At 47.6% G+C, this 272,093-nt stretch overlaps 11 protein-coding genes, 1 long non-coding RNA gene, 3 other non-coding genes and 1 pseudogene across 30 annotated transcripts; 3 read left to right on the top strand and 13 right to left on the bottom strand.

Moving 5' to 3' along the window:
• Nucleotides 1-14,153: 14,153 nt before the first annotated feature.
• On the bottom strand, nucleotides 14,154-34,875 carry LOC118094359 (branched-chain-amino-acid aminotransferase, cytosolic). Of its 2 annotated transcripts, XM_088655297.1 has the most exons (12): nucleotides 34,815-34,875; nucleotides 29,810-30,279; nucleotides 24,272-24,346; nucleotides 23,884-24,084; nucleotides 23,291-23,401; nucleotides 22,591-22,710; nucleotides 21,476-21,639; nucleotides 19,797-19,939; nucleotides 18,086-18,171; nucleotides 17,387-17,527; nucleotides 17,215-17,289; nucleotides 14,154-15,071 (listed from the first exon to the last, which is right to left on the bottom strand). In XM_088655297.1, the coding sequence occupies exons 4-12, from the start codon at nucleotides 23,992-23,994 to the stop codon at nucleotides 15,033-15,035; spliced, it is 990 nt and encodes a 329-aa protein (XP_088511423.1). In that variant the 5' UTR covers nucleotides 23,995-24,084; nucleotides 24,272-24,346; nucleotides 29,810-30,279; nucleotides 34,815-34,875; the 3' UTR covers nucleotides 14,154-15,032. The 2 variants fall into 2 exon arrangements, with proteins under 2 accessions (XP_088511423.1, XP_034990560.1); XM_035134669.3 differs by lacking the exon at nucleotides 29,810-30,279.
• Nucleotides 34,876-39,570: 4,695 nt separating this feature from the next.
• On the bottom strand, nucleotides 39,571-52,239 carry HSD17B14 (hydroxysteroid 17-beta dehydrogenase 14). Of its 5 annotated transcripts, none has more exons than XM_088655302.1 (9): nucleotides 52,113-52,239; nucleotides 48,594-48,638; nucleotides 47,000-47,100; nucleotides 46,201-46,267; nucleotides 45,189-45,280; nucleotides 43,624-43,728; nucleotides 42,805-42,872; nucleotides 41,331-41,427; nucleotides 39,571-40,692 (listed from the first exon to the last, which is right to left on the bottom strand). In XM_088655302.1, exons 1-9 carry the CDS (start codon nucleotides 52,237-52,239, stop codon nucleotides 40,528-40,530), a joined length of 867 nt encoding a protein of 288 aa, XP_088511428.1. In that variant the 3' UTR covers nucleotides 39,571-40,527. The 5 variants fall into 5 exon arrangements, with proteins under 5 accessions (XP_088511428.1, XP_088511425.1, XP_088511424.1 ...); XM_088655299.1 differs by having other exon boundaries at nucleotides 52,042-52,225; XM_088655298.1 differs by having other exon boundaries at nucleotides 52,100-52,203.
• Nucleotides 52,240-52,756: 517 nt separating this feature from the next.
• LOC148683976 (U6 spliceosomal RNA) lies at nucleotides 52,757-52,851 on the bottom strand (annotated as a pseudogene).
• Nucleotides 52,852-54,087: 1,236 nt separating this feature from the next.
• Nucleotides 54,088-95,606, bottom strand: PLEKHA4 (pleckstrin homology domain containing A4). 4 transcript variants are annotated; one of them, XM_035135463.3, is made up of 22 exons: nucleotides 95,463-95,606; nucleotides 78,480-78,588; nucleotides 73,083-73,193; nucleotides 72,269-72,341; nucleotides 70,876-70,976; nucleotides 70,133-70,248; nucleotides 68,926-69,189; nucleotides 68,173-68,734; nucleotides 67,996-68,073; nucleotides 67,349-67,450; nucleotides 66,380-66,448; nucleotides 66,021-66,101; nucleotides 65,759-65,908; nucleotides 64,260-64,358; nucleotides 63,019-63,121; nucleotides 62,810-62,892; nucleotides 62,169-62,282; nucleotides 61,932-62,067; nucleotides 61,330-61,385; nucleotides 59,028-59,189; nucleotides 58,188-58,356; nucleotides 54,088-57,854 (listed from the first exon to the last, which is right to left on the bottom strand). In XM_035135463.3, exons 2-22 carry the CDS (start codon nucleotides 78,561-78,563, stop codon nucleotides 57,289-57,291), a joined length of 3,279 nt encoding a protein of 1,092 aa, XP_034991354.2. In that variant the 5' UTR covers nucleotides 78,564-78,588; nucleotides 95,463-95,606; the 3' UTR covers nucleotides 54,088-57,288. The 4 variants fall into 4 exon arrangements, with proteins under 4 accessions (XP_034991354.2, XP_088512240.1, XP_088512239.1 ...); XM_088656114.1 differs by having other exon boundaries at nucleotides 61,932-62,064; XM_088656113.1 differs by having other exon boundaries at nucleotides 95,447-95,533.
• On the top strand, nucleotides 93,815-102,821 carry PPP1R15A (protein phosphatase 1 regulatory subunit 15A). Its single transcript, XM_035135465.3, has 3 exons — nucleotides 93,815-93,997; nucleotides 97,316-98,798; nucleotides 101,885-102,821. Exons 2-3 carry the CDS (start codon nucleotides 97,323-97,325, stop codon nucleotides 102,143-102,145), a joined length of 1,737 nt encoding a protein of 578 aa, XP_034991356.1. The 5' UTR covers nucleotides 93,815-93,997; nucleotides 97,316-97,322; the 3' UTR covers nucleotides 102,146-102,821.
• Nucleotides 102,822-105,550: 2,729 nt separating this feature from the next.
• On the bottom strand, nucleotides 105,551-122,027 carry NUCB1 (nucleobindin 1). 2 transcript variants are annotated; one of them, XM_035136093.3, is made up of 13 exons: nucleotides 121,954-122,027; nucleotides 120,801-120,934; nucleotides 120,211-120,318; nucleotides 119,516-119,648; nucleotides 118,491-118,594; nucleotides 116,332-116,517; nucleotides 116,120-116,210; nucleotides 113,632-113,690; nucleotides 112,668-112,760; nucleotides 110,510-110,599; nucleotides 107,895-108,065; nucleotides 107,247-107,361; nucleotides 105,551-106,322 (listed from the first exon to the last, which is right to left on the bottom strand). In XM_035136093.3, exons 2-13 carry the CDS (start codon nucleotides 120,906-120,908, stop codon nucleotides 106,195-106,197), a joined length of 1,386 nt encoding a protein of 461 aa, XP_034991984.1. In that variant the 5' UTR covers nucleotides 120,909-120,934; nucleotides 121,954-122,027; the 3' UTR covers nucleotides 105,551-106,194. The 2 variants fall into 2 exon arrangements, with proteins under 2 accessions (XP_034991984.1, XP_034991983.1); XM_035136092.3 differs by having other exon boundaries at nucleotides 121,969-122,027.
• Nucleotides 122,028-124,353: 2,326 nt separating this feature from the next.
• Nucleotides 124,354-156,865, top strand: TULP2 (TUB like protein 2). The gene is made up of 15 exons (XM_035135897.3): nucleotides 124,354-124,700; nucleotides 126,838-126,887; nucleotides 130,482-130,533; nucleotides 132,878-133,034; nucleotides 133,660-133,785; nucleotides 141,297-141,416; nucleotides 143,218-143,412; nucleotides 145,495-145,686; nucleotides 146,046-146,182; nucleotides 148,791-148,973; nucleotides 150,525-150,637; nucleotides 153,481-153,595; nucleotides 154,850-154,948; nucleotides 155,062-155,233; nucleotides 156,060-156,865. Exons 1-15 carry the CDS (start codon nucleotides 124,644-124,646, stop codon nucleotides 156,191-156,193), a joined length of 1,902 nt encoding a protein of 633 aa, XP_034991788.1. The 5' UTR covers nucleotides 124,354-124,643; the 3' UTR covers nucleotides 156,194-156,865.
• Nucleotides 156,866-166,748: 9,883 nt separating this feature from the next.
• LOC132593043 (uncharacterized) lies at nucleotides 166,749-167,289 on the bottom strand. Its single transcript, XR_009558476.2, has 2 exons — nucleotides 167,077-167,289; nucleotides 166,749-166,893 (listed from the first exon to the last, which is right to left on the bottom strand). It is a non-coding gene; the product is annotated as an uncharacterized LOC132593043 (long non-coding RNA).
• Nucleotides 167,290-171,015: 3,726 nt separating this feature from the next.
• LOC118094926 (trans-1,2-dihydrobenzene-1,2-diol dehydrogenase) lies at nucleotides 171,016-182,105 on the top strand. The gene is made up of 7 exons (XM_035135707.3): nucleotides 171,016-171,244; nucleotides 174,695-174,806; nucleotides 176,533-176,696; nucleotides 179,208-179,460; nucleotides 179,576-179,700; nucleotides 181,027-181,177; nucleotides 181,941-182,105. The coding sequence occupies exons 1-7, from the start codon at nucleotides 171,155-171,157 to the stop codon at nucleotides 182,078-182,080; spliced, it is 1,035 nt and encodes a 344-aa protein (XP_034991598.2). The 5' UTR covers nucleotides 171,016-171,154; the 3' UTR covers nucleotides 182,081-182,105.
• A 1,003-nt stretch (nucleotides 182,106-183,108) lies between these two features.
• On the bottom strand, nucleotides 183,109-191,235 carry RPL13A (ribosomal protein L13a). The gene is made up of 8 exons (XM_035135708.3): nucleotides 191,205-191,235; nucleotides 189,622-189,694; nucleotides 188,766-188,831; nucleotides 186,901-187,002; nucleotides 185,143-185,228; nucleotides 184,878-184,937; nucleotides 183,575-183,697; nucleotides 183,109-183,229 (listed from the first exon to the last, which is right to left on the bottom strand). Exons 1-8 carry the CDS (start codon nucleotides 191,217-191,219, stop codon nucleotides 183,143-183,145), a joined length of 612 nt encoding a protein of 203 aa, XP_034991599.1. The 5' UTR covers nucleotides 191,220-191,235; the 3' UTR covers nucleotides 183,109-183,142.
• LOC118095935 (small nucleolar RNA Z195/SNORD33/SNORD32 family) lies at nucleotides 184,234-184,320 on the bottom strand. Its single transcript, XR_004693848.1, has one exon. It is a non-coding gene; the product is annotated as a small nucleolar RNA Z195/SNORD33/SNORD32 family (small nucleolar RNA).
• LOC118095936 (small nucleolar RNA SNORD34) lies at nucleotides 185,014-185,092 on the bottom strand. Its single transcript, XR_004693849.1, has one exon. It is a non-coding gene; the product is annotated as a small nucleolar RNA SNORD34 (small nucleolar RNA).
• Nucleotides 187,349-187,432, bottom strand: LOC118095934 (small nucleolar RNA Z195/SNORD33/SNORD32 family). The gene has a single exon (XR_004693847.1). It is a non-coding gene; the product is annotated as a small nucleolar RNA Z195/SNORD33/SNORD32 family (small nucleolar RNA).
• A 2,169-nt stretch (nucleotides 191,236-193,404) lies between the features above and the next one.
• Nucleotides 193,405-201,461, bottom strand: LOC118095891 (trans-1,2-dihydrobenzene-1,2-diol dehydrogenase-like). 6 transcript variants are annotated; one of them, XR_004693838.3, is made up of 9 exons: nucleotides 201,231-201,461; nucleotides 200,066-200,176; nucleotides 198,832-198,943; nucleotides 197,781-197,944; nucleotides 197,390-197,642; nucleotides 196,377-196,501; nucleotides 195,769-195,919; nucleotides 195,517-195,683; nucleotides 193,405-194,119 (listed from the first exon to the last, which is right to left on the bottom strand). XR_004693838.3 is itself a non-coding variant. In XM_088654933.1 (9 exons), the coding sequence occupies exons 2-9, from the start codon at nucleotides 200,100-200,102 to the stop codon at nucleotides 195,574-195,576; spliced, it is 1,011 nt and encodes a 336-aa protein (XP_088511059.1). In that variant the 5' UTR covers nucleotides 200,103-200,176; nucleotides 201,231-201,364; the 3' UTR covers nucleotides 195,445-195,573. The 6 variants fall into 6 exon arrangements, 3 of the variants coding, with proteins under 3 accessions (XP_088511059.1, XP_034993103.1, XP_034993104.1); XR_004693837.3 differs by having other exon boundaries at nucleotides 194,012-194,119; nucleotides 195,479-195,683; XM_088654933.1 differs by lacking the exon at nucleotides 193,405-194,119 and adding an exon at nucleotides 198,240-198,298 and having other exon boundaries at nucleotides 195,445-195,683; nucleotides 201,231-201,364.
• Nucleotides 201,462-214,654: 13,193 nt separating this feature from the next.
• Nucleotides 214,655-229,125, bottom strand: LOC118095810 (trans-1,2-dihydrobenzene-1,2-diol dehydrogenase). 2 transcript variants are annotated; one of them, XM_035137072.3, is made up of 7 exons: nucleotides 228,918-229,125; nucleotides 225,991-226,102; nucleotides 223,100-223,263; nucleotides 221,713-221,965; nucleotides 216,461-216,585; nucleotides 215,090-215,240; nucleotides 214,655-214,842 (listed from the first exon to the last, which is right to left on the bottom strand). In XM_035137072.3, exons 1-7 carry the CDS (start codon nucleotides 229,008-229,010, stop codon nucleotides 214,733-214,735), a joined length of 1,008 nt encoding a protein of 335 aa, XP_034992963.2. In that variant the 5' UTR covers nucleotides 229,011-229,125; the 3' UTR covers nucleotides 214,655-214,732. The 2 variants fall into 2 exon arrangements, with proteins under 2 accessions (XP_034992963.2, XP_034992962.2); XM_035137071.3 differs by having other exon boundaries at nucleotides 214,655-214,872; nucleotides 228,918-229,112.
• Nucleotides 229,126-240,412: 11,287 nt separating this feature from the next.
• SLC17A7 (solute carrier family 17 member 7) lies at nucleotides 240,413-270,256 on the bottom strand. The gene is made up of 12 exons (XM_060281242.1): nucleotides 270,183-270,256; nucleotides 255,496-255,748; nucleotides 254,291-254,409; nucleotides 253,429-253,543; nucleotides 253,091-253,178; nucleotides 251,833-251,919; nucleotides 251,559-251,701; nucleotides 250,045-250,194; nucleotides 248,109-248,241; nucleotides 246,010-246,120; nucleotides 243,639-243,766; nucleotides 240,413-240,778 (listed from the first exon to the last, which is right to left on the bottom strand). The coding sequence occupies exons 1-12, from the start codon at nucleotides 270,254-270,256 to the stop codon at nucleotides 240,413-240,415; spliced, it is 1,767 nt and encodes a 588-aa protein (XP_060137225.1).
• Nucleotides 270,257-272,093: the final 1,837 nt, after the last annotated feature.

The raw sequence follows: 272,093 nt of genomic DNA, 5'->3' as shown, positions 1-272,093 counted from the left end.
TCCCCACTCCCCACTTTAACTCGACGCGCAGAATTCCTAATTCCACACAAAAGTATGGGAAATTGCCTTCCTCTTCCTGAACGCCATGAGAAACCCACGCCACTTAGCATATGCAAGTCAGGAATGACTGAGATACTTTGGCCTAAGCCAGATGTGGAGCCTAAGCCAGATGTGGAGCAGTCAGGCTTGGAAGCTCTCTAAATGGGGACCTTTGCAAGGGGGGCTAACAGCTGGGGAGGGCAACTGTGATCCTCTCCTGAAAACTGGTGGGAGTGAAAGTCAATTTCCAAGCCTGGTTGCTGGGATGTGGAGAGTGAAAGCCTCTTTGTGTGCAGATATGTGCAATTAGCTGTATAGCACAGTCTCTAGAAAGTTAAATATCAGCTAGCATCTTCACCGATAACTGCTTCCTGTTCAGCATAGCTGTGGAATTACTTATACATTTCCACTAATTAGTCAGTTCCCTTTCCCCACTCGGGGGGGGGGGTTGAATTACTGTTTCCCTTGCATTCTTTTCTTTATTGTGAAATGGTGCTATTTCAAAACGAATTAAGGCGAGGAAACCCATAAAAAAGAGGGCAGTACAGAAAAAACGTCAGAGGGGAATGAGCTGAAAATGATGTCACCGTCTCCTTATAAGGTAAGCGGTTGGTGGAAAGTCATTTTCAGGCTATGGTGGGAGCAGCCTGAGTAGAATGTGGGGCTTAAGGGTGCAATCCTGTACCCTCTTACCTGGGAGTAAACCCCATTGAATTAAGTGGAACTTAGCTCAGGTTCTTTTTAACCGCCGGACCATAGGTCTTCAACCAACGGGTCGGGACCCACAGGCCAAGCTGTTGCCACCATGTTGTTCCTCAGCTAGGGCTCACCAGACCAAAAGAGGACAATATGCCGTGCCTGGGCTAGGACACGCATACCCTCCGACATTTCTCCGATGAAAATAGGGACGTCCCATTCCATAATGATAATTCTACTATTTATACCCCACACATCTTACTGGGTTGCCCCAGCCACTCTGAGCAGCTTCCAACCACCGAAAAACTTCGTCTTGCAAAGCGCCGAAAACATCTCAAAACGTTTTCGTCTTGCAAGTTTTTTGTTGCGCAAGGCATTCGTCTTGCGAGGTACCACTGTATATAAAAACATAATAAAACATTAAACATTAAAAAAAACCTTCCCTATACAGGATTGCCTTCAGATGGCTCAGAAGTCATTCAACTCCATGGCTCAGGAGTTATTCAGCTCCGTGCCATCCAACATTTCTCCAGTGAAAACAGGGACATCCTAAGGAAAAGCGGGACATTCCGGGATCAAATCAGATTTGGCTTCTCTAAATCAGGGATGTCCCTGGAAAATTGGGACACTTGGAGGGTCTGAGACAGGCATCCCCAAACTTCAGCCCTCCAGATGTTTTAGCCTACAATTCCCATCATCCCTGACCACTGGTCCTGTTAGCTAGGGATCATGGGAGTTGTTGGCCAAAACATCTGGAGGCCCGCAGTTTGGGGATGCCTGGTCTGAGACATGTTCTTCTGATGAGAGACTCATTTTCTCAATTCCTATGCGTGGCATAAGATTGCAGGAGAAAGGCATGAGTCTTTTCCCCTAAGAAATGTATTTCTGACCATCCATATGCCTCGCTTTCCTACAGGTACAAGGGATCTCTCTATGGAGCAGGGGGCATGCTGTTCATTTTCCAGTCTGTTCCTTTTCCAGTTTGCTGGGGACTTGCATGCAGAAATGTCAGCTGTGGTGGGGAAGCTTGGTTGCCATCATGGCAGACCAACGGGGGCCCAGGAAGTTAGGCAGGAGTCCGATGGCTGCAGGAGGTGAGGGTGCTTGTAGGGAACAGGGGTGCCATACCATCCTCACCCCTCTCCCTGCAACTTGAAGCAGGGGTGGGTTGGGCAGGGAATTCCTTGATGGGCAGAGAGGGCAACCTGTGTTGTCAGTTAGGAGCCCAAGGTGGGTCTTGGTCCTGGATCTGCTGAAGATCACTGCATTAAGATCACACTTCCTTTGGCTCACAAGGCGTTTCTGTTTTATTCACTGAGGGTAGAGAAATGGGTTGATCTCACCTTCATGGCATCCTGATGCCTTCAGCCGGTTGGGGGGCTCACGTCAAAGACTGTAGTATGTTTCCACTCAGGACAGTATCCAAACACTGCAATGGCATTTAACCATCTCCGAATTATAAACTTACCAGCCAGGCCAGGAAGAATGGCATTCTTGTGACACAGTCTGCCTTGCCCTAACGCTTAAGCTACGTGAATATGCCACCTCTTCTAGGAAATGTCTGGTCCGATTTGGGAAATGTATGGCTCAGGAGAACATCGAGGAATGGTGTCTGGGAGCATTCCTTCCGCTCTGATCTGAGACAGGAGCTGTCTGGATCTCAGAATACTAGGTTTCTACCTGTAGGGTGTCCTGCTCCTTTTTTTAAAAAAATGCAGGGGGCGTTCTAAATAGCCTCTCCCACACTTGTAATGTGATCAAGACTAATCTTGTAGGACTGTTGCATCAGCTGCTGTCAAAAACACATCCACGCACCCCCATACACAACAGCAGCACCAGGAGGGCAGGTGGGAGTGGCGGCAGAGTGGTTTTGTGGATGGCACCAAACTGGGAGGGGTAGCTAATGCTGCAGAAGGCAAATAGGAGAACTGGACCAAAACTAACAAAGTGAATTTCAAACGGGACAAATGTCAGGTTCTCTGCAGCTCAGACTTTACCCCCAAAGGCGAGCTCCCTCAACCAGCTGCACAAATATAAGATGGGAGACACCTGGCTTGCCTGCAGTACATGTGAAAAGGATCTAGGGGTCTTAGTAGACCACAGGCTGAACATGAGACGACAGTGTGATGCAGCAGTGAAAAACAGCTAATGCTATTCTAGGCTGCATCAACAGAAGTCCAGTGTCCAGATCAAGGGGTGTCATAGTATGACTCTCATCTGCTTTGATCAGAACACAACTGGAATACTATGTCCAGTTCTGGGAGCCACAATTTAAGAAGGATATTGACAAGTTGGAACATGTGCAGAGGAGGACGACCAAGGTGGTCAAGGGTCTGGAAACTAAGCCCTATGAGGAACAGTTGAGGGAGCAGTGTGTGTTTATATTGGGAAAGAGGGGACTGAGAGGAGATAGGATAGCCATTCTTCAAATATCCAAAGGGCTGTCACATGGAGGAGGGAACAAGCTTGTTTTTTTTCCTGCTCCAGAGTGTAGGACCCAAACCAATGGATTCAAGTTACAATAAAGGCAATTACAGATACACATCAGGAAGAACTTTGTGATGGTAAGAGCTGTTTGACAGTGGAACGGTCTCCCTTGGGACGAGGTGACACCTATAATGGTTCTGCAATATATTCCACAATAAGCCTGTCAGTCTTTAAGGGCTCCTCCAGACTTGTGCCTGTTCCCATGCCTAGGAAGCCCACGTTCAAGTGGAGTTTTTTTGTTTTTTGTTTTGCCTTTGATCAGCCGCTTTCCCTTAGAAAGCCTGCTCTTTAGAGATAAATAGGAGCAAACATCAATCCGGAGAAAACCTGATTGATGTTTGTTCCGATTCAGCACTGCCATTCCCTCTGGGGGAAAGCAGTGGGGCAAGGGCAAGTCTGGATGGATGGACAGACAGACACATGGCTCCATTTAATTTCACTTATAAGTAATATCAGGCATGGCAAAGGAGCAGGGGGGCTATTAGGTTTGGGGAGAGGAGCGCTAAGCCTGGATTCCTGGGTTCATCTTTCCCCATTCTCTTCCATTGGCTGCACACAATGGATTTAAAGCACATGCTTTTCCCCAAAGAATCCTGGGAAATGTGTTTTGCCCCCAACAGAGCTGCAATTCCAAGCACCCTTAACAAACTACAGTTTCCATGAAGAAACACCACAGGCAGAATAATTGCCGCACACAGGAAGAACAAGGATATAGTTTGAGTTCCTCACTTGTAGTTTTATAAATCATTTAATGTGTCAACACAAACAGAAGTTATTAATATTGCAGTTGTTGCATTAGGTACAGTATTATTATTATGAGCGGGATGTAATGGAAATTAATAAGATTTTGGAACGCAGAAATAAAGCAAATAATCAAGCCATCAATTCTAGCACCTTATCTAAATTATATAATTCAGTATTTGAACTATTGGTATTAATAATGGTATTATAAATTGATATTGTTAGAATGAGGCTGTTATTGGATTGTAATTGAACACTAATAAAAATTGTTATAAAAAAGCAAAACAAAAAACTACAGTTTCCAAGATTCTGTCACGTGCTTGAAATGTGCGGTATGTACACATTCTTCTTTCCCGAGTGACAAGGTGCATCTCTCCACCATAATCCCTCCTCTGCCTCTTTACTAATTCCTTCCTTTCCCATGGAATGATCTCCTTCTGTTGCTTCAGCCTCTAGGCCCGGTGCTTGCATGAGGGAGGAAACGCCATCCCTACGCCATCCAACAGCATCACACCCACCCAGCCAGCCAGCTGCTAAATATTTATGCCTAGAAGCCTGTAAGGGGTGAGCGGCCGTGAGACATCCACGCTACGTTGCTACACACAAAACACGTCCCAAAGCACTTACGGTAAACGGATGCTGAAACCCTCAGGCCTCCTGACGCAGGGACTTCTGGGGAACACGTTCTCCAAACAGAAGCCGTGTGTGAACCTGAGACATAAACAGAACCAGATGGCATTGGACAGGCAAGGAAAATTTGCTGCCGTTGGAAGTTAAAAGGGAAATCTGTCAATTTCAGATTCTCATTTTTCCCACTTTTACATAAGTTCCGTTCTCCCCATTTTCGCAAAAGTTTGCGCCTTATTTTGAGGCTAGTCCTCATGAAAATCCAGCACCGGCTTGGTGTGAATTTATCCTAATATACCAAACTTTGTACACACTTTCCCCAAATACACACATTTTGCAAGGCAATTGCCCCTAAGGTAACACATCTGTGTATTGTATTTTAACTCATGTATGCCTCTTTAGACAAACTTTACCCCGTGATATGCATTCTTGCATACATTGCCTCAATATCAGGGTGAGGCCTTAAGGCAACAGTAGCAAACCATTGACTCTCCAGGTGTTGCTCAGTTGTATCTCACATCAACAGGTGGCAAGTCTCGGGCCCTCAGGATATTAAGAATAATGAACAGAGTGCTTCTGAGCATGTGCTAAGCGGCCCTTCCATAAATGTAATAACACTTATTTCTACTTGGATTTAAGATGTGTGTGCATAGCTTCCAAAAGGGACTATCTCTCCCTTGTACTTTTGTCTCTGAGTATACGTCATTCTTAGTTTGTCTATCGTTTTTTTGGCTTCAGTGCCTTCCAGGTGTCCATTTCCCCTCGCTGTAAAAGTGTGGCCACCGTGATACAGCAAATTCTTTGCCGGTGAGATCTTTGGGAGTGGGGGGGGGGGTTTAGAAAGAGAATGTTCCTGGAGGCAGGATTGAACCCTCCAGGAAATGCCAGCGAGGTGTACTGTAAGCCAAAGAGCGATTGCATCAGGAAGCCGAATTATATACAAAGCAAAAGATGCCCCCTTGGCAATGATATTTGCTTTGGCCTCGTGCCTCTAACAAACAAAGTCCCTGTGAATCTTCAAGCTGAGGACCATTTCCAGCTTGGACCAGTTTGGCGGTGGTGAGCTCATGATAGGAACTCAGGGCAGAATAACCAGCCAGTTTCTCATATTGCCCAACCTCATAGAGAAGTCCCAAGCCCACGGATCCCAGAACAGAGGCTAGATTTTCACAGCAATGACCCCCCCTTGCTCAGCTCGCAGCCAACTAGGATGCTGTGGGACAACACGGCCAACGCAAATATTTGCCTAGCTAGGATGCTTGGTTTGACAGAACTTTGGAGTTTTGTACAGTGAAAACTAGGGAGAGAAACATTAATCAGCGATAGTGAGCGATGGGGACCACGTAGGGGCCAGAAAAATGGGATCCCCCTCTCCCCTCAGAGTCCTCCTTCGGGAGCCAGGAGTCAAGCCCGTGCTACAGCAAGCCACACAGGCCGTGCCCGTGCCACGGATATCTGGCGCAGCACAGCACCCATTCTGTTGGCAAATGTTCCCACAAGGCAGCTGGGGTTCTGGGAGCCGCCATTTTTATTTCCCAGCATCCCCCCCAAAAAAAGTAGCATTGCTCTGGAACACTGACAGCTTTCCCGATGGCCTGTTTTATGAAGGATTTGTCCGAGTCTGTTTGCAGGGGGATTCGATTTGCTCGGCTTTTCACGCCACTTTGTTTTCAAGGAGGTGTTAGGTGACGTTGTGTCAGAGGAGATCCCTTATCGCGAAAGGCCAATGGTGCAACCTCCATTTGCTGGTGTGTGATTGAATCCAAAATAGTAACAGTCTGGCTCTCCAGATGTTTTGGAACTACGACTCCCATGACCCCTAGCTAACAGGGCCAGTGGTCAGGGATCATGGGAGTTGTAGTTCCAAAACATCTGGAGTTCCAAGGTTGCCTATGCCTGGTCTGGAAGCAACCCAGAAGGAAGATGCAGAAAAAACTGGAGTGCCATAAGATGGCAATGATGTTTGACAATGACTCCATCTGCACTCTTCCTTTTAAACAGTAACATACCGCTTTAAACAGTTATGGCTCCCCCCAAGGAATTCTGGGTACTGTAGTTTGAGAGTTGTTCGGAGACCCTTATTCCCCTCACAGATCTACAAATCTCTGAGTGGTTTAACAGTTAAATCCTGTTCCCAGGAAACTCTGGCAAATAAATGGAAGTCTGGAAATGCCTGCAACACAGGTGTGTGTGTGTGTGTGTGTGTGTCTGAGAACCACTGTTTTAATTTCTCACAATACCCCTGAACCCAGGTGGTGCTGTGGGGACCCAGGTGGCAAGGATGATGCATACGTTTAGATCAGGGAAAAGCTTCAGGAATAAGGACCTGTCACACACACACACAAACCTTAAGAGGCAGTGCTTCCTGGATGGTCCTGCACAGGCTAGGACCTTACAGCCTAAATTATCTTTGTCAGCTGAGAGAGGAGGTCTGTGAAATGTCTTAACAGGAAATTCCTCAAGCATCTCTGTGTTGTGAAGGTTCAGGAGCAGGCGTGCAATGATGTGTTCCAATGAGGATGCCAGTGTTTATGAATTCATGAGGACTAGACTTCCCTAAAACACAGGATTCAGTAGATAGAATTTAATTAAGGTTTGGGTTGCTGAAGCTGGGCGACAATCCCAGGTGTATTAAGATGTGTGTTAGACTCGTTTAATCCTATGGAATCAACATGTGTTAAAAGCTAATTAAGCCAGGCTTCGTTGTGAAAGGACCATTAAGATTACGCAGGATCAAAGGACTAGGTTTGAAAAGGCAAATGGATGGGGCCCTCCCCTCTCTCTCTCAGCAGATAAAGCTTAGGTTAGAGAGGCTAGAAAGCAAGGCAAGCTGCAGAGCAACACTATAAGAGGCCAATGCTGATTGCTATGGCTATGGAAGAAGCAAGACTCTTTTGGGGTATGGTGCTGTGAACCCTTTCATCATAGGCTCAGGTTGTATATATGTATTAAATTAACCATATATAATAAAGACACCACAAATGCTGGGAACCCCTGGAATCTCACACTGAACAGAGATAGGGGTGGCGTGTGACGCAATTATTTCCAATTCCTGCTTGTGAATTGCAAGCCCTAACCCCCAGCCTGGCCATATATGAGCTGAGCTAAGGGTAAAGGTAAAGGTAAAGGACCCCTGACAGTTAAGTCCAGTCACAGAAGACTCTGGGGTTGCGGCACTCATCTTGCTTTACTGGCCAAGGAAGCCGGCGTTTGTCCGCAGACAGTTTTTCCACATCATGTGGCCTTCATGACTAAGCCGCTTCTGGCGAAACCAGAGCAGCGCACGGAAACGCCGTTTACCTTCCCACCGGAGCAGTACCTATTTATCTACTTGCACTTTGATGTGCTTTCGAACTGCTAGGTTGGCAGGAGCTGGGACCGAGCAACGGGAGCTCACCCCGTCACAGGGATTTAAACCACTGACCTTCCGATCAGCAAACCCTAGGCTCTGTGGGTTAACCCACAGCACCTTTTAGATATGGTTGAGCCTGTCCTCTTTCCCCCCTAAGATGGCATAAATACCCGCCCCCCATTTATCCTCACAACAACCCTGTAAAGTAGGTTACATTGTCCTGTGCTCCACTCCCATCCTTTTGGAGACTCCAGAGCTCCATGCTTTGCTTTCGCCATCTGGGTTATTTGCTCCCTGTACTCCAAAGCCTGTGTTGCCTCCAGAAACATCAGTATTTTGTAGGAGGGATTCAATCACATACCAAAAATTTAGGTTTGTGCAGTTGAAGTGGTCTGGCATAACAAATCCAGTTTGTTTGTTTGTTTGTTTGCTTGCTTGCTTGCTTGCTTGCTTGCTTGCTTGCTTGCTTGCTTGCTCTTAATGAAAAAGAGAACCTTTTGCAGTTAGAGAAGTGATGGGGGCTGCTGCTGGTGGTGGTGGTGATATTACCCCGTCCATTGCCCATGTCAAAATAAAAATAAAAAATCCTTCCAGTAGCACCTTAGAGACCAACTAAGTTTGTCATAGGTATGAGCTTTTGTGTGCATGCACACTTCTTCAGATACATGCACACGAAAGCTCATACCTATGACAAACTTAGTTGGTCTCTAAGGTGCTACTGGAAGGATTTTTTATTCTTATTTTGACTGCGTCAGACCAACACGGATACCTACCTATAACATTGCCCATGTGACTAGGTTGCCCCAGCCACATACTCCATATATTTTAAGCACACAGCTTTCCTCAAATAATCCTGGGAACTATAGTTTGTTAAGGGTACCGGGAATTGTGGCTCTTTGAAGTGTAAACTAGTTCACAGGATTGGGGGGGGGGATATTCCTTAAGTATATGGTGTGTACACAGGCATGCACTAGAAAGGATGGGATAAAGGGCTAGCGAAGGGGAGGATGCATAATAGCTGCTGTGCAAACAAATACGGATTAAATCAGGATGAGAATGCTAATTGTTGGATAATCTCCCCCAAAACAAATCGGAATGGATGCTCCATTGCCTAATCTCCATGTAAGCTTCGGGCAAGCTAATCAAGATGAATGTCCCACTAAGTGGATTCACAGGAAGGGCTCCTAGGCCATCGTGGGATGGGGCCTAATCCCCAACCTCCTTTAAGCTCACCAACCCCTCCTGCAAAGCACCTGGTCACTCCATTTCTTCCACCCCCTGAAATCTATCATATAAAAAACACAAAAAAAAACCAAACTGAAGCCGACATTCGAGCAGAAGCGTTTATTTGGCCAATATGCATCTGCTTCCTTCCTCCTGGCAAACAGTTTCATAATCCAGCCCTCGACCTTAAACAAACAGGAAGAGCGGGGGCTTGCCTGGACAAGTTTTAGTGTGAATTAGAGGATGCAATGATGGATCAAAAGACAGCAGGTGTGGATCACCTGCGCTTTTTTTTTTACTGTGCTCATAACAAATAAAGGTGCGGGTGGTGTAGGTTTGAATTGTTCTGAAAATACTCACCACCAGCCCTTTAGCCTGTGTTTGCAGAGTACGGCTCATAAAAGCTAGCCTCTCTCAGAAAGGGATGGAGGAATCTGTGGTCCTCTCGATGTAGTCATTCCACAATGCCCATCAACCTGACCACTGACCAGGCCAGGGGAGGGGGGTTGATGGGAGACAATTGCCTGCTTTCCCACTCTTCCCACATTCTGCTGCCTGAGGCGGGCGGGCAGGCCTTCCCCTTTGCCCAACAGTAGGGCCAAGGGCTGTGACCCAGTTTGTTGTTTAACCACTTGGGTTAATTTTAAAGATGCCAATTCCCTCACCTCTGGCCTTGCGGCCTCTTGCCCGTGTCGGAAGATCCCGGTGGCTGTCCTTAAAACGGGGTCATGAGAAACTTGCTTGCATTGGCACGAGGCGCACAAACTAAAATCCTGGGGACTTGTTAATCAATGGATAGCCTGCAGGCCATTTTAACTGGCTCAAAGGCTAATTTCTCCCTCTTGCCTCACTGTTTTGCCACCTTGGGCAAAGCGCTGTGGTGCTCATGCCCAGTTTGCATGCTTCCCACGGGGATCTCGTTGGCCACTGCGAGAACAGGATGCTGGACTCAGACAGTGGGCCATTGGCCGGATCCAGCGGGTGCTTATTTCGTTCTTCTTTTGCCACTCATGGTGGCTGCTGGCACCTCACTCCCACCCTGTGCACCGTTTCGGAGGAAGGATATAAATTTATCAACTGAAACAAATCAATGTTTCTCTTGCATTCCCCCACCCATGGACCACATGAATATTACTGAGCGTCTGGGTGGACCACTTTTCCTGCCCGTTGCATCAATGGTAATGCGCTGTGCCGAGTGCTATATTGTTAATTGCTTCTTTTATTTCTCATGCATTGCATTTTATTATCTCACAATCTGAGTTCTATGGAATACGTGGATAGAGTTCTACGAGATGAATGAATGGAAGCAGGAATGAGTTGAAGAAAGCAAGGAATATCTTTATTTTCTGCTGCAACAGAGTTCCCCCCGCCGCCCTTGCAAGGAGGTGAGGGGACCCGCGACAACTTTTAAGGACTTTAGAGATTGCCCAACCCCTTAGCCAAAGACCACGCGAAATTATCATACAAATGTCACAGAAAGAGGTGGTCCGCAACAGAAACCTGAGAGTATGACTTGGCTCCTGTCGGTCAAGACACCTGACAATGCTTGCTGGTTGCCTTTTCCCGGTGAGTTTGGGCCATTCTTTTGAAATGGTGAATATCTTGACTCCAGAATACAATGTCACAGACCTGTTTCATTCATTGACAAGTCAGCTTGGATAGCTACCAATACTTGTTAAATCAGTTTCACAGAAAAGGGGGGACTAGGAAGAATTTCCTGCTCTGTGACCAGAGGAGTCTTGAGGCTGACTAGGGGCCAAGCACGGCTGCTGTATTGCTCTCTCCGTACTATTCCAGCTCAGATTTTATCGGTAAAAGCAGCATTTCATCAAGCAACTGGTGGATTCATGGAGAAAACAGGGTGAAGTGAAAGCATCTGCTGTAAATAGGCACATCAGGATCCCTTACTAGTATGTTACACAGGTAGGTAGCCGTGTTGGTCTGATGTGGTAAAAAATAAAAATATCCTTCCAGTAGCAGCTTACAGACCAACTAAGTAAGCCAGGTGGCGCTGTGGGTTAAATCACAGAGCTAGGGCTTGCTGATCAGAAGGTCGGCAGTTTGAATCCCTGCAACGGGGTGAGCTCCCATTGCTTGGTCCCAGCTCCTGCCCACCTAGCAGTTCGAAAGCACATCAAAGTGCAAGTAGATAAATAGGGACCGCTCCGGTAGGAAGGTAAACGGCGTTTCCGTGCGCTGCTCTGGTTCGCCAGAAGCAGCTTTGTCATGCTGGCCACATGACCCGGAAGCTGTCTGCGGACAAACGCCGGCTCCCTCGGCCTATAGAGCAAGATGAGCGCCGCAACCCCAGAGTCGGACACGACTGGACCTGATGGTCAGGGGCCCCTTTACCTTTACCTTTAAGTTTGTCATAGGTATGAGCTTTCGTGTGCATGCACACTTCTTCAGATACACTGAAACAGAAGTGTAATTGGTTCCGGAGTGTAATTGGTTCTTCTGTTTCAATGTATCTGAAGAAGTGCGCATGCACATGAAAGCTCATACCTATGACAAACTTCGTTGGTCTCTAAGGTGCTACTGGAAGGATTTATTATTATTATTTTTTACCGGTATGTTGCAAAGGCCATTTGCAGAAGAGCTCCTCTTGCATTTCCTGGAGTAACATGCAGGGGGTTAGGTGTTTTGTGGGCGCATGTTTGTGCAGATGCATTTATCCACGTGCATTTGTACTTATCCACGTGCATTTGTAATGACATGTCATTAATTTTCCCATAACAAGCAGAATTCTATTTAATGCATGGATATGCCGCCTCTTCTGTTCCATTGCAAATCCACAGACACGCCACGGACCACCTGGATGAAGCTTGCAGATCACTGGGGGCCCCTGAAATAGTGGTACCTATTTATTTACTTGCACTGGCATGCTTTCAAACTGCTATGTTAGCAGGAGCTGGGACAAAGCAATGGGAGCTCACTCCATCACGGGGATTCGAACCACCAACCTTCTGACCGGCAAGCCCAAGAGGTTCAGTGGTTTAGAACACAGTGCCACCTGCAAGTCCTGAGGCCTGCCAATGTCACATTCCACACTCCACGCTGCTGCTGGCCACAGGCTGGCTTCCAGTCTGATTTCCCATATTGCTCTGGAGCAGAGGGAGGGGATTATGATTGGATATGGTCACTGAATGGATCGTTCCTTCCCCTCACCCTGCTGGCCAACTCTGACGTCAAGTGACAACTCGAAAAGGGATCACCTTTGAAATCAGTTTGCAAGCAGTTTCAATAGACTTCAAAGGCAAAGTCTCTTGGTGCCGATTAGACGATGGGTGCAGAGCAACTTCAGTTTGAAGCCCGTTTACAAGTGGTTTGGCAGGAAACCTCTTGTGAACAGACTTCAAAGGCTGTGTCTGGAGTGACACTAAGCTGGGCACTCAAAATTATGCGAAATTTAAAGGGGGCTCCTAGCTGCCAGAGCACTGAAATTGTGGTCTCGTAAGCTGGAAAGCCTGCTCCAGAGTCCCGTCCCCCCCCCCCGGGCTTCCGTCAAACCCGGAGGCACCCTTGGACCTTATGACCATCACATCTGCACAAGGTACTCGGGATGTTGGAGAATTCCACTGGAAACAGAAACAGGAATGGAAATTGCCACAGTTTGCTCACTCGCCCACAGTTAGGAACAGAAATCACACGAGCAAATATGAGTGGCATTCACTATCCTTTTTTAAAAGCCCACAAACATTGTCTTTTCTTTCTTTTCCATTTTCCGTTCCCTAAAATGCATCAAAATTATGGATTACATTCATTTCAGTTGCATTGGGTAGCAAGACAGATAACGTAGGTTTGAGCAGAAGCCGAACTGCCTGGTGGGGGGAAACTCCTCGGGGAGTTTGTGCTCCAGTCACAGGGGGCGGCAAGCGAGGTGTTTTGTCTCGGGTGCCAAAACACCTCAGGGCGCCCTGACAAGGAGCAACCGTCATCTGAGTGCCTTGCGTAAGTCAGGGGTGGGGAACCTTTTTCCAGTCTGAGGGCCACCACCTCCTCTGAGCAAGCTTTCAGGGTCCACGTGCTAGTTGTGGGTGGGGCCAGAGGCAAAAGTAGGCGGAGCAATGGCCATCAATGTTACCTTCATACAGCAGGCTAGTTTCATGCACATCTCTCTCTCTTTCATGCAGGCAAAAAGGCACCATCAGAGTCAAAGGACACTTTCCAGCTGGACAACAGGCTTGCCCTCCCCCCGCAAGTCGGAGATCCCTTCATCCCTGCATCTGGTATTCTTTATGATGGAATACAGTCATACCTCGGTTTAAGTACACCTCAGTTTGAGTATTTTCAGTTTAAGTACTCCGCGGACCCGTCTGGAACAGATTAATACACTTTCCATTACTTTCAATGGGAAAGTTCGCTTCAGGTTAAGTATGCTTCAGGTTAAGTGCGGACTTCCAGAACCAATTACACTCATACTTCGGGTTAAGTACGCTTCAGGTTGAGTACTTCATGGGCCAGTCTGGAACAGATTAATCCACTTTCCATTACTTTCAATGGGAAAGTTCGCTTCAGGTTAAGTATGCTTCAGTTTAAGTACTCCACGGACCGTCTGGAATGGATTAATCCACTTTCCATTACTTTCAATGGGAAAGTTCGCTTCAGGTTAAGTACGCTTCAGGTTAAGTACAGACTTCCGGAACCAATTGTGTTTGTAAACCGAGGTACCACTGTATGTGACTCGCAACTATGGTGTTAATCTAGCTTTATTCTTCTTGGCACAGCACAGCACCCTTTAGATCAAGGGTGGGGGGGCTTGTGGCCTTCCAGATGCTGTTGGACTACAACTCCCATCATCCCTTTCACTGACTATGCCAGCTGGGGCTCATGGGAGCTGAGTCCATCAAGGTCCAAGCAGGGATACAGCTCCCCCCCCCCGTGATAGACCATTCTCTCCTCATAACTCTTCCCAGAACAAGTTGCTGCTTAAAAGAAGCTGACTTGTCATTCCATGTGGGAAAATCAGAAACAGGTGCCCAGAAGCTTCTCCAGGAGATGGCTTTAATTTTAAATAGCTTTTTTAAATGTAAAAAAAAACACCTGCCTCCCATTCCCAATACGTTTTGGCGTTCAAAGCTAGTTTGCAACCTCTGAACGCAGATGGATTCTCTTAACTCTTAAGCCAAGACAGATATGGAATATTTAGAAAAAGGCGGCAAGAATGTTCAAGCGGTAAATTTGAAATGTCTGGAGAACTGCAAATCAGGAAGCAAAAGTTAAATTTTTTAGCACCAATGACTAGGGTACAAAATCTAACTTTTGCCAGAGCAAAAAAGTTTGGACTTGAGACTTCTGTGCTTCTGCATGAATCCAAGCACATACTTAAAAACAAAAACAACACACTGTCTCTTCCGGACAGATCCTGGATATGTAAGTACTTTTTTTAAAAAAAAAAGAAAACAAAACAAAACACAAAACATGTGTGAGTTTGTGTGTGGCTTTGAACAGTTTTGAAGACACATCAGTTTCCCCCTCTCTCTCAATATTGCACTTTAAAAGCAGGAAGCAGCTGAATTTTGGAGCAGAGAGAGCAGCGGAGGCGGCGATTTCGGTCCAGAGTCCTTCCCATCGCATGGAAGATGCGAGCAGGAGCTCTTCAAAGCTCTGGGCACTTCCCAGAGTGGAGTGTTTCGCGGCCACAAGCGGCCTGCAGTTGTAACAGGCAGAAGAAGGCCACCTTTATCCAAGAGCATAACCGGTCCAGTCCAAACTCCGACAGAGAAAAAGGCAGGACTGTCAAAGCTATAGAACCAAGTCATAAATACAGCATTGGTAAGACGAGAGAGGAAAACGGAGAGGCTGTAGCAGGAGGAAGAGGAGGAAGAAGAAGAGGCGGCTCCGGTGGGGTGTTGCTCAGCCTGCGTCAGACTGGGTAGACCCAGTCACTGGCGACATGTCCATACTGCAGGGAGGGAGAGAGAAAGAAATCAATCAATCAATCAGGGAAGGTGGGAAGATATACCGTATTTTTCCGTGTATAAGTATATTTTCCCCAAAAAATTTTGATGTTTAAATAAGGGGTCGTCTTATACACGGATAGTGCATAGTGCATTTTCTTAATTTTGAGTTTCAAAAAATAGGGGGTGTCTTATACACGGGGGCAGTGGCGCTGTGGGTTAAACCACAGAGTCTAGGGCTTGCTGATCAGAAGGTCGGCGGTTCGAATCCCTGCGACGGGGTGAGCTCCTGTTGTTCGGTCCCTGCTCCTGCCAACCTAGCAGTTCGAAAGCACATCAAAGTGCAAGTAGATAAATAAGGACCGCTCCGGCGGGAAGGTAAACGGCGTTTCCGTGCGCTGCTCTGGTTCGCCAGAAGCAGCTTTGTCATGCTGGCCACAAACGCCGGCTCCCTCGGCCTATAGAGCGAAGTGAGCGCCGCAACCCCAGAGTCGGACACGACTGGATCTGATGGTCAGGGGCCCCTTTACCTTTATACACGGGGGCATGTTATACATGGAAAAATACAGCAGTCATATTCGAATATGATTATGATTATATGTTAATTGGCTGTTTTTATTGGGAAATTAATAAAAATGATTTAAAAGGAAAAAGGAAAAAACGGTAGTCAGTTAGCATGGCTGGAGAGCGCTGGCTGGAAATGCCACCTGCCCACAAATTCACAAACAATGATACGCTCAGTAATGTCAGCCCTGATTGGCAGCAGCACACCAGGAGTCTTTTCCTGGAGATGCTGGGGGTTGAATCGGGGGCCTTTTCCTGAGCTACAGCCACTTCCCTGCTTAGCTGGGGCTTACGGGGTCTAGGCTGTGCAGCTGCCTGACACTGGGATTAGGACGGGAGAGGCAGAAATGGGCCCAACCCCACAATGCAGTAAGGGAGCAAAATAAAGTCTATTTCCCCATCTCCCTCTAAATTTATGGGGTGGGGGGTGTTTGGGGGGTGGAAACAAACCACTCCCCCCACCCTACACATACCTTCAAAAATTCTGGGAAGGTCTTAAAGGTAAAGGGACCCCTGACCATTAGGTCCAGTCATGACCGACCCTGGGGTTGCAGCGCTCATCTCGCATTATTGGTCGAGGGAGCCAGCGTACAGCTTCCAGGTCATGACAAAGCCGCTTCTGGCGAACCAGAGCAGCGCACGGAAACGCCGTTTACCTTCCTGCTGTAGTGGTACCTATTTATCTACTTGCACTTTGACGTGCTTTTGAACTGCTAGGTTGGCAGGAGCTGGGACTGAGCAACGGGAGCTCACCCAGTCACGGGGATTTGAACCGCCGACCTTCCAATCGGCAAGCCCTAGGCTCTGTGGTTTGGACCACAGCACCACTCATGTCCCATCTGGGAAGTGGTTTCCCCTAGTGATGGAAAGGGCATATCGTTCCAGATCAGAAATGGTGAAATCTGCCACTGGCCCCTGCTGTTCCTGGAGTGTGTGCAGGTGTGCACAATTATCCCTTTATACTTCATTCTTCCAGGTTAAATCAACCTACAGGTGAAACTCGGAAAATTAGAATATCGTCGAAAAGTGCATTTAGTTCAGTAATGCAATTTATTATTTTGAATTTTTCTTTTAATTTTTACAAATGCTTTCTTTTGGAAATTCCACAGTAATAAAATAAATAGTTACAATAATACAAAAATAAACATCCCTATTACATTTCATTAGTTACATTCCATTTATAATTGACCCGCCTAATGACAAACCCAGCCAGATGGGTGGGGTATAAATAATACATTATTATTATTATTATTAATTACAATTACAACAAATAAAGGCTTGACATATCTTGCTTTGCATGTCATGCATCTATCTCATATATTGGTTTCACTTTTTAAGTTGCATTACTGAAATAAATGCACTTTTCGACGATATTCTAATTTTCCAAGTTTCACCTGTATTAAATTCCTCTTGCACATTGGAGACCAAACCCAGGTTACTCCACAAGGTCGCTGCGCCCCCTGGTGGCCAAACAGGGAACCACAGGCAGAATAAGCACCCAGTGCTCTGCCCTTTGCCCACAAACTGTTTTCTTCAAATGAAAAACAACTTGTTCCCCCTGCCCCCCCCCTTGCTGGGCTATACCTGAATATCTGTCAGCTCCTTCAGAAACCGTTTTGCAATCTCAGGTCCGTTTTCCATAGTGGGGATATGGTAATTCTGATATGAGAGAGGAGGAGAAATTTATCACGAAACACGAACCACATTTCGGATGGTTCAGAAAAGGCCAGTGTTGGGTCCATGTCCTAACTCTCACCTTGCCCTGGTAGAAGATTTTATTCACGGGACAAACGACACAGGCCGTCCCTGCGCCAAACATTTCCTTGACTCTGTTTTCTTCCAGGGCTTTGATCAGCTCGGCCATTGTGAAAACCTTTTCAGAAACTTTGAATTCCCCCTGGGTGGAAAGAGATTCAGGATTAAAAACAAAAAAACAAACATTGCCAGCTATTTTAAAAGCAACAACATTAAACCTCTCAAGTTCAGTATGGAAGGAGTAGCAACGCAATTGTCATCGAGGAAAGAGGCTATATAGCTTAGTTGGTAGGACATTTGCTTGGCATGCAGAAGTTTCCAGGTTCAATCCCTGGCATCTTCAGGAAGTGCCAGGAGCCATGTTCAGAACTCCCATTGTCCTGGGTGCATTTCGCAACCGGGGATTTCATTAGCACGAGCAGTTTCTGAACTCTTGGGTGCAGTACTGCGCCTAAGATTTCAGATTATAACAGGCATCCCCAAACTGTGGCCCTCCAGATATTTTGGCCTACAACTCCCATGATCCCTAGCTAAGAGGACCAGTAGTCAGGGATGATGGGAATTGTAGTCCAAAACATCTGGAGGGCTGAAGTTTGGGGGTGCCTGGATTAAAACTACAAAATTCCAGCTTGCAAATCCGCCACCCAACTTCAGATCCATTCCAGCACTATCAAAAGTCTCCTGTTTTCTCCACACTCACCCATTTGCGTGCTAGATCCAAGAGGCTTTGCCGTATCACACCGGGCAAGATGATTCCATTCAGAGGAGGGGTGACCAGCTCCAGATCTGGAAGGGGACGATGCAGTGACAGACATGCAGAAAACATACACACACAGAGAGAGCAAAACTCCCTACAATTTTGCTTCTTGTTTTTTTGTTAAGATCAAATTTTCTCATCCTCATAAATCCAAAGATAACATACTTTAAACTGTGTGGGCAACACATGTTGAATTGCCAGAAGCCGAAGAGGTGGATGAATTCAAAAAGCCATAGAAGGTAAGGGTTTTTCGATAACCATGTAGAGGAACGTGTGTGTCCTTTGCTTTTAAATGGCGCAGGTTCGACACTTACCAGGGTGCTAGGAATGTGAGCCAAAACACCTAGACACTTCACAAACCACAAACAAGATCAAAAGAGGAACAAAATCTGAGGGGGACAGGGCGGAATTATCTTCCCTGATTGTACTTAATAAGGAAAAGGTTCAAAAAAGAGAATCTTGCATACATTTATTATTTCCATAAATATGATGAGATAATAGCTAACACAAATTGTTTTACCTTTACATATGCTTTAAATCAGGCATCCCCAAACTTCGGCCCTCCAGATGTTTTGGACTACAATTCCCATCATTCCTGACCACTGGTCCTGTTAGCTAGGGATCATGGGAGTTGTAGGCCAAAACATCTGGAGGGCCGCAGTTTGGGGGTGCCTGCTTTAAATTTTCTTCCAACGTGTCATAATGCAATGGCAGCATAACAGTGGACTCATCTTTTTTATAATTTTGGGAGAATTTTAAGTCAGTTTGCAATAGTTTAAAAGTCCAATTCTTTCTTTCTTTCTTTCTTTCTTTCTTTCTTTCTTTCTTTCTTTCTTTCTTTCTCTCCCTTTTTAAAAAAGCTAGAACTGCTACCTGATTAAAGAAACCCTACTTGACTGAACATAAGAGTTTTAGCTGATTAATCAGATTTCATCAGCATAAATCTGCATTTGAAAAATACAAAAAAATACATCTAAAGGGAAAATAAATATACCATATATTTTGGTGTATAAGACGACTGGGTGTATAAGACGACCCCCAACTCTTCCATTTAAAATATAGAGTTTGGGATATACTCGCCGTATAAGAAACACGACCTGGGCGTATAAGACGACCCCCGACTTTTGAGAAGATTTCCCTGGGTTAAAAAGTAGTCTTATACGCAGGAATATACAGTACTTTGCTTCTGAATTAAGCATTCATATGTCCCCGGAGGCACCTGCTTTAGGAGAGGTATTCCCTTTTCCTTCACATACAGGGTGTCATTCAGCTGTTTTTAGAAAAAAAAATTGGTGGCTTATGCTCATCAGAAGTCGTACAGCAGAAAGTAAGAGGAGGTGGAGCCAAAGGCAATGAGAGGCGGAGCCAGAGCCAATGAGAGGCGGAGCCAAGTAAGGCTTGTTCTGTTCCCGCCTCCTTCCTCCCTGCTGAGTTCTACAAGGACAAGGCTGGTGCAAAGGAGCAGGAAGCTGGCAGGCCCTGCCACCCCCTGGACTGGCAATGGAGTCGGTGCAGCAATGCCCCACGTGCCCTAATAGACCAGCCGCTGCTGCATTTATTTAATTTTATTCAAGTTATTTGCCTCCGCTCTTTGAGGCAGTATGCCCATTGCTAGAATTGCAGCTCCCAACAACTCAGGGATCCAGTTCCTCACCTCCCTGCTGGTCTTTCCAAAGCACAAAGATGTTCATAGTCCCGACTTCTGTGATCTGGTGGTCGTCCCCGTAGAGCCAGAGAACCTGCTGGCAACCCTCTTTGGCGGCCTCACTCTGCACGTAAATGGTAGGGCCGTAGTTGCTAAGGGCAACACAAGAGCAAGGCAGGATTCCGCCGTCAGATTTTTTTTTTTTTTAAGCATCTGCAGGTAGCAGAGAGTGCCGAGTCGACCCACTCTTTGAAGGTGTGGGGAAGGGAGGCCACAGCTGTCAGAGAGAACCCCATTACACTCATTTACGTGAGTCATTTCATACTGCCGTTCAGGGCAAAGTACCCGCCGAGGGCGGTTTGCAAAGCAATGGAAGATAAAAATGCAAATCGCAACAACACGCAAAAATAATTTCGCTCGACGCCAGCGATAAAAAGAGCACCAGCTGTTCAAATATCAGCTTAAGAGAGTGCGGACCAGCAGGTAAGACAGACCCAGGTGAAGTTTAGGGCCGGGCAATATCAGCTTTCCAACATCGCGGTGTATCGCCAGCCAAACACGGGCCTCTGCCCGTGAGACACCGGGTGAAGCTGTCCCAGCTCTCACCTCAAGAGCCGAGGAGATTTCACCCAGGCGCTCGCAGGCTAGGACAATGCCGCTTGTTTGCGCCGCTCAGCTGGGGATCGGGAACACGCCCCCTCCCCGTGGCAGGAGCATCAGGGCTCCTATAAGTGCTCGCTGTGGGGAGCAGCAGCCGTGCTCCCCTCAGCCGAGCAGTTTCACAGTGCCCCCCCCCACTACCGGTTTACGGGAGTCAGTGCCCGGCTGGGGGCTCCTTTAACTGCTCGACTGAGGCACGGGCAGCAGTTCAGATACCGTGGGAAGAACAAGGTGTATCGGCACCTCGCCAATAAAAGCTTGTTTCTCTCTGTGTGTCGAATGAGGGGGGAGTGGGATGGCGGTTTCACCAGAGATATATCGCTGAGTGAAGCCGACATGGCGGACTGCTCCTCATACCGGTCCTGGGCGGCGATATATCACCCAGGCCTAGTGAAGTCCTTGGCATTTCCAGTTAAATTATTTCAAAACACCTAGGAGATAAGCCCCCTTTTCTCTCTCTTCCATTGGCTCCCAGTACGTTTCCGAGCACAGTTCAAAGTGTTGGTGCTGACCTTTAAAGCCCTAAATGGCCTCGGTCCAGTATACCTGAAGGAGCGTCTCCACCCCCATCGTTCTGCCCGGACACTGAGGTCCAGTACCGAGGGCCTTCTGGCAGTTCCCTCATTGCGAGAAGCCAAGTTGCAGGGAACCAGGCAGAGGGCCTTCTCGGTGGTGGCGCCCGCCCTGTGGAACGCCCTCCCATCAGATGTCAAAGAGAAAAACAACTACCAGATTTTTAGAAGACATCTGAAGGCAGCCCTGTTTAGAGAGGCTTTTAATCTTTAATCGATTATTTGATTCTTCTGTTGGAAGCCGCCCAGAGTGGCTGGGGAAACATGCAGTGCAATGCGGATGTTCCTGGAATACAACTCCCATCTCTCCCAACCATTAGCCATGCTGGCTGGGGCTGATGGGAGTTGCAGTCCGTCAAGACCCGGAGGCCACCACATTGGTTGCCCCTGGATTCAGCAGCGTTCGGCTGGAGACCACCCCGCCGCCGTACCTGTTGAAACAGAAGCCGTACTCACCCGCCCAGCTTGCAGTCCCCCACACCGCCCATCCAGGCACGGACAAAGCGAGGATCGGCCAATAGGGAAACGGGGCTGAAGCTGCCGGTGGCGAAATAGGCTCCCACGGGGCCCAGGATCACGTAGAGCAAGGCGTGCCGGGACTTGGTGACCCCCAAGGAGGGCTGCGGAGAGGGAGAGAGAGGGAGAGAGGTGTGAAAGGTGCTGGCCGGGATGGGCAGAGTGGGAAGCAGGGCAGCTCTGCAGGGGGTGGCACCAGAGCCAACAAGAGCCAATGGCAGGGGGAGCCGGCTCATTCTGGTTCTGTCCCCATCCTCTTCCCGCTGCTCCTCACTCAAGGGTGACCCTGAGAGGAAGGATGCCAAGAGGCTGGGCTGCTTGTAAGATGGCGGACTGAGGATGGTGGGCCCCCAAGGGACCAGACTCCCCTGACCGGCAGTCAAGCAATACCCTCCATGGGCTCTGCTGCGACAGGCCAGCTCCATCAAGCTTCCCTCCTGTTCCCTCGACAGTCACCATTCCATCAGGCTGCCTCCGCGGGAGAAACAGGAAACAGGGCACATTCCATCAGGTTTGATGGCCCTGCTCCATCAGGTACCTCCTGCCCCAAACCACGCCACCTGGCCAATCTAAGAACCAATGTTCAGAAACTGGGGGGTGTCCGAGTTTTGATTTCCCCCTCCCCCTTTTCCCTGGGGTGCTGTGGCCTCCCCCCCTTTTTTTTTGCCTGTTGGGAGAAACTGCCTTGTTTTGACTGCCTGTAAGCCGCCGAGGGAGCCTTTCTAGCAGAAGAGAGGGATACACCCCCTCTCTCAATAAATAAAATACAGTCATACCTTGGAAGTCGAACAGCCTAGTTCTCGGACGTTTTGACTCCCAAACGATCAAACCCCGGAAGTGAGTGTTTCGGTTTTCGAAGATTCCTTTGGAAGCTGAACGTCCGGCAGGGCTTCCAATTGGCTGCAGGAGCTTCCTGCAGCCAATTGGAAGCCGCGCTTTGGTTTTCGAACGTTTTGGAAGTTGAATGGGCTTCCGGAACAGATTCTGTTTGACGTCCGAGGTACGGCTGTATACTTTAAAGAGGAGGAGCGGGGAAGCGGGCCCGGGAAACACACCTCAGTGCCGATGAAGGTGGGGCGGATGTAGAGGCTGGTGGCGTCGGCGTGGGGGACCCAGTCTTGGTCCAGGTGGATCAGCCGCCGGATGCATTCGAGAAACTCAGACGTGTCGAAGGGCTGTTGTGCAGAAGGGAGGGGTGGGGAAAGAGCAAGCAAGGTCAGTGATGCCATCTCCCCTTCTGGCTCCCAAGAGTCTCAAAGCGAGCCTCTTTCCCCACTCCCACAGGAAGATGCTTTAGGGCTGCAGCCCAAGAGCAGAGCATCTTGCCCTGGATGCAGAAATTCCTGAGTTCGATTCCCAGGTAATAACCCTGGAGGGCCACTTCTTCGAACGCGCTCGCACCCTGTGCGGAGAAAGGGACTGCATCGCCGTTTGTGCCGAGGAGAAAAAATGGGAAGGGGCGAGCCGAATGCAAGAAGTTCAAGCTTTGCCCTGGGGCAGTTGGGTCAATGTAGATGCCAGGCTCAGCAATCTGTGCATCCCTTTGAGAAGGTGGCAAGGCAGCCCTGCTGTGTTCAGGGAGCCTCCTGCGTGATCCGAGGATGAGCGGGGTGTGTGCGGCTGGGCCTTAGGCCCCAAACCCTGCAGCACCACTTGTTGGGGGTGGGGGGCATACCCGAAGACAGCTTAAGACGCAGCAACCCACAGTTCCTGCAGGAGAGGGAGGCAAGGGGCTGCTTCACCGGGCATACCCACCGGCAGTGAAGCACGGATCGCGGAACGTAGCATGCGGTTCATGTTCATCATGGGACGGAAAAGTTGGATGCGATTGTCTGGGCCCCGGAAAGCCTTCATCCCCTCAAAGAGCTACACAGCAGAGAGAGAGAGAGAGAGAAAAGAGTTATATGGAAGAAACGAGCTGTTTAGAGACTTTACAGGTGAAACTCGGAAAATTAGAATATCGTTGAAAAGTGCATTTATTTCAGTAATGCAACTTACTGTATTCTTTTTTCTTTTCCTTTTAATTTTTACAAATGCTTTCTTTTGGAAATTCCACAGTAATAAAACAAATAGTTGCGATAATACAAAAATAAACATCGCTGTTACATTTCATTACTTACATTCCATTTATAACCGACCCGCCTGACGACAAATAATCACAATTACAACAAATAAAGGCTTGACATATCTTGCTTTGCATGTCATGCATCTATCTCATATACTGGTTTCACCTTTTAAGTTGCGTTACTGAAATAAATGCACTTTTTGACGATATTGTAATTTTCCGAGTTTCACCTGTACCTAGTGAAACTGACAGCAGAGACTCTTTTTATAGAGGAAGCCATTACCTCCACTGAGTAGTGCAGAGCGGAAGAGGCGGGATGCAGCGAGAGATTCTGGAAAGGTTTGATGTGTGGCTTCCCCCAGCCTTTCTCCTGGCTCCATTCTATCGTGAGCATGTGGTCGGTGAAATACTTGCCAAAGACCAGGTCCTTGGGGTCCGGTTTGGACTTTGGGTGCTTGTTCAATTCAACCTGGAGGTCCGAGGCCTGATTTAAAAACAAAAGAAGAAGCAGGGACCATTCAACTCCATGTTCATCACTCAGGCCTCCATGAGGACTAGGAATTTGCCTTTCAATATCAAACTAAAAGGTAGGATCTCCCTGCATCTTCCTAGCACAGATTCCCCCCCCCCCCCCCCGGATTAGGAGCTCTCAAGTCCGCAAATATCCTCACCTTGAACGTGGTGCTCAAAAATCTCTGGGGACCGAGAAGAGAAATTAGCACGTCACTGGTCCTCCCTCTCAAAACCTAGAAGGCAAGATGGAAAAGGGCTAAGAACTGGCGTTAAAGCCTGTCCCTATCATAGTATTATTTAACGCATAGAATTGTCTAAGCGCCATGCATATATTAAAAGAGGAGACAGCCCCTGCCTGCAGGTTCCACTGACCTGTAGTAACAGGCACGATACAAAAGGAAAAGGGAATGAGGAGGGAAGAGGAAAGCAATCCCTGGGGCAGCTGGTCCTTCTCTGGCTAATGGATGGGGCCAAGATAGTCAAGGAGGTGGCAGTGGGTGCAGCTCCCCAGTGGCCAGCAGTGCCCTGCCTGGTGGCAGATTATCCTTTGGTTCTGCCGCCCCAGATCATGGTTATAGATCCTGCTACTAAAAAAACCCCACAATCAAGTCTGGTATCAGGAACAGAATCAACACAGGGCCTCTGCAATGCCAGGACGATCCAGGTAGCATTCCCTGTCCTCCTCCTTGGTCTTCCGCCTCTGCCTAGTAGGCCAAAGCTCCCAGCACTGTTCTCTGAGGCAAGAGAGCAGGACTGAGCTACTGGGTCTCACACATCCCATATTCTGGAGGACAAGTCTCCCCTCTGCCCTAACTCTTACCCTGCCCCTGGCTCAGCGGCTGCAGCAGGAACATGGCTAGTGAATGTTAATTCAGAGGTATTTGTTCCTGAGACACACAGTGTCCATTGTCCATGCTGCCTGGGACTGATAGGAGTTGGAGCCTGACAACATCCAGGGGGACTTATGGGTTTCCACCCCACCCTGGCTCCAAACCCTAATCAAAAAGACAATCAGGAAGCAGGGCTGGGAAAAGCCTCAGTCTATTGGGATCTTCAGAGGGCTGCTGCCAATCAAAGTACAGTAGCCAATGCCGGGCTAGGGCGGACCCATGATCAGGCTCCCTAATGCTCTCATAGGAGAGTGTGTGTCTCTTGTTAGGAAGAGGAAAGCCCAGAGCAGGGACTCATTCAGAGACACCACAAGCACCCTCCTGCGGGGCGGGTCATATACTGCTGGGTCTTTTGCCTCAGGATTAAAAAGAACAAACAAGCAAGCAAGCCAGCCTCAGGCCAGGACGTGCTGCTAACCCAACTTCTCTAATCACTCATTCCCCATGAGCAAACAGATTCAGTTAATGTGTAATCTGCAAACACCATGGGAGCCATGAAGCAGGGGCCTTCAGGGAACTAAGCGGGTGACATCCCTCTGTGTGTGTGTGTGTGTGTGTGTGTGTGTGTGTGTGTGTGTGTGTGTATGTGTGTGATGCCTGCTTTCTGCTGCTGCTGCTGCTACATTGCCAACCAGTGCCACGGCTTTCAAAAGAGCTGCCTTCATTGCCAGGCCCGGGAAGAGGAGCACAAAAGGCTGGTGATCCCAGCGTGGGAACACTGCAATTTCCATTTGTGAGGCAGCCATTCCCCAATCAGAGGTGGGAACAAGTCTCCCACTCCTTCCCCTCCTTTCTATCTTTTTTTTTTGGGGGGGGGGAGAGGAATTCCCAGAGTTGAACTTCAGCCCCTGTTGCATCACAGGAGTCCAGGGTGGAAAGGAGCAGGAACAAAGAGCGGTGGAGATCTCTGGTACGGCGAGATTCTTTTAGAATACTATTTTCTTTCAAAGCACGGAGAGAAAGCACAGCTCTTCTTGGCGAAGAAAAGGGGGAAGATTTAACAAGGTAAGCTTGCATGAATATGGGCGCTATGGTGGTTTCGATCCTCTCCTCCCGTCCTCTACCCTTAACTGGGATGCATGCAATTCACTGGGAAGTGATGAACAGGGAGATAGTGGATCCCATGGGCTGGAAAAGGGATCAGGGAAACCCTTTCCTAGTGAGCCAGCTTCTGTAAGAGTATGCAAGGTTGGAAGCCACACAGAGTTCTCGATCAGGCCTGAAGGTATGGGCTGCTTGCAATAAGTTGTGATGTTGTTTAATGGAGGGACAGCTTACAGAAGGATGGCAGGAGACTCTGCTTTCCTCCCCAACTCAGGGAAAGGAAAGGAAAGGAAAGGAAAGGGGAAAGTACTTTAGAAGAACCTGGATGAATATTAAAATGCATTTTTATCTTGGCCTTCCTTCCATTAGCTTAGTATGGCAGATGTGGAGTAGGTTATGGCACCCACCCCATTAGCCACATGAGGCTAGGCAGGAAAAGAGAGAGACAGAGAGAGAGAACAGCTGGTCAAAGTTTACTTAACAAGCTTCATGGCCAAGGGGGGATCTGAACTCTGGATCTCCCTGGCCAAAGTCTAACACTCTAACTCTGCTCCAGCTGGATAGAAATTTCACATGCAAGCACTGCCAGCAAGAGAGCCTAGAAGCCTATGCATTGACAAAACCTAGCGATTACAGCATTAAAAGCTGGGGTAGATTTTAGAAGCCGGCATCAAGGAGAACGGCTTCATTTTGGGGACAGAAAGGTTAAAGGCCGAGGCAACCAGGCCAGTGAGCAGGAGGCTTCAGGCTTGTGAACAGGTTTGCTTCTGTTCTCTCTGCTGGAATCCACAGTTTCGCCAACCAGAGCCAGACAACATAATGGCAGCTCAGGGGTCAGGCCAAGTGCAAAATATTGGGCAGAGCCTATTACTTGTGAGCCAGCCTCGGTGTAACTTGCCTCCATCAAGATGTTTTGGACCACAACTCCCATCATCCCCGGGCAGCATGATGGGAGTTACAGTTAGGGTTGCCAGACTCAATAGAGGACAGGACTTCTGTGCCTTTAATTGCCCTGCTCTCTTTTGAGTCTGGAAACCTTAAAAGAGAAACCAGCAAACCCTTTGCTTGGAAATTAAACAAAGGGTCTGCTGGTTTCTCTTTAAGGTTTCCAGACTCAAAAGAGAGCAGGGCAATTAAAGGCACAGAAGTCCTGTCCTCTATTGAGTCTGGCAACCCTAGTTACAGTCCAAAACATCTTGAGGGGGCAGGTTGGACCAAGGCTGCCAAGTGCCACAGAGTGGTTCTGAAGAAGGGTTCTTGGATCAGTGTGGGAAGCTGGTCAGGTTCTTTCTCCATCCACTCCAACGCTGCGTATTCCTACTGGTGGTGGCTCCCATGGGTGTCAGACACAGAGGTATTCCCCCCCTGCCTTCTTCCCACCCCCATGGGGCCCAGTTTAATTGGCAATGCCAGGAATTGAACCTGGGCCCTTTCACAATGTGCTCTACCACTGAGCAATTCATCATTTCCCCATCTCATTTCACCAGGGCCCAAAGATGGGGTTGGGGTTTAAAACCAGTAACTGCAGAATGGCCTGGAATAGTAAGTGGAAGAAGAATGGGTTTTTAGTGGGCCTGGGCTCTAATATTTCATACTTAGGATAAGCAAGGACTCCACATAGGATGGGAGGCGGCTCAAAGCAATACAAACTATTTCTTTCCAGTTTTCCTTCTGCTGGAAAGACATTTCACTGTTATGGGTGATGACAGGGAGTCTTGTGGACTGAATATCTGCCTCCCCATGACAGAGCTACTGTGTATTTTTCAGTTGTGTGCCTGGCAGAAATTCAACAGGTCCTCAGGCACAAAAATGCAATGCTGCAAGAGAAGTGCCTACTGAATTTCTGCCTGCAAGAATTTCATTCTATTTCAAAGGTGCACAGACTCAGAAAAAGAAAAGGCAGTGACTGTGAGCGCAGGGTCCTCTGGATGTTAAGCATCAACAGGCTTCCAGAAAATGTGTAGTTAGCAGATTTTGCAATCTGGGGAAAGATTGTTTAAATGGATGCAGAAAACAATTCCAACAGCAGGGGGCAGCAAGAGGCAAAGAACCTCGGAAAATCTTTACAGCACATACATACCGTATGCCATTTACATTGATGACCTGAAATGACCAGCTCTCTGTTTACAGACACTTCCCTTGTCTGGAAGGGAGTCCAGTTCACTGGTGATCAGGTAAATGGCTATTTAGAACGGTCCATAAAGTGTTTCGGCCTTTAGCTGGTATACTTCTTGGGCTGTGTGACACTATCCCAAAAGAATTCAAATTTTGCACATCCAAAAATCAGTAATTAGTCTCATTAATGCAGATGAAATATATTTGCATGCGTCTCCTACATCATTCTGTTTTCCTAAGACCAGTTTTTAAATTTTGAAATCTTGAGATTGGGCTAAGTTGTTTTGTTTTGTTTTGCTTTGCTTTTTCATAAGGGCAAATACATAGAGCTAAGGAAAAATGCATTTTTCTCCAAAACCACAAGGACTAGAAAGCTGTGCAAATTTGAATGGAACACAGGATTCTTAATCCCTCGCATTCCAATCCAGATAAGATTCCACCCTTGAGCCAGAAACCTGCTAAGGTTGGAATCCATATAACAGCCCTGGAAGTGACTGAACCAGTTTCTTTCTTCTAAATGGATGCCTGGGATCAAAGCCAATGCAGGCCCAGAGACTTCCCCTTTCCTTGGAGCAGGCAAGGCCAACTCTCTATAGAGACTGCTCCCAGTATAGTAAAACTGGCAGTGATCTACACATTGTCATTGCCCATAGTTGTTGAACTTTTTTTACAGGGGAGGGTCCAGAAAAGTTGAGCTGTTTTTGGAAATGATTGCACGAAATCGCTCACCCAACAATATGCAGCCCTCTGGGAAATAAAAGTGGAGGCATAGCTCTGGGGGCAGGGCGAGTCGCAATTGCTCAGGAGAAACCGAGCTATCACTTTATTTACTCCCGCGATCGACCAGGAACACACCAGCGATCGACCTGTAGATCGCGGTCGGCCAGTTAGACATTGCTGCCTTGGAGGAGCAAAAGGACAAGACTGAGCTTGAAAGATTGCGCCTTGTCACTCTAAGAAATGGGGGCTGAGCCAACAGAATAGCAGCATGTAAAGGGGGCAGTGAGAGATGGCAGGTGGTGACATCTAGTTCCATAAGAGGAATCCTCCTGGATCAGGCCAATGGCCCGTCTCAAGCCCAGCATCCTGTTCCCACAGTTCCTCTGGGAACCCTGCAAGCAGGAACAGAGGGCAACAGCCCATGCTCTCCACTTGCGACGCTCAGCACCTGGCATGCAGAACATATCCATCATGGCTAGTGCCCATTGCTGGCCTTAGTTGTTGTTGGCATCTGTCTGCCTCAAGAGACAGTCCAAAGGAAAGCAGCCCAATATGTTTGGCTGCAGGAGTTGCCAGAAGGAGGCCTGCAAGGTGCTGTCCAACCGCCTTAGGGACTCCAATCCAGATTTGTGTAATAATAATAATAATTTGTTATTTATACCCCACCCATCTCGCTCGGTTTCCCCAGCCACTCTGGGCAGCTTCCAACAGAATATTAAAATACAATAATCTATTAAACATTAAAAAGCTTCCCTAAACAGGGCTGCCTTCAGATGTCTTCTAAAAGTCTGGTAGTTTTCTCCCTCTTTGACATCTGGTGGGAGGGCGTTCCACAGCGTTTACTCCTTAGCCTTTTCTTCTCCCACAGATTTCCCACAAGGCAGCAGAGGTTTAGGATGAGAGCTTTCCTTCTCCTAGATGGGCTACCTTGCCAGGTTGATGAGCCCTCGCTTGCCTCTACAGCACATGCAGAAATCAACGTCTTGACTGCTGGACTCACTATGGGTCTTGTTGTCGAATCTGTCTAATGCTCTTTTTAAGCCATCCAAGTGGGCGGTCATTGCTACCTCTTGTGGAAGCACATTCCATTGTTTTAACTATGCCCTGTGTGAAGGGCTTCTTTCCTTTGTGTGCCCCCCAATTCTTCCAGCATTCAACTTCCCACAAGCATTACAATCCTGTGTGGGTAGCTTGTGGGCCCAGGGAACCTGAGCTGAAACTCTACCTCAGTCACAGAGACACATCACTAGCTCTTGGCCTCAGTTTGCCATCTGTAAAATGGTCTCCCAGCCCGTTTATCATGCTCTGCACCAGTTCCCTTAAGCACAGCATCTGCTTTGCCTTCAGCTTCCAGCCTCCTTGCTTCCCTTTGCTTTACGTGACAGAGGAGGCAGGCCCTAAACAAATGAAGGCAAAACAGGGGATTCAGTTGATATGGCAGCTAAATGTATAAAATCAGCAGAGGGGGAAGAGAAGGGCTGCTGGGAGAAATCAGATACTCCAGGACACACTGCTGAAGCCCTCAAGAGCCACGTGGCAGAGAGCAAGCTAGCTTGACAGCAGACATGGAATTCTAGCCTCCGAGCATTAAGTCAACCTCTAATTAAGGGGATTAGGAGGCAAATGAGGGATTGTGAGAGATTAATAACAACCACAAGAGGGAGCGTTTTAATGCTCTCCCGTGAAATAGAGAAGCCAGCATCAGTCCGCAGAAGCAATAGCCACAAAACTGAACAAGAAGGGCAGGATGCTCAAAGCTATTGCAGTATTTCAAGCGGAGGCTCTTTCTGCGGTGGGTCTCTGCTCTGCCAGTCCAGATTCCCCATACCACTTGGCCCTCAGTTTTGACCTTTCATCCACCCGCTGTCTCCAGCTGGGGCATCTCTGCCTAATAAGGGCAAATCTCCTAATGTGCCCTTACCCAGATTTACAGACCTACATAGATGTGCCCAAAGGCCAAGTGTGGTAGTTTAGATGCCCTCAGTGGCACGAGTTATTCCAGAGGAGGAAGGGAGATAATCCACCAGGGGTAGCTAGTGGGGTGGTGCCCTTCAGCTGCTGCTGAAGTCCAGCTCCCATAAACTCTGCGGGCAATACTGGTTGGGAATGATGGGAATTGTAGTGCAACATCTGGCGGGTACCACGTTGGATATCTCAGCACTACACCAACATCCCTGAACCAGCATCTTTGTCTCAGATCTTCCCTGCCCCACTGACATTGGACAGATGCCCACACTACATCGTTTGATATGCATGGTGAAAAGCAAGCCTACTTATATTTGTTTTTAAAGTTTTGTCTTTGTTTTATGATTATGATATATTTGGGTTGTTGTTTTTAATGGTGGGTTTCGATTTAGGCAAATCTGGCAAATCTACATATAAATATGTAGGCTGCTTAGAGACTTTTGATCAAGTGGATTATAATTTTTCGGAATGCAAAAAGTAACTTTTGGGTGCAGTGCCCAGGTGGCTTTTTCTGCAGGCCTGGCCCAGATCACTAAACAATCTAATTTAAAAACAGCCACCTTAAACACACACAAGGCGGCAGCAGGTGGTAATCTGATACTACCACTTCCAAGCTTTTCCGTCCCGGAGATTCACATCAGATGTGGGTATGAGATCTATTATGAGAATCATCAGCGCAGTGTAGCGATTAGAGCAGGCATCCCCAAACTTCGGCCCTCCAGATGTTTTGGACTACAATTCCCATCTTCCCCGACCACTGGTCCTGTTAGCTAGGGATCATGGGAGTTGTAGGCCAAAACATCTGGAGGGCCGCAGTTTGGGGGTGCCTGGACTAGAGTGTTGGACAAAGACTGGGGAGGCCTGTGTTCAAACCCCCAATTTGGCCATGGAAGTCATTGGGTAGCTTTGGACTAGTGGTTGTATCTCATCCTAACCTAAAGCCTCGCTGGGCTGCTGTAAGAATAAAGTGGGGAGGACCTTAAACAGACACTGACTGGACCTGTGGAAATAGAAATATCACATGCACATAAGGAAAACCCTGCGCCAACATCTTGTTCTCACAGTGGCCAAATAGATGCCCCTGCAAAGCCCACAAGCTAGGCCTGAGAGCAAGAGCACTCCCTGCCCGCTTGTGATTCTCGGCAGCCAGTATTCAGAGGCAGTGGAAGCAGAACATCGGCATGGTGGCTAGTAGCGATGATAGCCTTATTCCCCATTGTAGTGAACCTCCCACCAAATCACAGCCACTCTACCTTCTGGTAGCCAGGACACATCTAAGCGGGAATGTTTTCTCACCAACTAATTGTTCCCCACTCATTCCTAACTAAACGTTCTGCAGAACTACTCAGCTACTGGGATCGGAATAAAGAATACCAATGAAGCAAACATATGGAACTGAGGATATATAAACTAAATAAGATGTGATTTAATGTGCAGTTGCTTCCTTTAATCCAGGGCAATACGGGACCTGTTTTTGTTATATATATATATATATATATAATATGTTTGTCTCTCTCCATAATTTTCCTTAAGGCTTCTCTCATCTCTCCTCCTCTTCTTCTTCTCTTAGGAAAGCATTAAAAAAAAAAACCAAGAAAACAGTGGCAGTGGTTGCCCACCCATCAGGTTTTTAAAAAACCTAGTCTTATACATGGAAAAGTACGGTATATACCTAGGTATTACCAAAATGTATACCTACTGTTTAACTAAAGGACTTTTGATTTTGTGGGCTCATTTTGTGCGCAAGCGGTGGTGCTTGTCATTCACAATGGCGGCGCTTGTCAGACTTGGGGGCGCTGGGCAGATCTTTGCACCCCGGCGGCGCATATGCTAAAGACTCCCCTGGCACCTGGCATCCTTGGGCAGCTGCTTGAACCCTAGTGCCCTAGCAGGGCGCACTTGCCTGCCCAATCCCCACCCCTATATATGAATGACTCACCACTTTCGACTGTGACAGGCAGCTGTATCTAACCACCCTTTGCATTTCCCACAGTACCCCCTGAATTAGCATCATTTATAAAGGGGGGGGGATAGATACATCCACTCATCTCTGCTAGGATGCAGTGTCATGAAAGCCAAGAAAGCCTCACCCGCTGACAGGAGGAGGGTCTCAGCAGGGAACATCTTGTCCGCGGCTACTGCAACCTGCAGCCAGCAATGCCAATCTATTGGGAATTCTTTAAATTGAATTTAGTTTTCCTGGGTGCAGAATACACACACCTCTGTTAATGAGTGAGAAACAACTGAGTTGGATCTCAAAATAACAAGAAAGGACACTTCCCTGCTCTTGGCATGACAGCAGGGGACTGAATAGAGTAGTCGCGACCATAATTCTTGGCCTCTGCAGAATTTTCAGTGCCTTGGCAACTGTTCCTCTTTTCATTGCCGACAAGCAATATAACACTTTGAAATCACTCTCTCTCTCCTCCAGTAGAAACCCAATCCAGGCCTCTGAACACAATCAGCTCTATTTATCAGGAAGTTGCAGCTCTCTTGCAAGATGCATGTCAGAAAGTCAGGGGTGGAGCAGTAGAAAAAAGAAGCGGAAGGGAGAACACAGAGTTCCAGGTAGGTCAGAATATCATGCCAACTTAAATAAAGGAAGCAGGAGGTATACTGCCATGGGACTGTGGCTGCAAAGGGAGGGGCAGCCCCTAGATCTGTATAACGGGTCAGGACAAGACACTGACAAAATGGGATTGCTCCAGGTGTTGATATTTCCAGGCAGAGTTTACAAGGAACGGATAGAGAATCCACAATTTCCTCATAACCAACATGAACTTTCATAACCCCACTGCCAAACCCACGTTTTAGTGTCTATTAAGTTAGCATCAGAAACACATTTGCATCAGAAATGCATAAACTGAATGTTAGCAGTTGTTTTTAAAGTTCATAGGGTTTTATCTGTGTAGTGAACACTCTCCTTAAATTGCTTATTCCGTTTAAGCACATTGCCATTCTTAAAAATCACAGGGAAGTTACAGCTGCTGAGGAACATACTGTACAAACCAATCACTGAAGCAGGATAAAGTTGTTCTTGGAAAAAAATCTACCCTAAGCCTGGAGGAATTTTGAGCGGGATAAGCTGCATGGGTCAAATTGATGCCATTTCAAGCAATACCGGGGTGGGGTGGGGGGAGGAGGCAGCTATCACCATAGACTTTAAAATCATCACCTTGTTCCTATTGTAGAAAGCACCCCTTGTGTCAAAAATTGTAAAAAAAAGAAAGAGTATGAGAACAGTACCTTAGGTGTGGGAAAGTACTGCTCTGGGTGCCCTAAGGAATTTCTCATGAGGAATTAGAGGAAACAAAGCAGAGGAGAGTGTTGTTTTTAGGACAAAAATATTTAGCCATCTTTTTAGGAGTAAAAGATCTCAAGGGGCGGGAAGAAGTGTGTTTTGTAACAACTTGGCAGTGATGTGCCTTTGGGGAATATCAAATTGGGAATTTATTTGACTGAAGGAGGCAGCCAGCTGGAGCAGGGCTATCCAGTTCAGTAAATTTCCTCTGTTGGAGAAGAGATATGAGGCTTGAGGGAGGGGGAAATAAGTAACGTGTTACTACTGATCCCAATCTTTTCCAGGCTGAAAAACAGTTATTGGAAGAGCCAGGTGGTGAGTGCCCAGGCGTATTGGGGGGGGGGGCTCCTTGGAAAGAAGGACAGGGGGAGAAGCAAGCTAATACCCCACATCTGGAAGGAAATTGGAAATAAGTGTGTGTCTCTTTAGGAACTGGGCAAGGGATTTAGAGAAGAGATTGGCTAAAAGCAGACGAGGGTGTTTTTTGGTTGTTTTTAACGTGGGAGCTACGTTCCCGCCCGGAGCTATTTAAGGACAGGACTGAGCCCACCACCGTGACCCCCATACCGGAAGTGCAGCCCCCTTCCCTTTTATTTGGGGATGGGCTGCGGGGAAAGGCCGCCTGGTCTCCTTCCCTCTTGACCCCCCTCCCCTTCCCCAACTTACCCGCCCCAAAGACCGCGGGACTCCCGCCGTCGCTGCCATGCTGTTGGTGGTGCTTCTGTCTAATGAGGCCGGGCGGGGCCTGCTGGAGCCGGGGCAGAAAGGTTCCGCCCCTCGCCCGCCTCCAGCTCCACCTCTATTTGCCTACTTTCCATGCGGCTCTCCATGACAAAAAGGCTCGAGCTGAGAAGAGGGCGCAGCTCAGGACGCCTTTGTTTTCAATGTCAATTTTGAAGGATGAGTGCGCCGCTAAGTATGTACAAAAGGGCTTTGCGTCCCTTCCCCCGGTCGACTTAATTTATACGGCGAGTTAAAATGCGAAGGCTCTACAACCCTAATAAGGAATTATATCGAGATTATATTCAGTGTTGCGACGTATTCAGCACATGAGCAAAACAGAAACATCTACATTTAGGGTAGCTGATAAAGGCAAGATCAGATGCACTGATGTTGCAAGAAAAACGAAGGCTTTCTGTTAGGAAAGGATTTGTGGAAATGTGTACATGTATTTTAGACACACGAACACATTTCGTTTTTCTTGGCACAAATACCCTCGACAAAGTAATGGGGGGGGGATGTTGCAGCCAATTACACTCGCTTTTCCTACACACGCCCACTCACCCATCCAATGGCAAAGCTGGCAGTTTCACATACACCCTTCAAGGAACACATGTGTTAGCTTTGCATCTGACTTAGGCACAGAGCAAGCAAACAGCAGCACAAGGGCATGGCCAACAGCAGGGAGGGATTCAAGAATGTGCACAAACATCCACGTCATCTGGCTTGGGTGTTATTTATTTTAAAAGTTATAGCCCTCCCATAAACTTAGAACAGGGAACAGTAAATGGGAGGGCATAACACATCAAGTGTTCGGTTAAAAATCGGTTTAGACTGGAACAGAAGGAAACTGAAAAGCATGACTGCTTACTGGTCTAATCACAGCTGTGGAAAGGGACCTCCAGTAAAAAATATGTCTAGGTATCCAAGAGTTGCAATGCACAAGGCAGCACAGGAGCCACTATGTGAATCAGTGTCTAAAGTGTTAATCTGGGTCAAGAGTTTTGGTTGTTAAAATCATGAGCTAAGAGATGGAAAGCCCCTGTTTTTGTCTTCACAGCACAGCTGTAAACTCACTGGCAGGCCATTGGCAAGGCACTATTGAGCTTCAGTCTCTCCTCTCACTAATTTTGTAAGAAGAAAAAAAGGGGGGGGGGTATTTATAATTCTACCCTACCATAAAAGCTGGTTGTACTTACAAAGATCACTAGGATCATGTATGCAAAGGCTTTAGGCACTTACAAAAACTCATATTTAAAGCCTAAATGTTATTGATGTTCTCCCTGTTTAGCCATGTCCTTGAGCAAATGACAGCAAGATCTCCCAGCCTTACTGGTTAAAATAGTAAAAATTAACTACCTCACAGGGCTCTTAGGAGGATGAACAAGAGGAGGTCTTAAGCACTTTGAAGACAATGAAAAAAAATTCCAAGTGATAATCATGTACAGTATTTTATTTATTTTAGTTCATTTTTTGTAAAAATGGGAGGGGAGACAATAAACACATTTTTTTCAAAAAAAAAATCTGAATGGTGTAGAAAGTGTTTATGTGCTTGCCTAAAGTGGAAAGAGCGCGTCCTGGACTCGTGAGTTTTGGAAACGAAGAAGAGTAATCATCCAGATGGGAAAACCTAGAAAACCATTCATTTACCCACCAACTCTTGCAACATCTGTATTGGCATCCTGCCAGCTTTTGAAGATGCACTTTTTTTACATAAGAATTCCTTTGAATGCTTGCCCTGAGTCTTCTGTATTGTTTAGCTGTTTTAATTTCACATTTTCATCATGGAGGTGTTATATAAAATTATATGGGGGGGAGCAGGACACCATTATTAATGAACAGAGAGGGGTGACAGAATTTGACAGCTGCAACTACCCAGAATCCTGTTCAATGCCATCTTCCCCATCTCCTCACCCCTCCCGCTAGGACGTGACCCTGCCTGAAGGAAGGCTTAAGGATCTGCATATGCACACATGTCTCAACATTAGCATAAGCTCACACATTTCCCTTCTCCACCTTCCCCTCTGCCCCAAACTCCTTTAGATTATCACTACAGAATCTTTTGCCTTAATTTATGATAGATCCTCTCTGTATTAGAATTGCTGTTTTATGTCTCAGAACCTTTATATATCGGGACTACTACCTTTTGCATAGAATTCTCTGTATTAGATATGTCTCCTGTAAAAGGAAATGCTGCATGAACCGTGTATGACCCCAGCCCACCTGAACCTTGCCCCATCGCCATTCTGATTCAAAAGACACACATGGACAAAGATGGATTAACTGGGACAGTTTATTCAAACCTTCAGAAGTCTCACCTTTTACATAATCCCAGGGATCATCCTTGCGTGACCTGGGGGAAAACACCTGCTGGATGGACCCCAACCCCTCGGCAATCGCCAGGAATGGCCCCACCTCAACTCCCATCTAGACTGATCAAACAAAGGGAAACCCATCAACAACGGGAGGAGAGCGATTGACATCTCACCATATGAAGAAATAGCCGTCTGCACCCAGTTAATCCCATCACCACCCATCCTCCTTGTCCTTCCTCTCCCTCCCAGTAAAGGGGTTTTCACGTGGGGAAAGGAGGGTATAAGAGGGAGGTTCACCATTTCCCGGGGTTCCTTCCTACATTCTTTGAGGCAGGGACTCTACAGCTGTAGTTCTTTCTTTTCTGTAATAAAAGGATCAGTTTGTTTTTCCTGACAGCATCGTGTGGTCTCTGTCATTTCCTGGCGGAGCTGAACTTAGTGCAAATTTTGGAGCTTCCGACCCGCATCTGTCCTTCCTAAAAGGCTGCGCATTTTAGGGGCATTTTTACCATAACAGAGGTTTATATTTTAGTAGGGTTGTTTTATGGTCCCTTTTTAATCATACTGTATTTTAAGGCCCCATCTGCACTGCACATTTTAAACAGTCATAGCTTTCCCCCCAAATAATTTTGGGGGCTGAAGTTCGTTGTTTGGTGCTAGGAGTTGTTAGGAGCCTCCTCTTCCTCTCGCAGAACTACCATTCTCAGTTCCATGGAACGAGGGGTGACTTTAAAGCACTCTGGGAATGGTAGTTCTGGAAGGGGAATTGGGGTGTCCTAACAACCTTCAGCTCCCTTAACAAACTACTCTTCCCAGGATTCTTTGGGGGAAGCTATGACTGTTTAAAGTGGTATGATACCGCTATAAATGCAGACGTTATATAATTAGTTTTAAATCTTTTGGCTTAGAAGCCATCTAAGCATTAAGCAGTAGAAAAATTATAAATTTGACATACACGTAGGACGACAACATTGTTAGAGGGAACAACCACATAGAGGGTTGCTCTATTTTCAGGGCAGTACTGCTGTACATGTTGGCAGCCAGAAACTCAACATGTGAAGTTGCCTTTCCCCATTTGCACTTCTCATGCAGCTCTGGATGTTCTTTGGGGGCACATGGAGTAGCAACCAGAAATTCTAGCATGTACCTAGTCAGTGAAGAGCTCGTTCTCTGTTTCTCCAGGACATTAGTTAATTGGCTTGAAAGAAGCAATTAAGGGAGCCCTGGAGTAATTGATTTTGCTGCATAGACTGCTCATTATCACAGAAGATGCTGACTGTTCACGCAGCCATCCCCTGGGGTGGGAACAGCTGTTAAAACAGGAACTGGGTGATGCTGTGCCTAGGTCTCCTTGCGCACTCTTTATTCTGTTTATGCGGAAATCCTTTTCCAAAGCAGCATTCATGGCCAGCCTTGGAGTAAAGATATGCCAGAGGTCCTTTTCAAAGGGTTAAACACAACTACTTCTGAGAACACAATGGCACTATTCAGATAGCATATATACTGCCCATCATGGAGATCTGGGGTGTGTGTTAAAAAGGAGGGCACTCCTACAATTAACAGGTGATTTTTTTTTAACACATTCAGTGGCTGATTTCTGCAAATCAAGCTGTTCTTAAAGGAACAGGTACAAGTCAGGGTATTCCACCCCCAGCCCACCTCACCCCTGATCAGCTGGACATGCTGGAAGTTCTCTTTGCAAACAGATACCAGCAAACTGGGGACCCAGGTGGCGCTGTGGGTTTGAGCCTAGGGCTTGCTGATCAGAAGGTCGGCGGTTCGAATCCCTGTGACGGGGTGAGCTCCCGTTGCTTGGTCCCAGCTCCTGCCAACCTAGCAGTTTGAAAGCACGTCAAAATGCAAGTAGATAAATAGGAACCGCTACAGCGGGAAGGTAAACGGTGTTTCCATGTGCTGCTCTGGGTTGCCAGAAGTGGCTTTGTCATGCTGGCCACATGACCTGGAAGCTATACGCCGGCTCCCTCGGCCAATAATGCGAGATGAGCGCGCAACCCCAGAGTCGGTCACGACTGGACCTAATGGTCAGGGGTCCCTTTACCTTTACCTTTACAAGCAAACTACCCACATGCCATTTGAACAGAGTTAGAGGAACAGAACAGAAGCCTGGGCAAGGTGCCAAAGTGGGAATGAGGCCGCAGAACCTAGTCTCTGACCAGGAGGCCCAACTCGAATCATTTTAAAGCACTGTGGACACAAGGACCGGCTGATTTCACAGGATAGTTGTGAGGATAAAAGCTGCAGGGGACAAGCCCCATAAGCTCATCAATTTCTTGGAGGAATCAGGCGGGGTGGTGCTTTTTTTTAGATGATCATTTTTGTTGGCCAACAGCATTAAAGCCCAATGAGGCGTCGCATTTTTTAAGGCAGTCTTTTCCAACTTATTTCTTTAACGAGCAGATTCAGGATAAGAATTTCCATGGTCACTGATCAAAAGGTAAATGTTAAATATAACAAAATCTTCACACACACACCCCACGTGTTCAGCTTCAAGGTCCAGCTGACCTTGAGCATATTTGCATGACAAACAGGCCTATGGCGTTATCTAGGACTCCTTGTGGCTCAGCTGTAGAACCTGTTTTCAGTATTAAGACCTGGAACATGTAAAGCAATATTAAAGACCGGGTTGCCACCGTTCTTCTGACTATGCTCCTATGCCTTTAGCTCCATGGCAAACAGGGATATTCACTGGTCCAGTGGGCCAGATCCTTATCTCCCCTAGCCTTCAAGGGACCAAATTTGATAGGCAGGTGGGTGGGCTACCCACCTGTCAAACGCCTGATGTCACAATTGCATCCCGTGATGTTTGCTCAGTGCTTCGAAGCAATGCTTCTCTTCAGGCTCAAGATAGGCAGTGACTTCAAACCTGCTTTCTACAAAGACTGGCTGTGTGAATCTGGATTTCACAGCCGATCCAGCGATGCCTCTGCCTGCCCCACAACTGACATCGCAAATGGGGTCAGGTGTGGGACAGGTGGGGTGGGTTTGGGGAAAACAGCCTTGCAGGCCATAATTGGGTTGTGGGCCAGAGGTCCCTTCCTCCTGCCTTACATGGGAACATAAAAGTACTGGAAAAGTACTGTGTGGAGAAGAATCCCCTTCATCCTTGGGGCATATCTGGATTTGCTAAGTCTTTAAAAGTGCCACAGGGCTCTTACTGTTTTGGCTACGACAGATAAAAACGTAGTTGCTATCCTGCGGATGTTCTGTCTTTTTGAAAGGATGGCTTGAGTAAAATCAACACTGGAGCTGCAGCTGTTCTGATCAACTTATCAACTTATCAACTAACCACTGAAGTCACCCATGCTTTTCTTGCTGACTCCCAACTAGTCTTCCAAGCCAGGATTCAGCTCTCTGTGGCTCTTCTGTGCGTATCCAAGTTCAGCTCCACCACTAAGCACCAGGTTGACGCCCGTGCAGAAGGTGGCCTCAGAAGCGAGGTACAGAACGGCTGCCGCACACTCCGCTGGGGTCCCCATTCGTCCCAAAAGCTGCAAATACAGTTGAGAGGGAAATTAGTACTTTGCACCTTATATTATGGGTGTGCACAGCCCATTCCTCTTACCTGGTGCTTTTACTTCGTACTCTTAGCGTTCAGTTAAAAGAAGACACAAGTTTCTAGCCCCTGAGACTCAGTTAAAAAAACAAGTTTCTAGTCCATAAATCTATGAGATCTCAGAAGTTAAAAGGTCAGGCTGAGAAGTTGATTAGTGAGATGTCAAATGCTTTCTTTCCATGACACTTCGGCTTTCCCCATAACTAAACAGAAAAACCGGCAGCTACGCCAGGGGTGGGAGGTCTTCGGCCTGCCACATGTTGCTGAACTACAACTCCCATCAGCCCCAGCAAGCATGGCCAGTGGCGGGGGGTGATGGGAGTGGTAGTTTAGCAACAGCTGGAGGGCCACAGGTTCCTGACACCTGATCTATGCAGAAATAGCTCATATATGCAAATGTCATTAATTTGCACACTACAGGCAGGTTGCAGAATCAGGGCTTCCTTCGTGCAGAAGTCTGGCTGTATTCGCCCCCCTCCATGGTGTTGGCTACACATCCCCACCTTGTACCTATGTAGGATGGAACCTTTTCTCTCTAGCTGCACCAGGCCTGTTTTCCCACAATGCACTTGCCTGAGCATCTATGCCTTCCTGGATCGTTGCTTCTGGGTCAACTGTCTGGCTTGCAAGCTTCTCCCACATAGGAGTCCAGATATTGCCAGGTGAGATGCTAGAATTCAAATAGTTGGGGGGTTTCTTTAAATAAAAAAAAGAGTGGGGTGGAGGGGTGGAAAGCAAGGAAAATAGAGCAGATCCATTTCAAAATTAGTGAGGAAATTTCCAGAAGTAGAGACTCCCATATCGACTTTAAATTTGATTCACAGAGAGCCAGTGGTTAGAGCAGGCACCCCCAAACTTCGCCCCTCCAGATGTTTTGGACTACAATTCCCATCTTCCCCAACCACTGGTCCTGTTAGCTAGGGATCATGGGTAAAAGGTAAAGGTAAAGGGACCCCTGGCCATTAGGTCCAGTCGTGTCCGACTCTGGGTTTGCGCGCTCATCTCGCATTATTGGCCGAGGGAGCCGGCGTACAGCTTCCAGGTCATGTGGCCAGCATGACAAAGCCGCTTCTGACAAACCAGAGCAGCACACGGAAATGCCGTTTACCTTCCTGCTATAGCGGTACCTATTTATCTACTTGCACTTTGACGTGCTTTTGAACTGCTAGGTTGGCAGGAGCTGGGACCAAGCAACAGGAGCTCACCCCGTCACAGGGATTCGAACCGCCGACCTTCTGATCAGCAAGCCCTAGGCTCAGTGGTTTAACCACAGTGCCACCTGGCTCCCTGGATCATGGGAGTTGTAGGCAAAAACATCCGGAGGGCAGCAATTTGGGGATGCCTGGGCTGGAGTATTAGATTAGGACCTGGAAGACCAGGGTTCGAATCCCCACGCAGCCATGAAGCTCGCTGGGTGACCTTGGGCCAGTCAGCACTTCTCAACCTAACCCACATCAAGGGTTGTTGTGAGAATAAAATGAGGAGCAGGGAACCGTGTACACCACCTTGAGCTCCTTGAAAGACAAAGGTGGTATATAAGGTAATTTATAATTATAACTCACAGTGAAATCTTATGATTGGATGCTAATGTCCTGCCAATAAATAAGTTGTGCTCCAGCTACATCCATTCCTGGAGACTGCGGGGTAACACCTGCCTTAGTTAAATCATGTCTAGATTTAAATCATGTCTAGGATCCCTGTGCATGCTGGGTTGACATCCTCATTGAGCCACCCACCGTTATCCACTATTTCCTGGTCAAGCCACCTGCCAGTTCAGATGTGAAGTTAGGATATATTTTGCCCCAGTGTGTGCATCACATCACACTTGCTAACACTGAACCGCATTTGGCATTTGCCCATTCACCAAGTCCGGAGGGATCCTTTCAGAACTGCGTGCAAAATCCTTTTGGAGCTCCTCTACACTTCCCATACTTTTGTTTGAAAAGGTCTCCAAACAAACACCCTGCACACATGGAAGGAGGAAAGCGGATCGCCCTGGAAGGCCTCGTGCACAACAGAGCTTCACTGCCAGCTGCCACTACATTACCTGTTGACTCGGACACCGTATCTGCTCTCGTCGATGGCCATAGCTTTTGTCATTGCAGTAACAGCACCCTGCAAAGTCAGAGGCATTAATAGGGAGGGTTACCAACAGACCAGAGGGGAGGGGGAAATGACACAGCCTCTGACAGCATCTTGCTATACAGAAAACAATCTGAAGCTTTTCTTGGCATGTAAATTGACAACGCCTCTGGCAAATGGCACGAAAGAAGGAGTCAATACCAGTACTAATTAAAAGTTGGCAACCCAAATAACAGGCCAGTGTTTTCTTACTGCTTTGCTCCCATCTTTGGTGACTTTTATTTTAATGATGTTGCAAATAAGTAATCCCACTGATTTACATCACCCACAAGAGGCTAATCCAAAACTGAATAGGTTGAAAGACAGAAGAGTCCTTAGTTAAATTATGGAGTTTAGTTTTTTTTAAAACCAAAAAAACTGCACTGGTCATTTGTGTTACAGGGAAGTTTAAGCCTGGTGTAATAAAGCTAGTCAATTTGTTTTGGCCATAGTAAGCAAGCACACACACGCCGGCACATGCGGGCACACACACACAGAGGTTTCGACAGAATTGTCAACTGACCGGGGTGGGGAAAGCTGACTCGCTCCTGTGTCGTTAAACAGCAGCTGGATATGTGGAAATCAGAAAGTGGATTTTAAATGGCATAAAGACAGGCACTATCGATTAAGAGCAGAGAAGCAGATGCTTGTAAACAAAAGTTGGCGGCCCAATCTTTACAGGAAGAAGGGGAGGGTGGGAAGGATGGGCACCTGAATCCAAGTTCTCGGTGTTGCACTGGATTACCTTGGTTGCAACATATGGCACCGCATACTTCTGTCCAATGAGACCAACAAGGCTGGCGATGTTGATGATGTTCCCTTTTGTTTTGCGGAGGTGAGGCAGGGCGGCCTGCTCGCAAGAGGAAAGATCCCAACAGATGAAGTTGCCTTGAATGGAGCCAGACCATTCATCCACCTAGCACAGTACTGTCTACTACTCCAGAAGTGGCTCAGCTGGGACCCACCCTTAACCCAAACATGCATTTAGGGACCCACTTCTGAATTGTTCTCATTGTGTGCTTGTTTGGTGGTAAGTGCTGCTGTTGCAACCCGCTTTAGATCATCTTAGATCCCCACGTTGTAGAGTCCATGATCCACCAGTTGAAGATTAATGGTCTTGACTCCAGGAGTAACCAATGTGACCTCCAGATTTTGTGGACTCGGCCCCAGCAAGCATGGCCAACAGGCAGGGATGATGGGAGGTGTAGTCCATCAACATCTGGAGGACACTCTTCGTCTCCTATGACTGAAGGACTTTCCCAGGAGGCCTACCCAATATTACCAGGCAGATGGCCTTCTCGGTAGTGGCGCCCGTCCTACGGAACGCCCTCCCATCAGATGTCAAGAAAATATACAACTATCTTACTTTTAGAAGACATATGAAGGCAGCCCTGTTTAGGGAAGTTTTTAATGTTTGATGTTTTATCGTGTTTTTAATGTTCTGTTGGGAGCCGCTCAGAGTGGCTGGGGAAACCCAGCCACCAGATGGGCAGGGTATAAAATTATTATTATAATATTATTATTATTATTATTATTATTATTATTATTATTATTATTATTTTAACAGAAGAGGCCAGGGATTAAACCTGGTTCCTTTGAGAGTTGTTTAATAATAATAATAATAATTATAATAATTATAATTTATTATTTATACTCCGTCCATCTGGCTGGGTTTCCCCAGCCACTCTGGGCGGCTTCCAACAGAAAAATGAAATAAAATAATCTATTAAGCATTAAAAGCCTCCCTAAACAGGGCTGCCTTCAGATGTCTTCTAAAAATCTGGTAGCTGTTTTTCTCTTTGACATCTGATGGGAGAGTGTTCCACAGGGCGGGCGCCACTACCGAGAAGGCCCTCTGCCTGGTTCCCTGCAACTTGGCTTCTCGCAATGAGGGTACTGGACCTCAGTGGTACTGGACCTCAGTGTCCAGGCAGAACGATGGGGGTGGAGACGCTCCTTTAACCATCAACCCCTCTTCCCAGGGAGCTCTGGGAACTGCAAGAGGGGAATATGAGTCTCCTAACAACTCTCAGCACCTGTAACAATTTACAGTTCCCATTATTTTGGGGGGGAAGCCATGCCTGCCTAAAGTGGCATCACAGGGCTTTAAATGTCTGGTGGAGAAGTGTCCCTAGTTGGTTCCATGTGTCCCTGCCTTCTACCCCTACCAGTCCTAAGGAGCACAGCCACTGCTAGAGAAGCAGGGATATAAAAAGACAAGATTCAGTACAGATAATTCTCAGCCAGGTGGGCCAATGGCCTGGCTTGGTATAAAGGCAGTATCCCAAGTACAAAATTGGAATCGCTCACCTTAGCGGCTAAGAAGCAGCTCACCACATTGAGGTCCATGAGTCTGCGGAACTCCTGTGCAGACACGTCGTCTATGGTTTGGTCAGGAGGATCTGTTTGCGAGAAGACTCAACATTCATTGTTGTCCCTAAACCATCTCAGAGGGGATGTAAATATTACAGATCTGACATCAGATATGAAAATGAGGGTTGGGTGCCCCTCCCCCCCAATGAAAAGTATCCTGATTAGTTTTACTTCCTTCCCAACAAGGGCTTAGGTTTTGCTCCTTGGCATAAAAGGTACAACACCTGCAAGGATATTCATGGGTCCCAGAAAAGAAAGGCGGCTGGTGTTAACAGAGCAGCTAGGAGACAAAAAGTTCCCATAGGCTCAACCCTCCTTAATCCTTTCCAAGAGCAGCTTTAAGAAAGCAACTCCCTCCCTCCCTCCCTCTCTCAACCTCAGTCCTCCATCTGCAAAATGGGGATAACAGTAAGCCTTAGAGCTGATGGAATAACTCATATGAAGTGCTTAGAACGTCCTACACCAGGGAAGGGGCCATGCATTCACTTAGCGGTAATCTGTTGGGAGGTCAGAGTCAGTGAAAAGCTGGGCAACCAGCCCCCTTTCCCCCCTGTAACTCCTCTACTCGCTCTTTCTGCTATCCTGTTGCCAGGGGTCTGAATGCATTGTTTGCAGAGAGCTTTGCCCCCCCCCGCCCCCCCCCCCCGGCTTTCCACTTGTTTTGGCTTCCCTTCCCATACCTCCATCTCAACAGGCGTCCACCAACTTTCATGAAAACAGCCTACAAGTTCTCCTCCCCTGTCCTAAACTGTCAAAGCAACACAGGCATTCACTGTGATCGGTTTTCTCTTTGGTTTTGTAAACAGGCAACCACAAAGCTGTCTTTCCTCCGAGGTTCCTAGTCCTCATGGCCATTTTGTTGTCGTTGATTAATCCAAGATGGCCCCACCTCCCAGGAGACAACCACCCTGATTCTTCCCACGCCTCCCAAATTTTGGAAACAACTCACGGCCTCCAGCATTGTTCACCAGGCAGTCGAGGCGTCCGTAAAGTTCTATGGTCACAGAAACCAAAGTCTGCAAGGAGGGGCATGAATATAATTGCCGCGGGAAAGAGAACCAAAAAATCTCTACAATTTTAGAACATTCAGCTACTTGAACGAGAGTGAGGAGCTATGCCACCATAGCCTAAAAATATCATACCTCTGTAGAGTAATATCTATAGATAATGAAAACACATAGATGTTTAAAATCAGAGATCATCAACTAGTGGTTATGGAAAGAAGTGTTCTTAGTTGCCTGCATAAACCTGTTGGAATAGACACGTTTTCAGCAGGTATTTAAAGGCTGAAACAGGAGGTGCTTTATATTAAATTACTTTATTTGGCAATTGCTTCTCTAACTATTGGAAATGTGTTTGCTCTATTCACCAATCACGTTTGCCTTTAATTTTTATCACATTTGTTACTATAAGGGTGCACTTATAAACACAGTATAGCATGCATTAGTGTAGTACTGTACTATTTATTTAAGACATGTATCAACATTGGTTTAATGTTACATCGCTTTGGGTCACTTTGGTGAGGAAAGCGCTTAGCAAATAACAGGGAAATTATTCTGAATCTGTGGGAAAAGGTCAGACACAGACAGCAAGAGGAATGCACCCAAAGGCAGAAAATTTAAATAACAGAGAGCTGGAATTTGGGGAAGGGCTTTCGCAACCAGTTCAGCAAAGGAAAAGCTGATTTTGGAGATGCCTGAGAAACTTCCCCAATTTAATACTCTTCTTCCTCCACAGTTTCAGCTCACCTTAATGTCTGTTTCATGAAGGACATCGCAGACCTCAAAGTGACCTTCCCCAGGCCCTGCAGAATTATTCAGCTCCTTTTCAATAACTTTCCCCCTTTCCCCTGCAGGAAAATATAAAAGCTGAGTCACAACTAGCAGAGTTACTGTGGCCTTCTGAGGAGGAGAAGAAAAAGGAAGGACACGCACAGAACAAAAAACCAAAACCAAAATTCCTTCCAGTAGCACCTTAGAGACCAACTAAGTTTGTCATAGGTATGAGCTTTCGTGTGCATGCACACTTCTTCAGATGCACACAAAAGCTCATACCTATGACAGACCCAGGTGGCGCTGTGGGTTAAACCACAGAGTCTAGGGCTTGCTGATCAGAAGGTCGGCGGTTCGAATCCCTGCAACGGGGTGAGCTCCCGTTGCTCAGTCCCAGTTCCTGCCAACCTAGCAGTTCGAAAGCACATCAAAGTGCAAGTAGATAAATAGGGACCGCTCCGGCGGGAAGGTAAACGGCGTTTCCGTGCGCTGCTCTGGTTCGCTAGAAGCAGCTTTGTCATGCTGGCCACATGACCCGGAAGCTGTCTGCGGACAAATGCTGGCTCCCTCGGCCTATAGAGCGAGATGAGCGCCACAACCCCAGAGTCGGACACAACTGGACCTGATGGTCAGGGGCCCCTTACCTTTACCTATGACAAACTTAGTTGGTCTCTAAGGTGCTACTGGAAGGAATTTTTTTTATTTTTTGTTTCGACTACGTCAGACCAACACGGCTACCCACCTGTAACTAGCACAGAACAATGTTATCCCCAGCCAGTGGACCCACAAAGCACGATGATGCCACTTCAAACTGCCACGGCTTCTGCCAAAGCATCCTGAGAAACATTATTTGTTATGGGTGCCAAGAGTTGTTAGGAGATGCCCCCCCTTCCCCTCCCAGAGCTACAATTCCCAGAGCTCCCTGAGAAGAGGGACTGACTGTCAAACCACTCTGAAAACTGTAGCTCTGTGATGGGACTAGGGGTCTCCTAACAACTCTCAGTGGCTGGTGTTGCAACTGGCCCAGGCTGGAACAAGAGCAAAGAAAGGCTGCCCTAGTGACATGACCCAGGTTTAAATCCTCTCACAAAAAGGTCACTGCACAAGTTGCTAGTTCTCAGGACCAAACACACACCTTTTTCCTAAATGAAGAAAATGTCCAGGTGGAAGGAAAGAGAGCGGGGATGTATAGCGTCACTTGAAGTGCAGTGTGTATGTTTGCTTTTGCAGCAAGTACACAGGCCGGGGATTACGTTGCCCCCTTTTCCTGGCAGGGTTCTTTAGACAATTTGACACCTACTTGACAGACAGAAATTCAAAGGTGCAGCTTCATCACTGCATCTTTTATAAACCGGCACCTGTAGAATATCTACCTCTGCCACAAAACTGAACTGTTTTTCCAGCCATGCTTTTCTGTCTCAACTTTCTTGGGACATCTTGCTGCCCTCTGCTGTCTTAACCTTGCATATCTCCTTTGCATTAGCCAAACCGATTTGGATATATTGGGAGTGAGAGGGCGAGGGGACCCTTTAACAATGAGTGGGGGTAATGAAAGATCTCCAAGCCTCACCTTCAGATCCTGGGGCACAGAAGACCACTTTGGCTCCATGGCGAACTGGGAAGGACAGTTAGGGGGAGAAATGAATGCAAGATAAAATATCCCAGAGGCCCAATTCTCAGACATGCACACAACTCACTTGCTCAGGAGCATAGAAAGCATCCTAGAGTCAGACCCCTGGTCCATTGTCTACACCAGAGGTTCTCAAACTCTTTTCTCTGGGCCAGACTTACAGAATAAAAATTTGTTCGTGCCGCACCAATTTTTTAATTGGAAAACAAAAAGAAACAACAACTAGCAGTGCATGATTTATAACATAGAACAAAATACTTTAGGAAAGTATATAACAATGCAGCTACATAAGAACATGACTCATCCCCAAAATATAATTATAAACAAACCTCTTTTATATGTACCTTAAGTATGTATAACACAAACCTAATGAGAGGTGTGAGCTTGCTTGTGCCGGGTAATCTTCTCATTTTAATCAGGTCTAATTTGAGACAAACTCCCATCTCCTCATCAACACAAAGAAATCTTTCTCTTTTCTGATCTTTCAAATTTGTCAGAGTTGAAAATCCCTGTCACGACAATATGTTTCGGAGAACTGTAGAAGTGTAGCCAATGCTCTTGAAGAGAGACTATTTCTGGTTATGTACCCCCAAAGTAATATTTTGATACTACACTACACTACACTACACTACACTACACTACACTACACTACACTACACTACCCTGTTTCTCCTAAAATAAGACATACCCATAAAATAAGCCATAGCAGGATTTCTAAGCATTTGAGCAATATAAGCCATACCCCGAAAATAAGACATAGTGATAGGTGCAGTTCTGGAGGGCCCCAAGGAAGAGGTGAGGATGGACGCGCAATAAAAAATAAGACGTCCCCTGAAAATAAGCCACTGTGGGGGTTTTTTTTAAGGAAAAATAAATATAAGACGGTGTCTTATTTTCGGAGAAACACGGTATACAGCAGGCACCCCCAAACTGCCAAACTGGTCAGGGATGATGGGAATTTTAGTCCAAAACATCTGGAGGGCCAAAGTTTGGGGATGCCTGCTATACAGTTATACCTTAGTTTTCAAACAGCTTCATTCACAAACAACTTTGAATCCGAACGCCACAAACCTGGAAGTAGGTGTTTCAGTTTGCAAACTTTTCCTCAGAGGCCAGACGTCCAGTGTGGCGTCCGCAGCTTCCAATTGCCCGCAGGACACTCCTGAAGCCAATTGGAAGCTGCACCTTGGTTTCTGATCGTTTCTAAAGTCAAACGGACTACCAGAACACATTCTGTTCGAAAGCCAAGGTACAACTGTACTGTACTATACTATACTATACTATACTATACTGAAATGTTTAAATGTTTCTTTGTCCTTACATCTTCCTGTTACACTAAGGGTTGCCAGACTCAATAGTGGACAGGACTTCTGTGCCTTTAATTGCCTTTAATTGCCCTGCTCTCTTTTGAGTCTGGGAACCTTAAAGAGAAACCAGCAGACCCTTTGTTTAATTTCCAAGCAATTTCTGCTGGTTTCTCTTTAAGGTTCCCAGACTCAAAAGAGAGCAGGGCAATTAAAGTCACAGAAGTCCTGTCCTCTATTGAGTCTGGCAACCCTAGCCACACTTGCCATCCTCTCCTGCCACACCCTTTGAGAACCACCGGCCTACACCAGCTGACAGACAGGGGTCTTTCCAAGCCTGAGCTGGGATGACCGAAATTGAACCCGGGACCTTCCGCATGCATCACAGACACCTTCGAGTACTGCACAACCGATGAGTGGCAGTGAAACATATGAACCTATTTGGAACTCAGATTCCTGTCTTTCTGCATTCTGTCAGAGACTCCCTGCCTTTAGTGACAAGCAGATATTCAACACATGCCGCTCCCCAAAAAAGAGGGTCAGTTGCACGCCTACCTGTCACAAACTCTTAATTACACCTTTTGTGCCCTGTTTGCATTCTACACTTACTTGTCCTCCAGCAAAAAGCCTACCAATCAAAGATATAATTTCAAGCATCTGATGAAAGAGGCTGTAGTCCATGTTGATGCCATGATGAATCTTCTAGTCTTTCAGGTGCCACCAGATTCATGTTTTCAGGTCAGCAAAGCCAGCGTCTCTTATGCTTCCTAGGCAATCAAAGCCAGATGATCCTTTTGTGGCTGCTCAACCTGTCTTAGACTTCAGATTAAGGCCTTACCATCCAACCCCCCTAGACTCTGGCCATTAACAGTGGCGACTTACAGGTGGAAAATCACCAAGTAAAGCCACATATGTACAGAAATCCTACCAGAAAAAGATGACCACCTTGCTCTTTGAAATACAGCGGTACCTCTGGTTAAGAACTTAATTCGTTCCGGAGGTCCATTCTTAACCTGAAACTGTTCTTAACCTGAAACACCACTTTAGCTAATGGGGCCTCCTGCTGCCGCCAGAGCACGATTTTGGTTCTCATCCTGAAGCAAAGTTCTTAACCTGGTGTACTATTTCTGGGTTAGTGGAGTTTGTAACCTGAAGAGTTTGTAACCCGAGGTCCCACTGTATGCATAATTTGTCAGCCCAACACGTGAGAGTGCAAAATTAGGAGGAAGATTCTCTACCTAAAGCCACAAAGGCAGAACTTTGTGCCTTTAACACAGGGGTGGAGATATTGCCATCAGCCCCCACCAGCAATGACCAGGGATAATGAAAACTAGTTCTGTGACATCTGGAGGGGCTACAGATTCTTCTTTTTTTCTACTTTAAGAGCTTCACAGCAGAGAGAAAGTCAGCTTGCCCTGCATTTCCTGGTATGCAGACTGAAATTGCTTCAACAACACATTTCCCTTTCCCCCACCTCCCCATTTCTGAAAAAGAAGAGCTCGTGTCCAGGCACCAGTTCCTGTTTTCAGTTCAAGGGCTCAGCACTGACCCATGCAGTAAACAAACAACAACAACATTACAGAGAAGGGTCAGTCCAGAGTCCTCCTGAGGCATCTTAAAGTCTCATCAAAATGTATTGTGGTATAAGCTGCTGTGTGCTAGAAGCCTTATGGATCCAGGGTGTGCCCACGACAGCAATCAATCCGATGGTCTTTACAAACACATTGGTCCCTCTAGCTCAGTATTGTCCACACTGACTGGCAGCAGCTGTCCAGGGATTCAGCCAGGGGTCTCTCTCTCTCTCCCAGCCATGGAGATGCTGGGAATTGAAGCTAGGAAATGTTCTTTGCCCTGCCTCAACTATGTCCAAAACCTTTCGGTTTTGCAATAACGCCAACATCGCCTCTGAGCTCGTGCAGAGCACGTTCCTATCAGAAGCAACTTTATCCAGTCCCTCCCCGATCTCAACACATACAGACTGGGAAACAAGGTTTCCAGGTCAGTCTTCCTGGCATATTTGAGCGCCGGCACTTATTTGTAGAAACTCCTTTGCCCCCAACCCCACCGGTTCCCTCCACCCTCACCAAATTCTCTCACGATGCCTTCGCCAATACCCCGGGTGCCCCCCGTTACTATGACGACCTTGCCCGGGTACCGCAGCCCAGTTGCCATTCCAAATGTTGTCGCGGCTCCTCCAAATCACGAACATCCAGCTGATCTTTGGACGCGGAGGCTGCAACATGTGGTTTCACCCATTGCGCATGCTCTGTGCCTCCGGGCATGCTGGGAAATGCAGTCCTTGCTCCTGCGTTTCGTTTTCGTATTCGGCGCAGCCCGATCCTGCGCATGCTTACTCAAACTCCTAAATAAGCGTACATTTCCGGGGGGGGGGGGAGTGCGTTTGAGGTTGCAATCCTATGAACATAGAGAGCTAGGACTGCAATCTACCAATCTACACAGAAGTAAGCTCCATTGAATTCAGTGCGGCTTACTCCCAGGTTAGTGCAGTTAGGGTTGCAAGTGCAAATGAACTCACTGGAAGTGAATTTGGAGCAAACAGGCGTAAAATCCAGGTTCACTGTCCACTGTTGTGATTCTAAACAACACTTTTTACTTCCAAGTAAACGTGGACAGGATCAGGCGGCATCTTGTTTGGTAGAATATACAATAATGTATATTTTTGCAGGTATATTATTATGGATGTACAGTACAGGGCGTTAGTTAGTGGATTCATACTGGACCATCCATATATCAATCCATTTTTCTTTCCCTTACCTTTTCTCCTATTCTGTTCTTTTTTAAATTATGGGACGCTTCACGGATTTGTGTGTCATCCTTGCGCAGGGGCTAGGCTAATCTAGTAGCATCTGTTTCCTTTTCCTCACCTCCAAGGAGCTCAAGGTGGTGGTTTCCCACTTGCCTATTTCAACCTCACAACAACCTTGTGAGGTGGGCTAGGCTAAGAGGCAAAGACTGACCCAAGGTCACCTGGTGAGTTTCATGGCTGAAGCGGGAGAGACACTCTTTTGCTATAGTACAGCAGAAGCAAGACCAAAAAAGGAAAAAGAAGACAAAAAACAGGACACTTGCAGTATGGAAAATTACAGGGTATCAGCAGGATATCAACTGGCTTTTCCCAGTAGTGATGTATGGAAGTGAGAGCTGGACCATAAAGAAGGCTGATCACCGAAGAATTGATGCTTTTGAATTATGGTGCTGGAGGAGACTCTTGAGAGTCCCATGGACTGCAAGAAGACCAAACCTATCCATTCTTAAGGAAATCAGCCCTGAGTGCTCACTGGAAGGACAGATCCTGAAGCTGAGGCTACAATACTTTGGCCACCTCATGAGAAGAGAAGACTCCCTGGAAAAGACCCTGATGTTGGGAAAGATGGAGGGCACAAGGAGAAGGGGACAACAGAGGACGAGATGGTTGGACAGTGTTCTCAAAGCTACCGTACCAACTTGAGTCTGACCAAACTGCAGGAGGCAGTGGAAGACAGGAGTGCCTGGCGTGCTCTGGTCCATGGGGTCACGAAGAGTCAGACATGATTAAAACAACAACAAAGCTTTAAGTTTCTCAGGCGCAAATGGCGTTGAAAGAACAGTCATGCCTACCTGCCCCATTGCATCCTGAGCGCAGATCACAATTGTTTTGTGGTTGAAACACACCCTGTAATGGCCTGCTTCCTTCGCCCCTCTGACGCACCAAATGGCTGACCTGAACGCCCCATGGCATGCCAGGTTAAAGAGGTGCTTAGCTCTGCTGCTTGTTTTCAATTGCAGGCCCAGGATTTTCCATGGAAAAGGAGCACCCAAAAGTTCCCTGCAGGCCCCCTCCTGCCCCTTCACAGATCAGTGTTGCAGGTGCCGCAGGATGTGCCCATTGGTCGTGCTGGCTGGTACTGATGGGAGTTGTAGCTCTACTACACCTGGAGGGCCGGCAGTTTCAATAATCCATAAAAACTAAGCCCAGGGATGCTGGGAATTGTAGTCCATCTGGAGGGGCCACAGGTTCCCCATCCCTGCCCTGCACCCACCACTCCTCTGCGTTTATCGCTCAAAGTGAACTTTAGCATGGTAGCATAAAGACAGGGCCTTGGAATAAATATGTCAGGCAGACTCCGGGATGTATATCGTGTTAATCTTTTATTGAGTATACGAACTGGAATCTTTCACATGTGGGGAGCAGGCAGCTGCTAGTGTTAAAATGCAAAGGGAGGTGGAAGCTGCCTCCTTTGGGGGAGAAGCAAGTCTTCGTAGAGGGAATCCTCCCCCCCCCCAAGCGCTGAGATGCAGCAGTTGCCTTGGCAGACGTGCAGGTGGGTGTTACCGCAGGGATCCCTCGTTCAAGCTGCATCACTCTGGCGTCCCTTGAGCTCCCTGGGGCAGGCCCAGGATCGTGGCATTTTGCTTTCGCAGTCCTGATTTTGGGTTTCCGCTTGTTAATTCGTCATGTCAAAGTCTCCAACCAGGAACGTTTGGGATTGCATTTCTTGGTGGGGCTACAAGCCTGACAGTAGAGCTGGTGTTGGGGCCAGGGCACCTTGGCAGAGCAATGGACCTGTCCACCAGGGCTACGATTTCCAGTTAACCCACCGAGCAGCGTCCTGCATAGGCAGAGCACTTTATCTGGGCACCTCAGCAACTGATGGAGGGGGAAAATCTCCCCTCCCCCTTCCAGCTTCTGCAGCAGCCAGTGTCCCTCTCCCCACTGTTTCTCCTCTGATACAGCCCCTCTTCTTCCCTTGCAGTTTCCCATTCCCATCACCTCGCCCAATCCACTCTCCCTTTCTCTCTCTCTCTCTGCCTATCCAGCAAGCAATTTTGTTCCAAGGTGTGTCCCTGCCTAGCTTTGTACAGCCCACACTGCCACACTTACCTAACCCTTCCCTGTTCTGGTTGCCAAATCCTGCCTGCCCTGGCATAAAATTGAGGGCCTCGTTTTAAGCAGGCATTTTTCAACATTCATACGACCCCCCGCCCCCACCCCGCGTTTGCTTGGATAGGCATTCCACGGTGCCTCTCACATCACTGCCTTTGGCCAACCGTTCCCCTTCCACAAATACATGAAAAGAGCCCGCCTGGATCAGGCCAGTGGCCCAGCCAGTTCAGCATCCTGTTCTCACAGTGGCCAACCAGAAGCCTGTGAGTGACACAGCGCTCTCCCCTCCTGTGGTTTTCAGCCATTGGCATTCAGATGCATTACTGTCTCTGACTGTGGAGGCAAAGCTTAGCCGTCATGGCTAGTAGCCATAAGATAGCTGTCTCCTCTATGAATCTGTCTGATCCTCTTTTAAAGCTATTCACGTTCTGCTTTCCCCTCATTTTCCCTAATGTACACAGACTCATTCCAACAACAGACACCTTCGTTTCTCCCCACTCAACACTGTACAATTCTAGGAACTTGAATCACCCAGAGGCAGAGGATGCATCCACTATTGGTGGAGGATTGCTGTCATGTGCTTTTTCTTAAAAAACAAACCCTGGCCCAATATACAACCTAAGGGCCTGGGAGCATTAGAAAAGCTTCTTACAGCCAGCCAGGGCAAAGCAAACACCTGCCGTTAAGGAGTGGCAGTGCAGATGTAGCCTAATAAATGCTGGAAAACCTGACCCATGAACCTGCTGTGTTTCCTACTCGCCTTCAGGGGGAGCTGCTCTGCCTGCCCAGATGTTCACCTTGCCCAAGACCAAATTCACTGGCCTTGCAAAAGGGGAAAGCACTGCACAGTGCTTTTTACATAGCCCCTCCTCTGATCGCCTGTGGCCATTACTAAACACCTCCAGGCAACTAGAAAGGTAAATTGGAAAAAAAGAGCTGGTTGTCTTTCTTTCAAGATGACAATCAATGTGCACTGATGGGGAGCACAGGCGTTTGTGAGCAAGAACCCTAAACCATCTTTTTGCAGGCCAGTAACTTCTGTTCTTAAGCTGCAAAGCTGGATTTGCACGGAGCAAGGCACTCTAGCTGTATTGGGTGCCTCGGGGAATGGGCTTGGGTGGATGTGAATCTATGGGAGCCATAGGAGCCCACTCCCAGGAGCTGTGGAGGCTTCAGCCCCCACAATAAAATATTTGAGGGGGCCACACCCCAACAAAGTTGATTTGCATTCCCGTTCAGATGGTGTGAGCATTGCATCATGTGACTGATTATGTGGGGCAGGGCTTACCTGGGCCCCCACAATATTTTATTCAAGTTGCCTCCCCTGATGGGAGCAAACAGGGTGTCAAGGCAGGCATGAACGGATATGGCTGCCTGAGTGTGTGTTTCCTACTGGTATAATAAACTAGCAGTCATGCACCTGTAAGCGCAGATGCTTCATTTCTTTATGAAAATAATCTTCCTCCGGCCTTCTCCCTGGGAAGGCTAAATAAATATCTTCACCCGCCATGTCCTAGAGCAGCGTTCCCCAACCTAATGCCCTCCAGCTGTTTGGGACTACAATTACCATCTACCCCAGCCAGAAGCATGCTGCTGGGGCAGATGGGAGCTGTAGTCCAGAACAGCATTAAGGGTACCATCTCTGCCACCAACTCATTGTAGAGACCTGGGTGAGTAGCTTGACCTCAGGCAGTTTTCTGAGGCAAACTGGAACAACTGAGAACTCTGCCTCAGGGATTTGATTTCAGGACCCCCATATTCCGGCTGTGCTTCCAAAGTCATGCCATTGTAAGTCCCCACCCCACATCCTGCAAAGGTTTTTGGAGGAAACGAGTGCAATGAACCCAGTCAAAGATACTCTCCTAAACTTGTGTGTGCAAGTCGGCGCAATAGCGATGGAATAGTGCATCTCGTCAAACTCGTGGCCTTGTGTGTAAAGACACATGTAACATGTTCATATATAAGTGAGTGCATACGTTTTGAGAAGGGGAGGTGGTTTGCGGTTCTGACTGCCTGGGATGTATAATAAGGGTTTTTTTTAAAAAAAAATGCTATCTAGGGTTGGAGAGTTACCCAAAAACAAAAAAACAAAAACGAGTGGAAGAGATGCAAGGGCTGTAGCTCACTGGTAGAGCACCTGCTTTCTATGCACAAGGTTCCAGGTTCAATCCTCAGCATTTCCAGATAGGGCCAGAAAAGACTCCCTGCCCGAAACCCAGGAGAACCGCTGCCAGTCAGTGTAGACAGTACTGAGCTAGATGGACCAATGGCATGACTTATTATATGGCAGCTTCTTATGTTCCTATGGAAACGGTCGCTCTGAGCCTGCCAACTCTATGGGACTGAACGTATTCTTTTGCCCTGTCCCTGTTAGAGAAAGATGGAGGCAGGCAGCAGGGCTTCCTAAACCCCCCCCCCCTCAATCCTGGTCCTCCACCCTCTGGAGCTAAAAGCTGGATTTTACCAGGGTGACCCTGACAGGCTGCGCTGTCTTGCCAAGGCACGCCACCACCTGGCGGGACTGGCTCTCGCCCCTCCACTTCAGGCACCTACCATTGGCTGCGCCCTGCCCACCCACAAGGCTTTGCTCAGATGCCCAATTGGCTGTTCTAGAAATAGACAGGTGCTGGCTGGTTGGCTGAGGCAAAGGCGCTGCCCAGGGAGGACCACTGACCAGGGACAGCTCTTCATTGGCTGGTTCCAGCAGGTGTGAGGCCAACTGCAGAGTCTTGGGCTTTGACCGGCCCGCCTCCTTGGGAAGAGGAGGCAGCGGCCAATCGGAAGTTTCCGAAGCACCCGGCACTCGATTGCTTGTGTGGATTGGCCCATGATTCACCGTTCCAGAGTTATTGTGGCAGCTTGAGTTCCGAGCAGCTGTTTGGTCATGCTCAGATAGCGCAGGTCCACGGAGCTCTGGCTCTTTGGAGGGGCTGTCATCAGGGAGGCCGTGATGGTTCAGGCTTTCATGGGACACAGGGATATCGTCTAGGGAGGAGTGAGAGCTGGTCCTTCCTGGGAAGAAAGGTGGCATTAAGAATTCACACCAACCACATGGACACTTGAATTCTGTGCACAGCATACAGGAGATATTGGCATATATATTATGGAGTGGGCTGCTTGGCATTTGCTGCTGTTGTTGCATTCCAATAGAAGGCGGGGCAAGGACACCTTCAGGCCCAGCAGCAGCTGGAAGATGGTGTGGTTTTTTGGGGGGGGGGTGGAGGTTGAGAATTGAGAAAGAAAGATTAGAAATGTTTCAGACGAATAGGTTTGAGTCCCACCCCCTGACTACCTGACCCTCCCATCCCACAGACCCCGGAAAGCCACGACTGCCTCTCCTAGTACCTGCGATGCGCTTCCCCCGCTGCTGCGAAGCCTCTGTCGCCAGGGCGTAGGAGAGCTGGATTACTCGCTGTCGCTCCCACTCAGGGGTCGGGGGGCACCGAGGAGGCTTGAGTCCCCCAGTTTGCACGCCCTCCTTGGGTGATGGCTCAGGGGGGGTATTGGGGAGGGGCTGAAGGAGAGATTAAATCACGGGGAAGGGGAACGGGGCATGAACAAGGCTGTTCTGTCCCCACCGGCCCCCTTAGGTCAGAGCATGCCCCCTCGTCCAACCAACCCAAACTGGAACTTAAGCACACCACGAAAATAATAACCTTCCCTGTGGTTTTAATTAAGGATGTGGATGACTCTTCTGAAACACACACACACACACAAAATCCCATTTTGCTGCATAAAACGGCAGGAGTCCCTGATTTAAGCCTTTCTTCAGCCAAAGTCATGGCATCTCACACCACTGCCGGAGGAACTCCAGCCTTTCCAAGCCCTCTCTCTGGGACCCAGGAGTCCTGGCTTTCCTCTTCCATGCTCCAGCTGCGATGAGACTTCCCTCTCCCTCTTACAGAGCTCAAAGGTATATCTGCTTCCCAGCCACATTACCCACCTGTTCCCCTGCAGGAAAATGAGGAACCCAACCCCCTCCCAAGCACTGCCCACTGGATGCAGCTCCCCTCCTCCCCCCCCCAGGCACCTGCCCTTCTGACCATATCCCCACCCCTTGTCCCGTGGCATCCAGGGTCAAAGACGTGGGGCCTCCCTGTAGAAGATGACTGAGACCTCGCCCTTGCCTCTTGGCCCCTTCCCACTGAGCACAGGGTGCCCCCCTCCAAAAGGCTTCTCACCCACCCGGCTGGACCCGCGCTTGAGAGAGTCTCGCCGGTGGCCCAGAGCGTTTGGCTGGGCTGCCTCCGATTTCCTTTTGGCCTCCTGGTTCCGCTGCATCCGGTCCAGCTGCTCCTGCGCACTCATGCGAGGCCGGCGAGAGGCGACCACTTCTGTGGGGACGACCTAGACATGATGCAAGATCAGGGGTTAGGAGATGCTGTCGACCAGTGGCCCTTGTTCACAACACCTGGCCTCATTCATGACCCTGAGATTCGTGACCCCTGAATCTAGCAGTGATCCAGACATGGAGTTGGAGGTCGCAGGGGCACCAGCAGGGAGCTGAGTCAGGATCAGAGCCCTGAGCAGACTGCTGGAGGCAAGGAGCCCTCGGACTCACAGGGCCTCAATCTGCTCCCAACCATTGTCAGAGCAAGTTGCTCCCTGGGAGCTACCGTATCTGTGGTCTGGCAGCCTTGTGTGGGATCCAGCATCAGACCAGAACACAACGCCAGTCTCTGGTTCCCTCCCTTTGCCACCAATGGGATTTTGCTTTCAACAACTGCTTTTATGCTACTGCCAGTGTCCAGCCATGCTGGCGTTCTCTCAAAACATCCCACCATCTTTGTCAGCCTCTGAAGTGTACATGGTACAGCCCAAGAGTCCTAGAGGCCTCCCTTATTATCCATTGTTGGGATCGAGCTGGCAGTAAATCATACCATTCAAGTTGGAGTTAACTATTTATTAGCAAGAACACGATCTGCACAGACTTGCCTGAGTGTCAGGCCTAATGATCACAGCAGCTCATCCCCGGTTGATCTGGCCCCATGGATCAGTTGCCGAGAGTGAAAGTCCCCACCTCACCACAGCCATTAGTTCCTTCTTCTCCAGGACTTTCCCCAAGCAATCGGGGACTCTGCCTGCATGAAGCCAACCTCTCTTCTGCCCCCTTAATGCCTCTCCTAGTTCTGGGAGACCAGGGAAGAGGGGAGGTTCTTTTTGCAGCGGGAGGGGAAGATGCCCTGGCTTCTACAACAGCAGGACTCCTCTCCCGCTTCAGCATCTGATTCTGAACTTCTCTCCACCTCTTCTTCCCACTCATCATCACCCCACTGCTAATCACCTGGCTCTGAGCCTTCTTTCCTTGGTAGTTCCTGCATGCTTAAATAGGTAAGAGTATTGCTTGGGTGAGGTGGAATTAAAGAACCTTTTAACGAGGGTGAAAGAGAGAGTGCAAAATATGGTCTAAAGCTCAACATAAAAAACTAAGATCGTGGCCACTGGTCCCATCACCTCCTGGCAAATAGATGGGGAAGAAATGGAGGCAGTGAGAGATTTTACTTTCTTGGGTTCCATGATCACTGCAGATGGTGACAGCAGTCATGAAACTAAAAGACGCCTGCTTCTTGGGAGAAAAGCAATGCCAAACCTAGAGAGCATCTTAAAAAGCAGAGACATCACCTTGCCGACAAAGGTCCGTATAGTTAAAGCTATGGTTTTCCCAGTAGTGATGTATGGAAGTAAGAGCTGGACCATAAAGAAGGCTGATCGCTGAAGAATTGGTGCTTTTGAATTATGGTGCTGGAGGAGACTCTTAAGAGTCCCATGGACTGCAAGAAGATCAAACCTATCCATTCTGAAGGAAATCAGCCCTGAGTGCTCACTGGAAAGACAGATCCTGAAGCTGAGGCTCCAATACTTTGGCCACCTCATGAGAAGAGAAGACTCCCTGGAAAAGACCCTGATGTTGGGAAAGATGGAGGGCACTAGGAGAAGGGGACGATAGAGGATGAGATGTTTGGGCAGTGTTCTCGAAGCTATGAACATGAGTCTGACCAAACTGAAGGAGGCAGGGGAAGATAGGAGTGCCTGGCATGCTCTGGTCCATGGGGTCACGAAGAGTCGGACACGACTAAACGACTAAACAACAACAACATTGCTTGGGGGCCTGGATCAGACCCACCCACCTGCAAGATGTCGATTAGCCACTCTAGTTTCAACAGGAGCTGCAAAGCTTATATTGTATTTTTTATTTTTTTTGCAATGCAAACCACTACAAACCTTTTAGGGAAAGTGGAGCATAAACATATTAATACCATAAGTAATAAAACAAAACCTTCCTTTCCCGTTGTGCACTAGAACAGGGATAACCAACACAGTGCCCTCCAGAGGTGCTTGGACTCCAACTTCCATCAACTCCAGACAGCCTAGCCCAGCCAATGGACAGGGATGATGGGAGTTGTAGTCCATCAAGTTCTGGAGGGACACCACACCCCGGCAATGCATAGATTCTTTGCTGCCATGATTCTGAGGGTTCTCCACGTACCTTGATTATGCTGTGCTCAGTATCGTCACAGAGTTTGCTGATGTGGCTTCCGTGATCTGCAAAGGAGGAGGGAGACAGAGCATTCATTTGGAGGGCGCAGAACCAAGTTTTCTGCTTCTCCTAGTTCCCACCTCTGTCCTAGGCAAGGATAGGCCCTCAACACAACTCAAAAGGCAGCTCTTCTGCATCACACTCTGTGGCAAGATCAGGGCAGGTTAAGCACCAATGGCGAGCAACAATGGCGGAATCCTTGCTTGACCAATGGGAAAGCAGCACTCTGAAAGTGGGCGGGGAAAGGGAATGGTGGGTAATTCAAAAGGGAAGTAAGAGTTCATAGAATTATAGAATCGGGAGACTTGGAAGGGACACCAAGGGTCAACCAGTCCAACTCCCTGCGATGCAGGAATCTCAACTAAAGCATCCAGTTTCGCAACTAAAGCTGTGAAAAGAATGAAGGGATCCGCCTTTCTTGCTAACCAGCAGCACCCAAAACACACCCTGGGTTAAGAAGCAAATGTCAAATACTGTACCCAAGTCAACCCACGCTGAAACTTGAGACCCGAGAAGGTACTCTGTGTGTGTTCCTTCCACATCTCTCTCACCTGGACCAACCACATCCTTTGTCCTCACTTTCTCGGACTCTGCGGGCTCACCGGAGGAATTGTTCCAAGGCCGCCTGGTCGCATCCGACTGCCGTGATGACCCCTGTTGCCCTCTGCAGGAAGCAGGCGGACTCTGCTGGCAAAGAACACAACATCAGCGAACCTCAGGCGCTGCCAAGAGAAAGTGGGCAAGGCTGCAAGGAGGGAACCAAGGATGCTGTTGGGGCAGAAACTTACAGGCGGATTCCCTGCTTGAGGGCTGTCCAGCTGGCCCACCATTGCTGGCAAGTGGCTGGTGCTGGATTCGTGGAAGGACAGGGTGGATTTGGGAGGAGGAGATGATTCAAACTCCTTCGGGCGCCCATAGAAAAAGAGTGAACATTATTAGTGATGCATCCTCAGTCTGCCTGTGTGTGTGTTATAGATAGACAGCTATCAGGCAGGTACTTTCACTATTCCCTTTTCAAAACAATCTTGTTTAGACAAGCCTACCCTGCAAGTTTAAATCTGTTTTTAGTCTATGGTTATTTTAACTTCTGAAAATTTTAAATTGTTGTTGTTAATGCTTTTCCTATTTTTGTAAACTGCTTTGAGCTTGACTGTACAATGAAGCTGTGTACATGAAATAAATATTATTTATCTAGCCATAAAGTATGTACATAAACACACACACACACACACACACACACACACACAATATCACCGTTTAATGCCAAATTGGGCTTCTGAGTAGCTTACCAAAACCAGGGGCACCAACACTGAAATACTAAAACAGCCACAGTTAAAACACAGAACCCCTAACTTCAAAGTGCTTTGGAGCCAAAGGTCTCGATGTTGAAGCCACCGTGCCATTTGAACCCAAGAGACCAACCCCATACCTCCACTCCTGCACAAAGCTGCTGGGGTGTGTGGCTTGGCCCCAGATGAGAATCCAGGGTTGGGGTGGTAGCTGGAGACACACCTGCAATGGAGATGGTTCAGATGTTACAAATGAGGACTCGTAAGGGGCAACACCTGCTAAAGATCCCCCCCCTCCTCCTCCTGGGCTGCTGGCTCCCAGCTCCTAGGACAGTACTGCATTCAGCACCTGATCTTCTGCTTTCTAGGGTGTGGTGGTTGGCTGGGCTGGATCTCAGTCCTGCCAGGATGTCGTGGATCCTCCACAAATCTTGCTGGGCAGCTACTTGGTCCTAAGGAGGAAAGGATCAGACAGTTGGAGGAAACAGGAATTAGTGCGGAAAGATAGGAAGCTGCCTTGCACCAAGCCAGGCCATCGACCTGCCTAGCTCAGAATGGGTGGGGGGGCGGGACTTTTCCATTCCCAGTTCAGCAATGCAGGTCTGATAAAGGGCGTGGCCTGGGCAAGAGTCCCAGGTAGAGAGGTTTGGCCTGAAGCTCCCTTCAAGGGTTCAGGTTTTTCTTAGTCCTACCTGCAAATGCCAGGGACAGAACCTGAGTCCTTGTGCATGCAAAACAGATGCTCTGCCGCTGAGCTGTGGGCCTGGGGTACCATGTTTCCACCTAAGCCCCTAACCCACACTACCTCCAGATCAGAGCCATGAGCTCAATCTAGCAGCAATTCTGCAATTCCAACTCTGCCATTTATTTCTGAGGCAGATCATTTTGGGGTTGGATTATCTCACCAAATACTGAGCAGGTTGCAGTTATGAGGCACGGAATCAAGAATGCCTTTTATAATTTGTTTTAATTTTTTAATAATGTTTTTAGCCCATGTGGCAGCAGCAGACATAAACAAGAGACGTGAATCCCAGAAAATACAGGGCCAGGATGGAGACTGAGGTGGATTTCCACAGGTCAGAAGAGGAGGACTTTAATATTCAGTGGACAGCTCATCTTCCCACCCACCCAGCAGAAAAAAAAAAGAAATAAATTTGAAAAGCAGAACATATATACAGTGGTACCTCTGGATACGCACACCTCCGGTTGCGTATCCTTCAGGATGCGAATGCGGCAAACCTGGAAGTATTTTTCCTTGTTTCGCTGCACACGCATGCGCAGAAGTGCTCTACCATGCCGCACGCATGCACAGAAGTGTTCCCTCCAGTTGCGGAAACTTCGGGATCCTATTGGAGCTCTGGAATAGATCCCGTCCGCAACCGGAGGTACCACTGTATATATTTTCAAAATAAACACAGATGATAAAATTGTCTTCATTTGCACAATGTACTCAGATTGCAAAACCTGACTTCTCAAGAGTACAGAATTTGGAGTTTTGTCACTTTTTTGCAGCAACTATGCACAGCCCGAATGCTTGCAAAGTACCACAAAAAAGTGGTAAGGAGAGGTTTGGAAATGGGGAGCACATACCTGGGGGTGCCCCACAGTTCGGATATGCTCCAAGGAGCCCTTCACCATCTGCAGGTCATTTTCCAAGGCGGAATAATCCTCCCACGCCCGTTCACTGTCCTGAGTTGGGAAAGAACAAAACAGCAGCTTATCCAGATCCCTTATGAAGTGCTGATTCACTGCAGATAAGGCCTGGTAAACCCCTGCTGCAAAATGAGGTCGTAGAATCCTGGGTGGGCTATACCGCTTCATGTGAAGGATGCCCTTTTTAATGCCTCCTGCCTAATATTTTATGAACACACACACACACACATACACACACACACACACACACACACACAGAGAGAGAGAGAGAGAGAGAGAGAGAGAGAGAGAGAGAGAGGATCTGCAACAAAATGTTGCAGTATGGAGTGCTCACATCCATTCCCACCCCCCGTTCTGTGTTCAACTGCCCCCTAACAACAACAATAGTCACTCAGCAGTCAGTGGACACTGAGCGTTCTCAGTCCTTATTGGGTGCCCCCAAAATGCATTGAAGTTTCCCCCCTCTCAAAGCTTTTTGTACTTCTGTAAACTTGGGGGTCTCTGTAAGCCTGCTGCTTCTTGTGCACAGACGTTCTGGCCCTCTAAGTACCGGGCAGGCACCTTTGAACATTGGTTGAATAAAAGGGATAAGCAGGTGCAGCAACAAAACGTTGCTGTTGTGTATCCCCAGTGGGAGGGTGTTGCCTGAGCATTGTGGCTGAGGGGCTTGAAAGAAAAAAGTTAGTGTCAAAGGCAGGAGTCCCTGCTCTACGCTGGGTCAACTTCAGGTGCAGGGAAAAAAGTCTAAAAGTTCAACCAGATTGTAGGCAAGGCAATTGGGGTATGAGACTTCCTCATGCGACCAGCTTCTTGATTTGGCTTCAAAGGAGGTGACAAGGGGCAATTTAAGTAGATTGACCTTTGCTGCAACTTGAGAGGTATGGAGGAATTTTGACGGGGAACCGAAAGGAGCCGCTACCTCATCTCTGATCTGCACTATTAACCGAGAACTAGTCACTGCACAGCTGCTGCCAGCATCCCATTGCTCTCTCAGCACAGCCCTTCAACCTAAACTTTGGGGGTTATGGCTGCAGTCAGCAGCGGAGGAAGCCGTTAGGGCGCCTGGTGTGGTGTGCATGCCCAGGGGCAGGGCCAGCCACCCGTGGGGCGGGGCCAGCCAGGGCAGGACACTCCGTGGGGCCTCCAAAGAATCTGCCTGCCTCCTCCCAGTCAGCCGCCCTACAGCTGAGGGGGAAGCAGCAGGCGGACTGCTTGGGCAGCGCGGAGCCTGCGCACGTCTAGGCCACCGCATCTCTCCCAGGAGAGATGTGTGGCTTGGGTGTGCTGCAGGCCCCGCGGTGCCGCCTGGCATTTTGTCACCCCCCCTCAGTGGTGACACCCGTGGTGGCCCACCCCCACCACCCACCCCTTCCTCTGCTCCTGGCTACAGTGTTTTCTCAGCTCAGCCTCCCGGCATGGGAATAAAAGCAACTCACCAGCGCCAGATCGCAGAGGCGAGCTCGGGTTTGCACTAGCTCATCTTGCAGCTGCCTCTGCTGGTAGCAGATTTTCTCCATCGTGGCATCTTGGCCTTTAAACTCCTCCAGCCTCAGGCGTGTCACCTCCAAGGCTTTCTCAATCCGCTCCTGTAAAAAAAAAAGGGGGGGCAACCGTTTCAACTTAAGCCTAAATAAATCAGACGGCCGGTTTAATAGCAGGAGTAAGGGAAAGAGGAAATGGCGGTAAAGTAAGACATACCTTTTCAGCCCGGAGATGTGCCGTGTCCTCTTCGAGACCACGAAGCACCTTGTCCTGGCCGCAAAGTTTTGTCAAGAGAGCCTAGAAAGGGGGGGGTGTGCAATTCTAAGAAGAGGCACCAGATGGTGCTGCGACACATACAATAATGGCTTTATAAAAGCAGGACCACAGGTTCCCCTGCCCCTGCTCAAAGTGATGTTTATGCTCTATGCTTCCTAAGTCACTTTGCAAAAAAACAACAACAGTTGTCTTTTGAAAAGCTGGATGCAAATAATTTTAAAAGCTTTTTTTTAAACAAAAACAAAAACCCAGCAACACACAAATGAACCCTTGATATGAGAAGAAGCAGAAGTGCGTACATCGGTGTCGCTTTCAAACCGCTGCCCCCCGGCAGAATGGATGCTCCTCTCCCGCACCAGAGTCCGGCACTGGAAAGACAGAGAAATGGTTGGCGTGAACAGCATGCAAAGGCGCGGCTGGATAAGCCCCCGAACTTCCCACATGGTTTCCTGGGAGAAACGGCAGCTTGTTGCACCGCGAAAGTTAAATATGCCCATAAAAAACTGTTTGTGTATGCAACAGCAGCAGCAAGAATTCTGTTAGCTCCAAAATGGAAACAACAAGAAGTGCCAATGAAAGAAGAGTGGCAGATGAAAATGATGGACTTTGTGGAACTGGCGAAGCTGAAGGGAAGAATCTGAAACCAGCACAATCAAGTATTTCAAAAGGACTGGAGTAAATTTATACGATATTTGACATATCATGGTAAGCAATTGACATCACTAGCAGGGTTGCCTGAAGACTTGTAATGAGAAATTTTCTCCGTTTTTATATTTACTTAAATTTTGAGGTATTTTGTAATGAGTGTAATTAGAATTGGAAAATGCATAAAGTGCTATGATATAAAGGTTAATCTCGAAAGCCATGAGGCGGGAGGGAGGGAAGTCGATAGGTTCAAAGTAGATAATAAGGATGGGATTATATATTGTTAAATGGAAAAATAATAAAAATTATATTTAAAAAAAAGAAAGAAAGTTAAATATGCCCAATACATTTATGCGTTTAGCATTAGGAGGGCGTATTTATCAGGATAAGTTGCCCATGGCTTCAAGACCAACTACTTCAAGGGTTGTTCAATCCAGTGTTAAGGTAATGGGGGGGAAATGGTGGAGCCCAGTGTTAACCACGACAGATAGGAGGACGATTTGGTATTAAAGCAGAGCTCAGAGAATGTGCTGCTGTCCTTTCCTGGCCAGCCTATTCTTTTTGCTAATCAAACGTTTGATAAGTCCTAGACTCAAGGGAGGATCAAGCATGAAATCACATACCGTGGTTCCCAACGACGTCCTTTTCCCAGAGGTGGGCCGGTTAGGCAGGGGGGGCAGGGGTGGTAAGTGGAGGTAGCTGGAGGAGGCAGAGTGGGGGGTGATCTGTAGGGGAAAGGGAAGGCAGGTGTTAGGGAGAGTAGCCATGGAAGCTCATGAGCAGGACTGTGTGGTATGATGATGATGATTTATTTATACCCTGCCCCTCTGGCTGGTTTCCCCAGCCACTCTGGGCGGCTCCCAACAGAGTATTAAAAACATGTTAAAACATCAAAAGCTTCCCTAAACAGGGTATGCCACAAATTGCACTGAAAGACTGTGCAATATAATATTGGCCACACAACGCAGCTTTCTTAAAAGAAAAAGGGAAAAAAACGTTTTCAGTTTTTTAAAGGAAGCAAGTTTGTAGCTCAACATTTGCATAATTTACGCAAGTTGCGGAATTGAGCTTTTCCTGCTGCAGAATTGAAACTCCTTTGGCTCAGGATTTCAGAAACGTTAAGTACAAGGTACACACGGCCCAGGTCATGAGCAGGGAAAGAGACATTCAAGCCAACGGACTCGTTTGTTTTCATGTCACAGGGAGGGGAAGGCAAGAGAGAGGACAATGGCGGACAGGAAAGATGGAGAACGCAGCCCCCGGCACTCACCAGTCGCCCATGTAGCCGAGACATGACCAGCGCACGGGACGTCCCAGCTGGCGGGGAGAGATAACCTCGGTCTGCAAACTGGCAGGAAATGAAAGGTTAGCACCCAGGTGGATTGAAGTCAAGATAAGCCCCAAACCCAGAGCTGTCATGCCCACTGGTGCCGCATCCTCTACTTACTCTGCTGGGCGGCAGCTGCCTCGCCAATGAGGGCGTCAGGCCTTCCTCGCCCACGGGCCGGGCCCTGCTGTGGTGAGGGCTCCGGGTGTAACGCCTGCCATAGGGGTCTTCGGAGGAGGGGAACACGTCATACCGGTCAGCAGGTGTCAGGGTGCGCCCCCTGGTGGCGGGTGACAGTGTGGCGTATGGGTTGTTGGGAGGGCCTTCGCCAGGGGCAATGTCCACGCGCCCCATGGGGGTGTTGGGGCGCCCGAGGCCCCTCAGGGAGGCCATGGAGGACAGGTCCTCACAGGAGGTGGCCTGTGCGGCAGTGGCAGCAGCTCTCGGGGGCTTCCTGCGGATGCGAGGGGGTGACTGTCGGGCGTCGGGTATCTGAGGCGATTCAGCAGGGGTCAGGGGGAGGGAGTAGGAACGAGAGGAGCGGATGGAAAGCAGAGGGGAAGGCTGAGGGGTCCGGGATGGGGAGGAAGGCGTGGGGCTCTCAGAGGGGGACCGCGGCCGGGAGGAGTGCTTGGGGCGGATGACAGGGGAGGGGCTTCCGTGAGTCTGGGAAGACAGGGAGCTGCCAATGGAAACAGAGCAAAGAAAAATAGGATGGAACAGAATCAAACAAACAAACATGAAAATCCAAGTCCCGCCCAACAGCACCTGTGGGAGCCAATCATCATTAGCTCCCCACGGCGCCCCCTGGTGGAAAACTGGTTCTTCCCTCCCTCCTTCTCTCCCTCCCTGCCTCTCCACCCACCAACTTACCTTAAATCTGGTTGCTCTTTCCTTATGTGGCTGTATCCGCCGTTGAGCGAGCTGCACAACGACGTCCTCCCGAGGCGTGGAGTCCCCTGCTGACTGTCCTGCGCATGGAAGCTGTCGGACGACGAGGCCTCCCCGTCGTGTGCCTCCGAGAGACGGGCGATCTCCAGGGATTCTGCGCTTTTGGCATAGTCGTTTTGTGTGAGCGTGACGTCCTCAAAGCTGGTGCACGTGGACGCAGACTGGCTGTGGAGACCCCTCCGGTTGCTGAGGCAGGTGCAGAAGGGAAGATTTTTTTAAAAGACTATATCAAAGCCTAGGTGCCAGTTTCCCCTGTGATGACCTCCCCCTTTGCCTGCAGAGAATTTGAAATCAAGATTCCTCCCCTTCCAACCCCACCCAGCATCCAACCACACAGTGAGACTGGTAGGGCAGAGGGAAGGGACCCCAACAGTAGGTGGCGCCAGAGAGTCAATGACAGGAAGGAAGGCAGATGTGGAGCGGTTGAGGGCAGGCTGAGAGGGGCGGGGCCAAGCCTTGCTTCGCCCTAATGGACCAGCCTGCGTAGCAACCTAGCTGGCTCCTTCAAAGCCCACAGCTTAACTTCCCCATTTCACCCATGTTGCTTCTGGGTAACCCATGAATCCAGACACCCCACATTCCTAAGATAAGTGTGTCCACGGGCTAATTTCATAACTAATCTCAAAGTAACGAGTCTTGGTGTCTGGCAGCAGCAACGTGTCCCTCTCCGGGCAGCCTGCTGGGGGGGAGGGAGAGGCCGATGGTGTGGGTGGCAGAAGGAGAGAGAGAAGGTGATGGTTGAAAGGAAGAAAGGCCAGCAGCACTGCCTGCTTTTGGCTTTGCCCTCCTCCCCACAGTGGACATCTGTTGTGGCCGCTGGATGTGGTCCTTGATAGGTGACACCCCCTCCCCAAAAGACCACAACAGAAAGAAGAGTCTCCCATCCTAAGCAAACCAAATCTATCTCCCAGAAAACCTTTTAAAAAATCTGCACCTTTAATTTCTCCACGATCCTGACCATAATGGAACTTGCTTCCCTTTCAATAGTTCCTATTTCTCAGTCCCTCTTTTGGTGGGTTCATGTCCTACCCCCAAACTAGAGAACCCCAGAGGCAAGGTTATAGCTAGCTAGCCAGCCAGCCAGCCAGCGCAGGGCTGTGCGTAGAATACACTCATCCCCAACCCTTACTAGCTTCCATAGTCGCACTCGGCAGAGGCTGATTGGTTCATGGCGCGGATCCAGCTATTCATGTCCAGCTGGGTGTCTGCGCTGAAATAATAGGTTCTCATGCCAGGATGTTCAGCCTGGAAGGTAAAAGAAGAAAAAGACGGGTCATTGCAGCAGCCCAATGCATCCTCAAGGGGGCAGTAGGCATACAGAAATTCTTGTGGACAACAGCTGGAGAGCAGAGGTGAGTGTGGGCTTGATGGCTTCTGGTATGCTTTCTGCATGGCTGGCTAATGGAGGAGAGAATCTGTCAGTTTTGGTTCTCTCCATTTCTCATTTTGCCAGTCTTCATTTTTCCACATTTCCACATCACTGTGCGATTTATTAGCTTTCTTTAAAAAAAAAAAGCCTTCATGAAAATTCGCCGATCTTCTCCTAATATATGTATGTTTGTGTGCAACTTTGCCTCATGTACACATTTTTTGCAAAGCAATTCCCCCTAATATAATGCCTTTTGTATGCTGTTTTCATTTACGCACACACTGTGTGCGTTGCAAAATTCGGAAATACGGATTCCGAAGGGCGACTCTGTCCAGGTTCTCCTATTGCTTTCCACAGTGTGACTTAAGTTCCCTTTCAAATGCAAACTAAGTTGAATCTCTCACCCATCACTCATGGCTGTCCACAAACCTTGGGTGACAGCAAAATAACAGACCTTGGAAGAAAACAAGCATCCCACTTTTTTGGGGGGGGGAAGACCTGACCTTGAATATGAAGCGCCGGTTCTTCTTCTCCTTAGAAAACGCTGTCCGGATCTCATAGCTGGGGAGAAGGATGCTGCCCAAAACTTTCTCTTCGCGGCTGTCTGGAAAACAAACACAAACACACATTTCCAACCCTGCCAAAGGAAAGGTCACAGGATAGTCCTGCATTGTGTGGGGTTGGACTAGAGGACCCTTGAGATCCCTTTCCAACTCTATGATTCTAAGACGTCGCTTCAATGCATTTCTCCCTAAAGCCCAGGTGGAAAGAACCCTGTGTAGCCCTTGAGATGTTGTTGGGACTCCAATTCCCATCAGCTCCAGGCCACCTGCCCAAGGGTCAGGGCTGATGGGAGTTGGATCCCTATAACGTCTGAAGAGCCACAGGTTCTCCCCTCTGGCCCTGTGGGGCCCTCAAGATCTCTGGGGCCTGAACTAGCAATTCTAGTCTGTCAAACCTGGCTAGCAGTCCACTCCACTGCCTAAAACAGCTGGTAGGGAGAAGAGTCCAAGGCCTTCTCTCTCAACCATAGGACAAAAGGGCTTGGGGGCAAAAGGGCTTGTCCACATCTGAGCACTATTTAGTTGTTTATCCACACACACGCAGCCAGTTTGAATTACACTGGAGTAGTCCACACTCACGTATTTTAATTTCCATTTGAGAAACAATTTCGGTCTTTCCTATTCATACCATTTGTGTTTTTCCCTGCCTTCTAGTTTGTAGATTCTATCACCCCAGTTAAGCACCAGCAGGGCATGGCCAAAGATAACTATGTGCGCACCTTGTTGTTGTTGTTTTAATATCCCCCACCCAAGAAGTACACAAAAGCTCAGAGCCAGGCAACTGTATATCTGCTTGTGCAGTTTTCTGGCTTTGGGCAAATCTGATGGACCGAAAGAACATAACATCCAGTTTTGTGCAAATCTGAGGGATCAGAAGAAAAAGGTTATATATAAGGCTAAACTCCTCCACCAGAAAGAGTCAGGAGCAGAGTCGAAAATGAAATGAAAGCAACCAAATTCTCAGCGCTCCCTTTTCAGATCTGGATACAGGACATGTGGGTTTTTAGAATACATATAGAAATTCTTGTCGTAAACCACTTCGATATATTTTTTGATGCAGTAGTATAAAAATATGCTTATAAGTAAAACAAATAAACAGCTGGAGGCCCATGAGCTTTCCACCCCAACCTACAGCATATTTTCCCAGCTCTGCTCCCAGACAGACCATAAGGAATGTTATGGGCTGAGAAAGCAACAGAAGGAGGAAGGAGGCACACCTTCTGATGCTTGAGCAGCCTACCTTGCCTGAGACTTGAAAAAAGCCCTCCCTCCAAAAGTACAATGACATCACTTCCGCCCACCTCTGGCAGAACCTTGGGGAAATCCCAATTACCTCGGTAGTAGAAGAGGCAGTAATTAGACAGGACGAACCAACGCCGTTTCCAGAGTTTAAGACCAGAGCTGTCCTGGAGGAGGAAAGGAAAGGAAAAAGGGAGATCAAAGGTGGCCAGGCCATCAACTCCCAGGAGAACCCCTGATCATTCTGCATGGTTACGTCAAACATATTGTTTTATCAGTGGTTACAAAATTGGTAGTAAAGCTGCTAACAGTCGCACGCATTGCTTTTTGCCATAATTGGAGGGAAAACATTCTGTCCCTGGCTAGAGGACATGGGCTACTTCCAGAAGACCTCTCTATCAAAGATTCATCCTGATTTCCTTGCAGGGAGATGACACGACGTTGGCTATTTATTGAGTGGCACCACCATCAACACTGATTTGGGGCAAGATCATGACAATTCTGGGTGAGATCTCAAAATCTCTGCAAGACCTTGATCTATTCCGGCTTTGGCAACGCTGACAGTGGTGGTGGGGAACATGGTCTCATCTGTGGTGGCCCCTGCTGCTGCGACACTGGAGCTCTAACATCTGCCCAAGAATGCCAGACGCTGAGTGTGTGATGCCACCAGCAGGCTCTGGCTTCCCTTGCTCTATTTGGGTCCACCCATGCCAGCATCCAGCCACTCATCCTTCAGGCTAATGCACAGCCAACGCGATAACATCCATATTATGTGAGTAACAAACTCCCCTCATTCCTGACCAATGGTTGGGGCAGATGGGAGGAGATGTGGCTGAAAACACCTGGAGGGAACCATGTTGGCTGCTTCTGAGCTAAGGAACCCCCTTTGTTTCTCACACTCCTTTTACCTGTTTATAAAGCCACCCCCGCATGATGACAGGCGAGTTGGGGTCTCTCTTGATGGAGTTTGCCCTCTTCCCGAAAGCGTGAACCTTCCGGACAGGCCGGGCTGACCGTGGCTGCAGAAGACAAAATGGTGAAATGCAATACTGAGTTGTTAATAGCACGCCATCAGCGTTGGCATCTGTCTGTCCCAAGACAATGGAGTGCACCTCTGTGGGGTGATGTCAAACTCTGGCCTCACCTTGCCTAATGGGGCACAAGCCTGGGCAGCATGCATGGAGGTCCTGGGCTGCCCAGACAACAAGACCTCCCCCCTCTCCATCTCACGGATGTGGTCCAAAGGAAAGCAGATGAATATGTTTGGCCCCAGCTTGGTTGCAGGAGTTGCTGGAAGGAGGCACACAAGGCGCCATCCAACCGTCCTAGGGACTCCAGATTTGTGTAGGCTTTACTCCTTAGCCTTCTCTTCTCCTGAAGATATCTTGCAAGGCAGCGGAGTTTTAGGACCAGAGGTTTCCTTCTCCTAGATGGGCTACTTTCCCAAGCTGATGAGCCCCATCTGCCCCTCACTTCCCTCTGCAGCACGGGGAGAAACTGTCTTCTTGACAGTTGGACCCACTATCGGTCTCGTCCACTGGAGCCTGTCTTTGTATGCAGGGGCAGTCCCTAACTCACTGAGAATTTGAGACCCATCAGCTACCCTCACCTGGTTTAGCTGGCCAGTCAAAGCCGTTCCCAGGTTGTGGCTGCTGTCACATGCTGACTACTTCCAGGAGCCACAGGTGAGAACTGAATGCAAGCTGGGGAGCAAGGTGGACAAACTACCCTACAAACTGCAAAGCCTTACCTAGGCAAGTATATGCATGGTCCCTGCTCCGAAGGATCTTACAATCCAAAACTGGCAGTGGTCAAACAGCAGGGGGAGGAGGTAAGTAAGGAAAGAAATGGAAGAATGTGGGCTAATGCCATTTACAAGCCTAGTGAGAATCACTTTCCTTTATCACAAGTGTGCCAGATGTTTTAAGACTACAACTCCCATAATCCCTGGTGACTGACCATACTCTCTGGACTTGATGGGAATTGTAGTCTGGCAACATCTGGGAGGCCAAAGGTCCTCCAGCCCTGCTTTATCACCAAAGGCCCAATTTTAGGAACAAGTGGATATTGTTGCTCAAAAGCTCCAAATCAACTTCAGCTGCACAACTTGAATTTGCCAGTATTTGATTAAATCCCACCTGGAAAAAGCAACAGGTTTCCTATCAGATTTATGTAATTAGGATTATTGGGCAGGTTTCCCTGAGGCAATACCTGGAGTTGACAAAAGAGTGGTCAATACCCTGTTTCTCATATTTTAAGACATATCCATAAAATAAGCCATAGCAGGATTTTTAAGCATTCAAGGAATATAAGCCATACCCCGAAAATAAGACATAGTGATAGGCACAGCAGCAATGCCGGCCGCGGCAGGAGGAGGAGGAAAAAAATAAGACATCCCTTGAAAATAGGCCATAGTGTGTTTTTTTGAGGAAAAAATAAATATAAGACATGTCTTATAATATGAGAAACACGGTAGCTCTGAGGTATGTTGTCCTAGGGAACCCTTGTCTCCTGTTGCAGGAATGTTGTGGGAATGTAGATAGAAAGAAGCGTAGGATGCAGACCACTCCCACCCCCAGTCACCCATTGACTAAGGATGATGTAATCCAGGTGAAGAGAAGTCCGCAGTTTCAGCTTGACTGGGAAAGCCACAAAAAGCTGAGTTTGGAGCTCTAGAAAGTGATCTCTGGTTGCTGGCTGCCTCCCTAGAGATCTGATGTAACGTTGCCTATCAGTTCAAGTGTTTTAAGCTGTGCCTACCTCCACCTATGTAAATCAGTTCGAATGCAAATATTACACAATGCCAATAGGCCTCCTGTGACCTCCTTCCAAAGGAAACCAAACCTGAGTAAGCGCTGCAGCCCTAAAACTTTTTACCCCAGGAAAGTGATAAGTGAAAGGATGATAAGCCAAAGGAACTGGCACTCCTTATGAGTGAGACTTAGAAACTGGCAATTTCTGGGAGGGATGCTGCTATTTGTCTACTACAGCAAAAGCAAAGAGCCTTGTAGCACCATCAATACAAACAGATTTGTTGTCATTGGCTGTCTATTTACTATACCTTTAAAGCACTTTTGAAACACAGTCTTTCCCTCAAATTCTGCGCACTGTTGTTTGTTAAGGGAACTGTAGCTCTGTGAAGAGTAAACTGCAGTACAGAATTTTTTGAGGGAAATAGTATGTTTCGAAAGTGCTTTAAAGGTATACTGCTTTCAACAGTGCTGGACTAGAGCCTATTTCAGGATGAATTTAAGGGTGTGCTGTCTCTCCTTTCTTCCCTCTTATATCCCTTAAGACAGCTTCAAACATACTCGCACTGCAGAATCTATGCAGCAGGCACTTTTAAACATCCATTTGCCTCATTGCCAGTGGTGAGTATCTCCAATGAATGTATGTTACATAAAATAGGTAAAGGTAAATAACCTATGACAGTTAAGTCCAGTCATGACTCTGCGGTTGCGGCGCTCATCTCGCTTTACTGGCCTAGGGAGCCAACGTTTGTCCGCAGACAGTTTTTCCAGGTCATGTGGCCAGCATGACTAAGTCGCTTCTGGCGAAACCAGAGCAGCACACGGAAATGCCATTTACCTTCCTGCCGGAGTGGTACCTATTTATCTACTTGCACTTTGACGTGCTTTAATTCGAACTGCTAGGTTGGCAGGAGCTGGGACCGAGCAACAGGAGCTCACCCCGTCGTAGGGATTCGAACTGCCGACCTTCTGATCGGAAAGCCCTAGGCTCAGTGGTTTAGACCACAGTGCCACCCGCGTCCCTGTTACATAAAATATTTTATACATAAACAGACCAAGAGAACATTCCCAATACATTGTGGCAGAGTGCATATGGCCTCAGACAACCTCAAGCTCTATTGTTTAAGAGCAATGTAAACATTGACTCTTTCTACATATGCTTATGTCGCATGCCAGTAGCCAATTGGCTACCAAGCTAGATTCAAGGTTTCAATACTGGTATTTAGAAGCCCCGTATGATTCTGGATCGGGGCATCTGGGAAGCTTTCTCTCTCTCCCCACACACATCCTATTCCAATCACTTAGATCTGCTGATGATGCCCGATGCCCCTGTGGCAAGGCATGCTGAGACTTGAGCCTGCATTTTCAACACTCTGGCACCAGACTTCAGGAATTCACTTCCCCTTAGGAGTGACGCAAGCTCCAACATTCTTTTTGACATTTGTTGAAAACGTCTATTGTCTTCCAAGCCTTCCAAGATTGGTCTGCCTTATTCCTGCAGTTTTTAATCCTTGTTGAGGTTTCTTTTTTAATGTTTTCATACGGTGCGGGGATCTGTATTGTCCTATAATTCTCTCTCTGTACAGCATTTGGGGATTCTTTGAATGTACAGTGGCTTCTAAATTCTGATATAATTAAGTTAAATAAAAATGCCTCCATTTCCTGAAAGACTCAGGTGTAATACGTTATCACTGTAATAATGGAAATATCCCAAATCCCTACGAAACCATTCTGATGTTGGTGAAACGAGCTGCTTCCCATGGTATAAATCAGGCATCCCCAAACTGCAACCCTCCAGATGTTTTGGCCTACAACTCCCATGATCCCTAGCTAAGAGGACCAGTGGTCAGGGATGATGGGAATTGTAGTCCAAAACATCTGGAGGGCCGAAGTTTGGGGATGCCTGGTATAAGCAGTGGACATCTGAGCTGCTGTTCACAACTCATTCAAATTAATTTAATTACCATCTCCCAAGCAAGTCTTTTCAACCCTAACCATATATTTATTTACGGTTTTAGTAAAGTTAGTAAAGATCATGGTGAATTTCAGGTATCCTGCTTCTAATCGCAGGTTATGAGTTTGTTCTCGGTGCTACATGACTTAGGACCCAAATACCTGAAAGACTGTCTTCTTCCCTACAAACACCCTCAGGTATTAAGATTGGCAGTGGGGGTACTTTTCGTTGCTCCATCACCCTCAAAAGCTGGGGGAAATAGCCCAGGAGAGGGGATTATCTTTGGCAACCCCTAAATTGTGTAACTTCTGCCCCACCGAGGTGTGTCTGGCATCTGGGCCGGATTTAGGTATGATGAGGACCTAAGCTACTGAAGGTAATCTGGCCCTTTATATGTCCAGCTGTCCTTTGTCAACAGCAAATTGTCGCTGTTTTTTGTGTTGAATATATGCTATATGGCAGGGGTCAGCAAACTTTTTCAGCAGGGGGCCGGTCCACTGTCCCTCAGACCTTGTGGGGGGCCAGACTATATTTTGAGAAAAAATATAAACAAATTCTTATGCCCCACAAATAACCCAGAGGTGCATTTTAAATAAAAGAACACATTCTACTCATGTAAAAACATGCTGATTCCTGGACCGTCCGCGGGCCGGATTTAGAAGGCGATTGGGCCGCATCTGGCCCCCAGGCCTTAGTTTGGGGACCCCTGCTATATGGTAATTTATGGACCCAATAGGTACCTAAAGCCATTTGCACATAACAAAATATGTATTTTATCAAAGTAACTGTTGAACTGAAATACAATTAAGAAGAAGTATATTTTTGGGGGGGGGGGGACGAGATGGGGCCCTAAGCTATAGCTTATTTAGCTTATGCGTAAATCTGGCACTGTCTGGCATCTTCACCATATAAAGGTTTGTACCTCTTTACATGGCATTTGACACCTGAGATTTTTAGGACTCGCCTTATTTCTGTGATTGTAAGTTTTAAACTGTTTTAAACATTATGTTTTAATTGTTGTAACCTGTCCTGGGACCTTAGGGTGAAGGCAGAGCAAGCAAGCAAGCAAGCCTTTGTAAACAGAGAGAAGAATGATTATCCCCTCCTCCCTTCCTTTCAGGTCACAAATGTGCCACAAATGACTGAGGGCTCATCCACAATTGTCCCGAGCCTACAAAGCACACACGGAGAGGTTTTCCTATGGAAAACAGGAGAACCAGGCTGCCCCATTTGCTCCGATTGGGCACTAAAGAGCAGTTTTCCCTGGGAGAAAGCTGCGGGAAATATGGATAAGCCCTTACATAGGTATGCAGGGATACATTTGCCAGTGTGAATGTTTTGAGGCCTCATAAATGTTGTGGACTTGTTCACATGGTTATTGTAGAATTCTCCTTTTCCTGAAAAAAAGGCTTTGGTTATCTGTTTATTTCAAAGCACAAGCTGCCAGCTCCCTGAGGTAAACACTATTCAAGGGTTCCTTGCAAATGAAGCTGCAAAGCCCAGCTTAGCTCAGGAAGAAAAGGAGAGCAGGATCTCTGGAAGCCTATCTATCGCCCCAGCAGCACCTGTCCAGAGGGCTCGGACCACTTCCAATTCCTCACCTTAGTTCCCATGGAGACGGAAGAGATGGTGACTGTGCTGCTGGCTTGGCTCAGGCCGCTCGTAGGCCGGTCCCCTTCCGACATTGTCCTCAGCTGACCCAATGCTGATCTGGAAAAGAAAAGAGGATGCTGGCTTGTTGCAAAAATGCTTCGTGTGATGTTCACAGTAGCTACCAGAATCCCACAGCTTGGGGCCACTGCTTTGGGGAAATGTCAAGCACTAGGTCTTTAACCTTCTCCGGGGACCCCGGGCTTAACCCCTCAGCCTCATGGAACCCACTTTGGACAACCTCGTCCAAACCATCATTCAAGGCATCCTTTCTTTCCCCGCCTCTTTCTCCTCCCACAGAAAGATGTGGTCTTTCTTAGTTGGTCTTTAAGGTGCTACTGAAGGAATTTTTTTATTTTACACAGAAAGATGGTCACTGTACTGTGTGTGTGATGCAACTTGGGTGAGATCTTGACGCAATTGTGGGTCACATCCCACCAGCTTAGGAACAAAGGGAACTGGGTTCTACTGAGTCAGAACATTGCTCTATCCAGTTCAGTAGGTCCTGCTTGGGGGTTTACCACAGGCATCTCGTTGGCTACCGTGTGAGCAGGAGGAGGATGGCCTAGATGGGCCACTGGCCTGATCCAGCAAGCTCATCTTATGTTTTTTAATGATCTCCCTCCCCTTGAGAATATATTCCATCTCCCCCCCCCACAAAGTGTTTCCTGACAAGATATGCAAACTTTCTTTCTTTCTTTCTTTCTTTCTTTCTTTCTTTCTTTCTTTCTTTCTTTCATTATTTGTTCCCATCTGACAAACATGGTTTCAAATCCCTTTCTTTCTCTCCATTCTCTCTCCCACCTGCATCCCTTTCATGCCCTCCCATTCCAGATTTGGCAACAACAAAAACCCAAAATACATTTATAAAAGATAGAATAAAGCAGCATTGTGAAAAATAAGTGTATTAACATATGTTCTTTTGCTTCACCTAACTTAAGTTGCTGAGCATAGAATTTTTAGTTTCCTGGGCACACAGAACTGAATTTTCTTAGAAACAGCAGGAGACACCAATCAGCCCGTTAAAATCTTTCCATCTGTATATAACACACACACACACACACACAGTGTTAATTTTGCAGGCTTCATTGATTCTTTTTCATCGTTTCTTTTTTTGAACTGAAAGTCAGAATAGAGTGTTGAAACCATTAAACCTGCTCCCCAGTTCAACCCCTGCCAGCGAATTCCCTCTAGTTATTTTTGGATCAAGCCCACCTGCTTGTGTCTGGCAAAAGCATCTCATTCGAGAGAGTGTCAGCTTGGTGGGAAATTCCACCCCTTCCCTTGGCAGCAAAATTCTACAGTTAAATCACCCCTTTGTTGTTAAACACTCAGGCCTGCATTTCTTAATAATGGAGGCTTTTAACCCCTGGAAGCGATTTCTGAGTCCCTCTTCAGTAGACATTTAGAACTTCATGGTCTTTGTAGGGATCTAGTTTGCTGAGCATTCATCCCGACTTGTTTGCAGGGAGATTAGACGATGTTGACGATCCAGTGGGCATTCATTTGTTTGCAAGGAGGTTAAGATGACGTTGCATCAAAGCAAGTGTACCCCACACTTTTCACTGCCTTTCCCTATCACTTTCCTTGTCATTAAAAAGCAAGGTTTTTCAGGGAGTGAATTTGTTGCACAAGGCCTCCCGATCAACTTTAATTGTGCAACCTAAATTGGGCAGTATGTGACTGCCCAGAAACAGTGACTGTCGGAAAAGACCCTTTTGGCATTACTGATTCCATTATTTATTTCTATTATTATTTATTACATTTTTATATAGCACCTTTATCTTCTAAGGAACTCAAGGTGGTTCTCCTCCTCCCCATTTCATCCTCACAACAACCCTGTAAAGTAAGGTTAGGCTGAGAGTGAGTGACTGGTCCAAGGTCACCCAATGAGCTTCATGGCTGAGTGGGGATTCGAACCCTGGTCTCCCAGGTCATAGCCCAACACTCTAACCATGCTGGTGGTATATTTCTAGTGCTTTTGGTAAGAGGGATTTCAGCCAGCCATCTATGCCAGCCATCTATGCCCCCCTACAACTATGGGTTTTAGTCAACTAAGTAATCCAGAGTACACCCATTGCAATTCATGGGCTTGCCATGTCCATTAATTTCAATGGGTCTGCTCTGAGACTAAAGCTATGCACATGTTAGCAGCTGAAAACACAGCGAGGTCGTTCCTCCCTCCCTGCTGCCTTTCAAGTCACATTTTCAGTTGCTGTGCATACCATTACCAAAACATTCAGAGATCCTTTTAACTGGAGATGGCTGGGATTGAACCAGCGTCCTCCTGTATACAGAACACATCATGGTCCCCTCCACAGAGCTATGTGGCTCCTCCTGACTAACGTCTGTAGCCAAAGCTAATACTCCAAGCAGAAAGATATAGCAGGAAGCCTAGCATACCCCACTTTGGTGAATTCAAAAGAATACATGGCTGCCTATAATTAGATTTCTCCAGCGTAGGGATAGGCAGGATCTTACTGGTTCTCAGCTTACAGAAAGGAAGAGGTTCAGAGAACCGCTGCAACAATGGAAAGCACGTTAGCCTCTAGGCTGCAAATTCCCTGGGCTTGAAAAAGCAAATCCACATTCTTTGCCAGGGGAAGCTCAGTTCCCTGTGCTGGGTGTATCTCGTGCAAAATAAGCAGATGTGCCTAGTTATATTGCTTCTGGCAAATCTTTCCCCAGGGGGTCAAGAAGAGTTCCTGGGCCAACGGACCAATCCTAGGCAACTTGAGGTGCGGCTCTCTCAGCAATCACACCCCGACCAACTTCTGCAACTGCAGCAGGCATGACTTTCAAGCCTAATTTGCAGCAGCCGTAAGTACAGACACAACTCAGATACCTTCCAGATGGGGTAGCTGTGTTAGGGCTCATCCAGACTTCCTTTCGCACAGCACAGTGTTTCTAGGAACAGGTCCGTTCTTAAAAGGTCTGTGCTCAAGCACTTACTGTTTTTTGGTTTTTGCCACAGTGCTTTCCCTGCAAAAACCACCATGGTCTAACTGCCTAACAATAGGGCTGGCCCTTGAGGGAGCCAGATGCACTACCCTGAACTCCTTAGAGGAAATGCAAGAGAAGGGAAGGGAAGGGAGGAGAGGAGAGGGAAGCATCTGTCTAGCATCCTGAAATCCAAAACTGTTTTCTGCTCACCAAAGCTCAACTGCTGTTCTCCACACCCTTAGCTTGACCCGACCAGTTTTTCGCTTCTTTCTCCTCCTACCTGGCAGGTGGACGCAACTTAAGATTCATTTCAGGAAGCTCTGGATATCCAGACTGTGCTGCAATGATGGGTCATCAGTCAAGTGTCCACAGACACCCTCCCTGCCACCAACGACCACTGGAAGAAGCACCAGTGTAACGCCACAACTAGTGGCAGGGGGTTGTGGCAGTATATTCCAGATATAATCCATACAAAGTTGCCTATTGATGCAAAAATCTCCCTTCCCATATGCTACTGGCTGGGAATACAATTGCGCCTCATGATCCGAAGGGGCACCTCTTGTATTCCCTGGCACACTTTGGCCCTCACATTCCATTCCTCCCACCTCTCACCCTTGCAATGACGCCAGGCGAATGAATAGGCCATTGATGCTGTCAGGACCCCCCTTCCTGACCCTTAGCAGTGGGGTGGGGGAGACATTGTGCCAGCTGTTTGCAATGGTCCCTTTCCTCCCCACCCCACAACCTCCCACACTGGGTTCAAGGATCGTCACGTCACTGGCTTTGCCTGGAGCAATCCGGAAAGATGGAAAAATCAGCAAAATGATGGGAAGGCAAGGGGCTAGAGAAGGAAGCTGTTTTGGGTGGGTGGGGTGGGAGGAATCGGTCTTTTAAAAAACGATCCGCTTTATTCTCTACACTGGCACATCGCCCTTCAACAAAAACAGTTCTCACAACAAAATACGAACATCATTTTAAAGCAAAAAACAAGTGTGCAACCTGAAAACAAATGCAATAAAACCAGAACAAAGAGTGGGGTAGCAATCCTATTAGAAAAAGAAATAGTCATTACAAACAGCACTTAAAATTAGGTAGCCTTTTGTGGATGAAGGAGGGAGGTTTTGGCATTCACGGTTGAATATGTCATTACGCCCCCAGACTTTGGCACAGAGAACTTCCCCATAGCAGTGCCTTTCCTTAGTTAGGGATGCTAACTCAAGTTTCACTCTCTCTCTCTCTCTCTCTCTCTCTCTCTCTCTCTCTCTCTCTCTCTCTCTGTGTGTGTGTGTGTGTGTGTGTGTGTGTGAGAGAGAGAGAGAGAGAGAGAGAGAGAGAGAGAGAGAGCAGGGCCCCAGCAGAAACTCTTGAAATGCCCTCACATCGTAGTACTTCACAGTTTGGCCAAAGGTCAGGGTGAAATGAAGTATTTGCATGGCTGACTGAGTTTTTGCAGCTGTCTGGTAGGTTTAACTCTTCCCCATCTGCTTCTGGAGAGTAGAGTGCACACTTCCATGAGGAGCAGGATGAAAAGGACACCGCAGAGGTAGTTTGCAAGGGGACACATTATCATCAGCCATCATGCCACCCTGCCTCCACAACATATAAACTGATATACCTGGAAACTCCTAATATTGAGGCAGAGCCTTATCAGTGGTGGCCCCTCACTGCTGAAATTTTCTCCACCAGGCGTGCTCCTTTTTATTTTATTTATGATTTTCAGTTTTATACATTTCAATAATTTTCTAATCATTTTAACACTTCAAAACTTGACTTCCTTTCCCCACTTTCTGCGGTTCCTTAAATTTATTTTTTAACATTTTCTGCATATCCAATTTAACTTAATTTACTCATTTGTTAATCTACTTTAAATATATATTCTTATAAAACTTTAAAATTTACTTGTAAACATTCAATAAACAATTTCCATTCTTTTATAAAAGGTTTGTTATCTTGATTTCTTATTTTTTGCCATTTCTGCATATTCCATAAGTTTTTGCATCCATTCTTCTTTTGCTGGGACTTCTGCTTCTTTCCATTTTGGGGCAAGTAACATTCTTGCCACTGTAGTCACATACATGAATAAATTTCTATAGAGTTTGGGTAGTCCTGTCCCTATTTTTCCCAAAATGAAAGCTTTCTTTTTCACTCCTGCAGCCCACCTACTTCGGGCACCAAAGAAGAATTTCCCCAAAAAAAATTATCCTGGGCTTTTAAAACTTTCCATTTTATGGTACCCTTTTATGCAGCTTTCTTCACTGTCTTGTTTTAAGTCTCCTATTTTTCAGCCTCTCCTACCTCACATGATTGTTAAATGGGCCGGGGCAGGTAGGACCATGTTTTGAGCTCTTGTTTTGGAGGAAAGGCATAAAACAATAAATAATAAATAGTGGGAGGGTATTGCTTTAGATTTTATTACATCACCTGGATAGTTCAGTTGGTTAAAGCATGGTGCTGATAATGCCAAGGTTGCAGGTTCGATCCCTGTATGGGACAGCTGCGTATTCCTGCACCGCAGGGGGTTGGACTAGATGATGCTTAGGGTCTACATCATTTGTACATCAACTACATCATTTGTCAACAACCCTGGAAATATTTAAAACAAACATTTCTCAGACTGTAGTAAAAGCTAAGGGTCAGCCAGCTGTCACTGTCACTCTAAAATTCAGATGTATCGATACACCAACAAAGTACAACTGCGGTAACTTTTGGCATCTAATCATGGTCCTCCCTCTCCCTGGCACACAGCCCTTCTGCCCTTATTAGATAGTCCCCCCAAAAAGTTAAGTCCCTCTGCTGATTTAGTTTTCCATCCCCCAGTCTTAATCATCACCATGATTCCTTGTTTCGATTGCACTAGCAGCCTCGTGCTAGGCATGTCTCAAGAATTCTAAGAAACTCCCAAATTAGTGCAGTTTTGAAATCATTGGTCACAATCAGAGCAATTCCATCCACCATCATGATTCAAAATAGCACCCGACTGTATCTAAACACAGACAGAAGAAAACCTGCTTTTTTCATCTCAGGAACCATTGTGCAGAATTTGATTACGAGATATCTTAAGAGGGGTCCAAATACGTAGCAAGCAAGCAAGCAAACAAAACAAACAAACAAACAAACAAACTGTTCAAGGTAGATTCCTAAAGATACATAAAGAGCAAAAATATGCAATGTATTTTCTATTGCCACATTTCAAAGCCACTAAGTTTGACTGAAATTCTTTCAAGATTCTTTCACTGCCAGCCTGCTCTGCTTCTATGGGCTGTTTCCCATTACCGGATCTCTACATGGAAGTAACTTCTGTTTTAGTAACATGATTCCCATATGTTGGTTGAAACATGAGATTGTACTGCAGGCATGTAAACTGCTGCGTATACAAGTGCCAAGAAACTGTGACTGACTCTGCACACAGAATTACTTAAAATCTTATTCCCAAATTCCCTAGGAGTAAGCCCCATTCATCTCGATGGAACTTAGTTCTAAGTCAACACATAGGATTGCACTGTTTGACTGAAATCCTACGTACTCTTTATCCTCCTGGAAATAAGTCCAACTCAACTAAGAGGTAAGCCACCCTGAGCAGGGTTGGGCAGTTGATTAATCTACAAAAGAGTTGAAGTTTGGCAAGAAGCTTTGATCCTGCAACTCTGCTCTTGCAAAGCTTATCTTGTTTATCTGGTTGGTAAGGTACTCAAGACATCACGGCAAATAAAACTATCAATTAGGTGTTGTTGTTTTTAAGGTTACGCTTTCCTTAGTGGGAGTGCTTTGATGCCTAAAGCCACATGGAAAATATTATATCAGAATAGGTCATTCATTTGAATTTTTAAGCAAGGGCCTGCTAGATTCCTGCTGGCTCCGACTCATTACTCAAGAACCCACAAGAATGATCAGTTCTATAATGTTTTCCACATGGAATCTTCTGCAGGAACCTTTCCAAAAACACTCCCAAGAAGGCAAATGGAAGACGACCATACGTTGATCAGGAACGGCCAAGCAATCAGGATTTATTAATACAACGAGTTATGCAGACTTATTATTCAGTGAATGAATTACTTAAGTGTACGTTCATGTACAGCAAGACTGCATCTTATGCGCATTTAACTTGTGCACATTCAGCTTTACACGCTTGTAGAAACAAAATAAATTAAAAATTTTAAAAGTGGGGAGGAAAGGGAGCAGGAATCTGGGAATAAAGACTTTAGCAATCCCACACACCACTGAAGCCAATGTTTTTTCACTATTTATGATTTTGGCGATCCCTGGAATGTAACCCTTGTGTAAGTTGCAGGCTTACTGTATTGCAAAACCCACAATGAAGACGGCACCTTCTCTAAAGTAGGGATTCCCCAACTGTGGTCCATGGGCCATCAATGGTCTGTGAGATTCATTCAGCTGCTCTGCAATGGGGCAGTGAAGAACAGAAGGAGCAGTGTCTGTAAATGGCGCAGTTGCTCGCGGCAGTCCATAGAATCACAGAATTGTAGAGTTGGAAGGGACCCCACAGGTTATCTAGTCCAACCCCCTGCAATGCAAGAATGTCAACAATAGGACCCAAGACAGGTGGCCACCCAACCTCTGCCCAGAAGGTGTGAGTGGGATGGATCAGAGACGGGTGGGTACGGAAGAGGCACTAGAAAGGAGTGGAGAGGATTAGCAGTGAAGTGAATGCAGGGTTAGAATTAGGAAGTATCATCCCTATTCAATCAACATAAATCGCACAGCACCTAGAACAGTTCGTTACAATTGCTCCACGAGGTTGTTAAATCATTAAATGCTTTTCCAAGACCTCCAGCAATTTCCAGGTGGTCTATGGGGATGGGGAGCTTAGGAACTAAAGTATTATTATGGGTAATAAGCTCATTTAGCATTCACATAGCACTGTTGAGAGTTCAATGCACATGTAGTACCCAGTTGCAATCTTTACAACAACCCTGTAAAGTAGGTCTGTGTTATGACACCCCCCTCTGCAATACTGCAGGAGGGTAGAACCGAAGGCGATGGAGAGGAGTTTGCCTCAGGCCATCAAGTGAGCTTGAGGCAGATTCAAACCGGGCCGAATTCCTGATTTGTAGCCCAGCCTTTTAGCCACTGTGCTGCACCAGCTCTTCCTACTATTATTATTTCTATCGCCCTGCAGTTGTGTCCGACGCCATATAAACACAGGATTTAAGACAGGCTCCTGCCATCTATGGTAGGTAAATGTGAAATTACATACAGTTGCACTCCCCAATATTCTTCATCGAAACTGGAGCGTTGAAGGTCAGATTATCCCAAAACGTTCTAGTGCCCAAGAAAGGACATCCAGATGATGTGTCTCCTTCATAATGTGTTATGCCAACTTTTGGCATTTATACAGTGCATACAGCCATAGGAAGGTACCTTATATTGACTCAGGCCATTCATCCAAGTACCTCAGAACTGTCTCACTGAGTGACTCCCCAGGTTTTCAGGCAGCACTACACTTGGAGGTGCTGGGGACTGAACCTGGTGCAGATTGTATCTGTGGCCTGCACAGAGCCAGCCCTTTCCGAGTCTTTTTAAGTGTTAGCAGCCTCACCGATGAATCAGGGACCCAACCATCAGTCTGCCAGTTGCCAGTGGTTAATTGGCTAAAGCTTGCAGTGCGACTTTAGCAGTGCAGCCGACCGAAGCGCAAAGCCCCTGGATGAGCTGGCTAACGAGATCCTCAGAGTGACAGGAGACTGGACCAGCCAACAGCGAGTTCAATCCACCTGTTGATATGCCCAGGAGCCCCCCTCCCCATCCCAAGGCATGGTCTCATCTTTGTTGGGCAGCTTGCAGTGCGAGGGATGTAGGTCCCTGACCACGGCTAAAAGTGGGCCTATCTTATCTGAGGGGTGGGTGGGGCAGGGGGTGCAGAGAGAGGGCGCAGAGGGGTGGAAATAGCTGGCGGGGCTTTCTCCTCCGCTGCCGTTAGCTCCTGTTATTTATTCATCCACTGGCATTTGGACGCAGCAGCTGAGACAAAAGGCGCTGGGGCAGCTGGTGGCGGGGGCGAGGAAACATATTTTGCATCAGTCACAGGGGTTCGTGTGTGTCCGCATGCATAACCCTGACACACCCAGCAGTCGGAAAGAGCTTGTGCTAAAAGGCGTTTTAACCCGTTCAGGGCCAGTGGTAAAGAGGAGGCACTGTGGTGAGGAAGCACGGCAGACCTGGCTAAGTTACCAACTCCCCACCCTTGCTCCTCTGCTATTGAAACAGCAGCCAAACATAGCAAAAGAAGTAGTAGGTGAAGCTTTCTCCATTATTCCATAATGGGGGTGGGGGGTGGAGGAGGAATCTACCTGCTTCCATTCTGCATAGCACAGGAAAAGAAGTCCAGTTTAAAACACACACAGAGAGAGACATTGGCAATCCTAGATCCAGAGAAGCATTGCCTAGGGAAAGCAGCAGGGTCCAAAATACCTAGCATGGGGCCAGGCCACAGATGTAGAGAGGTTGATAGGCAGTGGAAACATTGCTATGCCTCAGTAGCATCCTTTGAGGACACTGTGGCGTCTAGAGATTCTGCATCTAGTCCTACAGAACCTGTTCTTACAGTGGCCAGCCAGATGCCCCCAGTGGAAAGCCCTCCCAAGGCCCAGCAACTCTCCCCACTTGGCATTCAGAGGCACAACAGTGGAGGGAGAGCATTGCCATCAATGGTAGCATCCCTTGATAGCCTTATCCTTCAGGAATCTTGGGTCCTGGGCCCACAGAGGCAGGAGACTGATCTGAAGACAGGGACTGTTCTCTGTTGAGATGCTCTTCTCCCTCCTTCTCAATCAAGGCAGGAAGGAGGCAAAACTAGAAGATAACTGCTGCTGCACGGTGCTTGCCCCACAAAACCTGCACCTTCCTTGGTTCCCACCCACCCGTGTTCAAAAGGCAGAGAGGGGTAGGGAATCCAGAGGAACAGATTTTTGAGGACAAGCTTCCCCCATCTCCCTAGGGCCATCAGGCACAGGAGAAACAATGTCATGGCGCCATAGTCTTACCTGGTTACTGGTGTTGGCCAGAGGTATCTCCTACGGGTTAAGCAGATTCAGGAGGAGGAAGAGGAGGAGGGCAGCCCCTTATTGGCTCATTGGCAGCAGGAAACTTTATAGTATTTCTTGGGTTCATACCCTACAGAATCAGATCTCTGGTGCTCAGCATAACTTGGGATCAAAGCCCTGCGTGCCCTGCTTTGCTCTCCTCTTCATTCGAGCACATTCACCTTTTTCTGTCTCCAGTATGATCCATCCCCTTCCTTATCTCCCCCCCCCCCCGCCCACTATACCCTCCACTCCTCTTATCTATCTTTCTATCTCTCTCCTCCTTCCACCAGCCCAATTCCCTCGCTCTTTCATCAATACAGCAACGTAAGTCGGTTTTCCTAAGCTCCAGGACACCGTTCTCCTTTCCCAGCCCTTCCTTATCGACCTTCCCAATCACGGTTTTCTCTCCGTCTCCTTTCTCTTTCCCTGGCAGCTCTGGGGGAAAGAGAGAGGAGGAATAAAAGCAGAGCGATTGAATTTCAATCCTGGGACCCACCACTCCACCTTCCTGGGGGCTTGGCTTGAGGAGGAGGGGAGGGTAAGTAAGCAGAGAGAGAAAGAGAGAGGGGGAGAGAGTAATGAGAGGGGGAGACAGGAGTCCGAATTCCTGACCTTAACTTTTGAGAGAGGAGCGGCCACAAAAGCTTTAGAAAAACAGGGATTTGGGAAGTTGTCAAAGAAGAAAGACATTCTTTGACTGCTGTGTGATATGGATGTTTCCTTGTGTAGGAGAAGGTGCAGCCTCTGGCACCGCCTGCTGGTGGGATTCTCCCCCCAAAAGGGGACGTTGTTCCAGCAGAGAATCTGCTTCCTATCCTGATTTGAAAAATAATATAAATGCAACCATGTGTCTGGCAGGGATACTATATTACTATCAAATGGGGTGTGTTTGTGAAAACAGACTGTGGGGCTTGATTCCCAGTCCTACCCAACACCCATAATTTCTCTACTTATTCATATTATTTCCACGCACCTCTTTGCCTGGCAGAGAACCCAGGTGTCCTGCTCATAGGACTGAAATATGACCAATATGTAACAGAACTTCCAAGCTTAAAAAAACAAAACAAAAAGGGAAAACGCTCTTGGCCAGCTGCCAGAATTTTGTATGTAAAGGCCAGAACTACAAACCAGTTGCCATAACTAGCTTGAAGAAAATATTTTTCTTTTTTCTTTTTTGCATGCTTGAAGGGTGCATCTCACAGATGTGCATTAACCTCACTGAGCTCAGCAGCAACACACCATTTCACCAGAAGCAGAACAGAAGCACTTTGTGCAGTGCTTAATGAAACTATGGAACTCACTCCCACAAGAGGCAGTGATAGCCACCAACCTGGATAGTTTAGAAGAGGATTAGACAAATTGGAGCCTGGATAGCTCAGTTGGTTAGAGCGTGATGCTGATAGCACTAAGGTTCCAGGTTCGATCCCTGTATGGGACAGCTGTATATTCCTGCATTGCAGGGGGTTGGACTAGATCAGGCATCCCCAAACTGCGGCCCTCCAGATGTTTTGGCCTACAACTCCCATGATCCCTAGCTAACAGGACCAGTGGTCAGGGAAGATGGGAATTGTAGTCCAAAACATCTGGAGGGCCAAAGTTTGGGGATGCCTGGACTAGATGATCCTCAGGGTCCCTTCCAACTCTACAATTCTATTAAATTAATAGAGGACAAGGCTATCAATGGCTACTAACCACAGTTGCTACATTCTACCTCCACTGTCAGAGGTGCTACCTCTGAGCACCACTTGCTGGGAATCACAGGTGGGGAGAATTGCTGCTGCTGCTCATGTCCAGTTTGCAAGCTTCCCACAGGCATATCTTTGACAGCTATGAGGACAGACAGGATGATGGGTGAGATGGGCCATTGGCCTGATCCAGCAGGCCCATTCTTCTCTTCCTATGTTAAGAGGCTGCAAGGTACATGTGCGTGTTGCACAGCCTTCCCTCGCACGTTTCGTTGAGCCAGGAGGGTTTGTGTGTTGTGCACTTACTGCATTTTTCAGCAGCTGCAGTGCTTTATGGCAGAACGATTCATGCCAGCACTACAGAGCTCAACCCATTTAAAAGCAGTTTTGCAGTGCTTTTATAACGTTGCTTTCAAGCAGTTGTTAATCAGTACATTAAATGCTCATGTACTGAGCTAGGCCTCCTTTCTAGCCACCCTTATCCACAGCAGCCTCTGTAATTTAAATCCCACTAAGTTCCTGGAGATGGTACAGGTGTGTTTAGGCGGGCGGCATCTGCAGGTACAAAACAGGCTTGCTTCTACATCAACACTGCTTGCTAGAAAGCTGCTTGGAGTTTTGAGAAACTCTGGAATATTGCAGCCTTATTGCACGAGTCCATCAAGTTTCACCTCTGACCTGCTGGCTCTTAGTCACAGATTTATAGAATTGTAGAGCCTGATGTTTAGTCAGAATCTCCTTTCTTCTAAACTGAAGCCATTGTTTCAGGCCCTACCCTCTGAAGCAAGAGAAAACAAAGTTGCTCCATTCTCCATGTAGCAGCCCTTTAGATAATTGAAAATGGCTATTGCATCTCCTCTGTCTCTTTATGAGGCTAAACATACCCAACTCCCTCAACCATTCCACCCCTGTTTTAAACTCCTAGAATAGCCTAGGGCCGTATACACTCCATACTTTTAAAAGTGCATGCCCCCCTTCCCCAAAAAACACACACAAAAGAATCCTGGGAACTGTAGTTTGTTAAGGATGCCACAAATTGTAGCTCTGTGGAGGCTAAACTACAGTTCCCAGGATTCTTTGGGGGAAGACACCTATGGCATGTATGCAGCCTAGGAGTTTTGGATTCCAGCTGATGGGAGTAGTAATCCAAATCATGTGGTGGGTAACAAGAAAATTTCCAATCTGTTATCCAGGATGAGGCACAGCGTTCCTAGGTACTTAAAAGGGCACAAGCCCATAATACAAATTTGTATATGCTGATTTACATGTATGTAGACCTCCGGACAAATTACAATGGTAGGTGCTTAGCAGTAAGTTGAGAGAGAGAGAGAGAGAGAGACAGAGAGACAGAGAGAGACAGAGAGAGACAGAGAGAGAGACAGAGAGAGAGACAGAGAGAGACAGAGAGAGACAGAGAGAGATCTGGGACCTGACAGAAAAGACCTGGGGCTTGAGCTACCCTGTAACTAGACTCTTCCTGTAATCTTACACAACCCACCCAGATTCTTAGCCTGTACAGTGGTACCTCGGTTTAAGTACACAATTGGTTCCAGAAGTCTGTACTAAACCTGAAGCGAACTTAACCTGAAGTGAACTTTCCCATTGAAAGTAATGGAAAGTGGATTAATCCATTCCAGACGGGTCCGCAGAGTACTTAAACTGAAAGTACTCAAACCGAAGCGTACTTAAACCGAGGTATGACTGTAAACTTACCCTTTCCAAGAATCTAGTGGTTCTGGTTGCTTCCTCTTCTTGCACATGGCATACTCCAAAAATATTAATTTTGTCCACAAATGAAAACGATTGGGAAAAATAGAAAGAGAAACCGAAACAGGACAGGGAGGATCAAACTACAACAGATCTTAACCAGGTGCAATTCCCCACCCCACCCCTCACAATTGGTTTCTTGCATTGCTGGCAGGTGATAGCAATACCACTGGGTTGAAAGTGACCCAGATGTTATTAGGTCCTGTAATTTTCATCTGCCTGACTGGTTGACACCTGGATTTGTTGCAAGGCCTCTTAGGTTGTTTCAGTTATTGTTCAGATTTGGCCCTAAATGCCGGGGGGGGGGGGGTGCTGTGAGAAAGTAAGCACAGGCCTTCCAGCTAATACTGTTGTCCAAAACGGGCTGTAGATCATTGATAATATATTGGGCAGGGCCTTTCTCCTAGGTGGGCACCATAGCCATAATAAGAGAACAAGGGAGGTATTAATGGCAAGTCCCTGCACCTCTTTTTCTAGAAGAATTAGCACTGATCTTGGGGAATTAAAAAACAAAAGAGCTGTGAGTAACAAATGATGTTTCTGTCCTTTTATTTGTAAAAGTGTTGATATGCTGTCTTCTCCAAAATATCAGAGCTGTGTACAACAATATGTATGCAATAGCAAGTATACATATTGGGCTGTGGGGCCTGTAGCAGATTATTCCTGTTACTGGTCTGGCCTTGTCAATTTATTTTTTTCCACTTCATTGGGTGGCTATCTGATGTACATTTACCTGATGTAAATCCTTAGCGTTCATTTTTGTCCAACAAGCTAAAATAAACGTGGTTGCATCGTGGGGCAAGGCTATGGGATCTTGTGGTGTGGAAAACAGGAAAACTGCCTTATGCTGAGCCCATCTAGTAGTTCAATATTGTCTCTGCACCGAACTAGCAGTGGCTCTTCAGGGTTTCGGACAGGTAATATTTCTCCATTCTACCTGGAGATTACAAGGATTGTACCGGTAGCTGGGACCATCTGCATGAAAAGTAGAAGCAAGAAGCATGCAAATGTGTACTGGTGATGGCCACTGGTTTCAGGTAAAAACAGAAAAAGTGGTAATTTGTAATCCTCCTTTTTATTGCATAGAAAGTGACTTGTACTTGGTAATGATTGAATTAACTGTTGTCTCAAATTACAGTATTATGGAGCCAAGACTCCACCTTTTAGCTTGTCCTTGTGGTGACTTTCATCTTGCTGTTGTTGTTGTTAGCCTATTCACTGATAAAAAGCCTCTTGTTCTGTGCCTACAAAGTGAGCAACTTTGCTTTATATTGAATAAGGGAAAAAGCTAACTTTCTCTAGGCCTAAACTGTTTCACTGGGCTGCTTGGGAAGATAAAACAGGGGGTGTAAAAGGGACTTTGCAAGCCACCCAGAGCTACTTGGAGGAAGGGTGGAATTAAAAAGGAGTCACAGACAGTTATTTGCCAGCTGAGAATAAATGGCCACATGGCTGTCATGAAACAAAGGTTATGCCACAATAAATCTTGAAAATGGAAAAAAGAAAAGTTAATTTCTGTATTTATCACGGTAAATCCCACCAGTTTTAAAAAATGAAACTGGAAAGTACGAGAAGCATTTTCTAAACGAAGCCTCTCTTCTACAGTCACTACTAGGAGAGTCAACGACGGAGGGGAAGTACTTTCGTTTCAAGTTTTGTTTCCCAATCCACCCGTCCACACGGCCTGCACCGACGCGGCGCCGCTACTCCTCGCCCCTCCCTCTCCCCAGCACCCTGCGTCGGTCACGTCTCTCCCCCAGGCCCCGCCCCCATTCCACAACGTCACAATGCGGTGACGTAATCCTCACAAAACGAGTGTTTATATAGACTCGGCGTCAACAGCGAGGCATCCAAACATTCTATTCCTATTCACAGAAGAAAAAAACCGCCGCCGCCGCCGATTGAGAGACATGGGCTCTGCCGCGACCGACCGCTCTTCTGCCAAGCCCGCCGCCCGATCGCCTGATTACCGCGCCAACCCCGCAACTGCTTGCTGGAGCGAGTTTGTTACTGGCTAATTCGATTCGAGAGGTAAGGAGGCAAAAGTCCATCACTGGATTCTCTCCCCCCCCTTTCCTTGGAACCCAGGAGTCCTGGACCCCCGCAGGTACTGTGAACGGCTAGACCTCGCTCCCCTCCCATGCCAGGCCAGGAAGTTTCCCGGACCGCGTTCTTCTGCTTGTTAACCGCTCGATCTTCCCGTCCCTTTCTAGAAAACACAGGAAACCCGGCCGGCTTCTCGCCTTCTCCCCGCCCACGGCACCCTGGAGCCCTCCTTCGCTTTGTACTTGGGTGTTAGACCGCCCGCCACGCCTCTTTCCACACCACCCAGGCGCCTCGGCTCCTCAGCCCTAGGACCCAGGTCTTCTGCCTCCGGAGGACCCAGGAGTCCTGCCTACCACCCCCGCCTCTCCAGATTCCTTTCCTCTCGTGGTGCGTGCACTGTGCTGGCCCCCACCCCACCCCAGTATATCTCTTCCACAGGTATCCACCCAAGACCTACACCCTTTTTAATTGCTACGTCCTCGTCCTTGCTTAATGCGGTTCTCAGAATGGTGTCTTGGGAATCTCGGCTAGGGAGAGCAATGATGTACTGCCCTGACCCAAATCTGTACCCCAGTATTATCCATGTGGGGGAGATCTCCAAATAGTTTCCTCAAGGTTCAGCAACGAATATTCTATATTTTTGCTGTTCCTTTTTAAAAAAGTATGTATCCTTTTTATGTTGAACCCCTCCTCCCCCAAATTGTGGCACTGCTAGTCCTAAAACAATAGCCTGCTGTATCTTATCTATGCCTCTATGTCCTCTTTTGGATTTTTTTTAGTCATTCCCCCATTAACTTGCACCCCAGACCTCCCCTCCCCTTTGTAAAAATGCATTAGTTATATTGCCTTCTCATTTTGAGTTCTTCCAAGATTTTGTTTTCTGTTCCTCTGTCTATCCTCAGAACTGCCACAATTTTCCACTTCCCCCAATACTGAATTCCTAGGGAAGGCCAGAAAGCAGAAACTGAACTTCACCCTCATTTGGTTTCTACCTTCCCTAGCACACCTAGTTAAGAAACTGCACCATTTCCTTTTCGCTCCACACTTTAAAAAAATATCCCATCCTACCTACCGGACTAGGATGAATGACAATGAGGTTGTTACTGCCACTGTTGTTCTCTCTCTTGGCACCCCTACCCCAAACTTAATATTTACAGTACTTCACATTAGGAATATCCTCAGCTATAACCCTGGAGAGTATGACAGTTGTCCTGTATGGCAGGGAGGGGGTCGATTTCTGAATGGGCCCTCTTCCTTCCTGTTTTAGAGGAGGGCTTTGAATGTTAAGATCTTCCGGCTGTCAAAAGTGGGGTGCTCTCCAGCTGCTGTCCCACAATTCTGGGAATCCATGCATCTTTTTGCTTTCAGGGCATTTGGAAATCTTCAAATGAATATTTTCCCTCCCCTCCCCTCCCCTCCTCTCCCCCTACCCACCATTTCCAGTTCTAACCTGTTGTGGGTCAGAAGGTTTGCTGTTCTTCCTCTCTCCCCGACAGCTGCACACCCGGAATACAGACTGTGTGTGTGTGTGTGTGTGTGTGTTGTGTTATTTCCCCCCCTTTCTGCTTCCGGATTGGGGTGTTGCCAGCGTTCCAGGGGCACTTGCTTGAGCTTGTTTGGGGCGCGCCCTGGATTAAATCAACCTACACATCCAAGCCAGGAAAACAATCCATAGAAAAAAAACAGAGAGATAAACTGAGGCACAGATAGGGGGCGGAAGTAATCTTGCTGGAATGTGGGGATAAGGGCCTAGAAGTGCAGGATTCCTGCCCCATGCCTTAACTTCCTACCTCCTATTTTCCTCCACAGTCATATTCTTAGTCGGGCCTTTCCTAATCCACTTCATGAGTGTGTACACACCATATTTTTAAAGCACATCCCAGAATCCTGGGAACTGTAGTTTGTTAATGGTGCTAGGAATTGTAAGTTCTATGACTGGTAAATAACAATTCCCAGGAATCTTTTTTTTGGGTGTGTGTGTGTGATGTGCTTTAAATGTGTGTTGTGTACAGAGCCAAGGTGTGTATTCCTTTCATTTTTAACTTTTTTAAAAAATACTTACTTACTTTAAAAAAAGTACTTAGTTACAAAAAAACTTAGTTACAAAGTAAAACACCCACCAAAGGATTTCTTGTTAAGAACAGTTAAACACTAAAACCATTCATATTCCGCCCTCAAACCTCCAAAAAAAAACACAGCAGGATGCCATTGCACATATCATTATATTGCTTGGAACAAATAATATATACACCCCGAGCTCCCAAAAATGCAATATCAATCGGGGAAGGGTGCTATTTGCTACCGATACCATAACCCATTCTCCTTCAGGACATTTCTTGCCTAAGGCCTCCATTCCAGAATCTGTTGTTGGTGCCAAGTCTCAGTCCATACTGGGCTTAGTCATAGCAGCCCTGATTACGCACAGAAGGCCTTTACTCACAGCTTAGAAATTAAGCAGCATATAAAATACCTGGCACAAATAAGTAATAAATACTTCACAATTTGAGTATAAACAACCTGTTCTTCCACACTCTGGATTAAGGGAACAGGCCTTTCAGGTGGATAGGTTTCAGGTCTTATATCCCCTGTCTGTGTCTCTCTGTGTGTGTGTGTTTTAAATGTCCTGCTTACAGGAGAGGCTACAGCTCAGTGGTAAATGAAATGCTTTGCAGGCAGAACTTCCTAGATTCAATCCTTGGCATCTCCAGGATAAAAAGAAAATGTGGGCGGTGGGGGGAAGGACCAGGTAGCGGAGATGAAACCCTGGCGAACTATTGCCAGTTGAAAGAAGACAGTGCTGAACTAGAGGTACAAATAGGTCCCATATGCCCTATATATTAAAGCAGTATCATACTGCTTTAAATAGTCATGGCTTCCCCCAAAGAATTCTGGGAAGTGTAGTTTAAGGGGGCTGAGGTTTCTTAGGACGGACGGACGGACACACACGGACACACACACACAAATTCCCCTCACAGAACTGCAATACCATGAGTGCCCTGGCAAGAGGGATTGACTGTTAAACCATTCTGGGAATCTGTACCTCTGTGAGATGGCTTGGGGTTCTACTAACAATTCTCAGCACCCTCAACAAATGACAGTTCCCAGGATTCTCTGGGGGGAGCCATGGCAGTTTGAAAGCAGTATCCTATTACTTTAATGTACAGTGCAGATGGGGCCTAAGTCTGACCCCTTCCTATAATGCAGCAAAACAAAGCATATTGGAATCTGACTCTCTGGGCTTTCCCAGCACCACTTTCAGATTTTTAATAGCTGGTGGCTTATTTTCACTTTGCTTCTTTTCAGGTCTAAGATGCCCCCTCACATCACATCCAGCCAACTGACATCACACCCCTCAGACACAGAGAGGTTATTGATTTGCTGTGACCCCTTCAGGCTCAGAATGGCTAAAATCCTCCCTGCTGAACCGAGCCGGTCCAGCCCTGCTGGCAAGTTCAACATGGCAGCCATGATTCTTGGACGTATGGCCCAGATCGCTATGGACTGGGTGAGGAGGTGGTTGGACCTCTGGCAACATAGCCCTGCCACCCTGGTGAGGGCTGTGTTGATGGGCATTGCCAAGGGGGCGATGCCCATCTTAGAGAAGACGAGGCAACTCTTAAGAGGAACTTGGGAGGAACTTGGAAGAGAGGAAAGCAAAGTGGAGGGGCGAAACTTGAAAGCTGCCCATCTAGGATACCTTTCCCTGGGCAGTCACAAGTGTTACCCTCGAAGGGATACGGAAAGCTTGGCTGAAGGCGGCCATTTTGAAGAGGACCTGGCACTGCTTCTGACTGCTTCCAATGGTCCATCCAAAATGGATAGCATGCGTTTGGAAGAGGATGGCATTTCTGAACCGTACTTGATCAGCACTTCCATTGCCTGCGACCTTGGAAATGATTGGGACATTTCTTCAGAAGAAGATATGGCGCTGGAAGGCAGAGAGAACCCTGGGAGTTCCCCCCAGAAATGGCTGGAATATTGTTGCCATCCACAAGCATTGATGAAAGGATTGAATATTGGCGGATACTGTAGGGAGAATGTGGAAGGTTCCTGTAGCCACCACAGAGAGTTAAAGGATTTTGGAGGGGGCTTTCGTTTGGAAGGTACCTCCGCTTCCCAGGGAAACGAGGAGGGCCTGGGATCTAGTGGGGATTTGGTGAGGCGTGACGGGCAAAGCTTTGAAAGTCCATCTGATTCTCCAAAGGATGGGGAAGAGATAGAAGCATACAAGAAGGGTGGAGATAAGAGTGCGTTCAACTCACCCTCTTGTGTTTCCAAAAGCCCCCTTGTCCTATCCTTGTTCTACAGTCCATCAGAGGAAGAGGAGGATGGCAGTGATGATTCAGAGGACTGGTGGAGCGAAGACGAGATGGAAGAGAGCATTCAGTCTGGGGGGCACCCGGGGAACAGGGAGAACCATTTGGAAGCAGAAGTAGACTCTCTGCATCAGGATGTATTGGAGAGCCCCTGCGAATCTTTTTTTGCAAGCAACAACCCTTTCCACCCACTCTGCTTTTCCAAGCCCGTTCAAGCCCCCACATCTGCCCCTCAGCCTGAGGCCAAGAACCACAAGGAAATCACGGTCACCTTTTATCAGACAAGGCTGGATTCTAAGCCTGAGGAGCTGTGTAATCCACCAACGCGACCACATTTCATGTGGAATCCAAGAGTTTCCTCCAGGCATCCAACTCAAAAATGTTGCCAGCCAGACTCTGAGGACAACTCTGATCTTGTGACCACAGAAGTGTCATCAGTTTCCCAGGAGGCAAACCAGGTGATTAAGAAGGTGAGTTGCTTTAAATACTTTGTTTGTGGACTAACCAGAACCCTTAGGTTCTCCAGAGAATGAGTCTTGAGGGAGACAGTTCAGAAACGTGTGTGTGAGAGAAAGAAAAAGAAAAAGAGAGAGACAAAGAAACTCCATAATTAGGAATAGCCAACACCCTTGGTTCTGCCCCTCACAATTACTAGCCTGGATTAGAGTTCCCATTTCATTCACAAATGTTTCAGGAAGTCTTCCTAATTTTATCACTTAACTGCTATGTATAACTACTATGTTTACACAACAGTTGTTATATGAGTAGAAAATTGGGTATTACAGAAGCTATTCCCCACCCCACCCTGTGCCCATTTTGACAGCTGAAGTTAAGGCAGAAATTAAACAAATATAACTTTTGTTTACATAAATTAATTAAAATAACTCTCTTCCTGCTGTTTAAGTTTTTTAAAACATCTGAAGGCATCTCAAACAGGCTTTTACAATGATAAATAATTCTTTGTCAGCCTCAGTAGATCAGAGATGTTTGAAATCTTAGCTGATGAGCTGAAAAGCCATAAAAAAACCCTGGAAGGGAGCATCTCACAGGGTGAAGGATGCCTAGCTAAGGTAGTCTCTATAGGTGGTCTCGATGGTCATAGGCAGGCACCCCCAAACTGCGGCCCTCCAGATGTTTTGGCGTACAATTCCCATCTTCCCCGACAACTGGTCCTGTTTGCTAGGGATCATGGGAGTTGTAGGCCAAAACATCTGGAGGGCCGCAGTTTGGGGGTGCCTGGTCTAAACAATGTTAAAGAATCAGCCTGCTATGGAGATGGAGCGACAAAGAAAGCTGCATCTGTTGAAATTATGTATTCACAGGGATTTTCTTCCTCAAAGGAAGAAAAGTGACCATGCTCTGTGTGTCTTTGGGTGAGAACTGTATGGCTCTTGTGCAGGGAGAAAGGGGCAGCCCACTCAATGTGATTTGAGCACCACAAATACAGTGGTACCTCAGTTTAAGAACAATCCTGTTTACGAGCGATTCGGTTTATGAACTCCACAAAACGAAGTACAGTGGTACCTTGGTTTACAAAAACAATTGGTTCTGGAAGTCCGTACTTAACCTGAAGCAAACTTTCCCATTGAAAGTAATGGAAAGTTGATTAATCCGTTCCAGACAGGTCCACGGAGTACTTAAACTGAAAGTACTCAAACTGAGGTGTACTTAAACCAAGGTATGACTGTGGTGTCCCGGTTTGCAAACTTTACCTCGGTCTAAGAACAGAATCTGAACGGTGGAAGGGCACCAGCGGCGGGAGGCCTCATTAGGGAAAGCGCACCTCAGTTTAAGAACGGTTTTGGTTTAAGAATGGACTTCCGGAATGGATTAAGTTTGTAAACTGAGGTACCACTGAAGAATGACTCATGGCATAGCCAAGGGGGGTAGCTGCCCCCCTTCAAATCAAGTAAATCAATAATGTTGAGTTCTCCCCCCCCCCACATAAATCCTGGCTACGCCCATTCTCCTTTTCTAAGCTGCTTTTCTCTCCCATTCTAAATATACTTTACACAATCCTCAGATTTTACTTTCTGCACCCCACCTTGTCCCCTGTTAGCACCACCCTGGAATATCCTTAATGCTCCTTGACCTCCCCCCCCCCCCGTCCTGCTGTTGGTTTCGCCCATCCTGAAATATCGTGTAACATCCCTATCATGCAACATGACCAGCCAGGAAGTGGATGATGTAAGGCTGGGTCATTTCCCAGCAGACAGGACTCCCTGCCTTCCCCTCTCTGTTCCCCCTCCCTCCTTTTTTCCACAGAGTGCCGGCAGATCTGTTGAAAGCTGAGCTTAGTAGTTTGCTTAGTCACCTTCCACAAATGCCCCAAATATAAGAGCAACAGCAGCACACATAATAACAAGATGAATTTAAGAACAATGCAAAATGGACACCCATGGCAGAAACCTAGGCTTGCATCCGGTGCTAGTCCTACTCAGGGTAGACTCATTGAAGTTAATTACTGTAACATGACCAACTTGGGTTCATTTCAGTGGGTCTACTCGTGAGTAGGGCTTAGTTGTAAACGGCCTCTATTCCTCCAGCTAGGAAATGCAACCGTGTTAATGGCAGTGGCCACAACTGTCTGAAACCCAAAGAGATGCTCAGGACACAGCTAGAGATTAGCAATGGAACTTGAGGAGTTGTGTTCCTCTGAGCATGGGTAGAGTGCCTTTGCCTTACCCTTGAGCAGGCACAGCCAACCTCCACACACCTATCCCTTGAGGTGGTAAATAATAATATAGTGCTAGTGTTTATATCCCACTTTTTTTCCTCCAAGGATCTCAAGATGGTGTACTGGTTCTCCCCCTTCTCATTTAATCCCCATAACAACCCTGTGAGGTAGGTTAGTCTGAGCAGTAGTGACTGGTTCAAGGTGAAATTCATGGCTAAGTAGGGGGTTTGAACCCTGGGCTCCCAGGTCCTACTGCAACACCTGTTACTGCTACACAATAAGAGCTGTTCTGCAGTGGAACGGTCTCCCTTGGGAGGTGGTGGACTCTCCTTCCTCGGGGGTTTTTAAGCAGGGATTGGATGGCCATCTGTCCTGGATGCTATAGTTGAGATTCCTGCATTGCAGGGGGTTGGACTAGATAACACTTGGGGTCCCTTCTATCTCTACAATTCTATCACACTGACTTTCAAGCATGATGTCTGCACAGGAGTAAGAGGTGGTTTGTATCTTCTTTCCTGCCTGATTCAGTACCCACAGAAAAGGAAGTGGACTAAAACGGGACAACACAAGGCTGCTCTTCCCTGTCCTTGGCTGGAATGGTTACAGCCAGGATGATAACCTGTTGCACATCCTGAAACACCTGGAGAGCAGCAGCTTCCCAACCCCTGGAGGGATGGCTGCCCCTTAAAACATGATATTTGGCTTGTTTAGCTGAGAAAAGACAGTAGGATTCAGCAGGGCCATTACCTGACAGAAAAAGCCAACCTGTTAACTGTATGAGGTCTAGCCAATTAATTAGTTTAGTAGTGTTGGCATAAATTTGCGTAAGAGCAAGAAAATACCTGTCCCGCTATTCTCATAGCCTCTCAATTTCCTCAGGTCCGATTCTCTCCGGTGGTGACTGTTCACCCGCTGGTGGTCTGGAATTACGCATCTCGGGCCGCCCGCCGTGGCCCCTGGGAAGAAATGGCCCGCGATCGATGCCGCTTCCGCCGGAGGATTGCTGAAGTGGGAGCCATCTTGGAGCCTTGCCTGAGGGCAGAACACCGGGCCAAAGCTTGGAGGGAGATCTATGGGGTTCAGCAAGAAGGCAACGACAACAGCTCCCCTCTCCTTTCTGGTTCTGCTGAGGCAGATTAAGCTGTGCCTCCAAAGTCAGGAACAAAATGGCTCTTCAAGATATGGCAGCCATGAAGTAAACCGTCCATTAGAGATACATATAAAGGGTTCTGAGGTTTTGAGAGCCAAACTGAATCCTTTTTTTTTAAAACATTGGAGATCGTAAGGGGAGGCTCATGGGTCTGAAAGGAGGGCTCTGTGTGTGTGTGTGATGTAGCAAGATTTAATTCTGGGCCTGAAATCCACGTTCTCTCAGGGTGGAGTGGGGCCCTGAGGTTGCCATGAGGAGCAAGAGCTTCTGTGCTCTGATATTTCTGAATAAATGCACTGATGTAAAGCTGCTACTACCTCAGTTTATTTGAAGGACGTGGCTGCCAGGCCCTTAGTCTACCAATGCGTGTAGCATAACATGAATTGGTGGCCCTGCCTGGTGGACACTCAAGCGTGTTATGCGCATGCTCTAGTTTTCACATGTTAAATGGACAGAATTTCACAGGGTTTCCTAATGTATTTCTATTTTACATGCTAGTTATCTTCCAAAGCAAGCCTTTGATATTTAAGTAGTATTTCCCCCCCCTTAATTTCAAAATATGTATTAAATTATTAGTAATGGTGATGTGAACTCCCAGGATGTCTTGATGTATAATTTATCTGTCCACAAATTATTATTTTAAATAAAAAAAATAAAAATATTGCAGCTATGACTATAATCCTCATCATCTTGGCACCTATGGTTATTGAAAATGTAATATTGAAGGCTGATTTCAGAAGTCTCCCCACAACATGTGTTTACCCCTTATTTGTGACTAGAAGCACCCACTAGTTTATACTTCTCCAGGGGGATATGGGTGTCTTGAGCAACAAACATGCCTCAAAAGCTGTCTCTCAAAATCAGAGATGGTAAAGTGATGGCAGGGTGGAAATCACAGGAAAGTGTAGGATGACAAAAAAAAAACCCAACCACTTAGTTTTTTGGTATTTCTTCAAAGCCTGGGATTTCCCCCAAGCCTGCTGCTACTTTCCCTCTGAAACCCCATCAACATTCTCCATTGAAGCATTATCATTAAAGTGTCAACATGGCTTCCCCCAAAGCATCCTAAGAACTGTGGGTTACAGGTGCCAAGTGTTGTTCGGAGACACTTATTCTCCTCAGATCTCTACAGTTCTCAATAGATCCCTGAGAAGAGGGATTGACCCTCTTGAGAAGTGTACCTATGAGGGGGGAATAGGGGTGTCAGGCCCCGGGCCCTTAACTTGCCTCTTTAAATTATTTCCTCGGCCTAATTTTGCCCTTACCTACCACAGAAATGTGGCCCGTGGAAAGTTGCCCAGTGGTGAATATGGCCCTCAACTTGAATTGTTCCCCCCCCCCATATTTTATTTCAAATCAGAACCTAGTTTTAAGCCTGCCAAGTTTACACAAAAGAGGAAGGGAAAAGCCACTGGAGTAAGAAAGCAGCCAGAACAGTATCAGCTGTTCACAAACAACCTTGTGATGGGTGACATGTTTCTGTTCTCTCATGGCTTAGGAATGCAGCCTTGCATACCAAAGGGCAATGACTCATAAAGGCCTTTAAAATAAATGACTGGCAAACTGAAGCCAGCACCTACTAGAAATAACTTCTGCCCTGTCAACTCGAGTCGAGGGTGGTGGCGGTGGATGGGTTTTGTGAGGTAAACAGTTAAGCAAGATGGCAGCCTGTTGGTACCACACTGTTCGGCCTAGTTAAAAAAAAATAAAGATCTGGTTCTATGAAAGCCAAAGGTAGACTTGCTATGCAAAAGGCAAACTTGTTAAATGACAACTGTCAGCCTAGCAAGCATGGTCAATGGCCAGGATTTTTTTTGGGGGGGGGGTTAGTTCAGCAACATCTAGAGGGGTAAAGGTGGTTCTCTCCTGCTATAGCTTATTGGACTCCCGACTCCCATCATCCCCGGCCACTGGACATGTTGCCTGGAGCTGATGGAAGCAGGAGCCTGACATCTAAAGGGGTGACAGTCAACCCCTCTTCCCAGGGCACTGTCGCTCTGTGAGGGGAACAGGGGTCTCAACAACTCTCAGCAGCATCCTTACCAAACTAACATTTGCAAGATGCTTTGGGGGTCATTGAAAGTGGTGCAATGCAGCTGGACATGTAGAGTGCAGGTGGGGCCATGCCCTAAATGGGGAGGGAAGGAAGGAAGGTGGCACATCGAAAGCAGGTGCATGAAACCACAGGGCACATGAGACGCATGTGGGTGGAGCTCAAGAGCAGACTGCACAACTCAGGGAAGGAACAGGTTGCTCGCTGTTACACCCACATTATTTTCCATCCAAGGGAGAGACTGCCTATGAAATGAGATGGTGGGTTAAGGCTCCTCACCTGAGCACATGACGGCAGTTGGCACAGCACAGGCCACATACAAGCCTTGCCCTTGCCCAAATTGCGTGCAGGGGACATGCCAAAGAGTTTCGACCCCTGACATTGTGCAACCCTTTCCAAAGTCTTGCTGCACCGGACCCGTTCCTGCCTTCATTTCTGCCCCCTCCAGGGTGCTGCTGCAGGAAGCAGTTGCGCACACAGGAGGCCTCTAAGAAGTGACTGCGGATAAATGCTCTGCCCGCATTTACCACATGACCACTCAGGAACAACGGGGGCCAGGCTGCATCTCCAGGGTTACAGCGTCTGCACGAATGAGGTCTTGGGTTCAATCTCTGGCATCTCCAGGTAGGGCAGGGAGAGATCCCCCTGCCTGGAATGCTGCTGCCTGTCCATGCAGACAGTGCTGAGTTAGATGGGCCAATGGTCTGGCTCAGTGTAAGGCAACTTTCTAGATTCCATGTGGAGGACGGGATGCAACCACTGGCATGGGGGTGGGGTGGGCAGGGTGGATATACAGGTGAAACTCGGAAAATTAGAATATCGTCGAAAAGTGCATTTGTATTTCAGTAATGCTACTTTTTATTTTATTTTTATTTTTATTTTTACAAATGCTTTCTTTTGGAAATTCCACAGCAATAAAACAGTTATAATATAAAAATAAACATCGCTGTTACATTTCATTAATTCCATTCCATTTATAATTGACCCGCCTAACGACAAATAATTACAACAAATAAAGGCTTGACATATCTTGCTTTGCATGTCATGCATCTATCTCATATATTGGTTTCACCTTTTAAGTTGCATAACTGAAATAAATGCACTTTTTGACGATATTCTAATTCTCCGAGTTTCACCTGTACACACATCTACACAGTTTATTGTAAAGTAAGGATGGCCAAACCTCAGCCTGGGGGCCCTGACTGACACTGACACTGACACTGAGCAATTTTTGCTGTTCTATCCTTTTAAGACCCCACCAGGCACAGTGGGAATTACTTCCGAGAAAGTATGTGGACTGAGATAAGCTCCTGCAGAAGGACGCAACAGAAGTCACTGGAAATCGGAGGTGTTTCGAGAGCTTTATTTAAATACAAGGGCCCAAATAATTAAAAATCAAGAAAAAGGTTCAGCACTGCAATCCCATTATAAAGGAATCAGCTTTTGAAAAGGAGGAAAGTAGTGGCCTGAGCCTACAATACTGACGTCAGAAAGAGACACATCATGTCTCCTAACCCTGTTGATTTCCCCCCAGGTGCATCCAGGAACACACTGTAGTAGAAAATGACCGGGGGGCAGGTGTGGTGCTGGTCTCTCGCTCAGTTTCTTCTCCCTCCCTCTGCTTGTCTTCCATGGCAAATGCTCCTCCACCTCCCTCATTAGAGCCCTGCTAAGGGCTCCCTCAGAGGCTTAATGTGGCTAGAGAGAAGCAGAGAGCCCCGATCGGTTAAATAAAATAAGGGGAGGATTTATGTGCACGTAATTATTTTCTCTTGTGTGCGACCAGAAGAGGAGTGGGCAGAGACTGGTTTAGGGGTGGGGCTTCCATTAAAAGACTCCTCCCAGAGTTTTCTGAGATAAGAGAGATCTCTTGCCTATTCCCTTTGCCCATGGTACCGGGAAAAGTTTGGATTTGGGAGCTCCAAGTGCAAAGGGGATGGGGAAAGAAGAGGAAAAGGCAACCCGAACTCCCCACAGCCACACCCATCAGTGCTCCACAGGATTCGCGTGATGCTGTTGGTTCTGGAGAGGTTCCACCTGGTTCTGCAGGGCAGGAGCATCCGGCAACGCAGGGCCTCCAGCATGGGACTCGGGTGCAGGAGGAAGTGTTTGGTCTGGGGGGGAAAGGAGAAGACAAGAGTGTGGAGCTGCTGCCATCAACAGGACTTCACTTGCCTCTGCAAGAGCCTGGGAATCCTGCCCCTCCCTTTTGCTTGCCCTCCTGGCGCAGGTGCCCACAACACAGGTTTAGATGGTGCCACCCACTGCAGAGGGTGCAGAAGTGAACAGCCCTCCTTGCAAACTGGAAGCCGCAGGCTGAGATCAACCTGGCGGCTACATGGGAACATCCCTGCCTCCCCTCCCCAGCATCAGAATTGGGGAGGTGGCCGGTGGAGACTGCAAGGCATCCAGGGTGCCATGGCCAGGCAAGCCTCCCCACCCCCTGCACTCTCCTGCTATGGGGAAAGGCCATAGCTCAGTGGTAGAGCAACTGCTTTGAATGCAGAAGGTCCCAGGTTCAATCCCCAACTTCTCCATATTGCCTTGGGAATGTTCCCTCTCTGGAACCCAGGAGAGCTAGTGCCAGGCATTATAAACAGTTCTGAAGCCAGTTTTACTTGTAATTAATTCCCCCCCCCCTGATTTATAGCCCACCTCTCCTCCAAGGAGTTCCAGGTGGTCTACATGATTCTCCCCCTCCATATTTCATTGCCCCCCCTGAGTTGGGTTAGGCTCAGAGACAGGGACTAGCCTGAAGTCATCCACCGAGTCCCATGGCTGAGTGGGGATGTGAAACATGGTTTGCCCAGTCCTGGACCAACACTCTGGTCACTTTGCCACACAGCTTCCAGCGTTTGGGAGCATATTTTGAAGTACGTTTTAAAGAGGCAGCTGAAATGCACTGCATACAGGCCCAGATCCTCACTCACCCCTTTCAAGAAAGCTCAGAGACCCCCGGCTGCCAACCACTTTCCCTCTCTCGAGGGACCAGACTCCCTTATTTTCCAAGAGAACCCAGGGGATACAGCTCCTCCTACCTGCTGGGGCTGCATGCGGCGGCTGGGCTTGGAACTTCAGTTCTCCCCCAGGTCCAACATGGGGTGCCTGCTCAGGCTGCTTTTGGGCTTTCCTCTGTTCCATCTGGAGCACAACCTGTAAGGAACGGGAAGTCGAGTGAGCTCACACACAAAGCCACAAAGTGCAATTGCATCCTGAAAATGGCATGCATGCAATTACAAAATGCTGGGATACCCCCTCTTTTTTTGCACATGTTCCCCCATGCTTTGATCTTCTTGCAGAAGAAAGGGCTGCAACTGCACCCTACACCAGTGTGGTGCAGAGGTTAAGAGTGGTAGACTCGTAATCTGGGGGACCGGGTTCGCATCTCCGCTTCTCCACACGCAGCTGCTGGGTGACCTTGGGCTAGTCACACTTCTCTGAAGTCTCTCAGCCCCACCCACCTCACAGAGTGTTTGTTGTGGGGGAGGAAGGGAAAGGAGAATGTTAGCCGCTTTGAGGCTCCTTAGGGTAGTGATAAAGCGGGATATCAAATCCAAACTCTTCTTCTTCTCGCCACACCAAAGCCCTTTCCCCTCTCGGTTAATCTTTCTCCAAATCCAACTCCCCCCCCCCAGCAGCTATGCCACCCAACCAAATGCCCCCTCCCGCACCCTCGTTCTTCCCACCTGCTGAAATTCCTTCTTCTGGGCATCAAGCTCCACCTGCCGCTGCTGCAGTTCTTGGTGCTGCTGGCGAAGCTGCTCTGCTTGCCGGCCTAACTCCGCCTGCTGGGCCGCCAGCTCTGCCTCAAAGCGTTGAAGCTCAGCTTCCGAGTACACTTGGGTCTCTTCCACAGTCTGGATGGGGGAAGAAGTGAGAAACAGAGGGGCTGGCTTAACTGGCGAGAGAGATCATTGAATCTGGGAGCTCTTTTTGGTCACATGACATGGGCTTGGTGCAACACACAAACATTTCGAAGGGCGATAGCGGTGGTGATTGTATATGTAGGCAACTCCCCATTGACACAGGGGTTACGTTCCGAGGCACTGCGTGTTCAAGTGAAATTGTGCATGTTGGGAAAACCATTGAAAGAGCCTGCCTGCAAATCCCTCTACAGGTGAAACTCGGAAAATTAGAATATCGTCGAAAAGTGCATTTATTTCAGTACAGTAATGCAACTTAAAAGGTGGAGCCAATATATGAGATAGATGCATGACATGCAAAGCAAGATATGTCAAGCCTTTATTTGTTATAATTGTAATTATTTGTCATTAGGTGGGTGAATTATAAATGGAATGTAATTAATGAAATGTAATAGCAATGTTTATTTTTGTATTATTGTAACTATTTGTTTTATTACTGTGGAATTTCCAAAAGAAAGCATTTGTAAATAATAAAAGTAAAAAATAATAAGTTGCATTACTGAAATAAATGCACTTTTCGACGATATTCTAATTTTCCAAGTTTCACCTGTAAATCTCTGGAAACCCTTGAAAAAAACAACCCAAATACACCAAACTCTCCACCGCAATCGCTCCTTGAAAACCTCCTTTCTCAAACTCCAACTCTCTGCAGGCCTCAAAGGTAGGTGCAAAGGCTCCTGGGATTGCCCTTGCAAAGGCTTGTGGAATTGCTAAATGTGGTTTTCGTGCTGTTTTGTTCCACTTCTGGGGTCCGCAAGTCGCACATGCCTTGAATGTGCATAAGTGGGGAGTTGCCTGTAATATGGATCAAAGTACCTCTGCTGCAGATTTCACAAATACCAAGGCTTAAGCAGAGGAGGCTGGCCCATTAGGGCAAAAGGGCACTGCCCCACCAACCTCACTCTGTTCCAGGGGGAGGCGATGCCTGTCTGCTTCCTCTCCCTCCTCAGCTACAGGGTTGCTTTGATAGAACTCAACAGGGAAGATAAGGATGGGAACAAACTAAGAACAAACTCCACTAGTCTCTGGCTCTTGGGCTCACTGCCTTCCATCCCACCAGCCCCAATGGGCACCGGCAGCTACTGGGCTTATGTTCCCATGGCTGTTACAAGTACCCACTGAAGAATACAGTTATAGCTCCTAAAAGGCTGCTGCTGCAAAAATGAAAGGTTCTGAGCATTTTTGCTCTCCTCAACAAAACAAAAATGTAATCAAACTGAGGGGTGAGAATCAGAAATGGCCACACAGGGTCCTGGCTTCGTAGTTATGCTGCATATTAAAACTGCTTTAAAAAGTTGCTTTATTAGAACTGACAGTTGTTTTTACAATCAGTTTATTTTTTTGAAATGCTGCAAGCAACTTTGAGAAATATATAGAAAACTCTCCTAACATACACAGGGCAGGAAAAACCAGTCACCTTCATTCATCATTTAAAAACATATTCTGCCCCAATCTTTTTTTTTAATTGCATGGCTTAAATGATTTTTTAAATGACACATACTTAAAAAAAACTTGAAGCAACCTTTACCTTTAAAAATACCAGAACCTTGAGGCTCAGGGCCATCAAAGACAGCCAAGTAAAAGTCAGCACATTTTGATCATAATCTGATGAAATTGAAATGTTGTTTTCTTGACTCTGAAGTCTCTCACATAATCAATTTTCAAAAACTCCCACGCTATAGCGAAGGAATCAGATTAGGGACAGTAGGCCCTCTTGATACACAGCCCCAAACAATTTAAGACAAGTCTCCTTCCACGCCAAGGGAATTAGCTTGCCTCAAGCAAAGACAGATGATTTGCTTTTTAGAAACTTCACATGCATGCAGCAAGATTAACCTAGTTTCAGAGGGAGTGTTAGATTTGTCTGCTCCTGGCCTAGGGATGGGCGGACTTTATTTAACCCAGAGGGGCTCACTCCCTCAAGGGCAATCTTGCATCACGCCAGTAGTGGGTGTGGCCAGAGGCAAATGTGGGTGTGGCCAGAAGCAAAAAATGGGTGTGGCTAATGATCTGACTCTTACCTCTGTACTGTAGGCTACATTCCAGGTCTGCCAGACCCAGGCTTCTCCAAGCACCCGCCCATCTAAATCTATCCTTACATATCCAAGGCATAATCACAGTTCAATGGCAGATTTCAGCCAGGGAAAAGCACTCGGAACAAGGCCGGAACAAGTGTTTGGCCCACGGAGAGTCCAGGGCTCATGCGAGAGAGAGAGAGAGGGAGGGGGGAGGGAGGTAATTTTTGCACCCCTGCAACTGAGGTGCCCCACACCCCTGGGCCTTCAATCTGCTACCGGTGACCTGCTTCTTTGATCCTTGTTAGCAGACATTCAGAATCTTGTTTCACGCAGCAGTCTCCCCTCCACAAACCCACACACCTCCCATCCGTCGGCTTCGTTGAATTCCTTCTTCTGAGTGGATTTGAGGAATTCTTCCAGGGTCACCAGGCGGTCTTTGTTAAGGTCCACCTGCAGGAAGATAAGTTGTGAACTGACCACAGAAATCTGCCCGGGCCTATTAGGCCTCCATCGCCATTTTCAGCCCCTCCCTGCTTTTCTGATATTCCCCCCCCCAAGCCAGTTGGCGCCTCAGAAATCTGCAGCGTATGAGTTATGGGTCCCCCACCCCGCTCTCTTGACTCTGGGTCACTCCACACTCATACTGGCTACAGAACATGTCTTAAAGCTTTCACTTTCTTAAAGAAAATAATGAACAAGTTTCTAGCCTCATTTGCTGTGAAACGGACTTGGAAGTAATTTTTGTTTATCTATATGCTGCACTTCTGCACCCACAAAAAAAACCCACCTTAAAGTTACAACAGGCCCCAATTTAAATCAACATAGAATTATAAATAAGCAAAACCATTCACTACTAACCCAGCCATAAAACCTATAAAAACAGCAGCAAGCAGATGACAATAAGCAGGAGCAGGACAGGACAAACAACTGCTCTCCCCACAAAGGCTTTTCTAGGAAGGAAAGCCTTGACTTGCCCTTAGAAGGAGGGGAGAACCCACACAAACCTCCCTGTGGAGGGAATTCCATAGGCTGGGTGCCACCACCAAAAAGGCCCCATCTCCTCCATTTCAGGCTTAGCAAATCTGGAAGTCATCAGGTTGGCTAACTTCCCATCTCCCCCAACCTGGAGGGCACCAGGTTGGCAAAAGCTGCTCTCGTTAACAATCCTCACTTCAAATGGTGGGAGATGCAGAAACAGCCCCCCAGTGATGAGTCAAGCCGGTAAACATTCAGAACAGCCCATCCTTCCCCCAGTTTTGGGTCCTCAGGTGGGAGGGGGGCGTCAGGTTGGGGGAAGTTCCAGTCATCTATTCTTGATACTTGGAAAAATACCGAGGTGTAGATGACACGCAGAAAGATCTCAGAAGCCAAATGTGTGGGAGAGAAAAGGGGAAAGCCAAGTTTCCCAGTACACACACACACAGGCTCTGCCACCCCCATATTTCCTGGTCGTTCTCGTTCTCCACAACCTCTCAGGGGAAATGAAACATGTGGTCTACCCCTTTCAACTACTATGATAGTGAAAGGATGTTAACAGGAGGGGAGGAGGGAAGCAGATCAGTCCTCCTCCGCTCCAGTTGCAAGCTGCTCTTGTCACTATAGACTGCCAAAGTTTTCTGTGCTTGCTGCACATTAGCAGAGATTCAATGACCTCGCTTACGGCCTCTGTTCCATTTCCAGCAACTCCCACGAGCCCCAGGCTGCATGGCTAATGGTGAGAGATGGTGAGGAGTTCAAAAAAACATCTGGAGGCAGACAATTGGTTCTGCCATCCCTGTTGTGGTCTCTTTTAGTGTTCACCCTCACCCACAAATTCTGGGGTCTGGGTATTTTTTATTATTATTGGCAAAGCTTTCTACTAAGACAAGTCTTCTAGACATCCCAGATTAGTACTGTGAACGAGCAAAGGCAACACCGCAGAGCATAAACTGTGGAACTCGCTCCCACAAGACATTACGCACAAGAACCCTGTGAGATGGGGCCATGCTGTGGGCAATAGGCTGGGCAGAGAGACAGTAAGCCGGACTGCAACTCCCATCATCCCCCAAGCATAGACCATGACTGCTGGGGCTAAGGGGCGTTGGGGGGGCGTCCAAAAATCAGGAGGGCAGTAAGTTGGAGGAAAGGTTCATTACGTCCTCCCGCCGCAACAACAACAGGCTGTGGGAACTTGAAATCTCACTCTCAGCTGCTACGCTGGCACTGTGGATCGCTTTACCACCTCCAGCCTTCAAAAAACAAGCCAGAGAAGCAGCGTGGTGCAGTGGTTAGCGTTGGACAAGGACCTGGGAGAGCAGGGTTCAAGTCCCCACTCGGCCATGAAGCTCGCCAGGGCTAACCCGCCTCGCAGGGTTGTTCTGAGGATCGAACAGAAAGGGGAAGAAGCAAGTGTTTCACTCTGAGAAAAGTTGGGGTGTCATAAATAAGCATGTCTCCCAGGTGGACCCCCCCCTTGCTTTCTCTGATCGCAGGGAGCAATGGCGCTATATCACTCTCTCCATCCGACCCAGATGCTTACGTTCTGCATGACATGCTCCCGCATGCGCAGCCGCTCCTCCTCCATTTCCAACATGTCGTCCTCTTCGTTCCGGGGGTCGTAGACCTTCTCCAGCTGCAAAGTGGGGGACAAGGGCAAGGTGAGAGGCTAAGAAGTCCTGTTGTGCCCATCTCCCTTCTCTAACCCCGAGGAACCTCTTCCCCACAAAAAGAGAAAGGTCCAAAGGTCCTAAATCTCGGGCGCATAGGAAGCTGCCTCCTACCCCGTCAGACCGGTTGGGTCTATTTAGCTCAGGGTTGTCTACACTGGACTGCCAGTGTCTTTGTGGCTCTTCAAGCTGAAGCGTCCCCCAGCCCTGCCTGGAGATGCCAGGGATCAAGTCTCGGACCTCTGGCATGCACAACATGCATGCTGTACACGCCTGAGCTCATGTTGTTCCCCAGAAGGGAAACCTGGCACTCAAGACTGCTCACAACTCACACACAAAAAAACAAGGATGGGGAGTCTGCGGCCTTTGAGATATTGCTGGGACTCCTACCAGCCCTCTTATCAGATCATCCCTTGGCAACTGGGCTGTAGCTCAGGAAAGTGCTTGCCCTGCACGCAGAATTCCCCAGGTTCAATCCCCAGCATCTCCAGTTTGGGCTGGTAAAGAGACCCCTGCCGGATACAATTGCTCACTATATGCAGGCAAGAGGCTAGTCCTTATGAGGACTTGTTTCAAGGTTGCACCACAGCAGACTGCAAGGGGAGGCTCAAATGCATCCCCTCCTGCCCCAAATACAAGAAAAACCTCTTTGTACACAGAAAACAAAGTGTCAGACAGAAGCTTTCCTCCCATGTGCTAGTTTTCTGCATGCGGAGGGGCTTGCGGGCTTGCTTTTGCATGGAAGAGCATTGAAACATGCATGCCCCTCCCAGCTGCAGTCTGCTGTGGTACAGCCTGGGCACAGGCATATTAATAAGAACTAGGCAGAGAACTTACCTCCTTAGTGAAGAGAGCCTCCAGTTCTTGCTCATCTAGAACTCCATCACTATTTGTGTCTGAGGGGGGAAAGTAAGGGAGACAGAGTTAGACCTAAGCAAGCCTCTCTCTCTGTGCCCCCAATGAGTAATTATGGGAGTGCCAGTGGCCTGGTTTTGCACGTCACAATATGCCAGAGTTTTATGCCCACCCCAACCCCACACAGATTACGGCCTGTCCTGTCACCTAAAGCCTAGGCAGTGCCTTGTTTCCTTCAAACAACACGGTGAACTACCAATTGATCCAAGAACAGACCTTGGTTCATTTCTGGACTTATTGCACGTGGCGGGTTTGAAAAAAAAAAACCAACCATCAGGCTCTGGGGTTTGAACAACATTACAGCCAAAAGAATGTGACTTTGCCCATTGTTTGAACTAATTTCAAGATTGTGTTTCTCCATTACCCTGGGACCTTGCGGTGAAGGGAGAGTAATAAATCAGATCTACAAAATAATGTGACTCGTTTGGGGCACATGTGGAGGGGAGGGAGAAGAGAGAAGCTGTGCAGGGACAGGGTGAGGCACGTTTGGAAATAAACCATGTTTTCAAGACAAACTGTGGCCTAAATGGCCTCTGTCCTGTATACAGTGGTGCCTCGCTAGACGAATTTAATTCGTTCCACAGGTCTTTTCTTATAACAAAAAATTTGTCTAGCAAATCACCAGGAGTGCATTGAATTTTTTTTTGGTCATAGGAACACATTAATTGAATTTCAATGCATTCCTATGGGAAACTGCGTTTCGCTAGACGAATTTTTCGTAAAACGAATTCGTCTAGCGAGGCAACCTCCACTAGAAAAAACCTTTCGTTAAGCGGCAATTTCGTTAAGCAGGGCATTCGTTAAGCGAGGCACCACTGTGCTTGAAGGAGTGTCTCCACCCGCATTGTTCAGCCCAGACATTGAGGTCCAGCTCCGAGGGCCTTCTAGCAGTTTCTTCACTGCAAGAAGCGAGGTTACAGGCAACCAGGCAGAGGACCTTCTCATCAGATGTCAAGGAGATCAATAACTATACAACTTCTAGAAGATACCCGAAGGCAGCCCTGTATCGGGAGATTTTTAATGTTTGATATTTGATGTTTTTATCTGTTGGTGGCGCTGTGGGTTAAACCACAGAGCCTAGGGCTTGCCGATCAGAAGGTCAGTGGTTCGAATCCCCGCAATGGGGTGAGTTCCCGTTGTTTGGTCCCAGCTCCTGCCAACCTAGCAGATCGAAAGCACAAAGTGCAAGTAGATAAATAGGTACCACTGTGGTGGGAAGGTAAACGGCATTTCCATGCCCTGTTCTGGTTTCGCCAGAAGTGGCTTAGTCATGCTGACCACATGACCTGGAAGCTGTACACCGGCTCCCTTGGCCAGTAAAGCAAGATGAGCGCCGCAACCCCAGAGTCGTCCACAACTGGACCTAATGGTTAGGGGTCCCTTTACTATGTGCTGGAAGCCAACCAGAGCAGCTTCCAACTACTAAAAAATGTCACTTATCTACTGATAGGTGGTTAAAGGGTTAAAGTGTGACCGTATAAAAAAAGAGTAGACAGAAATTCTCTATTGCATTATCCATCCCATCACCCCAAACATCTAAGAAATAATCTACCATTGGGTCAGTTTTTAAGACTCAAACTTAATTCTTCTAGCCAACAGGATTTCATTACACATTCTAAACACCTATCCACATCTCTCGTTCAATGAGGTTATCCTCATTCGGTGATTGACTCTGCATTTCAGAAGTTCCACACGAGAGATAGATCTACTCTGTTAACATCCAGTACACAGGACCGTACTCACCCATTCTCGGATTTCCGCTTCTCTTGAATATAATTACATGACTTCCAAGATTGAAAACATCATTAAACGCCATTGGCACATATTAAAGGATATTCCTGGTTGTCATGTACCTCCTGTATTTGCCAAACGTCAGACTAGATCCTTTAAAGACACCTTAGTGCATACAGATATTCAACTCACTCGAACACAACAGGTTCTTTCCAATCCTCCCCGTGGTTTTTATAAATGCGGTCATTGTGTTTCATGTTTGCGTTGCAGGTTAAGGAGTTCACCAACTCGGAGGGCTTTAAATTTACGGTACAGTCCTTTGCCCCATGTGCCGCGTCGAAGGTGTTTTACATTATCCTGCTTGCATCTACTTATGGACTTCGTACTTCATAGGATCCACACATATTGGGTCCTGTTTGAACATTTGTTGCAATACTTTATTTGGACTTGCATGACAGAGCGGTTGAGCGCCACTGCTGTTTACTATATTGTTTACCCCTATGTGGAGATAAATTAGACATTGCATGTAATTTTCTCAGCGGGTTGCGTTTTTTGTGGTTTACTGATCATCAGCTAAACCTGTCAACCCTCCACAGCTATAAGCCTGAAACCAGAGCTCCCTTCAGAGAAGTGATGAAAGACAGAAATATAGAGGAACACCTTTCCTCCCCCTCCTCACCATGTAATTTGAAGAAAGTCTTGGGATTGAACTCATTGGGGTCCAAGCCGTCGGTCTCCTGCCAGACCTCCTTGAGCTGATCGCGGCTCCCCTGCATTGGGGTTACAGACGAGGCAACCAAGGCCAGTCAAAAGAATTAATATCTCCCATCTGTGCCTCCCACATTAAACACCCACCCCTCCCCCCCAAAAAAAACCCAGTGGTTCCCTTACCGGGACGTTGACCTTGGGATGCTCCTTATGCTTCTTCTTGAGCGCCTCGAAATGCGCCTCCTCCTCCCGGCGCTTCTCCTCATCCAGAGATTTCAAGTATTCCCGGCGCTCGTGCTCCTTCATCATCTCGTAGCGTTTGAACTCCTCGTGGTGAGCAGCATCATAGTTCTCCAGGTCCTTAGTAGCCTTTCGGGGCAAAGAGGCAAGACAGATAATGTCAACAGTGACAAAGTGGGGTAGGAGAGCTGGGACAAAAGCAATTCCCCCTGCTCTAAGCCAGAATGCTCGAAGACGGATGCTTGAAGTCCCTGCAAAGCTCAAAGTAAACACAAGAATGAAAGGCGAGCTTGCCGGATCAGGCCAATGATCCACCTAGTGCAGCATATGCATACATGATTTTCAATTTCACACTTGCACTTACAAAAAAATAAACAGTAATCATCGACTTCCCTCCCTTCCATGGTTCATTCTAATTATCTTCTGCTGCTGCATATTCTAATTAACTCCATATTAATTCTTTCTCATCTTCTCTCAATTTATACCACTGAATTTAATCCTGCCAACATTTTGTTTGCAACAACTCTTCAAATATTCAAACGTTTTCCAATCTCCCATAAACACTCTTTCCTGCTGATCTCTTATTCTGCTGGTTAAACTTGCCATTTCTGCGTATTCCGTCAGCTTCGCCTGCCATTCTTCCTTCGTTGGTACGGTTCCCTCCCTCCCATTTCTGAGCATATAGCATCCGGGCTGCTGTCGTCGCATATAGAAACAGATTCTTTAGAGCAGGGGTAGGCAACCTAAGGCCCAGGGGCCGGATGCGGCCCAATCGCCTTCTCAATCCAGCCCACAGACGGTCCTGGAATCAGCATGTTTTTACATGAGTAGAATGTGTGCTTTTATTTAAAACGCATCTCTGGGTTATTTGTGGGGGATAGGAATTTGTTCATTATTATTTTCAAAATATAGTCCTGCCCACCACATGGTCTGAGGGATGGTGGACCGGCCCATGGCTGATAAAGTTTGCTGACCCCTGCTTTAGAGACATCTGACTCAGTTATTCAAAACAGGAGACTCCTAACAACTCTCTCAGCTCTCTCAATAAACCACTGTAAGAATTGCAGCTCTATGAGGGGAATAAGGGCCCCTTAACAACTTAATGAACTATAGTCACTCCCAGAATTCTTTGGGGAAAGCCACGAGTGTTTAAAGCGGTATAATACTGCTTTAAACGTATAGTGCAGACAGGGCCACTGTCTTAATGAGCTAGGCAGAGCTCAGACAGAATCGCACTAGGACTGCAAACTCAAAGGCTATTCTGGATTTGGGTCTTGCAACCCCACTTGATCTCAGACCTGCCATCCACCACCCATCCCTTGAGACCGAAAGTAGAATAGACTGGATACATATTAAAAAATCTGGATGTGCTGTTATTACTAAACGGACATGCACGAAACAAGAACACAGCACCTCCCATCCTGATCAGCCTGCCTTTCTTCAAAGGGGGATGAGCCAAGAAAGAAAACACTGTTTACAGAAAAGCAGTGGAGCATTGTGGGGGGTGGGAAGAGAGATTATCTTACATCCTCGAACATGAGAATTAATGTCATAGGAGGCTGCTCCTTCTGGAGGAATTGAATCCTCAACACGCCTCCAGTTTAATTCCCAACGAATTGCTCCTTTTGTGGCTGTTTCCCCCCAAAGCATAAGGAAAGAAAGAAAAAACTTCACTCCCTTAAACAATATGGGGGAGGAGAAAAAGACACACTCGGCTGATCCCACACTGAACCACATGGAGCGTTAGCGAAAGGTCTTGCTTTTAAACCAGTCACCCATACTTATAGATATTAATTAGCAACTGAAGCTTCTTCCACCATGGAGCAAAATGGGATCACCTGTTAATTGCTACAGATCACACAGCTTTCGAAAAGCGCAGCAGCAACAACAGAGGATGGTTGATAAGTGGGCAACAAGACCCACTGCTGCCAACAAGGATGTCTTCTTGCACAGCACTTGAATCAGGCAGTTGTGTTATGTTGCACAAGTACACTGTATGGACCAGGGTGAGGTGAGCAAACACCAGGGGATCAGCACACCAGAGGGTGACAAGACAGCCACATCGATTTTGGGAAGAAATAAGGAAGGAAGTTCAGACATACGGCTTGAATGAGCAACTCCAGATCCCGGGCTTCAAACGTGTGCTGGTTTTGAGGGTCCAGATGTTCGAACTGCTTCAGCAAAGAGAGGTGATCGACCTGTACATCTGGAAGGGGAGAGGAAGAAGAGTAGAAGAAGAGTTTGGATTTGATATCCCGCTTTATCACTACCGGAAGGAGTCTCAAAGCGGCTAACATTCTCCTTTCCCTTCCTCCCCCACAACAAACACTCTGTGAGGTGGGTGGGGCTGAGAGACTTCAGAGAAGTGTGACTAGCCCAAGGTCACCCAGCAGCTGCACGTGGAGGAGCGGAGACGTGAACCCGGTTCCCCGGATTACGAGTCTACCGCTCTTAACCACTACACCACACTGCAGTTTGCAGGGGAGAGGTTAAGGATGCTGGTTCACATCTGAAGCTCCAACAGGTCACAGAGAATGGGGGCGAGGAGCCTGCAGCCCTACAAATCCAATCAGCTCCAACCAACCTGGCCAAGGACAGCACACGGAAGGCAGCAGGTCCCCCACCTTCCATTTAAGCCAATGGCTATTGGTCAGAACAACTGCAAATGGAACTCCCAGACTTTATCAGTTCCTGAGGACAACAGGGGATGGGGCTCCCTCTATGAAGCCTGACTCATGAGTCTCCTGAAAAGCAAGTGCGAGGGTGGGGAGACCAGGCTGGCTGCTGTGCCAGACTAGTAGATGGACCAATCTAACAAGACCATTTTTATGGCTACATCTAAGGAAGCCCAGGCTGAAAATGCAACTAATAAGTAAGCGCAATAGGCTATCAGGAACAATTAATCCCTGATCAGGAGGGATAAGCGTCCAAAGACCACTCATTGTGCACACACAAATTAACGCTGCATTGGCCCTGAACTTCTCATGCTGGAATCTAACACAAACTATCCAAAATGCCACAGTCCCAACCACAAAACCAGGACCCGTGACCTCCAGCACCCCCTATTTCTATTCCCCAAATCCCTCTGGGAGCCCCACTCAGGCAACCCACTTCTGTCCCGGCTCACCTTGTTCCATGGTTGCATCCATCTTTGCCTTCAGAAGCATCCGAAGCCGGGAGACCTCTTGACGCTTCAATTCATCAAGTTTGGTGCGGACATGGTGGCTGACAAAGTCCAGCTCTTTGCTGAGTTTTCCGCTCTGAAAGAAGCCAGAGATGGCAGAGGTTTTATTTATTATTAGTCATGCTAATTCCACCCTTCCTCCAAGGAACCCGATGCAGAACATGCATCTCGTCCCATCTTCACAACAGCCTTATGAGATGGGATAGGTTGAGTGACAGCAATTGGACTAAAGTCATCTAAGCGAGATTTGGGATTTAAAGCGGGGTGGGGGAAGCCTCCAGCCCAGGGGCCAGCCTTGGCCCACTGGGAGTCCAATTTGGCTCACCAGGCCATTTGGAAAACCCATGCAAGGAATTTTGAGAGGTGGCCAAGGCTGTCAAATTTGGCCTGATAAGCGTCTTGTCCATGGAGTCAAAAAGGTTCCCCACCCTGATTAAGGCCAGGTTTTCTCAGTCCAAGTTCAGAAGAGTTACCACACTGCAGGGTGATAGGCACCCATCACTACCGCAAAAATCCAAGTCCGGCTCCCAGGGAAGCCATATTTCACCATCCACCAAAAGTAAAACCTCAGAATGCTGGCTAAAGAGGAAAACTGAATCTTGCTAGCACACACGACCACACAACATAGTCCAGATCACCTTGATGTCCTCGGCATTGGCCGCTTGGAGCTTCTCCCGGAAGTGCCCATCTGTTTCCAACACATTGATCACTTCTTGGAGGTAGCGGTGATAATAGAGGCCTGTGTCCTGTGCAAAAGTGAGAGCAATGGTTTAAAAGTTATCTGCTTTGACCAACCAGAACATTTTAAGAGCTAAACCTCCATCCTTGAATTTTTTTTACAGTCACCAGATAACATGGGAAGACATCAATGACCTTAAATGTCCATTTCATGTTTTATAATCCCTCTTTACTCCATTTCCTATGATTTATTATATTTGTAGTTGTTTTTTTTAAATAAACCACTGCATTCCAGTTCAAGCAAAAATGAAATATTCCCATTTCAGACTTACAAGTAAAAAAATACCAATTGATAAATGGAATGATTTCTGGTACTGGCTTGCAAAGAATAACACAAGCATTTCCTGGACTGAATCATAAATAAAGATATATATTCTAAAGTGGTAGGAGACTGGCTCCTGACTCCAAGTTCTGCTAACCAGGAGACAGGATACATTATGGCACTACTCAAGAATACTGTACAGATATGTTTAGGATTAGGATTCCTTACTGGTGCCTCAGGGGGAGTCTCCTCTTCTTGCTTCTCCTTGGGCCGTTCAATGGGCACACAGGTTGCCAACCCTAAAAGGGCAGCGCTCAGGAGCCACGTCAGATGCATTGCCTTGCGTGCCTGTTGCCGAGATCCTATGGAAACGGGGAATCACTACATTAGGAATGCAGAAATGGAATTCCCAAGGCCACAAGGAAAGAAATGGCAAGAGTGATAGTTTCTCCAAACCTCGTCCTACCCCAAGGGCCGGATTGAGGTTTGATGAGGCCCTAAGCTACTGAAGGTAATGGGGCCCTTTATAAGTCCAGCTGTCCTTTGTAAAAAACAAATTGTCGGTGTTTTTTGTGTTGAATATATGCTATATGGTAATTTAGGGCCCTAATAGGTATCTAAAGCCATTTGCATAAAACAAAATACACATTTTATCAAAGTAATTGTTGAACTTATCTTATATTTTGGAAATGTACATTTTTCCCCCTTTATTTTTTTTTTGGGGGGGGGCAAGAGAATAGGGCCCTAAGCTATAGCTTGTTTAGCTTATACGTAAATCCGGCACTGCCCACCCCAAAGGAAAGGCAAAAATAAAAGTCCAGGAACGGGCATGTTTGTCCCACGTGGCAAATGCAAATCTTAAGTCCACAGACTGCGGCTGACCAGTGTAATTTGTTGCCAATGCCAAAGCTCAGCAGTGCAGCACTTGAGAACAGTAGTAATAATAACAATTACAACAACAACAACAATTAAAGCCAGGTGCCCTAGAGCAAGTGCAGAACTGTTCCTCACTACCGTAGCTATGTCCCCTCAACGTATCTTGGATCAGGGGGCAGGGCTTCCAAGTCACAGAACAAAGCTGTAATCCCCGACATTTCACATCCCCATCAGTACCCGGAACCTAAAAGCGGAGTGGGGGGAGCTTGAGCGGGGAGCAACATCCTTTGACCTGGAAACCCCGATCCCCCCTGCCGGAGACGCCAAGGAGGCGGGCGGTGGTTTGGCGGCCAGCGAAATAAATGCACTCTGGACATGCTCAAGAAGGCCGCTTTCCCCTCCTTTATGATACTGCTCTGAACGTCGCAGGGCTACGAGCCCCCTGCGTGGGAGACCTATTCTGAGGCTTGGCCCTAGTACAGGAGCAAAGGTCCCAGGGACTCACCTTCCCGCGACTCACCTGAATCCAAAGCAGCCTGCGACGTTCGGCCGCCTTCTCCAGTCCGCTTCCTCTTCCCCAAGCAGGCCCCGCCCCTATATCTGCATGCCTAGCCACGCCCCCTCTAGTCCGGGCCTCGCCTACTACGACACCTTCGCTCTGTCACGTCCGGCGCTCTATTTGCGTCACCCCCGCCCCCCTTCCAACTTATTTTGCATAGAGGGCCACACCCCCTCTTTCCCAAATAGCTGCGCCCCCCCCCCTCCTTTTCCTCCCTTTATCATTGTTTTCTGGTAAACGGACGCTAGAGGGCGCAGAGGGGACGGCGCTGGAAGTTAATTTAAGGCGCAATTAGAGCCCGGATTTATTTCGAGCGCGAGAATTTAGCAGCGGCCGCATGTGATCTGCTAACTGGCGAAAGCATTTCTGAGCATGGGCAGAGAGCATTGAAAAGAGGAACTGCAGCTTCGCGAGCGCTGATCCGGGAAAGTTTCTGCTACAGTAAAATGTATTCCTAATTCCTTGATATGCTGGTTGCCCCTCTGAAATTTGCTTCGTAAGCCTGTCTGCTTTTAAAAATCTGCTGGCGGAGACACTAGGCTTTGCTGCTTCCAGTGTCAGGCAGAAATTCAACAGGGGCAGATGCCAGCATGGAGACACAATGAACAGAAGGAGATATTTACTGAGTAAAACAAAAATTGTAGGGCAGTTAATTAACTGAGTTAGTTCCATTAATTGAAATTAATGGACCTAATTCAGTCAACTCATTTCAGTGGGTCTATTTTGAGTAATTAATAATAATAATTTATTATTTATACCCCGCCCATCTGGCTGGGTTTCCCCAGCCACTCTGGGCGGCTTCCAACCGAATATTAAAAACAGTACAGCATCAAACATTAAAAACTTCCCTAAACAGGGCCGCCTTCAGTTGTCTTCTAAAAGTAAAATAGTTGCTTATTGCCTTGACATCTGCTGGGAGGGCGTTCCACAGGACGGGTGCCACTACTGAGAAGGCCCTCTGTCCGGTTCCCTGAAACCTCACTTCTCACAATGAGGGAACCGCCAGAAGGCCCTCGGTGCTGGATCTCAGTGTCCGGGCTGAATGATGGGGGTGGAGACGCTACTTCAGGTATACAGGACCGAGGCAGAGTAAAACTTGCCTGAATGCCACCCAGTGATAACAGTGACTAGAATTCATTCCAGTAAATAATAATTTAAAAATAACTATGTTGGTTGTATTTCTAGAAGGCTAACTATGTTTGTCTCTTGCAGCAAAACGAAAGAAGTCTTGTTTATAGTTCACAAGCAGCCTCATACCTAGCATTGTTTGGGAATTCTAAGAAACCAGAAAATCAGTGAATTTTGAAATTGATTCAAATGGTGTCCAATAAGAGTCCAAACAAACAAAAACCTCCCTCTCGATCTCAGGAACCATCATGCAAAATTACAGGATTTTAAGAGGTGTACAAATACATATCAAAGAGACAGTCAACTTTCCAAAATGCATAGGGGATAGAAATGTCAGAAATGCATTGTACAAAAATGATAAGTTTTATCTGCATGGTAAGTATGCATTTTTTAATTATTGCAAGAAATGGGTAGCGTGCCAACCAGTACATGTATATATGAAATGTAAGTTGCATCTGTAGCCATGGGTGGAGCAAATAACCCTTTACTGTTGGGAAACTAGTGCAAAATGCAGCGGCTCTACCATTCACCGGAGCAGGATATTGCCGCCATATTACAACGCATACTGCTAAAAGAATTGCACAGGCTGCCAATGAGCCACCTGGATAAATTCAACCTGCTATAAAGATATACCGTATGTCGTTTGGGACCAGGATGCCCGAGAGTTTGTCTTTCCCCTTATATACCCAATCAATCACTGTGCTCTGCAGGTGAAGGTCTGTTGCAGATAGCCCATTCTGCACAATGTAGAAACAAGGCCTTTCATATGGTGGCACCTTCTCTTTGGAATTCCCTAGTTAAATATAAGACAGGTGCTGCCTCAGTTGTCTATGCAGTGCCTAGTGAAGACTTTCTTCTCCCAACAAGCCAACAACTTGGCTTCCAACGATAACAGAGATCTTTCTCAGTCTGTATCTGCATTGGAATCCTTTTTAGATGTTTAAATTGTTTTATTTCGCATGTGTTTGCTGCTCTGGGCTCCTTTTGGGGGGAAATTAGGACGCGGATAAGACTGGAATCCACTCCCCCCTACCCATGGGAAAAGCCCCCGTTGGCACAGCTACTAAGCCCCTCTGGAACCAACCAAGTCACGTCTATGTTGGCATCCAGTAGAATGGTGAGTGCCTCTGTCTATACATTCTGGAATTCTTTATTCCAGAATGGAACATCTTTTTATTCCTTTGTGGCATCGCCAAGATTACGCATTGTCCAATCAGCAAACGGTAACCTGTATGGTGACCTGGAGCACTAAAGGAACTAGTGTGTAAAGTAGCTGCTGAGAGCTGGAGGGCAGGGGGGGAAATATTAAGTCTAAGTTTTTCAACTCTGGTTGATCTATGGACCTCAGTTCCTGAACTGGAATTTGTTCTTTCCCAGCTGTAATGCTGTCTTAGAACTTGCGGTGTCTGTGCAAAGCCTGAAAGGGCTCCTTTATGCAAAGCGGACTCAAAACATACAAGCCGTAGGTTTCGTGGATTTCCTGGAAGGATATAAAGGACACTGGGACCATGCTCAATTGGAACAATGATATCAACATGTCGCTAAGATTGATCTCGCCAGAGGAGGTAAGCTAACACAGGAGGAAGGTGAAGCTAATGGGATATTTTTTAATTCAGTTCAGTTTGGAGAAAAGTTGGTGTCTGTGCAGCTTCAGGCTGTTGGGCAAGATGGCCAGTGGACCCCCTTTGCTGAGTGGTGGGTCCACTACCACCTCCTCACTTCTGTCCCTGCTGCCCATCTGCTTGCCCCCTACCTCTGGGCTCAGTCTCTACAACCACCAGAGGGAGAGTCAGTTGTGACTGTGCTCTTTGGACAGGGAGGGTGGAATGCAAGGAGGTCAACAGTAGGTGGCACTAGAGCCAATGGCAAGCCGGGGAGCCGACCAATTCTAGTCTTGCCCCCATCCTCCTGCTCCCTGCCGTGCTGTACAAGGGGCAACACGGAGAGTAAGGAAGTGGAGAGACAGTACCACGTCCCTGGACTGGTTGTTGGTAAGAAAGTCAGCAGATGTTAGCTGGCTCCGGGCAGACTGAGGCTGGTTGGGCAGTGCCAACATTTGCCCTAATGGACATACCTCCGCAATGGAGAGCACGAGGCAACTGAATGTTGGTGCTGTTTCTCCTTGCTCTGGCCAGCAAGGAGAGGAGCAACGGGGCCAGGAGGAATTCTGGGGAATTCAAATTGTAGTACAATAAAGTGCAATCAATAAGAAATAAAAGCAGAAATAAAAAGCACCTTTAAAAATCACGCAGCATCTACTTCTAGGCTTGCCAGTCTGAATCTCCAGATAGGAGAGAGTGTCTTTACGGTTCATGCATCTTTGAAGCTTCAACTCAGCAGCAGCTGGGTGCAAATTGCAGCATAGACACTCTGGGTGGTGTCCGCCCTCCTCTGCTACTGCCTCCCAATTAACCTCCATCTCCAGGGCCTGCCCTGTGATATCACTGCCCCGCCCACACACACCATAACATCATCAGGGGCTGCCCCAGGGTCTCAGGTTTGGACCATGAGATGTCAGGGTCTGAAATACTCCTGACTTAGCAACCCTGCCTACCACAGCGCATTACAGTTGCTACAACCGGCAGAAAAACTATGACGTGGTCTGCCAAGACCCACAGCAGCATTCAAGTGATCTGGGCAGGGAGTGGGGAGACGATTACCGTGTTTCTCATATTATAAGACATGTCTTATATTTATTTTTTCCTCAAAAAAACACACTATGGCTTATTTTCAAGGGATGTCTTATTTTTTTCCTCCTCCTCCTGCCGTGGCCGGCATTGCTGCTGCGCCTATCACTATGTCTTATTTTCGGGGTATGGCTTATATTCCTTGAATGCTTAAAAATCCTGCTATGGCTTATTTTATGGGTATGTCTTAAAATATGAGAAACAGGGTAGGAACCACTGCCCTATTTGTATACATGCGCATGGATGTAGCCGTAGTTCTGCAACTGCTCACTCAAATGCAAGCTTTTCCTCTTGCTCGCTCTCGACAGACACACACTGTGTGCAGGAAAGACTTGCTCAGGGTTCAGCAGCCCGGCCACTGGCTGCTCACACACCCGACTCCCAAGGCCAGCGGGCAGAAGGCACCTTTCGAGGCAGCCACAGGTCCTGCAGACTTAAGGCAGACAAAGTCACAAAGCTGATTAGGAGAATCTGATGCTGGTTTGGCGGGGGAAGAGGAGCTGCTCCACTGCGTGCTCCCCCCACCTGTCCGCACCTACCTTCACCAGTTGCAGTCGGAAGACCAGAGCTAGGAGGGAGAAGACAGGATCCAACCTTGCAGTTTGGGGATTTGAGCGGTTAGGGCTTGCCCTGGGTGAAAGCGGTGAGTTAAGAAGGGAGCTTGGGCTCATCCTTGAGCAGGACTCCGGGGTGCAGGGTGTCATTTGATTACATTGATCAAATCGGGGCAAGCTGTCTTCTCGTTCTCTACCGAAAGATAAATATCTGGCACAAGGCTTTTTAAGGGAGTGTTGGAAGGTGCACACCTGGGAACCCTGGATGGAGGAGCGAGAACTAGTGATTTGTGACGCTAGCAAAGAGAAGCCAAGATTGTTAGGGAAGTGAATTGAGAGTCCGAAAGGCTCAGGGCAAAGACGGCTGTGTCGTAGGTGACAGCAAAGGGAAATAGATTTTTTAAAAAATCAAGAGTAATATTGTGCCTCTCTATCCATTCCTGCTCTTTTCTGCTCGGCAGATGCAGTTCGATCCTGCTGCGGTTCAGCCATCTCCATCAAGGCATAAAATGTAAGCGAACGGGGCTCTTCTGGGTGGGTGGGTGTGTACTGTTGGCTGTTATTCCTGCTAATCCCTCGTGAGGCTAATTCTATCCCGTCCACCTTAGAAAGAGAACAGATGCCTTGCATGGATAGCCTCACCCGTTCGCCTTCACGCTTTTAATCCATGCTCTTAGCCTCCGGAGGTCATTTTCGTTTAAGAACTCACTTGTGAGGCTGTTGTCAGAAGAGATGTCTGTGCCACAGACTTAATCAATTCTAAAAGTCAGTTTAGCTGCTCTGGCTCATCGCCCCTCACTCCCCGAAAAATGTTCCCTAGAAATACATTTCAGGGCAGGCAGTTGTGTTTGTCTGTTGCACAAAGCAACCAAGAGCCTTGTGGCACCTAAAAGATTTATTTGTGGAGGCGCAGGACTTTGTATTATAGCTTGGCAACATCTGGAGGGCCACAGGTTTCCCACTTTTGCACTGAAGCTTAAATGTATGTAAAAGAAATGTAATAATAATAATAATATTTACCTCTCCCATCTGGCTGCGTTTTCCCCAGCCACTCTGGGCGGCTCCCAACAGAATATTAAAAACACGATAAAACATCAAACATTAAAAAAACTTCCCTAAGCAGGGCTACCTTCAGGTGTCTTCTAAAAGTCAGACAGTTGTTTATTTCCTTGACATCTGGTGGGAGGGCATTCCGCAGGACGGGCGCCACTACCGAGAAGGCCCTCTGCCTGGTTCCCTATAGCTTCACTTCTCACAGTGAGGGAACTGCCAGAAGGCCTGGATCTCAGTGTCCAGGCTGGACGATGGGGGTGAAGATGCTCCTTCAGGTACTGGGCTGAGGCCGTTTAGGGCATTAAAGGTCAGCACCAACACTTTGAATTGTGCTCTGAAACATACTGGGAGCTAATGTAGGTCTTTCAGGACTGGTGTTATATGATCTTGGCGACCACTCCCAGTCACCAGTCTAGCTGCACATTCTGGATTAGTTGTAGTTTCCAGGTCACCTTCAAAGGTAGCCCCACGTAGAGCTGCAGCGATGCCCCTACAATGTAGAAACAGCCTTCCTCAACCTGATGGCCTTCAGATATTGTTGACTCTTAACTCCCATCAGCCCCAGGCAGCATGGACAATGGTCAAGGATGATGGGAGTTTGTCTGGGTCCTCTGGCCCTTTCAGACTGGCTCTTCAAGGCTTCCAGTAGCTGCAGTTTGGTGGTAGAGCATATGCTTGGGGGCAGGAAAAGGTCCCTGGTTCAGTCCCTGGCCTCTCCATATAAAACTTATGGGATGCTCTCTCCCAGAGACACTTGCTTGAGGGTGCCAATGCTGTAGTTCTTTGGGTGCTAAGTAAAAACCATCCTGCTTCCTTCAACCGTTATGCATCCCAAGGGCATAGCAAACAAACAAACAACTTTTCAAAATATATAGTAGATGCAAACAGCCCAGAGAGCTTGGCAGGAGGAGCAGTACGTAAGCGTAATTAAATAAAGAGAGGTGTTGTGCAACTTACTCAGCAATCCCTTGCCTGTGCTGCACCATTCTTGCAGATTGTGCTAATCTCCCAGTCTGCCATTGGGACTGGCCCCATCCCTGTGTGGTTTGCCTCTAGGAGCACTGGACATCTTGCAGCAAAGACGACTTTTCCACTTGCTTAGTGTCAGCACATATTTAGGGCCCGAGCATTCAGAAAGCATTTTCCTTTTTGGTGGTCTGATCCACCTGCACCGTTTTCTTGCAGCCTCGCAGAATCCACAAGTAGAAATGCTTCACCCACCCCTGGGAGGTAAGGAAGGGGAGGAAAGGAATTTAGTAAGAAATGGTGCTTCGTAGTCTGCCTAGCTAGCTAGCTGCTTAGCTGCGTATTGCAACTGAGATAACAGCATAGTGGTTAAGAGGCAGAGGCTGGTTGTACGTGAAATCATTTACAGCTGTATCAATGGAAAGGCAGCACCTGTTTTCCATGCAGAAGATGCCAGGTTCAAGCCCCGATGTCTCCATTTAGGGCTGGCAGACCCAGGCCTGAAACCCTAGAGAGCCACAGTCAGTGTAGACATCATGGAGCCAGATGGGCCAGCAATTGGACCACTTTGTATGTTCTCTAGCTATGCACTTACTGACAAAAACGCCTATTTCAAAATGGTATAAAGCAGAGCTAAATAACATCAGGGCTGCAACCATTCAATGGTTGGATTGATTATATTAAGGTCCTTGTTGACTGAAACGACACCGATTAATTGGGCAACACATTTTGGCGAACGTTCACTATTTTTAAATAAAAGCACTTAAACAAACTTCAGCTGAAAAAAGTCCTTCCCCTTTAATTGTAACACAGAAGGGATGCCTCTTGGCCCCAGTGCCATCATATATATACACATATAAAGAAAAACGCAGCATATATTCTCCCTTCAAAACTATTGGTTTAGTCATAGGAAAATCTGTGCAGGTCTCATCAGTGAACGAACCCATTATTTATTCAGGCAGCACCTCTAAATAACACCAGCCTGCCTTACAATTGTGCGTGTAAAGTGCCTTGAATGTTTCAAAGCACTTTGGAAATCCCAAGCATCTCTATTAAGCATTGTTTTGATTAGAACTCGGCTCCATTCAGTCCTAGGTGCTGTCTTGCTACAGCTCCATCGTCCCTACCTGTTAGCCATCTGAATGGGGCTGATGGGAGTTGGAACCTGACAACGTCCGGAGGGCCACAGAATCCCCACCTCTACTTAGGGAATGTGTCTAGTTTTTAAAAAGTGGAGTCCATCTTGTTTCTTCCTCCCTTGTAACTCCTCTTTCCATCTGTGTGAACAATACAGAGGGTATCCATGTTATTCTGCTACACCAAAAATTACAGAGTGTCTTTGAGCCACCTGAAGTTGAACATATTTATCATGGCCCCTAAGCCAGAGGTGGCCAGATGTTGTGGACTGCAGCTTCCATAATCCCCGCCCATTCATTATGCTGGCTGTGGCTAATGAGAGTTGTGCATTTCACAACATCTGAGCAGCACCTCAGAATTAGTGGGCTGCATCTGCTGAAATAAAACCGTAGCCCACGATAGCTTATATGCCACAGCAATTGTGGCAGGTCACATCATCCACACCGTACATTCAGAGCATGTGGCTTCCCCCAAAGAATCATGGGAACCGTACCTTTTGTTAAGGATGCTGGGAATTGTAACTGAGGGGCAAGCAGCAATTTCCTGGATCCTCTGGGGGAAGCCATGTGCTTTCAATGCGCCCAATGGATGTGACCGTAGTCTTTAAGGTGCCACAACACTGCCATTTTTTGTGTGAGTGATGCAGGAGTTCGAGCGCACTGAGGGCTTTATAACTTATAAGATACGATGAGTGTGTGTGGAGATGGCCTTGTCCACTTTCCCGCCTCACCCATGGCTGGGCCTTTTGTGAGGTCACAAAATCCTTTCAGCGCCATGGCACTCGGAACCCCCAGGGAGCAGCAATCCAGGGGACTGACCCCTCTAGCAGGTGGGGCTGCCCCGGAGCTGGCAGAGTGATGCCACATCTCAGAATGTACCGCAATTTGTATCGCCGCCTCCCCTCCCTCTCCAATTCCCCTCCTGATGCTGGTATCCCTTTCTCTTCTAGCAATGGCAACGACGAAGCAGCGTCCATCCGGAAGCAGAAACTGGAGATACAGGTACCTTGCCGAAGGAAAGGGCCAAACTCCTGGGAGTGGGGAGGAGCTTGTTCATTGCTGGGGACCTTCTCAGTGGGGTGGGGTGGGGTAAGCAGCTCTCGAGCTGCAGGGATTCGGTCGCATGGCGTGTGTTATCTGTAAGTGGCAATGCTTTGTTTAAAAGGCTCTTGAGTATGGCAAGGACAACACATCCCATAATACAACTGCTGCAGTATGTTCCAGCACAAGGGTTTAGATCTAGGTGTTTGGCAGAACTCATCTGTGGGACTTCTTAATGGGGGAGGCAAATAGAGGGGAATCATTGCAATTGACGTGAGTCTTAGAATCGTAGAACTGTAGTGTTGGAAGGGACGCAAAAGGTCATCTAATCCCCAGTCCAGAGCTTTTTATGGTAAAAAAAAAACGGGACGTCGGTCTTTGTATATTGATAAAAGTGCTGTGGGTAGTGGCATAAAATGGCAAAGAAAGAGGTGACTACTGCAAACCACAGTCACCAAAAAAGCGTTGAGTAGGTCCAAGTATAGGGACCCAGGTGGCGCTGTGGGTTAAACCACAGAGCCTAGGGCTTGCTGATCAGAAGGTCGGTGGTTCGAATCCCTGCGACAGGGTGAGCTCCTGTTGTTCGGTCCCTGCTCCTGCCAACCTAGCAGTTCGAAAGCACCTCAAAGTGCAAGTAGATAAATAGGTACCATAGGTACTGCTCCAAGCAGGAAGGTAAACAGCGTTTCCGTGTGCTGCTCTGGTTCACCAGAAGCGGCTTTGTCATGCTGGCCACATGACCTGGAAGCTGTACGCCGGCTCCCTTGGCCAATAACGCGAGATGAGCGCCGCAACCCCAGAGTCAGTCACGACTGGACCTAATGATCAGGGGTCCCTGTACCTTTACCTAGAGGGCTTGGGAGCTGGGGGCACTGTCATGCAGTGGTTCCGCTCCTTCCTCCTGGGCCGTGTTCAGAAAGTTGTGGTGGGGGATGAGTGTTCAGACCCCTGGGCTCTCACTTGTGGGGTGCCTCAGGGTTCTGTCCTCTCCCCCATGCTTTTTAACATCTACATGCAGCCGCTGGGAAAGCTCATCAGGGGGTTTGGGCTGGGTGTTCATCAGTATGCGGACGATACCCAGCTCTACCTCTCTTTTAAATCAGAACCAGTGAAGGCGGTGAAGGTCCTGTGTGAGTGCTTGGAGGCGGTTGGAGGATGGATGGCGGCTAACAGATTGAGATTGAATCCTGACAAGACAGAAGTCCTGTTTGTGGGGGACAGGAGGCGGGCGGGTGTGGAGGACTCCCTGGTCCTGAATGGGGTAACTGTGCCCCTGAAAGACCAGGTGCGCAGCCTGGGAGTCATTTTAGACTCACAGCTGTCCATGGAGGCACAGGTCAACTCTGTGTCCAAGGCAGCTGTTTATCAGCTCCATCTGGTACGCAGGCTGAGTCCCTACCTGCCCACTGACTGTCTCTCCAGAGTGGTGCATGCTCTAGTTATCTCTCGCTTGGACTACTGCAATGCGCTCTACGTGGGGCTACCTTTGAAGGTGACCCGGAAACTACAACTAATCCAGAATGCGGCAGCTAGACTGGTGACTGGGAGCGGCCGCCGAGACCACATAACACCGGTCCTGAAAGACCTACATTGGCTCCCAGTACGTTTCCGAGCACAATTCAAAGTGTTGGTGTTGACCTTTAAAGCCCTAAACGGCTTCGGTCCGGTATACCTGAAGGAGCGTCTCCACCCCTATCGTTCTGCCCGGACACTGAGGTCCAGCTCCGAGGGCCTTCTGGCGGTTCCCTCACTACGAGAAGCCAAGTTACAGGGAACCAGGCAGAGGGCCTTCTCGGTAGTGGCACCCGCCCTGTGGAATGCCCTCCCGCTAGAGGTCAAAGAGAACAACAATTACCAGACCTTTAGAAGGCATCTCAAGGCAGCCCTGTTTAGGGAAGCTTTTAATGTTTGATGGATTTCTGTATTTAAATGTTTGATGGATTTCTGTATTTTAGAATTTCTGTTTTGTTGGAAGCCGCCCAGAATGGCTGGGGGAACCAGTATTCACAACACCCTTCTCTAGACCAGAGTGGTGTAGTGGTTAAGAGTGGTGGACTCGTAATCTGGCGAACCGGGTTCGCTTCCCCGCTCCTCCACATGCAGCTGCTGGGTGACCTTGGGCCAGTCATACTTCTCTGAAGTCTCTCAGCCTCACTCACCTCACAGAGGGTTTGTTGTGGGGGAGGAAGGGAAAGGAGATGGTTAGCCGCTTTGGGGAGTGAAAGGCGGGGTATCAAGTCCAAACTCTTCTCCTTCTATTTAACCCTGCTTCCGTTTCTGACCATCTCTCTGTACACCCTTCCAGCGCCGTATCATCGAAAAGAAGCAGCGGCGCAAGCGCCAGGAGCCACTCATGGTCCAGGCTAACACGGAGGCCAAGGTGAAGGGGCGCCGTGGGAGGCGCAAGCCGGAGGAACGCATCCCACTCATGGAGTCGTGCAGTGAGCATAGCCTGTGCAATAGTGAGTGTCAGGACTGCCCAGCCTGAGGAAATCATGTGGCCTAGCAGCCTGTTTAAATCCTTTTGTTGGTTGGGGCTTCGGGAACATTGACGTATCCCGTCACATAGGATGAAATTCCAATCTACCAGAAGGCGGCTTTTTTATTGTAATAATTATTTTTTAAATAAACAGAGCTGCAAAGTGATCGGTAACTTCAAATGTGCACACATTTAAACTGCATGCATTTAAATTTGCACTTTGGAAGGCTACAGAAGGGGGCAATATGCAGGGGGAAAGCAGTCTTAGGGATGAGCTTTGATAATTATATCAAAGGCACCCCCCTTTCCTCCAAGGAGCTTGAGGTGGTGTAAATGGCTCTCCCCTCCCCCCCCAGTGTATCATCACAACCACCTTGTGAGGAAAGGTTATGCTGCGAGACCGTGACTGGACTAAGATCACCCAATGGGCTTGTGAGTGGATTCAAACTCTGAACTTTGAGTTCCACAACCAACCCACTTCGGTACTGGACCGAGATTTGCCCTCCTCAGCTAAAGGATAGATAAAACGGATGGTGTGGAGAGTTCGGAGCTTTTCCTCGGATGAGATTCGATGCCCGCTGAACGATAATCCGCCTGTCTTTCCAAAGGTACAAGCAACCCTTTCCTCGTGGAATCGGTCCCAGAGGCCCACCTTGGCGCTCATGTGTGGGGTAGCTCTGTGCAGATGAACCGGACGCACAACGGCCAAGGGGAATGCCAGGAACCCTTTCCAGGTAACAAAAGAACGTACGGTAATATAAGAAGAAGAGCTGTGCTGGATCAGGCCAGTGGCCCAACTAGTCCACCATCCTGTTCTCACAGTAGCCAGCCAGATGCAATGAGCACAACAGCCATCTCTCCCCTTGAGACTTCCTCATAACCCTTCCCAGGCCACACTTCCTCATAACCCTTCCCAGGCCACACTTCCTCTCCCCAGGCCACATTCCTCAGTAGCCTGGCTTCAGTGTTTTTGCATGGCTAATAATGACTCTTGCTTGTCTGGATGAACGATAGAGGCAAGGGTGGGTGGGGACTAGCTTACCGTGCAATGGTGAAATTTACCTTCATTGCTCCTCCCCCTTTTGCCCTCTGACCCCGCCCAGCACATGTGGCCCTCAGAGTAATTGCCCAGAAGGCAATGTGGCCCTTGGGAAGAAAAAAAGTTCCCCCGCAGCATAGGCTCTGAAAACTTGCAAATTACGATAGGACTTGCACTTCTCTTTCCAGAAATAGCTGGTGATTATCCCTGTTATAAGAAAATATCTCTATTTTCCTTATGGGGAGCCCTTAAGAGTCCCTCAGGAGATCTCTTATCGGTCAGAGAGAAAGCAGAGGCCAACCAGAGTATATTGAGAGCAAAGATAAGCCTGATCTTTATTAAAGGAAATCAACTATTGCAACGGGGTCCCCACTCACTCACCACACGCAGGAGGGAGGAGAACCCCGAACAATGGTGCGCTGTAAAAACACTTGAAATTGCCCAGCCTGTAACCCAAGACCACCCCCTGAAAACATCATACATACCTCACTGAAGGAGGCGGACTCTAGCAGAAATCTGAGAGTGTTGCTTCTCTCCCGTCTACCAGGATAGCTGATAATGCCTTACTGGGTAACCTGACTGTCAGAGGGCCTGATAGGGCTACTCTAGAGTAACGACTCCAGCATGGTCTTTTAAGGCTTTTATTAAGTGCTGATTATTTACAGTGTTCAGAGCAGTAAAAATGCATCCTTAAGGTGAGGTGTCAGAACCTCCGAATGGCGATTGGCGCGTTTTCTTCCAGCACCAAAGCTTTGGCAGACCCAACCTCTTCCCCCTACGTTTGCGTCGCAATTCGGGAGTTGGGGGGATTGGCCTCCCCCCGTGCGTCCAACTTCCTGTCCCACCTGAGGCATGGGCTCCACAACCTTGCCTGAGCCTCGGACACCACTTCCTGACTCTCCGCTGGAGGCAGAGCTCTCCTTACTCTCTCCAGCGCTTGGGGATGGGCTGGAACTTAAGATGGGAGGGACTTCCCTGTATCCCTTGTCCCTCACATCCACCCCCCTCCCAGGCTCCTCTCCCCCCCTCCCTAGGGGCTCTCTGCTTGCTGGGGACGAGTGAAACCCCAAGAAGTCTGTGGCATCCGAGCCTGTGGGTGTAAAAATTTCCCCCCAATCCTGCGATCTTTCTCCTTCCCCCTGAGAAGACGGGAATCCCAAGAAGTCAGTGGCGTCAGAGCTGGTGGGAGTAAAAATGTTCTGCCAGTCCTCTCCTGCCTCTGACGTAGTCGACCTCGGTGAAACCCACACCTCTTCTTCCGTATCCTCAAATTCCGCTTCCCGTCTCCATGGAGAGCTGCTGCCTGCGATCCCTTCCTCCCGCCCCTCCCCCTCTCCCTCCCTTTCCATGTGCCAGGGCTTGGGCCTGTGGGGGAACAGGGCGTGGAACTCTTCCACTAAAAATTCCTCAGGTACTTCCGTGGCCGGTATCCACTCATTGTGGGACGGCGGAGTGTCCTCCCATGCTATCAGGTACTCCAGCCCTCTCACCCCTCTCCTTGAGTCTAAAATCTCAGTTGCCTCATTGAGCTGTCGGGCGTCTCCCGTCTCCCCCCCTCCCTCTGGAGGCTGATCGCTGTCCCTGAACCTGGTACTTTCTCTGTACGGCGACAGCAGCGATCTATGAAACACTGGGTGCACTCTCATGTCCTCAGGCAGTGCTAGCCTGAAGGCTACCGGGTTGACCTGTTGCGTGACCGTGAAGGGGCCCAGCCTCCTGGGTGCTAACTTCTTGCATCGCCCCCTGGTGGGAAGACCTTCCGAGGATAACCAAACCTTGTCCCCCACCCTGATGACCTCTCCCGGTCGCCTGTGGCGATCTGCCCCCTTCTTGTACGCTTCCTTGGCCCTCTCCAAGTGTTCTCTGAGCTGCTGGTGCACCGTCTCCAGGTCCTCTGCCCAATCCTCTGCCTGTGGGCCCTCTTCCTCCTCCTCCCCCTCCCTCTCCGGGAAAGATCTGAGGTCGCGCCCGTAGTTGGCCTTAAAGGGCGACACCCCTGTGGAGACGTGCACCGCATTGTTGTAGGCAAATTCTGCCAGTGGCAGGCGATCCACCCAGTCCGTTTGCCTCTGGCTGACGTAACATCTCAGGTACTGCTGCAGAATGGCGTTGACCCGCTCCGCCTGTCCATTGGTCTGCGGGTGCCGAGCCGTAGACAAACTGACCTCCACCTGCAGGAGGTTCATTAGCCGCCGCCAGAACCTGGAAACAAATTGGCGGCCATGATCCGAAATAACTCTTAAAGGCAATCCATGCAGTCTGAATACGTGGTCAACAAACAGTTTGGCCGTCTCTTCTGCCGAGACCGCCCTGGCACACGGTATAAAGTGGCACATTTTGGACATGAGGTCCACCACCACCAACACTGCGGTCTTGCCCCTGGACGACGGCAGGTCTGTGATGAAGTCCATGGACACTACTTCCCACGGCCTGTGCGGTGTGGCTAATGGCTCCAGCAAACCTGCTGGTGGCGCTCTGACCACCTTTGCTCGCTGGCAGGTGTCACATCCCCTTACATAATCCCGAACATCCTCCCGCACCCCTGGCCACCAGAAGTGTCTCATGACTAGGTGAGTGGTTTTGTCCCTTCCGAAATGACCCGCCGTTGGGTTGTCGTGCATCTGCTTGAGGACCTTACCTCTCAGCTGTTTGGTGGGCAGGTACAGGGCTCCCCTGTAAAAAAGCAAACCCCTCCTTTCCTCAAAGTCTTTAGCCTGCTCCCTCCCCCCTCGCAGCTCTCTGAAGATGCGGGAGGCAAACTCATCTGCTGCCGTCAGTGCTGTGAGTTCTGCCTCGCTCACCACTGCTGCTCCGCAGGACCATGCTGATGGGGGGGAAATGTGCCTGGGCGCTGGTGGCAACTCCTGCTCCATGTACTCTGGTTTGCGGGAGAGGGCATCCGCCCTGACATTCTGCTCCCCCGGGATGTAGTGGATGGAGAAGTTGAAGTTCGAGAAGAACTCTGCCCACCGTATCTGTCGCTGGTTGAGCACCCTGGCCGTTCTCCAGAACTCCAGGTTCTTGTGGTCTGTGCACACCTGGATGGGGTGCTTGGCGCCCACCAGGAAGTGTCGCCAGTGCTGGAAAGCAGCGTGGATCGCAAGAAGTTCCCTATCAAACACCGTTTAGTTGCGTTCAGGCTGTGTCAGCTTCCTGGAGAAGAAGGCACAAGGTCTCCACTCTCTGTTGGCGTCCAGTTGCAACAGGATCGCTCCCAACGCCCAGTCTGAAGCGTCTGTCTCCACGCGTAGGGGCGCATCCTGCACCACGTGGAACAGGTTCTGGTCGGACGCGAACACCCTCTTGAGGCTTTCGAACGCTGCTTGCGCCTCTGGTGTCCACCTGAACTTCTGCTTGCCTCTCAGGCAGTCCGTGATGGGAGCCGTAACCCGCGAGAAGTTCTTGATGAATTTCCTGTAGAAATTGGCGAATCCTAGGAGGCGTTGGGCATCTTTGCGCGTCCTGGGGCTGTGCCAGTCCAGGATGGCCTGCACCTTGTCCTTGTCCATCGCCAGTCCCTTGTCTGACAGTTTGTAGCCCAGGAAGTCCACTTCCCTGGTGTGAAACTTGCACTTCTCCAGCTTCACATACAGGTGGTTCTCCTTCAGGCGTTGCAACACCTCCCTGACATCCTTCACATGTTGCACTGGGTCAGCGGAATAGATAAGGATGTCATCCAGGAAGACCAAGCAGTTCTTGAAGAGAAGGGACCCCAGGACGTGGTGCATGAAGGCCTGGAAGCATGCTGAGCCCCCTTGCAACCCGAAGGGCATCACCAGATATTCAAAAGAGCCCAGAGGCGTGAACATCGTGGTTTTCCACTCATCGCCTTCCCGGATCCTGATCAAGTTGTACGCCCCCCTCAGGTCTAGCTTGGTGAAAATCTTGCCCCTGCGTGCCGCTGTCAGGAGATCGTCCACTCTGGGCATGGGGAAAGCCACTGGCTCTGTCACTGAATTGAGCCATCTGAAATCCACCACAAGACGGCGCTGTTGCGTGTCTTTCTTGTCCACCCAGAAGACCGGGCTGCCCCCTGCTGCCTTGCTTTCTCTGATGAACCCCCGTTTGAGGTTCTTGTCTATGAACGCACGCAAATCCTCCAGTTCCTGATCTGACATGGCGTACAGCTTGGCTGGGGGTATCGTTGCCCCTGGCACCAGGTTGATCTGGCAGTCGAAAGACCTGTGTGGGGGTAGGTGGTCGGACTCCGCTTCGCTGAAGACCTCCTGCAGGTCCCAGTACAGCTTGGGTATCGCCTCACCCCCTTTGACATGCATGGTGGCCACCGTGGCTATTGGAGGCCCCTCCCCTGGTTGGTGCTGCATGCAATGTTCCAGACAAAAGTCCGACCCAAACGTGATGCATCTCTGGTGCCAACTTATGGAGGGGTCGTGGCGCGCCAGCCAGCTCATTCCCAAAACGATGGGGGGGGGTCTGAGATGGTTGTGACGTTGAAAGCCAGTGTCTCTGAGTGCCTTCCCACCGTCATTCTCATGGGGGGGGGGTTGATGAGTGATGGCCCCTCCCAGCAACTCTCTGCCGTCAATGGTGGCTACGTGCAGGGGAAAATCCAGCTGCAGAAGCTGGATCTGGTGCTCTTCTGCAAAGTTTCTCGAGAAGAAGTTGGCTGAGGCACCACTGTCAATTAAGGCGAGGACCGTCAGGGGATAGCCATTTGGGAGCGTTAGCGTGACTTCTAGAACCACTCCTGCTCTGGGAGGGGTGGGCTGGCTCTGCTCCTCTCTGTGCGGGTGGGCGGGCTGGGGCTGTTGTCTGCTGACTGTGCCTGGCTGCTGCCCCTTGTCTCCTGCAGCCAGGCGGTCTCGTTTCCCTGCTGTGGTGCTGCTTCAGTGGGGGAAGGTACAACCGTTCCCGCCTTTCCTTGCCACTCTCTGCGATGAGGGCAGTCTCTGACGCGATGCCGGGGGGAGTTGCAGAGAAAGCAATTCCCGCCTCTTCCCTCCTTGCGTCTTGGCGCCGCCGGGGTTTGAAAAGCCTGCGCGCGCGCTCCACCGATCTCCATCGGTTCCGGCTCTGGGCTTGGTCTGGGCGGGTCTGGGGGCGGGCCCTGGGGTGGGGTTTGGTGATGTGGTCTGTCCTGGGAGCGTGGGAACCAAGGTTTTGCTGCGCGCGTCGCTTGTTTGTCATTCCATCTGGATTCCTGTCTCACCCCCACCGCTAGCGCCGCTTTGCTTAACTCATCCATAGTTCGCGGTTTAGGACCTCTTGCCAGCTCATCCTTAACGTCTGCGTGCAAACCCAGGTAGAAGGCTGATTTCACTGGCTCACTTTGCAGATCCCACCCCAGTTTGTGCACCAGCATGGTGAATCTCGCCCAGTAGTCCCTAACTGTCGATTTTCCTTGTGTTAAGTTATGAAGCTCCTCTTTAGTGGCCTCCATTTCACTGTCACTAGCGTACATTATTTTTAAAGCTTCTAGAAATAATTTTGCGTTCTTCATGCAAGGATTTTTTTGCGCGATGAGCGGTCTTACCCATTCTCGGGCGGCCCCCGTCAAATGCTCTATGATAAAGGAGACTCTGTGCGCGTCATCTGGGAATTCTGCTGCATGCAATTCCAGCGCATAATTTATTTCTGTCTCGAATCCTAGGTACTCCCTAGGGTCGCCGCTAAACTTGGTGACTAGGCTCTGTCCCCTTCTCACTTGGACTAGCTGCGGCTGGGGCGCCCCCCCACCTCTAGCGGCTTTCTCCTCTTCCAACTTTTTCTGCAGGTCCAATACCATCACCCTTAGCTGTTTCTCAGTCTCCTCTTTTGTCCTCACCTGGTCCACCAGCTTGTTCAGCTCCTCCTGCGCCCCTCGCGCTTCCTCCTGAGCGGCATGCAATTGCTGCTGTGCCTGCGCTGTGAGGTTCCGTAGCTCCTGCTTCGCTGCTTCGGCCTCCAGCCTCCAATGCTCAGCCTCTTGAGCGCTCATCGCTGCACTCCAAAGTAGCCAAAAAAAGTTTCGGAGGTTGCTGTCAGAGGGCCTGATAGGGCTACTCTAGAGTAACGACTCCAGCATGGTCTTTTAAGGCTTTTATTAAGTGCTGATTATTTACAGTGTTCAGAGCAGTAAAAATGCATCCTTAAGGTGAGGTGTCAGAACCTCCGAATGGCGATTGGCGCGTTTTCTTCCAGCACCAAAGCTTTGGCAGACCCAACCTCTTCCCCCTACGTTTGCGTCGCAATTCGGGAGTTGGGGGGATTGGCCTCCCCCCCGTGCGTCCAACTTCCTGTCCCACCTGAGGCATGGGCTCCACAACCTTGCCTGAGCCTCGGACACCACTTCCTGACTCTCCGCTGGAGGCAGAGCTCTCCTTACTCTCTCCAGCGCTTGGGGATGGGCTGGAACTTAAGATGGGAGGGACTTCCCTGTATCCCTTGTCCCTCACACTGACCATCACTTTGAGATGGTAAATACTTTAGTTCCCTAATCTCTTAGGCATATCGATAGTTTGCTCATCTTAACACATACTTGCTAGGCTGTATTAGCAGAGAGGTATAAGCCCCTACAGTCCAAAGACAACTGGAAAGCTTTCCCCATTTCCTTCCTCCTTGCAGAGAAATATTTGAGGTCAATTTGGGAGAGTCAAAATGGCTTTCTGTACTATTTCAGACATGTGGTTAGGGTTGCCAGACTCAATAGAGGACAGGACTTCTGTGCCTTTAATTGCCCTGCTCTCTGGAAACCTTAAATAGAAACCAGCAGACTCTTTGCTTGGAAATTAAACAAAGGGTCTGCTGTTTTCTCTTTAAGGTTTCAAGACTCAAAAGAGAGCAGGGCAATTAAAGGCACAGAAGTCCTGTCCGCTATTGAGTCTGGCAACCCTACATGCAGTTTATATACTTGTGTATTTGTTTGCCTTGTACATTTATGAACATTTATTCTATATTTGAGACCTTAGAATTATTATAATCCCCACCACCTCTTTCCTCTCTTCCCTGAGGTCTTCAGCACCCTTTCACCTTTATTTATTTTTATTTTATTCAACAAAATTTATATACAGTGGTTGACTGAACAGCCTCTATGTCAGGCATCCCCAAACTTCGGCCCTCCAGATGTTTTGGACTACAATTCCCATCATCCCTGACCACTGGTCCTCTTAGCTAGGGATCATGGGAGTTGTAGGCCAAAACATCTGGAGGGCTGCAGTTTGGGGGATGCCTGCTCTATGTGGTCTTTGTGCCCTGCCCTCTCCATAGATTTCTTTGATGAGGCCCAGCTGGAGGAGGAGCTGGAAGTGGCCATTTTGGAAGAAAGCCAGCCTATCAACAAGAACGAATCAGCTCCCAAGAACGGCTGGCAGGCCAAACAGAGAGAAGGTGAGAGGGGCGGGAGAGAAGAACCAGGTTGCTGAACATTCACCATTGTGATACCCTTAGCGGTTGCTAAGCAGCTGCCTCCGATGCTCGGTTGCAAGGCAACAGAGCTGAGTCAACAAGACTCGTACTGCTTTGCACATGTCCAAGGACAAAGTTCTCCTATGCAGAGAGGGGTTCCCAAAAGGCAGAGGCAGCTATATTAGGCAGTCTGCAGGGCGCGCAGGTACCCCAATGCGGGAAATACCCCTGCTAATGTTCCTAGTTGATTTGAGGGGATTCCCGCTACTAGTCGCTTCCTCAACACAGAAGGTCTGAAAGCTAAATTTATGAGGAGGAGATAGCTGCTGGTGTGGTTTCTACAAGGAGTTGCTGTGGGAATAAGGAGTAGCAAAGTTTTTATCCCTGTTCATTCCAGATATACAACATTTAGTGAATCCTAAGAGAGCTTTATAATGGATAATAATGTTGTTGCCACTCACCAGATTGTTGCATTCCAGTCTTGTCTGCCTGTGTTTTCCCCCAGACCTGAACTGTGGGGAAAAGGAAAAAAATTATAGGGCTTATCTGCCCAGTGTAGGTAGGCAAAATTCGACCGAGGCTTCAGAACTAATGTGCCTTTAGTTAAAAACTTCCCCCTTCAAGCTTCTGCCCGTTTTATTTCTTCCTGCTCAGCAGAGCTTGTGATGAATTGCTGCTTAATTAGTCACTCTGGTAACAGGGTTTGGAGGAGAAGGCTTTCATTGTTAGTTTGTTGCCATCTTTTATTTTCTATTGTAGCAAAATCATTAAAAGTAGGGATTTAACCCTTTCCCCTGTGCCATATCCTGAAACAGTCGCCACCAAAGTGGGTATAATACGAGAAATGGCAGCTTCAAGAGAAGTGGCAAATTAAATCGGCAAGTGGTGCTACGAAAAGGGTTACGTTGTGAACCGCCCTGAGATCTATGGGTGAGGGGTGGCATACAACTTTAATAAAGAATAAAAGAATAATTAAATTACAGTACCTATCCCCCACTCCCCTAGGAACAGGGCTTCAGTCCAACCTCCTTGTAGGTCTTCCTGCAACAGGTTTTACAAAAAGAAACCGGGAGATCCAATCAATAATCTCCTACTTTGGGCCTCATTTTAAAATAGCAAGTTTCTAGTTCTGATGCAGATAAGCTGAAAAATGTGAGAGCACAGTCTGGTGAAATCACAGAAACCAGAGAGACTGAGCCAGACTTCCACTGATCAAATTCCAGTGGGAATTCAGGGCTTCCTGTATTTCCTTCCCCCTTCCCATGGTTGGACACTTAACAACATAAATAATGCCATTTTTCTTATTTACACCCCCCTACCCCAGGGACCCAGGTGGCGCTGTGGGTTAAACTACAGAGTCTAGGGCTTGCTGATCAGAAGGTCGGCGGTTCGAATCCCTGCAACGGGGTGAGCTCCCGTTGCTCGGTCCCAGCTCCTGCCAACCTAGCAGTTCAAAAGCACGTCAAAATGCAAGTAGATAAATAGGAACCGCTACAGCGGGAAGGTAAACGGCGTTTCCATGTGCTGCTCTGGTTCGACAGAAGCGGCTTTGTCATGCTGGCCACATGACCTGGAAGCTATACGCCGGCTCCCTCGGCCAATAATGCGAGACGAGCGCGCAACCCCAGAGTCGGTCACGACTGGACCTAATGGTCAGGGGTCCCTTTACCCCTTTACCTTTTTACCCCAAGTTACAGAACTGGCCTTTTGCTGGCTTGCTGTTTAAGGCACATTTCATGCATAACCCCTGAGGTCATTGTCATCTTTCCCTTACCACCTGCAGGGCGCCCCAATGCCCAGCGACATAGCCAGGCTTCCAGGTCAAAGAAGGAAGTCTTGTCACTCAGAGAGGCTGTTCCGTCTAACATTGTGGACATGGAAGGCGAGGCTCCTGGCTGTGAGTTCCAGGCATCCCTGTTGGAAAAGGAGGCCTCATCCCCAATACAGAAAGCTCCATCCATCATCATGGATATAGAAGGTGAGACTCCAGAGTTTTGCATAAGAGTACAAGGAGGCATGGAAAGAAGAAAAGCCCCCTCTTGAAGCAAGGGAGTATGAGCTTGTGCTTTGAGCATGTGCCCTGTTTCTAAATAACCGTTCCAGGGAAGCATGTACAGTCATACCACATGTTACATACCACATTCAGGATGCATCATTTTGGGATACGGACACGCCGAACCCAGAAGTCCCGGAACGGGTTACTTCCGGGTTCAGCACATGCGCAGAAGCACTAAATCACGCTTTGTGCATGCGCAGAAGCCCCGAATTATGTCATGCGCAGACGCAGCGCTTCAGGATGCGGCCTTTTCAGGTTGCGAACGGGCCTCCGGGACGGATCCCGTTCGCAACCAGAGGTACCACTGTATACTCGTAACAGGGCAGGGAAAATGGCATTTAAAGCTGTACATATGCGAGTAGTAAGATAACATGCTACTGCTGCAACGTTTTCCGTATAAAAGCTGCTGCAAAAAAGGCAGCTCGGAAACTTCCATTTTAAATGCAGCTGCCAAGTGGTGGGACACACCAATTTTGCATCGACTTCATTGGTTCCTAAACAGTTTCCAGGCTCAAGCTTAGAAGCCACCTTGATAATTACGTAGTATTAAAGTGACCATGTTAGTTAATAAATTACATTTCCCCCACCTTTCATACAAGGACCTCACAGTGACATACACAGTTCTCTCCTGAAGTGTAGGTGGGTTCCCATGAGGCAAGACACAGTGATAACAGCAAGGACCTTTATTGAACTACATGACTGGGAAATGGGCAAAGGAACTGCTTATATACATTCCTGAAAGCCTGGGCCACTCCCACTCCCAACATGTTGTTGTTGTTTAGTCGCTTAGTCGTGTCCGACTCTTTGTGACCCCATGGACCATAGCACGCCAGGCACTCCTGTCTTGCACTGCCTCCCGCAGTTTGGTCAAACTCATGTTCGTAGCTTCGAGAACATTTGGCTGTCTAAACTTCCAAACTGTGAATCACAACTCAGGAGTTCAAGGGCCAATGGCAGAGGCCCAAATCTTGAAATGTTCTGTGATTGGACATCATGTATCAAATCAGAACACAGGAGCTCAGAATCCTTAGTCCAGACTCAAGCTCAGGCAAACACAGACCACTGAGTACATAACATCTCCCTTCCACATTTAATCCCCACAACAACCCTTTGGGTAGATTAGGCTGAGAGGCAGTGGCTGTCCCAAGGTCACCCAGAGATCTTCATGGCTGAGTAGGGGTTCAAACTTTGATCTCCAGGTCCTAGTCCAGTACTGGCCGCCCTTTGCTTCAACACAAGATCAGGAATGGGAATGAGCGAGCAAGTGGGGGATGTGCGGTGGATCTGTGTTTAATAAGATAGAGTGCAAAGAGTGTGCCAATGGGTTCATGGAGGGAGGGAGGAAGCAAGGAAGAAGTAGGAAGACAACAAGGCCCATCTTCTTACATGATTCCCCTTGTCAAAAATGAGCCATTATTCCTAAACTGCATGCAGACAGGAATATCCATGACTGGTGTGTGTGTTCCTTGGGTGTGCAGAAATTACATCCGATCTTAAAAATATATATGCCGAAGTGAATATACAGACACGAAGCTATCCTATATGAGCCAAACCACTGGGCCACCTCGCCCAGTATTGTCTATTCTGACTTGCGGCATTTAAGCGTCTCAGGCACAGTCTTCCCCATCATTTGTTACCTGACATCAATCCTTGCTAGGCTGCTTCTTTCTTTTCCTGGAAACGCTGCGGGGTATATAGGGGCACATTGGTGAATGACATGGTTTGTGTGTTATGTACTTCCGGTCTCTAAAAAATAAGGCAAGGGTGGGGAACTTTTGGCCTTCCAGATGTTGTTGAACTGCAACTCCCATCAGCCCCAGAAAACAGGGCCAATGGGTAGGGATGATGGGAGCTGTAGTTTAGCCACATCTAGAGGGCCAGAGACTCCCCATATGCCTGATACAGTACAAGCTCTGAAGCAGCCCTGGGACAGGAGATAGAAGGTGGTGTGGAGACAAGGACAAGCCAGAAGAGGGCAGTAACAGATTTGATTTCACATCTTAGACCATTTCGAGAATGAACTGCAGAGAGAAGACGTGGACCTAGAATCTACAGGGTCCAAGGATACCACTGGCGAAGTCTGCCATGTTGACACACCGCTCAGTAATTCTGACAGTGAGGGGGAGTCATCCCAGGAGTCGACTGTACCACCCTCACCCATGGAAAAGCCCCGGGACCGGATGCTCACACACAGAGGTGAGTGGCCTTCCAGCTGGAAGGGGATCATCTGCCAAGCTGCTCTTTAACTGATCTTGGCTCGGCGCAAAGATTTCTGAGATATAGCCAAGGGCACCAGCAGAGTTGTGTGCGTTTCTGCAGCTCTCTGCAAGCATCTAGTTGCGTGATGTTTAGCACAGAATTAAGTGTCATGAGGAGCTTAGGTAGCTGGGGTTTTTTTTTGAAAAAACCAACAACTTTCTAGCCTTCATGGCTGTTAAAATAGGCATGCAATGTATAGGCTATGCCCTTGATCTAAAGAGGTAGAAGGGAGAGACAGAGAGAGATTAGTGGCTGGATTCCACCCCATCCTTTGCAATCCTCCTTGCTCTTCTCAGGGTCTCTCACCAATGGAAGGAGAAGCCAGAGTGAGGAAGATGAAGACGACGAAGAGAAGGATGACGAAGATGAAGACTTCAAGGACAAGGATCAAGACATCCTTATGTACTTCCGTGAGGAAATTGACTCGGCCACCGTAAGAGCCTACGGCTGAAATTGTGCATCCCCTTTTCAAGCATCTGAATGATCACTCAGGATATATGTAGCTGGGCACATACCATATGTTTAAAGCGCATGGCTTCCCCCCAAAATCATTGTAGTTTACATATATAGTACTAACATACCATATATTCTGGCGTATAAGACGACTGGGCGTATAAGACGACCCCCGACTTTCCCAGTTAAAATATAGAGTTTGGGATATACTCGCCGTATAAGAAATACGACCCGGCGTATAAGTCGACCCCCGACTTTTGAGAAAATTTTTCCTGGGTTAAAAAGTAGTCTTATAAGCAGGAATATACAGTACTTACAATCCCTGGCACCCTTATCAAACTACAATTCCCATGATTCTTTAGGGGAAACGCCTCATGCTTTAAGCAGTTGTGCTAATGTGAGAGAAGCCCCACCCCCACCCCACCCCCCTATCCTAGCTGTTGTCCTGCAATTCTAAAGGTAAAGGGACCCCTGACCATTAGGTCCAGTCATGACCAACTCTGGGGTTGCGGCGCTTATCTCGCATTATGGGCTGAGGGAGCTGGCGTACAGCTTCCAGGTCATGTGGCCAGCATGACAAAGCCGCTTCTGGCGAACCAGAGCAGCACACGGAAACGCTGTTTACCTTCCTGCTGTAGTGGTACCTATTTATCTACTTGCACTTTGATGTGCTTTCAAACTGCTAGGTGGGCAGGAGCAGGTATCGAGCAATGGGAGCTCACACCGTCGCAGGGATTCGAACCGCCGACCTTCTGATTGGCAAGCTCTAGGCTCAGTGGTTTAACCCACAGCGCCACCCGCATCCCGTCCTGCAACTCTACTTGGGTGCTATTCCATAGGTACACCTTCACCTCACCCCAGCGCCAATTCATTCATTGTCCCGCTGCCCTGGTCTCCACAGAAACGGACATGGTTGGGGGAAATTATTGTCAGTTTCGACAGACAAATTTGGGGTGGTTGAAAGAACTAGTGCATTTGTGGAAATTGACAATGCTGTGTCTCTCTCCCCTTTATCCGTGGCTAGAGAACAGTAATGGAAACTGGCCACAGTGAAATGGACAAGCTTTCCCCCCTCAACATACTTTTATATAGGGAGAAGTCAAAAGGTGAAAAAAGGCACTCCCAAATATGTGGAAAGAATGGTGGGTGAAGGACTAAAACAATGGGTTCAGATGGAACACATCTGTTGCTGTGCTGCTCCCTTGAAGGGCAGTGCCACAAACTTAAAACATGGTCTACAAATCCTTCAACTGTCATAGTTTAAGAACGTAAGACATGCTTGCTGGATCAGGCCAGTGGCGCATCTAGTCCAGCATCCTGTTCTCACAGTGGCAGACCAGAGGCCCGTGGGAAGTCTGCAAACTGGACATGAGCACAAGAACACTCTGTTTCTGCTGAAGTACCTTGGAAACTGTGGTTCTTTTTGTGGGTTTGCTGAGAATTCTCTCTTAGAGGTTCTTTAGGCCAGGAGGAGATTGGCCGTGCGTAGGCCTACATAACAAGTGCCTGGTTTTCTTCTCCAGCTTTACCCCACCCCAACACACACCCTTTAAAAACCAGGGAGTCAAAGTTTGCTATTTTAAGATTTATGTTTTAGCACAGAGCAGGGCCAGCCCAAGGCATTTTGGCACCTGAGGCAAAATGGTGCCCCCTCCCCGCCAGGGAAGAAGGGGTGAGTGAATATCTACATCAGCAAAGGAAGGGAATAAAGATATACACTGGGATCTGCTGCTCCTGTGGATCAAGAAGCCTGAGGCGGTCACCTCACATTGCCTCATGGGCAAGACGGCCGTGGCACAGAGTATTCCTTTTACAAGGTCATAAACCATACAGGAGCGAAGAGCCTATTCTCTGCAATAATTGCTTAAGTTGTGTTTAATTAGGCTTGGGAAATCCCAAGTTGATCCGACATTAGTTTTGAGGGAATTAATAATCAAATAGTCTGAGGTGTCTGATAAAATTTGTCAGCTTTTGGCTCTCCAAAAGTTGTTGGACTCCAACTCCCAATTGCCCCACCGAGTATTGCCCATGACCAGGGAAGCTGGGAGTTGTAATTCAATAACATATTGAGTGCCATAGGTCCCCCATCCCTGCCCTAGCCTCTCACAGAACTATAATCCACAGGATTCCATGTGTTTGAAGCCATGGCACTTGTGGTCCCCACATAAGAGCAAGGCGCCAATCAAGCAGTTAAAGGAGAGAACAGTTGCCTTTGACAGAGCTTCCCCACCTCGTTCCTTCCAAAGCACCTCTCACAGGGCTACCTGAGGACAATCTTGCCTTGGGAAGGAAAGAGAGAAGACTGTCTGAAAAGCTGCCTACCATCTAATTCCTAGTATTCCACCTGAGGGCATTTCATTTCCCTCCTTCAGATGGGGTACTTAAGGACCATTGTGCCCCAAAGGGAGGAGAGGTCCAGTTATCCAAAATGATTCCTTCCCCCTTGTTACTTGTCTTGGTTGTTTTGTCGTTTTAATTGATGATGATGATTACTATTTCCATGTTAACTGCTTTTGTGAGGTTTCCCCCAAAAGCAATCTCTAACTAGCCTTAAGAAGCAGCCTATCCTTATTTTTTTCCCCTCTCAGTCTCCCAGTGAAGAATGTAGCACCCCTTTGTCGCTCAATTTGGATGACCTAGAAGAATTTGTACTCAAACCCGCTCCTCAAGGCAGTACAATCCAGTGTCGCATCACACGGGACCGGAAGGGAATGGACAAGGGAATATTCCCCTTCTACTACCTGCATCTGGAGATGGAAAATGGAAAGAAGGTATCTGCAAGCGAGAAAGAATTCTGTGCCTTTAGAAACAACAACAACAACAACCCTGCTTTCATGGACTAGAGCAGGGGTCAGCAAACGTTTTCCACAGGGGGCCGGTCCACTGTCCCTCAGACCTTGTGGGGGGCCAGACTATATTTTGGGGGAGGAAATTCCCCCACATGACCCTCCCCTCCCTTCTCCACAGAACCGGATGCGCCCCGGTAGCTGCTTACCTGTGCCTTGCAAGAGGCAGGGGTTGGCAGCGGCAGAGGGATGATGAGAGGCGTGAAAGGGTTGGCTCAAGAGAGAGGCTGCTTAAAATGGCGCTCAGCCAACCGCGGCTCAACAAAGCCCAGCCCCCTTCCTCCTCTAGGCAGGGCGGGGAAAAGCCAGGAGGAGGGAGGGAGGAGGTGCCGCCGCGGTGTATGTGAGGTAGAGGGGGGGAATGGCGCAGCCTGAACAATCGGAATCCCCACACCGATCCACATGGCGATTCCCAGTCCATCCGCGGGCTGGCTCCAGAAGGCAATTGGGCCAGATCCAGCCCCCGGGCCTTAGTTTGCTGACTCATGGACTAGAGTCCCATCAGATGCCTTACGTGGTGGGGGTATATAGTGAGAAAGAAAAGGTCAGAAATGGTAAACAGTGGGGTCTAATAGGAAAGAAAAGTCTGGCAATTCAGTTATGGCGGCAATCCTGGGAGCTCATCTCTCTCTCTCAATGGATGGCTTCCAGCCTCATAAGGGCCTGGCCTTGCCAACCTCAAGAGTGATGTCGTTAGAGGCAAAATGGCAAGTGTCTCACGTGTGCCAGCCCTCACACTGGTGTATGTATTACCCTCTCTCTCCTTCAAAAGATGTTGCATGGAGGAGGTCCCAGGTACAATCTCTAGGCATGGCCAGGAGAGTCCCCTGCCCGAAATTCTGGAAAACTGCTGTCAGATAGTAATGAAAGGCTAGACGGATGCATGTTCTTAGTAGGTTGCAACAAGCTTCAGATGAGGAAGGTGTCAGTGGGGATATCCAGACTAGTAATCTTATCAATAATATTGTACAAGAGCCTCTAGGTAATTACTCTAGAAGGAGGTGCAGTTCGTACCGCTTCCTGTGATTTGACACTGCTTAGCAATTATATCCCAGGGTTGTTTTCCAATACATTTGGAACTCCACTGGAGATGTTAAAAGTAGGTCATGAGGGACCTGTGGGCCTCCAGATCTTGCTACAGCTCCCCATGGCCATTCTTGCTGGGAGTTGTAGTCCCACAACATGGGGGGGGGCAAGTTCCCCACACCTGCGATAAAGTCTCTGCAATTATTCTGGATGGAAGCGGCTTAGAACTGGGACGGAGACCCATGGGCCTGTAGAGATCATTGGATTCCATCTCGCATCCATCCCAGTCAGTGCAGATGGCGCTGGCGGCCAGGGAGTTGTAGTCCAGAGAGTCCCTGGGACGGGAAATGTAAAGATACCTGTGTGGATCAGAAAGGGGATGCTGGCCATTGCGGGAGGGAGGCTTGCCAGGGGCCCGCCTCACTGACCTCACTGTGTATTCTCCTTCAGCGATTCATTATGTCTGGACGGAAGAGGAAGAAAAGCAAAACTTCCAACTACCTCATTTCACTAGACCCCATTGATCTGTCAAGGGATGGAGATAACTTCATTGGGAAAGTCAGGTGTGTCTGTTTCAACCTCATCTTGCGTTGGCAGGGCTGTGGCACAGTTGGGAGGGTACCTAGTTTGTGTGCAGATGGCACTGGGTTCAATCCCTGCCATCTCAGGAAGCTCAGGTGATGTGAAAGACCTCTGCCCGAGACCCTGGAGCGCTAGGGCCTGTCAATGTTACCCTGCTGTGGTCACATCACCCCAAACATCTGCAGCACCTTTTTGTTGTCGTTTAGTCGTGTCCGACTCTTCGTGACCCCATGGACCATAGCACGCCAGGCACTCCTGTCTTGCACTGCCTCCTGGTCAGACTCATGTTCGTAGCTTCGAGAACACTGTCCAACCATCTCATCCTCTGTCGTCCCCTTCTCCTTGTGCCCTCAATCTTTCCCAACATCAGGGTCTTTTCCAGGGAGTCTTCTCTTCTCATGAGGTGGCCAAAGTATTGGAGCCTCAGCTTCACGATCTGTCCTTCCAGTGAGCACTCAGGGCTGATTTCCTTCAGAATGGATAGGTTTGATCTTCTTGCAGTCCATGGGACTCTAAAGAGTCTCCTCCAGCACCATAATTCAAAAGCATCCATTCTTTGGCAATCAGCCTTCTTTATGGTCCAGCTCTCACTCCCATACATCACTACAGTACTGGGCAAACCATAGCTTTATCTATACCACGGGTGTCAAACACAAGGCCCGGGGGCCTAATCCGGCCCGCCAGACCTCGTCATGTGGCCCGCGTAGCCGCCGCCGACATTAGCCGCTGACAGTAGTTCTGGAGCCTGCGATTGGCCGAGGGTCAAAACCGGGGGCGGGGCTGCAGGCGGAGGCCGGGGCGCTGGAGCCGCGCTGACGGCCTTGGCCAGGGAATTTCAATTTCGAATGAGGCTGAGGGAGGCGGTGGCACAGCGGCCAGACGGGGAAGTGAGATGCAGGAGGAGGAGGAGGAAGCCCGCCGAGGAGGTAGGAAAGCCCTACAGGCGCCGCCGGCAAAGTTGGTGCCGGGACGGAGCAGCGCTGGATTTATTTATTTTTGGCGGGCTTTGCTGTTGTCTCCGAGAGCGAGTGAGGCGGCACTGGGGAGCCGCCGCCTGCCGCTTCCCTTCCTCTCCTCGGCTGCATCCAGGAGGTGGGCGAGCGAGCGGGCAAAAGGGACGCGGAGTGAGCCTGAGGGGGAAGTAGGTGAAGCGCAACAGTCGCTCTCTTGATGGAGCCAGGTTTCTCTTCCCTCTTCCCCCGTTTTCTCCTCATAGACACTCGGGAGGGTGCCTGGCTTTTGCTCTGCCCCCCCCCCCCCGAGCTGCCCTTTGGCTTCTCAGTTTCGGCGGAGCTGCTCCCCGGGGGGCGGCCGGGAGGGAGGCGGCGGCGACGGCACGGGTTCCTGCTCTTCCCGCTCTGCCGCCGCCTCCTCTCAGCCCCTCGTGATGTAGGGCTCCAGATGGAGTCGCCTCGCGGTTTGAGTAGGTGGGAGGGGAATTTTTTTGGGGGGGGAGGTTTTCAAGCCTCCTCTGCCTGCAGTCCCGGTAGGGAGAGGCGGCGGCGAAGACGACAACAGCGCAGGTGGGGGGAAGAGCAGCTCTGAGGCGAAGATGCACGTCCGCTGGGGCTGCCGCCGCCTTCCTCCTCGGGAAATCCGCTGCCCTCCCTCAGCGCGAGGGGAAGGGACTCTGGCGCTGAGGAGGGAGGATGCAAAAGCAAAGCAGGGAGTTGGCGCTGCATCGCATGTTCCTGCCCCTCTCCAAAGCATGGGGTGGGTTGCAGCGTGTGGCATCCTGCCTAGCGGGGTTTGGGTGTGCGCAGGGCGGGAGAGGGAAGCCCTCTTTCCATCTGCAGGTTTTTAATCCCAGCAGTGGCTTTCTCCTTCCTGCCGAAGGTTTAGTTGAGCCCCCCCCCCGGAAGCCGTAGATCCCCACCATTTGTTCAAATTTCCCTCGTTTACATCCCCTCCCACACACGCGCCACGACGCAGGAATGTGATCCGCGTGGAGGCGGGAATGAGCTTACATTATTACAAAAAACAGTAATAATTGAATGCAGTGACAATAATTTATGATAATAAAGAGTGGACACATAGTCCTACAGACACAACCGGCCCTTTGAGAGTGACCAAACTGCTGATGCGGCCCCCGATGAATTTGAGTTTGACACCCCTGATCTATACGGACCTTTGTCGGCAAGGTGATGTCTCTGCTTTTTAAGATGCTGTCTAGGTTTGCCATTGCTTTTCCCCCAAGAAGCAGGCGTCTTTTAATTTCATGACTGCTGTCACCATCTGCAGTGATCAAGGAGCCCAAGAAAGTAAAATCTCTCACTGCCTCCATTTCTTCCCCTTCTGTTTACCAGGAGGTGATGGGACCAGTGGCCATGTTCTTGGTTTTTTTAGTAACCTACCCATTTATTGGGCCGAGAGCATTCATAGGCAAGGACCTACAACGCCTCCTATAAGTTATCGCAAAAGAAAACCACAGAGCAAGTGAGGCCGCCTCTTTTCTTGGAGCAATTTAAAGTTCAAAGTGATGATAGTGATCTTTTGAGTTGCCGAGTTTTTCTGGAGGAGGTGTTTAAAAACAATTCCCATAAGGAGCAGGAAAGGGCTATTAAGCCATTGTCCTTTCAGGCATTAAGCATTTGTCCTCATTTGTTTAACGTATGCACAAATGGTCCTTAGCTGGGAGACACAGACACTTCAAGTTTCATTCTAGGCTGCTGCATTTTATTTTTAGCAGTGCTCTTGCTCTGCTAAACCCATTTGTACTGGGTTTTGGATTGTTATTTATTAATTGGGAAGTGGGGGGGGGGTGAGGATTAGGTAAAACATTTCTAAAATAAGCATTTCTCTCCCCTCCCCCACCTGCTTCTAGGTCCAACGTACTGGGAACCAAATTTACCGTGTTTGACAATGGGATGAACCCAGATAAAAAACCTTTTGTTCCAGAAACAGCACAGCTGCGGCAAGAGCTGGTTGCCATTTGCTACGTAAGCTTGAATGGAGAGTGGGCCCTGTTGGAATGAGGGGAGGAGCCTGGGCAGTAGGAAAGACCCAAGATCTCAAAGAGCCGCCATCTGCCAAAATTGGCAACACTTGAGCTAGGAGGAATGGCCTGTATAAGCAGAGACCTCTGTTGCTATGGTGGTGCCTTTACTACAGAGATGAGATGATCCTATAGCCATCCAAAGATGTTGGGCTACAACTCCCATCGATCCCTGGCAATTAGTCTGAGGCTGAAGGGAGTTTGGGTCCAACAACATCTGAAGGCCCAGAGCTGCTCCATCCCTGCTTTATTTATCACCTTCTGGCCACTTGTGGTGTTTTCCTCTGGTATGAAGCAGCTTTTGCTCCCAGTGGGACAACAAGGGTTGAGTCCTCAGCCCAGTATACCTGAAGGAGCGTCTCCACCCCCATTGTTCTGCCCGGACACTGAGGTCCAGCTCCGAGGACCTTCTGGCGGTTCGCTCACTGTGAGAAGTGAGGTTACAGGGAACCAGGCAGAGGGACTTTTCGGTAGTGGTGCCTGCCCTGCAGAACACCCTCCAATCAGATGTCAGGGAAATAAACACCTGTCTGACTTTTTGAAGACATCTGTAGGCAGCCCTGTTTAGGGAAGCTTTTAATGTTTGAAGTTTTATTGTGCTTTTAATTCTGTTGGGAGCCGCCCAGAGTGGCTGGGGAAACCCAGCCAGATGGGCATTGTATAAATATATTATTATTATTATTATTATTATTATTATTATTATTATTATTATTTATTACATAATGAGAATGTTGGCTTCTGTTTCAGGTGATAGTTTTAGAATCTATCCACTGCATGCACACAGATAGGGGAAGAGTTGTTGCTGGGTGCTGGGGCAGCTGCTTTGCACACAGAAGGCCCCAGGTTCAATCCCTGGCACCCACCCACCCTCAAGTAGAGCTGGGAGAGACCCCTGCCTGAAACCCTGAAGGGTTGCTGCTAGTCAGTGTAAACAATGCTGAGTGGATAGATCAGTGGTCTGACTTGGTACAAGGTGGCTTCTTAGATATGCATTTGCAGAATTCACAACACGCTATGTAAATGAATAATAAAGTGACAGTAACAACCTGATGGCAGAGTGAATAGAATCATATAACAGGAAGGGACCCCTGGGGGTCATTTAGTCCAAAACCCCCTGCAATGCATAAATCTTTTGTCCAACGTGGGGCAATAGGAGAGTTTATGTTGCTTTTTGCTCCTTTCCTCGCTGCCTTTATAGGAAACCAACGTGCTGGGATTCAGAGGCCCACGGAAAATGACAGTGATAATCCCTGGTGTGGACGCAGACAACGAAAGGATCTGCATCCGGCCTAAGAATGTGAGTGGTTCACTGCGGCTTGGAGGCTGGCAGGCAGCCCCGCTCCTCCTAGTGCCCTTCTAGGGCTGAAGCCGCCAGCATAAAACATCCCCGCCTGTCTGTGTTGTCGGTAGGAACATGAGACCCTCCTGACTCGGTACCAGAACCGGAACATGCAGAACCTGATCAAACTCCAGAACAAGATGCCGGCTTGGAACGAGGAGACCCAGTCCTACGTGCTCAACTTCCGAGGGCGCGTCACACAGGCCTCCGTGAAGAACTTCCAGATCATCTCAGAAGACGACCGTGAGTAGTGGGTGGAGTTGAGACGATGCGACTCGAGGGGAAAGTGCTGCAGCTCAGTAACTTAAGCCACAGCCGCTCATAAGCAAGGCCGGTTCGCTGGGATTTCCTTCCAATCAAACAGGCTTAGAAGGACCACTTCCTTTGTGGGCAAGGGATTCTCTGGTATGGCCTCCCCAACTTGGTGCCTTCCGGATGTTGTTGGATGAAACCACTCCTATCAGCCCCAGGCAGTGGAACCAATGGTCAGGGATGATGGGAGTTGTAGTCCAGAACAAACAGAGGGCTCCAAATTAAGGGAGACAGCTCCGGCCTAACAGTCCCAGCCCGGATATTGCTGCATCACGGCAATGCACAAGAAGCCTTTGGACATAAAGGTTGCAACAGACCGGAGTGCACGAATTACATATTTACGGGAGTAGGTTGTACAAACATTGGCTGGTGCAGACATGCCACACGAGGATCTCTGTGTAACCAAGTTTCCTCTCTTCACCAAGCTCCCTAGGTGTAAGAAAGCTATCCACACCAACCAGCAACCATCTTTCTAAAGAACATGACCTCTCAAAGATACACACCCCTCCCTCTGTTTATCACAGGCTGGAGGAAAGTTTGAACAGAGGTTTGGTTGTATGTAGTAAATGGGGGTGGTGGTGAGGTATCTTTGGAGGAGAGGACCCTGAGCATGTTGTTTTGAAGATTGGGGAGATGGGTGGGCAGGCCGGCGAGGTGGAGGACCAGGGTGGATGTCTTCAAAGGCGTCTTGTCTGCATGCTTAGCAGCAGAGATTATGCTGTCTCATTGGTGCTCTTTTCTCATCCCTGCCGTCCAGCCAACTACATTATGCTGCAGTTTGGTCGCGTGGCGCCCGACGTGTTCACCATGGATTACCGGTTCCCTCTCTGTGCAGTTCAGGCCTTTGCCATCTGCCTGTCTAGCTTTGACGGGAAAATTGCTTGCGAGTAGAGAGCCACCCCGCTGACTTCTCTGACATCCAACCTCTGTGGCTTTTGCCCCGGATTGCTTCCTGCTGCCTCGTAAAACTGGACACAAACTGTTTTGCTTTCAGTATTGCCCACCTTCTACTGTACCTCCGACCTCCCCGTCTTTTGTCAGACTGGACCTCCACATGACCTGTTGCCGTCAAGCTGGCATGTGATTTCCCCTTTTGCTGCTCCCAACAAGCCATTTCCTGCCAAAGTATCTTCACCGTTTCCTATAGCCCCCAAACCTTCGATCTCCGTCTTTCTTGTTTTGATTCTGATTTTTTATTCGCTTTGAACTCCCCTCGCCCAACCTGATTTCTGACCAGTGTCGCTTAACCTTTGAACCTTGCTACTTTGGTTAAGGCTTGTTATGTCCTAACTCCCCCCCCCCCGCCTCCCCCTCCCATTCAAAGTAACTAATGAATATCCATCTATGCAAGAAACATACCATCTCACCAGATGTGGACCAAAGCTCCGTTATTGAAGAAACAACAAAGCACTTGAAGAAACAGCAACTTCTGCCAGCTTCATGAATTCAGAACAAGGGAAGGGGCAGCCATTTTGAAACTATGGGCTGAAGCTGCAACCCCACCTATTTTCCCTTCTCTATCAAATTGGGTAATAGATTGGAAATAAAGCTTACCCAGAGATCAGTCTGGCTGCCTGACTTATTCTTGGGAGCAGATGGGGCTCTTTCCAGGACAACCTGCTTCTAGAGGGGATTGACTACATCAGTTGGGGATTCCGAACTAACCTTCGTCACATCTCTGTTTCCATCCTCATCACAACCAGAGGCACTTATTTATATTGTATTTTAGGGCTCGTCCAGACTTCTTCTTGTTGCTTGCCTAGAAGACACAGTTTTGTGCTTGTCCCATGCTTTCTTGGCACAGGCCTGAGTGGTTTTGCCTTTCCCCCAGAAAACCCGACTCATTAGAATAACATGGGAAAACACCTAGAACAGGCATCCCCAAACTGCGGCCCTCCAGATGTTTTGGCCCACAACTCCCATGATCCCTAGCTAACAGGACCAGTGGTCAGGGATGATGGGAATTGTAGTCCAAAACATCTGGAGGGCCGAAGTTTGGGGATGCCTGACCTAGAATAATGGATTAGGTTTGGGCTATTGGGACATAATGGGCTCTGTTAGCCCAGGTGTCACAATCACTTTGCAAGATTGCTGAAGGCAACAAGCTTTCGCTGTCTAGTGTCATCAGAGAAGAAACAGTCACACTGCAGATCAAAAAGGCTTGGCTTTTATTTGAGCTTGTGTAGGTGTGTGTGGGGAAGATTAAGGGAAGTAGAAATAAATAGGTCTTAGTTCTAGATCAGGCATAGGCAAACCCACCCCTCCAGATGTTTTGGGACTACGACTCCCATCACCCCTAGCTAACAGGTCCAGTGGTCAGGAATGATGGGAGTTGTAGTCCCAAAACATCTGGAGGGCCAAGTTTGCCTATGCCTGTTCTAGATCAGCCTTTGCCATCCTGGTCCCCCCCCCCCAATGCTTTAGATTACAGAGCCCAGCAGCCCCGATGACAGCTCTCAAGGTGTTTGGGAATTGTAGTCCAAAATGTCTTGAGAGCTCTAGTGAGCCAGGATATGTTTCTAATACAGGCTTCCTCAAACTCGGCCCTCCAGATGTTTTTGACATACAACTCCCATGATCCCTAGCTAGCAGGACCAGTGGTCAGGGATGATGGTGTTGTAAATTTTAAGGTTATAATCGTTCAGAAACATGTACATGAATGTACAGGCACATGTCTGAAGCAGCACAGGAGGACAGGCCTAACTGACACCATTTTGACTCTCTCTGACCAGAATCACACACACATTTCCACATGACTTATCAACTTGGGAGCCATAATCCTGTAAGCCGGAGGCTCTGCCAACTGGACATTTCCCCATAAATGGTGCCAGACTACTAGCCATCTCATTCAGAATGGAAGACTCCTCCGAACAAAAGATAGTGATCAACTTTTAGGAAACTGTTAATTTCTCTTTGTGTTTAGGAATTCACACCTGGTAGGGGTAAGAGGAGGACCAGGAGAGGTGTCAAAGGTGCTCAGATTTCTACCTTGAACCCTCCCTTTTTGTGAGGTATTGATTATGTAGCTGTGATGTAGGAATGATGTATTTTGGGGGTGTTTCTTGGTGATGGGAAAACTGATAAAAGTGGAGGTTCTCTTTTGTTCGGGGTTCCTTCCTTGTTCTCCTGCGTGAGGGGAAGGACCCTGTTGCAACAGCAAAAATAAAAGGCTTTGCTTCTCAAAATTCTCTGGTTGGCCTCTGTTATATTCTCCGACCGATGGAGAACCCCATAAGCCGGGCAGATTTTTGCTTATTTCAATGGGAATTGTAGTCTCAAAACCTCTGGAGGGCCGAGTTTGAGGAAGCCTAATAGAACCTAATACCGTGTTTCTCCAAGAATAAGACACCGTCTTATATGCTTATTTTCGGAGAAACACGGTAGAACCTCTCAGTCCACACCTACAGAAATATGACAAAATTCCTTCCAGTAGCACCTTAGAGACCAACTAAGTTTGTCATTGGTGTGAGCTTTTGTGTGCATGTACACTTCTTCAGATACGTATTGTTATGAATTCACATTTGGGACTTCCAACACACCACTACGAATGAACAGAGAGGGGTAACCGCAGCTTGACAGCTACGGCTACCCAGAGTCCTTCGCACCACCATTTCGCCGCCACAGCTTGGCCTAACCGCAACCTCAGTATTACTCTTGATTAATTAGACTAGTGTTCCACTGTATTAGAAAATAGATTGTTAGTATCTCTTTGTATTAGAATATCACTGTTTTATATTTTAGGACTGTATACGTCAGGATGTATTAGAAATGTTTTCCATACTTATTTTCTGAGCAACCCTTCTCTGACCCCAAGCCCACCTGAAACCTCCCCCATCACCGCCCCATACCCAACGAAGGAAGACATGGACAATAGAAGGATTAGCTTGACAACTTTATTCAAATTAAACATGCCATAGTCCATCTTTCCGCGGCCTCAAGGAAAACACCTGCCGGATGAAAATCACCTCATGGAAATCGTTAGGAAATCGCTCCACTCCTGCGCCCATCTCGAAGGATTGCCCACCTGTCAAAACAAAGGGGAGTGCCATCAACGACAGGAGAAGAGAGATTGACATCTCTCCATCTGAAAAGAAAGGTCATCTCCGCACCCAGCTAATCCGATCCCCCTCCAGTCGCCCTTGTCTCCCCCCCCCTCCCAGTCCAGAGATTTTCATACAGGAACAAGAGGGTATATAAGGGGACTTTACCATTTCCCAGGGTTCCTTCCTTCTTTCCAGAGGCAGGGACCCTACAGCTGTAGCTTTGCATTCTGCAATAAAGGGATCAGTTTGTTTTTCCTGACAGCATCGTGTGGTCTCTGTCATTTTCCCGGCGGAGCTGAACTTAGCGCAAATTTTGGAGCTTCCGACCTGCGTCTGTCCTTCTTAAAAGGCAACGCATTTTGGGGTACATTTTTCATAACAATATGGCGAGCCAGGGCAGGAGACTCCGTTTAGCCGTACTCTTGGGGCGCCGTGGTTGGGGAGCCCAAGCGCACCCAGCCATTTGCAGGGGGGATCCCCTTCCCCGACTGTCCCTGGAGTTCTGGCCTAACTGGGATCCTTAGCGGGACCACACAGGGAAAACAAACAGGATCCAGACGGCCGTGGGGGTTGATTTTTTACAAGATTTTCTTCTCCTGATTGTTGCGAGGTGACCAAGCTTCAGGAAAAGAAGGCAGCGCGCTGCGACGTGAGTATCAATAAGGAAATTGGCTTTTCGGGGTGGGAATTGTCACAGCAATCAAACTCTTTCCTATTTTTCATAGCCAAAAAACCCAAAGCCCGTCGGAGTCAGCCCAGGCTGGAAGGTTTTGCGGCTGCCCTTTTCCTCCCCAAGGCTTGTTGTCCGTCGGAGTTTTGCCCAGATAGCGAGCCTTGGCAACTCTTCCTTCTCTCGCTTAGCTATCCCGGGTGAAGACGCCCCTCTGCCATGGCGACCTTTTGTTAGGTATGACCCATGACCAGAGATTGCAAGTGCGCCCGTTCCCTTTCCTACTTTGCATTCCTCAGGTCCGATCTGGCATTGCGTAGGCAAGCGTTCAGTAGGATCTGAGTCTAGAGAGCAAGAGGCAGGGAGATTGCTGTGGCACTATTAAATTGTGGGTGGGAATAGGAGTCCTCCTCGGAGTGTGTCCACTTTCCTAGAACGTTTTCCTAAGGAGACTTTCCAAACCCCATTTTCCCTTAGAGAACCCTTTAGCAAACCTTCCCAAGCCCACTTTCCTATCGGAGTCGGTCCACTTTCCTATCGGAGTCAGTCCACTTTCCTTAGACGTGCCCCAGGTTCCCCAGGAATCCCCAGAACCCCGAGAGACCCCCCACAGCCCCGTCGGAGACTGCCCAGGGCTAGAACTTGCGCAAGTGCCCCTTCGGAGACTGACCAGGGCAAAAATGGGTGCACCCCTGTCCAAGAGACAACTCTGCAGGCTTCAGGGGAGAAATAAGCCCAAGGAGAGCTTACTTCCCGTTTGAACTCTGATAAACTCCTCCAATTGTATTTAAGAAATGTTTCAGGGTCTAAAAAACAAAAGAAAAAACCAAAACAAAATGCAAGCTTGCTTAAATAATTTTTATGTAAGGGCTTGATCAACCCAAAAACATGGCAAATATTAAAAATAGTGGAAGTAGTGTGTAAAAGTAGTGTAAAGGCTGTAGAAGGCCATTTTTTCCTCTCCAAAAGTAAAAAGAGGGGCAGGATGAAGGAAAATGAAGAGTTGTAACTTTGAAAATGCTTGCTCAATGCTTTGAAAATATTTCGAAACTAGAAAATGTTCACTTCATAAACTCCAGCTATAAGTGGATAAGAGATGTACTCAATGTTTAGAAATGTTATGGGGTTGTGTTTAAATTGGCCACAACATCCATAGACTGCCTTCTTAAGTGTGCATAGTTAAAACTGCCAACTTGTTTTAAATTTCTAGTATAAAGAAACAATGTTGAACCGATCAATCTTAAACATGATAAATATGAGAATGAGGTGTGCAAATGTTGTTATTGAGAGAGGCTACAAAGGGGAGTCTTTCTCCAAGTGACTAGAGGAATATTGACTAAAGGAAAATTGAACAGCTATTCCTATAAAGGTGATTTGTTTGTCAAAAGTAGAGCTTCCAAAGCCAGGAATTGTCTATCTGAGTCTAGTTTTAACTTTGATTGTGTTGGACAGAAGGGTTATTGTCGGGCTCCTGATATCAGTCTCTTAAGGAAAAAAAAACTCATCGGCTAAAGGGTTCTGTATAAAGTTGGTATTTTCATTCAAATCTTGTGAATCCTGTATCTTAGAGGGTTAGACTAAATGACCTCAGGGTCCCTTCTAACTTCCATTTTAGAGCTATGTGAAAGGCAATGTGTCTGATGTGGTGATGGGTTGAAATTCAGCCCAGCTCTGCTTTCTGGCAAGGAAAGATTATTGGTTTTCAGAGTTGGAACAAGAGTGTCATTGTTGTTTTTATGGAGTGATTATATAAGTTTTTATCACTTTGTCTATTAAGGTTTAAAGTTTAAGCACATATGAAAGTCTTGAACATTTCCCAATCTCTATCCAATCTTAAGGTTTGCTAAAGGCTTCTATATAACGTTGGTACTTTTAATCTTCCCCTTCCTTATTTTTCCCTTAGTACACACGTGTGCTTCCGTGATAGGGCATAGCCCGTGTTTCCTTCCCAGTCAGGCATCTGTGCTCAAATGTTTGTGTATCCTAAGGGCGGTGATAGTGTTGAGATCCCCATATTTCAGAAGGGGTGGACTAGATTACTCAAGCACTGAAAAGTGACTTTAAACTCTGGTGGCTTAGTGAAATGGCCTGAATTCAGTCAAGCTTTACTCTTTGGTGGAGAAGGATGGAAAGAAAGATTTTTAAAGTTTGGCATGAAGAGTTTGAGGTGCCACTTAGAAAGAGGTAGAGATGGTATATCATGCATTGAAAATGAATGTCTGGTGTCTTTTCCCCCACCATATTGTCAGCTATTTTTTAACTGCAAAACTCCAGCCAACAGTTCAAGCACATACAAATTCATAATCAAGCAGAATGAACCTTGACCATCCCTGTACATAAAGGCCAGAAGAATTAGTCTGGAAGATGGTGAGGCTGAGATGAGTGAGAATGTTGAATATCATTAAGTCTGCTCTGGCCATATTACCCATAGATAAGGGGGCAGGGAATTTAGTCTGCCATGGCTGAAATTATTTAAAACAAACAAACATTTGCAATTTATGAATTCTGACCGGTCATTTACCCATACATAAGGGGGCGGGTCATCGTTCCGCTTATGACTAGAGGGAAAGCACACTAATAATAATAATCCACATTGTGAAATATTCTTGAATACAAGTCTGCACCCCAAATCCCTGTAGATAAAGGGGGCAAATCTAGATTTATTTTGCCTGGGGTATGAGATGTTTATATAGTACAGTAAACATGGCTAATTAGTGCCATGACTTCATTAAGGAGTTTAATTTGACCAAACTTTTCTTGCAGCTTTCTGGTGAAAATATTGCGTTGTCTGGATATTGAAGTTTTATATATTTAAGGTTTAAGATTTATAAGCCTGCTTCCTAAGCAGCAAGGAACAGGAAGTAAGAGGTGTCAGAAATATCTCAGGACACAAAAGCTATAGAAATGGATTTAAACTGACCAAAATAATTTAATTTGACCACTTTTTGTTGCTGGTTTGGTGGAAGTGTAAATTGTTGGGTTTCTGTGTAAAATCTAACCTATTCACCCTTCCCTTCCTCTATTCAAATGGTCCCCCAGAGCAGGGATGTTCCCAAAACTTAGGCCGAGCGCCTCTGTCTTTCCTGGATCCTTGGTCAGGTACAGTGTGCAGATCTCCATATCCACAAAACAGGTACCATGTTGCAGTTTGCCCTCCTCTATTGGGAAGTTTAGTTGGATATACTCCCTCAGCTTCTTAATGGCAGAGTGGCAAAGTCTGTGTTCTGGCTCCTCCACTTCCTCTATTCAAATGGTAATTTAGCCAACACCAGCAACACTTTCAAGTGGTACAATGGATTTCTGAATCATGAACTTTGTACATGCACAGAGGCTATGCCAGCTTGAAGAGAAAAATAGAGAGAAAAAGGAGGTTAAAAACAAAACAAAACAAAAACAGCAACCAAATGCTGAAGGGCCTGTGCCATGCAGGGGAAAATTTGTTTAAATTTCCTTATGTGTCTTTGACTCCAGGGGGTCACTTGAGAAAACAAAAGGGTCAAGTGTTGGACCATCATTCCAAATCTAATATGCAAAATTCTTTCCAGAGGTAAATATCTCAGCACTCCCACTTTGAGTTCATCGCTTGAGTACTTTCATCGCTTGAGTACTTTTTGTTGTTGTTTGTTTCCCCTTTCAACAGGATACTGATTGTGATTTTAGTCAAGGGCTTAGAAAAAAACTCCAGACTATGCAAACCAAGGGTCTGCTCCCCCTTTCCAATGGGTATTCAGGAAGCACCTTCAGATACTTATCTCGCATTTGCATTTCACCCCAAGCATTAACTCCTGCATAACCTCCCCCCTTGCAAAGTTCCAACCTAACATGCAAAAATTATTCTCACAGCTTTCCCAGGAAGAACATTTCTAAAGGATATGTGAACCTTTAAGAAGACTAAACCCCAGTAACAAGTGTTTATTTTTTCCTTTCTCCCACAGCAAAAAAAAAAGGGGGGGGGAGTGAAGAGATACAAACAGTAATTTCCTTTTTCCTCTTTTATTATTTCTCTTTGGCTCTGACGCTTCTCTTTAGCTTACAAATAATCTGCTTCCATTTATTAAATCAGTTTTTCCATTATGTCTATGAAATTAATCTAACCATACCTGCACAACTTTAGATTGCTACTCTTTATTTTCATTTGAGATGCTCATTATTAGAAATTGTGTGTTTTAGCATTTATTTATTTTGGTTCCTCATATGTCAGTGTTTTGTTTTGTTATATTTTGGGGCATGTCCATCAGTCCATCACGTGGAATGAGGTCTTTCATTCACTGCATCTCCAAAACTTATTACTGATGTTTATTCAGGTACCATCTGTGTTTTTCCCCATAGAGTTCTCTTTTATCAGATAGCACATGATGACTTTTAAGGTTTTTTCCCATTATTTTACCATTCACCTTCAAATATTTAGGTTACAGTCCAATATTAACCTGTATGGTCTTTATAATGTCTTCATATTATTTGATAATAATTATTTTTTTTAATCTGAGATTTTTGTGTCAAGTCCATCTGAAAAAAATGTTGTTTGAGTGGTAATCTAAATATTATTTTGTTCTTATTTTTGCATTATTTTGCATTTCTACCTTTTATTTCTGTACATGTGAATGTAACATCTAAGTCATTCTTTCAGTAGTAGTAATAATAATAATAATAATAATCCCTTTCAAACAGGATACGCGAACCTCAAAGAGAATTCAGAACCACACATGGAAAATGTTAATAACTTATCAATTGTGTCCTAATTAACAAAATTGTTGTCCTCCACAGCCAAACTAGGTGAAGTAAATTAAACAGACTGAGTAGACAATAACAGCAGTAATTAAATATGAATGATAATAATAATATTTAAATGAATAAAATGCTTAACTATGATCACATATTATTTGCAGCTTCCCAAGAAGAACTTTATAGAATATTTTCCCCTTTATTATTATTATTATTTAACTAATTATATCTTCAGGCCCCAACCCCCTACAGGCCTATTTTCAAAAGGATGTTTTACAGGAAATCAAATGCTAATACCATCCCCTCACCACCTTACCAACCTGCCAATGCATCACAGTGGCCACAACAATTTATTCCCATAAAAGACTTGAGAAACTAAGTAATTGAATTATGAAGGACATTTTATCTCTTTGATCACAACTTAAGAAGGAAGAATACAGAAAGCTATAATGTTTCAGCAAGGTTTAGAAGTGCTGTTAACTTCCTCCCAGTGACTCAAAGGCAGACAAGAAAAGCCCTTGTGCCCAAGGTTGGAAATACATGCAAAAGCAGCAAGAATTATCTCAAGTTCACCCAATTGCCTCAAGATATACAAATGGTGTAGACTTAACAATGTGAAGGTTTTATGCATTATGTGTTATTATGTAGGAATGCTGAAATGTGTCAAATGGGACTGACAAGGGGGGGGGAATGAGTTACAAGGATATTTCTTTTTTATTTTAGACTGTGCCCTCAAGACTGTGCAACTGATATATAATTATGTTTTATGTTACGTGATATTCTGCAGAAACCTTGACCTATGTCTGACAAGTATATGTTATTTCCACAAAGGGGGGGGCATTTTTGTGTGTAATTGTTTTCATGTTTTATGTATAGTAAGTTATTGTATAGTGTAACATTCCTTATGCACCCAATGGTGGTATTATTCCTTATACGCCCAATGGAGGACTCGCCCAATGGAGGACTCACAGCCTTCTTTTTACCAAGAAGCAGTTTCAGGATTCATGAAACCAGCAGATACAAGAAGGTGTATATGCCTTGATTTACCTGGAATGATTCCTTATAGAATTAAATTGACCAATTTGGACATGTGCCCTTTTCAGAATGGTTTTTATGGGGCTGTATAAATTATAATTGGGTCAGTTCTAATTGGGCAAGTGTATCCAAGGTGCAAGTAGCTTTCTCCCTTTAAGAGTAACTGAGCAACTCCCTACTACAGTGCAAGACCAGAGCCTATAATAAAAAAATCCCATAGAAAGCCCAAGGCAAAGGCATCTCTCTCATGACATGTCCAAACCTGTGGCAGCTATGGTGAGTGACAGGTGACATGGTCGATATGAAAGCCCTAAGGGGATTCACCAGGGATTGTTGCTGCTGTGCCATGATGGAGGTGTGAGACCAGAGGAGAGCTAGCTTTCACACCTGAGAACACACAAAAAGGTAAAAAAAAAAAAAACAAACTGCACTTTCCAGTCAATATTGGTGGATCTTCTGGTAAATGTAAAGCATAGACCACTTGTTTTTCCCATGAGTGCTAGAATACTGCTGCATACAGTGAAATGGAGAATACGTCACTGTCGATTATGTGAGGCAATGATTGGTTGTTACACAACAATATTGCCTCAGAGAGGGGATATTGTTATGAATTCACATTTGGGACTTCCAACACACCGCTACGAATGAACAGAGAGGGGTAACCGCAGCTTGACAGCTACGGCTACCCAGAGTCCTTCGCACCACCATTTCGCCGCCACAGCTTGGCCTAACCGCAACCTCAGTATTACTCTTGATTAATTAGACTAGTGTTCCACTGTATTAGAAAATAGATTGTTAGTATCTCTTTGTATTAGAATATCACTGTTTTATATTTTAGGACTGTATACGTCAGGATGTATTAGAAATGTTTTCCATACTTATTTTCTGAGCAACCCTTCTCTGACCCCAAGCCCACCTGAAACCTCCCCCATCACCGCCCCATACCCAACGAAGGAAGACATGGACAATAGAAGGATTAGCTTGACAACTTTATTCAAATTAAACATGCCATAGTCCATCTTTCCGCGGCCTCAAGGAAAACACCTGCCGGATGAAAATCACCTCATGGAAATCGTCAGGAAATCGCTCCACTCCTGCGCCCATCTCGAAGGATTGCCCACCTGTCAAAACAAAGGGGAGTGCCATCAACGACAGGAGAAGAGAGATTGACATCTCTCCATCTGAAAAGAAAGGTCATCTCCGCACCCAGCTAATCCGATCCCCCTCCAGTCGCCCTTGTCTCCCCCCCCTCCCAGTCCAGAGATTTTCATACAGGAACAAGAGGGTATATAAGGGGACTTTACCATTTCCCGGGGTTCCTTCCTTCTTTCCAGAGGCAGGGACCCTACAGCTGTAGCTTTGCATTCTGCAATAAAGGGATCAGTTTGTTTTTCCTGACAGCATCGTGTGGTCTCTGTCATTTTCCCGGCGGAGCTGAACTTAGCGCAAATTTTGGAGCTTCCGACCTGCGTCTGTCCTTCTTAAAAGGCAACGCATTTTGGGGTACATTTTTCATAACAGTATCTTCAGATACGTATAGGTATCTGAAAAAGTGTGCATGCACACGAAAGCTCATACCAATGACAAACTTAGTTGGTCTCTAAGGTGCTACTGGAAGGAATTTTTTAAAATTTTGTTTTGACTACGTCAGACCAACACGGCTACCTACCTGTAACTAGAAATATGGCAGTCGGCATGAGCAGAAAACACCGAAAACTTTTGAATGCTACAAAGCTGGAAGGGGATACAACACACCATGGCTGCCACACCCACAAGGCTCTCTGCAGAATACTCAGTATTTTCAAGACACCCACAATTCCAAGTTTCGTTTGGGAGGAAATAATGAGTGTTCAGAATCTGTTCCTAATGATATGTCATAGGATGCAGATCTCATTGAACTCAATGGAGATTGCATCTGGATAGCAGAGCAGTTTTAATCAAGCCACTTTAAAGCCAAAGCTTGACACAGGCTTTACACCCAGGGTGTTGCAAAATGCACCGCTGCTGCCAGGAAAACAGATGGCACCTGAAAGTAAAAATAGCACCCCATTTTTCCCCTGGAGAAGGTTGTCAAAACAACAAGGGAGGGGTTAAGAGATAAAATCTTGCAACCACCCAGCTTAAGAGAGTGGGTGTGAAGGAACAAGGAAACAGAAGACACAAATTGCTGGCGGCCCAGTAAGTTACTGGAGTCAGCTCACTGTTGTTGGGGTCCACTCACAACTGCGTTTCCTTACAGGAGAATTTCAAAATCCGCATTGCCATTACAGTGGTACCTCTACTTATGAATAACTCTACTTACGAATGATTCTACTTATGGACGGAGCTCCATCCGCCATCTTGAATGCGGTTTAGATAGGATTTTTTCTACTTACGAATTTTTAGATAGGGTTGCTTCGACTTACGAATTTTTTCTCCCAATGCATTCCTATGGGATTTGACTTACACATTTTTCCGACTTACAAATGTGCATTCGGAACGCATTAAATTCGTAAGTAGAGGTACCACTGTATTATCCTAATTGCTAGAAACTTTGGGAGTTGGGTCTTGTTTATGGGCTTCCCTTGGACATCTGACTGGCCACTGTGAAAACAGGATGCTGGACTAGATGGGCCACTGGCCTGATCCAGCAGGCTCTTCTGATGTTCTGACTAAGGGTTGCTGCCACTGCTCACATTGCTTGCCAACCCCACCTACCCCTCTTGCAGAAAGAACAGCTTTATCCAAAGCTTTGCAGTTGTTTCAAACTACCATTTTGAAATCAACAGTAGCTGTGTGACGACAGCGTTACATTTTTATGTGGATAGGAAGGTCCAACCAAGTAGTCAGGAAACAGTATGCAGAAGCTCCAGAACTCTCCCTCAAGCTAGTCACAAAAATGACCAAATGAGAGACATAAAAGAAAACCCAGGAAACAAGCCTCAGTTTTTACCAAGAAACCCTGTCACAGCTTCCTCAGATCTGGGGGTGATGAGAAGAATGGCATTAATGGTGCAGGAACAGCAAGGCACTTCACACATGCCTCATAATGACTCACTATATTCCAGAGCTAATTCCTCTAATTAAAAACAGGTTCTAGGGTGTCTGGGTTTCATGGGAAAAGGGGAGTGTGCAATGCAGAAGCGGAGCTAGCTGCTCCGGCACCCAGAACAGCGCATATGCTGTGCACCCGGGGGCGAGGCGAGCCGCCCGCAGGGGCAGGGCAAGCGTCCCAGGGGAGTGGGGCGGCAATGTCACCCCCCTTCTGGGATGACATCCGGGGCAGACTGCATCCCACCGCACCCTCTTCCTCCGCCAGTGGTGCAATAAGCAGGGTGAAGAGGTGCATCGAGCATCTTCATTGCACATCCTCCCTCATATGCTGAAAGCACACCTCTTCATTGTGGCCTTTGACTGTTAAGATATTTTTGTGGTACCCACTTCTTTTCTCTGGTGGTGTTTTCCTTGCTTTTATAATTGTATATACTGTAAACTCGTATGCTTGTTTTCAGTTGTATGATTCTGTTGCTGCAACTAGCCCTGGGATGTTGCAGGAGAGGACAGGTAACGAAAGAAAGAAAGAAAGAAAGAAAGAAAGAAAGAAAGAAAGAAAGAAAGAAAGAAAGAAAGAAAGAAAGAAAGCTGATTGATTGATTGATTGATTTACATTATTTATCTCTTCCTTTCTAAAGTGAGAGCAGTGTACAATTAAACCCTAGAAAATTAATTATTATTATTATTATTATTATTATTACTATTTTCACTTATTCACAAGTTCCCACCAAAAAGTCTCAAAGTGACATATAGATCCATGAAACACACACAAAGCTTTCACTACCCTCTGAAATGCAAGCAGTGAAGGAGCTGTGAGAGAGGAAGATTCGTAGGGTGGAGACTGCTGCCTGTAACAGACACAGACCCTAAGTACCAGGAAACAAGCTTTTGCTAGCATCACTGAGAAAAAGCTTTGTCAGTTGATTTCTACCTGTTATGCAGCTCTGTGATGTCTGCTGAATTTAGCCGCTGCCCAGTTTTGCTGCCTGCTGGTGGGAGCCAGTAATGGACAGCTTGCTGGGGGTGGAGATGCTTGCTTGAACTCTGCAAAACGTCCACTGATCCTCAGGAATCAGCTTCATGACAGAGCACTGAGAGAGATGGTCCATGATTCAGTTTCTTACATCTCCATTTACAAGGATCTCAAGCGCCTAGGCTGGGGGAAGGGCCCAATCCCACCTTCTCTGAATTCTCGAATAGCAATCAGGTTCAGAATTGGGGATGGGGGGGAAACTGTCAAGTTTGGGTTCCCTCAGTTTCTCACACACACCCCTCCCAATCCTCCAATCTCCACATTTCCACGTCAGGTTTTTGGGGTTGTTTTTTTCTAAAGTCCGCATGAAAATTCACCAGCATTTTCGTAAGAATTTCTCCCAATGTAATATACATGGTTGTATGCCGTGTTGCTTCATATACAGACATTTGCAGAATGCCCACGGATGTAATGCAATTTTCGAATGTTATTTTCATGAATTCTTGCAATTCTTCTGGACCTTTGAAAACACTTTTTTTTTTTGGCGCACTTTACTTGGCATGGCGGGGACCCAGGTGGCGCTGTGGTTAAACCACTGAGCCAAGGGCTTGCTGATCAGAAGGTCGGCGGTTCGAACCCCTGCGACGGGGTGAGCTCCTGTTGCTTGGTCCCAGCTCCTGCCAACCTAGCAGTTCGAAAGCACGTCAAAGTACAAGTAGATAAATAGGAACCGCTACAGCGGGAAGGTAAACGGCGTTTCCATGTGCTGCTCTGGTTTGCCAGAAGCGGTTTTGTCATGCTGGCCACATGACCAGGAAGCTATACGCCAGCTCCCTCGGCCAATAATGCGAGATGAGCACGCAACCCCAGAGTTGGTCACGACTGGACCTAATGGTCAGGGGTCCCTTTACCTTTTTACTTGGCATGGCAGAATTTGGAGAATTTCAAAGGATGGCTGTGTTTCGATGGCTGTGTTGTTTCAGAAAGTGCAGATTACTCAGTTTCACCTTGAAATGCAGAATGGGTCTTCCTCCCCACCCTCTTGCCCATAGTCAAAGTAGACCCTACCAGGCTAGATGGATCAGCGGCCTGACTCAGTGTAAGGTAGCGTGGGTCATGTGTTCAACCCACGCGCTTGCCCTGAAAAACCGGGATTCCTGTGCCTCATTGCCTCATTCCTCTTCTCACCTGTGCGAACACTTCTGGAAGTAGGCAAGCAGGCCTCTACCTGCCCCTGGGCTCCCCAGCCTGCCTCTTTACGCTAAGCCTCAGCCCTCTGTGTAGGCAGCTGAGTGACAAACTGCTGCAGCCTCCTGAAGAAAGCAGGCAGATAGAAGGAACATCACCTCTCCGCCGCATCGCTTCAGGAACTCAAAATGGCTCTCCGTTGGGGAATCTGCTCCGCTGGGAAGATCAGCCATGATTTCATCGTGGCCTTGAAGACTTTGCCGGCAGTGGATCACAAGGTTGGATAACAGGCCTGGCACATATGGAGTGGTTGGGTGGCATGGGTCCACAGGGCAGCCAAGACCAGGTTCTATCACAATTTGCAGATAGAATTCCCAGCTTTCTTCCTGAAGAGCTTCTGTGCCTTTAAGAGCTCCCTGTCACTAGAAACATAGCTGGCAAAGCTTTCCCTGCCCATGCTAGAAAAGTGAGGGGCCTTAGCTTTGCGGTGGAGCACGTTGTTTTTGCAGGAAGAAGGTCTATCTCTGCTGTTGCCCGTTATTTAAAAAAAATAATATTCTCATGTAGTGATTCTGGAGAAAGAATTACTTTCTGGAGAAAGGCCTGGAAGAGCAGTGGGGTAGAGGGACAAATTGCCCCCATTTTATTTGAGGGGAAGCTCGGTTATGAGCTCAGCTGTGGGTCTCATGCTTTGCATACAAAAAATCCCAAACTCCATCCCTGGTATCTCCATCTAGGGCTGGGTTCACTGCCTGGAACCCTGGAAAGCTGCAGACAGTCAGTGCCAGCAATACTGAACGAGTGAGGTGGACTAGCGGTTTAACATGGTGTAGGGCGGTTTCTCATGCCTCAAAAGCCCCTGCCTTCTCTGTTTCTGCTTCACAGGCGAGTGTTAAAAGACACAGGTGTCCTGCCAGAGATTAAGTGTTGACAAGGAGAGTGAACGTGGCGTAGTGTACAGCAGTGTTTCTCAGACTTGGGTTTCCTGCTGCTGTTGGACTACAACTCCCATCCTCCCCAACTACTGGCCCTGCCAGCTAGGGATAATGGGAGTTGTAGTCCAACAACGGCTGAGGACCCAACTTTGAGGGGGAAAACTGGCTCAGCCATAAAGCTCGCTGGGTGTCCTTGGGCAATTCACGGTCTCTCAAACTACCAGTAATCTCTACCTCGCAGGGTTGCTGTGAGGATAAAATGGGGAGGGGATTGCCATGCACGTCACCTTGAGCTCCTTGGATGAAAGGTGAGAAATGTAACTTAAAAACAAGAAGTGCAGGGGTGGAACCCCCAATAGCAGTACCATTCCATTATATTATATTATGGGCTGCTGTTCTCCTGATCTGCCATTCCAGGAACCATCACTTTCTTTGACTGCTGATGCTCCAGTTTTGGTCACTTTGCTTCTGTATAACACTGTCTATGTGAACCTGTATGCATGGTTTGTGTGATTTATCAGGGAGCTGCCTTATAGCAAGTCAAACCACTTGGTCCATCTAGCTCAGGATTGTCAGGACGGACATGGTTTCGTCTAGGCCGTGCTCTCCCAACCTGGTGCCCTCCAAAACATCTGGAGGGCACTAGGCTGGCAAAGATTGGGCTAGCCTGTTTCCACTGCCTAGAAGCAGCTCTCCAGAGCAGAAAGGGTTACATGGAAAAGAGTAGCTGGTGTCCAGCAGTTCACACTGCAACATTTTGCTGCAGTACTGGGTAGTCGTAGTCTCTTCTTTTAACTAACTGACAAAAACAACAACAACAAGCAGAGCATGACTGCCACTCCTTCGAGAGAAAAGATGTACAGTATTCATGAGAAAAGTGCATTTTGGGCAGCTGCCCAAGGCTACACCCCCACTTTCAGCTAACATCAGCTAAAAGCTCCCAACTCTCTGTCTCTTGCCTTTGAAAAACTGCCAGCTGTTATTTCTGCTACCTCTCTTCTTCCTTCTCTCAGCTCAAAGGCGTCATCTTCTTAAAGCTCTGATGGGTATCTCATTCAAACAGACAAAACAAAACACAGAAAGATTCCCAACGATCTCCTCCAGATGATCTGATTACTAAGCATTCATCCTAATTTGCTTCCACATATGATAGATGGTGCCTGTTTCTTATTAAACATTCATTCTTATTTGTTTGTGGGGTTGTTATGTGATAATGAGCATTCATCCTGATCTGATTGTGCAGCATTTATACATCTTATTGTTAAACATTTGTGCACTCCACACTTTTCACACGCTGCGCCAGGCTGACAAAGCCCATCCACCTGCCCCTGATCCTGGCATTTCCCTTAAGCTTAGAGACACAAGTTTTAGTTTTGCAAAGCTTCTCCCTCTCTTCATCACACACCTGGGTTCCTGGGTTTGATATGTGCAGCCTCATACAGATCCCACTTCACCTCAGGTATGCATGAAATCCCTCCTAGGCACCACACCTCACTTCGAGATTCAGGATTTGTCAGAATTTGATGCGCATTACAGTGGTACCTCTGGTTACAAACTTAATTCATTCCGGAGGTCCGTTCTTAACCTGAAACCGTTCTTAACCTGAGGTGCCACTTTAGCTAATGGGGCCTCCTGCTGCCGCCGTGCAATTTCTATTCTCATCCTGAGGTAAAGTTCTTAACCCGAGGTACAGTGGTACCTCAGGTTAAGAACTTAATTTGTTCCAGAGGTCAGTTCTTAACCTGAAACTGTTCTTAACCTGAGGTACCACTTTAGCTAATGGGGCCTCCTGCTTCTGCCGCGCCGTTGGCACGCGATTTCTGTTCTCATCCTGAGGTAAAGTTCTTAACCCGAGGTACTACTTCTGGGTGAGCGGAGTCTGTAACCCAAAGTGTTTGTAACCCGAGGTACCACTGTACTGCCAAATGCTGTGAAAAGATCTAACCCAGAAGAGGAGCTGCTTCTGTACTCATAATCACTAAAGGACATTATCATCACTCACATGGGTTGAGGGTGAGGGTGAAAGGCACCATTCTTTATATTGACTTTTGAAAGGGGCCATAGCTCAGTAGGTAGAGCAGGCATCCCCAAACTGCGGCCCTCCAGATGTTTTGGCCTACAACTCCCATGATCCCTAGCTAACAGGACCAATGGTCAGGGAAGATGGGAATTGTAGTCCAAAACATCTGGAGGGCCAAAGTTTGGGGATGCCTGAGGTAGAGCATCTGCTTTGCATGCAGAAGGTCCCAAGTTCAATTCCTGACATCTCCAAGTAGAGATGGGGGAAGAGGTCCCTGACTCAGTGGCGAAGGAAGGCTCTCCGGCACCCGGTGCAGAGTGTCGAGGGGCAGAGCAAACCACCCAGCGGCGCATGTGTGCTGCTGCTATGGACGGCACAGTGTGCGCGGCACTGATAGCAACAGCGCTTGAGCGGTGCCCTTAATGACAGCGCACGTGCGTGCCCTCGGCCGCCCTACAGTGATTGTAGCCCTCGGCCGCCATTTTGACACCCCCCCTTGGGTGACACCCAGGGCAGGCACCCTGCTCCCTCCTTTCTACACCCCTGCCCTATCTGAAACCCTGGAGTCGCTGCCTGTCAGTGCAGACAATATTAAAACTACCGTAGATGGACCAATGCTCTGACTCACTATAAAGCAGACACCTATCATTCTTGTGATGGTACAAAAAGTGATCAGTTTGTAAATTACTTTGGCTTTCAGTTACAAACTAGGGTAATGCGAGGCTCTGTTGTTCACGACCTCTTGTCTCATAGGCTGGGTCTTCCCTCCCCAGGTAGCCGCCATCGCTTCTCGAGACCTCAAGCGCTCCCAGGAATATGCCAAGCAGCATAATATTCCTAAGGCCTATGGATCGTACGAGGAGTTGGCAGCGGACCCTGACATAGGTGAGGCGGATGGAGCTTGGAAAATCAGTCAGGAGTAGGGAAAGGGGAACGAGGTGTGATCTTTTAAGGCAGCCTTCCCCAGCTTGGTGCCCTCCAGATGTTCTGGATTATGCCTCCCATCAGGCCCAACCAGCACGGCCCAGAGTCAGGGATGATGGGAGTTGTACCCATCTTGAGGGTACCAAGTTAGGGAAGGCTATTCTAATGGAATATGGATATCAAAGTGGAATCAGCATTCAGACAGGAAGACATCAGACACCACCCTATCTCTGTCCCTTGTACACATCTCTCAGTGACCCTGCAAAAGAACAATAGGAAGCTGTCTCAAACCAGGTCAGACTGCTGAGCTTGCTTAACAACGGGCATTATGTGTATCTTATGTGTATTTTAATGCACTAAATAGAGTGAAAGATTATGAGGCATAAGGGAGTGGAGAGTGTGTGTATGAACTTAACAGCGCTTAGCTTATATTTTTTAGTTGCTATTTGTTGGAGTTGTTAATATTGTTTTATAGATTGCAAATGTCAATTTGTTAATCACATAACATTACTTTTGTTGTAGTTGTGATGTTTCGCTTATTTTCTGTTAATAGTGTTTTGCAGGTTGCAATCATTTTGTTGCAGATTTGTTAATTATTTTATATGCTTTATGTTGTATTTCTTCATGATGTTCTATTATGCGTCATTATGTTATTGTTATTTATTGTTCGTAAGCCGCTTTGAGATTCATTTTAATGAAAAGCGGCACAGAAATACAGTAGCTCAGCTCAGCTCAAATAGCCCCTCAACCCATAGCTCTATGAGGAGATGGTAGCATTTCTAGACAGTCAGAGCTGTGTGAGAAACAGAAGTTTCGTCTTCACAGTTCAGCACAGAAGTGTCTCTCTTTCTCCATGAAGAAGCTGCATGGAAGGAAAGAGCAGAACAGAAGCTAAATGATCTGCACATTTCCCCTCCCCATGGGTAGATTGCTAAGAGGCTGACAGTGAGATGCTGGTGGCTCAGTTGCTGTATGGGCTGGATCAGGCCAGGCCCATAGGCTGCTATTTTAACAGTAAAAGGTAAAGGGACCCCTGACCATTAGGTCCAGGCATGGACGACTCTGGGGTTGTGGTGCTCATCTCGCTCTATTGGCCGAGGGAGCCAGCATGACTAGCCGCTTCTGGCAAACCAGAGCAGCACACGGAAACACTGTTTACCTTCCCGCTGGAGCGGTACCTATTTATCTACTTGCACTTTGATGTGCTTTCGAAGTGCTAGGTTGGTAGGAGCAGGGACTGAACAACAGGAGCTCACCCCATCACGGGGATTCAAACCGCTGAACTTCTGATCGGCAAGCCCTAGGCTCTGTGGTTTAACCCATGTTAAAGCCACAGCGCCACAGACACCTATATTAAACATACTTCAGCCTTCTCAGGATCTGGAGCCCAGCCAGAATAAGGAGCAAAACTCAGATTCTTGGTTTCCCTCCGGTGGTTTTGTAGTGGTGGGGTTCAAATTACCACGGAAAGTCCCACCTTCTAACGTGGAAGCTTTGTCCACTAATCCCGGATCTTTGAGGGGTTGGTTGTGATAGTTAGTGGTGAGGGAATGCTCTCTACATTTCCTCAGAAACTCCTTTATCATTTCACTAGTTTCAGGCCACAGAAAAGAGACTGAGGTTGAGCCTACAGGTTTTGCGACTAAAGTTTTTGTTTCCTCCCCATCTGCCGGGATCCCTCTTTCAGACGTGGTCTATGTGGGGTCGGTCCATACTCAGCATCATGCACTCGTCCTCCTCTTCCTCCGTGCGAAGAAGAACGTCCTGTGTGAAAAACCCATGGGCATGAATGCAGCAGAAGTCTGGGACATGGTACAAGTGGCTCGAGAGAACAATGCATTCCTCATGGAGGTAGGAAATATTGGGCCAATGTGGGATGCAGCCAGTGTGATACAGCAGAAAAAGAGTGAAGACTGTCTGCAAGATATGGGTTCAAGTCCTATTTCTGCCAGTTTATTGAGCATTCATGCTGATTTGCTTGCACAAAGCTTACACAGAGGTCTGGTCTTCATTGAACATTCATTTTGATTTGTTTGCACTGAGGTTATATGGCAATGAGCACTCATCTGATTTTTTTTGCCCAGTAGTTCTACATCTTTCTGTTAATCCGTTGTTTCTCCCACAGTCTTTAGTACATTTCTCCATCACTTTCCTAACTGCAAGAAGTCCTTTTTTAAAAAAAGAAAAAAGAAAAAGTGGATTTGTTGTACAAGAGCAACAGGATATTTTAATCCACTTTCATTGTGTAAAACCTAAATTTTCTGGTAAACAGTTGAATCCGTCCAGCAAATTACTGACAGTCTAGAGGTGGCCTTTCTAGCTAATTATGGTTTACTTTGAATGAGCACTATGCTATTGTGCAGTCCTCCCCTGTTGCAACCAGGAAGCCTTGGTTTCCTGTTACATCTCAACCAGGGATCATGGTTTGTCTTGCTAGCCAGTCTCAAAGCTGTGGTTTGTGGCTCGTGTTTGCCGATTCTGGCTTATTAGAGAGCAACAAACCACAATATCTGATAATGGGAAGACTGATAAATTGGTAACAGGTTCAAGCGTCTTGTGTTAATTCACCTGGCCCTATACAACATGGGCCCAAATTACCTTACCAACAGCTCCTGGTTGACATATAATGGGAGGGATTTCTAAAGGATAGGTGTCACTATGCTAAAGGTTCAATTCTTGCATTGTACAGAATGGACCTCCCGATGAGATGGCATTTACAGAAGGCCCTCTCCTGCAGAGCATGGTGATCAGCTGGATATATAAGGGATGAGATTCTCTTTTAGATATGTAGCTACCAAAGGAATTGTGGTCAACTGATAGCAAGATAACACAATTAAGCTGCAGGAACCACAATGCAGGAACCAGAGTTGTCCCCACTGATCATCTTCTGGCAACACTCCCATATAGATACTGTGCAACATGTAGAAATTCAGCAGGTGAAGCTCTCCCTTATGATTGCAGACATGAGGAAGAATGTTTTGTCTGCTGAATGTCAGCATTGTGCAGCTGTGACAGGCACAGACGGGAAACTGGCAATCTAATAAATGTGGCAAGCTTAAAAGTTTTGCAAGGCGCGAGCTGACATTGCAACCTTTGCCATGCGAACTCTGGGGCACTGCCAAGGTCCTGGAAAGACTGTTAGCAGTCTGGGCTGTCACTGATTTCCAGCCACATGCTGCTAATCCTGCACATTTGCTTTTGTAGATCTTGACTCTAATAAACCCATATATATTACTGCACTCCCTGCTCATTTTCTCCCCTGCCTCATGCACTCCCTCCCTCCTTGTTCTACCAGTTCATCTCCCGCCTTAGGCAAAGAGGTGAGCAAATGTAGCAGAATTCCAGCTTTCTGTTTCAATTTATAACACACCTGGAAGTTTCTAGCCCTTATAATTGCCAGGATAGAATTGAAATCTGTATGAGGATTCTCCAACTTGGATAGATACTGCAAAGTAGTCTGATTTGCACATTCTAGTCATACCTCTGGTTGCGAACGTGATCCGTGCAGAAGGCGTGTTCGCAACCCGCTGTGTTGCGTCTGCGCATGTGCATGACGCAATTTGGCGCTTCTGCGCATGCGCCGAAACCCGGAAGTAACCCGTTCCGGTACTTCTGGGTTCGGCACGGAGCGCAACCTGAAAACGCGTAACCCGCAGCGTTCGCAACCCGAGGTATGACTGTACATTGGAAGCTGCCTCCTACCAAATCAGGCCAACAGTCCATCTAGCTCAATATTGTCTGCACTGACTGACAGTAGCTGTCCAGGGTTTCAGACAAAGTTCTCCCCCAGCCCTACCTGGAGCTGCCAGGGATTGAATCTGCGACCTTCTGCACTCAAGGCAGACACTCTGCCACTGAGCAATGGCTCTTTCCCAAATCCTGTTCTTTAGTACATTCACGTGTTTGAATCACTCTTTTTTCCATACACCCCACTTATTTTCCCCCCAGTTTTATCTCCTGCCAGTCACTACAGTATACTGGCTCTCCCTAGCCAGTCTAGTGCTTTATTTGCTGGATTTATAAGCCAATGAGCTTGTTTGATTTTTTCTTACCTAAAATTTCAGTGCACCTAACACATTAAAGACTAGTCACTGTGGAGGGGGGGGACCTATTCACAAGATGCACCCCCTTCTCAGCCTTCTCTTAGTTTTACAGTTTGCACCAGGCATTGCCCACACACTTTTAAATATCTTAAGGACTAGAAACTTGGTTTGCTGAGACACTTGTTAGTAAGGCACACAGGCTGAAGTTCCCGAGATTCTGAAACTCTGCTTTGAAAGCCAAATTGTTCTTCATACCCACTCCCCCTTTCTTTTCCCGAATGGAAATGCAGGGTATAAATTTAGCCTCCATCTCTTCCAGGGCTTCTGGACAAGATTCTTCCCTGTATCCGAGCAGATCCGCACTCTGCTAAGTAAGAAGGATCTTGGGGACTTAAGGGTGCTTCGAGCTCAACTAGGCTTTCGGATGGATGACATCCCAAGGCTGGTGGATAAAGAACTGGGTGGAGGCGTCATTTTGGACTTGGGCTGCTACCTCATTCAGTTTGCATCGATGATTTTTGGGCCTGAGAAGCCACAAAGCATTACGGCCTCAGGGTTCCTACTTGAGTCAGGTGAGGTTGCTACAGTGGGGTGAAGAGAGTGGAGTTTGTGGGAGCCCTGGGGCTATAATTAAGGTTTGGGAGATATGGATTAGTGATGCATCACATCCTTTTCTGTGCTTCCCAGGAGCGGATGAAACTGTTGGCATCGTCCTCAACTACTCAGGGAACCGGCAGGCTGTGCTTAATTGCACCATGATGATCAATCTACCAGGAGAGGCATTAATTGGGGGAACTGATGGGATCATCAAGGTACTTGGCTAAGTGATGTGGGCAGAAGCCTGACTTGTGAGATGGGCTTTGTTTACTTTACCAGAAGCACAAGGTCCACCGACAGGTACAAAATGGAGGCTTGGGTGTACAAAATGGTGGCTCAGCGAGACGGAGCCAGTGGCCTCCTGTACTCTGTGATCCATACCCTGGGATAGATATGCTATAAAATCTGCACCTGAGTTACTTCGAGATGAAGAATTTCAAATACCAAACTTCAGGGAGAACAGGACGGACACAATTTTTGTTGTTACTATAGACCAGGCATCCCCAAACTTCGGCCCTCCAGATGTTTTGGACTACAGTTCCCATCTTCCCCAACCACTGGTCCTGTTAGCTAGGGATCATGGGAGTTGTAGGCCAAAACATCTGGAGGGCCACAGTTTGGGGATGCCTGCTATAGATAAGCTAGTAGAAGTCGGAAACCCATGTGAATTTACTGCAAATCATATACCGTAGTATTATGTCATCTCCATTCTGCCCATCCATAGCATGGAATATTGTGGATTCATAAAAGGTGAGTATATTATACATGGTGATGAGGAAGATGCGCACTTCCTTTTCAAAATTAGGATTACTTACTTCTATATCAAATTTTCCTCCCAAGACATACAAGGCAGCATATATAGGTCTGCCTCTCACTACTTTTAAAGTCACAACAACCTTGTGAAGTAGAAAGATGATGCCTGAAGTTATTCATGGCTAAATAGGGATCTACACCCCGCTGGTCGTGTTGGAGGGAAATGAAGTCCAAATGGCAAGGACATGAAGCAGAGATTTTAGGCTTGGGTAGTGAGAGTTGCCGTAGAATTTAAGCTGCCACCCAAATGGTTCTGATTCATAAGTTGCCTTTGCATGCCATGATCGCCCAAGTTGCTAGCCCTCAGTGTGAGCTGCCTCACCCGACTACGTGTATAATACTCAGACGTGAGAACTCCTCAAGCAGTTGGAACACCCCACAGACGAGGGCAGGCCCCTAGCAACCAAAGGGCAGCAATACCAATGGTGTTTCTGGCAATTCTGCCTCTGAGAAGCAGTGGCTTCTCTTCCCCATTCACCTCACAGAACAGCAACGAACCTTGATTTCTGATTCACACACATGGAACGAAAAGGCCAACAGTGGCAATTTCCACTTCTTTCTCCATTTCTGTTGGAATTCTCTGACACCCTTAGCTGAGGCTGATCAGGGAGATGGGAGTCTAGCACAATCTAGGTCACAGAATATTGCCGCTTTGATTCTCAGAGTAGACAAATTCCAGTGTTTCTCTGCTTCCCGTCAGAAAAGGCATGTTGCTTCTCTTTCTCTAGATCCCCAACCACATGAACAGCCCCACAGTCATGTTTCTCAAAGGAAAGCGGTGGGAATGGCCCCTGCCAACTCCTCCTGAACCGCTGTTCTTCGAGAACGACATTGGGCTGCGATACGAAGCTGAACATGTCCGGCAGTGCCTACTGAAGGGTAAGGCTCCTGTGGAAGTGGTGTTTTTGAGGAGTGTGAATAGCTCATCTAGCATCCAACGAGGGCAACTGCATGGCTCTGAGGAGGGCCGACCCTACCATTAGGTCGGGTGTGGGGAACCTTTGGCCCTCTAGAATGTTGCTGAACTACACCTTCTATCTTCCCTGCTTGCTGGGGCTGATGGGAGTTGCAGTTCAGCAAAATCTGGATGGCAAAAGATTCCCAGCAGGTAAAGCGAGCCATCAAAATTTTAATTACATGAAAGGACAGAAAGTCATTATTTAATTTTTTTATTGCTGTTGGAAATTTACTGTAATACCAGGGAGGGGAGAGGCACCTGATTTGCTGCTTGGCTCAAACAAGAAAATGTATTGGGCTGCCCCAGCTTCCAAGCATCTCACAAGCAGCGCATGAAAGGCAAGACCTCTCCCCTACTATATTGCACACCAGCAACTGTTTACCCAGAGGCATACTGGCCCTGAATCTGGAGACTCCATATAGACATCACAGCAAATCCCTTCTGTCCACTAACACTGCTCTCCTAAAAACTCTGCCATAAATGTGACCCTGTATAACTTAGATTTGTGCTAAAAGAGGGATATCTATCAGCTTAGATAAATGAATGGACCATTTCCTACATCGTTGTTACAGACCCAGGAAAACTTGCATAGGATTGCAGTCTAAATCTACTTTGAAACTCAACAAACCTCAGAACTATACCTACCATATTTATCCAGGTTCTATTAACCTGTCTTTTGTGCAGGTTTGAAGGAAAGTCCTATCATGCCTTTACACGAGAGTGAAATCATAGCAACCATCTCTGATGAAGCACGAAGGCAAGTGGGTGTGATCTACGAACAAGATCGTGTCCAATGTATCAACCAATCTAAGAGCAGTAAATAAAATTTCAATTTTTTTTGTCAGAAAACATTCTAGTACCTGAAGAATGGCTACATTTATGAATGCTGTTGAGTACTGTCTGGGTGAGCGCATGGAAACTTTGTCTACCTGGAAAACAAATTATCTTAAAATGTGGCCAGGATATATTCTCCCTGCATCTACTGTTGTTTTAAAACACCTAGCCCTTAGAGTTATTACATGCCCGTTAATTCCTCAAAGGGATGGAACTCAGGGGAGAAATGGTCATCCCTCGCTAATCTAGCTACTCCCATTGGTTGGATGTATTTCACACAGCCATAATTAGCATTTTTACCAAGATGAGGTAAGAAGTCATTATTTTGAGTTAAAATATTTATCTCCCGCTCCTTATTGCCAATACTCACAAATCCTAGTGTGTTCTCTCTAATGGTACCTAAACGGAACATTTATAGAAGAGGGAAATTGAGATCTCTGGTGCATGCCTAAAATGGACATGCCGGCAGAATCAAAGGTGATGCTAATAAATTTGGTTACTGGAGGGTCAGCAATTGAGAGAGATGCAAGTAGGCCAAACATGTTAAGAAGTGTGACATAAGTAAAACAGTTCATGGCATGGAGCTGAAGTTCATTCTAACTAAGACTATTCTCATACTTAAGACGGGTTCAGCAGTTGGGAACCCTACTGTCAAAGCATGAATAGGTTTGTGTACAGCACAAGGCCAAAAGACGGAAGGGCTTCTAATGCACCAAGTGACAGGACTGAGCACTAGATCAGAAGTGAAGTGTCAATCAAGCAATTTTTTTAAAGTGACTAGGACCAATACCCTTCCCATTGTTTACCTCTTATAAAGCAATCCAACTCATTCATAGAACTATGATCTCCCAAGTGCAGCAGTTCCTCTGCCAGAGAATCAAGAAATCTTATCACTTACTCACACCAATGCCTCTTTTCCTTTCAACTCCACTCCACTGCAGAAGAGAATTTGGCTGTAGCAATTATTGATCGGCTAACTTAAATGTGATTTTAAAGCACAGACACAAAACCAAGAACCTGTAAGCTATATCATTTATTGTGAATAGTTTTATTTAAACCAGAATGCCGTAATGTTTCAAGATGTCTGTATATTTTGCAATCTTGCCCTCCACATTTTTCTCTGCCTGCTTTTGGAGTTTCTACAAGAAAAGAAAAGAAAAGGTCATTTCATAGGTAGGCTTTGTAAGAGTAGAAGAGGTCTGATGTTAAGAGAGCACAACATGCACACACAACCTTACATACAGATGGAAAACAAACTGTTGGGGGGAATTAACCAAAGTTCAGCTTAGGATATCTTCAACGATCTGAAGCCTATTCACCTGCTGGTGTGGCATAAATGGACACTCGTCTTGCCTGTAATAATAATCTAGGTTCTGCCTCCCTCTCCATTTTTAAATTAAAAGGGGGAAGGGAGGGAGAGGAGTTCCTTTCTCCACTAAACCCAGAACACTCCCCACAATAATTAGGAGTTCAGGCTAACTCACCTTCAGTTGCTTCTTCTTTGTGTAATGAATCTTGGCCTTTGCCTTGCGCTTCTCCTCCAGGGTAGCTGTTATGGCTTGGTACTTCCACCCAACCTCATGGGCAAGGCGACCCAAATAGGCAAACTGTGGTTGGAAAAGACGTGCATTAGCTTACAAGCCTCCAGCACTGCAGGGTGCTGTTCCACTGCACAAGATGTCACTGCCCACACACAAAGTTGGGAGCTACCTCCTTGCTTACCCCCTTCTTGCCTCTATCCACTGAATGCCACACAGCAACTGCATGGAGGCCTTTCCCCCCAAACCACATGCTATTGCCCACGGAGTTCCGCTTTCAATAAGATTCCTAGGGAGACTATCAGTTCCTTTCCTGGCACTTTCACAACCAGGCAAACCCTCCATCCAAGCCCTCAATACAGCACACGCCATGAACAGGGATGTGGAGCCTGTGGCCCTCTGGTAGTTGTTGCTCTATCCCCCATCAGCCCCAACTAGAGCGATCAAGAATGATGGGAGTTGGAACGCAACAAAATCTGAACAATGCCACAGATGACTCAAATTCCTGCTGCTCACAAACTGCTCTAATTTAGATATGCCTTGCTGATTACCCAAAAGGGCCGTTTGGCCTCCCCCTCAAAGCACAAAGCTCCAACTATGAGGGGCTGGTCTCAGATGGTAGTGCATGAAGAGTTGTGGTCTCATGGTCTTGAGACTCGAACTAATGGTGGAGTGTCATCATCACTGACCAGCCAATAGCAGCAGGGGACACTTGGTGAGCGCAGTAGCTAAGGCCATCTTGCCAGGAACAGTATTAAGGCGGCTTCTGATAGGTTGAAGCACCCAAAGAAACCAGTTGCGTAGGGGACAAGGCAGGTTTGACTATGACATGAGGTTTCTAGATGATCACATGGAGAAAGTAAGCTGTCGTGGGTCCCATTAATAGACTTAAGTATGCTCCCAAAGCAATTCCTTCAGAATTTTGTTCTTAAATACTATTTGTGGGGGCTTCCAGCAATAACATATAAAGCTTATTGTGAGTCAGTCCATTTGCTCCAGTATTGCTGCTCTCCAAGGCATCAGGCTACCTCTTTACAAAACTACACAAGATTTTCAACTGGAGTTGCTGGAGGGTGAACCTGAGTCATTATGCATGCAAAGCTCCAGGTCTAACTTGGAGGAGGGGGCATTATAGGCCCTCCCCCAGTTAGTGCTTTATGGCACTGGAATGCAGAAATGTTGGCAAGCCACTTTGTGTGGCCCTCATTGGAGTTGTAAGATGTCTACTAAATTTTTTTTAAAAAAATACCTTGCGTGTGGGTTTGAGGCGGACCACTTTCAGAGCTGCAGGGACCACCATCCTCTTGCGCTGTAGGAGGAACACATGTCCCATTAAGTAATATATGCAAGACAAAGGCAACTGTGAGCACTCCCAGAGGTACAATATCTGCCTCAGTGTTTAGATTTTTTTTCTCACTCTTCAAGTCAAACAATGTAGGTATAAGAGAAACATCACTGACAGAACAGGATCAAGAATAATGATGGCAAAGCACCAAAGACAGAAGGAAAGTTACCTTATCGTAAGGAGGGGGGATGCCATCAAAGACCTTCAGCCTCTCCAAGGCAGCCTGACCCCGTTTGGTCTTGTGTGGAAGCATTCCTGCAAAGGGAGAGGAGATGTGAAGAGGCTGGAGGAGAAGCAGAACTCCTAGTATAGGATAAAGAGCAGTATGTGTCCTCTAAAAAGGAGGGTGAAATTCAGAATAAAAATTTGAGGGTGGGTTAAATACATATGTGGGACATGGGTGGAGCTGTGGGTTAAACCAGAGCCTAGGACTTGCCGATCAGAAGGTCGGCAGTTCGAATCCCCGCGACAGGGTGAGCTCCCGCTGCTTGGTTCCTGCTCCTGCCAACTTAGCAGTTCAAAAGCACGTCAAAGTGCAAGTAGGTAAATAGGTACCGCTCCGGCGGGAAGTTAAATGGCGTTTCGGTGCGCCGCTCTGGTTCGCCAGAAGCGGCTTAGTCATGCTGGCCACATGACCCGGAATCTGTACGCTGGCTCCCTCGGCCAGTAAAGCAAGATGAGCGCCGCTACCTCAGTCGTCCACGACTGGATCTAATGACCAGCGGTCCCGTTACCTTTACTGTATATACATATGTCAAGGAGATAAAGAACTGCATAACTTTTAGAAGTCCGCCGCTACCTCAGTCGTCCACGACTGGATCTAATGACCAGCGGTCCCGTTACCTTTACTGTATATACATATGTCAAGGAGATAAAGAACTGCATAACTTTTAGAAGTCATCTGAAGGCAGCCCTGTATCGGGAAGTTTTTAATGTTTGATGTTTTTCTGTTTTATATATGCTGTAAGCTGCCCAGAGTGGACAGGGTATAAATAATAAATGTATTATTATTATTAACAACAACATGCCTCTTTAGGGCAAATTCTGGAAATGAACACCTATTGGGATGTATATACTGACCACCCAGTATTAGGGTAGCTTTTAAAAAACTGATCTTTGCTAATTGCAATATAAAGACATGAGCGGGCATTGGAACACAGCTATCCACTGGTTTTCACACTTCTCTGAATACTGTGATATAGTTTTTAGCTCAGAACACATCAAAATGTGTACAGGCAGCGAGTGATCATTTAGGTGTGTCTGATTATGTGTGTGACCATGCACGCTGAACCTGGAAGTCACCCCAAAACATCACAAAAGGGGGTGTTTGCAGGCTTTTTCAATGGTGTTTCAAATACTGTATACTCACTTCATTTCAACACGCGGTGCCTTGGAATATAACCCCCACGTAAATTGGGACTTGCCCATACAGTCATACCTCAGGTTACAGATTCTCCAGGTTGTGTACTACGCTGAACCCGGAAGTACTGGAACAGGTCACTTCTGGGTTTCAGCACTCGCGCATGCACAGAAACACTAAATCGCACTTGCGCATGAGTGCCAAATTGTGACACGCGTGCGCAGACGTGGTGTTGCAGGTTGCAAATGTGCCTCCTGCACGGATCACATTTGCAACCTGAGCATCCACTGTATCTAAGTGCATGTGTAAAAGACAGAGAAAAATTCACACATTTAACACAGAAATGGAACCAAAGAGACCCACGAGTGAATATATGAAAAAGGCAAGAGACTAGAAATGGTTTCATGTTAAAGTCTTAACATGTTTTAGTAAAAGTGGTAAAACACAAATTAGTGGAACTGTTGATTCCCACTGAATACTGATTTGTGAATATACCATGTGATGGGCACACCCCAACACGTTAATTTATCTTCTTGGTCAGATAAAAGTTGTTGAGAATACACCTACCTCGCACTGTCCTCCAGAAGATCCGGCTAGGGGCACGGAAGTGGTAAGGACCACGGGACGGGTTGGTGTTCATACGCTTACGCAGGAAAGCAAGGTACTTCACTGGGAGAATGGGAAAAAAGAATGGCAAGGTTAGAACAGGCAGGCAAGAAAGTTACCATGAGCACGAGGCTAGCAGATATGCAGTTATACGTATACTACTTACCTAAGCGTGATGGCTATCAAGCCAGTTTGCAAACTTTTCAAGACCCACCTACTCATTTCTTGTTGTCTAGAAACTATGTTTAGACTGCCTCAGGTTAATAACCACAGCAGTCAGAACAGGTCTCCATGCAGACCACAGGTCTTACAGACTCTATGATTTGTACAAGAACAAGGCATGCTGATGAGGAAATATTCTATATCAAATGGATACCAAAGAGGCAGAACTTGCCATGAGAGGCGAGGGGTGGTCTCAGATGGTAGTGCATGTAAAGTTATCTCATGGCCATGACACTCGAACTAATGGTGGAAAGGCATCATCACTGACCACCATCTCACCCATCCTGTTCCTCAAGCCAACGCCACTGCACACCAATGAGCAACAGTGGCAGTTACGACTGGCTAGCTAGTCCACGACACAATATCATAAGTGTGCCAACGGAAGCTGGCAAGAATGACAACAGAACAATTAAAAATGTTTTTAGCTGTTCTCCATATCTGCAGATGGCTTTAAATTGTTTGTAAATGTTTGAAATATGCTCTTAAATGTTAGTAATAATTAATATGCTGCCCACCCGACTGGGTTCCTCCAGCCACTCCAGGCAACTTCCAACAAATTAAAACACAATACCACACCAAGCCCTGGGTTTCTTTGGGAAATAGGGTGGGTAATAATAATAATAATAATAATAAAGTTATAAGCTCAATGCTATGTCTTTGGGGCAACAAGGAAAGCCAGAATCTGAATTTATGCAAATATGACACTTGCAGAGATGGTCAGTTGCCACAATGCTATCTCCTTCCTCTAGACCTGGCACAGGCAGGGAAAAGAGCTGAGCAGTCCACCGTTAACTGGCTCTTTGTCCTCTGGAATTCTCTTTATGGAGTCCTTAGCAGGTAGCATCCACATCTGACCCAAACCACCTCTGCAGCTATAATGACTAGAGAATTACTCCATTTAAAAGGGTCAAGTGAAAGACCTACTGTATTTGAAACACTGAAGAGCTGCCAGAGACAATATGGAATTAGATGAAACAATGGTCTGGAGCTTGCTGTGAGGCAGCTTCCCAGGTTTCTCTCTGATCCCTAGTTATCACTTGCAAGAAAAAAAAAGTCTTCAGCTACATTTCATATAAATGCTATTGCTCTCTAGTGAGTCTTCTTGGAGACTCAAGGATCACTGCCAATCCTCCCATTTGAGGAAGCATACACCTTCCCCAGTAAACAACACCCCCCCCAAAAAAACCCACTGGGCCTCATAGCATATAATGCTTATGCTTCAAACCTGTGAAGTCAGTATGGTACTACTTGGTCTCTGTAATAATGCCAACTTTATTCTACACCTGGGGAGGTTAACGTGCAACGTTCAAGATACTGCTGGACTTGAACTCCCATCAGCTTCAGTCTACATGGCCAATGATCAGAGATTATGAGACCTGGAATCCAACAACACCTAAAGAACCACAGGTTTCCCAGCCTTGTCGAGGATAAGATTGTTCAGCCTCAAAGACTGAAGGATTGGCTATGCTTGTCACAGATGGAGACTTTGCTTTATTACAGGCTTGGAGAAACATTCTGTCCACAATATAATGCAAGTACTTTGAGAGAGAACAGAATCCTAGCCAGACATTTAGACATATTTTAAAATCTGCTTTGGTACTCACGTTTGTTACGGTAGAAGTTGCCAGATATGTTGATCCCTTCGCATCGCACGACTACCACTTTGCGCCCTGGGAAGGGGAGGGGGAAGAGTGCAAACTGAGATTGTGTCCTCACCACAGAGCACAGGCTGGACACTAAAGTTCAGAAGAGGAACTCAATACTTTACCTGCCTGCTACATACAAGGAAATCTCATGTTTCCTAGCCCCTGGCCTGAGACTTGCAAGCAGAGTCCATCATCCTAGTACACAACACACACACCCCACTCCTTCTCAGCGGTGTGCTCAAAAGTTGGCCAAACGAAAGCTCAGAAATCACATGGATCTTCCCTCATAAATCAATGTAACAGCATATGTGTTTCAAATATATGAACCTAGGCTGAGCCCCTACCCCAGGCTCTGGCAACTTAGTCCCCGCCAGCACAGCCACAGTTCAGAACATACCATGTAGCAAGGTTAATAGCACTATGTAGCAAGGTTAATAGCATTTGGGGAGTAGCAGCAGAAACCTGGTCCCTTTTCATCTGATTCTCCTACTTGGCATGCACCCTCCAGTAAACACCCCTGAGGGAATGTAACCCGCAAGACAGAAAAAGGTTTATCATCCTCTACACTAGAAACTATGCCTCTTAATTTGAAAGGCGACATTCACTTTGCAATCCTAGAGAAATCTAAGTTCAAAGCACTCCCAGAGCAAAAGAATTTGCTATCACAGTTGCAAGGCTCAAAAAACAAACATCCTCAGACTACTCCAAAGTATATCAGAAAGAGCTGAATTGTTAGCACAGAAAACTGTGTATCCGCTGCCTGCTAGTAATACTCAGTAGGTTGAGCCTCTTCCCCCCTGAAACTGAATCTTACCCAGCAAGACTTGCTTAGCCACAATGGCAGCCAAACGACCCAGCAGGTGGCCACGTCCATCAATCACCAACACCTGGAGAAAGAAAAGTGTTTTAGTTGGGGGTCATGTGAGCTGATAAAAGAAACAAGGGGGGGGAGCAAAATTAAAAAATTATTAGTCAAAGTAAATGTTAATGCTTTGGCAATAATAAAGGTCTCTTGAGTGAAGCCATGGGGTTTTCCCAACCCTTCCAAAACAGCGGAGGAAGTGTCAGGGTTTGGCTTACTTCCATCCATGACGTAACTAAGTCCTATCACACTGCATAGTAGTCTGGTTCCTATTTCCCAAGAGTACATCTGCATCCTTATTTGCCAGTTCTCTCCTGCATAGCCAAACTTACTGCAAAAGCTGTTATTCTTGCAATACTGTGCCTGCTGCTGCACCAGGATTTTACCTTATTGGCTCTTCCTTTTCACCCACACCAGCTTATTATATAGCTGTACAGTTAGCCCCACTTTGTATACACCGAGAACCTGTGTAACAAACTATAACTCTATATTCAGGTAGGTAGCTTTGTTGATCTGACGCAGTTGAAATAAATTAAAAAATTGTCCAGTAGCACCTTAGAAGTGTGCATGCACACAAAAGGTGACACCCAAAACAAACCTAGTTTGTCTCTAAGGTGCTACTAGCCAATTTTTTAAATTATAACACTCTATAATAGCAAACTGGTGGAAAGAAGCAACAGAAATGGTGGCAAAATGAGGACTGAGCTGGAGATATTGGCTAGCTCAGAGGCACCACACCATTTCAGATGTGCAAAGGCTTGAGCATGGGAAGAGTGGGGCCAGGAGAGAGAAATAATGCAATACGGTATCCCGAAGAAGAGTACAGGTTCCTGACTGGGATCCTGCACAGAAGCACTCCTGCTGGAAAAAGATGTGCTGCCACATTTAAAATAGAGAGAAAGATTGTGATGGTGCAGAGCAGTTGCTTGTAGGAGCCCCTCTCCTTTCACACCAGACGAGCAAGGCTGGCGTGTACCTAGACATTTTTTCATTCTTTTTCATACCTTGCCTACCGATTTACATTTAAACATTAAAAAATAACCTTAAATGATTTTTTTGCCGTTGAACACCCCAATTCTTCCTTCCATTCAACATAAACTTGAAAATGTCAAGTCCTCCGTAGATTCCCATTAAAGAAGTTGCTTCCGATTAAAGAAGGAAAATAGCAACGTGGTGATGGGGGGGGGGCGAGGCCTGCTCGCAGGTACCACGCGGTCCTTATGTATGCCCCATCCAAGTAGCTAGTCCGCGGTGACGGGGAGCCACTCCACACATGCGCATCATCAGCATGATTAACCCCGTCCGAGGCCCCGGCCCAGGGTCAGGCCCCGCACGCAAACGCGGCAGCCTCGTCTCGCTTCCCTCCACGCCACAGGCCCCCCGACCCTCCTTGGCCTCATCCCCACCAGCCGACAGCAGGGAAGGAGGAGGCGGGATGCGGCCCAGCACGAGGCTCGCCGCCCGCCCTCTCAGCGGCCTCCCTGCCAGCTAACTTCCGAGAAAAGCAACCGAAAACCCCCCAGAATCAGCCGCACCTTTGGCTCCGCCATGGCTGCTCCTCGGCGGCCGAACGAAAAAGAGGCTCCGCCCAGCGCACGCCGCGGGGTTACCCTTTCCGGCTGCTACCGAAAAAGGTCGGAAAGCGCAGGGGCGGAAATGACGTTGACGGACAAGGCCGCGCGGCGAAGCCGACAGTGTGAACACCGCCGTCGTCGGCCGGGCTTGATGACGTCAAACGCAGCCTCGCCTCTCTACACCTTTTGCGTATTGGAGCAACCTCCAACATTAGACGGGAAGCGAAGCGCCTTTTGCTTGGGCTTCATTTTCCCCACTCCACCCTCAGCTTGTTGTAACGTATTAGAGCTGTCACTCTTATTAATTAGTCTTTTATTTCTTTTTTGGTTGGTACTTGGCCAATAAATAAATTATTATTATTATTATTATTATTAAAAAATCTTGATTATATTGCAAATACATCAGAACAAAGCCATACATAAAGATATCCAATAAAACAGAAAGAAAGAAAAAGTAAAGAAGAAAAAATGCAAAGAAAAGTAGACAGTAAAAGAATAAAGAAAAATATAAAATTTTAATACCCGGTACAATAAACACTACTTTACATAACAACAACAACAGACTTCCATCACTCTCACAACACTTCCTTTCACCTTTCATATTTTATCTGAATTTCAGTATTATCTTCATCTTAATATATAGATGTGTATATATGTATATTTCCCCTTTTTCATTCTCAAGGTCATTCTAGACACAGCCAAATTTTTACATTAGAACCTTGTCTTTCTAAATAAAGTGGGACCTCTGGTTAAAAATTTGTTCCGGAGGTCCGTTCTTAACCTGAAACTGTTCTTAACCTGAAGCACCACTTTAGCTAATGGGGCCTCCTGCTGCCGCTGGAACACGATTTCTGCCGCTGGAACACGATTTCTGTTCTCATCCTGAAGCAAAGTTCTGTAACCTGAAGCGTTTGTAACCTGAAGCGTTTGTAGCCCGAAGTACCACTGTAGTCATTCAAGCAATTCTATTCCTTCTTGACTGTATTGGCTTTAGTCTTATTATATCGGTCAATTTGGCCAGTTCCAAATATTCACATAATTTACATAACCATTCCTCTTGGGTCAGTACCTGGTTACCCTTCCAGTACTTAGCCACCAGAATTCTCCCTGCTGATGTTGCGTACAGAAAGAATTTAGTTTTTTTCTTTTGGAATGTCACCATTCAATATTCCCAAAAGATATATTTCTGGTCTTTTACTATGTGAAGTTCTTGGTAACTTTTTTATTTCTTCCTGGATCATTATTTCCTCCCCCCCCCCTTTGTGGGTACAGTATATGGAAACATGAGAATCTTATTCTGTTAAGAAGCGGAGGTGGGGGAATTGCATACCAACCAGAAGTGAGGTATTTTTAGGGAGGAGGTAGCGCACGAAGCATTCTACATAGGCGCCATTATGGGAAATTCCCTTCCCATTCTACGATGTGCATGAACCCTTGTCCCGCCCCCAGCCCATAGCTGCCAAGTCTCCCATTTTTCGCGGGAAACCCCCGTTTTTAAAGCCATTTCCCGCTGTTATCCCGAATGGCGAAATATCCCGTAATTCTCCCAGATTTTCAGAGCAGCTCCTGCTGGCCAGGGAGGCTCCTTCTGCGCATGTCTGGACATGCGTAGAACCAATTTCGGGTGCCGCTCTTCCCATGTCTGGGCACCGGAAATCGGGCAGCGCTGGCACCGGAAGTCGCTTCTACGCATGTCCAGACTTCTGGTGCTGCGCCGCTGCTGATCCTGGATTTTTCAATCCGGGAGTTGACGGGTATGCCCCAGCCTCCTCTTCATTTGTGCCTCGTGCGCGTCAATCATAAAGCAAAATGTCAGCCTCTAGCTTTGTAGGCCTTGCATCAATCCTGTTGTTACTTCAGAGTAAGCATCAGACACAGCGAGACTTGCTGTTGAGTGAAGAATCCTCTTGCTTTCAGTCTTTTTTAGTACAGCTTCTGTTGTTTATGTAAACATAAGTATACCTGAAGGAGCGTCTCCATCCCCATCGTTTTGCCCGGACACTGAGGTCCAGCACTGAGGGCCTTCTGGCGGTTCCCTCACTGTGAGAAGCAAAGCTACAGGGAACCAGGCAGAGGGCCTTCTCGGTAGTGGCGCCCACCCAGTGAAATGCCCTCCCATCAGATGTCAAAGAGATAAATAACTACCTGACATTTAGAAAATACCTAAAGGCAGCCCTGTTCAGGGGAGTTTTTAATGTGTGACATTTTAATGTATTTTTTAATCTTTGTTGGAAGCCGCCCAGAGTGGCTGGGGAAACCCAGCCAGATGGGCAGGGTACAAATAAATTATAATTACAATTATCATCATCATCAAACCGTCCAGAGAACTTGGATGGGTGGTCATCAAACACAATGAGGCAGGATTGCTGCTCAACTCCTTGCAAAAGCAACGCAACAGAGATAAGAGGCTGCGCTTCCCCGATTCTTTCTTCTGCTGTAATTTCATTCTGCAAGGCTGGGATGAGAGCTTCCATAGGCTCCGCAATAGGGGTGCAATAGCAAAATGGCTAATTGCAAACAGTCCTCACATTGGCTTTCTCATTTATATGGGGCAAAATGAGAACAAAGGGATTTATTGTACGTACAGTACTCACAGGACAACCGTAGGGACTTCTTCATAATGTTTGCAGTCCAGTTGCTCTTGCCTTATGGCATTTACTGATCCCCTCCGTGTCCCTTGCTATCCCACCAAGTGAGTCTGCAGAATTCCCAAGGTGGCTCCAACGTTGATCAGTGGTAAAGAAACTGCAAAACGTTCCGGTTCAATCTGCATGATCTCCAGGTAGAATTGTTCCCTCTGCCCTGTTGGCAGCCGCTCTGGAATGCTGCTGACCGTCAGACAAGATCAGGTGCAGTAGATCATTATCCCACCCGACCTGTGGCCAAGTTGGATAGAAACTTTTTGATAATACAATAAAAGAAACTACGGTAATCTAAATAAAAACAAAGGGAGAGAGTGAAAAGAAAAGAAGGTGAGGCCTCTCTCAAAGGTAGCTCTTGTCCAGGCATCCCCAAACTTCGGCCCTCCAGATGTTTTGGACTACAATTCCCATCATCCCTGACCACTGGTCCTGTTAGCTAGGGATCATGGGAGTTGTAGGCCAAAACATCTGGAGGGCCGCAGTTTGGGGATGCCTGCTCTTGTCTCACACAGAAAGTGGTGGACCCTCCCAGCTCTCACTTGGGAGCTTTCGTTTCTTCTCCCAGTCCCTCACCCTTGGAGGTCTTTCCTTCCCTACCTCTCACTCAAAGTCCTTCCACCAACCACCCATTTTTGGGCGTCCTTGGATCCCCAAAAATGGATCAGAGCACCAATGGGGGGTAAAGGGGGGGGCTTCAATTTTATGCCTGTGCATTACATAAAAGAAATTATTCAAAGCATTCACTCTAGAATGACACCCAACTGAGAGGACAGGAAAAGGGAGTTTTCAAGCAAGGGGTTTCTGGGAGAGAGAAGGAGGAAGATGGGCTGAGATCCGTCTTGGAAAGGGAGACAAAAGGTTCCCTGCACTGCTGTGGGCCATGTTGTAAGATCTGGACTCCCTCCATGCAAACTGAAGGTGTAAATAGGTGAATAAACCATCTTTTATTCTGTGTCTTTTATTCTTCAAAGGGACACAGATCCTGTGTGTGCGCCTGGGACCCCATGGGCTCTTGCCACCGCTTGGCAGAGAGAGGGGCAGAGACCCAGCTTTTTAAACATTGCTGTATTAATACATGTCAGCAATGGTTAAACTTTAATCAACGTTGTCTTTATACTGGCACAATCCATGCGGACAAAGGCACAGCCTGCAAAATGCTGACAATCATGGTCAGCGCTTGTAGATCACTATGCAGAGGACTTGGCAAGCCCCATGCTTAGCACTTGGCAAGTGCAATCTGCTGATCCTCGGGTCATGTGAGGCTCCATGCTTTACAAGACCTGATGATCAGTTGGTTGCGGTTTGAGAAACCCAGGTCTTTACCGGCTCTACTGGCCAGCTGATCGATGGTACCTGCCACTCCTGTTTGGGTTGAGTCGGATCTTTTACCTGCTCCAGCTCCAAACCTTAAGTTTAAAATGCCAAATTTGGAAAGGAAAAATTGAGAGGCTACAAAACTCATAAAAAGGCAAAACACAACAAATCTTAGGCTTCTATTTACAGAATGTAAAATAAATCGACATCTCATGGCGGACGAGATTCACATAATAAGCAGACGCTTTGCATCTAATTGCATTTTATTCCAAAGCTTACAATCAGTATTTGCTGGCATTTGTTGCAAATCCACCCACCAGACTGGCGTTTCTGATAGTAAAATCTGGTCTAGCTGCCGCCTCGCCTGGAATGGGTCATGCGTGGTCCTGAGGATAGGACACCCCCAGCTGCCTACGGATTTCATCCAGGATAGAGTGGAGAAGCTCACTGTCTCCATGAGACATGATGGGGCTCTCCTTCAGGCCTGAGGGAGAGGAAAGAGAAAGGAGAATAAGTCAGGATGCTCTGCTGCTGTGCACAGTCCGCCCAGGAGTGCCCAAGACTTTTACCTTGAAGGAGACATTGCCTGACATGTTCTGCTTCATAGCGCAGGCCAGTGGATTTGATGAAGTACAGTTTTTGGGAAGGATGAGGAAGAGGAAACTCTTCCTTCTGTCCATTTACAACCAACTCGTCTGGGCACCAGAAGGGACCGGGGATCTGCGGGAACACAGCTGTGAGTGGAAGCATATACCAAAATAGGCCCTAGAGCTCTCAGAAAGGGGTTGTTTCGGGCAATTCATTTGTAAAGATATAGTTATGGGGCTCAAACTTTCCCAGGAGGGAAGCTCCGGGCCATGCTTATGCTGACATTTATGTTTTCCACAACATTTTGCACGTAGGTCAAAAGTTGATTCTTCCATTCAGTGCGAAATGTGCAAATTAAATAAATTTCTACCTGGTGGTTGTTGTTTTAACTCCGCGGTCTCCGGATACACACACGTGTGTGTATGTGTGCTTTTCTCTGTCCTACCCCCACCCACCCAAACCATCCTTCCTTACCATCTTGGTCCCTAGAAGAGCCTACGGAATCCTGGATTGTGATCCTCCTGAAGCTTCCTTTTGTTTCTGGGAAGATGCAAAGTGTATCCCCTTCTCCATGTGGTCCAGGACTTACCTCAATTATCCCCTTGGTGCCAGTAATGCTGGCTTTGTTGGGCATCCAGGCCATCATGGTATAAGTGAGGGCAGCTTGGCGTTGGCCAGAGTAATTCAGGATAACTGAAGCTGTTTCATCTACCCCTTGGGGGAAACAAGCAACAGTGATTATACCAACATGCCAGTTAGGCTGTGTTAGCCGCATTATATTCTGCATCCACTGCACACTGAGATCTTGTTTTTCCTACCTAGTCTGGACCTATTTGCACGTATTATACCCCTGAAGGCAATTCTTCACAAACTGGGCTGTGTACACACACACACACCACACATTTAAAGCACAATGCAGCTTTCCTACTAAGTACCGCATTGGCCCAAATATAAGCTGCACTCCCCCCCCCCAAAAAAAATGGGTTGTGAAAAGTTAAAGTGTGGCTTATATTCGCGGCCTTACCGCAGTGGTACACTGGTACCTTGGTTCTCAAACGCATTGTTACTCAAACACTACAAACCTGGAAGTAAGTGTTCCGGTTTGCAAACTTTCTTCGGAAGCCGAATGTGCTCCATTTTGAGTGTTATGCTTCCGGTTTGAGTACCCTGCTTCCGTTTTGAGTGTTACACCGAGGTCTGTCTGTTTTTGCTATTTATTTTGAGTTTTTGTTTTTGCGGCTTTTTTTGCTTTGTTTTTCTGACTGTGTGGAACCCAGTTCAGATACTGGCTGATTGATTGTGTGACTGCAGTACATTGTTTATTGCTTTCATTTTATGGATCAATGGTCCCGTTAGATAGTAAAATTCATGTTAAATTGCTGTTTTAGGGGTTGTTTTTTTAAAAGTCTGGAACGGATTAATCCATGTTGCATTACTTTCTATGGGAAAGCGTACCTCGGTTTTGGAACGCTTTGGTTTTGGAACGGACTTCTGGAACGGATTAAGTTTGAGAACCAAGGTGCCACTGTATCTGGTGTACACTTGAACCCCTTGTGCAAAATACTGACCTCTGGAGGGGACCAGGACCAACCCAATACTAACCTGTTCCATGCAAGAACCCTGAGGCCACAATGGACTCTGGCTTCTCCCCATCAAAAACCATGCAGGCCAGCTGAACACAGTAGACACCAATATCCAGTAAGGCGCCTCCACCAAGATCTTTCTCCACAGCCCTGGGGACAGTTTGGTTAGGGACACCAAAATCGGTTTGAACCACTAACACATCCCCAACAGTCTTTTGATCGAGCAGAGAGCGGATCTTCTCCAAAGCAGGGAAGAAGCGGGTCCAGCAAGCCTGAGGACAAATCAGAACATTCGCCTACTGCAGCCCCATGCCAGGGGTTTGTGCTCCCTTTGTTGGAGATGCCAGACCAAAGCCCATCAGTTCCATATGGTGCCCCTTTGGCCTTCAGGGAGCGCTTCTGCCTCTTACCTCCATGAGGAAGACCTCCTTTTCCCGAGCTGCCTGCACCATCTTCTTGACCTCTGCAGCGTTCATGCCCAGGGGCTTCTCGCAGAGCACGTTTTTCCCAGCCTGGATGAAGAGGAGGGTGGCTGGCAGGTGGTGGGGGTGCACAACTCCCACATACACCACATCTGCAAAAAGAAAGGGAAGTCCGGAGGAAAGCTTCGCTCCTGAGCTCAGCCACAGCCAACATTTATCTTGAGAAAGAGGCAGAGCCATACATTTAAAGCACACCTCCCTTAGCAAAGCGACAGTTCTCAGGATTCTTGTGCTTTAAATGCACTTCCAATGTATACAGCTAGAGTCTGAATGGTTGGGGAGACCCTCCAGGCCTGCCCATCTCCCCCCCTTTTTTTTGCTCTTGGTACTTTCCCTCCCTGCACCCCCTTGCCTCAAGCCCCACTCCTCAATGGCCTTGCTTCTCACCCTCCTTCAGTGATTTAGCTTGGCTGGAATATGCCCTTGAACTCCAACAATGCTTCTTGCTTGTTTGGAAAGAAAACAGAAAGGGGTGAAAGAGAAACTGTGGTGTTTGCAGCCAAAATCACAAATGCATGTTTCCTATTTCTCCTATGCCTGTAGGAGGTTTAGATCTAAACCTACAATCCATTCCCAACAGAAAATGGTCTACTGGACAAATGTAAACATGCATATCGTTTGCTCCGCCCACTTTTCCCTCTGCCCCCTCCCACCAGGGACATGTGGCCCTTGGAAAGTTGCCCAGAAGGGAATGTGACCCCCAGGTTGGAAAAGCTTCTCCACCCCTGTTGGATGATGTTCCCATTCCAAAACCCAGTTTACTTCGTACGGTAGAAGGGGATTTCCCCTCTCCCTTGGGGGGACAGATGTGGCACATCTGCTGCACATGCAGAAGACCTGAAGATTCCACCTCCAGCATCTCCAGGTGGGGCAAGTCAAGTATAGACCATATTGAGCTGGATGGACCCCATGGTCTGACTTGGAACAAGGCAGTTTCCTCTCTCCAGATGTTCCCGGGGTTTCGAGGAAGCTTTCTCACCAATGTCCGGATCCTGAGCCAGTTCTGCGTAAGAGCCATAGGCCTTGGGGATGCTGTGGTTCTTGGCATATTCCTGTGCCCGGCTCAGCTCCCGAGAAGCAATGGCCAACACCTGGGAGGTGGGTGGGGCGAGAGACAGAGGAACAGAGTATGACTCTAAAACAGTACAGGACTGGAACATAAAGAAAGACCACCTTCTGCTGGAAGGGCTTGTCCAGATTGAAGTAAAATAAAAAAAATTCCTTCAGTAGCACCTTAAAGACCAACTAAGTTTTTATTTTGGTATGAGCTTTCGTGTGCATGCACACTTCTTCAGATACAGTGAAATGGAAGTTTCCAGGCACTTATGTAGAGAAGGGGTGGGGAGGGGTGGGGATGGGGAGGGGGGATCACTCAGAAGGGTGGTGGAAATGGGTGATTGACTGACTGATAGCTGTTGATGACCGCAAACGACTGCAAATGGTTTTGCATGAAAAAGCAAGGGTTGAGATGGCTGAAGATCGCTTATCATGTATAATGAGATAAGAATCCGATATCTCTGTTCAAACCAGGTCCCTCCATGGTTTTGAGCTTGGTGATAAGTTGCAGTTCAGCAACTTCTCTTTCCAGTCTATTTCTGAAATTCTTTTGTAGTAAGACAGCTACTTTGAGATCTTGTATAGAATGTCCTGGGAGATTGAAGTGTTCTCCTACTGGTTTTTCTGTCTTCTGGTTCCTGATGTCAGATTTATGTCCATTTATCCTTTGGCGTAGGGTTTGGCCTGTTTGTCCAATATAGAGAGCTGAAGGGCACTGTTGGCATTTGATGGCATACACAATGTTAGAAGATGAGCAATTAAATAGTCCTGAGATGGTATGTTGGATGTTGTTGGGGCCAGTAATGGTGTTGTCTGGGTGTATGTTGTCCAGATAATGGTGTTGTCTGGGTGTATGTTGTCCAGATTGAGCAGCTACGGTATTATTTCCAGAGGGCCTTTTGCTTGTTCATCCTCCATCTGCAGACAGGAACATAACCTATGAAGAGGCCTGCTGGATCAAGCCAAAAGCCTATCTGCTTTTCCTGGGGCTGTCAACTGGATTAGACATTGTATAGAGCAGGCATCCCCAAACTCCAGATGTTTTGGACTACAATTCCCATCTTCCCTGCTAGCTAGGGATCATGGGAGTTGTAGGCCAAAACATCTGGAGGGCCGCAGTTTGGGGGTGCCTGGTACAGAGACTTGTGACTGCATACCTCCAACATTTCTCCGATGGAAATAGGGACGTCCCATCTCATAATAATAGCTTTACTATTTGCAGTATACCCCGCACACATCTTATTGGGTTGTCCCAGCACTCTGGGCAGCTTCCAACATGCATAAAAAGATAATAAAACAGTAAGAAACCCTTCCCTATACAGGAATGCCTTCAGATGGTTCAGGGGTCGGTTAACTCAATACTCTGCAACATTTCTCCAATGAAAATAGGGACATCCTAAGGAAAAGTGGCACATTCCAGGATCAAAACAGAAACCGGGACGGCTTCTCTAGATCAGGGACTTCCCTGGAAAATAAGGGCATTTGGAGGGTCTGTGACTGCTTGTCCCGCTGCCAGATGAATCCCAGGGGAGGCTGCCAGCTGAGTTAGGGGCCACAGCAATCCAGCTGCATTGTTTTATACTTTTTGAATGTCCCACAATCTTATCATGAAGCAGTTGTGTTCTTATAAATCAAGCACAGCTTGTTGTTTCTTTTTTGTATTCCAATGTATTCCTTATCAATAAAAAAACCCGGTGTGGCACGAGAAAGTGTGGCCCAGAGAAAAAAAGTTTGAGAACCACCGGGCTAGTGCAACTATGGATGGGAGGTCCACTGCCCAGATCAGACAGAACCTGCCAGCTACTGGTGAATAGTAGCTACACAAGTAAATCAGGATGAATACCCAACAAATAGGTCTTCTTTAGGAGCGTCTAGTTAGTAGGCCAGGGAGAGCCGCCAGGTTCACAATTTCTTGAATATAGGAATCTAAATTGCCCCTTTCCTTAAAGCCAGCCCCACTACCTTCTTCTGAATCGCATCTATAATGGAAACCACAGAACCACCTGCCTTCTCCAGTGATCTGGCACAGGGATGGAAACGGTTGGCCTTCCTGATGTTGTGGGTCGCCAACTCCCATCACTCCCAGCCAGCCCGGCCAATGGTCAGGGATGATGGGATTTGTAGTCCAACATCATCAGGAAGGTGACAGATTCCCCACCCCTGATTTAGCATCTTGGCTTCCAGAGACCCCAGTCTCTTTAATTCTAGTTCTCCCTTCTTTCCCGGGGACCAGGTGCCCTCCCCAGTTTGAACTTCCCATTCAGTTCCATAGGTGGGAATAGCCCCCCTCCATCCATCTTCGGTCTGTGCTCCACTTATTACCTTGTGGTCCTCTGATGGCAGAGTCTTCATAGCCACTAGAAAATCGTGGCTGATCTTGCCGGCAGAGCAGATCCCCCAGCGGGTGGCCGTCATGGTAGCAGAGAGGAAGAGAGAGAGAGGCGCCGTGTGTGGACGGAGAAAGGCAAGCAGTGCTTGGGGTGGCTTCTAGCGCAGGGAAAGGACCGCTGCCCCTCAGTCAACGTCCATGAAGCTTGGACTCTGGACTTGGGCACCTGCCCAGCTATGGAGCGAGAGAACCAGCAGGGGGAAGCAAATCCCTCTGATTGGGAATCATGAGACTGAGTTCAAGAGAGCACTGTCCTCACAGGACACAGGTTTTTGGGTGTGAGGAGGACAAGCTTTTGGGCCAGGGTTTATTCATGGCAGATCCTGCTAGGCTGGAAAACATTGGAGAAAGGGCCGACTGACTGATGCAAAACACTTGCTAGCAGCTTTCTTTGGCTGTTGCTTATTAACGCCACCGCTCTATGCTGGCCCATGACATTGAGAGTGCCCCTGTGGCTTCCATTTTGACAGTGATATATCAGCGTGGAAGATGATCCGAGGCAGGTGGGCTTAGGGATAATATGATATCTAGGATTCATTCCCTCTAACTTAGATGCATAAAGCATCTGTGCTGGAGATCGGGTATGTGGGAGAGAAGGGAAGATGCCCTTTTCTCCTTCTCCATCCCCATGGCTTTTGGTGATGGCAGCACAAAGACTGGGTGGATGATGAACTTGGAACAGACCCCAACAGCCAATGAGAAGAGACTGGAGTGGGGCACTTCAACCACAGTAATTTATCACTTTAAATAAAGCTGTATGAATGAGAAGGGACAGCACAGGTACTGGTATGTATGTGGGTGTTGTTCCAGGAGCCAGGTACGTATCTTAAGAGGGCTTCAATTTTGGGGGGTGGGGGGTGGGTGGGTGGGAAGTGGTTGGACAAGCCAGTTCACCAAGGAGTTATCCACAGTTACATTTGGCCTTGCTCTTTCCAGGCACAGTCCCATGCTTTAAAGATCTGTGTCTGGGTGCTCTGAAAACCAGCAGGTATAATAGGGGCATTCTGGGATCAAATCAGAAGCCCCCGGGGGTGTGTGTGTCAGGTGGTTTTCGTAATACCAGGACTGTCCCTGGAAAATCTTGGGACACTTGGAGGGGATGTCGGAAGCTGTCCTGTTTACACTGCCTTGTTTACATTGACTTGTCAGCAGCTCCTGAGGGTTTTAGACAGGAGTTTTCCCCACACATACCTGGAGACTGGGCCATCCCAGGATTTTTTGCCACTGTGGGCAAAGCACCCCCATGCTACCCCCTGCCCCACAGATCCTGGACCCCTCACTGTCCTGCTGGCACACCTCCGCTGCCGCCACAATGCAGCAGCAGTGGCAAGGGTTATGTGGTCAGGACGACGGTACTGTGGCAGTGGTGAGGGCAAATCCTGGGCAGGCTGGCAGCGTGGACTCAGGGGTCAGATCTGCCACCTGAGGCAAGTGGCTTCATCTTGCCTCATGCATGGGCCACCCCTGCCTGGAGAGGCCGAAGATTGAACCTGGGGGTTCCTGCATGCTAAGCAGATGTTCCACCACTGAGCTATGGCCCCTCTGCAAAAGGAGCCTTGCTGGATTCAGACCACATGGTGTCCATGTGGCAGTGAGTTCCACAGATTAACTGGGCACCTTGTGAAGGCGTACTTCAGGGCTTCATTGGCAAATGGCTCACTGAGACAAACAGGTCATTGGCCACAGGGTGTGGTTTGTTCCTTTGTTCTAGTTTCTCAGATTTTTTTTCTAGAAAGGGTATATCTGGATTAAACTGGAGGGTGGCAGGAGATATGGACTGGTATTGTTTGCTAAGAATGCTGTGTGGGTGCTGTGAAAAAGGTGCCTATCCTGGGAGCACCCATTCCACCAGTAATACCCATCTCACTGGAAACATCCTTTGTCCTGAATCTTCTTCCATCCAGCTTTATTGGACAACTCCGCTGAGTTCTAATGTTATGACAGAAGGAGAAAAAGTCTATCTACTTTCTCTATAAATAAATAAAAATAAAAAAATTGTCCAGTAGCACCTTAGAGACCAACTAAGTTTGTTCTGGGTATAAGCTTTCGTGGGCCTGAAGAATATCTGAAGAAATGTGCATGCACACGGAAGCTTATACCCAGAACAAACTTAGTTGGTCTCTAAGGTGCTGCTGGACAATTTTATTTATTTATTTCAACTGCATCAAACCAACACAGCTACCTACCTGAATCTACTTTCTCTATACTATGTATAATCTCTCTTTATTGCTAAACTAGAAAGCCCAACACATTTCCGCATTAGGTAGTTGCTCCACCCCCTTGATCATTTTACACAGCATTCCAAGTGTGGTTCACACTGTAGATTTGTATACAGGCCTTACGGCACTGGTGATTTTATTTTCGGTCCTTTTCCTACTGATCCTGTTGTAAGCCAAAAATGGCTTATCTTCTGAGTTACGCCAATAAAACTCAGAGACAAGAGGAGTTTAGGAGTCCATTGTTGTTTATTGGAAAGCAATAGGTTACAGTCGAATCTGCAATCCCACCCAACGTGGGGCAGGGGAATTTATAACATTTCAAACAAATAATTTCAATTTAACCAATCATATTCATCATTACAGTACCTCATTCTAGTTTAGTACGCATGTCCATCATTACTTCATTCTACGGTAGTTTAATCATAGCTGCCAAGTTATCCCTTTTTTAAAGGGAAATTCCATTATGCTGAATAGGCTTCCTCGCGAGAAAAGGGAAAACTTGGCAGCTATGAGTTTAATACGCATGGACAATAAAGCATTGCTACCTAAACCTTGATTCTCAGCAATCTGTTACATTTTGTTAGTTTGCATGTATGGGAACTTGTGTTACTTGTAGGCATCTGCACTATGTATCAACATATGTTCTAGCTTATGAATTGCATCTTTGTGACTGACGTATTCACAGTCTTTCTTTCTTTCCCAAATCCCTCTTTGCCAAATCATGAGTTTCTTAAAGCAACAGGTTACCATAACTCTTCTATTATAAGCATATTCCAAGATTTATAGGGATTTACATTATCACCTTAATTATGGCCCTTTGGGCCACTGCCACAATCCCTTTTAGATTAGTTGTAGTTTCCGGGTCACCTTCAAAGGTAGCCCCACATAGAGCGCATTGCAGTAGTCCAAGCGGGAGATAACTAGAGCATGCACTGCGGGCAGGTAGGGTCTCAGCCTCCGTACCAGATGGCAAATCTTAGAAGGCTGTATAAGCTTAGAAAGGGTGTGTGTGTGGCTTGTGAGAGGGCATGGCTCAGATCGTCATGACCCAGCACATCTGAATTTGCCACTACAGTACTGGAGCCAACACTTTCCATATTTCTCGGGCAGACTGGTCTTCTGGGGGGAATGTGCCCCTAGAGGGCTGAAAAGAGGGCAGCATACTACAGCAACCAAACAGCAGAGGAGAGGCTTGAATCCAATAACTGAAGCTCATGGAACAACTTCTGCTTGTGCAACACCCGCCCCCTCTGCTCCCCGCCAGCCCTTGCCACTCTCTCAGGCAGATTTGGTGGGCACCCAGCGAGAGGAGAGGAAGCTCTATTGTGTGAGAGGAAGTCACAATGACTTAATTGGATACAATCCAATCATAGCTGCCAAGTTTTCGCTTTTCTCGCGAGGAAGCCTATTCAGCATAAGGGAAAATCCCTGTAAAAAAGGGATAACTTGGCAGCTATGAATCCAATGCATTTAATGTGGAATGATCATGCCTTGTTCAAGAACATTTTACGTGTGTGTGTGTGTGTGTGTGTGTGTGTGTGTGTTTGTGTGTGTTTGTGTGTGTGTGTTTCCACATGACATCCAGTCCAACCCCCTGCCAAGCAGGAAACACCATCAAAGCATTCCTGACATATGCCTGTCAAGCCTCTGCTTAAAGACCTCCAAAGAAGGAGACTCCACCACACTCCTTGGTAGCAAATTCCACTGCCGAACAGCTCTTACTGTCAGGAAGTTCTTCCTAATGTTTAGGTGGAATCTTCTTTCTTGTAGCTTGAATCCATTGCTCCGTGTCCACTTCTCTGGAGCAGCAGAAAGCAACCTTTCACCCTCTTCTATATGACAACCTTTTATATATTTGAACATGGCTATCATATCACCCCTTAACCTTCTCTTCTCCAGGCTAAACATACTGTTATGTACTGAGCTGAATCCTAGAACAATAGGATTCAGAATCAGCGGGAGCTACCCAATCCAACTCCAGGTGGAAGTGAATCCGCAACCTGATTGGCCTGCTGGAGCAGCCAATCAGGCGGCTGGCAGAAGTGAATCTGCTACCTGATTGGCCTGTAGGAGCAGCCAATCAGGCTGCAGGCAGAAGTCAATCCACAATATAATTGGCCCACAGGTGTAGCCCTGAAGTAGCCAATCACGCAAGGCCCATTGTGTAAATAATGTATATAAGCAGATGGTTTTGGGAAAAGAGCCATTTGTCTTCTCTTCTCCTCCTTGATGACTATGAGCTGAATAAAGAGCATGAAATTCACTCTCGACTCCGAGTATATTTCACTGGCGACGAAGGTGGGATCCTGCTGAGCTGACCGCCACCACGCACTGCACCACAGCACCGCCACCTGCTGCACCGCTGCATCGCACTGTGCATCCAGGCTTCAGCTCCAGGACCCAAGGAACCCAGAATGGCAACTGACAGCAGCTTCTCGCCATTCAAACCAGCATCAGGAGACTGGGAAGGGTACGCCGCTCGTTTCAACTTCCTCCTGCAAGCGAAAGAAGTCACCAACGATGCCATGAAGAGGGCGACATTCTTCAGCGTCTGTGGAGAGGAGACGTTTGAAATCGCCCGGGCTCTCCTTGCACCTAGAGATGTCGCTACCGTCTCTTACAAAACAATAATGGAACGGCTGAAGGAGCACTTCTCACCACAGCCCTCGGTGGTAGCTTGCCGAAATGCCTTCTACGCAAAGCGGCAAGCCCCGGGGGAAACCATAACTGGGTTTGTGACCTCCCTCCGCCAAGCCGCCCGGTTATGCAACTTCTCAGAGTTGGAAAACATGCTTCGTGACCGCCTCGTCGGTGGCCTGAGGGACGAGATGTTACAACGACGCCTCTACGCCAAAAAAGACCTCACGTTCCAGATTGCTCTGGAGGAAGCCCTGGCAACCGAAGCCGCCGAGAGGTCAACGCAAGAGGCACGACCGGCCCCGCCATCCCAACCGAGGGTCTACCACGAAGACCTCACCGACGAATCCGAATCTGACAGGGAGGAAGTACACCGAGTACAGCGGCGCACTCAAGCAGCACACACACCACAGCAGCCTCGACGAGAAGGAGGGAACTGTGCAAGCTGCGGGGAGAACCACGAGAGGAGGACCTGTCGTTTCCGCAACGCAGAGTGCAGGCAGTGCAGAAAATTGGGACACATCGCCCGGGTGTGTCAGGCTCGACTCACCCGTCGACAAGCATCAGATGACCGACCCAGGAGCCCCAGGTCACACGGCACCATGCACCAAGGCAACTCGACGGAGATCACGGACTACCAGGTATTCCAGTTGCCCCATCCCAGCACAGAGAAAATTTATATAGAGGTACAGATAGAGGGAGCCCCATGCCGCATGGAGCTGGACACGGGTTCAACTCTATCTATAATCTCGGCCCGAACATTAAGGGAACTGTGCCCTAATGGGGGTCCCAAACTAAGGCCGGCCCCATTCACCCTCCGGGACTTCCAGAAACGTAAGGTCCCTACAATGGGGGTGGGGACCTTCAGGGTGCAATATCGAGGGCGAAAGCAACAATTGGACTTGCTGGTAGTTAAGGGCCCCTACGTTAGCTTACTGGGACTGGCATGGTTTGGACCTCTGGGGCTAGCCGTTACCGGGGTGAACCGCACTAGCTTACAAGTGGACGTGGACGCCATATGCAAAGAGTTTCCAGGGGTTTTCGATGGGGCATTGGGACAATATACAGGACCCCCCATTGCCCTACAGCTAGACCCCGCTGTACGACCCATCAGGCACAAGGCCCGCCGGGTCCCGTTCGCCCTGAAACCCCGCATAGACGAGGAATTGGACCGGCTCGTGGAGCAAGGAGTGCTGGAGCCGGTGCCCAACGCCCCCTGGGAAACTCCAATTGTCACACCCGTCAAGCCTAACGGTTCGGTCCGCATCTGTGCAGACTACAAATGCACCATAAACAAGGCTCTCACGGCCCATGCATACCCACTGCCAGTGGTGCTGGCATGCGACGCCTCTCCCTATGGCATCGGCGCTGTCCTGGGACACCAACTCCCGGATGGAAGAGAGGTGCCGGTGGCATACTTCTCCCAGACGCTTGCTGCAGCCGAACGAAACTACTCACAGATTGACAAGGAGGGTCTGGCAATCGTGAAGGGCGTAAAAAAATTCCATGATTTCTTGTACGGGCGGCCCTTTACCATAGTGACTGACCACAAGCCGTTGCTTGGCCTGTTTGCCCCCGAGAAGCAGACCCCCCAAGTGTTGTCTCCACGTGTCCTCAGGTGGTCAATTTTCCTTGCCGGCTACCAGTATGCACTAATCCACCGCCCTGGGAAGGCAATGGGCCACGCAGACGCCCTCAGCAGGCTACCACTACCAGAAACAGGCCCCGACCCAGCGCCTGCGCAAGAGGTTATGACCCTGGAGCTGCTTCCCGACCGACCCATTCAGGCACAAGAAGTTGCGCACCATTCCACAAAAGATAGGGTCATCTCCCGGGTCCTGGACTGGGTGTGGCGAGGATGGCCCAGCAGCAGCCCCGGGCCAGAATTCGCTGGCTACACAAACCGCAAACATGAACTGTCGGCCCACAAGGGGTGCCTGTTATGGGGAAGCAGGGTTGTTGTTCCCCAGCCCCTCCGCAAAAGGGTCCTCACAGCCCTACACGAGACACACCCAGGGGTAGTGAGGATGAAGGCCCTTGCCAGGAGTTATGTGTGGTGGCCGGGGATTGACAGAGAGATAGAGGCCTGGGTCCAACACTGCCAGACCTGCCAAGAATCCCGCCCAGATCCCCCAAGGGCCCCAGTCCAGCCCTGGGAGTCCGCCCGAGATCCATGGTCACGCTTGCACGTGGACTTCGCTGGCCCCTTCCAGGGAAAAACATTCTTCATAGTGGTGGATTCCTACACCAAATGGCTGGAGGTCGCACTGGTACCGTCCACTTCTACGGCGGCAGCCATCCGGGTACTACGTAAGCTGTTTGCAACCCACGGGCTCCCTGACACCCTCGTCTCGGACAATGGAACCGCATTCACGTCAGAGGACTTCCAGACCTTCACAGCGCAGAACGCCATCCGCCACATCCGCTCAGCACCATTCCACCCTGCCACCAATGGCCAAGCGGAGCGCATGGTGCGGACCACCAAGGACAGCCTCCGCCGCATGACACAAGGGGACTGGGAATACCGCCTTGCCGCATTTCTTCTAGCACAGCACAGCACCCCAAGCACAACGACGGGCCGGAGCCCAGCTGAACTACTAATGGGCCGGCGCCTTGCAACTAGACTGGACCGACTTCACCCCGACAGAGCTCAGGATGAGGTAGTGGTGGGGAAAGGCAGGAACCCCCGGACATTTGTGGCCCAGGACCCAGTGTATGCAAAGAATTTTGGGGCAGGCCCAGCATGGGTACCCGCCACAGTCACCAAGGTGACCGGTCCCGTGTCGTACGAGGTACTAACGGAAGGGGGGCAATGTTGGCGCCGCCACTGCGACCAGCTACGGCGACGATTCCCAGGAGGAACCCGGGAGGAGAGCGGGACAGAAGGGTCCCAAGGGGACAGCAGGGCAGTGAGGCCTGTAGAGCGAGAGGGGTGGGCAGGGGAAGCAGAAGCAGTAGGCACAGAGGGGCACCCCGAGGCTGGAAGGACACCGGAACCAGAGCTACAACCTAGTGGTTCAGTGGCGCCAGACCAGACAGCCCCGGCACAGCCAGCAGCCTCGGAACACGAGCCAGAACCAGAACCCCTGACCAAGGAACACCCCAGGCCACAACGCACACGGAGGCGGCCAGCAGACCTTGGGGACTATGAATGCAACTTCCCGGGCAGGACTGGAACTTAGAGGGGAGGGGTGTTATGTACTGAGCTGAATCCTAGAACAATAGGATTCAGAATCAGCGGGAGCTACCCAATCCAACTCCAGGTGGAAGTGAATCCGCAACCTGATTGGCCTGCTGGAGCAGCCAATCAGGCGGCTGGCAGAAGTGAATCTGCTACCTGATTGGCCTGTAGGAGCAGCCAATCAGGCTGCAGGCAGAAGTCAATCCACAATATAATTGGCCCACAGGTGTAGCCCTGAAGTAGCCAATCACGCAAGGCCCATTGTGTAAATAATGTATATAAGCAGATGGTTTTGGGAAAAGAGCCATTTGTCTTCTCTTCTCCTCCTTGATGACTATGAGCTGAATAAAGAGCATGAAATTCACTCTCGACTCCGAGTATATTTCACATACCCAGTTCCCTAAGCCGTTCCTCATAAGGCATCGTTTCCAGGCCTTTGACCATTTTGGTTGCCCTCCTCTGGACACATTCCAGCTTGTCAGTATCCTTCTTGAACTGTGGTGCCAAGAACTGGACACAGTATTCCAGGTGAGGTCTGACCAGAGCACAATACAGTGGTACTATTACTTCCCTTGATCTAGATGCTGTTCCCTTGATCTAGATGCTGTTCCCTTGATCTAGATGCTGTTGTTCTGTGTTGTTCCCACACTGGCAGGAACCTTTTTTTTTTTTTTTAAGGAAAAGAATGGAATAGCGCAAACTCCACAGATGTGGAAGTTTCTTATTGCTATTCTGCACGTGGTGTGGAATTTGTGCAGTGGTGTTTGGAGCGGTTGAGGCTCCCCCAGCCCGACACATTTCCGCCCCGTGCCTTCTCAGCTGCCTTCCTGATGACCAACAGATGGGCTTCAGAATTATTCAGCGTTCCTCTTGATTTCGTTTTCTCAAAAAATAATAATTGTGCAGTGGTTATAGGACAGCTCCATCTAGCGGTTGTTATCCTGTACTGTACATTTCCCTATCACTATCATGGAAAGGCGTTGCAACCACTAAATAGTTATACATAACGTCATTATATGTTGTATAACTTCGTAAAAACATTGCACGTGCTAATTCGTATGAATGCAGAATGGAACAAGTGAGGTGACACAAGTGATATATAACCTCTGTGCATGTGTTGTGCCAACAAATCAGGATTTATGCCTAATGAACAGACATCTGGAACCAGCTCAGTCCATTGTGGACCATTTAGCCTTAATTTTAATTTAATTTCCCTAACAAAAATGTCCCCTTCATGGATCAATGCCTTGTCGTGGCGAAGGGGCTTGAATAACTCAGAGAAGCTATGAGCTATGCCATGCAGGGCCACCCAAGATGGACAGGTCATAGTGGAGAGTTTTGACTAAACGTGATCCACCTGGAGAAGGAACTGGCAAGCCACTCCAGTATCCCTGCCAAGAAAACTCCATGGACAAAGACAACAGGCATATAAAAGTTATGACGCTGGAAGATGAGCCCCTCAGGTCGGAAGGCGTCCAACATGCTACTGAGGAAGAGCGGAGGACAAGTACAAGTAGATTCAGAGCTGATGAAGCGGCTGGGCCAAAGCCGAAAGGACGCTCAGTTGCGGATATGCCTGGAAGCGAAAGGAAAGTCCGATGCTGTAAAGAAAAATATTGCATAGGAACCTGGAATGTAAGAACCATGAGTGGAGGTAAGCTGGATGTGGTCAAAAATGAGATGACAAGAATAAATATTGACATCCTGGGCATCAGTGAACTAAAATGGAAGGGAATGGGCGAATTCAGTTCGGATGACTATCATATCTACTACTGTGGGCAAGAATCCTGTAGCAGAAATGGAGTGGCCCTCATAGTCAACAAAAGAGTGGCAAAAGCTGTAATGGGATGCAATCTCAAAAATGACAGAATGATCTCGATACGAATCCAAGGCAGACCTTTTAACATCACAGTAATCCAAGTTTATGCACCAACTACCGGTGCTGAAGAAAGTGAAATTGACCAATTCTATGAAGACCTACAACACCTTCTAGAAATGACACCAAAGAAGGATGTTCTTCTCATTACAGGGGACTGGAATGCTAAAGTAGGGAATCAAGAGATAAAAGGAACAACTGGCAAGTTTGGCCTTGGAGTTCAAAATGAAGCAGGGCAAAGGCTAATAGAGTTCTGTCAAGAGAACAAGCTGGTCATCACAAACACTCTATTCCAACAACACAAGAGACGACTCTACACATGGATATCACCAAATGGACAGCATCGAAATCAGATTGATTATATTCTCTGCAGCCAAAGATGGAGAAGCTCCATACAGTCAGCAAAAACAAGACCTGGAGCTGACTGTAACTCAGATCATCAGCTTCTTATAGCAAAATTCCAGCTTAAACTGAAGAAAGTAGGAAAAACCACTGGGCCAGTAAGATACAATCTGAATCAAATCCCTTATGAATACACAGTGGAAGTGAGGAACAGGTTTAAGGATTTAGATTTGGTGGACAGAGTGCCTGAAGAACTATGGATGGAGGCTCGTAACATTATACAGGAGGCAGCAATGAAAACCATCCCAAGGAAAAGGAAATGCAAGAAAGCAAAATGGCTGTCCAACGAGGCCTTACAAATAGCGGAGGAGAGGAGGCAAGCAAAATGCAAGGGAGATAGGGAAAGATACAGGAAACTGAATGCAGATTTCCAAAAAACAGCAAGGAGAGACAAGAGGGTCTTCTTAAATGAGCAATGCAAAGAAATAGAGGAAAACAATAGAATGGGGAAAACCAGAGATCTGTTCAAGAAAATTGGAGATATGAAAGGAACATTTCATACAAAGATTACCATAATCAAGGACAAAAGTGGTAAGGACCTAACAGAAGCAGAAGACATCAAGAAGAGGTGGCAAGAATACACAGAGGAATTATACCAGAAAGATATGGAGGTCTCGTACACCTCAGGTAGTGTGGTTGCTGACCTTGAGCCAGACATCTTGGAGAGTGAAGTCAAATGGGCCTTAGAAAGCATTGCTAATAACAAGGCCAGTGGAAGTGATGATATTCCAGCTGAACTGTTTAAAATTTTAAAAGATGATGCTGTTAAGGTGCTACACCCAATATGCCAGCAAGTTTGGAAAACTCAGCAATGGCCAGAGGATTGGAGAAGATCAGTCTACATCCCAATTCCAAAGAAGGGCAGTGCCAAAGAATGCTGCAACTACCGCACAATTGTGCTCATTTCACACGCTAGCAAGGTTATGCTTAAAATTCTACAAGGCAGGCTTAGGCAGTATGTGGACCGAGAACTCCCAGAAGTGCAAGCTGGATTTCGAAAGGGCAGAGGAACCAGAGACCAAATAGCAAACATGCGCTGGATTATGGAGAAAGCTAGAGAGTTCCAGAAAAACGTCTACTTCTGCTTCATTGACTATGCAAAAGCCTTTGACTGTGTCGACCACAGCAAACTATGGCAAGTTCTTAAAGAAATGGGAGTGCCTGATCACCTCATCTGTCTCCTGAGAAATCTCTATGTGGGACAAGAAGCTACAGTTAGAACTGGATATGGAACAACTGATTGGTTCAAAATTGGGAAAGGAGTACGACAAGGTTGTATATTGTCTCCCTGCTTATTTAACTTATATGCAGAATTCATCATGCGAAAGGCTGGACTAGATGAATCCCAAGCCGGAATTAAGATTGCTGGAAGAAATATCAACAACCTCAGATATGCACATGACACAACCTTGATGGCAGAAAGCGAGGAGGAATTAAAGAACCTTTTAATGAGGGTGAAAGAGGAGAGCGCAAAATATGGTCTGAAGCTCAACATCAAAAAAACCAAGATCATGGCCACTGGTCCCATCACCTCCTGGCAAATAGAAGGGGAAGAAATGGAGGCAGTGAGAGATTTTACTTTCTTGGGCTCCTTGATCACTGCAGATGGTGACAGCAGTCACGAAATTAAAAGACGCCTGCTTCTTGGGAGAAAAGCAATGACAAACCTAGACAGCATCTTAAAAAGCAGAGACATCACCTTGCCGACAAAGGTCCGTATAGTTAAAGCTATGGTTTTCCCAGTAGTGATGTATGGAAGTGAGAGTTGGACCATAAAGAAGGCTGATCGCCGAAGAATTGATGCTTTTGAATTATGGTGCTGGAGGAGACTCTTGAGAGTCCCATGGACTGCAAGAAGATCAAACCTATCCATTCTTAAGGAAATCAGCCCTGAGTGCTCCCTGGAAGGACGGATCGTGAAGCTGAGGCTCCAATACTTTGGCCACCTCATGAGAAGAGAAGAATCCTTGGAAAAGACCCTGATGTTGGGAAAGATTGAGGGCACTAGGAGAAGGGGACGACAGAGGACAAGATGGTTGGACAGTGTTCTCGAAGCTACGAACATGAGTTTGACCAAACTGCGGGAGGCAGTGCAAGACAGGAGTGCCTGGCGTGCTATGGTCCATGGGGTCACGAAGAGTCGGACACGACTAAACGACTAAACAACAACAACAAAAATGTGTGTGGCCTGCTGCTGGACACTAAAAAAAAAAAAGTTCAGTCTTTCTGGCTCTATTAACCCTCTCCTGCTCTCAGTGGAATGAAATGAACCTTAAAAAAAAAGAATTCTGGCTAAATGCAAATTCAGGAATCCCACTCTGCTTAAACCAAAGTATTACTTAACTGTAAATAATAATAATAATAATAATAATAATAATAATAATAATAATAATAATAATAATATTTATACTCCGTCCATCTGGCTGGGCTTCCCCTGCCACTCTGGGCGGCTTCCAACAAACATTAAAATACATCAAATATCACAGATTAAAAACTTCCCTAAACAAGGATGCCTTTCGGTATTTTCTAAATGTCAGGTAGCTGTTTATCTCTCTGACCTCTGATGGAAGGGCGTTCCACAGGGCGGGTGCCACTACCGAGAAGGCCCTCTGCCTGGCTCCCTGTAGCTTTGCTTCTCGCAGTGAGGGAACCGCCAGAAGGCCCTCGGCGCTGGATCTCAGTGTCCGGGCTGAACAATGGGGGTGGAGATGCTCCTTCAGGTAAAAGAAGGCTTTTGCCAAACCCAGCAGAAGGACAACTTGAGCACCACTGGTTTCTTAGGACAGTTTTATCCTGTGTTTCTGCCTTCCTTCTTAAACTGGGGAATACCTGGCCTGTTGTTACCCCTTCCGCTCCCCATGTCCCAAAGCCTTTATTCCCAGCCTTGTCGTTCCAAATTTCTCCCCTACCCCATGCTCCCAGACCCTTCTCCCACCCCCTATCCAGGCCTCCTTGGATGACACAATAACTCACCGTCCGAAATTGGCAAGAGTGGCTTTATTGGCCATATACTGTATGTCTGTACCACAGCTGAAGTCCATCTGTGTGCAATTTTATTTTTATTTTTTGAAACTGAATATGGGGTTTTGCGGGGAGGGGGCGCGCGGAATGGAGTGTGTGTCACACTTTGTCCTGAGGGTAAAACACACCCACTTGTCGGCGAGCTTCCTCCAGGATGGAATTGACCAGCTCGCTGTCCGCATGTGTCAGGATAGGACTTTCTTTCGAACCTAGAAGGAGTGGGAAGGGAGGAGAGAAGGCTGAAGAAAAAAACAACAGGTTTCCAAATTCCTACTTGGCCAGGAAGCTCACTGGGAGACCTGGACCAGTAGATGTAGCCCCAAAGGCTGATTTTGAAGCAAACTTCCCCCCTTCTCTCACTCTACCCGCTCCAACTTGTTTTTTAAAAATGCGGCTTATTGAATTTCTGCCCAGGCAATCCAATAAAAGCGAGTCAGCAGTGTTTCGAACTGTTACCTTTGAGGAGACACTGACGGACATGCTCCGCTTCGTAGCGCAGGCCGGTGCTGTTCTGGAAGTGCATTTTCTGGGACTGGGGAGGCAGCGGATACTCTTCTCTCTTCCCATTGACCACAAACTCGGTTGGGCACCAGAAGTGAGATGGAATCTGGCAGGAAGCAAGGGAACTGAGAGAGAACCGGGGAGGGTGTGTCTGCCTGCCTATGCCACAAAACTGGCTTCACACAGCCACCTTCGAAGAAAACGGACAACGCCACCCTCTGTTGTTCTATCTCCTACTTCCTTCTCCTCCTCTACCTAGAATGCCCTTCTTTACATACAGGGGGCTTCTATTGCAACATTTGGGTCATATTCACACACCCTACATGTAAGGAAGCTGTAAACCAGGCATCCCCAAACTGTGGCCCTCCAGACGTTTTGGCCTACAACTCCCATGATCCCTAGCTAACAGGACCAGTGGTCGGGGAAGATGGGAATTGTAGTCCAAAACATCTGGAGGGCCAAAGTTTGGGGATGCCTGCTGGATGCTGAGAACTGTCAGGAGACCCCCGTATTCCCCTCCCAGAGGTACAATTCCCATTGCTCCCTTGGAAGATGGATAGTGGGTTAAATTCTAGCTCTGGGAGTTGCCTCTCAACACCTTTAACAAACTACAGTTCCCATAATTCTTTGCGGGAAGCCACAGCTGTTTAAAGTGGTATCATAGTGCCTTAAATATAGGAGTAAATGTGACATTGCTTTCCCGCTAAGGACTCCATTTCGGATTACAGCATAGGGCTGCCTCCATTCCTGGGCTCCAGTTCTTTGACCCTGGGGTGCCCTAATGTTGTTGTTTAGTCGTTTAGTCGTGTCCGACTCTTTGTGACCCCATGGACCATGGCACGCCAGGCACTCCTGTCTTGCACTGCCTCCCGCAGTTTGGTCAAACTCATGTTCGTAGCTTCGAGAACGCTGTCCAACCATCTCGTCCTCTGTCATCCCCTTCTCCTTGTGCCCTCAATCTTTCCCAACATCAGGGTCTTTTCCAGGGAGTCTTCTCTTCTCATGAGGTGGCCAAAGTATTGGAGCCTCAGCTTCAGGATCTGTCCTTCCAGTGAGCACTCAGGGCTGATTTCCTTCAGAATGGATAGGTTTGATCTTCTTGCAGTCCATGGGACTCTCAAGAGTCTCCTCCAGCACCCTAATGTTATTGGACTACAAATCCCATCATCTCTAGCCTGTTTGGCCAATGCTTAGTGACGCTGAGAGTTGCAGTCCAACAATATCGGGGTAGGGGGGGCAGGGTTGAAAAAATACATTTCTAATGAACCAGGTACACTTTCCTCCCCTCAAACTGCCTTAGCCCCTGGACCGGAAACTAGGAGTTACCTTTATCATGCCCTTAGTGCCGTAAATGCTGGCCCGATTTGACATCCTGGCTGTCATGGTACAGGTGAGGACAGCCTGGCGATTTCCCGAGTAGTTCAGGATGACTGACACGGTTTTGTCCACACCTGAGGAAAAACACAAGCCTGTCACTGGGGGGGGGGACCTCTCCTGCCCTCAGTCTTCCTCGGCACCCACTCACAGATACACCTCAGCAGTTTTTATTTCTTCTTTTAAATGTTAGCATCGCAGCACAAAGCCAGAGGCAGGGATTATAAATGCTCACACCAGAGGGGAGGAAAACCAAACTATGCCCAAAGTCTGACAAAGCAAAAAGAAATGTGTCGATGATGATGATGATGATGATAAAAAGTAACTATCATCATCCTTTGTATTACTTGCCCTTTAATAGCAAGTCGTAGGCGGGATACAACAATTGAAAACTGAAAACATTTTATAGTCACAGGTCATAGTCACAGGAATTTGATAGAGTCTGGAGGGAACATCTCAAGTGTCAAAGAGGTGTAGCTCCTCAGTCCTTCTAATCTGTTTGTGGGAATTAAGGTATCCCAAACTTCCACATCCGTACTGCTTCACTTCCTTCCCCAGTAAGAAGGGCCAGCTCTACCACTGGGCAAAATGAAGTGAACAACTTCAGGCAGCAGAATGAGACACCATGTTTTTTTTTTAAAAAAAGGCAGCAAATGATTCAGTAAAATGTAATGACAGCTCCTGGCTGACCTTTCCTTTGTTTTTCCTTCCCTTTCTGGATTGTTGGCTCAGATTCCAGGATCATCTTGTTTTGTCAGCTAATGCTTGGGAGACGGTCTCTTAAAATCTGAGGCGCACTCTGTGCTTGTGAATGAGATCCCCGCGAGAGTTTGGAGAAGAAGACGTTCTTCCAGCTGAACAGCCAGAGACAGGAAGCAGCAAAGGGAAGCTTGAAAGAAATAAAGAGGGACAGAGCGCAAGGGCGTACCCACCATGCGGCAAGTTAGGGCAGCTGCCCTACTCTAGAAGCAGGGCTGGTGGGCAGAGGCGGAGCACAGCCCGGCGGAGCGCGAGTTCGCCATTCCCGCCGCACCGCGCCGCACCCTCCCTCCAGCTCCCCGGCGCGCCCTCAGGCAAGGCCAAGCGCGGCGGGGAACCAGGGAGCGCGGCGCGGCGGGCGGGAACGCTGAACTCGCGCTCTGCTGGGCTGGGCTCCGCCTCCGCCCACTAGCCCTGCTTCTAGGGAGGGGCACAGCCCGGCGGAGCGCGAGTTCGCTGTTCCCACCCACTTTGTGGCCCCTCCCCTTCCGTGCCTTGGCCCCTCCCCTTGCCCCCCCCTAGTTTTGATCCTGGGTACGCCCATGACAGAGCGACAGAGACAGCGAGATGGCAGAAAGCACGTGGCCTCTGGGGAACAGATGTGACATAGTGGATCTATTGTCCTGCAGTTTGTCCCCACTTGTCTTCTGCTTGTTGATTTGTAATTGGCAACAAATATTAAAAGAATCCCATAAGCAAATCAATGTTCTGTCACCCACAGCAAAATCAAACCTGCTAGCACTACCCCAAGACAGCAGAGAGTACGTAGGGATGGAAGGATCTGTGAACTGTAAAATTTGTAAAAGTGAGAGTTTAGAAACATGACTGTGTTTTAGCTCTCATATTGTTTCATAAAGTATGGATTTGATAGATTTGACTTTAATTGTGAACTGTATTGAATTCCTCCCCCAATCTATTTTTTAAAAAATATTTTAGTGATTTTGCATAATAAAGAGAACATACATAAAAATACATAACCAATTTTCCACCTACTTCTGTCCACCCTCCACGGGCCCTCTCCTCCCACAAGAGGATCCCCCGAAAAGCGGGCAGTCGACAGTGGTTCATTTTATGATTGAATTTCTAACCACCCCTCCCTCCCACTCCCGGAACCCCCCTCTGCCACCAAGAGACTCCAGGTTGGCAGGAGAGATGAAAGTCAGTATCCATCCCACCATCTATCCACACTTAATCCCCCCTCAAAAGGAATAAAAAACAAAAACTAGAAAAAAAGAAGAAAAAATACATAAAAAAAATAATTACTAACTAATCATTTTCCATAAACATTGTTTATGTGTAGGCTTCCCCGATCTCCCCCCTATCTGATTTTCATTTTAAATCTCATTTAACAGTTTTCTTATCATTTTCCTCATTCTATTTCCAACCTTCCAATCATATATTCATATACCATCCAAAATCTTTATTAACTTCTCTTTTATTCCCATTTCTCACGCCCTCCCTCCCCCAACCCCCAGGACTCCCCCTGCCACGAAGAGTCCCAGAGGGCAAAAGGAGGCAAGGGGATGATTCTTTTTCCAATTGGGTCCCTCCCCTCCCCCTGCCCCCCCCCAGCCCTGAAGCCCCCCCTGCCACCAGAAGCTCCCAGCCCGAGGGAGGCCAACAAGAGGGGGGAGACACCCAACCATCCCAAATCCTCTTGCCCAAACTAATTTTCTAATGTGCCCAATTACTATTACATCCTAATTTTAACTAACTTAATATTTTCTCTCCCTTGCCACAATTTCCTTCCAAGGACTTCCTTATATTTTAATTCCTTTTTACTTTCCCAATCTTTAATTTATCCTTTATTCTCAATTTTTCCTCCTCCTCCCTCGTTCACGGCTATTCCCTTCCATTCCAGCAATGTCCAGAGTTAACAATCCAGTTTTCAAACCTTCTTATCCATCCTAATACAGAATATATTCCTTCCTCCTTCATCCCTCCCCCTTTTTAACATATTTTGACACCCAAATGTCTCTGTCCTCCCCCCCCCCCGGTGATCCCATCTTGCTTGCACATTGCGTTTCTTGTGTGCTTTCTGCCACTCAAGCAGCTCTTGTTCCTCCCCCTCGAAGAGGGGGGTGATCCCATTTTTTTGAGAATTCTCTGCCCCTCAGACAGCTCTTGTATCTCCCCCTCAAAAGGGGGGGTGTTCCAAGTCGAAATTTGGTCTTTCTCCTCTTGTATATCCAAATCATCCTCTTCTTCTTCAATTATGCTGTAGTTAGATTCATCTGTCCTATCGTCCTCTATCAAAGTTCTTTCACTCATATTCTGTTTCTGTGCATCTTGATTCATTATTTCCATCTGCTGCCGAGTTTTGTCCATTCCGATCTTTATTTCCCATAAGAGTCTCATAACTTTCCTCTGGAAGCCAGGTGCATAGTCTGTTGTTGACATTTTCCCAAGTTTTCAAGGGCAGAGCAGAGCTTGAAAAACAGGAAGTGGTTACAAGTTGCAACTGTTCCGAATGCTGCAAGCTGGATGCGATGTATCCATTCCAAATGTTGTTACATTAGTTTTTATAATTATTACACTAGGCTGCAACAAATCTCCTGTTTAAACAGTCCAGTCTCTATTTTCCTCAGTTCAGCCTTTTATTCACCTAGAAGTCTCTATAAACCAATTCCACCATTTCCTTTATATCCTCTCAGTCTGCTTGCTGTTCTGTCCGGGTTGCCGCTTTCGGGAGAGGAAGAGGCTCTTCCCTCTTTAATATCCTCTATTTGCAGGGATTTTCCAGTTTTAATACAGTTCTCCCCCTTTGCCCTGCCTCTGGGGGAGAATTTTCTATCGATCCTTGGAATTGTTCAAATTACGAACCACCTTTCCCCGGCGTCGGGTACTTCTCCTCTTACTGCTTCCTCTTTCATCAGTGGGGGGGGGGGGATCGGCTTCCGTTTTTTTGATCTCACACCCGTTCCAAATTTAAAGTCCAATTATAATTTTAAATCCTTTTACTCACGGTTCCCGATCTTTTCAATCTTTCTTTAGGAAAAATCCACCGCTCTCCGCCTCCGGTTCGGAGCTTCCCTCCGCGAGGATAACGATGGCGCTCAATATGGCCCCCACGACTTCAACCCTTCCTGCACCGGGGCTCTTATTAGAGCCTGCCGGCGAGCTGGGAAGTCAAAAATTGGGACTCCGCTGAGCATTTGCCCCAGGGACGCTCGACCCTGGGTTCTATGGGGCGCAGTGTCGCTCCCGCTGCTCCTCCCCCCTCGCAAAGGCGGGCTGCCTCGGAGCTCGAAGCAAACCCCACCGGACGGCGCTGGCGCTGAACCCGGAAGCCGAATTCCTCCCCCAATCTAAGAGCACATTCCGAAAAAAATTACACATCACTTGGGAAGACAGGCGAACTAATACCAGAAGCAAAGATCACCAGTGTTGAAGCAGTGATTCTTCAACATCAACTTCATTGGACTGGTCATGTTGTGTGGATGCCTGATGATCGCCTTCCAAAGCAACTACAGTACTCTATTCCAAGTTAAAAATGGAAAGCGTAATGCTGGTGGTCAACAAAAGAGGTTCAACGACTCTCTCAAGGCAAATCTTTAAAAATGTAGTGTAAACACTGACAATTGGAAAACACTGGCCTGCAAGTGCTCCAACTGGACAACAGCCTTTACCAAAGGTGTCATGGGTTTTGAAGAAGCTCGAACTCAGGACGAAAGGGAGAAACATGCTAAGAGGAAGGTACGTTTGGTAAACCCTCACCATGATCAACTCCCACCTGGAAACCTATGTCCCCACAGTGGAAGGACGTGTGGATCCAGAATTGGCCTCCACAGTCATTCACTGTTAAGACCGTCTTCATGGAAGATAAACATGCTCTGCTATGAGTGATCGCCGAAGAAGAAGAAGAAGAAGAAGAAGAAGAAGAAGAAGAAGAAGAAGAAGAAGAAGAAGAAGAAGAAATTTATTTAAGGAACTTTCTGTCACATGATGACTTGGGCCAGCCCTTTTTTTTTTTCATTTGGTTTCCTTGATGGACAATTTCTGAAACTCATGACCATACGTTTCCGAGCACAATTCAAAGTGTTGGTATTGACCTTTAAAGCCCTAAACGGCCTCGGTCCTGTATACCTGAAGGAGCGTCTCCACCCCCACCTTTCAGCCCGGACACTGAGATCCAGGCGCCGAGGGCCTTCATTGCGAGAAGTGAGGTTACAGGGGACCAGACAGAGGGCCTTCTCGGTAGTGGCACCCGCCCTGTGGAACGCCCTCCCAGCAGATGTCAAGGCAATAAACATTTAGAAGACAACTGAAGGCGGTCCTGTTTAGGGAAGTTTTTAATGTTTGATGCTGTACTGTTTTTAATATTCGGTTGGAAACCTCCCAGAGTGGCTGGGAAAACCCAGCCAGATGGGCGGGGTATAAATAATAAATTATTATTATTATATACTTCTTCCCCTGACAAGGAAAGTGACCAGCCAAGTACTCACCTGTATTGTGCAGGAATCCAGAGGCCAGAATGGACTCCGGCTTCTCTCCATTGAAGACCATGCAGGCAAACAGGATGCAATAGCAGCCAATATCCAGAAGGCCACCTCCCCCCAGCTCTTTCTCCACACATCTGGGGATGGAGAGTTGCGGACTCCCAAATTCAGCATGTAACACCATCACATCCCCGATAGAACCCTGGCTGAGCAAGAAACGGATCTTCTCTGAAGCAGGGAAAAAACGCGTCCACAGACCCTGGCATACAAAAAATGCAGGTTGTTGGCACATTAGGGGGGGGGATATCCAGAGCTGGTCTTTTCTTAAGTCAAGCTATGTAAAACCCCATAAAGAAGCGAGCAAGGTAAAAAAAAAAAATTCTTCAAGCTGTGCATACAGTGATAAAACCCTCAGTTTGCATTTTTGATAGTCTTGAGAACATGGGGAGTTTGATACCAAGAACGGCTGAACCTTCAGATGTTGCTGGATTGCAACTCCCATCATCCCTAACCATTGGCCAACTTGATGGGAGTTCTAGTCCAAAACATCTGGAAGGCACCCAGCTGGGGAAGGCTGTGTTAGGGCAGCAGCTAGAAAGGCTGGTTTGAATGCTGGCAACCAGCTGGCAGCCCTTTTGGACTTCTAGTGCTGGGCCAGAAGAAACAGCATTTCCACAAGCAATGTTAAAACATTGGGCGTCTAGTTTCCAGCAGGGCTTCCGCCCTCCAGGGTGGCCAGATTTGCTTCCCATTTTAATTCCCCACAGTTTAGTGTTGATACTGGAATCCTAAACCGTGACAAAGTTTAACTATGGCTTGTTTAAACAAGTCAGTTTCATAACCTATGGTTTGGAGCTAGCTTGCTTCAAACAAACCATAAGTGCAGATGATGCAATGAATGAGCGGCAATTAATAAAAAACAGAAGTAAAATGTTCAAGACTCCTCACGGCCACGCCAGGGAAAGAGGGAAGGGGGAAGGATGTGTAAGACTCGTGAGTGGGGAGCCTAAGCTGGTTCCCACCACAATAAACCATGGTTTGTAATCACGTCCGAACATAGCCAATGACTGAGTTTGAACACAATGCTAAGTTAAACCATGGTTTAGCACAAAGAAGCAAACAGTCCTGCTGCTGCTGTGTTACATGGGGCTAATTACATGGGGCCGTGGTTTGGAGTTATATGTGAGCTGACAGGCTGTGGTGGACATTGGGCTTTGAAATTTCAGCGGCAATGAATGCCGCTGTGCGATGCCAACATTTGCCCCCTCCGCCTCTTGCTTTCCGTTGTTCATCATTGTCGCAATGCCCTCTAGGCTTGGCTCCCAGTGCGGATGGGCCGGTTGTGACCCCCTAAGTCTTCCTCTGCTTCAGGGAGATTGCTTTTGCCTTGTACCTCCATGAAGAAGACGTTCTTTTGCCGAGCTGCCTGCACCAGGGCCTTCACTTCTGCGGTATTCATGCCCAGCGGTTTCTCACACAGCACATTCTTCCCAGCCTGGATGAAGAGGAGGCTGGTAGGGAGATGATATGGATTCACCACCCCGATGTGGACCACATCTGTAACAGAGATTTGAGAGAGTGAACAGTGCCGTCTTAAGCGCCCCTGGCGCCGTGGTGCGCCGGATCCTTCCGGCGCCCTCCCACCTCGTTTCCCAGTGCGGTGGGCGGGTGGGCGTCGCGCACAGCGCGGCTGCCACAGGCGCAGCTGCACGGCGGACCGGCTGGCCAGCGGGTGGGCGCAGCTCGCGGAGCCCTCCTGGCGGGCCGGCGCCGTGGTGCCCTGCGCCACCCAGCCTGCACGTAGAGTGAATACATAGCCAAGAGCAGCAGGAAATGGGGGTGGGTGGGCAAGAGACAGTGGAAAAGACCCTGATTCTACCCACCTACTTAGTTCTGTGCAGTTCAAATACAGTCATACCTCGGTTTAAGTATGCTTCGGTTTGAGTACTTTCAGTTTAAGTACTCCATGGACCCATCTGGAACGGATTAACCCACTTTCCATTACTTTCAATAGGAAAGTTCGCTTCAGGTTAAGTACAGACTTCCAGAACCAATTACACTCATACCTCGGGTTAAGTATGCTCCAGGTTGAGTACTCCGCGGACCGTCTGGAATGGATTAATCCACTTTCCATTACTTTCAATGGGAAAGTTCACTTCAGGTTAAGTACAGACTTCCGGAACCAATTGTGTACTTAAACCGAGGTACCACTGTAATCTTTTTTATGTCCACGAGTACTGAGTGTTTGTTGTCAATGTCAAGAGGCAGCAGCGATTTCCATTATTTGGGCAGTCCTTGCAAGGAAGTCTTGCTAGCAGACCACCTGGCAGTACTAAAGCGTGTTAAAGTGAATCAGACTCACAGGCCACCTAATGGCTACAGGAAAGAACTGGGTAACAAAAAACAAACTTTGCACAGTGCATAAGGTCATCTGAAATGTTGTTCTCCAGCTAACCATATAGGTACTGCTTGAAAGGACTGGTTATTGTAAAAGATTTTGTCTCCATGCTTCTTTTGATTTGCTTTTCGTGACACAGTCTCACCTCCACTTGCAAGGTCAATGCATGTTGGAAATAATAATAATAATAATAATAATAATAATAATAATAATAATAATAGCAACAACAACAATAATTGTACCTTGCCCATCTAACTGGGTTGTGCCAGCTACTCTGGGCGGCTTCCAACAAAATACACAGTAAAACATCAAAATTTAAAAACTTCCTGAAACAGGGTTGCCTTCAGATGTCTATCTGTTTGACATCAGATGGAAGGGTATTCTACAGGGAGGGTGCCACTACCGAGAGGGCCCTCTGCCTGGTTCCCTGTAACCTCACTTCTCACAATGAGAGAACTGCCAGAAGGCCCTCGGAGCTGGACCTCAGCATCCGGGCTGAACGACGGGGGTGGAGACACTCCTTCAGGTATACAGAGCCAAGTCTGCTTTAGTTTTGCGTACTATATTATTGTCAAGGTAAAGGGTAAAGGGTAAAGGGACCCCTGACCATTAGGTCCAGTTGTGGACGACTCTGGGGTTGCAGCGCTCATCTCGCTATCCTGGCCGAGGGAGCTGGTGTACAGCTTCCGGGTCATGTGGTCAGCATGACTAAGCCGCTTCTGGCGAACCAGAGCAGTGCACGGAAACACCGTTTACCTTCCTGCTGTAGCGGTACCTATTTATCTACTTGCACTTTGATGTGCTTTTCAACTGCTAGGTTGGCAGGAGCAGGGACCGAGCATCGGGAGCTCACCCCGTTGCGGGGATTCGAACCGCCAACCTTCTGATTGGCAAGCCCAAGAGGCTCTGTGGTTTAACCCACAGCGCCACCCGCGTCCCTATATTATTGTCAAGAAGTCTGCTAATAAAAGAGCCCCTGGCACAGATGAGTGCCAGTCCCTCATACAACAGGATATCAAATCGAGCGTCACGCATTGTGCATATGGTAACCAATTAAATACCCCAGTCTCAAGCTCCTGCTGGCTGCCGACATAACCTTGGATAACCTCAAGGGAAAGAAGGGAGGGAATCAGATGAGCCTGATATGTCCGTGTTTGCTGAGTCAGCTGCTCACCAGCACAGAAGCTTTTTCTTAGATGTAGCAAAAAGTGGCTAGGCACATATATAACAGATTATTTCTTTCTGAGAAGAGAGTTTAGAAAGGCCACAAATTATATTTCCAAGAAGTGGGTCGCTACGGCAGCTCAATAGATCCTTTGTTCCTAAAAACGATAATTAAAAAGCTTCAGAAACTTGCAAGCAAAGGATACAAAGGGCATCCGTGTTCCTCAGGGGACAGATCCTGTTGTATCACCCTGTCGTAGCCATGTGGCATTGTCTGTAAGAGGGCTGGTAGGCACATGCCCTAAGGGGACGCTTGGCATCAGGCATCCGCCTTGGACAGACAGTGAGGTCACAGCACCTGGAAAGACCCCCAGTGCTGCCTCAAAGCAAAGGCCATAGTAGCTTGTTGGCAAAAGGACTCAAGTTCAAATCCTGACATCTCCAGAAAGGGATGGGATTAATTGTCCTGTCTGAATCTCTGGAAGAGCACTCATGTCTCTGCAGCAGCCCTTGAAAGAAGGCTGGGAAGCAAGTTTTGAACTCACAGAAGTGAGTTCTGGGGGCAAGGATGGGGAAGCTGTGGCCTTCCGGATGTTGCCGGATTCCTGTTCCCACGAGTCCCGGCCAGCAGTGCCAAGGATGGCCGAGGCAGATAGGAGTTGCCGTCTCCCTAGTCTAGCCACAAGTTCCCCAGCCCTGTTTTAGGAGGGAAGGCAGCTCACCAACATCAGCATCCTCAGCCAGTTCTGCATATGAGCCATAGGCCTTGGGGATGCTGTGGATCTTGGCATATTGCTGAGCCCGGCTGAGGTCGCGAGAAGCAATGGCCACCACCTGGAGGAGGAGGAGGAGAAAGAGTTAACGGTCAGGAACTGCTGGCCTCAACCCCCCCCCCTGCAACTTTCTTACAGTGCCTGCATTATGTCTTAAGTATCAAAATGCCAACCCATATTTCCCCCACTTATTGAGCGGGCAATCCTATGGCTAGGATCCACCAGGATGAGCAGTTTAGGATCCAGTGGATCTTTGACTCCACAGCTTGATTCGTGGCTCAGCCGTCGTTAAGTCCCTTGACCTTGGCTCAGCTGAAGATACGAAGCCATATGCCTTCAGATGCTTTCAGACATCTGCCTTCGGATGTCTTTTAAAGGTTGTATAGTTACTTATCTCCTTGGCTCAGGGGTTCCATTGCTCCATACCCTCCAACATTTATCCAGGGAAAATAGGGACGTCCTAAGGAAAAGTGGGACATTCTAGGATCAAATCAGAAACCGGGACGGCTTCTGTAAATTCGGGACTGTCCCTGGAAAATAGGGACACCTGGAGGGTATGTAACACTGGCGTGCTTTATGCCAGCTTCTTGTGAACCAGGATTGCCTCTTTAATCTGGATCTTCCCTTTCCAGAGAAAACCTGATGAAGTTTTTGTTTTGTTTTGTTTTAAAGATGTGGCCCACAACCCATTTGTGATATTTGCCAGGCAGTTTACAAAGTCAAGTGCCTGTGTAGAAGGATCCTTGGCACAAAAGGAGTGAGAAGGGGTACTACGTTCCAGTGCAAGCCGTTTCCTAGAGAGGCCAGAAAGGGAGCAGCAATCCAGGAAGGGCGTCTTCTCGAAGCTGAGAGGAAGTTTCCGCTGCCAACTTAGGTCACAAGCTCTGGGCTTCAGTCCCACAGCTGTCCCCCTCTCTCCTTCTAGGACAAACACTGATGCACAAGGCGCAGCGAAGCACTTTGCAAATAGAGTCAACCAAACACTCTCCAGCGCAAGCAACCAATAATGAAAAAGAGAAGTTGTCTGCAAACATGCCTCCAGATCCAGCACCTGCGCCATAAGTGGGGCTCACCAGACATGTATAGCTCACCCCCTAATAATCCCAGGAACTGAAATCTGTTAAGGGTGCTGGGAGCTGTACGTCAGGGGGTTAACTACAGTTCTCAGGATTCTTGGGTAGGTGTGCTTTAAATGGATGGTGTGTACTCTGATAAACAGCCGAGGCCTCAAACTCCCCCTTCAGATCTCTGGGACAGAAAGCTGCTGGAAATGTTCACAGAGCCTAATCCCATTCCACTCGTTTTCTGTCTTCCACTCTGGTCACTTCCGGGTAGGGATGCAAGAGAAATGTGATTCAGTTCACATTTAAAGTTGGATATATCACATTTGCAGTTTCCAAAACAGCGTGAGAATTGAAACTTAGGACTCAGCTGCAAATAAAACATTGTGAATGTGATGCGAAGTGCAATATACAATCGTGACACTAGATGGTGGCAGTGAGCTATAGCAAATTCAATGGATTTTTCAAAACGATTTTAACATGTGGTGTGTAGATTCCACCGCAGCCATCTTTCAAAAGTTGCACTTTATCTGAATTTTGCAATGCAGTTCTCCAACCAAACAATGCTTACAACAATGCACATATCAAAGGGAAATTTGCTTGCAAAAATGTGCACGTCAGTCAAAACAGCATACAAAAATGTGTTTCTCAGAAGAAAATAGTGACAGTCCAGTCTCTGTGACTGCATACGCACCATACATTTAAAGCACTCTTCCCCACCTTACAAAAGAATCCTGGGAACAGTAGTTTGCTAAGAGTGCTGCAATTGTAATTCTGTCTTGGGTAAACTTCGGTTCCCATGATTCTTTTCAGTGTGGGGTGGTGGAAACTGTTTTAAACGTGTGGTGTGTGTACACAGACTTAGTCTCACACTCTGAGTTTCATTTCTCTTTGCATGAAGCCACCTAAATCTCATCATTTCCTAGCTGGGATGGTTGTCAGCTATTAAAGGCAATCAACTGTTCTCAAAAGGAAGGGCTTGGAGATCTTGCCATGACTCCTAGGCAACAGCCGTCTCCAGCACTCCTTCTCCTGGATCTGCCAATCTGTCCAGCCCCCAGTCCTCCGACCATAGCTGCCAAGTTTTCCCTTTTCTCACGAGGAAGCCTATTCAGCATAAGGGAATTTCCCTTAAAAAAAGGGAGAACTTGGCAGCTATGCCTCCGACACAAGTCATCTACCTGCTGTATGCGGTACTTTTTATTAACAAATTAGCTTTTATTGTGAAAACAAACAAATAAACAAGGAAAAGTACCTATAGGGTCTCCACTTTCAATTCAAAAGAGTCTTTTTTCACTGTTTGTTTACATTTGGAATGAGATACCATCAGGGCTTTCTTTCAGCTACAACTTGCTAGAAAGTTCTGGCACCTCTCAGGTGTTCATGGTGAGTCCTGGCACTTCTTTTTCTAGAAAAATAGCACTGTATGTGGTATTTAGCAACCTAAGCAAGAGACAGCTGTTGCCCCAAGGAGATGAAAGTCTCAAATTTGGCAAAAGGGAAAAGAATACTTTCATGGAACAGGTAACTGTGAGTACGTATGAATCCTGACATTTAAGAACATCAGATCAAGCCAGAGGCCCATCTAGTCCACCATTCTCTTTCATTTTTAAATAATTATTGTGGGCTGGCTAGTTGCTTCAAAGAGAACAGCCATTCTCCCAACCGTGGGACACTGACTGGATGTTGTTTGTTACGAGAAATGCTGGCAAAACCCCAATCCCATGGGTGCCACCCCATCTGATAGGAAGCTAACGATTGAAAATGGATTTCTGCTGCCCAAGTGCTTTCCCTCTAAAAACCCACCCTTGTTACCTTGTGATCCTCGGGCGGCAAAGTCTTCAGGGCGACCAGGAAGTCGTGGGCGATCTTCCCTGCAGAGCAGATCCCCCAGCGTGTGACCACCATGGCAGAAGAGGGCAAGAGGCAACAGTTCTAGGAAGCAGCACACGGCTAATGGCAGAGCAGCGACCTGCTCCAAGGAGTGAAACTTTCGTAACAGTTTAAGAGTTTGCTGCTTTCCAAAACTCTTGGGTGTGGTGAGGAGCCAGCAGGGGGCAGCAGAAGCTCAAGATAGGGAAGGTTAATGGCAGGGGGTTGAATCTGAGAAAGTACTGGGTTCTTTTCAGCAAGGTGGGGGGACTGGTGGCCCTCCAGATGTTGCTGGACTACAACTCCCATCATGCCTCACTATTAGCCCTACTGATTTGAGTTGATAGGAACTGGAGGGGCAGCAATATCGGGAGGGCAGCAGGTTCCCCACCCTGTGTCCTAGGGAGAGAACAATTCCCGCCGCCCCACAACACTGGCAACAGGGCTCTACACATTTCAGAGCCTCACAGGCTGCCATGTTAGGAAGAACTTCCCGGTGTCATGCAATGAGCAAACAGTCTTACATGGAGGGACGCGGGTGATGCTGTGATCTAAACCACTGAGCCGCTTGGGCTTGCCGATCAGAAGGTTGGTGGTTTGAATCCCTGCAACAGAGTGAGCTCCCGTTGCTCTGTCCCAGCTCCTGCCAACCTAGCAGTTCCAACAGGGCCGTCTTAAGCGGGTCGGGCGCCCTGGCGCCGTGGTGCGCGGATCGCTCCGGCGCCCCCGCCCCGCTCCGTTTCTTCCCGCGGCTGGTGGGTGGGCGGGCGCAGCGTGGTTTCCGCGCGGCTTTGCGGTGCTGCACTCCCCTGCCGACCCAGCATCCTAGCGCCCCTGCGCCACCCAGCCTACCCCTAGAGCCGGCCCTGAGTTCCAAAGCCATAGCTGTCAGCTTTACCCTTTTCTGGCGAGGAATCCTATTCGGGATAAGGGAATTTCCCTTAAAAAAGGGGGAAAGTTGACAGCTATATCCAAAGCACACCAGTGCAAGTAGATAAATAGGTACTGCTGCGGCGGGAAGATTAATGGCATTTCCGTGCGCTCTGGTTTCTGTCATGGCGTCCCGTTGCACCAGAAGCGGTTTAGTCATGCTGGCCACATGACTCTGCAGACAAATCCCGGCTCCCTCAGCCTGAAAGTAAGATGAGCGCCGCAACCCCATAGTCGCCTTTGTCTGGACTTAATTGTCCAGGGGTCCTTTACCTTTCCCCCTTTTCACAAGGAGATAAAGGCTCTCACTGGCTACTAGCAGCCATAGCTATGCTCTGGCTCTGCAGTCGGAGGTAATAATGCTTCTGAATACCAGCTGCTGGAAATCTCAGGAGGGGAGAGGGCTCTGGCGTGTGGGTCCTGCTTGTGGGCTTCTCATAGGGTTATCTGGTTGGTCCAGCGCCAAGGGCCTTCTGGCGGTTCCCTCGCTGCGAGAAGCCAAGTTACAGGGAACCAGGCAGAAGGCCTTCTCGGTAGTGGCACCTGCCCTGTGGAACACCTCCTAGCCAGCCGCAAACACTTAGGAGCTGAAGCTGGGCCGGTGAGGAGGTGCGGCCTGGAGATAGGGGGCGTGGCTTGAGAAGACTGCCAAAAGCCAAAACAGACTTTCTGGCGCTCCTTACCTCAGGATTATACAGTGCAAATGATGGCGAAGTATTTTTACGTTGCTTTATGGCTGTGCTATGTTCGCCACCTAGATACTCTTTAAGTGTGTGACATATAAAGTCTATAAATAAAATATATGTCACTGTAACGGATTAGCCCCAGGGTGGAAGATTTATTACACCCTGGATTAGAAAGAGTTAATCCACCTCCATCTTAACTGACAGCGCATCTTTAGGAGGCGGGACGGTGCCCGGTTTAAAAAGGAGGGAATAACTGTTTTGGCAGTTGGAAGAGGCAGAGTGGGAATGTGGTGACGAAGAGGGAAGAAGAAGGGTGTGGGGCCAGGATAGTGGTGGTTTAGGTTAGGCTTAGGATAACTTGAAGTTAAAGTCTGACAGAGTTAATGTATAACTGTAACTAAGCTTGTAACTTATACATCGTTAAGAAAAGAAAAACCTATGTTCTCAAGAAAATAAAATTCACCTTCTTTTTGTGCCAAAGAGTATTGTCTTGGTTATTCCAGCAGCGTATTAAAACTCACAGAGGTGGAGACTCAGAAAAGGGCAAAACTTACCTAAGGAAAAGGGGATAGTTTGTGTCCTAGAGTCACACAGGAAGGGCAGTACTGTATGGTGAAAACCTAGAGTGCCACAAGTTTGCCAGGGTGATATGGCAGACTGATACAGTGGGGATCTGAGTTGAGGAAGTCCCTGTTCCGTAGGCAAGAGGTTGTTCATTCAAATAGCCCTCTGTGTTTGTGGGATCAGGCCACGAAAGCTGGAATTAGACTCTCTTTACTGAGAAGTCCAGAATTGAGGGGTTTATTTTAAGGCGTAAGGAATTGAGTGGGGATTGCTTTCCCCTGTACCTTTTCGTCTCATAATCTATTGGCAACGTCGGTGAGGGGGTTCATCGCAGTCACCTTGAGCACCTTAGCAGAAAGCTAGAAATCAATAAAATAATCAATAGTGAGTAGAGCAGGGTAGAAGCTGGTGCTCCTGGTTTCTCTGTTGAGAGGAGTGTGGCATAGCTCTAAGGAGGCAGGAGAGGTGGGTTCTGGTGTGGGTAGGTGGGTGGGTGGGTGGGTGGGGTAGGGGAGAAGTCGGCCTGTTTCTTTTTAGGCATGAGAACAAGTGAAATTCAAGCTCGGGTCACCTTGTCCCCTCCTGTCTGCACTGAAGACTGATCTAAGGCGATGCAGAGCTGCACTGCTGAGCCAGAGGAAATTGGAGCTGAGGGCATTGGGATCCCAGCTGCCATCAAAAAGGCAGGAGCTGCAACCTGTGCCAGCCTTCTAAAAAATAAAATAAACTAGTCTGCAGTCTGAAGCCCATGTGAATGGCACAGGTGCAATTTATTGCACCCATGATTTGCTTTACCAAATATATTAATAATAGGGTCTGGGTCTGGGTCATTCACTGGGTTATATGGAAGGAAGCGGCAGTGCTCAAAGCCACCTGCCAACCCGAAACTGGCCTGCTTGCAAGCTTCTGTGGCCACAGTCATTTGCCTCTAAGGCTACATTCACATCATAAATGTAAAGCAACAATATTACTAATGTAATTACCTGGACGTAGTTGGGGCTGGGGTTTTGTTTTGGGGGGGTCGGGGGAAACTGTATTTGTTTACTTGTATTTGATTATATGTTGTTCTTATATTCAACAAATAAAATATTCCAAAAATAAATAAAAATAAAGCAACATGACACCAGTTTAAGCAGTCATGGCTCCTCCCAAAGAATTATGGGAGCTGTAGCTTGTTAAGGGTGCTGGGGATTGTTAGGAGGCCCCCTGTTCACTGCTTTGAGGTACAAATATTTGATTGTTAAACTACACTGCAAGTTGTCGCTCAGGGAGGGGAATCGGGGTTTCCCAACGGCTCTCAGCATTGTATAAGTGCCTGATGAATGAACAGTAAAAAGGGGTCTGGAGGGGCCCTTTATTGAGCATTGATTTTGATTGGTTTGGCCAAGTTCCAGACATGTAAAAGTCATGGGTTTCTAAATTCACACACACTTCTGTCCTCTGCCCAGGCAAACAAGAGGCAGAGTCTGAAAGGAGAGAGAGAGAGGCCTGGAGGGTTGCTTTTGGCCCTTAGGCTTAGATTCCCCATCCTGGCTGAGGGAGTTATAAAGATTCCAGCCAAACGTTGCCAGCCTTAAGTACTGTAAAAAAAGAAAGAAAGGCCATGAACCCTGAATGAATGGCATTGACTCTGAGCCCATTTAGGGACTTGGTTATTGAGTAAAGGATGACAAGGAATAGGGCCCATTCAGTGGTCCTCCAACCTTTGCCACTGTTCGTGGAATGCTCTCCCAAGTGGAATGCTCTCACCTGGTGATAACTTTGACAATGTAGCAGAGCCAGACAAAAACTTTGTTTCTATCACCAGGCATTTGAGTGTTGATTTTATCACCCTTGGGGATGATTTCATTCTTTAAATTATTTTGTAATGTCCGTGCTCATGGCTGCGAGAGAACACGCTTTGTAGATTCAGGTATATTTTCTTGATGTGTTCACCAGATTTGATTGTTTTATTGTGCATTGAACTTTGAATTTGTATGTATGTGTGCTACTTTATATTGTACACCACGTCTAGACATGTTCGAATAAGGCGCTCCATAATATGAAGTAATAATAATAATAATAATAATAATAATAATAATAATAATAATAGAGATGTGTGGTGACGGAATACAATTTTTCATGACATTCTTGAAGAGAACTCAGTTCACGTAAAGTAGGATTGGAGGATAAATTTGATTCAGTCCACGTTTAAAGGTGAACCAACTTAATTCACACTTTCTGAAAACAATATGGAAACTGAAGCACAGCCCTCTTTCCAAATTTGCACTTCTCTGAATTTTGCCAGGCAGTTCTCCAGTAAAGTAATATGCACAGAACTGCATAGACTAGACTAAAGCCTTTTTTATTCCAGTAGCACCTTAGAGACAAACTAAGTTTGTCATTGGTATGAGCTTTCGAGTGCATGCACACTTCTTCAGATACACTGAAACAGAAGTCACCAGACCCTTATGTATAGTCAGAGGGTGGGGAGGGGTATTACTCAGAAGGGTGGTGGGAATGGGTGATTGGCTGATAGGAGTGGTAAACCTGTTGACGACTGTTAACGACAGTTAACAACTGCAATTGATATTGCAGGAAAAAGGAAGGGGTGAGATGGCTAAAGATAGCTTTATCATGTATAATGAGATACGAATCCAATGTCTTTATTCAGACCAGGTCTCTCCATGGTTTTAAGTCTGGTAATGAGTTGCACTCCAGCAACTTCTCTTTCCAGTCTATTCCCACCACCCTTCTGAGTAATACCCCTCCCCACCCTCTCACTATATATAAGGGTATGGAGACTTCTGTTTCAATGTATCTGAAGAAGTGTGCATGCACACGAAAGCTCATACCAACGACAAACTTAGTTGGTCTCTAAGGTGCTACTGGAAGGGGGAAAATATTGTTTCGACTACAACAGACCAACACGGCTACCTACCTGTAACTAGACTAAAGCCTGTTAGAGGAAAATCAAATGCATTATACCAGGGAGAAACTGCTTTGCAAAACTGCATGCTAAAACAGTGACAAATTTTCGTGAGGACTTGAAAAAATTCATGAACTGATTTTGAAGTGCTAAACTAAGAAACGGAGAGAACCTGAAATTGACTCCTTTATCCTCCCCGCAGCCTCAAGGCCTACTCAATGAGATTCATTCTGGGACAAGACTCTCTCCCACTATCCCGGAGATCCCTGGTGAATCGACTCTGTTTACTCTGTGCTCCCACTGCAGGGTTTTGCAGCTGTGAATACCTGAGCGAGCGCCAGCACAGCAGGAACCTGAGTGACCCTGAAACGATGCAATTTCCCGGCGGCCAACCTGAAGCTGGGCTGAAAGGACATGACACCGGCTAGTTTATCTTCCCTACAGTTCCTTCTGCATCTCTGATCTGCCCTGCCTGAACCTCTCCCTCGGCTCCCACCCTGCCCCTCTCCTCCGCTTAATAATCCCTGAGCCAACTGTCTATTCCTGGTTTAATCCGACTGCAGCTGGCCAGGCACATGCCAACCTAGCTGTCCCCTCCCGCCTACAGATAAAGTTGCCAACTGGCAGGGCGGGCCGGGAAGCAACCTGACTTGCTCCTACCCCTTTAACAGAGGGGTGGTTGATATGTAAAAAAAGGAAACAAATCTGCAAGCAAAGCTTTTCTTTCGTGCACGGCTGGATTTCAAATGGCTTGTCAAGGAACAGCTGCTGGGCTTGCTGGTTCCGGAGTCGGCAACCTTACCTTGAGGTTGGATACTGGCACATCTCTTGTTTCTCTAGATTACAAGGGTGGGAACCTGTGACCTTGCAGGTGGTATTGGGCTCCATCCCTGACCGTTGGCCATGCTGGCTGGGGCTGATGGGTGCTTGGGGTCCAGCTGGCTACCCCAGCTCTGTGTTGTCTACAGCTGGGCCCTGTAGTCCTACAAGTGGGAGCAGCAAGAAGCAGCAGCAGCAGCAGAGCAGACTGCCCCTGTCCCGGATACTCCGTTCCATTGCCGCTGCGCTTTCCCAGTAGCCAGGATTCCATAGCCACAGAGCATGCTCAGCTCTTGTTGGGGTGTTTCAAGAGTTCTCCCCTCTCCCGCTTAAAAGCTGCTTCCTTAGAAAAAGTTCGGTACTTCTGCAAACTTTGTGGGGTCGCCCCCCCGCCCCCGCCGCAAGCCTCCCTCTCGTGGGTGGATGGCAATGGCATCTTCAGCCTGACACTGAGAAACAGAGGGAATTAATGGCGTTCAGACTCTGTTTCTGCGCCCCTAGCTCAGGGATTCCGGTCCTGGGAACAGCTTCTGTACATTCAGTAGGCTTGTCCTGTAGGGATGAGCTCCATGTGTGTGGATAGACCAGAATGAATGTATGCTGAGCTATGATATTATAGGATCCCTTCCCTGATAGGGATGTGGGGTGGTGGTGGTCCTGATTCAGTTTGGAACTAAAGGGGCACTTACCTAATCTGCACTTTTCAAAACAATATGCAAACTGAAACGCAGCCATCCTACAAAATTTGCATTTCTCTGAATTTCCCAAAGCAGTTCTCAAGCTAAGCAATGTGTACAAAAATGCATATACTAGGGGAAAGAATGCAGAATGCTTTAGGCAAGAGAACATTGCATTGCAAAAATGTGTATATTAGGAAAAAGTGCATATAAGAATGTGTGTGCCAGCAGAAATCTGGCATTAAAAATAAAAAGTCTAACGTATGGGGAACCATAGAGAAGTGAACCCGAGACTGGAAAAATGAGAAACTTGAGAGAAACTGACAAATTCACCCATCCCTTTTTCCTTTTATGTCACTGCCCATCTCAAAATGCTGCCCAAAAGGCTAGAATAAGCATTTTCTAAACAGGGGTCCTCAAATTTTCTGCTTCAGGGGCCCACTTGAGAGGGCTGAAAATTACACTGAGGCCCACCAGACACACACAAAATAGCTGTGTTGGGTCAGAGCCAGTAACAAAATGGTGGCGGAGGGAAGGCAGTTTTTCCTAATCAGGTGGCAATTACTGGCAGTCATTTTTTATTAATATCTAATGCATTTTTTTGAATAGGCCACATTCTTAGCCACAGTGATTCAACTCCCCATTTGCTCAAATGTTCAAACTGGAGGAAGTTAGAACCCTGAAAGAATTTTTACTCATCTCCTGCCATTTCTTGACCCCCTTCTCCTTTCATGCTTGGCTTATCTGAAGGCAGCCCTGTTTCGGGAGGCTTTTAATGTTTAATAGATTAATTTTATTTCATTTTTCTGTTGGAAGCCGCCCAGAGTGGCTGGGGAAACCCAGCCAGATGGGCGGGGTATAAATAATAATAATAATAATAATAATAATAATAATAATAATAATAATCATCATCATCATCATCATCATGCCATATTCCCCTCAAAAGTCCCATCCACTTTCAAAGCCTTGTGATACTATTATAAATCAACCAAAGAATTCTGGGAGCTGTAGTTTAAGGGTGCTGAGAGTTGTTAGAAGGCCCCTACTCTCCCCACAGAGCTACAGCTCCCAGTTTGGGAAAGGGATTTTCCAACCGCTCCAGAAATTTTAGCTCTCTGTCTGAGGGGAATAGGGGTTTCTTAGCGACTCTCAGCACCCTCAACAAACCTCTTTAAATGTACGATGCGTGTGCAGAAAACTGTGCCTGACGTTACAGTGGAACCTCGGTTTACAAACACCTCGGTTTACGAATTTTCGGTTTACGAACGCCGCGGACCCATCTGGAACGGATTAATTCACTTTTCATTACTTTCAGTGGGAAAAGTTCGCTTCAGTTTATGAATGCTTCAGTTTATGAACAGACTTCCAGAACCAATTACACCCATGCTTCGGGTTAAGTACGCTTCAGGTTGAGTACTCCGTGGACCCGTCTGGAACGGATTAATCCACTTTCCATTACTTTCAATGGGAAAGTTCGCTTCAGTTTATGAACAGACTTCCGGAACCAATTGTGTTCATAAACCGAGGTACCACTGTATATGAAAGAGCCCCAAACTGATCATTTGACCAGAGAATGGATATATGGAGAAATTTCTGGGTGAAGGAGAGTCTGGCAGCGACAATCCAGTCCCCCAGCCTCACACACACACACAAGCACGCTCCTTTCCAAACCCATGTTTGGTTTCGTATATAATGTTTATATTTATATATTTACACAAGAACAGGGTATTTATTCCAACTGTTTGGGAGGTATCCAGGGAGGGAGGTTACACGTACAGAGCAAACGCCAGACAGACCAACCAACCCACAGAGGGAACTTTGGGGAGGAGAGGGCTGAGGGGGGAAGAATTCAGGGGGTGGGGGGGTGGGGAAAGAGAGCCTTTCCCTAGCATGGGGTCTGGATGCTGCCAACCCCTTGCTATTCTTGGAATCGGCTTTTGTGAGACTGGATCAACCGCCGCAAGGAGCTGTGGGATTATCGGAGGTGCCTCTGGAACATGGCAAACGACTTGCACTCCAATGGTCTCAAGCAGGTCGGTTTCCGATGTAAAAGCTGCAGGTGTGTTTTGGGGTGATCAGAAACCCACAGCTCAGCACTTGCTGTCATCGTCAGGAATCATTTCCTAACAGAGTGCTTTACAATCTTCTTTGGCCCGTCCTTCCAACAATCCTCTGAGGTAGGCCGCTATCCTTTTTGTATGCATCTGAGTTGCTGAGGGCCGTTTTAAGATGAAACTCTCAAAACATCTCAGATGTATTTGCAGTATTTCCCCAACCTGGTGCCCTGCAAGATCTTTTAGACTACAACTCCCATCAGCTCCAGCCAAGGAGCTGTGCCAGCTGGGGCTGATGGGAGTTGTAGTGCAAAACATCTGAAGGGCACCTGGTTGGGGGTGGTCATCCTAACGGAACATTCTAGAGTCCACTGGGTAGTGCTGGCTCCTGTCATAGTGCAAAAACCCTACGTTGTGTTCACACTAAGGCAGTTAAAGCACCTTGCAGCTGCAACGGGGAATATGTCCCATTGAACTCAGCGATGCTTGCTTCCGAGTAAACATGCATACAATTGCACTGTAAATAGCTTGTGATACTTACAACACGGATAACTAATTTGCGCTTACAAAGTATGTCTGTACTACACATTTAAACCAGTCCCTGTGCCCTCTAAGCAAAGATCTCTGGGAATTGCTGATTTGATAACGGTTCAGTGTGGTATAGTGGCTGGAATTTTGAAATTTGCCTAGCAAGACCTGGGTTCAAATTCTTCATCCAGCTACCAGCTGAACTTGAGCTAGACATTCTGTATAAGTTTATCCTAGCTCACGGGGTGGTTGTGAGGGCAAAAGGGTGCAATCACCTTCTGGGAGAAAAAGAGGGCTGAAAAGACAATTCATAATAATAATCAGCTTTGTAAGGAGAGTATCCTAAAAAGCGGGATAGAGATCTATGAACTAGCTAAGTACGTAAAATAATCAGATCAGCACCTTCGGGCACCAACAACCCCCAGGGTTCTTTGATAGAAACAAAAAGAGGTAAAACACAAAACCACTAAGTTGCTTTAAATTCGTAATGTAGATGTGGCCAGTTTCATAATGTTTCACAGCCACTCAAAACTGCACTTGAAACACTTTTAATATATACTCTTTTAAGCACAGTGTGGACCTTTGTCATGTTCTAGTTAAGAATCTAGAGTGTGTGTTGCCCTCCCATTGTTACAGGACTACAACTTCCATTGACCCTGACCATTGGCCATGCTGGCTGGCGCTGATGGGAGTTGGAGTCCAACAACATTTGAAGGGAGCATAGCCACCCTTTGCCGCCCACTGAGGTCTTTAGTGACAAAAGCCTGGATTATTTTTTTTAGGCTTTTTTTTTAAAGAAGGTTTCAAATAATTTTGAAGCACTGTAAGCCTGAAAGCGCTATAACAACACTGTGTGAACACATGGCTAGAGTTATTTTTGGAGCGAGTAAAGGAAGGGCTCTTGAAACTACCATCCATAAGTATATTTTTTTGGGGGGGGGGAGGCGGTGTCACTTGAAACCACTATGCAGATTTTCACTTGTCCATTGAGAAAGCGTCAACCAGTGTAGCACTGAAAGCATTTTGTGGCTGGGGGTGGGGTGGGGTGACATTTACAGTGACAAGCAAGTGGAGTACAGTATTTAGAAATGATGGCCTGTGAGCATTTTTGACGGAGAGGCTGGATTTGTGCCACAGCAGAAGCATGGCTTCACTGGTCCTCAGCGTAGGAGCAAGGAGTCTGCCTTGGGGTCAAGGTGAGTTGCTCCCCGCCCCCTCCTTAGTGCAGGGTCATTTTTGGCGCATGAATGCTGAAGGCATAAGATGCTCTGCCCCTCACAAATTAAAGCTCCCCAGATACATTCACAGGAAGGGGAAAATATTTGATTTGTTCCTAAGAAAGAGAAGGGTCTGAGGCATAGTCTAAGGCAGGCTTCGTCGACCTGGTGTTTTCCAGGCATCGTGCACTACAACTCCCACCAACCCAGGCCACAATGGGCAGGCTGACTGCAGGCTGATGGGAGCTGTAGTCCAAAACTCCTGGTTGGCACCAGGTTGGCGACAGGCTGGTCTAAGGTGCTGAAGCAGTGAGTGGCAGAGTGGGGGTGAGGCGACCAAACACAGCTCCATCCCGGGGGTGGGGGATGCTGACTGGAGGTGCCTGCTTCACATGGAGCCAGACCATCGGCCCACCTAGGCCAGTACTGTCGACTCTAGCTGGCAGGGGCCTTCCAAGGCTCAGCCAGCCATCTTTCCCAGAGCCGCTCCTTGACGCCCTTTGGTGAGAAGAGACTGGGAATCGAACCTAGAACTTGATGTATGCAAAGCACATTGTCTGCCACAGGCCTATGGCTCCCTCCACCTGGGTAACCCAGAGGCCATAGGTCATAAATCGGGGCTATTGTGCTGCGTCCAAAGGTCTTTAGTAGGGCTCAAGGGGTGTGTGGGTGTAACTTAACTCCACCCACCCTTTGCCCCCATATCCCGAGGGTAGGGGCGGTACCACAACTGGAGGGGTCAGAGTATGTGGCGTTGGGTCTGTGTGAGGCATGGCGGCTGTCATGACAACACACTGGAGCCTGTGGGAAAGGAAGGAGGGAGGTTTGGAGGTGGGGGTGCCCTTGGATTTTTTTACCAAGGCATATGAGGCTGAAGAGGGAGGCAGTTTTCAGTGGGTCTGGACGGTTGTACCAGAACTGAGGGGTGGGTGGGAAAGGACGGTAAAGTGAAAGGGGAGGGGGAGAAGCAACCTAAACACAGGCCTTTCCCCCCTCACTCCAGAGGACTGAACCAAGGCCCCAGCATCCCACACGGAAGGAGGGATGGGGCATCTCTACGATAAGTCCCTCTCTCCTGGCGTGCCGTACATATACGAATCTTTGCCAGGCTCCTGGACGTATTCTTCCTTCTTGTCCCAGTCAGCCGTCCAGCCTCCATTGGCAAAACTGGTGCTCTTAGTGGCGCCGTAGCCCCCTCCTCCTCCTCCTCCTCCCCCACCCCCTCCTGCGGCCATCCGGGCCGCTTCGTCCTCCTCGTCGGCCAGTTCGTCCTCGTGGATGAAGCCGCACTTCTCCTCGTGGATCTCTTCTGGCTCGGCCCAGGGCTGCTTCTCGCCAGAGGCGAAAATCCCATAGAAGATGACGCCCCCGTAATGCACTAGAGAGGCGATGAGGAAGACGTATTGCCACTCCTCCCGTGTCTGTGGGGAATGAAAGAGGGAAGAGGTCAGTGGGGATAACCGAAGAAAGTACTTCATTCATTTATTCCCGTGGTTCTTAATGGTTGGTCCTCGGACCCCAGGGAATCCATGTAGGCCACCCAAGAGGGTCCTTGGCAAATATCCGTCAACTGTCCGGGACATCTTGTTTGGGGGACGCGAGAGTACAACGCGCAAGATTGCAGTGGCCCAAAAGGCACGTTTTTAGGTGCTGTGCTCTCATGTGGACCATGTGACACAGGACCATGTCACACAGGAGTGCAGTTTGGAAAACATGCGTCCCACTTTTGCACCCATTGACCATAGTACTTCATTTGCCCTAATGGACTAGGCCCATTTAACAGGGACGTGTGATAGGACCTTCTCACATCATTAAATTTTCTGTTTTACAATTTAAAATACTCATTTTTACATCCTAAAGATATCCCTTCTTCTCTTTCCATAGTTCATTTTACATATCATAAATCCCTGCATATTTTACAAACACTATACCATTCAGTATTCCATTATTACACCCATCAAAACTTATTTACACTGTTGAATTTATCAATGCTGCCAGCGTTTTCAGCTGGACACAGTTATTTCCCATATATTCAATAAACGTTTTCCAATCTTCTCTAAACTTATGTTCTCCTTGTTCTCTTATTCTATAGGTTAAGTTTGCAAGCTGCGCATATTCTGTCAACTTAAGTTGCCATTCCTCTTTGGTTGGGACCTCGCTCGTTTTTCCATTTTTGGGCTAACCAAACATGTGCCGCAGTAGTGGCATACATAAATAACCCTTTTTGACACCTGGGAATTTCAGTCTGAATTATCTCCCAACAGAAAGGACTCCGGTTTTTTTTGGGGGGGGGCAAGTACTTTAAAACATTTTGTTCAATTCATTATGGATCATTTCTTCTCTTCTCCATTGTTGCTTGACCAGGCAATCCTTTTGTTGTCCACCTTGCTGGCTAAAGTGGTGTTTTTTCCCCCCTTTGGTTGTGGGCCCAGAAGATGCCCAAGTTCTGAGTTTTGTACTCTTTGCCCTTTTTTCTCTTTGCTTATTCTCTCTTACAATTTAATTGGTGTTATCTGCTGGTGCTTCCACCCTGCTTCATCTTTCTCCCCCCCCCCCAAACCCCTGTTTATATATTCCATTGATTTTCTTAAGTGCCTCATATTGCGTTTGGCAGAAAGGCAGGGTAAAAATGTTCTTAATACACATTTTTTTTATTAAAAAACAACAACCAAAGTGTGAGTTTAGAGTGTCTGCTATTAGAAAAGAACACAGATACTGTGGGAATATCAGAAATTTGGTAGGACAGGGATAATCAATGGGATACAATTATCCCCAGGTATAAAATATACAGGAAGGACCGAAGGGTTTGCCTTGGTAATGGTGCTGCTCTATAGGTCAAAGAGGACATTGACAGCAATAAATGAGAAACCTGAGGAAGAACAAATCTAGTCAAGAATCACTGCATATGGAAATAACAGTCTAAAAATGTAACATAGTACTGGGGGGGAATGCTAGCAAAGCTTTTGAGATGGAGAAAGAGCCATGGTAGCTAAGTGAAACATTCATGTTCAGAAGCAACCTAACATACCTAACATGTCAATGGTATATCCATGGTATTCATGTAATATTTTAAGCGTTTGTAATTCTAAATGTTAACATTGCAACCAGCCCTGGGACCTGCTGGCGAAGCATTAGTAATACAGGAAACTCCCAACTTGCGCGTGACCAACTCGCATGCCACCATGTACATGTGTGGCGCCGCGAAATAAATAAATAAATAATCCGATTCGAACCCGGAAGTGGTGCAAAAAAAAAAAAGGGCAACAACGGCCCAAGGAGTGCACAGAAATGGCAAAAAGAGCAGCTAGAAATCCCAGGAGCCATTGCAAGAGCAATCCCAGGAGCCATTGCACCGACCTGTGGAGAATTGGAGTTTGAGAAAGGAGGCTTGGAGGAAGCAGTACTTCCCCTCCCCTTAAAAAAATGTTTAGGGGTACTCTCATTTTCCTATTCATATTGAAATACTGCCCCTCAATGAGGCCAAACTTAGACTCACAAAATGTTTAGGGGTATGCATACCCCTGCATCTCCCCCCCCCCGAAAAAAAGCACTGGGGGAAACTCTGGTAAGCAGTTTTTAAAGGGTTTTTCAAGAGTTTCCAGAGGTTTAGAGAGCGTTTGTGGGCTTTGTAGATGGTATTCCCGCTATATGTATAGCTGCCAAGTCTCCCGCTGAAAAATGCGGGATCAGCAACGGCGCGGCACTGGAAGTCGCTTCTACGCATGTTTCGATATGCGTAGAAGCAACATCCGGTGCCGGTGCTGCCAGATTTCCGGTGCCCAGACATGGGCAGAGCGGCACCCGAAATGGAGCCTCCCTGGCAGGTAGGAAGTCCAGGGGATTTCCAGGATTTTTTTTCTATTTGGGATAACAGCGGGAAACGGATTAAAATCCGGGGGTTTCCCGTGAAAAACGGGAGACTTGGCAGCTATGGCTACCGTATATGTGATTTCACGTACATGCGGCTCCCATAAATTTAACCCCTGTGTGAGTGAAATGAAACAACAACAACAACAACAACAACAACAACAACAAACGTATTTCTTCCTCTGCCTTCCTTTTCTAGCTGCCCCCCATCAGTTTTTCAGCCTCCCCATCCAACCACTCTCAACCATCAGGAAGAGAACATATTGTTAGGCAGCATGCTCAGACCTCTTCCATGTGTTTTGGCCACATAAACAGCACTTGGAGAACCAAATCGGAAGGATAGAAATTATGGGAACAGGTAGTTCTCAGGACAAGCAACCCCCCCCCCCCGCTTTCAGGCGCTTTGATTCCTACCTTGTGTTTGGTCATAGCTCCAACGATGAGGGGACACACCATCCCTGACAGAGTTCCGACGCCATTGGAGATCCCCATGAGGATACTGGCATATCGGGGGGCAATGTCCAAGTGATTCACATTAAATCCTGGAAGCGAGGAGGCGGGTTATGGAAAGGAATTTACATCAGTTTCTCCTCTAACTTTGGAGTTAACGTACTCACTGTGAGCCTGCTTCCAGACTATCACTATTTTAAAGCGGTATGCAATTACATACTGGCCGATCCAGGTTGCGCAATGATTGGGAAGTCCTGAACAAACCCGCTTCCCAAAAACGATCAGACTTTTTGCAATAAAGGAAATGACAGAAAATACGCACTGGAAAAAGTGGGATGACACTTGTTCTGATGCACTAGCATCTAACCTCCCCGCAAACAAATCAGAATGAATGCTCATTAAATAGCCAATGTAATCTACTCTCTCTGTAATCTACTCTCTCTACGCTTCTCTGTCTGGAAGCGTCCAAATGTGCTAAAATGTTACAGTTTACCACTAGAACTACTAACAGATATTCCCCACCCCTGTAAGTTCACGCAAGATCAGAGTTGTTTGGTGTTAGATTGCAGTTAGAGTCCGTATGCAGTTCCCTATTGCTTCTATGAGATACTTGAAATATCTCTTACTTCTGCTGTCATAAACAGAAACAAAGTTAAAAGAAATAAGCATGTGGGCCCCTTGCCCTCCTTTTGTGTTTTCCCTAATCATGATCTCCTGAAAGAGGTATTCTCCTTATTGCCTCTTACAGAGCAATCCTGTGCTCTGGTTAAAAAGATTTTCAAAACCCATTAAATGCAGTACAAAACAATCATTGAAATGATTGAAACAACTGGCCACCCATCAAAAAATGTAAACACCCACATAGCCCTGTCGGCATAAAAAAGGTCTTCCAAAAAAACCCCCAAAAGTGAGGATGCTTGCAAATGTTCCTTCCACAGCTTGGGAACAGTGGCATAAAATGCCCAACCTCCGGTGGAAGCCAGTCAGAAACATGGAGGACATCACAGCTCAATGCACGTGCTGGCCAGGCAAAAGCACTCAGAGGGCACAGGGCAAGGGGGGTTAGGGGTGTGGCCAAAAGAGAGGGGGCACAGACAGAGGTGGAGCTAGCTGCTCCAGGACCCAGAGTGGCGCACATGCTGTGCACCCGGGGGCGGGACTAGTCACCCAGGGGGACGGGGCGAGTGTCCCAGGGGACGGGGCAGCAATGTCACCCCCCTCAGGCCACACCCAGGTCAGGCCACACCCAACGCAACCCCCTTCCACTGCCAGTGGGCATGGACTAGGCTCCAAGGGCCACACAGAAAAAGTGCACCTAATGAGGATGGATTATACGGGTATCAGAAAGCATCCAGGTCAGGCTTCCCACTGTGTGGGAGTTGTGGGCAAGGATGGGTGAACCTTACAATTTCAGGTTCTCTCAGTTTATTTTCCCAATAGATTCAGTTCTTCAGTCTGCTAAAAACCAACCAACCAGCCCTCATGAAAATTCACCACCATTTTAGTGTGAATTTCTTCTACTATTTTTTCTAGAAAAAGAGGTTCCCAAGCTCACCCTTGTTCTCTTAGAATGGCAATGGCACCCACCTGAGAGGTGCTGGAGCTGAACTCTGGTGAGCTCCGGCTGAAAAAAAGCCCTGCTTCTAACATACATGTTTGCATACAATTTTGCCCAATATACATATTTCTGCAGGCCAATTTCCCCTGATATAATGCACTATATATACATAATGTATGACATTGTTTTCACAACTATATGCACTTTAATGCACACTTTACCCCAGTATGTGTTCTTCTACTTGGCTAGAGGAGTGCATTGCAAACTTCAGAGAATTTCGCATTTCAGAGCCTGGCTGTTTGGGTTTGTTTGTTGTTTCAGAAAGTGTGACTTAGGTAGGATCACAAACTTAATTCCTCTTTGATCCCTACTTGTTGTGGGAAGCAGAGGACCTTCAATTTGGAATACAGTGGAACCTCGGTTTTCGAGTGTCTCAGAAGTCAAACGTTTCGGCTTTCAAACGCCAAAAACCGCTTCGGTTTTCGAACGATTTTCGGAAGCCAAACGTACCACATGGCTTCCGTTTTGAGTTTCCCTATTGGATTGAGGCTTCCGCTTTCAGTTTTCTGTTTTCGAACGTTTCGGAAGGCGAACGGTCTTCTGGAACAGATTACGTTTGAAAACCGAGGTTCCACTGTACCACAACGCCCTAACACAGGTGTGAGGAATCTTTCATGGCTGAACTACAGTTCCCATCAGTCCCAGCAAGCATGACCAGTGGCTGACGATATAGGGAGTTGTAGTTGTAGCAACAACTGGAGGTCCCTAAGAGCTTACCTGAAATAGCAAAACCGCTGAAACCCACGGCCAGAACAAGGAAAGAAATTGCTACGCCTTTGCTGTGGGAATAGCCAACCACTAAGAGGAGTGTGGCTTCCATGCCAAAACCTGACGAAGAAGGAAGAACAGAGAAAGTGAGTGCGGATACACAGCTCCCGCACACAAGCACAGCTTTGTCTATTTTCATCTTCTGACTGTGATTGCGCTGCATAAGAAACTAGAGCAGGGTGTACATAAAACTTACATGTGGCTGTACGTGCTGCTATTTTTTTTTGCTAATGTAAAGGGAAGGGTGTCATAACTTAGCGGGGCTGCAAATGAGCCGTAGAGCATATGCTATGCATACAGAAAGCCTCAGTTTTTGGCAATCGCAGGTGGAAAAAAATTGCTGTTGCACCCAGATCCCACTTGCTGGCTGCCCTCAGGTATCTGGCTGGCCGCTGTGAGAACAGAGTGCTGGACTAGAAGGGCCTTTGGCCTGATCCAGTATGGATCTTCTGATGTTCTTAAGATCAATTCCCCAACATCTACAACACATGGTACGCATGTGTCATTTCAACACCAATTCATTCTCCCAGGCGTTAAAAATCCTTTTAAGCCACTCTGGAAGCTTGTGTTTCATTTATCCACTGTGTTGTTGCTTTTTAAAAAATCTATTGTGTTATAGCTGATGTTTGGCTCTGTTTGATCTTATGGTTGATTGTGTAACTTTATTTTATTTTTATCTCCAGCTGTCCTGAGAGCTGAGATGCGCTGATGGTGCAGGATGAAAATGTAACAAATGAGCTAACGAATAAAAAAGCCAGCCTTGAGTGGAGAAAGATCAAAGGTAGGGATGGGAAAGACCTTTCTCCGCATAAGGCAGGATCCCCCAACCTGGTGCCTGCAGGCATGGCTGGACTACACTTCCCATCATCCTTGACCATGGGCTGATGGGAGTTGTAGTCCAACCACACCCAGAATGTGCCAAATTCGGGAAGGCCAGCATTAAGGGTTTGGTCTGCAGTGCGGTCCTGGGTTATATGGACTTGGGTATAAGACTGATTCATGAATAAATGAGGGTCAGGGGAGGTTGCAACTTTGTGAAAAGTGAACGGGCAAGAGGAGACCTTGGCTAAAAGCAAGAGCGCAGGGTCCACTGCAATCCACAGGACAGGGATATGTGGTGATTTCTCAAGCCCTTCTACTAGGAAACCAGGGCTGGGAGTTATCAGCTTTTCAACACTGTGATGTATCACCAGCTAAACATCGTGATAGAGTGATACATTGCAATGTTGAAAAGCAGAGGGAGGAACAAGCTGCATTGTCCTCAGACCCGCAAGGTGCTGGGGTGAAACTGCCTCCGCTCCCAATGTAACTTTTCCCTTCCTCTGCGCACCAGGCACTGGTGGCTGAGCGATGGCAGTTTAACCTACAATAAACTGCTGGGTGAAGCCGCCATTGCCCAGGGCGACTAGAAACCCCAGAAAAGCATTCTAAGCAGAATACAAGAATCTCTAAGGGATTTTGCATCCATGAGTGCTAAAAACCTGAGGTGTGCCTGTCTCTGCGAAAGAAAGAAAGAAAGAAAGAAAGAAAGAAAGAAATCTCAGTGAAAAGAGAGATTCTCAGAAACCTGTGCAAGTTCCTGGATTCTGTCTCGAACGCATTTGCTTCAAATATTGTGGCACTCTCAGTACTGCCTATTCTGGGGGTGCGAAACCCCCTAGATCAGGCATAGGCAACCTTGGCTCTCCAGATGTTTTGGAACTACAACTCCCATGATCCCTGACCACTGGCCCTGTTGGCTAAGGATCATGGGAGTTGTAGTTCCAAAACACCTGGAGAGCCAAGGTTGCCTATGCCTGCCCTAGATGCTGCTGGGCTCCAATTTCCATCATCCCTGGATATTTGCCATGCTAGCTGGGGGCAGATGGGAGTTGGGAGCAAGTTCTGGAGGGCAGCAGGTCCCCTGCTCCTAGCCTGGACACTTTTCTCTAGAAACCTTTCCCACTGCCAAGCCAGCCACCTGCCCCTTACTGGAGTCCGGGTATCTCTCAACCAAGCCTTAACCCTCCTCCCTGAGCCTTTTCTCCAACAATGCCTTTCTCTCTCACCCCCACAGTTCATCATCTTGCGGACGTTTGTGGTAGACATGATCCTTCGCGTCCGCAGGTAGTCGGCGATTTGGCCCCCAATGGGCACGATGATCGTCATGACCAGGTGAGGCAAAGCAGAAAGCATGCCCACCTGCATAGGAAGAGATGAAAAGGAAGAGGCAGCCCATAAGTTCCAGGCACAGGAGGATGTTTAAAAACAGTTAAGAAAATCCAGCTGTCATGTGGAGTATTTTTTTCTTTTGAACATTACTTTTATGACCAAGGGCACCTGCAGGATATTTTTCAAGTGGGGAGGGGGGCAGTGTATGTGTTTGTGTCCAAACAGAACACTGGAAGGGCGGGATACGGCTTATTTCTCACACAAAAAAATGAGAATAGTGCCTATACTTTTTGTCTCATGTAGCAGGTTCTGCAAACTTCAGAGTTTTATCCAACTAAAGTCTTCCTCAGAGCAGACCCACTGAAAGTAAGACTGCCATGACCATGAATTTCAATGGGTTGACTATACGTAGGGCTCAGTTGAAGAAAACTCTTAAGTTGCGTAAAACTGATAAGATAAGATAATCTTTACTGTCATTGTCCCCTTGCGGGAACAAGGAAATTACTCGGTTACCACATCCACTCAGATAAAGCTCAGATATTCCACATAATCCAAAATTACTACAAAACACTAATTAAAACAATGCAGTACAATACAATATAACAAGTAAAATAAGATGACTTCAAAGTCCAGACTTTCCATTTAAGGCCAAAATCGCTCTAGAGAAGAAACTGTTCTTGAGACGGCTCGTTCTTGCCTGCATTGTTCTATATCTCCGTCCCGATGGCAGAAACTCAAAGAAACAAGACAAAAATGTGCAGGTACCTTTCTTCTCGCTTTTTGGGTGAGAAATTAGCCTGATAACATTGGGTGGTGTTTAAATATGTTTTACTCAAAGCAGACCCACTGAAATGAATGAACATGGCTAAGTCAGGCCCATTAATTCCAATGGGTCTAGTCTGAGTGAAATTTAGTTGCCAATAACCCATTGGATATAACCCATGCTCTCTTTAAAAACAAAAGTGAAAGTCAGGAATCTTGGGGTTATGGTTCCTGGTGGTGGGGGAACTGCCCTTCCACCGAACACCCATGTTGAAAACATTATATAATTCTGTCAAAGGACTTCAAACCCTGGTGCGCGGGCGCAGTGCCCTCCTGCCGGCCCAGCACCCTGGCGCCCCGCGCCACCGAGACTACCCCTAGAGCCGGGCCTGATTGTCGCTCCAACCACACACCCACACCTTGCCCATGCGCTGCAGCTGTGTAGATGTACGTTTTGGGATCCTGAAATTTGATCCTGCTAATTTCTGAAGTTTTATATTTGTCTTCTTTTTAAAAAAAAGTCTATACTGCACATACCCTGTTTCCCCAAAAATAAGACACACCATAAAATAAGCTGTATCAGGATTTCTAAGCATTTGCGCAATATACAAGTGAAACTCGGGAAATTAGAATATCGTCGAAAAGTGCATTTATTTCAGTAATGCAACTTATTATTTTTAATTTTTTTAACAAACGGAACATCTTGGTTCCTTCTCTCTGTGTGTGACTTTGTTTTGGATTTTTGAGCCTGTTTCCTCTGAGTGCATTCCTGCTCAACCTTGCCCCAGCATACGATGGAAGAACAATTGCCACGTGGCTAGGGGCACCTTTCCTTTCTCTTATCAGCACAGAATGAAACACCCTCTGCTAATTAATAAATTAACAACGGCAGCAATATCCACCACTCTTCACCAGTAGGTCCCAAGACTGGGTTAGAACAATTTCAAAATCAGTAATAAAAACAGCGAAGAGAACTTATGGACTAGTTTCCAATTTCTTGCCCTGACACATGCAAGAGTGCGCGCGCGCGCACACACACACACACCTCAGACCAAGGGCAATTTTTCTCACCTTGCTGATTTCAAAGCCAAAGACTTCTTCAAAATAGGCCGGCTGGCTAATTAAGAGCAAATAGAAGGTCCAGCTCCGGCAAAAGTTGGCCACAATAATGGCATAGACAGGCATGGAAGTGAAGAACTTGCGCCAGGGGGCTTTGAATTTCTGCCAAGAGGTGGGGAGGGGAGAGAGAGAGAGAGAGAGAGAGAGGTGGAAACATTAATGGAGTTGCCTCACATCCTCGCGTATCCCCACCGCAGTGCTGTCGCAGGACTTCCGAGGCCACTTGCCTCCTCAAAAATGGTGCCCCGTGAAGGTGCCGGTGCCGAGAGCTCCCTACTGCAGAGAGATCTTCAATGTCTGCCTCCTCACCACCATACATTTAAAGCATATGCTTCCTTGCTCCCCAAATCCTGGGAGCTGTAGTTTTCCCCTCACAGAGCTATAACTCTCAGCACCCTTAAACTACAGCTCCCAGGATTCTTTGGGGGAAGTCGTGCTTTAAATGTATGGTGTGTGCACAGTTTCTCTCTCCGCTCTCTCTTATCCTTGCCCATGGTCTTTGCTCCTCCACCTTCACCACCCTCACCTGTCCACATGTCTCTTTTCCCTCCTCATAAAACCCTGCCCTGAAGCCCAGTATGCTTGGAACTGTCTCCCAGGACACCCGCCTTATACCACCACTAGACCACATATGCACTAGGCATTTAAAGCAGTATTCTACCACTTTGAAAAGGGACCCAGGTGGCTCTGTGGGTTAAACCACTGAGCCTAGGGCTTGCTGATCAAAAGGTCAGCGGTTCGAATCCCTGTGGCGCGGTGAGCTCCTGTTGCTCGGTCCCAGCTCCTGCCAACCTAGCAGTTCGAAAGCACATCAAAATGCAAGTAGATAAATAGGAACCACTACAGCGGGAAGGCAAACGGCGTTTCCGTGTGCTGCTCTGGTTCGCCAGAAGTGGCTTTGTCATGCTGGCCACATGACCTGGAAGCTATACGCCGGCTCCCTCGATCAATAATGCGAGATGAGCGCACAACCCCACAGTCGGTCACGACTGGACCTAATGGTCAGGGGTCCCTTTACCTTTACCTTACCACTTTGAACAATTAGTCTTACCCCAAAGAATCCTGGGAACTGTAGTTTGTTAAGGGTGCCCCCTATTCCCATCACACAGGTACCATTCTCAGAGTGGTTTAGCAGCCAACCCCTCTTCCCAGGGAACTCTGTAGCTTGGGACCTGTCTTTTTTACCTCCTGCCTTCTTTCTTATTTTCATTTTTCAACGCTTCATCCTATAAGCTCAAGGTAGTGCACGTGGTTCTCCCCCCCCTCCCCATATTATCCTCACAAGAACCCTGCGAGGTAGGTTAGGCCGAGAGGCAGTAACCAGGCCTCGCAGCCAAGGGAGGATTTGAACCCTGGTTTCCCGGTGTCGTAGCCTGGCACTTTAGCCACTACGCCACACTTTGTTAAGGCTCCGTGCACGTTGATGGCGCCATATGAATGGCAAGAGAGCAATGCAAGGCACTGACCAGAAGGGGATTCATAAGACTGGCACTTTCTCCAATGCTTTCTTCTATGTATTTCCTCTCTTCCTCGGTGATGGTTGGGTGCTGCGCAGGACTCTCGTAGGAAACCATCAGCCAGAAGATATACCAGAAGATACCAAAGCTGCCTGCCAAGGGACAGAATTGCAGAAACGGTTGGAGGGAAGGGACCTACGATCTGATCCAACGAGCTTTGGGCAACGGAGAAGGCATGGCAGCCAAAGAGTTATTTTGCCCGTTGGCCTCATGGCTGGCTTACCGTAGACGTAGAATACCGAGCTCCACCCGGAATACTGCACTAGGATCCCGGCGAGAGGCATGGCCACCACAGCCCCTGCGTAAGAGCCTGTAAAGGTATAGGGGAAAGGTTAGCTAGGGATACAAGCTGGGATTCCTAACCCCAGTGGGGACTGGTGCTCATTGGGACTGGCAGGGCAGAAGTCAGGGTGACCAGCTGGCTGTAAGGAAGAAGGCAGCCAGGCGTGGGGGTCTGGCTGATGGCAGGCTGAGCTTGGTGGGGCAGTGCCCCCCATTTGCTTGACTGGAACAGCCTTTACTGCCTGACTCCTAGCAACCCTCGTTATCCCTCTGAGGTTGCTTCCACACTCGCTGTTCCATGACTAGCTGCTATGAAAAAGGAAGAAAAGGGGGTGGGGAGAGGACGAGAGGAAAGCAGTGTTCAACATCCTCTCCTTGTGAAACAGGAACATGTCAAATAACGGGGCAATTTGGGGGCAATTCGTCAGTTACCCACCAGCAGTGCTGTTTCCTGTTCAGCAAGAACAGTAAGAGGGACAGAATTTGCAAGGGGGGGGGAACTGCGAAAGTCGCGGGGGACCTTTGCTAACTGGGAATTCATTCCTTCTGAATAAACACTACAGAAGGATCCTGGCTGTGGAGTTAGGAATTGCTAGACAACGTGGCATTACAATGGTACCTCGACTTACGAATGACTTGACAACCGAATTTATCGACTTACAAATGGGGCAAATGGCCACACACTTACGAATTTCTCAACATCCGAACGGAAACCGCAGCGGTTTTAGATAGGGGTTGCTTCGACTTACAAATTTTTCCATTTCCAATGCATTCCTATAGGAAATCATGTTTCCAATGGCGCTTTTCGACTTACGGATTTTCCGACCTACGAAGGTCCCTTCGGAACGAATTAAATTCATAAGTCAAGGCACCACTGTATGTTAAACTCTGTATGGAACCACTGTCTCAAATCCTCAGAAGCGAAGCAGTCCTCGTGTGAAAGCAACTTTTTAGGGCATGTCCAGTGAGTTTTGCGAAAGTGAGTCACTCACCAAGCGCTGTTCCAACATGTCAAACCAAACCAGGATGTGATGCGTTTTGATCTAGACTTTGGGACAGGTCTTCTAGGCTTCTGCTTAAGAAATTTCAACAAGCCAGAAGCCAAAGGACATCAGGTTCAAGGCGGCAACCATGGTATTTTGCATGGGAGGCCCTCCCCGCCCATTTAACTTTGATGGTCGGTGAACATGTTACCTTACCACAGAAGGCTGTTGTCGCCAGGCGGCTGCGTTCCAGGGGGGGTGCCCATTTGCTCCAGATACCGTGGCATGCTGGGTAGGTGACCCCCTGGAGGTGGAGGGCACAGAGAGTTACATAGAGATCAGAGCTACCTTTCCACTGGAGAGAGAGAGAGAAAAGAGGCAGGCCCAAGGAACAAGCTCTGCTTCCGACCCATAACTCTGTCCCACCTTGACTCCATTCTTTACAAGAGGGCTAAGTGCCCCGAGGAAGGGAGCTGAGGCTTCGGAGAGGAAGGTGGAGAGGTCAATATTACGGGGCGGTGCAAAAGCGCGGAGATTAGGGGTGCGGGCCTTACCTCCACAAGGCCTTGCAGGATCCGCACGAAGATCACGCAGCCAAAGTGGACCCTTGCGGCCGATGGAATGAGCATGTTCAGGGTTGATGTCGCCACAATGGCAAAGCCAAAAACCCTGTGGACCAAAAGGCAGGTGTTAAGAAAAGCTGTAAAAAAAGAAAGAAAGCCCAGCCCGTTTGCTTTCCCTCTCACCATTATTCCTTTGATATTTACAGAGGTTTTTTGGTCCCCATGAGCCTGTGAAGTGATAGGGAGTCACTCGCCTTAATCACCAGTGACTCTCATGGCTGAAGGGGGATTTGAACCCATGTCCCACATCCACATTCTGATAGTCAGCCAATTGCTCTGAACAGCTCCCTGCCTCTTCCCGTAGGGTATACACGAGAGCTGTAGAGACTAGAGACCTGTCCAGTCAGAGGACAGCTTCCTTCTTTCCCCCACTGCCTAGGAAACACCATAAGGAACCTCCGCTTTCTCTAGCGAGGGTCTATGTATGCACGTGTGTTTCAAGATAGGTGTTTATTGTGGGATCAGTGCTTGCAAATTTCTTGCACGCTAAACTTACTTCTTAAATTATCAACTAAAGTTTACTTGAAAAGAACCACAAACTTTTTTTTTAAAAAAAGACACAAAATACCAAATTTTTGCTGCAGTGATAATCTGGTTTATACAAAGGTACAGTCAATTTTCATGATCTTTATCTTTCACCAGATAATGAGCTATCCCAAATGGACCAAGGTATCTTCCTATTCCTGTTCTAGAGAATGAGATCACCAGGTGTGAGCCAAAATCTGCATGTTCCCCCTCTTTGATTTACTGTACACATACACACACTAAAAAAAAAACCCTACCTGCGTCTTACCTGTTAGCAGCAAATTTCTGTGCTATGAACCCTCCTGGGATCTGGGTGACGATGTAACCCCAGAAGAAGGATCCATGAATCATGCCCACTGTCTCAGGATCCCAGTTGAACTCCGCTTTCTGAAGTGGTGAGAAGAATAGAGGAGAGATTCAGTTCCCGATTACAGCCAGCAGCAGGACTTCAGTCACAGTTGCACCATCCATTCAACGTCCAGCCAAGAATCCTGGGAACTGTAGTTTACGTTAATGGTACTCTGCACTGTAGCTCTGTCAGGAGTGAACTACATTTCCCATAATTCTTTGGGAGGAAGCTTGTGCTTTAAGTGTATGTTGTGTATCCAACCATAGAATCATAGAGTTGGAAGGTCATCCTAGTCCACTGCGGTGGTCAACCTAGTCCAGGTGTGGGGAACCAGTGGCTCTCTAGATGCTGCTTAACTACAACTCCCAGCATCCCTAGCCATTGACCACGCTTACTGGAGCTAATGGGAGTTGTGGTTCATCAACATCTGGAGGGCCAGATAGAAGATTGAGCCTGGGAAACAGTCAGGGCTCTGTAATGTGTGAAGCAATAGTAAAAATAGGGAGTGCCCCATCAAATCCAGAGGTGCTTATCTCGGAGTAGACCTGCACAGGATTGAGGGTGCTGATCTGATAGGCATGGTGAAAAACTGAAAAACTTCATTCTGGTTTAGTTATTCCAGAACCCTTTTGTCTCTGGCTCTGCCCATAATTGGCCACCCAGCACTGCCCTGTGGCCTCCAACAGATTAAAGGTAAAGGTAAAGGACCCCTCGGCGGTTAAGTCCAGTCAAAGGCGACTATGGGGTTGTGGTGCTCATTTCGCTTTCAGGCTGAGGGAGCCGGTGTTTGTCCACAGACAGCTTTCCAGGTCATGTGGCCAGCATGACTAAACCGCTTCTGGTACAATGGGACACCGTGACGGAAACCAGAGTGCAGGGAAATGCCGTTTATCTTCCCACCACAGCGGTACCTATTTATCCACTTGCACTTGTGTGCTTTCAAACTGCTAGGTTGGGAGCTGGGACAGAGCAACAGGAGCTAACCCCGTCGGCAGGATTTGAACCACCGACCTTCCGATCGGCAAGCCCAAGAGGCTCAGTGGTATAGACCACAGCACCACCCGCGTCCCTTGGCCCTCAACAGAAAAAAGCCCACCCCTGCTCCAGAGGGAGGACAGTCTCACCTTCACAATGAGCTTGTCCCCTTCGTAGACGGTGTTGTTGTTGACCATGCTGACGATGGCCACGCCCAGGTTGCAGCGGATGCCGAAGCTGATGCAGAAGCCCAGGCCACAGAGGATGGCGATGATGTAGCGGCGAGGGAGGCCACAGCAGGTGCAGTCGACGATGGGCTGGTGCTTCTCAGTCACCTCAACAGGCCGGCCCTCTTCAGTCAGCTCAATGGTCTCCCCACCTGCCTGTTTCCGTTCAAGGATCCTAGAAGTCGGAGATAAGAGGAAGGCTTGAAGGGTAGGACCTAAAGCTGACAACCCAGAAAAAGCAAAGGTTCAAATATGTTCCCATGAGGTGAGCATATTCTGCCTCATTGCCTTCTTTCCACTCCTTTATTGATATCAGGGACGTCTCTACCATTGGGGAAAGGAAGGCAGCCACCTCAGGCTGTCATGAAAGGGCAGCAAGTTGTCAGTTAAGAGGTTATTGTTGTATTTTTTCTGCCAGGGAGGGGAAGGAGATGCTTGTGGGAAAGAATGGGTGAATTGGGAAGTTTTGGTTTCTCTCTGTTTCTCATTTTTTTCCAATCTTAAATGCGGTTTTCCACATTTCTGCATTGGCTTGTGGTCTTTGTTTTATGTTTCTAAAGTTCTCTCCAAAACCCACCAGCATTTGAGCCTGGGAAACAGTCAGGGCTCTGTAATGTGTGAAGCAATAGTAGAAATAGGGAGTGCCCCATCAAATCCAGAGGTGCTTATCTCTGAGTAGACCTGCGCAGGATTGGGGGTGCTGATCTGATAGGCATGGTGAAAAACTGAAAAACTTCATTCTGGTTTAGTTATTCCAGAACCCTTTTGTCTCCTTTTTTTACTTTTATGCACACATTTTACACACATGCATTTTTGCGCACATTTGCTTGGCTGGAGAACTGCCTTGCAAAATTCAGAGAATCGTGAATTTCACAGGAAAATATTCTTCCATTCCGTGTATTGCTTCAGAAAGTGTAAGTGAGGAAGGTTCACCTTTAAATGTGACCTGAATCTGATTTCTCCCCCATCCTTCACGCTAACATGCCTTCTGTGGGGCTGCCTCTGAAAATGAGCTTGGAAACTTAATTCGGTGGCCCACCTGGCGTCCAGAGTTCACTCTTGCCAATCATATCTCACTCGCTTTAGGTTTCACAGAACTCTTCAATTTTCAGTGTTAAATGAAGAAAACTGGGTGGAGGAAGGGGGAAAGAGGGCGAGGAAGGCCTCCTGGCATGGGGAAAGGCCCATCGGCAATAGATTACAAGTTCTCAGATGGCAACTCAGGAAGCCTTGCAGACTAATGGGGTGAGTTTGTGTCCAGCGCAGAATCTGTGGGTTGACTTGTCTCAAAGCATGTAGGGATAAAGCACTGTTGCCACTCCATTTTTAAAATACAAAAGCCAGTAGAAAAAGGCTCCTCTCTCTCTCTCTCTCTCTCTTGTGTATTGCAGAGATGGGGAATCTCAGGCCTGGGGAAAAGCGTGGCCCTCCAAGCCCCTCTACGTGGCCCTCAGAAATCTCCCCAGGCCACGCCCTTCTCTGGCCTTCCTTCACTCCCACAAATGTTTCTGATTGGCTGGAATGTGTCTCTGGGCTCTGATGATGCCTCTGGCCTGCCTACATGGAGGATATGGATGTGTGAGCATGTGTACAAACTGTCCTCCTGTGCAGAGGTAAAATTTACATTCATGGCTCCACCCACATTTTCCTCTGGCTCCACAAACTGCAGATATGTGGCCCTCAGAAGGCTGCCCTGAAGGGAATGCGGCCCTCTGGCTGGTCCCCTGACCCCTGGCTTCTTGGAGCTCAACATGCCAAAGCTGTAAGGCAGAGAGCAGAAAATGGAGAAAAGTGTGGCAGTCCTTATGCTAGGAAAGCAGGATGGCAGGGAGCTGCATATAGACTTGACAGGAGCAGCAGAAATGGGAAAGGTATCGCATTAGCTAAGCGGATGGGAGGCCGCCCACCCACCATTGCATCCTTGTAAGGAACTGCGTCAGGTGACTCTGCGTAGATGCAGGCAGTAGGGCCAGACTGACCTGAGAGTAGAGAGGGTGGGATCAGACGCGGGGAAGTTCCCTCCCTGCCAAAGATTTCAGAGGGGCTTGGAGCACCCCCAAGTCCTCGTCCATCACCGCCCCCTTCCCGCTCTTACACACTGTCTCGTCAGCCTGGTGGGGAGGCGGCGGCTGCCCACGCAGAAGCTGTTCCCATCAGAGCTGGTGCAGATGGGCTCTGAGCTCAATCTCGGCACCGGGCCCGAGAACAACTCCTTTCCCTTAGCAACGGAGGCGACAGAAAGGCCTTCTTTCTGAGCCCCCTCGTATCGTCCCTTCCCTTCAGTCCCTCGTTCCTCCCTGCCCTCTCCTGCACAGGCAGCCTCCGCCAGATCCGTAAGCCAACCAGTTTTCGTGAGTACAAATATGCACCTGACATTGCGCACCCATTCTGTACGTTTAAAGCACATCCCGCCCGCCTCCGGATAATCCTGGGAGACGCCGTTTGCCCCTCACAGAGCTACAATTCCCAGCAGCGCATTTAACAAAATACAGCTCCCAGCATTCTTTGAGGTGGCAGGATGTGCTTTAAATGTATGGTGTACATGCAGAGTCCATATCTTAGCAAGGAGGGATTCTTAAAACAACTGGGTGACACTCTTCCCAAATCCCCTAGTTACATGGGACTGTGGATCGTAATTTGGCTAAAATTTCAAATAGGTGGCATTGTGAGGTTGTGACCCAGGGGTCCTGAGCTCCAGGTCCTTTGTGCCAGGCCCCAGATCTCCGGTTCCTCCCCCACCCAATTTTTATTTTTTAAACTGTTAACAAAACCCTCTGCTGGCATGCTGCAACGTGGCTGCGTACGTACCTTACATTTGAAAGCACATGACTTCCCCTAAGGAATCCTGGGAGTTGCAGTTTGTTAAAGGGTGCTCAGAATTGTAGTTCTGTGAGCAGCAAACTACAGTTCCCAAGGTTATCTGGCAGAAGCCAATTGCTTTAAATGTACTGTATGGTGTGCACACAACCCTAGTTGTGCTAGTGTAGGCATCCCCAAACTTGGCCCTCCAGATGTTTTGACACTACAACTCCCATCATCCCTAGCTAAATGGACTAGTGGTCAGGGATGATGGGAATTGTAGTTCCAAAACATCTGGAGGGCCAAGTTTGGGGATGCCTGTGCTAGTGCGACTCCAGGCACACCCCATCTTATTTTGCCCCCAAATTTGTGTCTTGGGCCTGTGTGCTGAATTCTTTAAGAGCCCAGAGTAGTGGTGTGGTTAGAGAGAAGAGGGTTTGGGATTTCCTTAGAGCTTTCCCCCTTCACTGGAGCGCTGAACACCCCACTTTTCCATGAAAACTGGTTTAAAACTGTTCAACCTAATCCAACCAGAAACTACAAGTGACTTGTCATTTGTCATGTAGTGGTGAGAGCATTCAAGCAAAAATCCTTGGCACAGAGCTTGCCGAGTGACCTTGGGCCAGCCTGGCCTCCCTCACAGGACTGTTGTAACAATACTGAGCTCATTGGGTGAAAAAACAACATAGAAATCTGATAGGCTATGCCAGAGTTCCAACACTGGTGGCAGCTGTTGCTAGGATAGGCTCGTTTCCTCTTATCCCGCCCCCTAATATGATCCCACAAGCAAGACAACCACCTGGATTACACCTTTAACAGGATCTCAGCATACAGAAACAATTTAGCTAGTGACTAGTTTCCCACCAACTTGTCAGGAAAGTATTTGCCTGCTACATTTCTACCCATTGGAGCCCTTTCAGAGGGCAGCATTTCAGACTGCCTCCTTAGGGTCACCATTTTTAAAATATAAAAAGCCCTTTTCGCTGTCTCTTTAACAGACAAATCAATCTGCCTCAGAAGAAAGAAAGAAAAAATTCTGAAAGACTGCCATTTCTTCAGATGGTGACTAAAGCACATCGTGCATCAACACCAAAAACGCTCAGGAAGATGTGCTATTATCACATACCAAAAAAGACTCCTGAAATCACATGTGCGCACAAACACACAGCGCTGGAAACACCCCAAAGCATTTGGGTGCAATTTGTCTGACATTAAACCATATATATTGCTTGAATTACGACAGCAGTCCTCGTCGGTGAGGGGTGGGGGTGATGATGTTTAGGTGACAGGCTTCAGGCGGCGGCATGCTGGTTTCAACCCTCTCTCTCTAAAAAAAAGAGAATATACTTTGGGGGACCCAGCACCCCTCCATCACATGCCCCTTGATCTGATTTTATAGGGCACTCCTGCGCTACATGATTTCATTCCAAAAACTGCTGCTTATTATGTACATATATTAATTTAGCCTGGCCTACCTCGCAGGGCTGTTTCCAATATAAAAGGGGGAGAGGGGATAAAAGCATAGCCAGCCCTGAGCTCCTGGGTTTGCCACACGGCTATAACTGAGCACATGACACCAATCCTGCTGTGACTGCGTTGGCTACCAATCATTTTCCAGGCCCAATTCAAAGTGCTGATCTGAGCATTTTGGAGGGAGATTCTCAGTCTTCCCCCTCTTGCTGCTTCTTGGGGAGACAATGTGACTATAGCATGGAAGGGGAGAAGGAGTTGTGGAACCAGGGAGCTCCAAGGGTTGGTTGTTGTCATTTTTGTTGTTGACGACACCTTTGTTTTTTAAAAACACACGCACGGAAAAATGGCTTGTTTGCTTTGCTCCACATACTCCACTCTTCCCCTCCTCAAAGGAGTTGCTCAAAGCAGCTTTCAACTATCAAAGCACACATAAGTGCAAGGATGATACAACCATTACAAAAAAAGAAATTAACAGAATATAAAAGAAGAAACAGCAGCAACAAAAATAAAAATAAATGAAAACGCAGCAAACCACCTCCAGACTGCCAGTATTTCATGGGGAGGATTCGAGGGCGTACTGGAAATTTAGCTTTTGCACGATTGAAGCGGATGAAAGCACCGTAATGCAGCAGATCCTTCGGGTTAGGAAGCTGGGGGAGAAATGCACTGGAAAGTGTAGGATGAGCAAATCATTAGCAAGCAGACTTAGCAGCACTGTGCAAGCAAATCAGGGTGAATGTTCACTGCTATATAACTGAACTAAGCAGAAGGCATACTCAGTAAAGACCAGACATAGTCGACCCCTCCGCGTATGCTTTGTGCCAGCAAATCAGGCTCACTAAACAGGCCTTATGGAAGAGCTCCAAGAGCAACACCAACAATAAGTATTTGCTTCCTTTCTTTTGAAAGGGTTGAATTGGTCACGCCCAACCAAATAGCTTCCTTGCTTGAAAAATGGAAGATACACCTAAGTCCTTCCAAAGAGGTTGGGCTACACTCCTTTCTCTCTGTAATATAGCAAAAAACACACACACACACACACACACACACACACTGTTCTGCACTGGATCTTGCCCGACTTTGGATATGATCCTTTTCACTGACGTCAGCTCAAGACGGTCGTGTTGGCAGCTTAGTAGGCGAGGTTTTAAATATCCCTGGCTAAGCTGCCCACTGCCAGCAGGTTTGCAGTGACCTTGGGTGGTGCCATAAGCTTATAAGGCTCCAATTTCTTGCCTGGCTTCACGTTCACACCACCAGATCTCGGCATCAACCCATTGAAAGCGCAAAAAGAGACCCCAAAGACATAAGCGCTATAATGATCATGCACAATGATGACCCCAAATCAGGCATGAACTGCTGAATCCTGGGCTTGCTTACTCAATCCATTGATACCAGTGAACCCGACCTTACTCTCAGTTGTGTTCTTAGGATTTCACCCAAACAGCTTTATCCTGTGCAGAACAAGGGGCACCTATGCCTATAACAACCAATGGGCTTATGCACACATAGCATTGCATATGATCAGGCTACAACCTTTCTGTCATGTGTCCACCTGACGGGTCGTTGCATGTGCCAATCATATGGACAAGTTTCCCCCAGTTAACTGAAGACACCATCTCCTAAATATTCAATGCGGTGTGTTTTTTTAAAACCCAACTTCAGAATCAGGGCCTGTCCCACACATTGGACATTTATCCTGGATACTGGCTTGGAAGGCAGTGTTCCTAGACTGTGTGATACTGAATACCTCCCAAAAGCACCAATTTACCTAGTAAGCAGGTCTAGATTTAGAGGCAGGCATCTGCCTTAGGAACTGGGGATGGGGGACAATGGGCTTTGAGAAGGGGCACCTGTCACAGACATTCAGCTCAAATGTCTGCCTGATAGCTCATCTTCATCTTCACCTGTAAATAGTTCGTCTTCACCTGTAAAGCTGACAAGTGTTACATTAACGGACCAATAAAATGTTTGTTTTTGCGCACTTAGAATCATAGAATTGTAGAGTTGGAAGGGACCCTGAGGAACATCCAGTCCTGCAATGCAGGAATATGCAGCTGTCCCATACGGGGACTGAACCTGCAGCCTTGGTGCTATCAGCATCATACTCTAACCAACTGAGCTATCTCCTGCCTTGCCTACCCACCCATATTATTGGGGTCTTCCCTCCTTTGGTTTCCGAAAGGGCAGTTTTAACATGCATTCCCCTCCCCCCTTTATTCATGGGGAAATTGATATCACCAGTGCTCATTCAACAGTGTCTTTGTAAAATCATTGTGAGCAACTGTGCAAATCTATCATTTTTATATAACAGAGATAAATCAAGTGTCCAAGCTGGGAAACAGGATACAAATGCAATTCAAAAACCTTAAGGCTTTCAAAAATTAAAGCAAATTAAGGGGATGCTAAAGAGGCTCCTTGTCTGGGGTGCTGCTTGGCCTTCTTGAACACCCTTGGCTATACATTGCTCCTTCTGACTTGTCCTACGGCTTCTGGTTCCCGACTCCCCTCAAGGTGCTACCCCCAGGGAAGCCTGCCTGCAACAATGAAGAGATGCAACAATGCAACCTATTCTTGAAGGAGGCTGCCCACTGCATCTCTGCAAGAGTCTGTACTCTGGGAGTGCCTCCCTCCCCCAACAAATAAAGTGAATTCAGGGCCTGGGAAGATGCAAACAGATTAAAGTGGTAGCAGAGTCAGTCTAAGAAAAGGTCAAATCTCTGGGGTTTCTTTGGAGTAAGAAACACACACCGAAACCCGGTGGGAGAATAGTATCTGTTGGAGCAGGTTTAAGCTGCGAAACCTCCACCTAAGCTCAACCTGCATATTTGCAATTAACCGTATTTTCTCGTCTATAAGACGCTCCCATGTATTAGACGCCCCCTATTTTGGGGGAGTCAGATTTAAGAAAATGGGGGGAGATCTATCTGTGCATAAGACGCCCCCTAATTTTTGACATTATTTTTAAGGGGGGGAAACCTAGTCTTATACATGGAAAAACACGGTAGTTGCAAAGCACTCTTATTCAAAGGAAACCAAACCAAGAGTATTCACTGGATCCCCTGAAACCACACCATTAGGGTGTGCATAACAATTTTGCTGTATTACATTTTAACACCATCATTCAACCCAGTGGTTCCCCGGGCAGCATACAAACATATTCCAATAAAATATAACATATCCATGTAGATTTAAAATAATAATAATCATTGTGGGGTCTGTGGGTGTGCAAAGTGGTGGCCAGTCTGGGCATCATAGCTGCCAAGTTTTCCCTTTTCTCGCGAGGAAGCCTATTCAGCATAATGGAAAATCCCTGAAAAAAAGGGATAACATGGCAGCTATGCTGGGCATAAGGAGAGGCCTGCCAAAGTCCCATCACAGGGCATCATCCTGTTCTCACAGGGGCCAACCAGATGCCTATAGGAAACCCCAAAGTAGGCCCTGAGTGATACAGGAATTCTCCCCACCTGTTCTCCCCGGGAGTCGGTATTCAGAGGCATACCGCCTTGAAAACAGGAGGTAGCACACAGCTATTATGATGTCTGACAGCCATTCATAGCTGTCTAAATTTGTCAGAATCCCTTTTAAAGCCACATTCAGGCCGGTCACCGTCACTACATCTGGTGGCAGCGAATTCCAGTTTAACTTTGCTCCGCTTAAGATCGTGCTGTTGTCATTTGCAGTGGGAAGAAAAACAAGCGGAAAACAAGAAGAAAGATGTCCCAGATAATAGCAAGCCCCACCACTGAGAAAAGTACTACTGGAGAATTTCTCCTCTCAATGGAGAAATTCAATGAAATGGTGTGGACACATCTAGGATTGTGCTGTCTATGAACTCAGAATATTTTCCTCTATACAAGGGGGTGAATTACTCCCTCCCTCCCTCCCTCCCTCCCTCTCTTTCTCTTTCTCTTTCTCTTTCTCTTTCTCCCTCCCCTCCTTATTTCTGTATGGTCAACAGCCATCAACATTCTATACAGGGTGGTCTTTACCCAGGGGTGCAGGGCACCTGGGTGTTGAAATCTGGGGGGCGCCCGGCGCCCACCGCTGAAGCCGCCTAAGCTCTTAACTATCTACCTGTTATGAAATAATAGTTTTGATCAAGCTAGAAAAACAAAATACATATATACCTAGGTATTACCAAAATGTATACCTACTGTTTCACTAAAGGACTTTCGACTTTGTGCGCTCATTTACCAAAGATGCGCCTCGCCATCGGCGGTGCTTGTCATTCACAACGGTGGCACTTGTCAGACTTGGGAGCACTGGGCGGAACTTTGCACCCTGTCGGCGCATATGCTAAAGACTCCCCTGATTCTATAAGTTCAGACAGCTCACAGGTACGGTACTTGTCAATCTGTGGGGATGGGGGGGGGGTGTTCCTTTTTTAAAATAAAAAATCTCTCTTTTGCAAACTTAGATACTTCTACATATCTGGAAAATATGCCAAGTATATAGAAACTGCCACCTTAGTTTGGAGTGGCGTGTGGCCACCTTAGTTTGGTGATGTAAGTGCTTCCAAAATTCTGACATGCTTTTTCCATGGAAAAGGTGGCAATCACATACAGTGGTACCTCTGGTTAGGAACTTAATTCGTTCCGGAGGTCCGTTTTTAACCTGAAACTGTTCTTAACCTGAGGTACCACTTTAGCTAATGGGGCTTCCTGCTGCTGCCGCACTGCCAGCGTGCGATTTCTGTTCTGATCCTGAGTAAAGTTCTTAACCTGAGGTACTACCTGTACTTCCGGGTCAGCGGAATCTGTAACCCGAAGTGTTTGTAACCCGAGGTACCACTGTACCACTAGCACTTGAAGTGTCGAAAGCTAAACCCCTACCACAGTTATTATATGGGGCTCAGATTTGGACAGACACTTACCTTGGAGCTACAGAAGCTGTTCAATCTAAGTTCCTAAGGCAATTTTCCCCCTGTTTCATCTTGTGTTCCAAATGCTTCATTGTGCTTGGAGGCTAATCTCCCCTCTGTTGAATTACAGATTTGGTGTAGGACATTTAATTATTGGCTTCGGCTAAATTTAAACCCCACCGGTCTAACTACCCTTAGTACCGCAAGATTGTCATGAGAGCGCTTGGATTAAAATTGTCCACCAAAAGGTTTACTTTTCTGGTTTATCACCACAATAGTTATTAACACCGGGCTTCAGTAAAGTAAATAGTTTAATTAGATAGCGCCTATATGATACTGAGCGACAGAATATTTTGGCCACGATAAGGAAATTTTGTCCATGGATTATTTTCCACCTAGTCATTTTCAGTGGCGAACGGTGCCACTTGGCTGCCCAGGGAGGCACCCCCTAGGGGCAGGGCGCCGCTCCACAGCGTGCATGCATCCTGACGCATGTGTCATGACGCACGACACGTGCCAGGACAAGCCAGGACGGACTGTGCATGTCTGCACATGCGCAGTCCGTCTGGGTTGGCGCTGCTGCTCTGCTCGGCCGGCGCGCTACGGAGCGGGTTGCTGGGCAGCAGTGGCAAACCGCAAGCAAGCCGCAGAGAGAGCGCTCTGCTTCCTCCTGCTCGGGCGGAGGAGGCGAGGGGCGGGCCCGCACCCTTCACACCTCCCTTGCTACACGCCTGGTCATTTTGACACTTTGGCACCCTATCAAAAGTTAACAATGCAATAATGAATATTCTGCCTTCGGCTGTACTTGAGGGTCAATTTTGAAAAATTCCGCTGGAAAAACGCTTATGTCCATGTGGAGATGGCCATATTGAGTCAGTGGCTCATGTGCTTCTGGCCTGATTTGAGGAGTGAGGTTACAGTATTACCCCTCTACTACTGACCCTTCCAGGTCACCCAACCATTGCTACTGTGTCCTTTCTTTTAGCAGATCAAGATAATCAGGTGACAGCAAAAACTGCAACATTTTCAGCAGGGGCAATTAGAATAAGATCTATTGTTTGATTATTGATGTAAACCTCCAAAATGTATTTTGCATAGTTAAATTTTTACCTCTGTCTTCGGTACATTTTATTTTTTATTGCTATGGCTAGTGGCTGATGCAAACAAAGATCCTTCTGGTCTGATCTGTGCAAGTGCTTAAAAACTGATAGGCACTCGCCCACCTGAGTTTGGGAGCCTGCTTGCTTTGCACTACTGAACTTGTGCATTTGGCTCCTGCTTGCCAACCACCTGCAATAAACCAAACTTCTTTCTCTAACTAAACAGCAAAACTGTTTTCTTTAGTTTTGCCATCCAGGCAGGAGGGAGGTACCACAAATCCCAGTGTCCTGGGGTAGTCACCAGACCAGCGCCTTTTGCTTTAGGGGAAGGACTGTAGCGCACTGGTAGAACATCTGCTTTGCATGAAAAAAGTCCTGGGTTCAATCCCTGCCACCTCCAGATTGGGCTGGGAGAGACTCTCTGTCTGAAGCCTTGGAGAGCTGCTGCCAGTCAGAGTCAATAAGAAGCTAGATGGTCCAAATGTTCCACCAGTCATTGTCTGATCTCCCATTGCCCTTGGCAGTTGCCCATGCTGTTTGGGGCCAATGGGAGTTGGAGTCTAGCAACAACTGGAGAGAAACCCAGGTGTGTAATTTCTGTCCTCATGGATCTGCCCAAGAACCCTGGGAACTGTAGTTTACTGCAAGTGCAACCATAGCTGCCAAGTTATCCCTTTTTTAAAGGGATTTTCCCTTATGCTGAATAGGCTTCCTCGCGAGAAAAGGGAAAACTTGGCAGTTATGAGTGCAACTACGACACGCAGCATCCTTAACCAACTACAGCTCCCAGGATTCTGTTGGGGAAGTAATGCACTTTAACTGGGCCTTGGATGTTTGGTGTGTGCACAGCCCTTCAGCTAACCCCTGTGGATTCACATCAACAGGAGCAGCAGGGACGTGCACGGCCTCCCTGCGTGGCTGTCTTATCTTGCTGGTATTTTTGTCCTCCCTCTCCTCCTTTCGCAGTGTTAACGGAACAGGTGTCAAAAATGGCACCTTGTCAGTTTTTTTGTGTGCAGGGAAGTTCCAAAATAGAATGTGGAGAAGAGGAGGTTGCAGAACTAGGGAGGCATGTCTCTCTTCCTCCACCCCCCTGCCCTGCCCTGAGCCTTTCCCCTTTGCAACACAGCACCCCCTACAGAATACTTCGTGTCCTGCTCCTTAAGGAACAGGGACCAGAAGACATTTTTCACCGGCCTAGGCAAAACCTGGTGTGATTCTGAGCATGTCGCTGTATGTCTGTGTGTGTGAGAGAGAGAGAGCGCTTGTTGGCATTGGATAAGAAGGCAGCGGGGAACATATGGAGGTAGCTTTAAAGCTCAGCACTTCTGTACAGCAGCCAAAGCCTCTTCTCCCACCCTTCCCCTCCTCCTCCTCCGTCACCTTGCTCATGAAATATGCAGCAAGGAAGCCGAGAATAACACATGCGCAAACACACACAGGCATCCGGGCACACGCAGTTCCCCCCTTCCTAGAAGCATCCTGCTCACAAGCTGTCACTGGCAGGCATTTTACACACGCACGCATGCATGCATGCGCACACACAGAGGACTCGGAAATTTGGGCAACAGCTATGATCTATATTGTTGGGTGGGGCCGGGGGGGGGGAGAAAGTCAAAGAGTAGGTGATGTGCCAGCTAAGGAAATGGAGAATCAGCCACGACCCTGAATAGCAACATCAGTGCTGAGCAATGTGTGCCTGACCGCAAGAGCATGGTGCTTATGTTTGGGGTGGGGGTGGGGTGGAGGAGGCCGTAGCCCAGTGATCAGAGCATCTGTTTTGCATGCAGACGACCTCAGGTTCAACGTCTGGAGTGTCTCCTGACAGGGCTAGGAAACTGGGAGTGGTGCTTCAGAACTCTCCAGCACGGACTGACAATGGTGTGCCAGGATTTCAGGCGAAATGCTGCCTATGAAATCCTGAAAGAGCCACTGCCAATCAGTGCAGATGATACGGAGCTAGATGGACCAATAGTCTTGACTGGGTATACGGCATCTGGGACATCGAGAGTGGGCCTTTAGACTCTGGACTTAATCATCTTGAAAGGGACCCCCTCCACCTCTTTAGGTGACATTGTGTATTACTTCAAAATGTGGCAAGTTGATCCTGCTAAACTCAGGGCCACGATAGCTAGAAAGCTAGCTAGCTGGGATAGTCAGTGGAGCATGAGACTCTTAATCTTAGGGTTGTGGGTTTGAGCCCCACATTGATTCCTGTGTTGCAGGGGATAGGACCGACTAGGCAACTCCCATGGTCACTTCCAACTCTACAATTCTATTATTCTCTGTTTCTATTATCATTCTGCTGCATGGAGTTCTGGGCACCTGCCACAAAGTCCAGGTGGTTGGTCATTTTCTAACTCTATGGTGCCACTGACCATAGAGTTAGAAAATGACCAACCACCTGTTCATTTTCCATTTAAAATCTGAAGCTCAGGCTCTGTGTAACTTGCCTTTTCCACTCCTCTGGGAGATAAGGGGACGGGGATTTGTAGCCTGCAGCAACAACCTGAACCTGTGTTGGGGGGGATTAACTCCTGTGTTTAATTCCCTACCAGGAAGGACACTGCACAGCGGGGAAGTTCAAAGGGTGGGGGGGGTCTGAAAGCCGCAGGGATCCCCTTCCAAGAAGCAGTCAAACCTTAGATTTGACACCTGGCAATGAGGGCGGAGAAAGGCAGCAAAAAGAAGGGGGGGCATATGGGTTCTGACAGTAGCTCAGTGACCGAGCATCTGCCTTGCATGCAGAATGTCCCCAGTTCAATCCCCAGCATCTCCAGGTAGGGCTGGAAAAGATTTCTTGCCTGAAACCTTGGAGAGATGCTGTCAGCCAGTGTAGAACATACTGAGCTAGATGGACTTACGATCTCACTCTGAATATGACAGCTTGCTTAGGCTGCTATTACAGAGCTGTCCATTTCCCCCATATTGTTTTTTTTTTTTTAGAGAGAGAGGGCTGCTATGTAGAAGTTTAAGCTTTGCCCAACACTCTCCATGCTGGGGAGAAAGCCACGCCTCGTGAATTTCTGCCAGCCCCATGTTTCTTAACTATCCCAGTGTGCTGGAGTGGTTGAGAGTGCTGGGCTAGGACCAGGGAGGCCCAGGTTCGAATCCACGCTCAGCCATGGAGACCACAGGGTGAGCTTAGGCAAAGCACTCACGGGGGGTTGTTGTGAGGCTAGTGGCAGGTGGCACAAAGGAGCGCAGAGAACACATGCTGCTGCTCCTTCCTTTCTGCAGAGCCTCCCCCAACACCCCAATGCGACTGCATGGCCCCACCTTGCTGCTCCCCTGCTGCATCCCTGTCCAGATAAGCAGCAGTTCCTGCCATGCCACACCCACGGCTACTGGACCAGATGCAGCCCTGCTTAGCTTCAGCAAGAGGGAGGCAGGGCGTGCCCTATGGCCACAAGAAGAACCCTGATGGATTGGAGCAAAGGTGCATTCCTGCCAAGCATCCAGTTCTTGCAGTTGGCCAACCAGGTGTCTAGGGAAGGCCTGCAAGCAGGAGGGCAACAGCAACTCTCCTCACTGGTGACACCCAGTGACTGGCATTCAGAGAAATACTGGCTTTGACAGTGGAGGCAGAGCAGAGTCACAGTGGCTGGCAGCCTTATGTCTAGCTAGCAGACCTGCCTCTATTCCCTCCAAATGTCCCATTCACTTGGGACCCCTGGAGTCCTGCTTGCTATTATCCTGCCTCAGTGTAGAATGGGGAGATATAGAGGTATGGAATGTCTTGGCTCGGCTCCATCCGTAGAGCAAGAGACTCTCAATTTTGGGGTTGCGGGTTTGAGTCCCACATTGGGGGAAAGATTCCTGCATCTGCAGGGGGTTGGCCTAGAGGTGACAAATCATCTGTGTTCCTTAACTAGGTGGCAACTCTTATCTGGGCTTCCTGTCATAGGAACATGCGAAGCAGCCATCTGTGCTGGTCAGCAACTGCACCTGCTCTTGAGATCTCCAGGGAAAGGCATTTTCTGAGCTCTGCTCCCTGACATGACTTGCTGGCATCTCTGAAACCAGGACCTTCTGCCTAGACAGGACAGAACGATGACCCCATGCAATGGTTTCTTAACTTTCTTAGCTCCCCTGAGGTCCATCTCTCCACCATGCTTCCCAGCTCTCGTCCTTCCTACCACCTTCCTGCAATTCGCACTCAAACTCCCATGATCCCACAGGAAGCCTTAGCTGCCAAGCTAACCTTCCCTCCCAGGAACAGTGTAGCTGGTTAACATGCAGACACTGAAAGGTTTTCCCCAGAGCAGTTAGAATGTGCCCAAGGGTTCTGTGTGTTGTCTCAGCGGACCGGCCAATGGCTGAGCTTCTGGGAGATTCCGGGTGTTCAGGGAGCCAACGGGCAGATCACATACATTAACCCTTTGGCCGGAGCATCCGTTGCTCCAAAGGCAACCATCGTTTTCGGTTCAGAGCGAGTCCGAAGCATCGCGACGTAATGGCTTCTAGCGAAGGTGCGCTGGCTGGGAGATGCAAGCGCCTTGTATCGCAACCTTTCCTGTCATGCTGAGCAACAAAGGTGGCCAGGGACCACAGGAATGCTCACGCGGGATGCCTTTTAAACCTGCTCCAGGCCATCTTGAATAATTCATGCCCCTCTAGCACTCAGTGCTTCCTCCTCCATCTATATTTCATGTAATTAAAACTTTGCTTGCACTTTCTCTGCCCTCCCCCTCCCCCCGCTGCTTCTTTTAAAAAATTCTTTTTAACATTGCCTTGTGTTTGGGTCTCCTGGGTTCTTCTGGCATGGGGACGAGTGTCTTGGGGCCAGTGGTGGCAGAAGAAACATATCCACCGGTCCCTACTAATAAACATCCCAAGGGCATCTCTTGGCCATTGTCGGACAGAGAGTCATGAACAAGCTGGGGCTTTGGTTTGATCCGGCATGGGGTATGTATGCATGTAGATGAGGAGAAGCTTGCAAATACTGAGTGACTACACCAAAGGAGTAGTAGTGGCATTGGCCACATCTTGTAAGAATTCAAGCTTAGAAATGAAGATCAAGCTTGCCACGGAGTCAGCTGCCAGTCAACTGAGATGAGCTCTGGAAAGAAGATAAAGTCCCTACCAGAGAAGAATGGCAGATCAAGTGGATGGATTATGCCATAATAATAATAATAATAATAATAATAATAATAATAATAATAATAATAATATATTATTTATACCCCGCCCATCTGGCTGGGTTTCCCCAGCCACTCTGGGCGGCTTCCAACAGAAAAATAAAATACAGTAATCTATTAAACATTAAAAGCCTCCCTAAACAGGGCTGCCTTCAGATGTCTTCTAAAAGTCTGGTAGTTGTTGTTCTCTTTGACATTAGATGAGAGGGCGTTCCACAGGGCAGGCGCCACTACCAAGAAGGCCCTCTGCCTAGTTCCCTGCAACTTGGCTTCTCGCAATGAGGGAACTGCCAGAAGGCCCTCGGTGCTGGACCTCAGTGTCCAGGCAGAACAATGGGGGTGGAGGCACTCCTTCAGGTATACTGGACCGAGGCCATTTGAGGCTAAAATGACCGGAAGAATCAGAAATCAGGAAGACCAAAATTTTAATAAGGAACGGGGGAAATTTATAACTTAAAGACCATTGTAGACAGACAGTTAAAATTGTTAGTAGGATTGGAGTATCACTTGTAGTTTAATGGTGAGTTTTGGATACAATGGAGAAGTAAAATATTTTGATTATAATAAAAGATGCAGGAGGAAATGATTAACAATAGGACCCACAAAGGGGAGGAGGGAAGTCCAAGAGATTCCTTGGAATCTTGTTTTAATGTTGTATGTTGGATATGTGACTGCAAAATTTTAATCTGAAAAACCAAATAAATAAATTTTAAAAAAGAAAAAGAGAGACTAGATGTGCCCAACAGATCAGAAAGAGGAATGCTTAAACATTGACTTATTTATCATTAAAAATGATGCATGCATAGGTTTATGTTTTTATTCTACTACATAGACCTGACCAAAGCCAGAAGGAAGAACAGCCTCTGAGCATGCCTAAAGTGCAGTATGCCTCTGAAGTCAGTATGGCTCTCAATGCCAGTTGATGGGAATCACAGGCAGGGAGAGTAATCTTGCGCTCAGGCCCTGCTTGTGGTCTTCCAAAGAGAGATCTGGGTTGGCTGCTGTGAGAACAGGATGCTGGACTAGATGGGCCTTTGGCCTGATCCAGCAGGGGTCTTCTGACGTTCTTCTGCTGTGCTTCAAATTATTCAGATATTGTGAATTTGGCAACCGGGTCATTGTTGTTTGGAACTTAAAGCGTTT

Source organism: Zootoca vivipara, chromosome 12 (assembly GCF_965207765.1).
Source record: "Zootoca vivipara chromosome 12, rZooViv2.hap1.1, whole genome shotgun sequence".
Taxonomy (NCBI): domain Eukaryota; kingdom Metazoa; phylum Chordata; class Lepidosauria; order Squamata; family Lacertidae; genus Zootoca; species Zootoca vivipara.
This window is presented reverse-complemented; position numbering and strand designations above follow the sequence as displayed.

Coding starts and splice junctions, on each gene's coding strand:
- LOC118094359 (XM_035134669.3), bottom strand. CDS start 34,853: ATGGCAGCGACGGCGGGAGTCCCGCGGTCTTTGGGGCGG. Junction 22,711..23,290: donor CGATCCGTGCTTCACTGCCG/GTGGGTATGCCC, acceptor TCTGCACAACAG/CCCTTCGACACGTCTGAGTT. Junction 19,940..21,475: donor GGGGACTGCAAGCTGGGCGG/GTGAGTACGGCT, acceptor TGTTGCCCTTAG/CAACTACGGCCCTACCATTT.
- HSD17B14 (XM_088655302.1), bottom strand. CDS start 52,239: ATGCCCGGAGGCACAGAGCATGCGCAATGGGTGAAACCACATGTTGCA. Junction 46,268..46,999: donor TTCATGAAACAGACATTAAG/GTGAGCTGAAAC, acceptor CCCTCCTTGCAG/ACTTTGGTTTCTGTGACCAT. Junction 41,428..42,804: donor TACGGTGTCCGAGTCAACAG/GTAATGTAGTGG, acceptor TTTGAATTCTAG/CATCTCACCTGGCAATATCT.
- PLEKHA4 (XM_035135463.3), bottom strand. CDS start 78,563: ATGTCGGAAGGGGACCGGCCTACGAGCGGCCTGAGCCAAGCCAGCAGC. Junction 69,190..70,132: donor GAGTGCGACTATGGAAGCTA/GTAAGGGTTGGG, acceptor CACCTGCCTCAG/CAACCGGAGGGGTCTCCACA. Junction 66,449..67,348: donor GGACGTCGTTGGGAACCACG/GTATGTGATTTC, acceptor CTGTCTTTCCAG/TGCCGGACTCTGGTGCGGGA.
- PPP1R15A (XM_035135465.3), top strand. CDS start 97,323: ATGCCCCCTCACATCACATCCAGCCAACTGACATCACACCCCTCAGAC. Junction 98,799..101,884: donor CAAACCAGGTGATTAAGAAG/GTGAGTTGCTTT, acceptor CAATTTCCTCAG/GTCCGATTCTCTCCGGTGGT.
- NUCB1 (XM_035136093.3), bottom strand. CDS start 120,908: ATGCATCTGACGTGGCTCCTGAGCGCTGCCCTTTTAGGGTTGGCAACC. Junction 110,600..112,667: donor GGGAGCATGTCATGCAGAAC/GTAAGCATCTGG, acceptor ATCTTCCTGCAG/GTGGACCTTAACAAAGACCG. Junction 108,066..110,509: donor ACGAAGCCGACGGATGGGAG/GTGTGTGGGTTT, acceptor TCCCCCATCCAG/ACTGTGGAAGAGACCCAAGT.
- TULP2 (XM_035135897.3), top strand. CDS start 124,644: ATGCTCAATTGGAACAATGATATCAACATGTCGCTAAGATTGATCTCG. Junction 145,687..146,045: donor CCGGATGCTCACACACAGAG/GTGAGTGGCCTT, acceptor TGCTCTTCTCAG/GGTCTCTCACCAATGGAAGG. Junction 153,596..154,849: donor AGCTGGTTGCCATTTGCTAC/GTAAGCTTGAAT, acceptor CTGCCTTTATAG/GAAACCAACGTGCTGGGATT.
- LOC118094926 (XM_035135707.3), top strand. CDS start 171,155: ATGGCTCTCCGTTGGGGAATCTGCTCCGCTGGGAAGATCAGCCATGAT. Junction 179,461..179,575: donor AGGGTTCCTACTTGAGTCAG/GTGAGGTTGCTA, acceptor TGTGCTTCCCAG/GAGCGGATGAAACTGTTGGC. Junction 181,178..181,940: donor CCGGCAGTGCCTACTGAAGG/GTAAGGCTCCTG, acceptor TCTTTTGTGCAG/GTTTGAAGGAAAGTCCTATC.
- RPL13A (XM_035135708.3), bottom strand. Junction 185,229..186,900: donor CTTCTGGAGGACAGTGCGAG/GTAGGTGTATTC, acceptor CTCCCTTTGCAG/GAATGCTTCCACACAAGACC. Junction 184,938..185,142: donor TCCCCCCTCCTTACGATAAG/GTAACTTTCCTT, acceptor TTCCTCCTACAG/CGCAAGAGGATGGTGGTCCC.
- LOC118095891 (XM_035137212.3), bottom strand. CDS start 201,323: ATGACGGCCACCCGCTGGGGGATCTGCTCTGCCGGCAAGATCAGCCAC. Junction 200,177..201,230: donor TGCCATCAGAGGACCACAAG/GTAATAAGTGGA, acceptor GCATGTTGGAAG/CTGCCCAGAGTGCTGGGACA. Junction 195,684..195,768: donor CAGGCAATGTCTCCTTCAAG/GTAAAAGTCTTG, acceptor CCTCTCCCTCAG/GCCTGAAGGAGAGCCCCATC.
- LOC118095810 (XM_035137071.3), bottom strand. CDS start 229,010: ATGGTGGTCACACGCTGGGGGATCTGCTCTGCAGGGAAGATCGCCCAC. Junction 226,103..228,917: donor TGCCGCCCGAGGATCACAAG/GTAACAAGGGTG, acceptor CTCCTCCTCCAG/GTGGTGGCCATTGCTTCTCG. Junction 223,264..225,990: donor GGCTGAGGATGCTGATGTTG/GTGAGCTGCCTT, acceptor TCTCTGTTACAG/ATGTGGTCCACATCGGGGTG.
- SLC17A7 (XM_060281242.1), bottom strand. CDS start 270,256: ATGCTTCGGACTCGCTCTGAACCGAAAACGATGGTTGCCTTTGGAGCA. Junction 254,410..255,495: donor GGGACAAGCTCATTGTGAAG/GTGAGACTGTCC, acceptor TCACCACTTCAG/AAAGCGGAGTTCAACTGGGA. Junction 253,544..254,290: donor CAGAAATTTGCTGCTAACAG/GTAAGACGCAGG, acceptor TTTGGTCCACAG/GGTTTTTGGCTTTGCCATTG.